The sequence below is a fragment of the Carassius gibelio genome, chromosome A25, assembly GCF_023724105.1.
Source record: "Carassius gibelio isolate Cgi1373 ecotype wild population from Czech Republic chromosome A25, carGib1.2-hapl.c, whole genome shotgun sequence".
Classification (NCBI taxonomy): domain Eukaryota; kingdom Metazoa; phylum Chordata; class Actinopteri; order Cypriniformes; family Cyprinidae; genus Carassius; species Carassius gibelio.
The window spans coordinates 13371242-13639245 of NC_068395.1; the positions used below are offsets into that span (position 1 = coordinate 13371242).

Genomic DNA, 268004 nt, shown 5'->3' on the forward strand with positions numbered 1-268004 from the left:
AAAAAAAATCCAATAATAACAATAAATAAATAAATAGAAAGAAAGAAAAATAAAATAAATATGTCTTCTCAGAGTGTTTAAATGATAAAGTTTAGACTAAATAAATAAATAGATCGATAAATAAATAAACAAATAATAGATAAACTAAACACTAAACACCTGAAACGGCCTGATTTTGACCTGGTAGATGAATAAATGGGGAACAAATCCTTTCGATGTACTGTACAACACCTTAGCAATGTCATAGCAACAGCATAGTGAAAACCCACTCTCACCACACATTGTGGCAATGCCACTGACACTTTCTACAGAAATAGTCAAACTGTAGTTTTTACACAAGAGACTGTGGATGCCTCATTCGTATGTTATGCTCAATCACGGGGCAGGCCACACGTTGAGTTGCTGGAGTCACACACCTTGATCCACACACAGTATTTGTAGGTGCAAGAGTATTTAGTGTAAGTTCTAGACTAACACACTGGCCTGTTCCCTTTCAACAGCTTCACAATGTGTCTCTTTCTGTGCTGGGCGGAGGAGTGCGACTGAAAAAAGCCTGTGACAGTCAACTACAACTCCTACTAGTTCATTGTCATCATTATTGAACAACAAGTCATTTATTGTATTTGGAATTAAATTAGGGTGAGTTAATACAGACAACATTTAATTTGGGTGTGAAATATATTTTTGATTAAGTAAAGTTTGATATAAAATATGAGTAGGCATATAGAAATCCGTCTCTTCATCGCTAAGCCCATCACCTCAGCAGAGCCTGAATGCATTATGATCCATGAGTGTCATAACTCACAGCAGGATTGGACTGATTGATGTATGACCATCGCCAATGGGACATCAGGACTTGCTTTCTTACACTGCCACCTAGAGGACAATCACCATGTGACCGATCGTAGAAATAATCTAGACATTATGTATGAATTTTGGGGGTTTTTTCACATAAAGATGACGTTTGTTGGGGCTCGAACAAGCCTGTGGTAACTGCTTTAAAAACGTAATCTTACTATTTTTTTAAAAATATTATTCATTTGGCAGAAACTTTTATCAAAAGTGACTTGGAGAAGAGTTTAGAGTTTAATATTGTGCATGTGTGTGTGTGTGTGTATGCGAATATATAACACAAAGGCATTATTACAGTGAAATGTAAAAAAAAAAAGAAAAAAAAAAAATTCTATTCTATGCATCTATAATGTTCCATTTAAATGTAGGATACAATGATGTTAAATATTAAATTTGACAATTACAACTGTTTTAAAATGCATTTATGCTTCATTCAGCCAGAAGAGTTATTCTGATCTGGTCCACTAAAGTTTTGTGCGTCCGTGTGTTTTGATGGTGTGTTGATGAGATAGTATTACAGGCTGTAATCCCTCTCTGTAAGCCTTTGGGTCAGTGAAGGGCCTCGAACCCCCCGAGAGCACCACACTGCCAACAGCTGAACCAGCAGGGGCCAACCTGACTGCTTCTCCTGAAATGAGCACTTCACACACACACACACACACACACACACACACACACAAGAATATACCAGCCCTAACCTCAGAACCCATATGAGCACACACACACATGATCCTGTGAATGTGTGTGGTCTTAGGTCTAATGTTTTGTCATGGTAATAAATAATGATAATTACAAAGAAACAGGGATGTAGAACACACACAGGCTAATATATTGTGAATTACAATACAAAATCATACTGTGTGATTACAAACACTACTGGTAGGAGTTGATAGGAACTGTAAGCAGTAGCTGTCCTGTTTTGTCTACCCATAATGTTTATGCCCAGTGTTGAAATTCTCAAAACGTTAAATTGTTGGTCAACCTCCACCTCATCTAGTCATTTGATTGACATGATTCAGGACTCGACCTATGACCGGCGATGATACTCCAGCATCCGCTCACACAGCTGACTGACAGACCGACGACGACACACACCCGGAAAACACCCGCCATTCGGTCAGCATGGAGCGGAAAGTGGCGAGGGAATTTCGGCATAAGGTGGGCTTTGAAACGGCTACTGTCTGATTAAAAATATGCGAGGATTGTTTAGTTATCATTATTAGTTATTATCGGTCTAAAGTTCGTTTCCTCTCGCTGCTCAGGAATGGCGAAGGAGCACGTTTCTTCATTTTTACGCTATTAAATATTACTTAAAAAAAAGTCAAATTGATATTCGCCCAGGTTTCGACACGAAAGGTACTTCTGTGTCCACAGAAACCGTCGTCATTTGATCGGTTAACTTTGTTTTGCACTGAAAAGGTGACCACGCATAGCATCATTTGTCTGTTTTAGACGTTTTTATCATTAGAGTTAACATGTTACTAGTACAGTTTAATGTTTTCGACGTAATGACATAGGCTATTATTGCTTTGCTTAAGTCAAAGGTTCACATAAAGGCGAAATTTACCGTTAGTAATGTAGGCTATGTGTGACGTCACATAATGCACGCGTTCTGATTGGCTGAGGAGGTGACAGGTGTACTATGTGTGCTGGAAATAGTTGTACAACAGGTGTTAATTACTTTTTATCTCATAATTTATCTGTAATTGCATGTTTGAGTATTATAATTATTATTATTATTTATTTACACTTTATTATTTAATTCTGATTCCTATTTATATGCTCATTCTTATTTTAAGACAGCAGGTGACCCCTGTGTGTAATTGTAGAATTGTACCATCTGTTGTGTGGTGCATGGAGGTGTAGCACAATGGACAGTTTTTTTCACAGCATTAGCTGAAGTGGCAGAGGTGTGTGACCAGGCGTTTATTGTTCATCCAGTCTTATAGCCTGTAGATGGTGGTGGGAAAACTGTGCCACACTACATATTAGAAAGCTTGCATTTAATTTTGGTGTCTCTGTGACATGAAATGTATTGTGCTGTTGACCTTTCTTTTCATTTGTCTCTTTCAAATCACTTTGCATAAACTTAACAATAAATGAAGCTGATTTTAATTATAGAGATCTGCTTTCATGTTTATGTCCCCTTAAATAGCCTTTTAGTGCACAATGGTGTTGATATGGAACTATTTGGATATGCTTTTTATTTCGACACAATGTTCATATAGTTTACAGACTTATTAATATGAATATTTCATATTTTTTTATATAATTGAAATATTCAGGCAATAGGTAATTATTTTTAACACAGAATTAAAATAAAACATTAAAGTTTTTTATTTGCATTTACATTTGACTTCTTATGTAATTATTATTTTTTTAAATAAAACCTCTTTGAATAATTAAATGTTGTTCTGTTATTTAATTGTAAAATATATCGATCCAACCACTTTCCAATCATCTTTCTTTCTTTCTTTCTTTCTTTCTTAATGCCCATTTTATTTGTGTTTGTTTTTTTAAACCATTTTATTTGTTTGTTCTGTTCATCCATTCGTTTTGTTTGTTTATTCAGTCCATTTAATTAATTAATTAGTTTGTCTGTTTTCAAACCATTTTGTTTGTTTGTTTGTTTTGTTTTTCCTTTTGTTTATGTTTTTTCATTCAGTCCATTACATTTATCTATTTATTTGTTTGTTTAAGTGTTTGTCCAGACCTTTTATTTTTTTTTTGTTTGTTTGTTTTATCGGTTCATTTGTTTGTTTGTTCATTCAGTCCATTCAGTTTGTTTGTCCAGACATTTATTGGATTGTTTTGTCCCTTTGTTCGTTCATTCATTGTATTTATTTATTTTTTTATTAAGAAGTCTGGCTATTCTGTCGAGCCTGTTAACCTCACATCACATTAGCTTCACTAGCAATATTTTGATAATCATGCACAACACTCTAATGTAAGATGACACTGCTAGATTGATAAATGTCTTAATATGAGCTCAGGTACAGTAACGGGTTCAGTGGAGCAGATCTGAACTAATGATACTCACAATACAGGAAAAGATCCACCTGACCCATTCAGCTAAAAACAATAGCAGACCAAGCCAATCTGAGAGACGCTTGACTTCCAGACACACAATTGTTCCTCCACCTCCTTTCTCTGCCCTCCTCACTCTCCACCTTCTCCTGACCTTCTGTCGTAGTCTCTCGCTCAGTGAGAGAGAGAGAGAGATGTGTTACATTATTGACTGGCCAAAACGCTTCCTCAAAACATTTCTACAGCAGATTAGCCACCACCAGGTAAAAGATGGGCAAATGATTGCTTCTCTGATGATCAGTGATGATCTGACCAGAGGTTTGTGTGTTTGTGCTGTGCAGGTGGAGCTGCTAGTTGATAATGAAGCAGAGAAGGACTATCTCTATGATGTTCTCCGCATGTACCACCAGTAAGTACACTCTAAAATATTTAATAATAATAATAATAATAATAATAATAACATTAGAAAACACAGTCACAGTTTTTTTACATGTGGCCTGACGTTGGTGTTGATTTGGAGCAATTTGAATATGCTTGTTTTTGTTTTTGTTTCACAATATTCACATAGTTTACTGACATATTCATTTATAATTATTAATATTAATGTAATAGGTCTTTATTATTAATAAAACTTTATATCGAAATTAATTTTTTTTTTTTATTAAATCATTATTATTATTGGTTTGCTTTTATTCAAAATATATAATATAATAAGAAACACAATAATAATAATTATTGTTGTTTTTAATAAAATATACACTATAATATAATTATTATTGTTATTGTTAATAATGATAATATTAATTATTATTATTATATTGTATATGTTGAATAATAATAATAATAATAATAATAATAATAATAATAATAATGTTGTTTTAAACTGCATATGCCCAATTTGCAATTTGTATAACTTTTAGTCAGATTTAGGGTTAGCAGTTTGAAAAAACTACTTAGCAACCAACAGAACAACCTAACAACCAGATAATGTAAAGAGAGAATATAAAAATCTAGTTGTTTTAAGCTGCCAGATATGACGTACTTCATTATAGTGAATATTTTCAGATGTGATAAGAATATAATGGAATACAAATATCTCCGCAGCAGTAGTACGCAGTGGAACGTTTCAGAGGCTGATGATAAATAATGTAATTGTCCATCAGTAGTTGTTTTAATCTGCTGGTCAAAAGTCAACTGCATGGCACATTCAGAAGAAGAAAAGTATTCAGTGTGTTTATCTGAGTGTAAGAGTAGGAAATGCATTCGCTCAGCTCTTTATTGGTGATCTTGTGTGTAAATCAACACGTCTTTGCTCCGCTGGACTGGAATGAGAGGCTTAATCCAACGGAAAAGTCACTTGGAGCAGATCATTTCCACTGTCCTCCCTTCATTCAAGGGCAGCCATTCTCTCGTGTCCCTTTGTCTCTGATATACGAGTCAGGAGTGAAATATCAATGATTCATAGAGCAGCTGCCTCCAAATTCATAAGCTGACTTTATGTGGGTATGAAGTGTCATTTTCCACAACAAATCAAATAATTATTATAATCACAAAATAACAGCAAATAATTTCATATAGGCTAGAAATGACCATATATATATATATATATATATATATATATATATATATATATATATATATATATATTGATATATATATATTGATATTTTATATATGTATATTACATCTTTGAATTGACAAATTTGGAAGGATATAATATCAGGGTTTTTTTTTTCAATTAAAATAAAATTTCCAACAATCTATGAATTTTTATAAAAAGGAAAAGCCTTATTTTTCTTGAAGCATGTAAAATCTTTGAAAATAATAGTACTAATAATAACTTTCGGCTATAAATATCAGCCAAAAAGACAAATTTTGTAATACCATAGAATACTGTGAAAACACTCTATTTTCAAAGATTTTTAATATTTTTGATTTATATCATGATGTATTAACTTTCATGATACAGTAATGCGAATGTGGCTGTATTTTGCATTACACTATTGAGAACCAGTGGTAAAATGTTCAAAAATCTCAAACTATAAAATGTTTGATGCATTTTTATAACATGTAAAATAATTGCATTTTCATTTACTTATTTTTAATCTAAGAAACCTGTCTGGTAACAGTCATTGTTTTCGCACTTCTCTTAATGGTGCAGAATTTAGACACTTCACCATTAAACCTAACCTTATTCTAAGAAAAAACGCCTTATGCATTATGCCCATGACCCTTCATTTAACAGAAAATATTAAATAATGATTTATAAGCAGAGATTTTGTGTGCAGACAGTATGTTGAATCAGTTCCACAAACCGTTTGTTCTGTTCTAATATAGCCCTCCTGTTTGCATGTGCTCAATCAGGTCCTGTTTTAATCACTCTGCTCTACTCTTTATAGATCCATGGATATTCCCGTCCTGGTTGGCGACCTGAAGCTGGTGATAAATGATCCTAAACGGCTTCCACTGTTTGATTCCATCAGACCTCTGATTCCTCTGAAGCACCAGGTGCAGTACGACCAGCTCACGCCCAAGAGATCCAGGTGAGAGAGGACACCAGACTTGGCAAAGAAAGAGAGAAGAGCTTTATTCAACCGTGTCTGATTCGCAGCGCTAATAGGGCCACAGTGAACTGGATTCTGTTGGTGGAACATAATACATAAAAAAAATATGTGCAATAGATATGTTAAATGTGTTCAGCTGATTGCAGACGCCACTATTTTGTCCTCTCTTGGTATGAGCAGGAAGTTGAAGGAAGTCCGTCTGGACCGCACACATCCTGAGGGTCTGGGTTTGAGTGTTCGAGGTGGGCTGGAGTTCGGCTGTGGCCTCTTCATATCACAGATAGTCAAAGATGGACAGGCAGGAAACGTCGGCCTGCAGGTGAGAAAATCAAGAAAAGGTTGTTATAACGCATTGCTTTCACCACTTCAGGAAATAACGCCCGGTGTTGCAGATTCTGGGTCACGTTTGTGTGTACCTAAAGCACACACTCTCTTGCCTTATATTAAATACAGTATCTGACAAACAGAAAGTGTTCCACGTTCAAATAGAGATGAGCATTTACAGCGCATCTTCTCTCCACTAGGTGACGCAACACACCTTCTTAAATTCTTCACGTTCTCCGATCCTCTTCTGTTTGTCCTGCAGATAAAGTCAAAGGATTCAAATGCAGCACTTGTGTTTCTAGTGCAAACTCTAACCGAAACTTTGAACTATGAATATATTCTGGTATCAATCAATCACCTTTATTTACATAGTGCTTTAAACAAAATACATTGCATCAAAGCTACTGAACAACATTCATTTGGAAAACAGTGTCTCAATAATGCAAAATGATAGTTAAAGGCAGTTCATCATTGAATTCAGTTATGTCATCTCTGTTCAGTTGAAATAGTGTCTGTTTTTATTTGCAATCAAGTCAATGATATCGCTGGTATCATGGTATCATTTTTGTTGCACATTATATCTAACATATTTTATGTGAATGAGGTTCGCTGTGTTTGCTTCAGGTTGGCGATGAGATTGTGCGCATTAATGGCTACTCCATCTCCTCCTGTATTCACGAGGAGGTCATCAGCCTCATCAAGACCAAGAAGACGGTGTCTCTGAAAGTCCGCCGTAAGGTTTTCGAGGTTTATATTGCAATCTGCAGAGCCGACTTTGTTAATTAGAGCCAATATTAATCACCTCTTGTTCCACTGGGGTTAATTCATTGATTTAGCTCTCAGTTGCAGTGATTTAATCACAGTTGGAAACCATGCCGTTAGCTAAATATCTTACTTATTCATTAATTATTGATGTTTTTGTTTGTTTTGTTTTCGTCGTGACACTCTCTTGACAGATGTGGGAATGATTCCTCTCAAGAGGTAATTTGGTGTTAACAGTCACTTGAATGACACGTAAATTCTCTGATATGTGGAATAACTTGTATTAATGTTCCCTTGTTTATTTATTTCCATAATGATAATACTAAATTATGCATTTGTCATAACTAGCTCCTCTGAAGAGCCTCTGAAGTGGCAGTTTGTGGATCAGTTTGTTTCTGAATCTGGGGTAAGTGTTGTCTTCTGGCATCATCCTGTTTTAAACCACTTAAACTTAGCCTTATTTTTTATCGTTACGTCTCAGGAGAGGAAGACTAGTGTGGCTGGTCTGACTTCGATTGGAGGAAAAGAAATCAAGGAAAAGAAGGTTTTCCTTAGTTTGGTGGGCACCAAAGGCATGGGAATCAGGTCAACGAGAGATTTGACTACTATACACACTACAGCACACTGATGAGCCTCATTGAAAATGATGAATAAAACCCTATATATATTGAGATTATGCCCACATATATAACAAAAAAAGTACACTGCATAATAAAATATGTTTGTATTTGTACTTAAATGCTGCTGTGTTCGTTTGCCGCCTTCACCAAGCGAAACCTACTTTTCTACATTTAATCCCATGACAAACAAAGATTTCCTCTTGACTGTCCATGATAGCATATCGAGTGGACCAACACAGAAACCGGGGATCTATGTGAGCAATGTGAAGTCGGGTTCAGTCTCATCTGAAGTGGGATTACAGGTCATTTATTTAAACTGCGTTAATAGACCATTATTGCTTGATTTTAGCGTAGCACAAACTCATATGTGTGTGTGTTTGTGTGACTTGTAGGTTGGCGACCAGATTGTGGAGGTCAATGGGGTGGATTTCACCAACCTGAGTCATCAAGAAGTGAGCAGGATCTTGCTGAAACAATTATTTAAGAAGCTCTCTGTATACCGTAGTTTTTGGACTATAAGTCGCACCTGTCGCATCAGTCCAAAAATACGTCATGACGAGGAAAAAAAAACATATATAAGTCGCACTGGACTATAAGTCGCATTTATTTAGAGAACCAAGAACCAAGAGAAAACATTACCGTCTCCAGCCACGAGAGGGCGCTCTGTGTCTACAGTGTAGACTACAGGAGCACTGAGCAGCATAGAGCGCCCTCTCGCGGCTGGAGACGGTAATGTTTTCTCTTGGTTCATGTCTCTCGGTTCATGTCAAATTAATTTTGATAAACAAGTCGCACCTGACTATAAGTCGCAGGACCAGCCAAACTATGAAAAAAAGCGCGACATATAGTCCGGAAAATACGGTAGTTAAACTGGTAACTGTGTCGGCTGACATTTGTGTTTTCAGGCAGTGCGAGTGTTAAAGAGCAGCAGGAGTCTAACCATCACTGTCCTCACTGGAGCTGTAAGTTCACTGAGAGCCCACTAATGCATCCCAAAGTACCGTATCGTACCGTATCGCTTGTCTTTAACTCATACTTTTGCACTTTAGAGATGGTAATTATGTTTTATAACATACGCTCAATCTATATATATATATGGTGAATCTATATATATAAAGGGTGTATTTGTGTGTATTTATCTGTTTTAGGGTAGTGAGCTGTTTATGACGGATGAGGAACGGCTGGCGGATGAAGCACGACATGAGCTCGATAGACAAGAGCTAATGCATCAGAAGAGAATGGCATTAGAGACCAACAAAATCGTCAAAGAACAGCAGGAAAAAGAGCGGCAGTCAGTGAAAAAACTGAACAGTACACAAAATAAGCCCTATTCAGACTGCTCTCTTCAGAGAATGGTTCTTCCAAGTTAAAACATAACTTTGTGATAAAATTGTACATATATAAGCCTAATTAAATGCCAAATAGACAGATTCTAGCAGTGTAAGTGTCAAAAAGCTACATTATCATATACAACAATCATGTTGGACAATAGACATAACGATGCACAAAAACATCAAACACAAGACAAAAGAAACATGTTAGTGATACAGCAAAAGTCTTAACTAAAAGCAGTCAAACCCTACTTTGCAATACATTGATGCATGTTTTCTTGAATTGTACACATTTGACACATTTGAGTCTTTGCTTCTTCATGATTAGTAAATTGAAGATGCATAACTGCTGGTGAAAAGGTGTCAAATAATTAAAATTCCTGAATGAAATCTAAAAAGGTGTACATTTTGATGTTTCATATGTGCAATATTTTGCAGGAGGAAGATGGAGATATCGCAGAAGACTGCAGATGAAGAGGAACGTCATCGCAAAGAGATGGAGAGGTAACAATTGTCATGTTGCTAAGCAAAAAACATCTTCAAAGTAAATAGACCTCAGAAGGCAGACTAGAGCAAATTGATGTTGATGAAAGTAATGCTGTGATGAATGGAAGTTCAGATTGTTCTAAATGTACCATACTGTAGGTCACTTCTAGTCTTCACAGCCCATATTTTGGTCCAGTGGAAATTTTTTATTTTGTTTTATATTAATAATGACATTGATGGGGACAACTTCATGACATTTGAGTTGACTGTGTTGATGATCATTTGAATAAGTGCTTTACAAGGCTAAAAGAAGTCAACAATAATGACGAATTTAAGAATTTAAGCACTAGAGAAACAATAAAAGTAAGATAAAAATAAATAAAATCCTAAAGAATATAATAGAAAAGTGAATAGAGTAGAAAAGCTAGTTACAAAATAAATGAATGCCAATATGAGTCAAGGGATATTGAAAGCCATGAAAAAAACAAAAGTACATTATACATTTTATATATAAATATATATATATATATATGTGTGTGCTATGTGTAAGACAGGATTATTTTCCCTCAACATTAAAAAAGGCATTATTTTCCACAGACTGTACATGATTGTTGCTCCTCTATGGCCCGCCTTTCTGAAAAGTGTCGATTTTTACAAAGCTCATAGATCGTTCTGAAAAGCGAGGTGTGCTCTCATTGGCCAGCTATCCAAAGCGTTGTGATTGGCTGAATACCTCAAGCGTGTTACTGAATGTTACACACCTTACCATGCTGTCGTGCCCGTTGCTACGAGAAAAAAACATTAAAACGCACAATAAACGAGGCATTTGTTGCATCCAGTGGGGACATAATTACAGATTATAATGACTTATAATGTCTTTTTATGCATTGCATTGCATCGTTCTGTGTTAAGCATAAAACCATGTTTGCATTTGTGATCAGAGAAACGACAAACAACAAGCTCTACTCTACTCTGCTCAAAACTCGCGTTTGAATCATCAGTGGCAAATCCTTTACATAAGTAAACGTACCTACAGACTGTGTGTCAGAAAAGCCGGCATTGTAGTATACTCTTCCAGGATCCGTAAACAGTCCTCTGTGAAATGCGCTGCACACATCCATATATTTGGTTTGAACTGTTCTGTAACAGTGCTGTAAATACAACTTAACCACTGATTTCTAGTTGTGTCCTTTTTTGGAAGACCAGAGAAAGTAGTTTCGCTTTTGCAACAAAACACACAGCGTCTTCACAACATGTCAGTCGCAGCAACAATAAAGTTATGCCTTCCTTTTTTTGCTTTGACATTTGGCGAGTGTTATTAAAATCTTCCCACACAGTGATGTAGACATGTGGGGGCGTGTTTAAACAAGGCTTTTTAGGAGGTCATGGATGAGTCTTAACTTTTATAAAAAATATCTCTTTGGTTTGAGATTTCTGTCTTTGCAACTTTAGGGATCGTAAATATTTATATACAGATTTTTAAATAAATATTCAGATTCACTTCTATATATTAAGAATTAAATCTGTATATTCTGATTTACCTTTATATATTATGATTTAGAAATATGTATTTATATATATCAATTTACATTGATATATTCATTATATATAACTACCTCCTGTTTGTACTTCAACATATAAAATAAATATATATAGGCTTGTCAGGATATATGTTCATTTAATGTATGTGTCGTGTGTCTCAGAATTGAAGCCTCGGAAAGGAAACACCACAAAGACTGGGAAGAAGATTGGGGTTCCAAAGAAAGATCCAAATCCCCTTCCCCCTCCTCGCCTCCCTCACCCCCACCACCTGCACGTAATGCACCTTCACCTAAACCCAAAACCTCCAGTAAGTTGACAATACCAACAAAACCTTTCCAGTACATAAACTTTTAATGCCCTCTGTAGAACTGCACTATTCTCTAAAGATCAAGCAACTATTTTTACCCTATTTGTACCCATAAAACATGTTGCATTGATGTTACTCCTTTCTCCTTTGCATGAGCAGATGTGCATTTATGTTGGGAGTGCATGATCTCTTTGTGTGATCTTTGTGTTTTTATCTATCTATTGCCTTTTTGTTGTGCTGTGTCTATCAATTCCTGGTTCCATCAGCTGGTGAGTCCTATGAAGAAGAGATCAGAGAAGTAAGTGAAGAATATTTACAGACAAAACATTCTCTTTGACAAACTTTTTCTGTCTTTTTTTGAGACACTTCAACTGCATGTACACATCTTTTGTTTGGTTGGATCTTTTGGTAGCTTTTAGATGGATGAACCTGCAGAATAAAGTTTTTGGATGGGACTTAATATATCATTCTTGCTTTGTCTTAGCTTTCGGTTGGTTCTACCGTTACGAAGGAAAGTTGCCTACACTCAAAAAGGTACATTGTATGCTATAAGTATGTTGTGCTGGTTTGGTGTGCTATAACTGTGGTATATGTTGTTCATCTTGAATATATTCCTGAAGTTATTATGATTTGCATGATAGTTGGGTTGACCTTGGTGAAAAGTCCACCTGGTGTTCTAACATCACTTTGGGTATTTAGAAAGGAAAAGAGACCAAAAAGAAGAAGAAGATGTCAAAGACTGACACTCTCCCAGCTGAGAAAAAGAACAAGAAAGAGATGGAGTTTGAGCTGAAACTTGCTAAGGAGAAGGAAGAGATACATGAGCGCGAGAAACAGATGAAAATCAGCAGACTTCTGCAAGAGGTAACAAGACTTCTTCCAGTCAGGTTACAGTTGGGTTTTCTGTCTTCGATTGTACTCCTTGTTTAATTGTGTGTAATTGATTTACTCTCCTAGACACTTGACATGTATTGGTCAAATATACCCATGAGAACAGTTGTACCCTTTCCAATGCAAATTCAACAAGTTCTTATTCGTATATAAAAGTTTTACTTATTCCACTAGGTGTCAGAAACTGAAAGAGAAGATCTGGAAGAGTCAGAGAAGGTGCAGCACTGGGTGGAGAGGCTCTGTCAAACCAGACTAGAGCAAATCTCCTCCGTCGAAAATGATTCTCCAGAGGTAAAATCCAATGAAGTATCCTAATGTGTGTTGGTCTCCTAGTCCATAGTTTGTTAATTCAGAGTTCTAAGTATTCAAAATGTACCTCCAGATGTCTCCAACTCGTTCTCCATTGTCAACTGGTCCCCCCAAACGGAGGTTCCCTGGAGGCTTGACATTGGCCACTACTGATCTTGATGACATCAACTTAGATGACGTGGACCAGAGTCTAAGGCAGCCTTTGAAAAGACTAGCCCCGACTCCACCTACATCCAGTCAAGCTCCCCCTCCCTTACCACTCCCTCCACCCTCACCCCGACTTTACCACACATCCAACCATCACCCTCCATCTCCAAGAATGCAGCACCCAATGCAACCCAGTCCTAGACCAGCCCCTCAACACCAACCTTCTCCACTAGCAAGAAGGGTACCCCCTTCCTCAATAGGTCGTAGCTGGCAACCCCCTGCTGGCCCACTATTCTCCTCCAGGGGTCTGTCCTCATCTCAGCCACCTCCCCCGCCAGTACCTCCTCCCCCTCCACCACCACCGCCTCCTCCACCACCACCTCCTCCACCCCTGCATATGGAGGACAAGTACCATGTGAGGTCGTCCAACTATCCCCGTTCCCCAAGCTTATCCGAACAGGGAAGCAGGTTTGGGGAAAGTGGTTACCGACAGAGAGGGGGCTTCCACTCGACCATTCCCAGTCATCTCTCACGCCCACCCAGCCCGAAGGCTGACCACAACTTGATGGTTAGCATAGTTAATACATTTGGGAGTGTAAAAGTTGATTATGTTTGTCGTATAGTGGAGGAAATATTTAGGGACATTATTTGTCCCTATATAGCCCCTTTCACACTGCCATTCCGGCAAATACAGGGGTAAAGTGTTCCTGTAATTGCTCCCTGGTCGCTAGATTTGGCACTTTCACACTGCCAGTGATGACCCGGTATATGTGCGTGCTTTCACACACAACCCTTGAAGATCCCGTAACGACACGTGACATCAGCGCGTGACGTGTAATGTACGAGTCGACAAAGCTTGGCACGTTATACTTTAACTGAAGCAAGCAAACGATCTCTGAGTCAGCGCGGAAAGTGAGGAACTAACTGATCTCTGCTTCATTACAGTTTGCACATATGTTTTCGTCGCGAATGTTGATCTTCCTTCAAAACAGCCGGTAAAAAAGTCGCGCGATAACGCGCGTCATCACTTCGATACCGAATTAGATCTGGCTTTTGTTCACACAGCGCTCGTTCCGGATCGATTACCGCAATGTTACTATGTCCCCGACCCGGGTTCGATTCGGTAATCAATTCCGGGACGTGGTTGCTTTCACACAGAAGGCGACCAGGCAATGTTACGGGAATATTGCGGGTCCGACGTGCAGTGTGAAAGGGGCTTATATAATTCAATCCAATTGAAAAAAACTAAAATTATTTTTTTATCATGTTCTTATATTGTAAATACAAGCATGCATTCCTTGAGTGTGGGGTTTTGCAGATGAGATTAACCCTTATACTTTTTTTTTTTTTTTCAATATATTTGTCAGGAAGCAGATCATTCTATTTGTGAGATAAGCATGATGTCATTCGGTTTGACAATCTTGAAGTGCTTGTAGTTCCTATCATTGTTAGACTGTTGAAAAGTTTATCCTTGTAGCCCAGGGAATGAGTAGTGTTGTTTTCGGCAGCCTGTTTAAATTTGAGTTTTAGTCCAGTCTTTGTGTGAAGCTGTCATTTTAGTTTTTATTAGTTTTAGACATTCATACTCTTTTTAGTCTAATCAAGTTTCAGTCAACTAAAAGGCTGAGCATTTTAGTCTTATTTTAGTGAGAATTATCCATGACTATTTTCGTCTAGTTCTAGTCAATGAAAACTGATGACATTTAGTCTGGTTTTGGTAAATGAAAATTGTATTTTAATGTCTTTTTAGTAACCCAGTCAATATAGTATAAGTACAAGTAGTATAGATGAAACCCATTTCAAACAAGGTTATCTTATTATATTATTGTTACCTTATATTCTCAAGAGCACATCCTTTCCAGACATGGAAGATGCTCTGATTTGAATTTACAACATTTATTTTACCAACCAAACATGTTAGAAGTAAACACATCAGTCCATTTCCAAAATAATAATAATAACTAGTGGTGGGCATAGATAATTTTTTTTAATCTAGATTAATCTGGCTCTTTGAATTCTGCCAAAGGCATTCAGAGTATGTGTGCTAACCAAATGAAATAATGACTAAAAGTAAGTCTTTTAGAACGGGTTTCTCAAGCCAGGTGGGGCATTTCCTGTTTCCAAAATGCATCACAAAGTGCTTGAGAAAGCTGTAAACTAATTCCACATTGCACAAGGTGCAAACAACCTTACGCCTGTTTCACACATACTCTGTCTGCAGTGCGTATGCGTTTCATATTTTTTTACGCACCCATGTTAACAGATTTCAGTGTTCACGCGGTTGCGGTTCGTCAGTGCGTTCCAGGAGCGGTGCGTCTGCAGCAGTGCAGCGATCATTTATGTACCGAGTAGCAGACTGCAAATGTGTCCTGGGTGAAAGCACAATGAGTATGAGTCCGTACTGCTTCAGCACCACATACGTAATGCACACGGATTGCATACGCACTGCAGACAGAGTATGTGTGAAACAAGTGTGCGTCTTGTCTAGGTTTCCACTGGGAAGCTTCTTAAAAAAAAACTAATTCCCTTAAGCAAACTCCGCGGCTTCAGCTGCATCCATGTTAGCACGTCACGTTTGATGTGGTCATTTCACAGTAGGCATACACACAGGTTCGAAGACTCGTTCTCGCCCCCTACAGTGCAATTTGTTTAGGCATACATCCGCGCTAAAATATCAAGGTGAAATTCATCATAGCTCGCCTTGTATAGACACAGCTCTCAACCCAACAATTGACCCAATTGAGAATAGATTAACGTCAATATTTTTTTTATCACCCATTAAGAGTCTCCCGTTAACGCAGCATGTTAACGCCGATAACGGCCCACCACTAATAATAACGCAACTAAAAGAGACAAAATTACGTTATAACATTGTTTCGTCTCATTTTGATCAATGAAAATTAAGAGACATTTTAGCGTAGTTTTTATTTTGTAAACCACATTTAGTCTTGTTTTTATTCGTCAACAATATTGCATTATACATTTAATTATAGTCATCATCACATGACTAGCATTTACATTACGTTTCGTTCGTTTTCTTTACGTGATAAAGGTTTGTTGATGATGATATTTAATCATAATTTAATTAACGAAAACACTAGTGACGAGAAACACATCACATGCTAGCAGGACATCCACTTTTAATAATCCACTGGTGAGTCCTCAGTTTATAAAAGATACATGCTTCTCTGGGTCTTCCACTCCATTTTAGCACAAATCAGACTTGCCACACTTGTGTAGCATATGTAATGTTAACTTAATGCAAACTGGCTTCTCCATGCCTATATCAGAAGATTACTCTGAAAACCCACAGGAAGTGCATTTTCTAAATGGATATAGTTGGCAGAAATCTTATACACTTTCAACAATAATAAAATAAAAAAGGGTACCAAACTGTCACTGGGGCAGTAGCATTTAATAAGGTACTAATATACCATTTAGGGGTAAATAAGGAACACTAATGTTTTTACCTGTTGTCCAAGATATAAGGGGGCAATTTTTCTGTTTTATAGATATGTGTACCTCCTTTATCCATGGATCTATTTGAGAAGTAATGAAATTTAAAAAGCCATTTCACAAAAAGTCATCATTGCTAGAAAGGCAGTGACTGCCACTTGATGAACATAAAAGCTGCAATGCAATATTTGTGCTATATGAAAGGTTACTAAAGTCTTTTGTGCTGTGTGGTTTAGATTGCGTAACTCCTGAAGGTGTATCATTCCCTGACCTTAAGTTTATGTCTCTTACTTCTAACCACTACATAGCAAATGGCCCCCAGCCCTCCAAACCAGCGGAGACAGATCAACCCTGTCATGTCCAAACCTGTCATGCTACCGAGTCAGACCTCACATAGACCCACACTTCACTCTGAGACCATGGTAAGATGGCATTTATGTGTGTGTATACGTGCGATGATTAGTAATGTATAAGCTACTGGATCTTATGACTTTGAGTCATTGGTTTAATTGTTGTGCTAATAGCTGTCTGACACACTCATTATAATAAGCTTTTCAAACTCAAGGAGGACCAAATAGATGCTGTTGTTACTGATTGCACTGATTAAAAAGGCGGAAAGAGGAGGACAGAATGGGAGAGAGGTGAAAAGAGAGATGATTTTTCCATCTGCATACACAATGAGACTTTTAGCTTTAAAATGACTCTGACTGATCAGCCTTACAGACGTAGACCTGCTCTCCTCTTCACCCTCCAGACATTCAGTCCTGCTCCATCAGATCACAAAGGAAGCTAATCGCTCTGCCCTGTCCTTGTGCCTACTTAATTCAATGAATGGGTGCTTGCCAATTCTGTGGTTGTTTTTAGAAGGGTAACAAGAAGGGCAAGAAAGGACCTCACAATCTTTAAGCAGTTAGACAAGCAGTCAATGTATTTGTACAGCTCACAGATACCTGAATTCATAGATAATAGTTAATAGACCCATTTGCCATGCTGAGACAAACCTTATATGGCATGTAATCAGATGGTGCAAGCATTTAATGTGTGTGTTTTTGAGCCATAATTGTGTGTTTTTTAGCCCCCAGAGATGCTCAAACGGATGGTCACGTACAACACGTCCTTTAAATCCAGCAAGAAACAAGTAACTGTCATCATTACTTTGTGTTAAACCCCTCCTCTCTCTCAACACTCTGTTCCTTGAGTGAAATCTCAGCTGTCTGAGTGTATACATCTGCATGTGAAGTGTCTACTACATTTCTAACAACATTTCCTTGGAGGATACTGGTAAAATGTATCCTTGAGGTTATTTAAAACCAGTTGCTTTTCGATTTAGTTCACTTGCATTGCATCATTTGTTGATGCTTTGGGGAAACATCATTTCTCTAAAATAATTAAGCCAGTTCAATGAATCTATGCATCTGCATGTACAAATGGCTTTTTTTCAGCCCTCCAAAACAGGTGAAGCATTCATCATGTAAGGGCTGCCCTTGACTAAGGATTTTTTCTGAATGACTAATAGACACTAATAGAAACACAGAGAGATCCAAATGCAGGTGTGAGATTTTATTAAAGGGTAATCCAAACGGGTAAACAGTCCAGGCAGGGTCAAAACCAGAATATCCAAACAACATAAACAAGACACGAACACAAGGCAAGAACTGACGGACATGAATTAACATTCAACAAGGACTCCGTAACACAGACTCAGACAGACCGGGTATAAATACACAGAAGGATAATGAGGGAACAGGAGACAGGTGGGGAACAATCAATTACTCAAACAAGGAGGAAGGTGACCAAATAAGGGAACAGGAAGTGATAAGGTGACAGACACTGTGGGAAAGGAGGACACCTAGTGGAAACCCAGGGAACACAACCCAGACACTGTGACAAGACATTTATTTAAAGCGATTAGTCGACAAGTCGTGATTTGTATTAATAAACCAAATAATTTATAATATTGAGCCTTTAATTGCCTATAGGCTATCAGCACTCAAGCACACACATAAAACTTGCCACAGAGCACTACAAAAGTAATGATTATGAATGCGTCAGGAAAAACAGACTGCCTTAACATCATACTAATTCATTGATTAACCAGTTTTTTCTGTTTTCGACTGCAGTGATGAAGTCGACGACACTGACTCATCATCTCTGTGGACGTACACGTTTCATACGGATTACATAATCTGAAAATATGTGTTTGCCATTTGAATTGGCTCATTTAAAAGTAGATTTCGCTCTTTATAGATATATTTTTCATGTCTGTGAGGCAGGTGCAGATATGTCTTTGCACCCCTCTGAGGTCTATACAGCATGACTTTGACCTTGTCAGTCTAAAACCTGACTTTTCGAGCATCTAATTCTCATTTTCAAGCAATCCTGCCCAAGTATAGGCTCTTGGCAGTTTATCCAAGATGTCTCCTTTAATCTGCCTTTATAGCTTGGTGCTATTGGATTGCTTTCCCCAAAATATCAGCAACTGCTGCAATGCAAGTAAACCGTATTGAAAAGTCAGTAGTGTAGAATTTCTGATCTAATGTAAATGTAATTTATGTGTTTTTATTTATTACATTTATGTTATAAATGTATCTTTAAATACTCAAGGACCTCAGATGTATGATTGCAAGATTGTGCTTATTTCGTGTTAAAACATGAACTGGTCTCATAGTGTGGATTAACTCAAATATATCTCAACGCAGATTCCCTTGCAATCATACATCTTGTTAACTATAAAGGCAGCCTTTGAGTGGATCCCATATGCGCTGCACAAATGGGAGACTCAAACTGAAGGTTATATAATAGTAGAGTGCATATACACCAAATGGCATCTCAGTGTGCATTCTCACTTTTTATGTAGGGGAGCATGACCAGAAGTCGGTGCTTTTCCAGTTTGTAGGTTCTGAAACCTTGATTGATTTTTTGTCTTGATGGAAAGTGGTTTTGATGGAAAGTGGTTTTGAGTGTGTTGTGGATGGCAAATAGCCTTTACATTGTACATAAACACCAGTGCTGATCCAGAACAAACCGGAAAGCTACCAAAGGATCCAACAAAGCAAACACAGTACTGTAGTAAATAATGCAATGTGTTGTACTTGTTCTTATATTATCTTATATTTGTTTTCTGTTTATTGACATATTATATGGTTTAATTTTATATTTAAAATGAAAGTTGGTCAAATCTGACCTGGTTGTTTAATAACTACTTCAGAATAAAACAATAAGCGAGGTAGAGTTCATTTGGATTTTCTTGGAAATCAATGAGCACTAGTTTGTTTCTGCTTAAACAGAAACCTCAGAGTCCTCAGATTGCCATTTCAGAGTTTTCCAGACTGTTTGCAGATGGAGTCCACTCCATTGTCTATTTTTCTTATGTGTTTTACAGGGATTTCAGAAATATGTGGATGATTTTGATCCATATTCCATGGTACTGTAACCATTTACATTTATTCTCTGTACCAGTTGCATTATATATATATATATATATATATATATATATATATATATACAGTATTGTTCAAAATAATAGCAGTACAATGTGACTAACCAGAATAATCAAGGTTTTTCGTATATTTTTTTATTGCTACGTGGCAAACAAGTTACCAGTAGGTTCAGTAGATTCTCAGAAAACAAATGAGACCCAGCATTCATGATATGCACGCTCTTAAGGCTGTGCAATTGGGCAATTAGTTGAATTAGTTGAAAGGGGTGTGTTCAAAAAAATAGCAGTGTGGCATTCAATCACTGAGGTCATCAATTTTGTGAAGAAACAGGTGTGAATCAGGTGGCCCCTATTTAAGGATGAAGCCAACACTTGTTGAACATGCATTTGAAAGCTGAGGAAAATGGGTCGTTCAAGACATTGTTCAGAAGAACAGCGTACTTTGATTAAAAAGTTGATTAGAGAGGGGAAAACCTATAAAGAGGTGCAAAAAATGATAGGCTGTTCAGCTAAAATGATCTCCAATGCCTTAAAATGGAGAGCAAAACCAGAGAGACGTGGAAGAAAACGGAAGACAACCATCAAAATGGATAGAAGAATAACCAGAATGGCAAAGGCTCAGCCAATGATCACCTCCAGGATGATCAAAGACAGTCTGGAGTTACCTGTAAGTACTGTGACAGTTAGAAGGCGTCTGTGTGAAGCTGATCTATTTTCAAGAATCCCCCGCAAAGTCCCTCTGTTAAAAAAAAGGCATGTGCAGAAGAGGTTACAATTTGCCAAAGAACACATCAACTGGCCTAAAGAGAAATGGAGGAACATTTTGTGGATTGATGAGAGTAAAATTGTTCTTTTTGGGTCCAAGGGCCACAGGCAGTTTGTGAGACGACCCCCAAACTCTGAATTCAAGCCACAGTACACAGTGAAGACAGTGAAGCATGGAGGTGCAAGCATCATGATATGGGCATGTTTCTCCTACTATGGTGTTGGGCCTATTTATCGCATACCAGGGATCATGGATCAGTTTGCATATGTTAAAATACTTGAAGAGGTCATGTTGCCCTATGCTGAAGAGGACATGCCCTTGAAATGGTTGTTTCAACAAGACAATGACCCAAAACACACTAGTAAACGGGCAAAGTCTTGGTTCCAAACCAACAAAATTAATGTTATGGAGTGGCCAGCCCAATCTCCAGACCTTAATCCAATTGAGAACTTGTGGGGTGATATCAAAAATGCTGTTTCTGAAGCAAAACCAAGAAATGTGAATGAATTGTGGAATGTTGTTAAAGAATCATGGAGTGGAATAACAGCTGAGAGGTGCCACAAGTTGGTTGACTCCATGCCACACAGATGTCAAGCAGTTTTAAAAAACTGTGGTCATACAACTAAATATTAGTTTAGTGATTCACAGGATTGCTAAATCCCAGAAGAAAAAAAAATGTTTGTACAAAATAGTTTTGAGTTTGTACAGTCAAAGGTAGACACTGCTATTTTTTTGAACACACCCCTTTCAACTAATTGCCCAATTGCACAGCCTTAAGAGCGTGCATATCATGAATGCTGGGTCTTGTTTGTTTTCTGACAATCTACTGAACCTACTGGTAACTTGTTTGCCACGTAGCAATAAAAAATATACTAAAAACCTTGATTATTCTGGTTAGTCACATTGTACTGCTATTATTTTGAACAATACTGTATACATATATTCATTTTCATATCCTATGTAGAATATTTTTTTTCAACACATTTGCTCAAACTGTGTGTTTTAACAGTTCACGGCTGAACAAATAGCTGACAGAGATGTGCGCCTTCTGAGAATTAAGAAGGTAATTAAACAGACACGAGCAGCATCTGTCATTGGACAATAAGAATTAGAGATTTATGTTTTTTCTATACACATTCTTTAGGAAGGAATGCTTGATCTGGCCATAGAGGGAGGAATCGATTCCCCTTTGGGAAAGATTGTGGTGTCGTCTATCTATGAGGGAGGTGCGGCAGATAAACATGGTGAGTCATACAAAATAGCGTATCATAGAGTTTTGGGACTTCTTTTGATTTTAAGGTTCTAGCAAACACCCCAAACACCACAGTAGCTGCACATGAAAACTATAAAAAATACTTAGAATCATGCAAAAATCTTGAGCAGCTCTCTGTATTCATTAGTGATTACTGAATATTATTCATTGTGTTAAAATTACTTGTTCAGTTTGTCACTGTTGTTTTTTTGTCCACATAATCTCAGGTGGTATTGTGTCGGGTGATGAGATCATGGCTGTGAATGGAAAGATCCTTACAGATGTGACTTTAAATGAAGGACAAACCTCATTGGCTCAGGCCTGGAACAGTGGAGGGGTATGACCGTCATTACAATAAACAACCTGTATTTTTAAATCAGATGATTTGTCTCAACAGACCTGTGGTGAAGAAAGCCATACAGCTCGTTGGAGCCAGATGGTTTGCATCCTCTGGAGTGAATGGGTGCCGTCAGGAAGAGAGTTCAAACAGCTGATAAAAACATCAAAATAATCCACAAGTAATCCACATCACTCTAGTCTATCAATTAACATCTTATGAAGCAATAATATGTGTTTGTAACAAAAAAAATCCAATATTAAGGCATTTTTTTTATCTTTAAACCATTGCTTCCAACTAAAACACTAGTACTTTATCCATGTGTATGAAAAATTAATCTTGTCTGAATCAGGAGAGAACTATGCACAGGTCAAGCTCAAGTGAAAACTATCCAAAACTGCCTTTGTATTTCTGATCATTTAAAGTTAAAATGCCTTAATTATATATTTTTCTTACGAACAAGCTTTACAAGGCATTAATTGATGGACTGAAGTCGTGTAAATTATTGTGATGTTTGGACTCTCATTCTGACGGCACCCATTGACTGCAGAGGATCCATTGGTGACCAAGTGATGTAATGCTGAATTTCTACAAATCTATTCCCATGAAGAAATAAACTCATCTACATCTTGTATGGCCTTTCAGCAAGCCCACTACTACATAATAAGATTCTTGCTTTCGTCTTCCATATTAAACATATTATTTTAATATTCACATCATGTGTATGTCAATTTCCCTAAACATTTGTAACATAAATAATGTGGCTGTAGTTATGCATTTATTTTCGATATTAGAAAGTTTAAACAGTTTTATGTATTGCATACGAGGAATGAATTTCTGCTATTTGTATTCATATATTTTCTTGTGATGTGAATCACAAGAAAGCACACACGGTCTGCTGCTATAATGATTTCCTCTGCAAGCATCATCAAATATAGATAAGGGCTTAAAACAGAAATAATGCAGGACGTAGCAAGAACATTGTGCTGTTGTGCCTGTCAAATGTAAAAACGTTCATATGCAAGTGGTTGACATTTTTCCATGCATGTGTCCACAGGATTGGATTGACCTGGTCATTGCCGTCTCTCCACCAAAAGAATATGAAGATGAAGTGTACGTATATTTGCATTTCTCTTCATAAAATATGAAATGTGAACACACACAATGGCAGCTCCAGTGTCTTCCAAATTCAGTTTGCTTCAATGATTTATATGGTCTGTTTCCATTATTCCCAATGAAAAAAATCAATCATTAGTGTACCTGGTTCTCAGTGGTTATCTGCTGTTTGTCTTCAGCCCTAACACAGCATCAGTCAGACCCACTGCAAAGAAAAAGGCTTTCCAAGGCAGTGCCCCTGTATACAGACAGGGCTACGTCCTTCAGATGAGGACCCCCCATCCCCCAACCTGATCGCCACTATCCTAGTGGTAAAAGCCCCCCCAAAAAACCCATTCAAACCATTCTGCAGTGTTCATCATGTACATGTGACAATCTCTTTGTCAATCTGGAAACCCACCCAAATGTTCCAATCAGGGATTTCTTGTGCTAATGATTCAATAATGCAATATACAATACTCTTGTTCACAAGATTACGCAGTCGTTCTGATTGATGTTGTTCAAAGGGACTGTTACATGTCATGACTCATTGTTTTTTGCTGCTTTGATCGGTTTTGCTACTGCATGTTTTTAGAAATGTCTATAGCACTACTGTATAGGTACTGCCATTGGTTCCCCAGAACCGAATTTGAAACTCAAACAATTGCAAACGTATTGACGGATGAATACAGATGCTCATGAAAACAATAGTTTTGTTTGAAAGCACATATTGCTTCGCCACCAGTAATGGTGTGGTGGTTGCAGCAAATATATAAAAAATCTGTTCTGTCATTTACTCACTCTCAATGTTGCACCAGACCCAAAAAACGTTAGTTCTTCTTTGAAACACAGATTTAACATCTAAGAGATTTCTGTCCCCACACCGCCAAAACTACATGGCTTCGAAAGTGCATAAGTACATTAAAAGCATTCCATATGAATCAAGCTGTTTAATCTAAGTCTTCTGAAGAGACAGCTCAATTAAAAATGTATTGATGTGTGTTTTAAAAATGAATGGAAGTCTTATTGGTTTGGAATGACATTGGGGTGAGTAAGGGTGACAGAATTTTCTTTTTTTGGGCGAACTATGCTTTCAAGCATTTTTTACATTCTGTGAACCAATGGAGTGAGATCCTTCTGCCACTATTATATAAAGGTTTCATGCATAGCAACCTACTAATATAAGTCTGTTTCCTTACTATGCGTGTAATCTTGTTTTCTTCACCCCTCCTGTAGATGTGTGAAACCAGCCCTCTCTTAAATATCTGTAAGACTAATCTGATTTTTATATTTGTCCCTCTTTTTACAGGACATTCTTTTAAAACCCAACATTGCATCAGTGCAACGGACCACAGGGGGAATCAATAGCCATTCCTTAGTAGTAATTTTAGCAAAAAGCAAAAAACAAATTCTATTTGTGTTGTAAATTAAATGCAGTTATTCACATCATTTAAAAATCGGAAATACATAATACTCTCTTTAGGCTATGTTGTTGTCATTTGCAAAACAATAAACATGCATTAACAAAAAGTGTTTTTGCTTTGTTTTTAAGCCTTCTAATATGGTTTATCAATTGAGTTCTTTATTGCAAGCCATAAAATTAGATATCCTTAGCTGCTCTCCTGATGGACTCATTTTCACTTGCAGTATCTCCAACATCTGTCAAATGATTAGTGGGCACTTAGTAACCGTCTTGTTGGATTGCTATCAGTCAAGGGCAGTAATAAGATGCTTTCAGTTCAGTCTCAACCACTTATTACAAAAATATGCATTCAAGTGCAGGGCCAAACTGAACCAATCTATAGCTTCTTACTTCTGGTCATTCACGCTGACAGCACTGTGTAGTGACAAACAACCTGCACTCATTCATTTTCAGTGAGTGATTTCTGGCAACACAAACACTTGAGATGCTATTTAGCCATGTCCCAATAATCACACAAAACGTGCATTCATGCTATACCATTTGAAGCAGTCCAATCAAGTTTCACTGCTAATCACAGCACTGAGCCTTCATTGCTGAAAGTGTCCAGTGATATTTTACTTGTGATTGATTCTGGTAAAAATACTGTATTGGTGTTACAATCTTACTGCTGCCATTGATACTGTTGATCATAATATTTGGCTTTGTCATTTAGAACATTTGATCGATATCTACGGTTACAAAGTTATGAAAGTCAAATGTTAATGCAAAGGAAGATATTTTCTTTTAAAGAAATTGCTGTTTAATGACTACAAATGACTTTCCTGGGTTTGTGACATCACTAACCCTGATGTTTACATAATTCCTGCCCCTGGAACATGCATATTCCTATAATGATAAGGGGGTGTGATGTTTCCAGTTGACGTACACTAGGCAGTAAGCGAATCACAACACACTGGGCCAGCTAACCAATCTGAACCCAATTGCGTATTTCTGAGGGAGGGACTTCATAGAACCAGGACGTCAACACACGGTTTTGAAAAGAAATGGTGTAGAATAAAGTTACGTTATACTACACCCCATAAACACAATCAAGCCTTCGAAAAAAGCTGATCAACTACCCCTTTAAAGACAGGTCCTTTTCTGCAGTATTACGTTTTTCCTCGTAGTAAGTTTTTCTCATCCTTAGTGCCTATTATCAATGGAGTACCTCTGGGCTCCATTTTGGGCCTGCTACTTTTTAACCTATTATATATATGTTACCACTTGTAAATATTGTTGATGCAGATTGCGATGCCAGTCCCACAGTCTCTTTGTTCTCTTTGACGTTGGAAGCAAACCCTTGTTCTGTAGCAGTCAACTCTCAAACGAGGTCATGAAAGGTCAGCAAGTGGGCCATTCCTTGGTCCTGTAGACTCTGCAGTTATTCTCCACGCATGAAATCAACAGCGATATCATCTACAGCGATATCATTGACTTGATTGCAAATTAAAACAGACACTATTTCAACTGAACAGAGATTACATAACTGAATTCAATGATGAACTGCCTTTAACTATCATTTTGCATTATTGAGACACTGTTTTCCAAATGAATGTTGTTCAGTGCTTTGGTGCAATGTATTTTGTTTAAAGCACTATATAAATAAAGGTGATTGATTGATTGACAATGAAGTTTTAGTTCCACTTCCATTGCCTCCACCCCTGGGACCACCTCTCCTTCCTCTTCAGTGCAACACAGGGCTACTTTATAGTAAAGTGCAGTTATAAGAATTGACAAATCTCGATCTCTCATCATGAATAGCAGCCATAACTGGACTGCTGGTGTCTGCCATTCAGCATGCTGGTATGGGATGAAATAGGTTTAACCACTGATCAGCACCCACCCACCAGGTGGCACTTGGTCCCGGACGAGCCCCCAAGTTGTTACCCGCCTCAAGTCTGGGAAGCCTGAGTGAGGTAAGTTAAATGTACAACACATATACACAATTAAAAAAAGAGATGCTGCAAGACAGGAGTACTGGCTGCAGTCTTAGATTATATTTAATCGATACTCAGTGATTTATCTAATTTCAGTGCATTAGCAACATTAACATTTGTAACTTTTGTAGAACAACCATTACTTGTTTCTTTGTAAAACAACACATTTCAACAAATATTGAAGATTAAGTAATCACAGCAACAATCTGCATTTCAGACTTGCCTGTGACATTAGGCTGCTTCAGGACTGGACACCAGCATGACTGGTGAGGCAGCTGAAAGAAAATAATAGGGAGGAATGGCTGAATCGGTTGGCACATTTTCTTGGGGAGTGTGCTGACTTTGTGAATCGCCCTAGCATCAATCTGGTGGTCTGCCAGGAGCCCCCAGAGCCCATCTGCTTCCCCACCAGTCCTTGGCTGCTGTCCGTCTATGGCAGGGACATCCTCTGCCAGATGGACCATATCAAGGCCAACATCACATCTGTATTTGATACCATCTTAAAGATGGATTCCACTAAACAGGTAATCTGACTCTGTACTAGGCTTATACGTTCTTAAATACTGTCAGATAGACATTGACGTTGACGTCAATAATAACATTCCATCATGAATGCAGCGTTACAGTTGTAAATTCTAGATCAGAAAGATGCTGGCTGTCCATGGTTGGAGTACAGCACACTGGATGACCTCCATTGGCAATGAGTTCGGCCAAACACTGACTAGTGTCCTATCAGTGCACGGGGGGCCTGGAAAGGACAGGATGGTGACTGGTGTCATGGAGCAGTACCACCAGGCAGCCTTTCCAGCTCCAGTGCTGCTGTATATCTGGCACTTCATGAGGAGGCTCGCTGTGAGCTGCACCACTGATGCCCATTCCCTCTACCCCACCTTCATGGGTTGTCTTTCCGCCTGCATCTTTAAGTGGTTATTCAGGGGACTTCAGGCTACTGCGGCATTATTCAGATTTAAAGGCATGTCCTTTTTTATTTGTATACACTGTATTTTTCTTCTTCTTTTAGGAAACTATGCCAATACACAGAATTTCCAACTCTACCTCCTGGAAGGTCTGAAAGGGTGGAATCAGGATCGGGGACTGTGGCAGTAACCAGCAAGCCAGCATCAGTTCTTACCTACGCTGGAGATATGGCCCACTGTGTCAACACCAACAGCCTGAAATTGTTTGGCAGGGCTTTTGTGCCAACCTTCAGGCCACCTGCTGAATACACCCGTATGTTTTACAATTTCCCAAAGCTGAAGTCAGACCATTCTGGTTTTGTTAAAAAAGTTCAAAATATTGTATTGTAAAATAGTATTGTGAATGGCATCACCTCATCACTTTTATTCCCATTACAAATATAACATTTGCGAATATAAAAGTCTGATTAAAGTTTCATCTATGAATGATTAGTAGTTTATGTGTGTACAAAAGGATTTTTTTTTTCATTGTGGAGCTGTTCAGTATAAACTACTTCCTGAGTCAGACTGGAGAGCCTCTGACGGTGGACCCTGACTAAAAAAAAAGAAAGAGGACATGCTGGAGTGTGTGAATGAAGGCGAGGTTCAAGATGAAGGCTTTGGGGAAGACCATAACATTACTGTGTCAAGTCTCTCTGATGACCCAAGCTTCTCTGTCTCCTTCCACTCTGTCTCCTTCTCCCAACTTGCTACCAACCCCTCCCTGCCTGTTTCCTCTACCGTGACGGCTACCGCCTCTGACTCTCAACCTGCCATATTCTCCACCCTGGCTGCCACCTCCATACAGCCTGCTGCCTTCTCCACTCTGGCTGCTGCCTCCTCCATCCAGCCTGCTGGATCCTTCTCCCAGCCTGCCACCTTCTCCACCCTGGCTGCAGCTTCCTCCACCCTGGCTGCTGCATCCTCCATCCAGCCTGCTGCCTTCTCCACCCTGGTTGCAACTTCCTACACCCTGGCTGCTGCCTTCCTCCACCCTGGTTGCCACCTCCTCCATCCATCCAGCCTGCCACCTTCTCCACCCTGGCTGCTGCCTCCTCCATCCAGCCTGCCACCTCCTCCATCAATCCAGCCTGCCACCTCCTCCATCCATCCAGCCTGCCACCTCCTCCATCAATCCAGCCTGCCGCCTTCTCCACCCTGGTTGCAACTTCCTACACCCTGGGTGCTGCCTTCCTCCACCCTGGCTGCTGCCTTCTCCACTCTGGCTGCTGCCTCCTCCATCCATCCAGCCTGCCACCTTCTCCACCCTGGCTGCTGCCTCCTCCATCCAGCCTGCCACCTCCTCCATCAATCCAGCCTGCCACCTTCTCCACCCTGGCTGCTGCCTCCACCATCCAGCCTGCCGTCTTCTCCACCCTGGCAACCACCTCCTCTGCTTTCTCAGTCTTCTCCACCCTGGCTATACCACCTCCTCTGCTTTCTCCGTCTTCTCCACCCTGGCTACCACCTCCTCCACCCTGGCTTCTGCTTCCTCCATCCAGCTTTCCGCCTTCTCCACTCTGACTGTCACCTCCTCCACACTGTTTGCTGTCTCCTCCATCCAGCCTTGCCGGGTCCTGCTCAGGCCTACTACCTTCTCCACACTGGCTGGTACCCAGGACTGAATTAATAGTATTGAAAATAAAAGTTTTGTAATCATTCAATTATTATTTTTCCCTTATTATTATTATTATTATTATTTTGTTTGTTTTTCATTGTTATTGTATAATTCAAGCATAATTTAGAAAATAAATAGATTGAATAGGTTTTTCTATAGTTTTTAGAAAATAGGGGGAGCAGAGTTATACTTTGAAAAACTAAAAGAACAAACATTAATAAATACAAAAAATATCTGGAATCAGAAATGTATCCTTTCGAAACATGTTATGTAAAAAAGCTTTCAAAAATATACAGATTGATTAGTTTTTTACTATAGTTTAAAAAAAATAAAGGGAGCAGAAATATATTTTAAAAAAACTGAAAGTGCATAAACTGTAAATAAAATATCTAGAATCAGTAACATTCATTATTACAACAATAATTTATATTATAATTGTCACATGATAAATAATTTAAGTAGTGTGTAAACGCACAGTAAAATAGAAAAAAAAAAATCTGTGAAGAAGTATTATAAACATACACTTTCAAAAAACTATCGGAGGACAAAGTCTTCAAAGATCCCTTTCTTCTCTTTTCCTTTCCTTTACTCTTTTTTTCTATTTTTCCTCTTTCCATTTCCACTCCTTTCTTCCCCCATCATGACAGACATTTTCCCCAGCCTCTTCAGTTCACACTCCTCAATGGAGTGTTCATCAGCAAAAGTCTCATATTTGAGAGTCATTACACTAACTGATTCTTAAGCTGAATCAGAATTTATTGGATTCGTGTAAGGCAGGTTTGGACATCATTCATATGGACAGGTTCATGTATTGAACCTTTAGAAACAATATAAAGCAGACATTAATTATGATAGGTGTGTGATCCTGGGAATTCATCATGCACAACTGGAGATCTTTCAAGTGGAAGCATCTCACCCTTTTCTATTTTCATGCCCACTTCATGCTAACTTTAGCTGCTTATCAGTCAACCTGACTTGAATGTTCCACTCCTTGTTTCTCAGGTTTGACTTCTCATTGGAGAGACGAGACAACTCACTGGATATAGCCTGGGTTTCGCATCCACAGCTGGGCCAGTTTTGGCATCATGAATGGATTTGATTTAATGGTCCAACAAATGGTATCAGGATAGCCATGATCCACAGACCATTGTTTTTTTTAGAAGACTTTCTGATATGACTCTTCAGCTCATTGTTTTTCTGTGCAATCATTCCTTCAATTTTTCCAATTTCCTGGTTGTTTTTCCACAATTCCTGGTTGAGATCAATCACTGCCTACTCCTCTTTTCTTCTGTTTCAGCCTTTTCATTAATCGCATCACTGGTGCATGAAGCCACATTGTGGTTGTGTTTCTCATATCTGATTATGACAGATTTCAGATTAGTCATCAGCTTAAACATAGCTAATGTTCTTGATAATGCACATGTTCAGATGTTCAGTTTATTATGTTGACATATATCCAGTGGCCATATTTAAAATGTTCCAAAATGGAAAGCCTATAAAATCTTTGATAAAGTGTAAAGTATTAGCAACATCTTGAGACATTTTCCAACATTTTTACCTTTCTACCATCTGTTCCACTTTGTCAGTGTTTTCAGTGATTCATGCTTAATGGCCAAAGTGATTTAATTCTGTTCATCAGCAGCCTTCAGTGCAGAACGTCCCAGGTTATGCTTGTAACCATGGTTCAATGCAGGGAACACGATGCTGCATCCAAAAATGCTATGGGAACACCCCCAGTGTGACCACGCTCTGAATCACATGTGTAATCAGTCCAAAGGAAGTGCGAGACATCACGGGTGGGTGATATCATTGACCAGGAAGCTTAAATGCACATGTGGTGGAGCCGGCATCAGCTTCTAGGAATGAAGCAAGTGCTGTCAGAGATGCAGTGTCTCGTTCCCTTCAGAAAGAGCTCGGAGTGGCTTGCATATCAAAGCCATAAAAACGTAAAAACGCTAGTGGCATGGACCATCCTATAGAGTTGCAGATGCCCTGCATAGACACACCTGCCAGGAAAGTCTTAGAGGCCCCCATACTTCTCGTAGAATGAGCCTTGACTCCCATCACTGTATGAGTAAATCTCATGCGATGTCAAGCCAAAGCTCAGGATTTATGCTTTCACACTACTCTATATGGTCCGATCAACAAGCTGCATGTTGACACTATACAGGCCAAATATACATGTAGGAGCTTCCTGTCAGGGCCGTGAAGAAGGAGAACTCAAATGCAGAGGATACGTGCAACAGTTTATTGGGTACAATAATAAAAAATCCCGAAATAATCCAATGTAAAAAAAAACACTCCAGATTCGTCCGTACAGACACCTGCGGACACAGGCTTTAGAGACCACCTCTGGTGCAATGCCCAACGGGAAGTGGAAACGAGACTGAGGATCTCGGGCAAACGGCCATCCGCAAAAACTCCCCGTCTATGCATCCTGAGCACCGCAGTCAAAAGGTGAGGAAACGGACACACAGCACAAGTAAGCACAATCACAATGACAACACGAAATCTACTGACAACCAGGGACAGACACAGCAGGGAATATAAGGGAGAATGGGAACAGTGAGAGAGAATGGCAGGTGAGGGCAATCAGCTTGTGATCTGCACAGACAGCGCTGATTGCCCAGATCACAAGCTGCAGAAAATGACAGGACACAGACAATCGAGATAAGCCAATGAACCGTGACAGCAGCCCCTCCCCTCCCCCTCAGGGACGCCTCCTGGCGTCCCCGGAGGACTCATCCTGACGCCGATGGAATTGGTCAGTGAAAGCGCGATCCAGAATGTCACGAGCCGGAACAACAGGCTCTCAGGGCAACCCGCGGGCACTGTGACTTTTCGCAGAGCTGAGCGGACTGTGGATTCCACCCCCCAGGTGACCATCGCTACCACCCGATCGGGGGGCAGAATGGTTACCGGAAGGATGGATCTTGGTTCAGCCTCAAAGATTCGCACAAGTGCATCAGGCTTACCATTCTTGGACCCCAGGTGGTAGAAGATGTTAAAATTGAACCGACCGAAGAATAGTGCCCAGTGACCTCCACGCCCTCTAACCAGTGACGCCACTCCTCCAGCGCCAACTTAACAGCCAGTTAACTCTCTATTCCCGATGTTGTAATTCCCTTTCGAGGGGGTTAAACGATGAGAAAAAATGCACAGTGATGTACTCTGTCATCCGAAAGTGACCTGATTTTGTGGCAAAATTGCCCTTGGTCCCAACTATGACGCATCCACCTCCACAACGGACTGAAGAGACGGATCTGGAGTAACAAGAATGTTAGCCGAAACAAAGCAACTCTTTAAATTAGAGAATGCAGCCTGAGCCTGCGGCGACTAATAGAAACTAGGGCTGTCAAAAATTAACGACGTTAATTAGTTGTTTGTCGTTAATTACGTCATTTTTTTTTACGCATTTCACGCATGCGCAGTGTGACAAATTATGCAGGTCAGGAAAGTCTCGTGGATCTCTGAATTCTCAAGATAGTAAAAAACAGCGCCGCGACAAAAACACCGAAGAAGCTTAAAGGAACACTCCACCGTTTTTTGAAATAGGGCTTATTCACATTATTTCCTACATTTAGATAGGTGGGCAAATGCATTCACATAGAGTTGATGTTTTCATGTGTTGCGTGATTCTCTGCGCCGAAGTAGCAGTGCTTCGCCTGTGCTTCCCCATAATATAGTCCCAAGTCAATATCTGCCTAGGAAATCGCCTAGTGTTAATCTGGATCGCTATTTGTACTCGTTGTGAATACGCAGGCCACAAGAAGTAATTAGGTGGGTTTTTTTTATTTTTTTGATCACTTTTACTCAGGCCATGCTAGCTGGCAACAAAGGATTCCATTCATTGTGCTAAGCTAAGCTAACGCCGACCCAGTCAAACTAAAACAATGCATGCACTGACACAAAAATGCATTTGCCCACCTATCTAAATGTAGGAAATAATGTGAATAAGCCCTATTTAAAAAAACAGTGGAGTGTTCCTTTAAGGTTTTACCCCAGTTACTCTCAAATACATTCATGCCAAGCTCGATAAACAGAGAAGACTTTGGTAGTTGATACGCTGGAGCTTCTTCCTGTTATAGCAGTGATCCTCAAATCTGGCTCGCGAGATCCAGTTTCTTGCAGAGTTTAGCTCAGACTCCAATTAAACACACCTGCCTGTGATTTACTAATGATCCTAAAGACACTGATTAGCAAACTCATGCGTGTTTGATTAGGGTTAGAGCTAAACTTCGGAGGAAAGTGGATCTCGCGAGCCAGATTTGAGGATCACTGTGTTATAGCGTCCTGTGTTTCACACTGCGCATGCGCAGAACGCCTACATGCAATGCAGCGAAAATTACAGCTGTTTGGAAAAGCATATGCATTTTTACTTGGTTTTACTGGCACTTGAAGCCTTCAGAACGTGAAAATATCGATCCTAAAGTATTGTGGCAGAGCAAATGAACACTTCCCAAAAACAAGAGTGCCCAGAGTGCTGCTTATGTGATTGTGGCACGTGTTTGTGTTTCTGAGTTCATTCTTTCAAATTTCTCTATGCATAATTTCATAGATATGTGGCTATATTTAACCACTGGTTCACCTAAAACTCTTACACTATCTGTAGTTAAATGGCATGGTTTGATTGATATAGTGCTCAGGTAAATTTGATCTAAGTAAATGTTAAACTTTTGAAATTCAGAAAAAAAGAACCACATGATGAAACAATACATGAAAATTATGTATCTGTGTCCTGTTATTTATCTTTTGGTATGCATTTCAGAAAAAAAAATGGTTAGGATTCAGGTGTAGTTGCAAATAGTGATTAATCATGATTAATCCACTGAAAATTCTGATTAATTTAAAAGCCCTAATAGAAACATCTTCAAGTGGAGGTGAGATCCGTCAGAGGGGAGGCAACCTGGCCAAAATTCTGAATGAACTGCCTGTAAAAATTGGCAAACCCCAGAAATCGATGGACCACTCTACGACTATCTGGGTTGGGCAAATCAGCAACTGCTTTTACCTTGGCAGGATCAATTTGAATTCCTTTGGGTGAAAGAATATATCCCAGGAACGGAACCGGCCGTGCGTGAAACTCGTGCACTTCTCCACCTTGGCAAATACATGATTCTTAAGCAGCCGCTGGAGCACTTGTCTGACATGTTGGACATGGTCGCGCTCGTTCTGGTAGAAGATCAGGATGTCATCAAGATAAACAAATACCAACTGGTCGACCATGTCTCTAAGCACGTCATTGACGAGTGCCTGGAAGACTGCCGGGGAGTTAGAAATATAGTCCAAAATATTTAAAATGCCCCGTGGGGGTGTTAAAGGCGGTCTTCCATTCATCCCCCTCCCTAATCCGAAATAGGTGATAAGCATTGCGAAGGTCCAACTTCGTAAAGATGGTCGCCCCCTGCCAGAGCTTGAAGGCCGATGACATCAACGGCAAAGGATAACGACTCTTGACCATGATGTCATTCAAACCCCGATAATCTATACAGGGACGGAGCAATCCATCCTTCTTCCCCACGAAGAAGAACCCTGCCCCAGCCGGAGAGGATGAGGGCCTGATGATGGCAGCTGCCTGAGAATCATTTATGTACTTCTCCATGGCCTCCCTTGCAGGCCCAGAAAGAGAGTAAAGGTGCCCCCTAGGTGGAGAAGTGCCAGGCAACAGATCAATCACACAGTCGTATGGGTGGTGCGGAGGAAGAGATGAAGCTCGGGACTTACTGAAAACCACTCTCAAGTCATGATAAGCCTCTGGTACATCTGCCAGGCTCACCGGCTCCTCCTGTAACACAGAACAAGACATAACAGGGGAAAACACAGGACCCAAAAATTTAGATAAATTTCCGCCGGGCTCTCCTGATCTGCATGGGCTCCTCCTCAGGCATGACAAGACGCTGAGAAGTTGCGTCACCCGCCTCTCCATCGACCACGCCGGAGAAGTGCTTGTGAGAGGCCACGCCACTCTGATGCCAGGACCGGAGAGCTATCCGGTTGTCCACGCGGATGGTCGAGGTCTACTAAACCATTGAGGCTGGGCGGCAGTTCGAGAATAAATGCGGACATGCATTTTGACTTCAAAGTACACTGGTACGATTCACTCTAAACTATGCAAAAACCTGGTGACGCCTCTGTGCACGTGCAGTCCTCAAATCATGCAACAGCAAAAGAAGAGTTCGATCAATCATAGTGCTAGGTTCTTCCTCCAAATAGCAAGTGGGGACGATTGACAGATGCGTAAAGCCTATCATTAAAAAGAGACTGAAAATCAACACCAATAAAGATTCCCGCTCAATCCCCCTTCCACTCCTGCCGTTTGACTGATGAACAGTAAACTACTGTAATCGTAATAATAATTAGTAATAATTTCTGACTCATGGCTAAAGTTAAGTTTCTCCAGCTCTCCCCAGGTTGGCAAAAGAAGCATCTCAAGATGCATCAGATTGATGCTTTAAAATATGGAATATTTAAATTTTTCTTACAGGGGAGCATGCCCCCGGACACCACTAGAGGGGTAATGTCCTTCTCACCTTTTTAACCCCTGACCCGTTTTCATGCCTGAACATTGCTTACTGAACTGACATGCAATCGACATATGTTCAATGTGTTTGCCATTAAATAGGTATTCTGGAGTTAGCTATATATAGTTTACAACAAAGCGATTTTGCGACAGTATTCAGTTTACCGCTCTAAATATTATTTTCACTAAGCTTATTACACGGATCTGTGGAATACTAGATTCTGATTGGTTAGTCTCTACATTCCTTTATGTTGTGTTCATACAAACGCATTTTGCGACGACTGTTTTGTACACTATAATGGTTTATAAAATGTATAATAAGCGGTGTGACAGTATTGTATCCACTTCATGTCGGGGTCCTGATCACTCTGTCAGGGGTTATTGTGCAATAGCAACTGGACAGATTTACATTACCCCTTACTTAAAGCTGCGGTAGGGAACTTTTGACGCTCTAGCGGTTAATGAACAGAACTGCTTGCGTCTTGCGGAAGAACATCGTAGCCGGAACTACTTCTCTCTGTTTATGTCTATGAAGAATCACAAAGGTACTAGGTTACTCCGCCGCGGTATGCCCGAAGCAATCTAAAATAGTCCGAATATAAACACTTATTATAGGTGCACCCTAGTGATTCAGGACAAGCTAAAAACAGGGTTTGGAAAATGGATTCATGGTGTACTCGCTTATTATATACATTTTTCTACATTTTGAACACAAACAAAGTTATGGACAGCAGCTCTGATTGGTTGATTTCTTACCGGGAGCGATGGAGTTTCTGCAAATGGCAATAGGACCACTGGGAGGAGCCAGGGGAGCTTGATTTTTTTCACAGATTATCTGTCTCATATTCTACTGTCAGGACATAATGACAGGTTTAACAAATATGTAAAAAATAAATATTTACAAAAGTTACCTACTGCAGCTTTAAGGAATTTAATTCTCCTATTAAAACTATTTCTCTTATCCTTGTTCAGCTTGTTTAAAGTCATTACAACTCTATAACATTAAAAGTTGCTGAGCTCCTTATTGAGATTGTAGATAGAGTGACCATAATGCCTTCGGTAAATGCACTTTTGCTCCATAGGAATTGTACACATCATGACTTGTGAGTTGCTGCTGCTTTCACCTGCCCTTTTGCTACTGCATGTTGCTATAAATGTCTGTATGTATTGTGTGTGGAATTATAAAAATATATGGATATTGGTTCTCTAGGAGCAACATTGAATCTGTGAGACAAAAACATTGAAAACGTTTGGACGGGTGTATGAAGATGCTTACGGAAGCAATATTTGTGCGTACATGTTCTTGCACTACCAGTAATGGCCTCCTGGGAGCAGCATTTACATTTAGTCATTTAGTAGACGCTTTTATCCAGTGCAGCAGAGTAGCTAATTGTGCCTTTTAAGCATTTTTTTTTACCATGTCTTTTTGCACATTCTGTGAACCAATGCAGTGACATAATTGTCTTTCATGTTTATTTATAGATTTCATATATTACAACCTGCTAATTTAAGTCTTTGGTGTTAATTTCCTTTCCCTTATTAAATGTGCAATCTCTTTGTCTTCCTCCTTTTTCCATAGAAGAGACATTTCTTAGTAGCAATTGCAGGTTAACTGGTGTGCATCACTTATAAAGCAAATGCAATTATTCAAATGACTATAAATCAAGCATCTGCGATACAAAAACCTGATTTTTTTAGGCCACAATTTTGTTGTTTGCAAAGCAACGCACATGCATTAACAATATGCTGTTTTGCTTTATGTTTGTTTGATTCCTGATATATCCACTGAGCTCTTTGTTTTGAGCCCTAAGGAGGCGGTATGTTGTGCTGTGATGACGATATCCTCTGCCGACGGTCTGATTGGCTAGTTTCCACTGGCAATATCTTCAGCACCTGTCTTGAATTTGTCCCACATATACGCTTAGCGAATGATTAGTGGGTCGTTTTCGTGTAGGAAGGCAGTATTTTAGGTCCTTTTAATCCCAACCTCGACATATGTATTTCAACCAAAGTGATTACGTTTATTGGAAACTGCATTATAATCTCACGCTCTCGGTTTATCATTAAACGCAGTTGGACGCTAAAATGAATTGCGGTCATATCGGTTATGGTATTCTTCTATTGTGTGATTGATTGGCCGTAGTCGCGTTGTCCTGTTGCATCAGTGATTGATCGCTCGCTCATGTCGCGCGCGTGTACGTGACAACTGGATGAACTGGATTCCTTGACCAACTTTCAGATTGATGTTTGGGAATTTGAAACTGTCGGATTCTGTAGCGCCTCTTTTCAGCACCTTGGTTAGCTCCTTTGAGGATAAACTCGGACCCGATGGCAAAAGCACAGAAGTCAGTTATGTTTTATCAGTAACATATTCCCGTGTGTGTTAGGCGCTTATTTTGAACGGCGAGGTCTCTGGACTGGATTGAAAACATTTTATGAAATAACAGTTTTGGGAACAACTGGAATTTCAGGATGATTATCACGCGCTACAGACCGGTATGCTAACTTATTTTTGATTAATAGTAAAGTTGCTTTCATTAGACATTTTTATGAGAGTAGAGTTTTACGTGATAGCCTTCAAAACATGAAGTGATGTATCTATTTCATTCTGTATATTTATGCATTTTTGCTTTTCGACTCTATTTTCAAGTGTGCAAGTGTGAAAATAATATGCACCTTTTCCCCACATATAACACTAGCAGCTACATCAAAAGAAGGGTTGTGACGAGATACGATACAACTCAGCAGCTGCCAGGGAACAGAGCTGCTGCGCATGCGCGGTTGTTGTGGAGCGAATCCTCCGTTTCAATGGGGCGAAGCCAGAAAGATAAAAGAAATCGATGTACTACTGCCAGCTTCTCACAAAAACAATTTATTTTTTGTTGTGCTAGCCTATTGTGTGTGTGTGTGTGTGGGGGGGAGCTCTACAAAAATATTATTATTATTTTATTTTTTTTGCAAATGCACAAGGATGTCTCATCTGTACCAATGTCTGTTAATGTGTTTGGCCTCAATCTTTTATATTCAGGTTACAGTATTATTTAGACTCTATTATTATTATTATTATTATTATTATTATTATTATTATTGTTATTGTTATTATTATAATTATTATAATTATTTTAATTGAATGATGTTTTTAATTGAAAGAATAATTGAATTTAATTGAATTTAATTGAATAATTGTATGCAATTTTTTTATTTATTTATTTATTTCTCTCTCCGTGTATTAACTGTCTTTTTTAATATCTAGTAACATAATGTACATTGTTAAACAGTTAAAGGGAGTATCTCTATAACCTTAATTAATCTTCAATCTAGGTGATTATTAAAGGACACTTGTCAGGAACTACAATACATGTAGAATTCATTACATATTGACTGAAATAATATACCTCTAGGTCCTCTTTTGATTTGACATGCCGTGTAGTGAAGATTAAAGGGTCATGCTACTGATTTAATCATCGAGAAATGCTTTTTGAGGGGAATTGAATTACAGTATGATAAAATGCCAGTGTTGCTCTGCTGCATCTGCTGCTCCTAGAGCATTCAATCTAGTTGCAGATGCTTTTCTTATTCATTCTCTTAATGGACTTTGATGTGTTTTTGTGAGCATGTTTCTTTTGGGAGGCAGGAGAGTGAATTCACACTTAGTCTTTCTGAAATAGCAAATTAATAGCACACCACACCTGTCAGTAGCTTCCTTAACACCTTTAAGTAAAAATGGTTATCAGAGTATTTTTTCAAACTGCACACTTGTGTTGACACAGAAATTCTGACATAGCCTTTTTTAATTAGTCTCCACTTAAAACAGCCCATGTGCGTCTATTGCACTAGTGATGGTTTTGATAGTCTGATCCAGTGTAAATTGAACTCAAAACACAAAAAAATCTGTTCCTGTTTTGTCTTTTTCTTTTCTTTTTTCACGAGTCTGTCTTTAATTTGTTTTGTTTTGATTTGTTCTTTTTTTAAAATTCTTTTGTTTGTTTTCTTTTTTCTTTTCTTTTCATTTGTTTTATATCGTGCAGTGTGAATGAGCAAATACGCGATCTGAGAGATTCAAAATCCTACTGTCTGAAAGTGTTCTGACTGAAAACTACATTGAGGTTGACCGATAGCCAATGAGAGAGCAAGATACAGAGCAGCGGAGAGTTCGGGAGGAGTTATAGACCACAACATCAGCAAGCATGCCATCTTTTCTTTTTCCTGTCTTCGCTGCAAATCAGCGCACAGGAAATTCGTATTGAAAGCGTCTTGTGGGCTACCATTTTTAATAATAATCCCAGTTTCACTAGAGAACTCCAGTCTTGCACACATGATATCGCGTTGTTTTCTTGTCACATCTCGTGTGTGTTTGGTTGTGAAACATAGTTTGCGTGCCAGACAGAGTTGTCTAAAGTAATGCAGCGTGAAACCTTCTGTCGCAGATCCATCGCGCAGTGTGAACCATAGACTGTGTAAAAACATGGTGTGAACACTGCAGCGACTGAAATCTGGCCAAGATAGTCATGCAGTGTGAAAAGAACAGTGACCTGACTACTGTTAAAATCCTGCAGTCTGAACTCGGCTTAACCGGTTTTACTGACCAGATGCGCATTAATCATCGGCCGATATATCATGCACCCCTAGTGTTATGTTTTTTTTTTTTTTCATGTTGGTTTGTTTTTATTTATTGCTGTTTTTGTTTTGTTTTGTTTCATGATTATCAGCATCAGCAGAATAAGTCTAGATCAACTGACAGATAACAGATAATAACATTTATGCTCCAAATTTTTATTCTGAGTAAATATTGTGTTATATGGATCTCATTTATTGTCCATACATTGTGTTATATATTGACACTTTTTCAGCGATGTTTTCTAGAAATCAGCATCAGCCAGTGAGCAACCCATAGTAAACTACTATTTCCGTGTGACCTCGTCACAAAACCTTTCGTCCTTCAGCCTTCTCAAACTGTAAGTTTGCGTTGGCTTCTGAATTTCCTGACAGTCCAACCAGATCAGTCTTTGTTTACTGTGAGTCAGTTTACCGCTCATGATTATGTCTGATGTCTCATGCCAGGCGTGTACCACACCGTGCTGCTTTTTCAATACCCCCCGCAACGCAATTCTCTCCTCTCCTGCTATCCCCCCGCTCCCTCCCTCTTCTCACTCTCTGTCTTCCATCACACTGTCTCTCTCTCCCTCCTTCTCTCTCCCCTCATCAAACTCTCATGCACACACTCCGCCATACAGCTATCCTCCCACAAGGTCAACTCTCAGCATTAAGCTGCGATGGTTTTTAAAAGCATGCCCATGAGCTGTAGCTTTGCCGGTGGAATCCAGAGCAGGCGTCCCCCTGTCGGAACGATGATGTTCGGATGTGCTCATCCCATGCAGAAGCAGATCTGCTATTGTGTTCTACCTGTGCTCCTCTGTGGACAGATTATGCTCTGAGAGGATCTCCGTTAGATTTTTACCCCTTTCTTGTCCTCTGTTTCTTCCTGTTTTGGTCTTTCTTCTGCCGGATCACCTCAGAGACCCGATACCACCATGTCCTTGGCATTCTGTGGCAATGACAACAACTCGGCCGCGTACAACGTGGACGCCGGTGTCCTCAACAACGGCTGCTTCCTGGACGCCCTCACGGTGGTGCCGCACGTGTTCCTGCTCTTCATCACTTTTCCTATCCTCTTCATCGGTGAGTGTCAGAGACAGGTGAGAACTAGTGCACGCTTGTGTCACAATACTAGGTGCTGGAGTAACTGAAGAATCTTTGGCTTTACTGTAGACTGTAAGTTTAAATAAGATATATAGACAGAGGGTGGAAAGACATTGATAGATTAGTTTCGCGTAGCCAGACCTTCAGACTGGAATCCAAGGCAGTTTTCTTTGGCTAAGGCCCGCCCATGAGGCTGTTTGACCGAAATATCAAACAACCAATCACAGTTTGTTTCGTTCATCGTTATGTTCTGAAGCGTGAAAATGTCGCTCTCTGAGATATTTTAAAGATTCTGTGCTGCGAACTTTAAATATTTCACATTCTTTTGAAAATCCAGTGTGGACAGGTTTTCAAATTTACAATGTAAATTTGAACGTCACAAACCAGCAAAAATCGTGCACAAACGAATGACACCTAAAATAGATACAGTGTTTGTTTTAATGGCACAAACGGGCACAAATCGAGCACAAACGTATATTTGTAGCAATAGCCAAAAATAAAACATTATATGAGTATGCTACAAATCATTATGATATTGAGTAAAGATCATGTTCAATTAAGATATTTAGTAAATTTTTCTTCTGTAAAGATATCAAAGCTTATTTTTTTTTATTAGTAATATGCATTGCTAAGAACTTTAAAGGCAATTTTCTCAATATTTAGATTTTTGTGCACCCTCAGATTTCAGGTTTTCAAATAATTGTATCTCGGCCAAATATTGTCCAATCCTAATAAACCATACATCAATAGAAAGCTTATTTATTCAACTTTCAGATGATGTATACATCTCAATTTAGAAAAATTGACACTAAAGACTGGTTTTGTGGTCCAGGGTTACAAATATCTTGACAAAAAATATATCACAGTTTTTACAAAAAAAATATTAAACAATATCCATCTTATTCCCAATTTCCATGTCAAATGGACATTTTATCCATTATATTCCACACAAAAAATGCCTAAATTGGTTTTAATATGCAATGCATGTTGTTTGTTTTGAATTAGTATCCTCATATCCCCAATATCGAGACAGGGGTCCACAGGTCAGAGTAATGGACATGACAAAAGGTGAATGCTGCAACAGAAACTAACCCTAACCCTAACCAATTAGAAAGACATTTATCCACACGCCTACCTTTCATAATGCCCAAATCTCTCGGAACGCCTATTGCTCCAGCCTACAGTTATCACTACTTATATCCATTTTTTTTTTCTTTTTTGGGATATCAAGGTCAAAATGTGTCCCAGGGTTATTGCAACAACCTGTAAAGGACATTGATTTCGAGACACTTTTACCATTGAAACATGTTACTTTTGTCAATACAGTAAGTAATACAACTGAAAGCTCCCGCCAAATGTGTATATGTGATGTTTTTTATTAGGGATAATGATATATGGACAAACTATCTGTTCCTCAATAGTGTACCTCACTTGCTGTCAGAGAGAAATACTGTATGTTGGTGTAAGCTCTGTACTCAATGGTTTTCGATCACTGTCCTGCAGGTTGGGGGAGTCAGAGCTCCAAGGTGCACATCCATCACAGCACTTGGCTGCACTTCCCCGGACACAACCTCCGCTGGATCCTCACCTTCATCCTGCTCTTCATCATCGTCTGTGAAATAGCCGAGGGCATCGTGTCCGACGGGTGAGATTTATGCATCCATTTATCCGTCTGTCATTCTGTCTGTGTGAATCTGTTTGTTCTTATTTGGAACTGGAAATGTCGATCCGTGTCTAATATTGTTTCTCTCTCTTTCTCTTTCTCAGATTTAATCAGTCGGTCCACCTGCACCTGTATATGCCATCATGTTTGGCCTTCATGGCTGCCATCACATCAATCGTCTACTACCACAACATAGAGACCTCCAACTTCCCCAAACTACTCATAAGTGCGTGTCAGCCTTATAGTGTTTTTCGCTTATTAAGGACCGAGTTTTCTGTTATTTGGATGTGCTATGTATATGCAATTCATAATGCAAATCCCTTTTTAAAGAGCGATGGAAAGCAGCATCACCTGTAATAGGACAATTCCAGAAATTTTAATAATAGGTTTGCCTCGTGAAAGAATAATTGAATTGCTCCAGCTACATTCACACAGATCCCGTATTTCTAAAAAAACGATTGTATCGCAGTGCTACAGATTTTAATGTCCCTTAATGGTGCAGTGCTATTTTCCAACTATAGTCTCGTTTCCAGAATAAAATTGTTTGTTGCACTGAATTAAAATCATCTGAACATTGTCTAGACTAGAGATTGAAGTCGCTTGTCGTCCTGTAATCGCATTCCTCGGCTGCAATATTTTTCGAGGACGGCAGGCTTTTTTGAAAGATACTCTAACCATATTTCTCTTCGGCCATTTCAAAGGTTCACCTTCTGTGCACAACCAGCAGAGACTGATGCCTTCAGTTCGAGTGTGTGGAGAGGATGTGGTGTTATATATCATTGTGTTTATGTTTCTTTCACAGCTTTGCTCATTTACTGGGTTCTGGCATTTGTCTCTAAAACAATCAAGTTTGTCAAGTACACGGAGCACGGCATCGGGCTGAGACAGCTGCGCTTCGGGATCACAGGCTTACTGACGCTGCTGTACGGTCTGCTGTTGGCCGTGGAGATCAATGTCATCCTGACGAGGGTAAATGATCGTGTGTCTGGGATTTGTATTCCTGACCACTGGTTTCTCCATTTTGACTTCTCTTATTCTTTGACCTCTGGCTGTAATATTATTGCTACAGTATATACTGCCGTCTCAGATTATACAAAAGTCTGATCACGTTTGCTGACAGACTGAAGGGAATTCAGGTTTTATCTGTCGGGAATACAGAGTATTGTCTCTCCCTCTTCGTTCCAAACTTTTTTCCCTCTGTGAAACAAAAATAGGAGATATTTAGTAGAGTGTCCTAGCTGCTCTTTTCCATGCAATGTAGGCAAATGTATGCGGTTAAAAAAATATGTATATATTTTCAGTTTTCAGTATAGTATCAATAATAATAATAATATAATGTTATTAATAATATAGAAAAATTATTGTAATGTTAATATTTTCAAGTAGTGCATTTTGCTTTGAAACATTGTTCATTTGCAATATTCTGTAACTAATTTGATATGAAGCAACCTATTTTCTTTCTTTTTTTTGAATAATTATTGAGTGCCTGAAGTCATTAAGTTCCACAATCCAGAAATAGTTTGCAAATGGCATTTTTTTTCTCAATCATCAATCTTTTTCACATTGTGAAATTTATATGAGGAAAATAACTGTTTTTAAATTCTGTTCTTCAAAGATGAAATCGGAAACCTTGCGTTTTCTTTCATGTACAATTGGAAGAATTTTGACAGTGTTTTCTCTGCGGTTTTCTTCTCTTTTTCTTTTTTCTGCAGCGATATATGTGTTTTGCAAACCCCACTGAAGTGAAGCCCCCAGAGGATTTACAGGACCTGGGGGTTCGATTCCTGCAGCCCTTTGTGAACCTGCTGTCTAAAAGCACATACTGGTGGATGAACACCTTCATCACCGCAGCACACAGACGCCCCATCGATCTGAAGGTCATTGGCAAGCTCCCAATCGCTATGAGAGCTCTAACTAACTACCTGAAGCTCCGCGAGGCCTTCGAAGCCCAGAAGGTATGTTTTCCCAATCCGTCATATTTGTTACGTTTTTTTTAATTTATTCAATTTTACCTTTACTAATACTATATTTAGGCAAATTCCCTTATTCTCTCTCTCTCTGAATGCTAGGATGTGACGCCAAACAATGAGTAAAAGAAAACTTTGAAGCCTAAATTCAGACAGCAGAAGTAAAAAGCTAAATGCAGACTATAACCAAACTTTGAGTTGGAGTGGTTTGCGAAAGCGGCATTATAAACACAGCGATATAGTGAGAGTTCATGACATGCGACGCGAGTGCAGTGTGACATCGGTTACGTCTTGTGTGATGAAAAATGCTGCATATGATTAGTTCCATCCTCTAGTGCAATAGTTCATGATTTGCACAACATCCAGATCTATTCTGGTGTGCAGTGCCCATTTTTTACCATCTAATCAATTCCTAAATGATAAAAATAAATCCCTGCCATAGATTTGGTCTTCACTTAATGTCAGAAATGCACTAATGTAGGGGTAAAACAGGTTCAAGAAATGGATTCGCCTTGGCTGTAAGGAAATATCACACCCAGATAACAGGGAACATTCTCAGGACGTTCAGGCAACGTTCTCTCAGAGTGATCAACAAACATTTGTTCAGATTTATCTGGTCTTTAATGTTCTTAAAACAATAGCAAAAACAAACCATGTTGTTTATACATTGTTCATGTAATGTTTATTTTATTATTTTTAAATGTTTATTTGGACTTTTGTTAAACATTTTAGAATGTTACGACTTGTTTAAAGAACTGGACGCTTTGAACTTTCAGGGGACATAAAATACATTAATTAAATTACACTTAATGGGAATGTTAGTAAAAACATTTTAAGTACATATTTTTGTTAGCTGGGCATGGAGTAATTAAACACAAAGATATCAACACAAAATAGTTCATTTATCGTTTTAAAATACGTTATAATTCAAAATACATCTTAACTGTAATTTGCATTATGGGCTTATTTTCAGGTCACAATAACCTTAACTTTATATCTACAGTTTTTGGTTTAGAAAAACGACTGGGGCAGAGTTAAAGAGATTCAGAGATTTGTGTTTAATTACATTTCAGATAAAAATGCATTGCTGACAATTCCCAGATACAGCAAAAAGCTGTTTGAAATGGACAGAGCAATCCATAACAGTACTGTAATTATGCATGTACGCTGCCGTTGAATACATATTAGCATAAGAAAATGCAAGGAGGAAATATTTTCTCCTAATTTCTCAGTATGTCAACAAAAACTGATTTTTTTTAATCCAAATAGAAATGTTTGTTTGTTTGAATTATTTCTAAGTCATTGATCTTCATAATCATAAGACCAAAAATGTGCCATTTGTATCACTAATCAGCTGTTTAGTAAAGAAAAGGCGATTCCTTACAAGCTCACCCTTTAGTCAAGTCATTCCTCCTTTGTAGTACGCGACTAATGCTTTCAAAACAAATCTGGTTATATTCATATCTGCTGTTACTATATTCAGAGGCCTCAAGACACTCAGCTGCAGGGGCCCAAGTGGATCTGGACGGCCCTGCGACAGGCCTTTGGAAGACCTCTGTTTCTCAGCATCACCTACCGTTTCATGGCAGACCTGCTTGGCTTCGCCGGGCCGCTCTGCATCTCAGGCATCGTGCACCATCTCAGTAAAGAGAACCACACCATTCAGCCTCCAGTAAGAACATTTCTGTCTTCTGCACCCGTCTGAGCCACATGTACAACAGCCCAGAATGAGGCCAGAGTGCTGGTTGGTCCAAAAGTAAAAGACTGAGACTGAAATGCAATTCTTGTGTTGTGGTCAGGAATGAGCACTTGTGTTCTCTTAGGTACTGTGAAGGTAAAATTAGAAACCGGTGGCCATGGCTGTGTCTTTTCATGTAACATTTTCATCTTGGGTTACAAAGCGGTCTGTCGTCACGCTGCTGTCATCAATTATTAAAATGTTTAACAGCATACTGTCTGACTCTCGGATGTCGGATGGTGGCCTGTTTGGATGTTTTTGTATGATGTAATTCACTTCACTACACGGAGTTAGTGATGGCACAACTCTGATATAAGATAAAAAAAAAAAAATCTACATAGCAATAAATGGTTGTATTCATTTATGTAGGCTTTGCTCTAGAAGGGAAGTTATCCCATGTTTTTATGTTATATAGATAAAAATATGTGTACAGTTTTATGCAATTTATTAAATAATATAACACTTATTTTGGTAACATTTATTTAAACTATTTATTTATTTATTTATTTATGTTTGTTTTTTGAGAAAAAAAATATTTATTTATTTATTTTTAGAGGGGCATCAGCTGTAGACCTTGCTCTAGGGGAAAGTTATCTGATGTTTATTATTAATTCATAACTTTTTTTAAATATATATACAGTTTTATACAATTTGTTAGTTGGATTTATTTCATTTTATTATAAAATAAATAAATACAACTAATGTTGTTGTAATAATAGCATATATATATATATATATATATATATATATATATATATATATATATATATATATATATATACACACACACACACACACACACACACATTTTCTTTCTTGCTTTACAAAAAATAAATATTTATTTATTTATTTATTTTTGAGAGGGGCATCAGCTGTAAACCTTGCTCTAGAAGGGAAAGTAATCCCATATTTTTATGTTATTAATTTATAATTAGTATAAATGTGATGATATGTGAATAAATATGATTTATTTTGCTAGCATTTATTTGTTTGTTTGTTTTTATTTTTGAGAGGGCCATCAGCTGTAGCTCTTGCTCTAGGGGGAAGTTAGCCCATGATTTTTTGTTAATTATAATTAATTAGTGCTATTAATGTATAATTAATTATAAATAATGTGTACAGTTTTACTCAATTTATTAAATATTGTTTATTTTTGTAACAGTATTTATTTAATATTCATTCATTTATTTTAACTGTAGTGCATAGTATTTTCTCTTTAAAAACATAAATGGGTAGATAATGATCGGCAGAAAGTGTGACTTGATTGGACGAACCAAATTCATCCATATAAGAAGATGATTTCTAAAACATTGAATAATATTTTAAATAAACTTTTGAGGGGACACACATCTGCTTGAAGCAACAACCAAAAGTCATAATTCATTTTCTAATAGAGAAAGCATGCTGTGATGTGGTGTGACCCCGCGAGATTTATATTTCAGAAAATGTATTCACTTGCCAAAGGCAAACATAAACTTGAAGAGTTTGTTATAGCTTCATTTTGCGCCTTTATACAGTAGAGATGAATTTTCCTTTATTTAAGAATAAGATGAAAATGCAGCGAGGAGACTTACTGTTCTGTCAGAGGTGGATCTTTTTCTTTGGTTTAATTGATTCATTTGTTGCTGCTTCACTAATCTTTAACTACATGATATAACTGTATAATATAGCTGTGCTTCCTCTTTAGAGGAACATTGCCGATTGGTGACAGGATAGAGCCGTAGTAAGGAAAGATGAGCTTTATAGAGGACAGTCATGGCTAATGCTAAATGGTTTGGTGTGTTTCAGGTGAAGCATCTTGGAATCTACTTCATCTCCTCCCAGGAGTTTCTCGCTAATGCTTACGTCCTCGCCGTGCTGCTGTTCTTCGTTCTGCTCCTCCAGAGGACTTTCCTCCAGGCCTCCTACTACGTTGCCATCGAGACTGGAATCAACCTGAGAGGAGCCATTCAGGTCAGCGCTGTGGAGGCGTCAATGACTGCCCAACGTCTGATTGCCAAAGTCCCTTCAAATAATATGATATATTCGGTTTCACTTCCAGACAAAGATCTTCAATAAAATAATGCGTCTCTGCACCTCCAACATGTCCATGGGGGGAATGACAGCGGGCCAGATCTGCAACCTCGTGGCTATAGACACCAACCAGCTGATGTGGTTCTTCTTCCTGTGTCCCAACCTGTTCGCAATGCCAGTCCAGGTAATGCCTTTCCTTTCTCCATTCAGTTGACCATGTGTTTCAAACGCATTGCAATATTTGCCTCAGAGAAGCAGTTTTTAAATAGATATTCCCTCACATGGGTTCTCATCTGGGATGTTATCTGTACTTGACCCACATAGGAAGAGATGTTGCTTTCAAGTCCGACATGTCCAGTGCCAGCAAGAGTCAAAGTAATGAATTAAGAGCTGATCTTAACTTGACTATTTTAGAGATTTGGATTTCTGCTTTCCTTAATCTAAGATGCTGTATAGTCAGTGTCTTTAATTTATTTCTATCACAGATTCTACAGATCCCAGAATTTGCACTGGCAATCCAGTTACATCCCAACACTGTAGCCAAATTGGTTAATGTATATAATGTAGTCTATATTACAGGCCACATTAGATTACATATATTATATATATACACACACTTTAGGTTGTTTTGTTTGTTTTGCTTTGCTTTCGGTTTATTTTATTCTGCTTTGTTTTGTTTGCTTTTTGTTTTGTTTAATTTTTGTTTTACTTTTTGTTTTGTTTTTATTGCTTTGTTGTCTTTTGTTTTGCTTTGTTTTTGCATTTCTTTTCATGTTTTGTCTTGTGTTGTCTCATTTCCCTTTTTTTTTTTTTTTTTTTTTTTTGCTTTACTTTGTGTTGTTTTAAAGGGTTAGTTCACCCCAAAAGGAAAATGCTGTGATTAATTACTCACCCTCATGTCGTTCAAAACCTGTAAGACCTTCGTTCATCTTTGGAACACAGTTTAAGATATTTTTGGTTAAACCGGAGCGATATCTGACATCATGCATCGAGAAAAACGCAACTGAACTGTTGCCAGGTCCAGAAACGTAGTAAATCCATTATTTAACGGTCCATATGACATCAGGGACTCAACTTCAGTTTTGCAATGCTACAAGAATCCTTTTTTTTTCCGCAAAGAAAACAAAAATAACTTGGGAGAGAAGAGTGGTCGAGTAAATTGTGTTAAGTCTTCCACCATTTTAGAGAGTATTACAATGCATACGCACGCTTTCCCCCCGAGCGTAAAAAACACTTATTCAAAGATTACGTTCATGCACGCGCTATCTTTGCTCAAAAAAACAAAAGTATTCTCGTAGCATCGGAAAACTAAAGTTGAGTCACTGATGTCACATGGACAGTTTTAACGATGTATTTACTACGTTTCTGGTCCTGGGAACATTTCAGTTGAGTTGCTGTCTATGCAGGGTCAGATATCTCTCCGATTTAATCAAAAATATATTAATTTGTAATCTGAAGATGAATGAAGGTCTTACAGGTTTGGAGCAACACGAGGCCGAGTAATGAATGACAGCATTTTCATTTTGGGGTGTTTTCCTCTTTTATTATTTTTTTATTTGTTTTGCTTCGCCTTTTGTGTTTTGTCTTGATTTTGTCTTCTTTGCTTCATATCATTTGCTTTTCTTTATTTTATAATGGCCTTGTCATTTATCCGTTTAAATTTATATTAGGGCTGTCAGTATATAAAATGTTTTAGTGTGATTTAATCTTGTAATTTATCCTTAGAAAAACAGTTGAGTTCTGAAGAAGAAAATGAAAAAAAAAGAAAATTATAAAAATAAATAAGCCTTTTGTGTTATATCGGGTTTGAAATGTGTGTAGATCTGTAATGAGTCCACAGAGGGAGAGCATAGAGAGAACCCAAATGCAGTTTATTTGCAAGTGATTTAAACATCCAAACATAATCCTAACAAGAAACGAAGACTTGACTAGACTTGACTTGACATGAAAAGACTTGACTTGACAAGAACAGGCTAGACAGCAGGTTACAACATTAATACACAACAGGAAACAAGGCAATGACATGGATACTTACAGCGAACAGAGAAGATCACGTGACATGAACAAACCAATGAGCAAGCAGAACTGATAATCACATGACAAGACAATAAACCAATCAGAACATGACGCAATGAACGAGAGGAACCAATAGCATGAAGACAAGGAGGCAGGGGAAGCATGACACAAACAGCATCAAACAAAAACAGAATAAAAAGACATGAAAACATGAACATGACAAAACCCAAAACATGAAACAAAAGCCACATTACAGACGACACTCATTACTAACATTTAGTAAATGTATTCAATAATTTTCTAAACCCAAACTTTATCTTTATTCAAATTAACAGGGAATGCAAATGTGTCGATAGATATCAATTGCAGGAATGCATGCTATCAAATATCAATGCAAATTATGCAATAATAATTAAAAAAGGACTTCCCCAACACTTTGGATTACTGGATGTAATCTTACATGTGCAAAATAAATTACTCAACCCACTGACTCTTACCTTTGAAAGGCATGAGATGATTTTGCTACAGTAAACGGATCTTGAGCAGAACAAAACAAAATGTAGGAAAGTTTCAAAGCCACTCCGTATTGTTCACACTCCTGCTATTGAACGTGTTTCTCCTGAGGTTAGACAATGTGAAATGTCAGATACCTCCGCAAGATCTATTTTTAGTCTGTGTATAACAGACTATATTTTTGTCCTTGTAAGCCTCGTCTGATGCTAAATAGTGTCACTTGAAGAAATGTGTTTCTTTGTCAGTGGGGCTCTTGAATGATGAGGACATTAGTGTTCTCGTTTAAATAAAAACTGCATTCATTAATGGCAGGGTGAGGAATTCAACAAGCCCAATAATTAAGCAATTAAATTACTCTTGAAATAATGAGAGTCCTAGAGCACTTTTGTTGTGAAACAGATTGCATCTGCATATATACATGCACATTTGATTCTCACAAACAGGAAGTCAGACTAGGAAGTTGAAGTCCCTGTGCGTTCGGTGTGGAACGTACTTCGCTCTCGGGGTTACTCACGGCTGCCTTTGTGCAAAACTTGATTAGTTCCCTAGGGCTCCTTCTTTATTTGCAGTGAACAACATATTCACTCACTGCATATTGAATAATAAATCACATGCTACATTATAAATTCTTCATTATAATACTACCTTATAACACTATTGTCAAATATTCATATTCATGCATTTTGTTAATTTTCATGTCACTTTAACTAAACATTTACAGAATGACAATATATGATAATATAAAGTTTTAACTATTCATTATAATATTAATGTATTATATAAATATTTTTATATAATATATATGTATTTATTTTACTATATTTAAAAATATTTAATTATTGTTATTTGTCCTTTTATTATTATTTATATAGTTTTTAGTAGCTGCTTTTTATTCATAATTTAATTAAAAAAATGAATTCAATAATATTAATTAATTAAATGTTTAACTGAACAATTGAACTGGTAATGGTGTCTTGCTGTCTGTTGTCATCCTTGCATTGTTTTCCAAAAAACTGTGCACACTTAGGGATATGGTCTGGAGGAACTTAGGCTTCCTTTGTTTTGGTATTTTTTCTGTCAGTGTTTTGTAAGTCAGGCCAAACTCGTGAACCAAATCAGTGATGTTTTTTTATCTTTCCCTCTCATTTCTCAGGAGCTCTTCATTCAGCTCAGGCTGGTTATTCATTTTTTCTCGCCTTCTTTTTTGATACTCCCTATTCCTTCTCTTGCGTTCCTCCACTGATAGCTTCTCCCTAGCCATTCTAGCCCGAAATGCACACCATTATGTGGTCAGTATACCTTTCTGATGGATAAGCATACGCTTCAAATTATGGGTAATCATAAGCAACACCTTATTAAATATCAAGTACTCAAGAGGCTATGAAAATGAGATTCAATTCAAAACATGAAGCTATATGGCAATTGGTTGAAATTGAACACATAAAACAGAGAAACGGTCATTTGAAATGTTTGGTAAGTGATATAATTGAAGTAAACTACACTAAAATGAGGAATAATGCACATAATGGCATTTGTCAACACTGTCTTGGAAAAAGTCAACACCGTCTGATGTCAACACCATCAGGATTTTTTTCTGACGGAGTTGACAAAATACCATGTTTCCTCTCATAACACATGTGCTTCTCACAAGAGCCATCTTGTTTTTTATTCGGTTATTGTTACCTTTATACTTTAAGTATTTATAACCGAAAATATCATACAAAACTTACATTACATTGTTTATGGTGTTGACACACTAGTATAAAATTAAAAGAATATTAAAAACTTACCAGAGATATAGTGGTATAATGGCATTTGAAAGAACAAGGTGATAACGGGGACCTCAGAGTTTTGGCTGCCCTCAATAATTCCTGATTTTTTTTTTATAAAAAGAAAAAAGGTCTGACGGTGTTGACAAAAACCCAGGACACACGTTAAATCATCTTAAAACTACGTTTTTCAGTTGTAACTTTTGAAGCTCATTAATTGATTACTGAACTACTTACACATATTAAATATAACATTTAATTTAAAATTACTTTGGTAACACTTTAGAATAAGGTTCCATTAGTTAATGTTAGTTAACTACTTTCGTTAACATGAACTAAGCAAGAACAATCCTTCTACAGCATTTATAAGTCTTAGTTCAATTTCAACATTTACTAATGCATTATTTAAATCAAAAGTTGTGCTTGTTAACATTAGTTAATGCACTGTGAATTACCATGAACTAACAATGAATAACTTTATTTTCATTAACTAACATTAACGAAGATGAATAAATACAGTAATAAATGTATTATTCATTGTTTGTTCATGTTAATTAATACATTAACTAACATTAACTAATGAAACCTTATTCTAAAGTGTTACCATTACTTTTAATTGTTTTAAGCTATTGTAATGTAATGACACCTTCCTGGACAAGGATTTGAACAGACACTGTAAAAATTAAAAACATTTATAAAATGACATGAAATAATATTTAGTTGTGCTAAGTATATTTAAGTATTAATTATATAAGTATTTTTTTTTTACCCATGATATATAGATATATTACAGTTAAACACACACACATTATATATATATATATATATATATATATATATATATATATATATATATATATATATATATATATATATATATATATATATGTATATGTATATGTATATATATATACAATGTGTGTGTAACTCTCCAAATTTGCATATTAGCAGTATTTAATATTACAATTTTAATCATTTAATAATTGCTATCTTTTTTTTTTACAATAAATTTTAGATAAACTAAATCTGCATATTATTTTGTTTTGTCCTTTTGTAGAACTGTCATGATATTTAGTTTTTTGTGAGGGAAGAAATGGGCTTTAGTGCTTTTGTGCAATGCAATGCAAAAACATACAGCTTCTTTTACATTTTATGAAGGGATATCATCGTATTTGGGGATCCTTTGCATCCAATAGTATGAAAATCATGCCCTAAGCTTCCCTAATCATAAAAATATCAGGCAGTTTGCCATACACTTTCTTTTTGTATCACTTACTGCGACAAAAGTGCTACTGATTGTGAAAGGATATCATTTCCTCTTGGTTTCAGATCATAGTGGGGGTCATCCTCCTTTACTACCTCCTGGGAATAAGTGCCTTGATAGGGGCCACGGTCATCACCCTCCTGGCTCCGGTGCAGTACTTTGTGGCGACCAAGTTATCAGATGCACAGAAAAGCACACTGGTGAGCTCCTTTACTGCGCTTGATGTCTTAACCTGCAGTCAAGTGACTGTGCAAATACAGCTTCTGTTCAAATACAGATGACATTTGTGCAGGAAAGCCAGAGCAGTCCAAGTGATCAACCTGTCAAATATTGAGCTCGGATGAAACCCGGGAGATTTTTTGCATCGTTACTAATGTAGCACTTATGTTTTGACACTCAGGAATATTCCAGCGAGCGGCTGAAGAAGACCAATGAACTGCTGCGGGGTATCAAACTCTTGAAGCTGTACGCCTGGGAGCACATCTTCTGCTCGAGCGTGGAGGAGACCCGGGGGAAAGAGCTCACCAGTCTGCAGACCTTTGCCCTTTACACCTCCATATCCAGTAAGACTCGGCTTTCACTGCTACCTCACATGATAATAAGACAGACGAAGAGCAACCATGCATGTTAGGCTAGTGTTAGAGATGTCATGTAGGGTTAGGTGAGATTATATTACTGTATTAGTGTTTAAGCACAAATAACACTCCTTTTTCAGTAAATATTGGTTAAAACTGTGTGCAATTGTATCAACAGCAATTTTGGCAAGAATATGAAATGCAAATCTCCCAGCTGGCCAAATTCACACAGTATTATGAGTTATCACTGCCAAAAGGCATCACTGCAAACAGTGTTGGAGCAAATGTAGCCATTTTATTTGAGATAATTACCATGTTTAGTGTAAAAATGAGACCTCAGAAATAACAATTAAAATTAATGTTTAATAGTTTTCATTAACAAATAATAAAATGCTAATTATAAACAAAAATGTAAAGAAAATTTAACAAAATATAGAAAAATTCTGCAGATATAAAAGGGTGTGTGAATGCATGCATATATATAAATTGCTAACACACACACACACATATATCATTTTAAGAATTATAAACATTAAATCATTTTTCACATTTAGGAAAATAGAAAACACATCATTATAAACTGATTGTTGTTTTTATTTGAAAAGATGGAAATGCTTCAAGGCTGAGCCAGGCTCAATTATTAATTTTTTTTTTCTTTTCATCAAAACATCTAATAATTGTTTTTAAAGAATGCAAAATATTTCAATAAATAGAGGTAAGAAATACAGCCTTTAACAAACATCCAAAGCGCTCTGATTTAAGTCAAGGTTACACCACAAAGGCCTTGTTAGGAATATTGGAGAAGGACTGTGTTGCTCAGCAGGAGACTGTTCTGCATGCAGCGCTGCAAAGAGACTTCAGGTTCATGTACAATTCAGTCTGAATCACTGCTTTCTGAGGATCAATGAAATTGGATTTTTTTTAAAAATGGGTAAAAAACCTGTCAGAAAGCAAAATCAGTTTGAGCAGGAAGTCCCATCAATGTGATTAAACTGTAGACCGAAGCAGTGTGTATTACTGCGATAGCACAAATGAAATTGAGGTTTAATGGTGTTTCATCAGTCCTTCCAGCACTTCCAGCTCACAGCAGAGCAATGCAGCGTGTCAGCAGGTACGATTGCATCTCAGCTCTTCTCTGTGCACCGCTCAGTGTCGTTTGGTTTGGAGGCAATGGCAAACATTGTTCAGCAGCAAATCTGCTCCGAAACAAGAGATGGTGGTTAGTTACTACATTTTCTGGTTAAATGTCAGGTACGCTTCACTCAGTATAGAAGAAAAATCCCATTTGTTTTCTTAGAAATATCAATTTTCAACAAGTCCTTTGAAACTTTTTAAAGCAGAAACACAATGAGCTTCCAAGGTTATTAAGAGGCAGCAGTGACCACCTGCTTCTTGATCTATTGCGCAAAAACTCTATTATTATTATTTTCATTGTTGAAGTAATGGTCATAACAATCAACAATATTACATTTATTCATTTACCTGACGCTTATATCCAAAGCAACTTACAATTGCTATATATATGTCAGAGGTCGCACGACTCTGGAGCAACTAGGGGTTAAGTGCCTTGCTCAGGGACACATTGGTGTTTCACAGTGGATTCGAACCTGGGTCTTTCACACCAAAGGCATGTGTCTTATCCACTGTGCCAACACCACCCCACAATATACAAATATGACCCAATATGCTAAGGAAATAAATTCAAAAGTGCTTCAGGAAAATATTTTTTTTCACTGTACAAAAAAAGGCATCTCAGGCCTATAATCTAGGGGACAAAATAAATACACGAACACTCCCCTCAATGTGAACACTATTTCTCTTGCAGACATTGCATATGATTTTATTTTTATCAACACTTGCATCAGGCCGTTTTTTATAAGTAAATGTTCCAATCAATGACCAATGCAACGCATAAAAAAAAAAAAAATCTATTATTGTAGGCAGCGCTGAATCAAAAAAAAGGCTGGTGCAGGAATGCGTTTGCCTGTCAGCGTGCATTATCGTTGTGAAATACCTCTGAGATTTGTAGTTATCAGTTTTAAAGGATTGTTGGGCCTTTAGCTGGTCCACAGGGTACTAATTAAAATCTGAACAGACATTCATCAGTCAATTCTCATTTACCCCCATTTAATGGACTGTGAAGGTGTAAATATGTGAGATTGATAGTGAGAAACAGCCAGATCCATTCCTCAGTGTAATGAAAGGATTTAGCTTCCATTAGCAATTATTTATCAACAATTACTTAGCAGTCAGCAGCTTTTCAAATGTGAGTTTTGAGCAGTGTTGAGTAATGTTTTATAGTGTTTGTCATTTCTCTGATCACAAATGTAGACATGGTTTTATGTTCACGCAGCGCCATACATAATGCGTAAAATGACAATATAAGTCATTATAATCTGTAATTATGTCACCACTGGATGCTACAAATGACTTGTTGGTTTTATTGGTTTTGTCTTGTAGAGCTGGGACACATGGCATCACGGTATTTTCAGGGTCAGAACATTTCTATCACATGCTTGAGGTATTCAGCCAATCACAACGCACTGGATGGCTGGCCAATCAGAGCACACCTTGCTTTTTTAGAATGATGAGCTTTGTAAAAATCAACATGTTTCAGAAGGCGGGGCATTGAGGAGAAACAATAATGTACAGTGTGTGGAAAATGTGTTTTTTAAAACTTAAACCGCAGAAACACATTTCATTAGAACAAATACACAAAATAATGTTATATTTAGAAATGTCTTAAATGTTACATGAATGCACTTTTATTTGTTCTGCAATATATTTTGTATTTGCTACAAATAAATCCATTTTATCATTAAAAGTTATGTTTTATTTAGTTTATTTTTCTTTATATACTTATATAATTTATTTATGCTTATTTTTATTTACTTAGTTGATTAATTTTGTGCATTGATGTACTCTTCAATGTACTTATTTTTATTTACTCTTTTAAATGTAAATTGCATTTAATTATTCATTTAACAATCATCTTGCCAGTTTATGTTTCTTCATTTTTCTTTTATTTATTTAAAGAGATAATTTACTAAAATACAATTTGTGACAAGGTGGAAATGAACATCATGTTTTCCATATTATGTACATGGTGATTGCTCCTCTATGCCCCGCCTTTCTGAAACGCGTAGATTTTTAGCTCATTGGTCTAAAAAGCAAGGTATATGCTGATTGGCCAGCTATCCAGTGTGATTGGCCGAATACCTCAAGCATGTGACAGAAATGTTACACCATCCACCAAACTGTGATGCTGTCTCCCGGAGCAATGAGACAAAACCAATAAAACCCATTACAAACAAGCTTTTGTTGCATCTAGTTGGGACATATTTACTGATTATAATGACTTATACTGTCTTTTTACGCGTTGTGTGCATATCATGCAGTATAAACATAAAATCATGTCTGCATTTGTGATCGGAGAAACAACAAACACTACAAGACACTACTCTACACTGCTCAAAACTCACGTTTCAACCATCAGTGACAAATTCTTTAAATAAATAAAAAATTACTTACAGTCTGTGAGTCAAAAGTGCCAGACTGTCCTTGCAAAGTCGGAACTGCCCAACTTTATAGAAACAGCCTTTAAGCACGGACCCATTGTAGGCAACTCTGCAGGTTCAGGAAACAGGCCTCCATAAAATGCGTCACACAGCATCGCAGGCTCGCGAATCAGCTCTATGCATGACGAAGCGAATATCATCCTCTTTTGGAAGGCCAAACAAAGTAGTCTCACTTTCACAATGAAACCGCATCTCCATAACATGGCGGCAGAGGCAACAGCGAGAATAAAAGTTATGCCTTCTTTCTTTGCGTGAACATTTGGGTGGTGTAATGCAAATCTTCCCACATCATGACATGGATATGTGGGGGCGTGTTTAAATGAGCCGTTTTAAGGGGGTGTGGATGAGCCTTAACTTTGATAAAGAATATCTCTTTGGATTTGAAACTTTAGTCTTTGCAACTTTCCAGATCTTCTTCATGCACCAAAGGCTTTTAGCACTCCAAAGTAAAAGGACAATTTTTAATTGCATCACTGTATATACTTTTTTTTTTTTTTTTTTTAGATAAATTGTTTTGATTGGTATTATTTTTTGTCTTCACAGTATTTATGAACACTGCTATTCCCATCGCAGCGGTACTCGTTGTAAGTATAAAGCCTTCAGTCTGATATCTGTTCGTTATCGAAGCTATCAAATGCATAGTAGCAGACGATCAGCTTACATGTGTTTGTTTCAGACGTTCGTGGCTCATGTTCATCTGTCGGACGATGCAGATCTGTCCCCCGCGGTGGCCTTCGCCTCCCTCTCGCTCTTCCACATCCTGGTCACTCCTCTCTTCCTGCTCTCCAGTGTCGTCCGCTCCACCGTCAAAGCCCTGGTCAGGTCGGTTACAAACCACTCAAACAGAATACCATGCATTCAGTCAAATAATATTAAGAATGAAACGCAAGTAAAACTAAAAGCTGCACACTGTTTTTAGTTTGACATTTGCTGTAATAATCTAATTTATTTTATTTTATTTTTTTTAATTGAACGTTTATGTTTACTTGTTTATGCTTTGCATTGCTTTTTTCTTCTGCTGCACCAATTACATAGTTCAATTTACAGCTTCATTGTGTTGTGCGATAGCAGTCGATCTGCAAATGATGGTTATTTACAACCAAAAATGCGGGTTCCGGATAAATAGGTTTTAATTAACCACCCAGGGATATAAATAATCAGCCCTGTGTGTTTCTCATGTCAGTGTGTGATAAATCACGTCAGATCAGCCGTGTGCTTCTTCACTTCTCATCGCTGATAGACTCTCCCGTGAAGAAAGAAATGTGTGTCTGCCTCGGGTTCAGTCTCATCAAGCCAGCCATGTGGAACACATTTAGAGAGCGCAGGCTGTATTTCTAGTGTACGAGCAGGTCGTAGATCAGTGCTGCCTGGAAAACACACCACATCTGCCACCGCTCTCAATATATGTCATGAAGGGAATTGACTGGCCGCTAGTGATCAACATTTTTTCCTGATAGCACCAGCTGTTTTCAGTGGCTTTACAACAGCATCAATTTTCAATAATACACTGTAGACTAGAGAATGAAATGCATCTGTCTCACGTCTCTAAGTCTTGTTTCTCTCTGGATTTATTTCCTGCATGTTGGGCTGTGGTAGTATTTCAGACTGGAATTGAATGGTGAGCAATAGACAGTGCAGATGATTTCCTTGTTTCAGTCAGTAAAGCTATACTCGCATGATACCACATCTAAGTGTGTGATACTATCAGTTACATTTGAGTACTATTTTTGTTTTCTAGGAAGGATATCAGAATGTAACAAAACTATATTTGAGCAAATAATTGTCATGTAAGTAGTGAATTCAGTTGTAATGGTTAAACATGACATGACATACTGTGTTGTTTTCTTCTGGCCAGTGTTCAGAAGCTCAGCGAGTTTTTCTCCTGTGATGAGATTGGAGGTGAACAGGAGCCCAGAGCGACTGTCATACCCAATTCAACCAATCACAAGTATCAAGCCCTGGTAAGTCAAATCAGTTTACCATAAACACTTATTCACATCAAGAATCAAGAAGAAGAAGAAAAAACTGATGAAATGTAAAACCATGAGCCCAAAAGTTTGTGAAAAAAAAATATATATATAGTTTTTTTTTTCTCTACTGAATTAATGAAAATAATGTGTTTATTCAGTTAAAAAATGGAAATGCAACCTTTTTAAAATCTTGATGTGTATAATAAATAGATAAATTAGGTAGATTATGTTATAAATAATTAATTGGAAAACGAATAATTTTGAATAAATTCAGTAAATCCATAAATTAAGAAGTTACCTTGATGTGAATAAATACATTTAAAACAAACAAACAATAAAAAAAACAAGTACATAGTTTAAATAAATTATAACTAAATGCTTTAATTATAAATATATTTTTATTGATTCAATAAATACATCAATTTCAATGCACAATGTCTGAAATGTAATTTGTAATGTGAATAATACAAATAATGAAATAATAAAAATAATATATTTATTATTAGTAATAATTAAATAATTCATTTATTAAATAACTACATCGTTTAATTAATCAAAACGTGACCCTTTATGTGAAATTTGTTTCATTCTTGATGTGAATGAATTAATGCATTATTAAAGTAAATAAAAAATAAATAAAAAATTACATATCTGAAAGTAGATTAATTCTTCTAAAGTAATAAGATTGTCTCTCTTTTTTTGGCATGTTATGTTCTGACCTCTGGTCCAAAATTTGTTTGTTTATCTGTTCACGAGGAAAAAGTAAAAAAATAAAAAGCTGCGGATACATTTACATTTGTATGAATAGGCCCACAGAAATGAATTATATTGATCTAAATTCAAATTTTTGTTTTTGATATGAATGGGCCTCAAAGCTTATGCTCCCAGCAGCCGTAGTAATCTCCATGTTGTGTTATGAATGATGAAAAAGACTGTGACTGTGACTATGCATTATTTATGTTCATAATATCACAATACTGGTCGGCACTGTTAAAGAGGCTGTTTTTCTCACCTCTGATAAAGCCTCTGAAGGTGGTGAACCGTAAGCGGCCCGTCAGAGAGGACTGGAACAGTTTCGCCCTTCAGAGCGAGCAGGAGGACGAGCCGCTGGCGGTGGAGGATGAAGATATCTGCATCAAGGTGAGACTAATGCAGGATATTTCTGTACTCGGGCAGTAAACCGGAAACTGAGCTGAGTGAAGAACCCATTGGGGAAAAAGAGTAACCATCAGCCTCCCTTATGTCCATTGCAGATCACAAATGGATATTTCAGCTGGACTGATGGAACCCCAACGCTGTCCAGTGTGAATATTAAGATTCCTTTTGGTAAGTCCTGTCAAAAATACATCTACCGATACTGCCGTTGGCTGGTGGAATTCCCTGAACACATCTTTACTTATGTAAAACATTTAGTTTACCCATAAATGGAAAATCTCATGTCGTTCCAAACCCATATGAGTTCCTCTTTAACGTGGAACACAATTGGAGATGTTTTGAAGAATGTGCAGGCTGCTCTTTTCCATATAATTAAAAACATTGATGTTAGTATCATAATAGTAGCCCATATGACTTGTGCGATATATTCCAAAGCCAAATAATCATATTGCCTATGGAAAAGATTTAAATTGAAATCGTTATTTGATGAAAAACACAGAATTTTTAATATGGGTGAACTTTTATTTGAACATACCATTGTCTTTCGTTGCTCATTTATCTTGATTCCTGATTGATTCTCTGCAGGTCAGTTGACTATGATAGTGGGCCAGGTGGGTTGTGGGAAATCATCTCTGTTGTTGGCGGCACTGGGAGAGATGCAGAAGATCTCCGGCGCTGTTATATGGAACAGGTGAGAATGCAGATTTTTTTTTAGATCGTAATGAAACATTGTTTTCTCGATCGGCTGATGGTGTTGGAGACTAAAGGCCCGTTCACACCAAAGATGGTATCTATAAGTGGAAATGATGATAATAATCGGTCTAATTCTGTTAGAGTGTAGTGTAGTAAGAGTAGTGAAGTCCACACCATAACAGTAACGACATGAGGAACAATATTGTTGGAATCACTTTTAGAATGATTATTTTGTTCCCAGGTGATGAACATTAAAAGCATTGACAGCCAATCAGAATCCACTTGACTTCAAAGAGCTCAAGCATTTAAAGCGGCGGACGACAAAACAGTGTCTGCTTATAATAAACTGAACATTACCCTGATAGCACGTGTACATGCAAGACGTATTTTAAGAGTGTTTGCTCATCCGCAATACATCTATAGGACGTTTCCTATCAGATGTCAAGCAGGCGTTTATAAGATGTCTTTAAGATGATTATGATTTATAATGTGTGTAAAACTGACATCTTAAAGACATCTATCAGATGTTTGTACACAACGGATGCTTTCCAGATGAGGAGATCTTTAACAGACATCTTGCAGACGTTCGGGTGCTATCTGGGTGTCGTCCTTCGGTGTGGATGCTGATATAGTTATCGTCATCATTATTCTTATCATTCTAAGTGTGAATAAGCCTTGATAATTATAAGCCTTTTTTCTCGCAATTCTCTTTTTCTAGATTATAAGCTTCAACTCAGTGGAAAAAATACAGATAATTTTCTTATAATTGTGAGTTTTATATCTCGCAGTTCTGACTTAAATTGCATTTGCGTGTTACAAACAACTGTGAACAAAAAGTCTGAATTGAAAGATGTAAACAGAAAACAATTCTGTCTTTTTTCTCAGAATTGCAAGTATGTATCTTACTATTCTGACTTTTTTTCCCTCCAAATTATAAGCTTAAATCTCACAATCTTGCCTTTCTTTCTATAAACTCGCATAAACTTTTTTTTTTTTTTCGAATTGTGTGATATGAGAACTCACATTTCCTAAAAATAGTAAAGAATTGAAAAAATAAAAAAATAAAAAAAATTGTCACAAATATCTTGTTGCATTTTGAATTCAATAACTGAAATGGGCTTTCATACACAACAGCCACGTTCCCATTTTTCTGTGGAATTATTTTTTGCATGTTTCAACAATCTTGTTTTCATTTAACTTTAACTGTAAACACAATGCCGACACTTTAAAAATAAGTAATTTTGAAACAATTTTTGTTAAGAAAAAGGGCTTAAATGCAAATAAATGTCATGTTGCGTGATTTTATAAGGATGAAAGGTTGAAATTTGCTGTTAATTGCAAAGCTCCCATCGATGGTAGAAGTGGTCATCCTAATTTCATATTCAGGCCTGGTTGAAGTGATTAGTGTGTTGATAGGATTGATTCCCAGTTATCCCATGAGAGCTCTCTGAATAAAAGCGCTGTGTGCCGAGAAGATATTGTAATGAGTAATGCCTTTTATCACGCGCTTTGAATCGCTTTAATGATGTTGTGGGTGTTTAAATTGATAATTCTCAGAGTCACTATTGTATAAAGAAAAATGTTTTTAAGGGTCAGTTAAGTAAGGCTGTTTTGTGAGCTTATATAACACTATTATGCTTAGTCTCTAAAGTTGCTTATCATGTTACCAGCTTTAATGTTATAAAGAAAATCTGAAGTAATGTGGTTGTTCAGTTCCAGGCTTGTGAAAACAGCAGGACCCTGAAAAGAAGTAATTGAACTGCCACTGGTATTGATTCCCAATTTTGTGAGCCATCGGCAGACCCACAGACAATCCACATTGACTTTGGGGAGGAAAAACAGCACAATTTCATCACAAGGAACCAAATTTATTTATCAGTGTTCAATGTAATACGAAAAAAACCTTTTCAGAGCTCAAAACTCACTCACCAGGCCAGAAAAAGAGCATTTACTGGAAATAAACTGCAAAAAGCTGAATTCATTCAAACATTTAGACTATCTTCTATCTTCTTTAAACTGAAGTTAACAAGTATCACTTTTATTTTTATTTATTTTATTAATTTAGATACAATAAACATGAAACATGCACTGCACATAGGGATTAATGCAGGTACTAATTTGCATCTCATGTCCCTAGAAAGTCTTAAAAAATAAAATAAAAATCCTAACATGTATAAATAACCAAAATAATATATTCGTATAAAAACCTTACCCTTTACAAACAGAATACAAAATAAACACATGCACCAAGTTTAATAGTTTTACTTTATTTTTTTTCTTACACAAAAACATCAATTCATAACAGAAGACTTTATTAACCATTAATAAAGCTGTTTTAAAAACCGTATTTTTATATTTAACTCTAGTTTATCAGTATGTTTGACAGTATATTTTTTCGTTTATCAGTGATTCCACAGACTCTCTTGCGCGCACCTGTGCAGTTTTAAACACAGAATAGTTATGCTATGACAAAAACAAAGAGTCTCTCTCTTGCTCCACCCATGCACGATAATATCGTGTATCGTCGATCTCACGGGCCGACGATATGACGATTTGAAAAAGCGCAAATATCGTGTAGATATGATTGTATTCATCTAAAAGAAGAAAGTAAAGTACAACTAGGTTAATTTAAATTTTTTGGGAGAACTGTCTCAAGTTTATACAAATGCATCTGTCACATGACATCAAACATTATTGCAACTGGCCAATCACACACAAGCTGTACATTTCACCCATGTGATCCCGGTGAAATAATCTCAGATCACTTCAAACAAGGTCTTAATTCAAAAAGAAAAGGGCCATAATGTGTCAGTGCATCCTATAATGGTTTAAATGTCAGTAGATCAAGGGTAACAGGGCCATTTCAGGAACACGGTTGCCTGTGTTGTTGTGCACTAGAAACCTTTCCCTCACTCCCTACACGTCACACTCCTAACCTTCAGAGGTCAAACAGAGGCTGTGATGTTCCCGTCCACCATCATTTCAAGTCCTCTTCACAAATTAGTCACCTGTTCATCAGTTAATGCTGTCATGCAGGCTATTAGTGAGTACAATGTTGATTTGGGGCTTGTGTTTTGATGTTCGCACATGCTTTTAAAAGACACGTCCAGGGTCAAGCACAATACAGAAGGGCGTTTGTTCAAATGCCAGTCCCTCCTGGCAACAACCAACCAAATGAGCCCAAATCAATGGGGGCTACTTACGATAACAGTGGGATTAGACTGACAATGCGGATCCACTTAAAGTGCTTTACATTTAAATATAAAGGAGATGTTCATATCTGTAAGATAGAGGCATGGTTTGGAAGCAGTCAGTGAAATGAAAAGGTTACCCATTTGAGCTGTCTGAATTGAATTACCCTCTCAGACCTGAGACCAATCCTCTTTAAATTAGTTAAACCTGAATAATGATGCATCTGGCTTAATGGCACAGACATTTGAAAGTAACTCTAGTGGCCTTTGAGTACTGAAGTTTGTTACTACAACCACAAATGTGCTGACTAAGCACCACCTTATGTGTTTTCCTACATGCATAAAGTGTCTGAACCCAAAGAACACCTACTGCAGATCGTGAATTATTTAAGCACTTGTTCTCTCTCCATTCAGTGTATGAGAACCATCTCCAGTATTCAAATAACTTGCACACTATTTGTGCAAAGTATTGTTAGCTACGCCTAAAAATAGACTACAAAGTCTTACAGCACAAAATATCTCCTTGAGCAGTTGTGTAGTTTTCATGAAGGCTAAATGTGGGTCTCGAAGAGAAAATGTTTATACTACCAGTACCAAAATTTACGGGGTAATTGGGGGTTGACTAATTAGAAAGGAAATGGTTTTTATGTGTGTATGTTCATGTTGGATACAACGTTTCTGGCTGATGATCAGAGAGCATCAAGAAAACCTCTCTTTTATCTGAATCATTTATCAGAGAAATGCACACATGAATGGCTCTGACGGCTTCTGATCTCAACATGTCATGTCCAAAACATTTTAAATAAGATATCTGCAGTAAGTAATAGATAAGCTAAATAGTCTTTGATCTCTGACAGTTGTTGCTTGTAAACAGTTAACATTTCTGTTTATGTTTTTGCATGATATTTTTTTATTTAAAGGGATCACACACAGTTTACTTAACGGATAATAATGTTTTGTAAATAACAGCCAACATACATGCATTCAGGATTTTCTGTAATAAGCTTGTTTTTAAAAACGAGGTGGCAAGAGTATCAACATTTCTTTTCTCAGTCAATTATCAGACAATTGTTTATCTACACAGATAAAAGACTTTAACGACTTCAAATGTCAGTACCCTTTAATGTCCTAAACACATATATACAATACAACATAGTGAAGTTTGCTGTCACTATTTTAGAAGCAGTAAATAAATAAGTTGTAAATATAGAAAAAAAAAATGTTTGTTGTTTTTGATGTCGTTTTCTGTAAACATTTACCGCTACCACAACCTTTGCTCCAAATCTTACTTTGCAGCATCACAGATGTTAGGTTTTAAGCAGTTCTTGGTAATATTAAAATATAATTTAATAATGTAATAATTATTAAGAGCATAATTGAAACAGTATTTAATATATTGGGTTATATTATTATATGTTTAATAATTAATCTGATATTTAAATAAATATATATATAACATACATTTCACTATATTAAAATGCAAGTATATTAAATATAATCACATATTTTTCATAAATAAAATAATTCAAGACTTCATAATTTTCTGTATCATTAACGTTTTTACAATAATTATATCACCAGTATTTTATAAATGATTTGTCTTTGAGTTTTATTTGTCTTATTGGGGGTTAAACCATGGCATATTGTTAAGCTTAGCACCTCTCTGCCATGTCATGGTTTTAATAATGTCAGTCATTTTATAATGGCACATGGTGGATAATTACATCTCAGTATGGTATTCAAAAATCACCTTCCTGGAAATGCATGCGTCATCTGCTTTCTACGGTTGTCCCTCATGTGGATTGACAGTGCATTCCCATTAAAACAAACACTAAGAAGAGATAATGAAGGTGAAAATGGCCAACGTGGAAAATGGTTAAGACTATGCATGATGCAGTGAGACTTAACATCTCCAAAACAGCCTGTCTTAGATTGACATGTGGCTTAATTATAAAGCCATCATTGAAAGGCATTATTAAGAAATGCATCTTCTGGCTTTATATGTGCCTCAGTATTTTCTGGTTCTTTTTCCAGGTTTGAAAGGACAGAGTATAAGATCTACGAGTGCAGCTAATGCCTCCAGCCAGCAGAAAATATCTTATTTATATTCCCGTTCACTTTTCAACTACAGTTTTGTTTTGTTTAGCCTCAGAGCTAATTTCATCTCTACAGATTTACTTTGTGCACCATTGTATCTTGCCTTTCTGAATCTTTGCGATATTACAGCACCACGCTCATCCTTGACCAGAATCTCTTGGAAATTAAGCACAATAAATTAAGTGTATGTATTACTGATTTTAGCTCTGATTTATGCTTATTTGTTTATTCTCAGCACATTTGATCAGAATCTATGTACGTAAATATATTTAGGTTAATTCCTCCACCTTGTTGAGTTATTAATTTTCTGTGTATTATTTTGCAGACTGCCCACTCTGGATGCAGAAGGAAATGAAAGGTTGGTTCTTTTTGTCTTACAAAGCTGCAAAACACAGACATTAACATTTGGCACGTCCTGCAGAGCGTCTGTTAATTTATTGTGTACTCGCTGAGCGTGTGTGGACGTGTCTTGTCATGCTGTGCAGCGCTGATGCTTTGCTGTTTGTCAGAATTAATCCCCCAGCTTTGTTCTTCTGGGCTCTGTACTTTCTCTCAGCTGCGTTATGAGGCCTTTATAATTACAACAACACCATACAAATTAATTTTACCATTCACGTTAAACTTTTTTAATATATCAACCATCTATGATCCCTCTTTTTGGCCAAAATCTTAAGCAGCATTTCATGTATTCTTCAGTATTGAGTTTTTTTTTTGTTTTTATTACGTTTGAAATATGGATATTTTTATAACAAAAAAAACATGGATTCATTACAGAGGGCCTTTATTCACCCCCGGAGCCATGTGAGGCACATTTTATTATGGATGTGTGCGCTTTATTAGACGACTTGTGGACTGTTCAACATAGAGCTTGGAATAGCCAGGACAATTTTTTATATAACTCCGACTGGATTTGTCTGAAAGAAGAAAGTCATATAGACCTACTGTAGAATAACTCGAGGGTGAGTAAAACACAGTCTAATTTTCTTTTTTTGGGTGAATTAACCCTTTAAGCCCCTAAAGGAACATGATGATGGGGGTTATGAGCAAACACAATGTTTCTCTGTGAAACAGTATTTTTAGAAGATCATGCTTACCTGCAATAATTAAATATGATAAATAACACGAATATGCTTTATGTATTTAATGCTATTTTATTAACCAATGTCTTTAATGCTGACCTTCGATGTTCGAAGTCAAACGAATTACTTCCCATAGTAACTAAGTTACACAGTTACTTTTTTAAGGAGTAACGCAATATTGTAATGCATTACTTTTAAAAGCAACTTTCCCTGGGCATATCACGCTTACTTTATCTCAGATTGTTGAAAATAAATAAATGCTACATCCTGCAATGCCTAATCTTGGGGAAATTATGGCTAGTCATGATGCTTGCATGGGTTTTGAGACAATTGTTATCTTGGCCACTTTATTATATTGCAGGAAATGATGGGGGGGGGGGCATACTGGGAAATGACACCAGCCGGATTTGTGTCGCTTTGTATGTACATAAAACGTTAGCATTTACACTAGCCGCTAAGCCATGGCTCCAGCAGAGACAGCTACAATTTTAAAGGCTTTCTTATCTGCTCTAATGGGTGGACTCATTTGGTTTGTCTGATACATGAACTCTGTAGGGAACAGCTCAAGTATTGGCTCTTTGGAGGACTATTAAAAAGCGTTTTACAATCAAGTCAACAGTCGGTGGGGGTGCTAATCTGCACTAGCGTTCCCTCCTCGGTCATCAATAAAACAGCCCGCGCTGTCACAGTGTTTGAGTGTGTTCAGGTGTCTGTCCATTCTTAGCACTTGAGCTGGAATGGCAGCCAAGAATAGACGTCTTTTATTACTGTTGGCTGCAATCACTATGTCATACGTTACAAAGCCAAGTTGTGCTATTACAGGACAAGAGATATTTCAAAAAGACTGTTATTTCATTCTAAAAGCTATTCGGATACTTAAAAAAAATGCTGCTGGTTTAAAAAAAAATGTTTTATCTCATTACTGTACCATCCTTTATATGTGACCAATCACATTTAAAGGAAGGGTACTGTACTAAAGACATTACACTTTTCCAATAAACAATTCCAAATTACAATTTTTCCAATAAAGCCCAACAAGCAATAACAATCCATTCTTCTCACAGCAGAAATAGAAAATGGTTATGTTTGGAATGGAATAGTAGCAGGATGCATACTGAATACTGTGCAGTATACAATATATCTTTACGGTTTAAAACTGTAAGCATTGTGCAATAGGAAGCATTCTAGCTTCTAGTTCCTAGCTAGCATGTGATTAGCCTTCATGATTGAAATGTGGTTGAATTCTGTTGTTGTTTCAATGCTGAAAAAAAGTTAACAAAATACATATAAATCAGAATTGAAATTATAAGTCATAAAATGTTTTTCAAATGTAATATCATGTCACTCAAAGAAACTTAATTGACGTTGATTCCAATTAAAAAATGTTGAAACAATATTTAATGCTAAATGGTTCATGAAATTGATTCACCTGTGAGTAAATGTTGAAATGTAAAAATAATGTTGAAATGAGCTTTACTGCTAAATAACTGTTGAAAGATCAATTAAATATCTATAAATCAAATGACATTTTTACAAAATGTTGTAAAAAACGTTGAAACTGTTGCCATATCAGCATAAATTTGATGTGAATAAAAATCAACATTGATTGAACCTTGTTGCAATATTGACATTCATTTTATAAAAAAAAAAAAAAAACTGTGATTGAAACTCGATTTATGACACTGATTCATTTGTGAATAATCATCAAAAAATGAAGAAAAAAATACTTATAAAGGAAATTTTTAACAAGACAATATAAAAGTGACAAATGATATCAGTGTTAAAAATTCAATGGTGATTCATGATGTTGATTCATCCGTGAATACACGCTGAAATAACGCATATTTTAGAACTAAATATGTACTTACGTTTTGTGTAAACACTTAAAGCCCCGTTCACACCAAGAACGATAACTATAAAGAGAACGATATTAGCATCCACAGCAGTGAACGATATCGTCTGTTTATTCTGAGCGCACGTGCGTCTGCCGCTTTAAATCTTTGAGCTCGTTATAGCAGGATGGATTCTGATTGGATGTCAATGTTTGTATCGTTCATTAGCTGGAAAAAAAAAATAGTTCTGAAAATGATTCCAACGATATCGTTTCTCTGTGCCTATATTGTTATAGTTTGGACTGTGCTATTCTTTAATGTTGAGAATGATTTTTAGAACTATATCTTTATCTTTATAGTTATCGTGCTTGGTGTGAATGGACCTTAACTCTGGTAATCCCAATCAGATGAAGAAAGAAAAATATAGTTGGTCTTGGTTTATTTGACACACTTGAAAAAGAAGGTCGAGCACATTGCATTGTGGGATACAGGATTGCATAGCAGTGTATTCTGTAATACACTGCAAAGTTTTTGTTCACATACAGTGCAAAGCATGTGAACTACAGAAATATTATTCTAGCATGCTATTCCAATCATGTTTTCAGATATAATTATTCAACTCTCCCATAGTTTAAATCAGTACTCTAAAACCTGATCTTATCCTGGCTTGTACATGTTATCAAGGACAGCATGCCAATATGTGTCCAAATGCTCAATAGAAAAATCCATTAAGGCTCTTGCTTACTGTCCTCATCCCTAAAGCTTCAGTGGTTCAGCTACACTGCATTGCGATTCAGCCATACATGATTACGCTGCACTTCTCAGGCCTCCTATTACATGTCATCAGCAGCAGAGCTTCAGGTTTAATGCGCTGAGAGAAATGTACTGCAGAGGTCATGCTTGTGTGTGCACATGTCTTTTAATGAGGCTTTAGGCGAGTCTTTTAAAGTGATATTTATGTATTTGTGCCGTCAGCCCCACAGACGCAGCTGCAGACAGAGATATCAGGTGTGTATCACTCACCCACACACACACACACGCGCCGCACTAAACCTGATTCACTAGTTCAAATAGAGCTGTTTTTTAAAGCAGTTTCTTAATACTAATCAGAAAGGTTCATTCTTACCATAAGACACTGATACTGTCTGACATCAGATACACTTTGTTAGAGCACACAGTAAACGTTAAAGAAACCGTACACTAAAAATGATTCTGTCATTCATGTCACCCGCATTCATGTCTTTCCAAAGCTGTATGGTTTTGAAACCTATATATGTAATTATATGTTTATAATGCTATAATATTATATAAATAATACTGAAATAACACAAATAATCACCACAACAGTTCATAGTGACCACATCTGATTCTATAAGGGGAAAAAATACTTAAGTCACATAAAAGTGATGACTCGTGCATATATTTAAGCTTTCTGCTAGAAAGATATTATTTACTTAGATGTACTTAAAATGTTATTTAGTAAAAATATCTTCCTCTCCGTTGTTACTCTCAAATTAAATGGTGCAGGTTGGATTTAACTTGAAATCTCAAGATCACGAGTTTATAGACAACAACATTCAGGTTCAGAACGACATAAGCGTAAGCAAATGGTGACATAATTATACTTTTTTGTGTACTATTCCTGTAAATAATAATTTTCAGTGTAGGTCAGATAAAAAAAAAAGCTTGAACAAGCCTTTCTTTTATATTTAAGAGCAACATTGGTGTTGTGAAGGAGGTCACTGATGTTATGGCAACCCCTCTGACAGGAAAAGAGGTGCTGTGGCATACGCTTCCCAGAAGCCCTGGCTGCTAAACACCACTGTAGCGGAGAACATCACTTTTGAGATGCCCTTAATAAAGCAAAGGTAACTGACCTTCATTTACTTTCTGTAGATATGTGTATCATTGATTGCTCACTCCATGGATTGGTTGCCCACGCATTTATATTACAATAAATAAATAAATGATCAAATAAAACTTCACCAAATGGCATCTAGGCCCACGTTTGTGTCTAATGGGGCTTCTGTACACATTAACCTGTGTCTAGCACCCAGTTGCCCTAGTGATGTACAAAAGATAAGTATTTACACTTCTTTTTGTGTCCATTTGTCAATACTAAAGTGTCCTCTATCCCCATCAGACATTCAGTCATTATGGCCCCTTTAAATTTCAGTGACAGTCATTAGACAGATGTGGCCATCAGTAAGTGTCTCTCTGCGAGTCGCCGCTTCTCATGATCTCTGTTTTACAAAAAAAAAAAAAAAAAAAAAATAATAATAATAATCATTTGAAAAGGATGCTATTTATTTGCTTAGAGCCGCTTATAATGTCATTGGTTCATGGGATTGTAGTTCTTTCCCTCATTAAAGCTGTGATGTAGACAGTCTTGTAGTTTTGTATTTCCGTCTGATTTTCAAATATTTTTTGCTTCAAATCAAATTTTGTAATGTTATGATTCGCCTCATAGCTGCTTAGCTTGGCAAAAAAAAAAAAAAAAAAAAAATTCTTCTTCTTTTAATGTGAGAAATGAATGGGAAAAAAAATACTTCCAGAACCAATGCTGCTGAAAAGGGAGGCGGGGTCTAATGCACTCTATTGGGTAGATCCACCCACAAATAAATCGTATTGGTCAGTGGTACCATTTAATAGTGCTGTATGTTAAACATCACAACGGCTCTGATTGGCTGTGATTGTGTCGACTATATTTTCACTTTATTGTTGGCTTACACCTTTCTTAAAACTCTGATATTGTAAACAAATGATATAAGTTGAATTTGGTTAAGAAATTTAAATTTTTAGACTCTGGCCTCTTTCTCCAATTGGCTAACTTTCAGTGGCTTTGTGAATGCTCTGCTTCATGTTCAGCAGTGGCAGCTCTGAAGGGTTCATTGGATTCCCATTTTCCACAAATTTATATGATTCTTTAATAAAAAGAATTAAAGAGTCTTAATAAAAAGTCTGTAACATAGTTTGGTTAAAATTACTCAATGGTAGTGTAAAACAACACCCTTTTTACCCTGTAAAGAAAAAAAAGAGCTCTTTTCAGAGCAAGCTGTTTCGTAGCATTTTCCTTTAAATGTTAATGAGCTCTGCTGACCCCTCCCCTCTCTTACAGCTGCTTTCTGAGAGACTGTTTACTTAAGCCACATTCATTGTGAAACCTGCTAATTAGAACATTATTAGGAAAGGCAATTTGCAGATAAAAAAACCTTACACTCACTTTTGGACGTGTAACTGTATTTATGTTGTTTCTACATTAATTTGAAAATAGAATGTGAACTTATCACAGTATAAAAGTAAGTTGAAAAACTTTAATGATAGGTGGGATACAATTTTTTTGGGGAAAAAATTATTTTATTTAATCGTTTGGTAGCACATCAATATTTCAAAAAGTAATAAAGCTAGATTGCCACATAGTGTAAGTGTCTAGCAAGCTGTGCTTCAGTCTCATATCTTTTGTTGTCCAGGTACAGAGCGGTAATTGAAGCATGTTCTCTTCAGCCGGACATTGACATCCTGCCCCAGGGGGACCAGACTGAGATCGGAGAGCGGGTCAGTGTGCCGCCCATGTGACTTTTGTGACGCATTTCATTACCAGCCATCTGGATTGGCTTTAGTACTGCAAATGATAGAGATTCAGTTATGAATTTCACTGATAAACATACACATTTCCTCATATTTTAGTATCCATGCAGCCGTTAACAGGGAATGGTTACTTTTGTTTACTCTCATTTATGCAGGTTTTTAGTTCAGGTCTCATTTAAGGCAGCCTGATGTCATAAATGGCTCTCAGGTTGTTTTTCCACCTCATTTAAAGAGTTTCAGCCTAGTCAACATTATCAATCCACATGCCATATGTTACCCTAACAACTTCTACCCCATGCCTCCTTCCTGATGAGGTATTTTCTCAATACAGCCCTGCTAGTAACTTTCCTTTTCCTATTCTTTGCTCTTTGCAGGGCATTATTCTTTCTGGAGGCCAGAGGCAGCGAATCGGTGTCGCTCGAGCTCTTTATCAAACCACCAGTGTGGTGTTCCTGGTAGGTCACGATTCAGCTATACACACAAATCAGTGAAGTCAGACTTCAGTTTATTTATTTATTTCTCTTATCGTAGGATGATCCGTTCTCAGCGCTGGACATTCACCTGAGTGATCACCTGATGCAGGAGGGCATTCTTAAACTGTTGAGGGAGGAGAAGAGGACAGTGGTGCTCGTGACGCACAAACTGCAGTATCTCCCACATGCAGATTGGGTACTTCATATGCAAATACACTTAAAGTTCTCCCCTATGGAAAGTCATTAAACCAGTTTTGATTAGTAGATCTGGTTTAAAACTGCTCTTAGGCAGAACAGCAAAGGAATTATTGAATAGCTGAGCTCTGAGATGTAGTAGCCTAATTTAAAAGTCAGATCTCACAAAGGCTGAGCTATACTCATGAATTATTCACCTTCATTCATCACCTGTCATCTACCCATAGAACCTATAGAAATCATTTCTGAGGAGCCCTTACAAATGATTTGTGTAGAAAATTATTTTATTTATAGCCCAATACAAGACTGTTGCAAAGGATGAATTCATTTTGTTTCTGTCACGTTTTCACCTGCACAATTCCTTATAAATCACATTGTGGAAAATAGACAATCTGGTCTACAGAGAAAAATCTAATTAAATCCCCATTTGGCCACTGTTTGCAATGAGAGAAATCAACCTGCAGACCAGACCAAAGCCATTCAATCTGAATAAGGCAACTGCTGGTTTAGAATCAGCAAATCATTCTCTTCTTCTACCTAACCTGATTTTGTCTCTCAGGAAACACTTATCACTGCATCAAACACCTATATTTACTTTGTGCTCACCAACATGCCAAAAGATTGTGGCTGTCGTGTAAATATTCTGGGATATTCCTTTAAGATCACAATGTGATAATTAAGCTTATGTAAACATCTGAAAACATCTTTATATTGTACTCAGTAAATCTGAGTTTATATGGTTACTGGAAAAGAAGACATGTTTATTGTGGATATGTTTATTTCCTAGATATAGTTTCGCTGCAGCAATTTCTTTAGTTAATTAAAAAATAAATATGCATAGTTGCAAATGCGTTGACCCTACATATATAACAAGAGAAAGCATTTTCATGAAACTCATGAATCATATTACAAAGATCTGTTGTTATTAGAAATACATAAAGCCCCAGTCTCTCACACACTGGCTCTGGCTGATGAATTGCCTTGTTAAAGTAGTCCTCCTTCTGGCACTTTATAAATCACCAGTGGTCAGAAAATAGATTTTTTTTTAACTCTCAGTCATTTAGACAGCTGCTTTAAGCTGACAGATAGAAAGTAACAGACTTGCTGTTAAATATTGGCTTTACTTCTCATGGGGCATTAAGAATGTCCACCTTCTTTGATGTGGCAAATAAAGTAATCATTTAAATGTTTTTTTTTTTTTCATTTGTAGATCATTGCAATGAGGGATGGCAGCATACAGACAGAAGGGACATTAAAAGACATCCAAAATTCTCAGCCTGAGTTGTTCGAGCAGTGGAAGACTCTGATGCACAGACAAGACAAAGAATTTGAGAAGGTAGTCCACACAAAATTAATGAGATACTAGAGGAAGTAATTTATGGGGCAAGTTCAGTTGTTTTGCTTTGCAATGCCAAATACTCACTTGACCTTTTTGTTGACATTTGTTTTCATTGTTTGAGAGATTGGAAAACTAATCTCTATGTTTATGCTGAGAAAAAAAAAAGCTTGGCAATCAAGAAGACAGGACAAAGAGGATACACTGGGAAAAGAAAGCATTTAAAATGGGACTTTAAATAATCAAAACAGTGACTGTAATAAACTCAAATCTCCAAACAAATCTCTAATATGCCATCTAGTGGATAAAACCACTACCAATCAGGTCGCTGAACTGTATTTTTGTGTTCAAAAATATATTTAAGCAACAGGACTTTGAATAGCACTGAAGTACCTCAAGGAACTGTGTTGGGGCCCTTTCTGTTCATCTTCTGCATTACAAAACTACCTGCAGATGTTCTCAGGTGACCTCTTCATTTTAGACTCTGATTTTACAACATGTGCAGGAGAATGTAAGGATGTTCCTGCAGAACATGTCATCTCAAGTCACAATTATTTAGTGTACCTTTTCAGGAACCCAAATACTCATGGAAATAACTGGAAACTAATAAAATAATGAATTTAATCATATAAAGAAAGTGACATTTGCTTTATGATGCTTACCTAGTCAAATAAGCTAATCAGAATATCCTGTTGTTCATTATTTTGTGTTCCAGGAGACAGTAGATGAGAATATGACAGTTCTGGAAAGAAAAAATTTGAGGCGAGCTATGTACTCTAGAGAGGCTTTGAAGACTGAGGAGGAAGAAGAAGGTAAGAGTAAATAAACATGCAGCAAAACACTAATACAAGTGTTTTTGCAGAGTTTGTATTGCATGCTCATTTGATTATCATAACCAATTTTTCCTACAAGCTCCCTGCAACTAAATAACAATAGGTTGTTGCATCATTAACTATGCAAGCCCCTGGTAGGCATCCTTAAAAACCTCATTAAAGACCTGGGCGACAAGACAGTAGTACAACTTCTTGTTCCTTTTTGCAGTTTTTTCCAGATTGCAGCATTTAAAAAAGCCAATTATCTTATTGCTACACCCTCTGCAAGTCCTGATGCCAAGATGTTTGGATGCCCACCCTCACCACCTGTCAGGAAGTTCAGATTGCACTGACAGATGGCTTGGGTCTCTGCAGTTGGTGGAAAGCCTAGACTGAGCATTGTAATGAATCTGTAATTAAGAAATACGATCCTTCCGAGTGGAACAGGTCAACATACTGGCATCATCCAGAGGTCTCTGCCTGCAACAAGCAAATTGCAATCGGTGTAGAGCAGAGATAGCCAACCCTGCTTCTGGAGGGCTACCTCTCTGCAGACTCCAGTTACAGCCCTGCTCCAACACACCTGTCTGTAATCTTTCAGTAAAACTGAACACCTTAATTAGCTGGTTTAGGTATTTTTGATTAAGGATGAAGCTAAACTATTTAAAATGGTTGGCTAGCCCGGTATAGAGAATAGAACCATAGTCGTTTAAGCTTTATAGTTGTATGGTAACCAGACACTCTTGCTCTTGCTGCTTTCTTGATGTTCACCTTCCCAAAGCAGGGGTCTCCAATTATAACCCTGGAGGGAAACTGTCCTGCAGAGTTTAGCACACATAAACAATCAAGTTTCTGCTAGAAACGTTCAGCCAGGCGTGCTTAAGCAGGTTGGAACTAAACCTCGCAGGGCACTGGAACTTGTAGGAAACCCAGAAACAAAGACAAGGAGACTCCTGGTTTATCTTTAGCAGGAATTCTTTTTTTTTTTTTTACATTTTTTACAATGTTCTCTGTGGCACTGCAGACACAAGTCTAAGGCAGGAATACATTCTTTTCATAGGCATTCAGCGCACAGTCCTTAAAAGGTGTTGACATTACACAAGCCTCAGAAGAGACCACTTAACCAACCCAGACAGCAACATAGTGTTGGCCCAGATCCGGCCCACATCTGGCCCGCATGAAATCCATGTGGGCCAGATGTGGGCCAGACCTGGGCTGAAACTGCTTGCTGTCTGGGAAAACATCTAAAGACAATATAGGATATCACCCCCCTCTGTGTGCTCCAGCAAATCTAATCCCTAAAAGTAACAGTACCCCAAATAGATTAAGCAATACCTAGGCAAAAAAACTAGAGCCATGTAGATTTTCACACATTTTCACACTATGCAGCAGAAGTTGGCTCCAACTCTAATCAAACACACTTGAACCAGCTAAACAAGGTCTTCGTTATCACTAGACGCTTGCAGGGAGGTGCAGTGGAGTTAAACTCTTTAGGAAAGTGGCCCTCGGGGAGCAGGATTGGAACCCCTGCTGTGAAGCATTAGTCTACCACCACTAGATTCAGTGCATCGAAGAGATACTGTTTTCATAGGATAGAGGGAAATAATGATTCATAGTAATTGAGTATTCTCTAGATCAGTGGTTCTTAGGTACGTACCATTGCTCTGCTCATTTTGTATGCACCTCTTATCTCTTCAGACGATTGTTCTATTTGACTGTAAGTGTCCTGCGCAATGGACATTACAGAATATTCCTTCATGATTCCAGTTCAAAGGGAGTGTATATATATGTCAGTGTGTGAGACATGAATTTAAATTGTATTTCTTTACAGTTATTTTATGTTTCATCTGTGTGTGATGACACTGTAGGGCAGCTGTCCTGTAGCCTGGTTATGAAGAAGATTGTCTCTCAGCAGTGGGGTCAATACCAGCTAAGATTTTGGAAGCCTTAGTGATCTGAAACAAAGAAGGCAACAGCCAGAAGGTGCACAGTAATGTGCTCATGCTTATAATGGGGAGGAAGGGACGCAAACCGTTGAGCATACTTACCAAGCAGTGGTGCCACGTATACATATGTCCCGAGTCTAATAGGAGAGTGGTAGTGATTGGAGCGTTTTGACAGCTGACCGCATCAGCTGTTTACAGCCTTGCCTCCGTGGCCTGACTGGACTAACGCTGCACTCGATTAGAGTGGTACATGAGGAAAGGAATCGAGAACCACTGCTCTAGATGGCAGATTTAGCCTGAGAGCCAGAGCCAAATTTCAGTATCCTCCAGTAGTGAATCTATATTGTAAGGTTGGCCTTCTTACTGCAGTCACTTGCAAAACAATAAACTCCATGCTTTGCTTGAAAAAGTGAACAGAAACTCTTCCAGAAGTGTCACCTCACACATTGTGTTCTCTGATAAATCACCATTTTACTATCCTTTGGATAAAGCCAAGGGTTCAGGGTTTGGTTGGTTAGATTTAACTTCCAGTGAGAGTAGCAGATAGTTCTCTCCAGGTGTCATTTCGATTTCTTTTTCTTCTCTTCGCTAAACATTGTTGGTTAAGTGGTTTAACCATAATGCGTTTGGCATGTTTATTCCCTTCATGATGGCTAATGTGCTGTGCTAGTAAATGCTCTTTTACCAGCCTAAACTTAATGTATACACACTATGTTTACACACTACATTAATGCAATATGTTGTTTGCTTTCTATATCTCTCTCCTATTTGCCATCCACCACCATCAGCATGATGCTGCTTTTTAAATTTGGAGCAACAAGTGGAGAGTGCTCTCTACAGTTCAAGTCTGCATTTGTTCAAAAGATCTGGGTCTGTCTGTACATCTGTCTGTCTGGGACAAGACAAGGTGTCACATTTTTTGTATGTTACACAATTCAATATCTATCTGTCGATCTATGTGTCTGTTTTCCTTTCATATATATAGAACAGTTTGTGGAGAGTGATGAAGAAGATAACCTATCTCGGGTGATGAGGCACAGAGCCACCATCCCATGGAGATCCTGCGGGACATACCTGAGCTCAGCTGGCATCCTCCTGCTTTTCTTACTCCTGCTGTCCCAGCTCCTCAAACACTCCCTTTTGGTAGCCATCGACTACTGGCTTGCTTACTGGACGTCTAAAGTCATCACAGCCAAAATCGATGCAGCCGCACATAACTGCTCCCTAGCGCAGGTAAAGATAGATGGTGATGTGAACTCAATGTTTACACTTCCTGAAGAATGCTGTATGCTTGCGTAAGTGTTCTGGGTGGTTAATAGGTGTCTGTATGATGTTCTGGTCAAATTTGTCCAAAAGTGAATGTCGGACACTTGTCTTGAAAAGATTGCCCCCTTGAACGATTAAGGCACTGGGTGTAAAAGATTAACATAATTCATGGTTTGCATATGCTGAAGTGGCACAGTTCCTCAACCTTGGACAACTTAGATGGATGATTTCACTGGCTGCTTATGTTGATTATTAAAATTCTCCATGATAAATATACCAGATTTGTAATGTCATACAGGTGTTTTTTTATGTATATGAGGCACATAAATGCTGAGGATAGAACAAAGGTAAAAACAAGAGAGAAGGTGTTAAGAGCCAGAAACAGACTTCTCACTTTATTAATAGACCACTCCTATCACTGAGGAAGAGCATGTTGTAGTGGGTTTAGCCTGGACCTAGCATGTGCTATTATAGCTCAGATAACACAGTAAGGTTAGACTCCAGTTGTTCAGGGTTAGAGGCGAGGACGTTTATCTAATATATCTCAGCTTGATTCAGTCTGATTGTTTAATTTGTGCATAGAAGAAGCCAGTGGTCCTCCAGATCTGGCCCAGCACAAGCGTTTTGCTTAAATATCCTCACCATCCCATGGGATTCTTGGCACACAGCTGTTCTGTGCGATAAGCGAAAAATCTATTTTTTCCACTTCAAATGGTCCACTTGAGCAGAAACAGTACAGGACATCGTATCGGCCTATTTTTATTATTATGTTTTTTTTGTATTCTCACAAACTGGTCATTCTGATCAATACTTAATTCTCCATCACTGCCTAGGAAATTGCTCAGAGCATTTTAAACAGCCACACAGAATGCGAAGTATACTTAACCCAATGTCGATTTTCCACTAATTATAGCTGCATCTCAATAAATTAGAATGTCATTAAAAAGTTCATTTATTTCAGTAAAATAGCTGAAATTGTGAAACTCGTATAATAAATAAATTAAATGCACACAGACTTAAGTAGATTAAGTCTTAGGTTATTTTAATTGTAATGATTTTAGCTCACATTTAACAAAAACCCACCAATTCACAATCTCTACAAATTAGAATATAGTGACATGCTAACCAACTCAAAACACCTGCAAAGGTTTCCTGAGCCTTCAAAGTGGTCTCTCAGTTTGGTTCAATGACACCCTTCACAAGGAGGGTAAGTCACAAACATTGATTGCCAAAGAAGCTGGCTGTTCACAGAGTGCTGTATGCAAGTATGTTTAAAGAAAGTTGAGTAGAAGGAAAACCTTTGGAAGAAAAAGATGTACAACTGAGATAACCACAGCCTTATGAGGATTTTCAAGCAAAATCAATTCAAGAATTTGAGTGAACTTCCCAAGGAATGGACTGAGGCTGGTGTCAAGGCATACAGACGTGTCAAGTAATTTGGCTACAGTTGTTGTTTTCCTATTGTTAAGCCACTCCTGAGCCACCGACAACGTCCGAGGTGTCCTACCTGGGCTAAGGAGAAGAATAACTGGACTGTTACTGTTAAAGTCCTATTTTCAGATGAGAGCAAGTTTTGTATTTCATTTGGAAACCAAGGTCCTAGAGTCTGGAGGAAGGGTGGAGAAGCTCAGAGCCCAAGTTGCTTGAAGTCCAGTCTTAAGTTTCGACAGTCTGTGATGATTTGGGGAGCAATGTTATCCAGTGGTGTTGGTCCATTGTGTTTTTTGAAAACCAAAGTCACTGCACCCATTTACCAAGAAATTTTTGAGCACTTCATGCTTCCTTCTGCTGACCAGCTTTTAAAAGATGCTGATTTCATTTTTGAGCAGGATTTGGCACCTGCCCATACTGCCAAAAGCACCAAAAGTTGGTTAAATGACCATGGTGTTTGGTGTGCTTGACTGGCCAGCAAACTCAACAGTCCTGAACCCCATAGAGAATCTATGGGATATTGTCAAGAGGAAAATGAAAAACAAGAGACCAAAAAATGCAGATAAGCTGAAGGCCACTGTCAAAGAAACCTTGTCTTCCAGACCACCTCACCAGTGCCACAAACTGACCACCTCCATGCCACGCCAGATTGAGGCAGTAATTAAAGCAGAAGGAGCCCCTACCAATTAATGAGTACATGTACAGTGAATTAAAATACTTTCGAGAAGGCCAACAATTCACTATTGTTTTCATTTAATTTTTTTACTGGTTTTAATTCTAATTTGTTGAGATTGTGAATTGTTAGGTTTTTGTTAAATGTGAGCCAAAATCATCACAGTTAAAAGAACCAAAGACTTAAACTACTTCAGTCTGTGTGCATTTAATTTATTTAATACACATGTTTCACAATTTGAGTTGAATTACTGAAATACATTAATTTTTCCACAACATTCTAATTTGAGATGCACCTGTAGTTCTTATGTTTTTAAGTTAATCCTCATTATTGATGTTTTCTGCTGGAGTTCTGCAGTAATTAACAGCCTTTTAGTCATCTTGATTGTGGATTGATTCTCTTTCAGTTTGTTATTTCTTAATCGTGTATGATTAACATTTGGAGGGTTGCAGTACATCAGTCAGAAAGTCCTCAGTCTTAATGTCTAATTTAAATGATTTGCCTATTAGCAGTGTTATGGATTTTTGCAGCTTGTCCGATAAATGCTTTTAAGGTCTATGCACTTCAGGACAATAACAACTATCAATGTAAAGTGTTAATAATTATTCTAATTCTGTGAGAATTGGGAAGTCAACAACACAACTATAATGATAACAACACAGAGAAACTATTTTGTTGGAATCACTTTCAGAAGATTTTTTTTTTTTTTTTTAGCTGAAGGGCGATAAAAAACATTAACAGCCATTCAGAATCCACCCAACAATGGCCGTGTACACACTGCAGCAAAATTTGGTTGTCAGGTCAGATTTTAAAGGAGCAGTTCACTCTATAATTAAAATTTTATGACAATTTACTCACCCCCATTTCAACCAAGGTGTGTATTCATGTCTTTCTTCAGTCAAAAAAAAAAAAACTTTCTGAGAAAAACATTCATACATGTAATATATTTATGTGTTGCTACAAGTAAATTGTAATCATTTTAGTTAGGTTTTATGAACTTTATGTTCATAGTAAATTTAACCTAATAAAATGTGAATAAACATTTGAATTCAGTCCTGGCTATAACCTCAGAAAATAAATCTAAATGTATATACTCTAAGCAGTACAGTAAATCACTTTACATAAACAGACTTTCTCAATAACAATTACAAATTCAACTGAAGAAGAAAAAGATGGGAAAACAGATTAAAGACAATAACATTTATTCAATGTCAACTAGTGTCTCTTGTGCCTACAAAAGATACACAATAGGATGCATGGGGTCCAATCCCACAAAGAGCCTCTGATATATATCATAAATATACATCAGTTTTGAGGGATACTTGAGGTTGTGGGCATAGGCAAGTCCAAACAGGAGGCAGCATGCTTTCTACAGGTTTGGCACACCGGGCTGTCCTTCTACTGTATGATAATCCCAATCGCGTTTGGCTGATGGCACGTGTATATTTTCAGTGGGGAACTGCCAAGCTCAGCGTGCACCTCTCTTTCATCATGACTCTATTGGGGAGATAAAAAAGAATCAAGAGTTTGGTCAGACAAACAGGTAATGATATGAATATAGCAGACTGGTAGAAGACAGATAAGACACAAAGTCAAAATTGTACTTTTTAGTTGCTTAAGGTGATGGATACTAGACGGATACTTTGACTAGAGCATGTGACCAGAGTGAAGTCTACCATGACAATGTCATAGAGTGTGGGTACTATACTATTATGATCTACTGTAGCATGAGTGTTGTCTTTTCTGGTTCAAAGGATACATTACAATAAAACAATGCAATTTTCCTTGCCTATACCTTATTGGACATCACATTACTGTTTTAAATATCTTTCAAGAGCAAAGTAATTACCCCATATATTCACAATAGTAATACATACAGACAGAAATTAGACAAGTAGCTTTTAAGCCCAATACATTCATGGTGGACACTGATGGGGTCTTTTTTTCTCTCCCCCATGTACTCAATCAGGCATCTCAGTACTACTACTTCTCTCCTTTTCACCACATAGGCAGACGGATCCTGTCAACAAGTAAAATCTGATCAAAATTCACTGCCTGATGACAGTACAAAAATCAGAGATCCTCTGTATTTCAACCATTCAATTGCTGTAAAAGGTTCTACTATACATACACCACTACCACTGTACTGTACAAGATCTCACACTATCACCAGCATCTCACAAAATTAAGTAGGCTGTATATATCAATATGAATCAAGCTTCTATTAGTGCAGTAGTAGAAGGAGGCAGAAAGGTGATCATATCTGTCTTCTATTGGTGGTTGGTACATAAAAACTACTTCAGAAATGTAATTGTATGGAGCCAACAGTATTGTTTGCAATTTTACCTATGTTTTACTTACCTGGGAATAATTTCAGCTGTAATTGTATCTATTCTGACGTTTTTCTTACCTGTATCTGAAGTTTGAAGACCCCAGGTAACAAAAAACTCTTGGTTACCTAAAGACCAGAAAAAATATGCATGTTAGAATAAGTTTAAAAACCAGTGGTAAGTGTAAAATATTTAAGTAATAGGTGTTATTAAAATGAAAAAAAAAAAAAAAGATTGTGTATAAGTGCTGTACTTATGCCTCTATGTGTTTTAAGGCTACTTTAATTGGAATTCATTTTGACCAATAATATAACTTAATAATCTAATCGTTTGTTAGCCTTAACTTAAACTAGCGTCGCCAGTTACTAATGATAATGTGTGCTGTCTAGAACTTTTACTTTACCGTTGTATGTCAAATATTATTTTCTGTTAACTGTCACCCGGCCCCTCGGTGGGACACCTGTTTAGTAATGTTTTCAGTCGTGAATGATAGGTTTGGATCATGTACTTTCAAGTCTATGTTCAAAAATGTGAATGGCAGTTAACAGGTTAAGTTAACGCTAACTAACGATTAAAAGTGATATTTACTGGAAAAAAATAAAGCCAAAAAAGTAGTCTTAAAACATAATAGGCATGACTGAAGCACTTACTTAATTTCATATTACAACACAGTCTCAACTGCTGTTGTCTGCTGCTGATCGTTGCCTACAAGACTTCACTGCTTAGCACTGTGCAGCCAACTTACCTTGCCATGCATGCAGGATAGCTAGCTATACAGTACAATTTGCAAACCTTACCTCAGCTCTCTAGTTGAGTAAAAGATTTCGCGTGACATTACATCACCAGTAAATCGGCTAATATTGCTCAACTTATGCCGCCTTCACAGTGGCAGTTGAAATCCGCTCCGTAATTCGCAATACTCCCCCAGTGGACCTTGTTCTACACCGCTGAAAAGCTTCGGAAGCGAGTAGAACAAAAACGGTGGAGAGATTAGAACGATTGATATCGTCTGTATCTGAATGTGCATGTCAGGTCAGCTAAATGTGATATAGTGGTATATAGGGCTGCAACAACCCTGCACTCAACGAGAGAGACCGAGTGAGTCCGAGAGCAGGGGGCACAATATTTAATTATTCATTTTAATTGTATAAACTGCCCTTATAATGTTAGAAAATCATGAAAAAAAAAAATGACATGACAACTTATCGTTATAAAATCATTATTTATTTTATTAAAAGTTATACATTCAGGTTTGTTTATCAGTACCATAGCAATGGCAACTTCCGCTGGAATTGTCAGATAGGAACCGTCCTAGCCTTTCGCAAGAGTTCAATGTTTTGAACGCATCTGGATGACCAACGGACCCGATTTTTTTCGCACCACATTCGTTCGGACCTGGTTCATGTTAGCCATTCGCATGTGGTCTGCGAATCTCCATAGGAAATGAATGACTTCCGGTCGTTTCGTAGCCGTATCGGAGCTGATTCAGCTGCCAGTGTGAAGGCGACGTTACCGTGTTAATCATTCCTTGAAATCTAGATCCGCTGCAGCGTGCAAACAGTTGAAGTGCCGAGAAAGCATCTGCCTGGGAAAGTCCCCGCCAGTGAAAAAGGGATAAATCCAACTTAATTTTTATGTGTTTTTTATTTCAAATATTTAAGTTTGATGAACACAATGCCACATCGACAGCTGCTCAAATAAATTGTGTATGTCAACTCACTTTTATAACATTTCTTGTATACAACAAACTCATACAAAAAGCTACCCAAATAAATTGCAATTGTTTTATTTAAAATATATTGTTATATAAAAAGTGATATATTTTAAGTTAAGAGGAAGTATATTTATACTTTTTAGTATAAAACAAATAAAATAAACTAGATTACAACTATTTAAAATATATAAAACCTTCTTTGTGGGTGTAGCACTTTTTACAGTGACATTACATTACAGGGACCAATGGGTTGAAGGTCCAAATTGCAGTTTCAATGCTGCTTCAAAGGGTTCTACATAATCCCAACTAAGGAATAAGGGTCTTATCTAGCGAAACGATGTGTCATTTTCTTAAATGTATATACTTTTTGACCACAAATGTTCTTCTTATAGTCCAAATAACAAGCCCAAAGACACTCAATAAGCATTACTTATAATAAGTGGACATGGCAACCCTTCAAGATAGCACTTTACAAAGTACAGTAGCCCTCCAAACATAAATGAAACAAGACGGCTCTGTTGAGCTTGAGTTAAAATCACCGAACATAACGAGTCTTTGGTCGCTTTAATATTACTTTGTTTAAAAATCCCAAAAGCGTGAGACACCAGACCTTTGCTATGGTTATCATGGTGCCATATGTTCTAGACACAGATGAAACAAAAATGTAGGGGATTCACTCCTGTATTTAAACTTGGTTTTCATTATTGAAACTTTGTGACCTTTAAAGAGTTCAAGCATTTAAAGTGACTGCAGTGCACGCTTATGATACACAGAATATTACTGTCCATCCGTGTGGGTGCAAGTATTGTTATCTTTACCTTTGTAGTTTTTGTTCTTGCAGCACTGCAAAACTAATATTGGTAAATAAAGGCTTAAAATATGCAGCTTTTGGACAATGCAAAGTATAACCATGACAAAACATGTTAGCTTGAGTTTAGTTTGATAAAATCACTCAACCACTTAGGCCGGTGACACAGAAGCGTGAAGCGTGGTGGCTGCTTCGCATTTTCTGTGTCTTTACACACCAGAAGCATGTATAAATTACATTTATATCTGAATTTATGCCAACCTATAGACTTTCAAATATCAAAATGTCATGAATTAATATGTATTTGTGTACAAAATGACATATTTTGCCTTGAAACGCGCGCGTCGCATGAAAAATAGGCGTCGGTTCTATTTCTAGCATGCACGCATTTTCCTTGAGACGCACGTCTCACGCAGGCAGTCTGCATGCTCTAACCTGTTAACGTGGGAGCCGAATTAAAAACAGACACGCAGCTTGCACCACGCATCCAGTGTGTCGCCGGCCTTACATGTGCACAGACATATATCCTGCCTTCTACTCATGTGGATACCAAGTGAGTTGATGTCTTTTTTTTATGCTCACCATTGTTCTCCTCACAGGATGTTGGCTTCAGTCACTCATCATACCTGCTGGTGTTCAGTCTGCTGTGCTGTCTGGGTATTGTACTCTGTCTGGCCACATCAGTGGCCGTTGAGTGGACGGGCCTTCGGGTGGCCAAAAATCTGCACCACAATCTGCTCAATAATATTATCCTTGCCCCAATGAGGTACATCTAAACCTTCATATTCACAAAGTGTTAATGTGAATTGTTATAGTACATTGTGTGTGATTTGTCATGACTGAGTCAAGATGTATGTGAGTATGTATTAGATGAGAGAACATGAGGTGGGTGGCCATGAGCATAGGGTTGAGAGAGTTTATGTGTGTCTTGTTTTATTGCTCTTTGCCTTTGTACCCTCTCTATGGCTCATTTAGCAAAGCAAAAAAGCGTTTGGGGGATTTAGTAACTTAGTAACACTCTAAGTGCTCATGGGAGGACATCTGGACAGTCAGGGTGATATGCTAATCTGTGTTTTTATTATATTATTGGTTTACCTGCATGCTCTGTGTGGTTCAGTTGATCAATGAGGTTTGGAGGTCCCTGCTTTAGGTTATAGTTCAGCCCAATTTTTTTGCACATTTTTATTTTAAAATTGTGCATTTTTTCAATGGAATGCCAAATGAGATATTTATCAGAATGTCATAGCTGCTCTTTTACAAGCAACGAAAGTGGATGAGGACTAAAATCCAATAGTAATACAATTTCACATGTACTGTTGTACTCTTGAAAGCATGAACAATGACTTCAAAATTTAGCTCAATGGTATTGGAATATAGTCCAAGAGTCATGAAATACTGTTGGTATTTGACAAACACTGGTCACCCCCTCCAGTTTTTTTGTATGAAAAAAAGTGTCCTATAACCAAAAGAAAAAAAAATCTAATTGTTCCCTCCTCCTTTCTAGGCTCTTTGAAACGACTCCTTTAGCAAGCATATTAAACCGTTTCTCTTCTGATACCAATACAATAGATCAGGTATGACGTTATAATACCAAAATCTAATGATGCTTCTGTGTGAGGCAGTATTTTTCATTGGTTGACTATTAGAACAGCATTTAGCGATAGCTTTTATATAACTGCATATGAATATTTGTGTTGCAGCACATTCCTGCCACTCTGGAGTGTTTGAGTCGCTCCACGCTGTTGTGTGTGTCAGCTCTGGGTGTGATCTCATACGTCACGCCGGTTTTCCTCATCGTACTTGTACCACTGGCCATCACCTGCTACTTCATCCAGAAATACTTCAGAGTCGCATCAAAGTAAACCGTCAGATTCATTTATCAGACGATTAACAGTTCTCCATTGTGGTTACAATGCTTTTTCCACATTTGTTTTGCTTGATTTTGATTTAATATTTACTTATCCTGGAATGATATTTTACATCTCAAAATACTGGTGAAAATAATGTATTCATTGGTAATTTGATGCAGTTTAATCTTGATAATTCTAACAAAATTTATAATTCAATCATACATTTTTAATACTTTAAGAGGCATTTCATCCAAAAATGAAATTTTTTCATCATTTACTCATCCTCATGCCACCCCTACTGTATGTGACTTTCTTTCTTCATATGAATATAAATGAAGAATTTTTTTTTAATAATTCATCTGAAATAGTCCATATGATGCAATGGGCGCCCAAAAGTTAACGCTCAAAAAAGCACATACAACCATCATGACGGTAACTCATATGGCCGTAGTGGATGAACCAATGTCTTCTGAAGAAAACCAACAGGTGTGAATAAGAAAAATATCATAACTGTCATACATGCATTCAAAAAAGTTGCATTGAGTTGCAAGTTGTGTTGTAAAGTTTGCACGAAAAGTAGCGGTCCACAAATGCATGTATAACAATTGGATGGAAAGGCAATGGTTAATAGTTAAAAAACAAAAACAAAACTATAAACAATTACTTTCACCCAACAGCTATACGTTTATGCTTGACATAAACATTAGCATGTTGTGAATTATGAAGTAAGCATGTTGTAAGGTGTGATGTAAAGTTGTTGAGCTAATGCGAAGCACAACTGAAGCTCTCAAACTTGACATTAACGTAAGTGCATTGTATAAAGCATTTTTATGAATCTCTCCAGAATAGTGGTGTGGAAGCATAGAGAAACGTCACTTCTTGCGCAAACTTTACAATTCAAGAGAACGTCAAGTTTACATTTGATGTAAATGCAAGCATGTTGTTAAGTGTAAAACTCATGCGAGAATATGGAAGTACAGTGGAAAACGCCACAAAAGCTTGACATGGTCTAGAATGATTTATAGTTTAAAAAGTTTTGTAAGTGTTTACACTTGGTCAATGCATTGTAAAGTATGATGTAAGCATGTGCTGAAGTATGGATAAAGCTTTTTGTAAAGCTCACATTGGAAATTATGTGGAAGCATCATTTCTTCTCGAGCGAGCTTCAATGCAACAACTTCTCAAGCGTGAACTTGACCCTCTCTTGAACGCACATTAGCAGCAAGCCATGCTTTATAGTCAAGTTTACTTTGTTTCATCCACTGGGGTTGCATGGATTACTACCATGATGGTTGTATGTACTTGTATGGACTCACAGAGATGGGTTATGTTTCTATAAACCTTCATCCATGTCTGAAGAGAGAACGTCATATACATCGGGGCGCCAAGCGGGTGAGTAAATGAAAATTGTCATATTTGGGTGAACTATCATTTAAGCAGAGACTGTTTAGTTGAACTGAGCTGCATGTGCATTTTCAGAGATCTCCAGCAGCTGGAAGACAGCACACAGCTTCCTCTTCTCTCACACTTCTCTGAGACCGTAGAGGGGCTCACAACCATCAGAGCGTTCAGGTGCGCAGAACGATACTGGTCTGGAGACCGTGTTAGTCTTCTTCAGTCACTGTTAAATGCTTTCCATATAAACACATTCTTCTGGTACTTTCCTTTCTTAGGTATGAGCCTAGATTCAGACAGAGACTTCTAGAGTTCACAGATGCCAATAACATGGCCTCTCTCTTCCTCACAGCGGCCAATCGCTGGCTGGAGGTTCGAATGGTGTGTTTAAAAGTCACAGAAATCATTGTGTTGTTACGGTTTAATCCAGTTTCCATGTGGTCGTCGTTTGATTAAATGCTACCTAAAATAGGCTCAGAAGTAACTGTGGTTGTGTTGTATCACCTGCAGGAGTACATTGGGGCTTGTATTGTCCTGATAGCAGCTGTGGCGTCCATCACAAACTCTCTGCACAATCATCTGTCCACAGGGCTGGTGGGGCTGGGACTCACGTATGCCCTCATGGTAAGAACACACATACATATACTTTCCACATGTTGATAATCAGCAATGTTGGATAACTTCTGTAAATGATATCTCTCAGGTGTCCAACTATCTGAACTGGATGGTGCGTAATCTGGCAGACATGGAGGTGCAGCTGGGAGCCGTGAAGAAAATAAAAGCCCTGCTGAGGACGGTACCTGAAAACTACGAGGGTCTGTTGTGTGAGTATCGAGACACACTGGATATATGAGCCACGTTTACTGACTACAGCTGCTTCGTCCTTCACTTCGAGTCTCGTTTTCACTGCACTCAGCATCTGTCTCCTTCATTTCCTGTTTTCTCAGTTTCTGTCAGTCTCTGCGTAACGTAGGCCTCGAATCTCTTTGGTTCAATGTTTCTCTTTCAGCGGCGTCTCAGGTTCCTGAGGGATGGCCTCAGCAGGGTAAGATTCAGATCCAGAATCTGAGCGTGAGGTACGACAGCTCCCTGAAGGCGGTCCTCAAACACGTCAATGCAGACATCAGCCCAGGACAGAAGGTATGCGATGGAAGTCAAAAACACTTTTTTTGATAAATTTCACTGCTTTTCTGGTGCCATTATTTATAACATTACAATATTTTAAAACATAAAATGTTTAAATATACACATGAGCCATATCACTCAAGTATGAGAGCAATACCGGCTCTATCGGGAAAATCACCGACTCTGATATAGAGCTGGTATCACTCTCCTTCTATTATATTGCATTTATACAACAACAGTAAATATATAAGAAATACAACAACGGAGTGTCTTTAAAAACCCTTTTGTGTGGAACTACTTCCTTCCACCATAGATTAAAATCTCAGTTTGACAAATTAACAGTTTAGCTCAAGCCTTTTTTATTAATCCAAAAATGTCACTTTAGAACTAGTAACGAAGGAAAATTGAGAGGAAAACTGCATTTAAATCTTATTGTATTACTTAATTAAAAGCAATTACTGTATGTAGAGTATTGCAAAAGAGATGAACAGAGAGTGTGATTACCTGCATCCGATACAGCATTCATTCTTCAGCTCAATCTCATATTCACAATAAAACATGAGTTTGAATGTCCGCTGAGGAAAGCAATAACTTTGTCCTACTCTCCTTTCATCTGTTAAGGGTGTTTTCTGATGTTACATAAAATATAATGTGATAAGATTTTGCCATCAGCGGAAACTATTTGCTCTGGAACAAATAATAGAGTAATGAGACAATTATCTTTATTAACAAACCGTACATTTGAAGTCTTTGGGCCTCCGCCATGACACTCGCTGTGAGAAACACTGGAAGCAGAGTGATACAAATGGTGAAAGGGTGTTCCTATAGCGATACCAGGAAAATATCTCAAGATTCTCAACCAATCAGATTTGAGAACCAGAACGAAATGTTGTATATATATTTTAAATATTTACAAATAAATCTAGATAATAAATTAACTATTTAAATTATAAATATAAAAAAAACTGAAACAATTTATATAAATTATTTTTTAAATTAATATTAATTTAAGATATACTCCATTTTAAAATATTTGTTTTAAACATTAATGGTTAAAGGTTGACCAAAAAAAAAAAAAAAATCCTATGTTGTTTTGATCTGTTATAGGTTGGAATCTGTGGTAGAACAGGAAGTGGCAAGTCGTCTTTCTCATTAGCTTTTTTCCGGATGGTGGACACATTTGAAGGTGACTAATTTTTATAGTTGAAGCTAATGTAATGTAAATGACAAAATATGTATAGTATATGGCATGGACCTTAAGTCTGTATGATTTAACAGGGCGTATAATCATCGATGACATCGATATAGCAAAGCTGCCCCTTCAGACGCTGAGGTCGCGCTTCTCTATTATTCTGCAAGATCCCTTCTTATTCAGCGGAACCATCCGGTGCGTCTCATGAAACCGAATACTGCATGAGTCAAAGATATTGACACAATATCTTAAAAAATTCATTCATTTACATTTAAAATTTAAAAATTTAAAAAATTTAAAATAAAAAAAAATAATGCATTTAGTAGACGCTTTTATCCAAAGCGACTTACAGTGCATTCAGGCTATCAATTTGTACCTATCATGTGTTCCCAGGGAATTGAACCCCCAAACTTGCGCTTGATAGCACAATGCTCTACCAATTGAGCTACAGGAACACTAGAACATAATACGTTTGAATTTGATACATGAGATATGATTTCACAAAGACCTATGTACATTATGAGTGCAAAACAGACATGCATAAATAAGCATTGACATATTATTTATCATTGCCATTTTCTTAATATATGTACCATAGCAGCAGCAGAGTGAAGTCACTTTTGTTCTGTTTAAGTATTTTTTAAAAGCCTCACAAATCACACATCAGTGTGGGACTGAAGAACTGAAGGATTTCTAGGGCAAGCTGAATTTATAATGAAGTTTTACAATACCTCATCTTCTTCTGTTCAGTTTTAATCTAGATCCAGAGATGAAGGCTACAGACTGCATGCTGTGGGAGGCGTTAGAAATCGCACAACTCAAACCAGTAGTTAAAACACTGCCCGGAGGACTAGGTAAGACATAAAACATGCCTGATACTCATAAAAATCCAAGATTAAAGAGATCATACACCCAAAACATGACAATCCGGTCATTACTCAACTTAATGTTAACTACTATTTTTTTTCTGTGGAACATGAAAAATATCCCTTCAATCCATTTAACCCCGTATGCCTGACATACGATATGACAAAAAAATAAATATTGTTCATTTAACTTATAGAAGAACACTTTTTTTTGCATATTATATTTGATAGATCAGGCTTTAATGGCTCATTATATGATTTAATCAGAATATGGAGGGAAAAAAACCCTCAGTTGTATTCAGAGGCCCACACTGAGCAGAAATATGCAATTTGGTGCAGATGCTGATGTTTATATGAACAGAATGTATGATGAAATTCTGACAGCTTGTAAATCAGTTTGATTTCTAAATTATAGCAAACTACTAGTGTTGGGAAGTTCAGATCATTTTACCGACTATAAGTTGCACTTTTTTAAATAGTTTGGCTGGTCCTGCGACTTATTGTCAGGTGCAACTTATTTATCAAAATTAATTTGAAATTAACTAAGAGAAATTAACCAAGAGAAAACATTACCGTCTCCAGCCACGAGAGGGCGCTCTATGCTGCTCAGTGCTCCTGTAGTCTACACTAAGCAGCATAGAGCGCCCTCTCACGACTGGAGACGGTAATGTTTTCTATTGGTTCTTGGTTCTAAATAAATGCGACTTATAGTCCAGTGCGACTTATATATGTTTTTTTCCTCGTCATGACGTATTTTTGGACTGATACGACTTATACTCAGGTGCGACTTATAGTCAGAAAAATACGGTAATTAAAATGTAACGTGTTACTTCCCCAACACATCTAGTACTTACGCTACAAACAATACAAAACTAAAATGTTATAAGATACAGAAAAGATTAATCAATTCTTTACCTGGGTCTTCAGTCTGTGATTAGCTCACCTCATCTCTTGTCTGACAAGTCTTTGGTTTCAACTCATTCCTTAATCACGTGGCAGCCCCACATGCTAAACCAATGCAGTCTGAGCCGGAAAGAGAATTGTTTAGTTCATCATTCAGGTCTGGCGGGTTTTGGATTTGTTCCTTAATCACTTAACATACTCGTACTCTAAAACCAATGCAATCTGAGCCGGAAAGAGTCTTTTGGGTTGTACGTTCTTTTGTCCCGTGACGTGACAGCATTGGCTAGAGTTAGTTTACAACCTTCCTTACAAATGGGTGCATAGTACTTTATTATTATTATTATTTACTATTACAGTTACATGATGCATTTCTGGTTTCAAATTGTTGCTTTTAATTTCTGTCATGATGGTACTTTTCCATAACACTGAATGTGGTAATAAAGAGTTGGTTATGTTTTAAGTTCTGTCCATATGATGGAGAAATCACTTTGATTTGTTTGTTTGTTTGTTTTTTACAGTGGATTCCAATCTTCAAAAATGACCTTGTTGTATGATTTATGTCTTTTGAGTTCACCCTTCAGATTAGACTATAGAACTCTAGTGTTACTTGTTTAGGATTAAAAATTTTATTTGCTTTTTATTTTATTTATGTCCTTTTTGAGCAATCATCTTATAGATATATTAGACCGATATGTCAAGACTCATGAAATGAACTAATCAATTATCTTTCCGGCTCAGACTACATTGACTGACACAGGTGAATTACTCATAGCAGAACAGAACCTATAGAATATTGCGCATGCGCGACTGAACGAATCACCCCTATATATATATATATACACATGGATATTGAGTAATCAAGCAAAAGTGTTTATCTTCAAATATTAATAACAATGTGTTATTCTTATGTTTTACCTGATAAAAATCAGGATTTCACAGCAAAAAGACACATGAATCATAACCTTAAGTTGCATGATTTTACAAAGAAACGATTAGTCTTCTTACTTGATAAAATATAAACAATCAATCAGAAGACAAAAGGTTTTTTTTCTTTAGGTCTTTTTTAGCAAAGGTTTGGTCATGTTGAATTGAGAGAAATTAGGTTAATAGGGTAACCGTGAGCACATCAGATTGACTGTGTGGTCAGCTGAGAATCACATCGAAGCAACTGCACCAACATTTCACTCTGAACCCACAAAAAAACGTTTCGACTGCAAATCAAAAGCACATATATGACTGATGATCTTTCACCTTGCATTTCAGACGCCATAATAACAGAAGGTGGGGAGAACTTCAGCCAGGGGCAGCGTCAACTCTTCTGTCTGGCGCGTGCATTCGTGCGGAAGAGCAGTATTCTGATTATGGACGAGGCCACTGCTTCTATAGACATGGCTACGGTGTGTGTGTGTGTGTGTGTGTGTTTACAAGTACAACAGAGAGTCTGAGCGGTAGAAGAAAAACACCCAGGGGCCAAGACCTACCTCGATTCACTTCACTTGATTTTCAAGCACTCTTCTCCTCTGCCTTCATCTCTTTGAATAAATGAAGCATGGCTCGGTTTAATAGAGACACAGTTTGACTAATTCAACATAAAAGTAAAGCATGTGCGTGAAAAGTGCTGGTGTTTACACACCACCTACAGATTGATAAAGAATTCAATAAAAAAAAATCCCATTCCAGAATGAATGTAAGCCATCATTAAACCACTAATTTAAATGAATACTAAAAAACATTTTACCTTTTCAATTAAAACAGTTAAACTGTAATAATACTACTAATAAAGTTAATAAATACTATTTTGTAAATACATATATTGGAGAAATTAATATTGGTAATATTGGAAATTAATTAATACCGGTTTTAGTTTAGTCCTAAAAAATAAGTTCTAAAAATTATTCTAAAAAAAAAAAAAAAGTTTAAAAAGATTATTTAACAAAAAGTATAGTACATTATAATATATTATAGTACTGTTTTGAAGACGTTAGATAAAAATAACAATGATTATATTAATACTGTTCTTTTTAGTAGATCTGGTTAAAATGAAATTATATGAAGAAAGAAAAAAAAAACAATATAATTTTTTTTATTTATGCATTTATTAAACGCTTTTATCCAAAGCGACTTAAGAGTGCATTCAGGCTAACATTTTTTACCTAACATGTGTTCCCGGGGGAATCGAACCCACAACCTTGTGCTGTTAACGCAATGCTCTACCAGTTGAGCCACAGGAACACTATAATATAATGCTGTTTTCATTAGGTTAAAAAAGTTAATCCTAAAACATTATCAAAAAATGCTTTTTAAGAAATAGGTTATGTTAAAAAGTTTATTATGAACAAATATGATTTAATAATTATATTAATAATGCTCTTTTTAATAGACAAGGTAAAAGGGATATAAATTAATTAAAAGTTTTTATTTATAATTATTAACATTTTAATGCTCTTTTTAGGTTATGCTAAAAACTTTAAACATTATAAAAACGAAATATTAAATAGCGGGTTAATTTAAAAGGTTTGAAAAAATATATATTACATTAATAACTATTTTTTAATAGGTTAGGTTCTAAAGTTTTTAAGTATAAAAAAAATTATTTAATAACACACGTTATGTAAATAATGCTCTTTTTTTATAGGAAAGCATTCTACAAAAAGTTGTGATGACTGCCTTCGCCGACAGAACTGTGGTCACCATCGCTGTAAGTTTCATATTAGGCTGCTTTCTGACTTTAATATTTATAGTCTGGTTATCACTGAAGTCCGATATCATGATGACGATTGAATGCTTTTAATGATCGAGAGGCATTCATCCAGGTCAAACAAGTTCTCAGGCATTTGAACGTATGTGTGTTTCCGCAGCATCGTGTGCACACCATCCTGAATGCAGACCTGGTGATTGTGATGAAGAGGGGAGTCATTCTGGAGTTTGACAAACCAGAGGTTCTCCTCAGTCAAGAGGACAGTGTGTTTGCGTCGTTTGTGCGAGCCGACAAATAAACCAGAGACCATCTACTGAAAGTGCAATTGTTCCATGAAGATTTCATAATTTATTACTGCGATTGTCATCACATTTGTAAATAAAATGTTAATCCTTTATTAATAAAAATATATAAACTATGCTCTTTTGAAATATTTCCCCTTTTATTTTTAATCCTGCTAAATGTGTTATTTTATTATAGTACAGTAAGCTTTAGTGTAATACAGTTGTCTATAGTATAAGATACTTTGTCTCATTTGAATAGGATTCCTAATTTTTGTCAATGCAGAATGAAATGAAGAATATCCAGATTATAGTTTAGTACAGTACTTTAGCATTGTTGCCTATAATTTATTATGCTAATTTGTTAAATATTAAACTAGAAAACTACATTTAAAAAGACAGATTTAAAACAAAACCATTATAATATATAAAACTTTATAATAGATTATATTTAAAATGCTCTAGTCAGAAGTGATATATAAATATATAAAAATTTTACAATAATACTTTTTTTTAAAACATTAGGTTTAAAAACTTGGAAATAAGCAAAAAACATGGAATTATTTTTTATAGGTTAGGTTTAAAAGTTAGAAATTATTTTTACAAGTATAAAAATGCTTTTTTGATAGATTAGGTTAGAAATATCGAAATAAACACACACACACACATATATGTATGTATATATATATATATATATATATATATATATATATGCAAGTACTGTGCAAAAGTCTAGTATTTTCACCAACAAAAATGGTTTTAAATCAGTTATTTTATGTTTTGCTGTAGTGTGTCAGTAGTAAATAGTTTACATTTCCAAACATTATTTTTGCCATTAAATGTAATAATCGAGTGAGATTAGAGTGTGACAGCAGCCAGTGCTCCACACAGATCTGATCTCACCATCATCAGTTTGTCTGGAATAACATGAAGAAACAGAACAAACTGAGACAGACTCAATCCACAAGAACTGTGACAATGTCTCCAAAACCCTCCAAGAAGCATGCAAAGCTACAGTACTGTGCAAAGTTTTAGGACCTTGTGTAAAAATGTTGTAGTATTAAAAAAAAAAAAAGTTCTAGGTGCACCTGCGCATTGTTTTGCAAGTAGGTTTCTTGAAGCACTCGGGAGACATTGTCACAATTCTTCTGGATTGAGTCTGTCTCAGTTTGTTCTGTTTCTTCATGCTATTACAGAGAGACTGATGATGATCAGATCTGTGTGTGGAGCACTAGCTGCTGTCAGACTCCTTGAACAAATATCTCCATTATAATCATATTTTATATATATATATATATATATATTTATTTATTTTTTATACAGTACAGACCAAAAGTTTGGACACACCTTCTCATTCAAAGAGTTTTCTTTATTTCCATGACTATGAAAATTGTAGAGTCACACTGAAGGCATCAAGGGCTATTTGAGCAAGAAGGAGAGTGATGGGGTGCTGCGCCAGATGACCTGGCCTCCACAGTCACCGGACCTGAACCCAATCGAGATGGTTTAGGGGTGAGCTGGACCGCAGACAGAAGGCAAAAGGGCCAACAAGTGCTAAGCATCTCTCAGGGAACTCCTTCAAGACAGTTGGAAGACCATTTCAGGTGACTACCTCTTGAAGCTCATCAAGAGAATGCCAAGAGTGTGCAAAGCAGTAATCAAAGCAAAAGGTGGCTACTTTGAAGAACCTACAATATGACATATTTTCAGTTGTTTCACACTTTTTTGTTATGTATATAATTCCATATATAATTCCACATGTGTTAAAATCATAGTTTTGATGCCTTCAGTGTGAATCTACAATTGTCATGGAAAATTTAAATTGTCCTGTACTGTATATATATACACATACAAATGAAGGAAATAAATATAAATACACATTATATTAACGATGTTCTTTTTTTTAAAGTTTAGGATAAAAAGTATGATATATATATATATATATATATATATATATATATTTTTTTTTTTTTTTTTTTTCTCTGATACTTAAAAAAAAAAGTCTTGATAAAGACATTGATTATAATGATATTTTAGCAGGCCGAGGTCAAAAAAGTTACAATTATTTGTAAAATGTGTTATATCAGTATGCTCTTAAGGTTTTTTTAAGGAAATAATTCTAGAGTATAGTACAGCATTGTGGAGTCAGGGGCGTTGCTATTGCCATGGGGTCCCCTGAAAATCACGTTCCTGGCCATAACCTAACATAGTTTTGTTTCTTTAGAACAGCAGTCCTCACTGTGACCTAAGTATAATGAATATTAGCTCAGTCTAGTGTGCCGTTTCATTCTAGCTGTGCTAAAGTTGGCGTTCAGCACGCATGCCCTGCGCTGAGAGATTCTATTTTGTCCTGCCCAATGTCACATCTGAGGACGTGAGAGAAAATATCCGGTTGCAAATGACAGGCAGCGGCAGCCGGAGCACTAAAAGTGGCATCTTCCCACGGGACCAGTGCACAGCGCCCGAACGGACAACGAGCGCGCAGACTTTGTGCGGAAAAGAAGATGAGCCACGATACACCTTAGTAGCGCAGCCGCGAAATTATAGCATGGGCCAGCTATGTTGTCCAGAAAAGGACTCATTCCCGAGGATTATCTGCTGACTCGCTTGGCTGAGGATGTGTTACAGCCTAAATTCAAGACAAAATCGCGGAAAGCGCGATTCGTCGCCAAGAACGGAACGTGCAACGTCGCGCACACGAACATTCGCGAACAAGGACGGTTTCTCTTGGACGTCTTCACTACTCTAGTGGACCTAAAATGGCTTCACACGCTCCTGATCTTCACCATGTCGTTCCTGTGCAGTTGGCTCTTGTTCGGGATGATCTGGTGGCTCATCGCGTTCGCGCACGGAGATCTGGACCAGAAAGGGGACGACTTTGTGCCGTGCGTAACAGACATCCACTCGTTCTCCTCCGCCTTTCTGTTCTCCATCGAAGTCCAAGTGACCATAGGTTTTGGCGGACGGATGATCACGGAGGAATGCGTGTCGGCCATCGTGATACTGATCATCCAAAACATAGTAGGTCTGGTGATCAATGCCATCATGCTAGGATGCATCTTCATGAAAACAGCGCAAGCGAACCGGCGCGCGGAGACGCTCATCTTCAGCAAGCACGCGGTTATCACCGTCAGAAACAACAAGCTGTGCTTCATGTTTCGCCTCGGGGACTTGAGGAAGAGCATGATCATCAGTGCCACCGTGCACGTGCAGGTGGTGCGCAAGACCGTCACCAATGAAGGCGAGATCGTGCCTTTGGACCAGATAGACATCCAGATGGACAACCCTGTGGGCACCAACAGCATCTTCCTGGTGTCCCCCTTAATCATCAGTCACGTCATTGATAAAAACAGCCCTCTGTATGAGCTGTCGGCGGCGGAACTGCAGCACGAGGACATCGAGGTGATCGTCGTTCTGGAGGGCGTGGTGGAGACCACCGGCATCACCACCCAAGCGCGGACCTCTTACCTGTCCGACGAGATCCTGTGGGGTCACAGGTTTGTGACCACGGTGTCTGAGGAGGATGGGATGTACGCGGTGGACTATTCTAAGTTTGGAAAAACCGTTAAAGTTGCGACGCCGAGCTGCAGCGCGCGCGCGCTGGATGACGCGGGAGGGTTGGAGAGCTTCAAAGTACAGGAGGGCGTCAGCGGCGCGTCAGTGAGGAGGAGAACCAAACATCAAAACACCAAAGAACTGTGAACTCACTCTGTCATTAACCTCCTGAGACCCAACGAAAGGATTTGACATTGTGATTTAATATAACTAAAATATTTTTAAATAGCTCGCTTATTGTATAAATACACACATCCATAATAATTGTAATATTTCATAATAGACCAATTAATATTTAATACTTCAATCCAGTTTTTTTTAATGAATTTAAAATGAGATTTCTGGTTTAAGATTTAATTTATATATATATATATATATATATATATATATATATATATATATATATATAAATCAACTTTAAACATCAAAAATATATATTTTTATTTAATAATTTTTTATGTATCCTATTTTTTTTTTGTATAGTTTGCTCTCAAAATATTATCTTTTTTTATACATTTCATATTTTTTATTGAATTTTTAATCCAAACTTTAATCTGATATAACTTTTAAGAATTTATAATTATTTATCACGACAAAACGGTGTATATATGCCAAATGAATTGGTAAGTCTCGGGAGGTTAATGCTGAAATAACACGTTTGTGTACAGTAAAAGACTAAAGCAGTAGGCCTACTAGCCTATAATAATATTATATATTTTAGTGAGAATATTCAGTTTTAAGAAATACTGATGCACTGTTGGAAATACATGTATTCTTTATATAAAGCTCTTTTATTGAGAGATATGCACGTTTGAATGAAGCTCTCAGGGTGTTGAATATGAGAAAGCGCATGACGTTTCATAAAATCCGTTTTATGCTTGGCTTCTTAAATAAATAAACCAGCCTGTTTATTTGTATTGTGTTCTTGTTTAACACTTTCATAGTACATTTAAAGTTGTTGATTTCAAACGTGGTCGATTCTCCTCCAGTAGGCAGCTAAAGTTTTACCTTCTAAATATTAATTAGGTGACTCAGCTTTGCCAGAATATAATTATTATGACGTTGCTTGGCAACCGCCCTGACCTGCCCAGTGATTTACCATAATCAATATTCATCAGCCTTTTTAAATTCATTAATTCACACCAGTCTTAGCTGAGAAACTCTGACATCTTGTGTATGAATATTAATTATGTTACTCTGATGTACCAGAATATAATTATGCTGATGTTGCTTGGCATGACTTACCATAATCAATATTCATGAGCCTTTTTGAATCCGTAAATCCACACCCGGTTTAACTGAGAAACGCTGTCATCTTGTGGCCACAGAAGGCAGCACTATTGGTTGTGAAGTTGACCCACATATTATTAATGGGACATGCAGTTTAGCTAGCATTAGCATTCTTCCAGTACCAGTAGACGCAGTATGACTTTCTCTGAGTTTAATAAAAATAAAATGACACTCGTGAGTTTTAGAGAGCGTAAACACGAAAAGTAATAATCTTACCTGTCAAACACAGGAAAAAATAAGCAAATTTGTCACAAACATTACTCAGGATTTTTCATCATCCAGACGTTCCTCCATGTCACTGGCACACGTTTATGCTCGTGTCTGTCTTTGTCGATCTTCTGGCTTCAAATCCGCTTTTTCAGATGTACAGATACTGCTTTTTCGCGATATGTTTGATGGTAAAGCAAGATAAGTTTGTTCCTTCGTCTAATTTCATTGCACTGCGCTACAGCGTGAAGCAGCAGCCAATAAGCGAGAGGATTTTGTATGACGTGTTGCGAAATGCGCGCGGTCGCGACTTATGGATGTTTTCGATACCGAAACTTTAGTGTCAATATCATACTTCTAAACTGAACTTTTAAATTATTAAATGTATTAAATTGTTAAATTACTATGAGTAACATTGATAATTACAGACGTAACTTTATGTTTGAAACGAATTTCAACATCCAATACGCTGTTATTGTTCAAATATGTTAGTGGTAACCATGGAAATCTACAAATAATACTATAAGCTCACCTCACTTTAGCAAAACCATGGTTAATTTTCACATGGGACTGCCAGTGAAAGGCTGCATAAAATGCAAAAAAAATAAAATAAATTGACAGCTATAATTTATACTAACAGTATGATCAATATAATCTTTTTACATATAAATTGAATGTAATTCCACAAACTATATAGGCTACCATTTCAATTTTATTGTGAAATAACTCAAACATATGTTGTTGTTTTTCTGTCCTCTGATAATTTTTCTGGGCTGTGTTCCCAAAAAGCTTCAGTTGTTTCTTATGATACTTTTGGGAGATACGGCCGTTTGAATACACGGAGTTCTGTCTTGCGTGTGATCAGATGATCAGGAAAATAGTTCTATCCTACACAATTATTCGTCCAATATATGCATATTATTTTATTTGTTAAATAAACTAAATCACTGTTTTGTTTTTTTTTTTTTAAAAAGAAAGAAAGAAAAAAAAGAAAAAGAGATCGTGTCGATATTTTTTTATTTTTTAGAATCGATACTTTCGATACTCGCATGCTAGTTAAGGATCGATATGCCCATTCCTAGCCGCGATAATTCAACATGGTGAAACAAGACTGTATAAAAGTCTGTTTAAACAGATGAGTTATTAAAAAATCCACACCCCTCACAGTTTTCATGAAGGTCAAAATTAGCTATATAGACCAAAATCATCTTTTGAACCAGGCAGTAAACCTTTCTTTTTTTTCCCTGCTGTAAAGTTATGGGATTGACTCTCTTTTGCAGCCAGCCTCAAGCGGCCAGTCGATGAGTTACAGTTTTAGTCTCTTCCTTGTTGGCTTCATGAGAGAGAGCGGGAGGTTGCTACCTGGATGAAACAATCATAGACAGTAAAAGAAATGGACACAGCGACCCCATTGGAACTCAATTGAGACAAGTGAAGCCCATTTTTAGCGTTTTTTTAGCACTTCCGTTTCTGACGCGCAGACTCAAACGAAGCTTGCCGACGTCAGCAACCTGTCTGACAGATGTAAATCTTCTAGTAGCTGTGCGTGCAAACTGCCATCGTTAATGTTGCAGAGACGGCGAGCTTGAGCGGGGAGTTCTTTGGCGTGAGTGAGCAGGTGTAAGTATTCTGATTAATTATTTTGTATAGTATTTTAAAATGTAACGCCAGTACGCCATATTAAATTAATTGCCTGCGAGCTTCTCCTCCTGTCTGTATGGTAATGCGACAGCGAGATGAGTGGTAATCGTTAGCCTATTTTTTACAAAAACTGTTTCTATGGGGCCATAATATATAATATAAAGGAGCCCTTTATACATTGTCGTATATCTTTAGAAATAATTAATGGACAAACGGAGTCTTTAAATGCCTCAGATGTAAAGTTATTCGCTGTCAAAGTGACGCCAAAATGAATGGGAGTCAATGGGATGCTAACGCAAGTGAAGTTCTGCTAAAAGATGGCAGCCCCCACCCGACTTCAACTTCCGGTCGAGTTCCTTGCCCCCTGGAAACAAGACTGTATAAAGACAGGGTGAAACACACTAAGGGGTGACCCGGCCGCACCATACATAATTCAAAACGTTATATAAAACTATTATAAGTATAGTCTTCATCTCATGTGCGTGTATAGGCTACACCATTCTACAGTAGCCGTTTCCGCCACGGAATAAAAATGAAGCTAATTGCACATATTCTCTCCCTCTCTTTTATTCCACGACTGAAACAGGCTTCCATTATATTAAGGTGATGCTGCACAAAAACACAGCATATTTATTCATGTGTAAAACATTTAAAATGACTACAAACGACTACTAGCTTATGTTACCTTTAAATTTGTAAGTCTGAACTAAGTTTCTAATGATGTCAAAACATAGAGGGCCTTGGTTGCATCCAAATCGTATACTCTCATGATTAGGTACTTATTCTGAATTTGTAATTACTCCGTGAATGAAAGGAGTATGTTCTGCATCGTATAAATGCGTGTAGTGTGAACGTATTGTCACGTGACCTACCAGCGCCAGTTGCGTCACAACATTGCCATTCATAAATCCTCTTCTGTGTCCACCGCATGCACACTTCAGAATTATGCCAGAGGTACGTCATCCGGGTACTTTGAGCCTCCGCTTTTATAATAACTGTGAATCCGAACACATTTCTTTTTCTTCATGTTCACACTTTTTTTTTTTTTTTTGCTTTCATTTCCTTTAAATTATTTCATAACATTTCCGGTCTCAGTAATAAAGTAAACACAACACACCGAGGTAACGTGGCATTTCTTGTTTTAATCTGATTATATTTTGCAGAGCTTAAAATATCAAGTGGCTTTTAACTTAGATAATTAAAATACATAAAAAGAAAGCAAGAACTGAGGAACTCTGCAAATAGATTAAAAAAGAAAAAATAAATAAAACGAGGAGGAGAGATGCTCTCTCGCTAAAGGCAATTATTGTGATTTCTTATACAGGTACAATCTGTTTCTAGGGAAAATTAATGTGCATCTTATACACACATGGGCTGCCACAATATTCATGACCTCTGATAACTTAAGAATAAAAACGTGAAATAAAAAATAAAGGTTGCGACTTGCGACGCTGGAGGATGTGCTCATCAATGCAACACAGCAAGTCATCTGCCATGCAACAGTGCAGCTTCTCTCGGAGCGAGCAGACATCCAGATCTCACTAACATCCTTGTCGGAAACCTACAAAGCACCATTCAAACCAGCAAACCCTTTATACATCATCTTAAAAAGCTAATAAGTACATACAGAACCATTGTAAATGATTTAAAGAACATAAAGCAATGAGTAATGATGGCTAGAATACGAAAAGGAGAGATTTTGCACTAGTTCGGTACAGTTTGATGTGAAATAAGGCTGCAGCGATCATAAACAGTGGTCGGTGGGTGACGTCACTCCCTCCACAAGGGGGAGCCAGAGGTCAAAGATAACTTTCTAAACATTGTTGCATATAAACAGATAATACCTTAGCTATAAATCTAAGGCACTGATGAGAGCCGAGCTGAAACACCATTCCCTAAAAGACGACGAAAACCTCAGAGCGCATGCGCAAAAACGCTAATAAAAATGCTAATTAAAATCTAAATTGTTCCTGTATCAATGAGAATGCAGACAGATTGTTTCGTCCTGTAGGAAACATTCACACCAATCTGTGCTGCTGGTAGGAGAATTGCAGACCACCGGCCCTCACCGTCATCTTTTGATCAGTTCTCATGAAGACGGTGAGAAACGGTGATAGAAGGGCCCTTCCAAGGAGGCCTTGCACGTTTTGTGGTCTTCCTGGAGTTGGAGGCTCATCTCTCGGTCACGTGGTTGTGTGAATGGGGCGGCAGGGGGGCGCACAGCACCTCCGACAGGTCGTCCATGATGCAGGTCTCCTTGGGCTCCACCAAGTTGAACTCTCTGACGAAGACGATGAAATGTGCGTAAAGTGTGTTCAAGTGTCCCTGCAGCTCCAGAGCCACGGTCTCTTTAAAGTGAGCCCAGTAGATGTGAGCCAAGACGTGAAACAGATACCGGCAGACCTTCTTCACCAGAGACTCGAACGAGTTGGGGAAGTCTTTGCCTGGAAGGAAAGAGAGATTTAGCATTCAGCATTCATCACTGACTGTTATTTAAAATAAAAAATAAAAGTAAATAAAAATGATGAATTAGTAAAATCACTTTAATGAAATGAACATTATAACAACATGCTAGGATTACCCCCTAAAATCTTAATAAAAGGTATTTATAATATTTTGCAGGCCTTTTCAAACGCTGCAAACAAATGTGGAAAAGTAAAATTACAATAAATTAAAAAATCAAGTTGTTCATTATTTGTCATTCATTGCATTTATTGAATTAAGTAAATCAAAAATTAAATTAAATAAAAAAATCAGGTTTAAATAGGAGATTTATTGCTTGTAATTAAATCGATTGTTAACTGATTTTCTTTTTTAATCATCAAATATCTTGGATTACAAATTATATATATATAAAATTATTAATGATTTTTAGTTTTATTAATATAATATTAAAGTTTCATTAATATTTTGAATTACATTAAATGTTTATATTTTCAGTTTTCAATTTAATATGAAAGTTTTAGTCATTTTGTTAAGTGTTTGTTTTTAAGATTTTTATTCTGTAGTTTTTATTAAGGTTTAATTTATTTAGATTGAGTTATTTTAGTAATAAAATATTTTATTTTGGTAAAGGAAAACATTTTTTGTGGTTTTAGTCTTTTGAATACATAACACCTATAATTGTGTTTATATTTGTTGTTCGGGTAATCCGATACCGATACCAGTGAATGTTTTTCAATGTTTTTTTATTATTATTTAAATAAATGTAGTATTTATCTCTCTCGTGTGTTGAACTGATAATCATTCTTTCATAATCTACTGAATACAGACTACTTCATTATAAAGAAAAATAAACAAATATAAAAAAAATATATGTAATATTCATAATCTGATAAAAATATATAAAACTAGGTTAGTGGATAATTCGACAGCAAAAGTTATAAAAAAAATAAAAAAAATAAAACAATTAGAAATCCAGACATTTAGTGAAAAAACTATATTTTGTGGGCAACAGATAAAAGTGTTGCACTAAATATGGTAAAATGTTTCACATTGCTATTTGTATTTTAAAATCCATTAATGAAAATCATTCATGAATGCATTTATATATAAGTATATACTATAAAATGAAAATACATGTCTTTAAAATGTATAGCATATTTTTAATAAAGTAACCACATAAGATAGATTCAATAGTGACAAACAAATACAGTGCAGCACGAAGCACAAAGGGAAGAGAAATTGATGTGTGGTGTATTATATCTGTGCAACAGTTATTGAAACCAGAAGAATTTCTATTCCCAAAACCCATTTTCCTCTAAAACCACTAGAGGGCGACACTAATCTAAGGAGTTAACTTCACACTTCTCTTGACTCCTTGAATGTAAACTCTTGTTCTTTATTATGACTGCTAGACACCAGTGATTATACACACCGTATTTTGTGGGGAAGATATCTTCGTCCGTCACTAATTTCTGCACGAAAGTCATAACAAGGTCGACATACTGAGGTGCGGTGCACTTCGTCTTCTTCCCCCTCTCGTCGTACCAGTAGTATATCCTGTAAAAGTCAAAGACAGTCAAAATTAACTTATTCACATTTCAGAACAAAGTGTACAATTTACTGTTAAAACGTGTACAGCTCCTATCAGCATTTTAAGGAGGACTGGCCATCGTGACATTGAGTTTGGGAGGGGAGCGTGGGTTCGAGGGGCTGTAGACATTACAAATCTCTAGGAATGCAAACTGAACGCATAACTGAACATAACTGACCAACGCTGATCATTCAACAGAAGAGCAGGCCACACATGAAACCAAACGGGAGGAATTAAAGATCGCATGAACTGAAATAACCCTCACGGTAAACTAAAGCACTATTAGTAGTTAAACACAGATGCTACAGACGAATAATATCGGACAACCTTAAAACATCTTCAAACTACACAGAGTTACAGATCTGAGGGAATTCTTCGGATGAAGTCCAACCGGCGGCAGTTTATTTCAAAAACACTTGAATCTACCGCATAAAACTCTTCAACAAAACGTGAACTATTCAGATTAGACGGCCTACTAATCTAAAACATGGTTATGCATATTTATGAGTGAGTGTTTTACTCCAATATGTACAATAGAAACAAGTGGGTTTGTTGTTGTCGTAACATTGATTTTCTGAACTTTTTTTTCATACTTTCAAGTTTTCAAACATTTCTACATTTTTATTAATTGTTTGTTTCGTTCACTCTTTTAACAAGAATCTGGTTTAAAAGACTGAAAATTCAAACAATGAAACATTTTGGGAATAAAATGCGAAAATCTTTTTGTTTTCAAAAGGTTACAATTCTCCCAACACAAAATATGATGTGATGTTTACCTTGATTCTTTTCCCCCTCGTCACAAATCAAAAGTCTCATAATAAGCTTTTAAAATGGTTTTCTTACTAGTTAAAATGTACACATTCATATTTCGGTCCTGGCGTAAATGACGACATGATGAGGTCATAATTTGTCGAAAAAGCGATATAAATATTTACTAAATAAGTACTGAATATTTAACTTTTACTTCAAATTACAATAGTTTTATTCATTTATTTTTTTACGTTTTCATAGTTTAATATAGAAAATCTATAAGGCTAAGATGATAACATTTTGATAGTTTGGAAAAGACGTAAATCAAACGTAAATTCAATGAACGTCAACCCGTAGGAAACGGACGTGTGTGTATTTCAAGAAACACCATCATACTACGCACAGGCATAATATCTCAAGATATGACCCATCACAGAACATCAGGTCTATGTGTGCGTCGCTGTCCCTCCCTTTAGGTGTTTTCATCAGAAATGGTTTCTCAATGGACCGAGCGCACCCATCCTCGTCCTGCGTGTTATTGTTAGTGTTGTGTGTTGGTAATTCACGTCCTTGAACGTTTGTCATGTTTCTGGTTCTACAGGGTCAGTCTGTAGAGATTCACGCCCAGGCTTCACTCCGGCCAAACAGGGCGGACGAGTCGAGCAACATGAACAGATGGAGGCACGTATTTCTGTTGGACTTGTAGAAGGGTGATTTCTACAATAACGGGCATTTTTCAAATGTTTGAAATCTGAAAATGAAACTTCAAACTGTTTCATGTTAACTTTTATGATCAGCCTTCGAGTGCGTTTTGGTATCAGGGTGGATTATTAATTTTGTGTGCGATGATAATTAAATTGTTCACTTATTTGGAGAAAATGTTTAACAAGACAAGACACACTTTGTGAATATTTACTCAAATACTGAGTGTTTAACCAAAATTACAGTACTTATGTTGTAATCAATTACATCACAATTGAGATGAAACTGTTTTATAGAAATTCAGTTCTCTAATGCTTAGTATGGTGCGAACAAATTTGTTATAAAAGAAAAATTATTATAAAATAATTATAGTAAAATGTAATAAATACATAAATGTACATAGATTTTTTTATTTATTAGATATATTCATATATATATTTTTAATAACAATATATTATGTTTTTGTTTTACATTTAAATCATTAAAAACTTATTTCTAACAACACAACAACAGTTTATTATATATGCATATTATACATTTAAATAATTTTTATAACAATAATTATTATGAATTATACATTTATATTATTATTATTACTATTATTGTTTTTTAAGATATTAGGCAAAAATACAACATTTTCTGGATACTTTTCTGGTTTCAGTAGGGGAATGTGCACAATTGACATTCTGTGAAATTGAAATGTCACAATACTCTTAAAAATGAGTTTTTTAAGATATTAGGCAAAAATACAACATTTTCTGGATACTTTTCTGGTTTCAGTAGGGGAATGTGCACAATTGACATTCTGTGAAATTGAAATGTCACAACACTCTTAAAAATGAGTAAAAATAATGAGTGCTGGTCAAGGGACTAAAGCTGTAATGTAAATGTTGTGATAAGTAACTTTAGAACTGATCTCTTTCGTCTCAAGTTCGGGCCTCAGCTCTGATCTTCCCAAACAGCTTGAGAGAAGATTCAACTCTAGGCCTTTAAGGTCATTTAACTGGATCCACCACAAACAAACTGATTCTGAGAATAGTTCAAAACAACATCTGAAAGCCAAACAAGCACTGGTTTCTGTAAGATGTGTGTCAGCTTTTATTCCAGTCATGCATTAACCCAATCAGACCCACAAACCCAGATTCATACAGAGCAACTGTGCTGATCAGGGATCTGACCTTAAAATGGAAAAACATTGTGAATAATGAGAAATATTTGATCTAGAAGCAGTTCTCTTGAAAAGAGGGGTTGTGGTTCTCACCCCAGGACATGTCTAGAGCAAGAAAGACAGACAAGGGAAACTTACGTGTTGCAGGCCGTCATGGCTTGACATGTGTCCCCTGTGCAAAACTCAGAGATTGTGCTATACTGCAGATTTATGAGATTGAAGAAGGTTGTTGCTGTAAGGGACAAAAAATAAATCAAATTAAATTTTAAAAAGGTGACATTCAAAAAGTACTAAAAATCTTTAACTGATATTTCCGAAGACCTAAAGCTTTACAATGGCTCTGTTCCAAAACCAAATAAGCTCCCTATGAAGGCAGCGTTTTAAGACATCACAGTCACGTTTATGGCGTGAAGTTTAAAACCAGCTAAAAACAGTCTATGCTGCTTAGGTCTTAGCTGGTTTAAGCTGGTCCAATCAACCACCTTAAGCTAGTTTTAATGTTGGTGTGTTATTAAACGCTATGTTTTCGTAATTGAAAATCACAATATGCACTGTGACAAGCTAGATGAAAGAAATCCACGTTGTTGATTATACACTTTGTTAAATGTCGATTCTGAACATATTTCATTCAATACCACAATTGACCGATAAATAACAGTTGACCATATACAAAAAATAGTTCACACAACATTTCTGTACACCATGTTTTTTTTTATTTAATTTAACTATGCTAAGATTAGCAACATGCTAACATTAAATGTGAAAAGCTTTATTGTTTCATTAGGTGAAATTCGTCAGGGGTTAGTCTAAATCATTAACCCTAAGGATTAGCATTAGTTAGCCATTTCAAAGCTGGATTTGACACGGTTATTTGGCTCACAGGGAAATTTGTGTCCTGTTTTATTTTAATTGACGTTCATGTTGTTAGCTTAGCAATTAGCTGATATCAAACTTGAAAGTTTTTTTGTTTGCCAGGTGAAATCGTAAGAGTTTGACCAAATCACTAACTACAAGGATGAGCACTAGTAACAGGACAAATATTATAAATATTTTGTTACCTATCTTGTCAGTAGCTTAGCAACATGCTAACATCAGAATTAACAGTTTTATTGTTCACCTTAAGAAAATCATCGAATCATCAAAGTCCAGTCACTTAGAAGTATATAATTGTGTATAGGGGTCTGTTCAAATCACTAACCCTAAAGATGAGCGCTAGATAACTAGCAGCACTAAGTAACTACTTATTTCTTTTGGACATTTCTTTTTAAACAGAAAATAACCTTTGTTTACGATAAAATTGTTAGCATTTTTTGCAGCATTTACTATTTGGGAATGTCATACTCCGCAAACAGGTTGCGACCGATTTCCAAACTCATGACTAACAGAAGGTTATTTTTGAAGACGGACAAAGTCTCTAAGCCTCAAAACACAAGGCAAACACTCAAAACGGCTGTAATGTTTGCTTGGGAACTCACTGTTGCTGGCGAGCCATTCGTTGAGGTCGATCTCTTTGGTGGGTAGCGCCACCAAATCTTTCAGGTCAAAGTCCATGACCCGCACTTTTGTGTACTCTGGGTCCATGTAGTGCTTCTTTTCTTCAGCAGGAGCTTTCTTTCCATTAGGCTTCGTTTTGGATTTCCTGCAAGGAGCGGAGAAGAGGAATTAAATAAGACGAGACACACAGAGTGAAGTGTTTGCCATTAGTGACTTTAAATGTACAAGTGGTTTTCAAACATGTTTCCCAAACGGTGTTTAAATGCCAAGACTAAAGATGTCATGTGGTGTAACTACCAAGTAAAATACAATATATGTTTCTGAAAACTTGTAACATGTAGGCTACAGATCTTCATTATTTAAAAGTAAAAAAAAAAAAAAAAATTGTGTTTTTTTTATTTTTATAATTCAAATCATATTTGGGGGAGTTGCACCACGTGACATTTTTGACAGAACTGACCTTGCCTCAAAATAAATAAAAATTATAATAATGATAATTTATTCTAATTATGAGTCATGAGGTTCTGCAGGGGTGCACCCTATGATGTAATTTCCTGTTTTATGCAAGTTGGCGGCACCGCATGACTTGTTTTGGTGGACAACTTTTTCAAATGATCATTGAAGCAGTTTGTAATATTTACAATAATAATAAAATATTCGTTATAATAGCTTTTCTGTTCACAAATTCAAATCTTTTAATGATTTCTTTTTCTTCTTTTTTTCATATAAAAACAGTTGTACCGCTTAGACATTTATTTTCCTTTAGGGCCCCTAAACAGACTTGTACTTCCAGTGCTAGTTTTAACATAAATGCCAGAATGGCATTGCTGTGGCAGATCCAGATTACAGTGGCATTAAACATCTAATACATCCTTTCCTTGCCCCTCATTTCAACTCATCTTGGGTTTATTATTATGTTTATGTGAACAAATAAGGCACTTGTATGAAGAATTTCTCTTTACTGCTCATTCATTTTAACTCTTTTCTTCCCTTAAGCCTTAAAACAGGGCTGTTTGGCATGATCACACAATGAAACTCCCTGAATTTATTGCTCATCCACCAACATGATTTCCTGTTAAAGCCTCTCTGCACTGTAAACGCCTCATTCCCAACCTCAGGTTTCTGACCACCTTCACCAGTTCCTCTTTTCACACACAACGGACCATCGCTATCTCAGAGACCAAAGTCCATATACATTGTTTTTCAATTGAAGCCAAGACAAAGGAGCGGTTTGTGGGATTGTCGGGATTCTGGATTGCTTCCGAGCGGGAAAGATCTTATCATCCATATCGAGGTCTTATCTGACTCGTGTCAAAGGTCTAAAAGGGTTAATTATGGAGAACGGTCTGATCAAACATCATTGGAGTGTGGGAAGTCTGGTAAACTTCACATTTATTTGGATCTCATTCCATTTAACTACTCAGGATTAGTGTTCCCTGTAAAACAGGAAAGAGATGGAGATAAATCACAGCAATTACTTCTTGGGTAATGTGGTCAAAGATACAAAAAAAAAAAAAGAATAATAATATGAAAAGGAAATAAAGACAAAGAACCAAATAAAAAAAAGAGGATTATTGGTCCTCTCTCAACAATAACAAACCTTCGCTGAACAATGAACCACCTCATTATTAAAATGGGAACAAAAGGAGGTTATAAACATTGCAGAACCAGTTCTGCACCAGTGCTTTTGAAATGAATGACACCTACAATTATTATTTTTATTGTATTTTATTTTTTTGGATCTGTCCCAATAAGCAAGCAACCAAAACCATTTCACCATTTTATGTTTTAGGAAACTGGTGGTAATACGTACGAATTCGTACAATCTCATTTATATGTTTTTGTACAATCTGCTTATGTTTTCATTCAAAACAAACAAACATTTTTCAAAAATTTGGGGGTGGTTTTGCCTTTATCATGATAGGACAGTATGCTGACAGGAAGTGAAGTGGGAGAAAGCTCCACGAGCCAGGATTCGTAATGCAACAGTGCAATATAACATTTTCTCTAAACCTAAGTTCTGTCATTTGTCGTTTGAACTCAATCTGATATGATGACATCATTATTCACATGGTGCAGCTGACTGGTTTCTTTTCACATCAGCATCCACTGAGCTTGCTGCTCAACATTCAGATACTTGACTAGTGCTTGCTGTAGTGGTATATTACCATGCTAAACAGAATTGTATTAACAAAGAACTTGCATAACTGATCTTAGATCAGTATAAAGGATCTAGACTGAAGGATCAACCATCCTTATCAAGTGAAAGTGATGCCAGCAAGCAAGCGGGCAGCTGTCAGGTCCAGCTGGTAGGAATTTGAACTGGAGGCTTGAGCCAGCTGGAAGATCCAAACATCTGCCATATCCTTTGATGGATCCGTGCAGCTGAGCTCAAACACTGCTTCCCGCAAAACCCATCCCTCCGCTGACTAATAAAAGACTTATTTTGATGTCCAAAATTCAAAGATGATTTGTATTCTTAAAAGGTTACATACACTCTACAAAGTTTTGGGAGTGACATCTAAACATAAATGTAGGAGTGACTTCCCTAAATTCCATTCTTCAAAATAAAAGGAGTTGCTTCTGAACACACAATGTTGACACAATCAACATTACAGAAACATTTCACTGCTTTAAGCTTTTTTTGTTGTTGTATATTACTTTATTTGCGAATAAATCAAATCACACACCTCAAAAGTGGTGTGACACCGGATTAAACGCAAGTGTGAACCCTACCAAAGTAAAGCCATGAATGGCAATCTATAAATCTATGTTGAGAGAAGTGATTTTACTGTTTGATACACAAACACAGATGGGTGGATGATACAGGTCTTCGGTCAAAACATTGGCTTGGTTTGAGAGTCTAGAAACTACAATGCCTTTTATGGCAAGGATTTCTACAGGAAACTGTTATGAGTGGGCATGATATGTGTGTGTGTGTGTGTGTGTGTGTGTGTGTGTGTAACAGGAGGTACGCTGGCAGCTAGAAAGTTTTTCTTCCTCTTAAAATAAACTAGCTAATGGCTTGAGAATTTGCCCTCCGCCACATAATTCACAAAAACGGTGCTTCCTGGAAAATTACGAAATCCCATGAAGGCTAAAATAAAACAATGTGTGTTCAGATTTTTGGACGTACAAATTGTTTCTTGATGTAAAAACCAACTATACTGGGGTACTGACATAACATGCTGTTCTGGATCCTCAAACGCATTTCCATGCTTTGCTTTCCATTGTTTTTTTGGTTTTATTAGAATCAATCAGGAGAATCTATGACTTTCATCTTGTGAATACATTTAAAACATGAATTAATATAATGTGTGTTTATCTTAAAGCATGCGAAACGTTCACTGGTTTTCTTCAAAGGTTTGATGTGGATGAAGATCTTAGGGAACTTAATTAAACAGTTTACTTCACTGCCAGGTAAACATCTTGTCAAAAGTAATTATTAAACGCAGCATGCTGTTCAGAATCTCAAAGATGATATATTCATGAGGCCTGACATTCTGCAACACACTGTGCACATTGTCATCCAGCATCTGCAAGCAACTAAATCATATAAACATCCCTAAATCACTCTGACTCAGAACAGGCCTGGAAACTTCAAAGATGCCATATGGATACCAAAACTACAATCTGGGAATTAGTAAACAGCAGTGAAACAATCCAGCACCTATACCTGAATGGGCTCTTTTGCTGTAGGAAAACATTCCATTATTCTGAAAAATATTGGAAAAGCACCAAAACACTGCCAGTGCAAGTTTCTCCCAAAGCTGCCATTGAGTTCATTCTCATAAAACAAGGACAAGTGTTGAAACCCATAAATAGTGATGATTGAAAGTCACATGACATGACAATAAAAATGGGGGGGGGGATGAAAAGGAGGTTTCCATTGGTTAAAATTTGGCGCAAAAAGCACCATGAATAAAGTTGGTTTACAGGTAGTAATGGACTGACATAGCAGCCGGCTGCATGATTAACTGGCCAATATTTTTTACATTTTGAGATGATCAACAATGGTTGTTAACTACTAATTAATAAGTGAATCAAAACAAATGTTCATTACATTTCAGAAATTCTGCGTACATCACATATTTAAAAATTGCTATGATATTGGCCATCAATCATCCTGCTCTCTAGATATTAATATTAGTGCCAGAATTTATTTACTGTATAGTCAGGATAACTGTTAAAAAGGATTATTATTTTTTTTATGAGCATTTATACTGGTTTCATTTATACTGGTTACAGGGTGACCTTCAGCATTGATGCTAAAGTACTTGCTGGCCTTTGGCAGAGTGTGTCTAGCCAAGTTTGGGCTTTCTAGTTCTCATGGGCATCAGGAGTGTGTGAAGAGCCATTGAGATGACAGTATTGTGTTAAACACAGCAACAGCGCGATGGGGATGGTACAGCGAGAGGTCATCAGATCACTACAGAGAGGTGGCTGAAGAGAGAGGTCTTTGAAACCATCCCCCACAAACACAACATTTCCAAATGAGTTTCAGTTTTACCCCTTCCACACTGATACATTAATGCAGTTATATGCCAAAAATATCAAGTGTCATGTTATTATTTATTTTTTGACAATCTAAAGAGGTAAAAAAAAAAAGATTGCATTAATTTGACTATTTTTTCTATGCACTTGTCTCTATTGTATTCCAAAGAAAGTCACTGTAACAATCATTTTAGACATGCATTTTTATTTTATTTTTGTCAGAGGTTGCATATCTATTTATCATAAGGCAATTTTTTTCCCACTAAGCACTAATCATCTAAATTTCCCGAGTGTAATAACCGGTGCAAGTGCACGAAAAAAAATCAATTTTTCAAACAATTAAATTAAGCAGTGTATCGTTAAAAACTTTTCATGTTTGCTCATGAATATGCATGAAACACGTACTTTCTTTCAGCCAGTCGTATATCTACGATTGGAATATTATTATTATCGCTTCATGAACATTGTTCTAATTCTGCATAGGTCAAAATGTCTTTTATTTCTGCTTTTTATTAAATAATAATAATAATAATAATTCAATCAAACAATTTGGCTACATGTACTTGTTACTTCCAAGTAAAGTCTTGATAGAGGACCCGGCTTCTGATAGCCTACAATATACTATTAATATTTATATATATTTATATATATATATATATATATATATATATATATATATATATATATATGCTACTAATCTTAATGTAATAAGTTAATCATATGAGATCCGTGAAACTGCGTTAAAAATTATATTCTCCTGGATGCACTGCAGTGCTCTTAAAATGTTTAAATTATGCATACACATATATATTTATTAACTAAATATTGTTACTTTGTGTATTATAGCTCCTATGATACATGCAAATCTACTGGATTTATAAAAACAGCAAATCTACGTTACCTTAAAACTTTACCAACAGCCTGAAGAACCATCTTGCAACTTAATCCGCTTCTGGGAGTTTTCTGGGAGTGCATATCCGTAGTGCTATAAAGACAAAAAATGGACTGAGTGTCCAAGGTGTTTGAACCGACCGGTCTTTACCCTTCCCTTCCGCAGATCTTTTCAAAGACTAGGTAGAAAGAGGATATAAAGTTCTTGCTCCAAAGTTATCTTTCTACTGCAGGCCAGCCAATCAGAACAGTTAATGGGCGGGGCATGTACCTTAAGGCCAGAAGACAGCCAATCATACGCACGCGTGGGCGGGGCTTGTTGTGGGTGACATGCAGTATGCTCTCGGTCAGACAGTGTGTTTTATATTCCGGTCAATGTGGTGTGACCGGCTTCCGAATGAAGTTACTTCTTTACAGTTACGTTTAAGAGGAAACATTTACCATAATTACAAGACATTCTGAGGTAAAGTGACAATGCACTGTTTTTTTTTTTTTTTTTTTTTTCAGATGAAACCTTGATAAATGCAACATCTTACTACCACCTAAACTCGACATAAATCAGACTATTATATTTTAAGAGCTACAAGTCTTATTGAAGACAAAAAAATAAAGACGAACTCACATTATCCACAGAAATCTTTATTTAATATTTAGGACATTTATAAATTCAAAGCCAAACACGACTGCCTCTGAATAAAGAAAAGTCAGAAAGATACAGCAACATCTAGGTGATTATGAAGTGAAATAAGTCTTTATTTTTACATCAATAAACAGATATTTGTATAACATAGCTGTTGCAGAAGCTTTTTCATAACTGGTATTTGGTTCGTCTTCCCATGAAGGCCAAAAGGAAAATGTTTGATCCAGAAGCCAGTGAATCATAAAACCACAAGTTCCTGAAAAATGTACTCTGACGACAGACGATTAATAAAACTACCACATTTATAAAAGTTCCTCAAGGTAAAAAAATAGCATATTATCTCATCAATCTTCACATTACGCAAGTTACTTTTTTTTTTTTTTTGGAAAAATAAATGTGGGGCTGGACTTGTGCAATGAAACGGTATTTGTCAGCTAAGGCCCAAACAAAACCTCGTCTGATCCCACACACTTCATGAGATGTTTACTCACCACCTGATTCACGACAACTGAAACATACCAGCCGCATCTGCCGTGTCTGATAACACAATTAAGTCACTGATTTACAGGACGTGCTTCCTGTTCAGACTTTACTTTCAGTCTAAAGCATTAAGTCATCTTCTCATGTGTCCAACTACCAATTATAGTCCAAAAACACATACTAGAAGACCAGACATCATGATGAGGTGGTGACATCAGGCCAGTGTGAGTAATACTAGTGAGATGGGATCTGGCACAACTTTCCCACTTCACAAGGTGCATGGAAACAAACTGTGCACAAGAATATGAAAAAAAAAAAAAAAAAAAAAAAAATCACCATTTTTTTACGGTCACTTTTGTTACCGGTTGGATTAAACAGGTTATCGCATTTACTTACAGGTGTAAAAAAAAAAAAAAAAAAAAAAATTAGTAGTTTCATCTGAAGATTTGGTTTTGGTGTTTTAAAACATTAGCGTTTATGGTGTTTTAAAACGTTAGTGTGCATCCTTTGTTTACAGAGAAAGAATGTCCGGGAAAAGTCTGTAGATGGAAAAGTCTCCACACAAGTTCTACGATCTAAATATTCCCAAAAATGTCCGTTGTCATTTGGAAGTGTGTAGGCCTTCTTGCATTTTATGCCGTTACATTATGATGTTATATTCGGTGGCATAAAATGGTCTTTAAAATGAAATATCGCAATTATTTATGGGGCAATAAATCGTACAACAAAAAGTTGTTATTGTGACAGGCCTAGCTGTGCACTTAGCTCCCAAGGAAATTCCAGTTTTACATAATGACTCATCCCGGTTCATCGTCGCCTATCAATTACGTAATATTCACACTATCAGTTTACACTTGTAGAAACTATGGCAAGACACATGGACAAAAATCCTGCTGTAGTTAAACTAAATCCATTACAGCAGTTGCGAATAAAATGAAAATAAAAAAGGTGTTGACTGCAGCATTAAATTTAGATCTGCTCAATGTTGCACCAAGAATCCTTTTCCACGTTTTTAGTGTTGCATGTTATCACCAGAGTCTGTTGAGTTTATGAACGCAGCGGCCAATCAGAGGCATTTAGAAGAGTTTTGTTCATTGCGCGTGTGTATACTCATCATAAACAAAGTGCAGATGGAGTGCGTATGATTTAAGCATCATTTTTTAAAAGTGCTTAAACTCGCGCTAGACTCAAGTCAGGCATACTGTTCTTTGACAATTTAACGTTAAATGTTCTTCGCTCGCTTGGTTTAAGTTATTCGCTGCTTGGAAGGTACAGGTAATAAATAAAAAATGTGTATTTTTGTGCCATATTGTGCCTTTAAATGTAATTGTAGACAAAAGAAAAGTACAAATATTTTTTTGCTGAATTTACAACCAGCTTCCAAAACAATTATTGTTTTTCTCAAACTCGATCATATGATTGGTCACATGGCTCGCTCGACTCGTTTGGTAAGAAAGTCAACGAACATTCCTCTTAGACAAAGCAAAAAGGAAAAAAAAAATCCTCTCCAACACAGCACATTAGGCCCGGAGCTAAAGCATCCAGATGAGTAATCCAGCCCTGCTCAAATGCAGAGAGCAACATGAGATGAACAAAACTGATAAAAACCTACCCACAATCCTGTCGCAGTGGGAGAAAAGACATTAAACTCTGCCAGAACCTTCCATTCTGATTACTAATATCATTTAAACTTGAGTGTAGAGAAGTTCATCCTTCATTAATCAGTGTTGATGATCGGGAGCATTTAAAATAATCGTTTTAAGCATTGTAAGAATCATGAGATAGCTACACCTTCATGAAATCAGTCCCACAAGCAATACTTTCCAAACATGATCTATTTTTGTTCTGGTCAGCAGAGCCACAAAAATCTAAATCTTAAACTAATTTAAAAGAGTTTACAGCCTTTTATTTTTCTGGTATGAACTGACTATTTTTCACTAGCAAAAGGCATTAAATATTTTTTTCAACATTCTGAGTCGTATATCAGCTCATATCCTCTGCTTTCCTGAAGAGATTTTGGAAGATGGCCATTTTTAGCATGGTCCTGCATCCTATCACACATTCCTGCCGCGGAGCTACTGCATGCACCAACACGCTCTGTCCTCGGCTAAGAAACACGCGGACGGAGCAGTGAAAGCAAGAGATAGATGGATGGATGGATGGATGAGGAAAAGAAAACTTTCAGGAAACATATCAGATCTGTTTTTTGTTTTTTTTTATGGCAATCATGTTACAAATCTTGCTTGAGAGATTCGGTTTTGTTTTTGGCTGAAATACACAAATTCCGGGAATTTGTAAAATCTGATTTTAAAACCGTTCAAGTTTAAGTTCATTATATAATTTTTGGTTGTAAATGGTAATATAACAATAAAACCGAAAATGGCCCAGCAAATGTTAAGTAAAAAGGCCAGAGGGGCAGAAAAAGAAAGAGCAAACGAGTTAATGAAGGAAAAAGTGCCACAAAGAGAAGTTGGAAGCGTGTTGTAGCATGTTCAGAAGGCTTCACCACACACGCAGCATTCCAGCGGTTGGAGGTTCAGGTTCAGTTTGGTAATCTTGATACAGGGCAAACAAATCTACAAACATACCCTGAAGTCTCGGCAGATTAATCAAAATCTCAAAATAGCTGGTAGTTGCAGTTCTAACTTGCTTCAAAAGCAACTATGCAGCAATTGTCCAATAAAACTCCCTGAATCAATACACAGTGCGAAGCCGGTTTCGCCAGTCAATAAAAACAACTTTATCTCACAATGCTGTTTTTTCACAAATTGTGTTTACATCTCATAAAATATTTTTAAGTAAACTCGCAATTTCAAGTAAAAAAAAAAAAAAAAAAACTGATAATATCAAAAAGTTAAAATGACTTGCAATAAACTCGCAATTGTGTGTTATAAAGTCAGAAATGCAAGATATAAACATGCAATTCTGAGAAATAAATTCAGAATTACAGATATGAACTCGCAATTTTAAGAAAATGGTGTCTTTTAGGACTCTTTTTGAGCTGGACTTTGTAACTCACAATTGCGAGTTTACATTTTATAATTCTGTGAAAAGAAGTCAGAAACACTATATCTCGCAACTCTGAGGGGAAAAAAATAACTGCAAGATGTAAACTATCCATTGCGGGGGAACAAAAAGAAGTCAGAATTGTGAGATAAATAGTCGCAATTACCTTTTTTATTTTTTATACAATGGTTGAAACAGGCTTCCATAAAGTAGCAATACGATGTCAATGATAACTTGACAACCAATAAACCAATGAACAAAAGAAACCATCTTATTAGTGTCCATTAGGAAATCTACCAAATGTTGTCTATATACATATTCTGTTTTAGTTAATTTGTTGTTTAATTACTGTGCAAGGTAATTTAAATGTATCAATGTTTGTTTATTAGCACCAAATCAGCCTTTGGTTAATATGCTATTGCTCACTAGATGATGGCAGATGCTGCTGGTCCTAGATAACATGATCAGTTACATCATCTAATGTTAACTTAATCTATTATTTAGTTATTTAATATCACTGTTAAAGTTTTAGCAAATATCAAACTTTGTATCCATTTTTTATATTGCGCATTTTTATGTTCTGATGCCAAAAATTCTCTTCAGCATCTAGCATTTAAAACAACTGGTTTTAGTTTTAAGGTTTTATTTTTAGAGTATTTATTTAGACAACATAATACAGATTTCTAATGCTAGCCATTTATCTGTTATATAAAACAATTATCTAATATCAGCAAGAATTTTAGTTCCTGTGCATCCCTAGCAATATTGCTCATTAAAAACGGGTTTAATCATGCTGCTTTGTCACCTTCAGTTACAGCAATTTAAATAAACAGTCATTATGATTTCAAGTGGATTAGGATTATAGACGTAAAGATGGGACACAGATGTTAATCCAAAGCAACATCGATTGAGAGACAACGAGATAAAGCATTGGAAAGGACCGGCTTCATTCAGCTTGTGAAAGAGCCACTGAATGCTGGTAATTATGGAGGCAGAGCCTTTGATCTCCAGATTAGGAGCTAGGAAAAGCTAATCAAGGTCTTTGTTTGAAGGACAAAAAGATGAAAGATGGTGAGACAAGCTTCATCAGTGTAGACATCCATTATGTAAAGTAATGAGGTACATATGAATAGTCACAAACGTGCACAGGCACACACTAATTCATCTGAAATGGATGGCAAGAGTTACAGTAAAGATGTAAGAAGATCAAGAGCAAAAATAGCTGTGGGCTAAAAAACAAAAACAGTTATAAAAAGAAAAAAAAAAGACCATGTGATCCACAAAACCACAAGCTCCATCTGAAGGCAGAGATACAAACAGTGGATGACTCTTGTTTTTACAGTATAAAGTGCCTCCTACTGGAGAAATACAGAAGTACATCAACCAAAGTTGCTGGTTAGCATGTTCAATTTAGCCCCTGCTGATAAATACTGTAACTAAACCATTTGACTGCCAAAAGCATTTTCTCCATTGACTGCCATTTCTTACAGCATTTTGCCCACATGCATCAAACAAGCCTCTTTGTAAACGGTCCAAACTGGCCATTCTTGTATCACTCTTGCTTGATTTGTCAATATATTCATTTCAGTCTAATAAAAAGACCTCTGTACAAGAGAGGAAATAAGCTGAGGGATGCCATGTTTCATGCTTAAGAAAAGGAGCCAAACATTTGTGCTGCACAACAAAAGACCTTCGGGGTGGTGAGTGGTGCAAGAGAAGGAAACCCTCTCTTATAGACAGCGCGTGTAATGCATATTGACTTTGAGGTGTCAAATGCCAAACAGTAAGGATTTTCTGACAACAGCAGTGCTCAAGCGACCGGACCACAGATCTGCGAGACGAACATCAGAACATGTGCTACAGCTGAATCACTCGGTGGTTAGTTTCTGTCCCAATTCCTTTTTTGGTAAAACTGTAATTTAGCCCGTAAGTGCTCTCAGACGCTCATTTCCTGATTCTGCCCTAGCAGGACTTCCACTATCATAGACATTTCTGTTCAGTGTTTACACAAACATCTCCACCCATCCCCACAGAGACAAACTGGAAACCAAAGATTCATTCAGAACTTTCCAGTTTGTAGACAAACCATTTATACTCTTCATTTTTAATCATAACTTTAATAACAGGTCCCTCATTGCTGTGGTACATGCTCAGCTAACAGACTCAATGAAGACACCTCAGAACAACTGAGACTGAGAGCCTACTAGAAAATACAAAACACGTATAGTCATGTGAAGAGCTAAGCCTCGTGTTTTATTGGATGTAGAAATGTAAACAGCAGCCCAGCTCAGGTGTGAGGCTCATGGAAACTGTTATCCTGTAAGCAGCTTAGATTCCTCTGGGATAGAAACCCATCCAACCAAACCTCAGGAGAGCCCCTTGGTATCATCCCTGAGGAGGTTGAATCCACAACAACTCAATGTTGTGGTTTGGAGCTTCACGTAGCTTTCCTGAACCTGATGCTGGTCTGGCCAAACATTTTCAAGCAGCAGTTCTTGAGACTTAGGCTCTTTGCATGCTTTCCAGCAGAAGTATGGATGACACAACTACATGTTTTGGAAGGAAAATTGGTGAGATAAACAGCTGAAATTAATATGCCATAGAAACAGCTACTGCTGACTTTTGATCAACTTAAAGGGTTGGTTCACCCAAAAAAAAAAAAAAAAATTATGTAATTAATAACTCACCCTCATGTCGTTCCAAACATGTAAGACCTCCTTTTATCTTCGGAACTCAGTTTAAGATATTTTAGATTTAGTACGAGAGCTCTCAGTCCCTCCATTGAAGCTGTGTGTACGGTCTACTGTCCATGTCCAGAAAGGTAAGAAAAACATCAAAGTAGTCCATGTGACATCCGAAAGTCAGTTAGAATTTAATAGCAAATAGCAAAAACTATGACTTTATTCAGCATTGTCTTCTCTTCCGGGTCTCTTGTGAGAGAGAGTTCAAAACACAACAGTTCAGTGATATCCGGTTTGCGAACGAATCATTCGATGTAATCATTCGATAGTTCTTTTTGAACCAGTTTACCAAATCAAATTGTTTTAAACAGTTTGCGTCTCCAATATGCATTAATCCACAAATGACTTAAGCTGTTAACTTTTTTTAATGTGGCTGACACTCCCTCTGAGTTCAACCAAGCCAATATCCCAGAGTAATTAATTTACTCAACCAGTACACTGACTGAACTGAAAAAAAGTCGTAGTTTTTGCTATTTTTGGACCAAAATGTATTTTCGATGCTTCAAAATATTCTAACTGACTCTCTGATGTCACATGGACTACTTTGATGATGTTTTTCTTACCTTTCTGGACATGGACAGTAGACCGTACACACAGCTTCAATGGAGGGACTGAGAGCTTTCAGACTAAATCTAAAATATCTTAAACTGTGTTCCAAAGATAAATGGAGGACTTACGGGTTTGGAACGACATGAGGGTGAGTTAATTATGACATAATTTAGTTTTTTGGGTGAACTATCCCTTTAAGGCTGGAACACACTACACTACTTTTGCCCTGATTTTCCCTCGATTTAGAATTTGAATAAGTTAATGCTAGCTGCCGAAAGTCAGAGTCAGTCTGCAGATTTGAGTAGACAGATTTCATAGAAAACCACGCAGTGTATGATAGTCACAGACTCAGATTTTTTTAGCTTCAGACTGTGATCCATCAAGCCAGAGGATATCAAATAGGTTTTATATTTTGAGCCGATTTTTGATACAAATTTGTCACACATCTCCAAGCAAAAAGGCGTATATTTCTGTGTGAGTTTGCAGTGATCTCAAGGACTTTAAAGTCTGGTAGTGTATGATCCTCAGTCATTTAGTGTATGATGCCCAGTTTTTCCTTTGTGACTGTTTACAAAGTCAGTAAGTGTATGATGTCTAGCATTTTAAAGTCTGTTCAAATTTTACAATTTGTGTATTCCAGCTTTTACTAGTGCCTCCCTTTCTCAGAGCAAACAACACAAATTGGCCAACCCTGAATGAAGGGACCACCAATCTCTTTAGTGTTAACTTCTGTTCAATGAGTTTTACTCCTCCAGTGTACATCCCCCCCCCCTTGATTTCAAGATCTGAAAATGGGGTTAAATGTCGAGAACTAACCTTTAAGACGTATGCATGCTGTGACCTTGATGTGCAAATGGAACTGAATGTGTCTGTCAGAATGCAAGTGTTCCTGAATGAGCGGGGCCCAAGCCATTTCCAAGCGGATGGCGTCACAGCTGCGACCTCTGGACGTTACCTAACAAGAACCTGCAGTGATGAGCAATACTGTGTTCCTCCTTTTCCTCCAGCAAGAAGCTCTTGTCTGCTAAATATAGAAAGGCTTAGCACTGCAAAAAAAAAAAAACTTTCCCATTATGAGATGTGTGAACATTATCAAGCTAAGGGAGTGATGACGAGTTCTGTGGTGATGGTCTTGTGGTAACCTCCCTCCATTTCAACATAATTTATCACAGATAATTACAAAAGAAATTAAAGGGGCACATCTGTCAAGAATGAACAACATCTCTAGGGTAATTAAACGAGTACTGGGAGGGGTGGACATGTGGTTTGCAGAGTACCGCCAAAACAGATTATGCCCTACACAGCTTAAGCAATCATTTATCCTTTGCTGATGTGATTAAGTGTTGAAACGGGTGGATGTGTGCGGAGTCTCCAGCTGAGGTAGGAATGAATGAAGTGACCTTCGGCTATGATGCTGAGCAAGCATTATCAGGTGCTCAGGATGCTGAGGCAGTGTGAGAGAGGCGTCACTGCAAGCCGATATCGCAGTGGGAGGAGGCATTTACGTAATATTCACACGAGAGACTGAAGGGGGAAAGACAGAGGGGAACTGCAGGTCTGGAGGGGCTACAGATAATATGACAACATTATCCAACCATGACAACAAACTATGGAATAGGTAACTGATGGATGTGCAAATGTACTGCCTATTTATAAAAAGAAAAAACCTTAATGCAATTAAAAGGTAAGACATACAGTAATGTTCAAGTGCAATCTAGTACATCCTACCTCCACGTCTTTAGTTTTTATGTTTTTGTGGCTGATATGAATGATGAAAGTACAAATCATTTTAATCGCATTAAGACTAAGAATAAAATGGGTTTAGTGCACGTTTTCTAGAAACTTAGTATAAGAACTTGGTGCAAAACTTATAACAAATAAGCTTATCAGCATCCAAAAATTAAACCTACTAAAAAAAAAAAAAAAAAAAAAAAAAAAACCCTCATTAAACTACTACTAGACAACAGCAATATGGTTAACAATACATTATTTAGTTTGAACACAATGCTAATTTTATTCAAAAAGGAAACCTCAAAGATGAAGCCTTTTTTGATCGTCACAGGATATTGGCCCACAGCTAAAGAATGCAGACAGTAAGGAACCGCTGGCCAACACAGACCAATTAAATGACATCAGATTAAATAGACGCCCCAGTCAGATGGCTTCACAGATAACGGCGTACTTGAAAATCATATTAAGATACCTACACTCCCATAACAAATCACTTCCATGCAAAATCATGCGTAACATTTTGGCCACCTTTGAGGAAGCACTAAATGGAAAACTACAGGAACTCAAATCTGTTTACACAATCCCAAACAGGATGCCATTACAGATTTCGGGAGTTGGACTTCACCTAAACAAGATTAACAACACTATATTTGACACGGCATGAATTTTGCAAGGATGCATTTTCCATCCATTCAAGTCATGGCGTGGTCACGTACAACATTTCCATCTACACACAGTCAACTTGTCAGTACAGTTATTCCAACTTAAGCATAGCTTTGGTTATATACACAAGCTGTTATCTAAACATCAGACACTACAGAGGTTACAATATGTTTTGTGGAAAGCAGGTGTGTCCAAAATCAACATCCCTGAGGACACTTACGATTGGCAATGTAAACTTGAAAGACTAAACAACACTACCTGACGACGGCGTTATAAAACCAAACAGTGAGTTTGTATACTGCACTACAAAGACATGAACTCCATCCACAACAGCCAGCCAATAACATCTCAGCCACAGAAGACAAAATACACTGCCAGATCAAGCAGAGTTTGGTTTTCTAGCTTGCCAAATGTAAACAATGACTCTGAATCAACAAGAGTCTAAAAGGAGACAGAAACGGTGGAAAGATGAAGAGGACAGAACAAAGGACCGATAGATCAGCAAAAAACAAACTCAACTTTTTAATCAAATACATCTGGGACAATTTCACATTGGCGAGCAGCCTTAAAAAACCCTGGAACTTTAGCGAAGTTATATATAGCAGCTCCACAGTAAAATAAAACTACAACCATATGTAAACAGAAAAAGGAAAGAGCAACTCTCAAGCAGTCCACATAAAAAAAAAAAATAAAAAAAACACGCACTGGTCTGTTAGCTTTCACTAACTTTTGAAAAGCCCACTTGCTTAACTTTCCAAATCGAGGTAGAGGTCGAAACGAACACTGGAGAGGGCAAAGTCTGCCCTTAGCAATTGGGAAAAAGCAAGCTGGGAACATCGTGTCCCAACCAACATTGGTCTGTAGCCCCAACACTCTACAAAAAGTCATGAGCTGCACAGATATTGAACTTCAGATAATGACTCTTTCTCTTGCCAAAGACTCTAGGCGTCATCTTAGGAAAGATTGCCCAGCATACTTTTAAGCACATCCTCAACTCCAAGGCAGTAGAGGACTTCTGGAGAAAAGAAAAAAACATGCAGAGGAGGAGGATAAAACATCCCCAAACTGCCAGTTTTGGTACCTGTAAAAGAAGCAGTCACAACACACAAGAACCCCCATGCAGCTTGTGAGGTCAGCAATCAGACGGTCCCGTCCTCTGTCGAGCCGGCTTTAAGATGTACTACAGGTAAGTGGCATCCGTTATAGCGTGAACTCTTTGCATTGAATCTTTGCAGATCTGCAGTGGAGCCCCAAACGGTTTCTTCTCACACTTTCTGACCCCCTCTCCTGCTTCCAGTTGTTGGACAGCACACAGTCAGGGCCTTGTTAGGTGGCGATTTCCCTTGGCGCGGTGCAGACAGAACAACAGTTCAGTCAGCAAACAAACAAGCGTCCGCAGCAGGCGAGCACAACGCGTGCAGTCGTTCAGCACTAGTGTCTTCCTCTCTTCTGATACCCTCAGTTTCCCCCTCCCATCTTGTCTCTCTCTCTCTCTCTCATTCTACCGCTGTCTCAGTCTCCCGTTGGCTCTGACTTTGAGGCGGGAGCACTGGATTGTCAAATAGACTTGCTGGAAACCGATGACGGCTCACTGCAGGAATTTTTTGAGCCAGGAAATTTTTAAGGGCCTCAAACAGCTCCTTCAAATGATACCTTTAGTGAAATGTTCTTCCCATGAACGCTTTGTGCTCTTAAGAAAAAAAAAAAAAAAATTTACACACATCATAGGTCAGTACCTAGAGGTAAGCAACCAATGTGAGGGAAAAAAAAAAACACATAACTCTGGAGACAAAGCTATTATATATAAAAAAAATTAAAAAGACAAAAAAAAAAAAAAAAAAAATATATATATATATATATCACTTTTCTGGCACAAGGAGTTACATTGAAAAAAAACCCCGGAAAATTGACAGTCTCTTATTAATATAAAACCAAATAAAATAAAAATTTCTGGTCATTAAGCAAAAAGATTCCCCATCTCTCATTTTTCAGACAAACAATTAGACCAAAACTCGCAGCACTGGTTGAGGTTCACATCCTGATTGGCTAGCATGCATGATCTGGTTTTGTTTTTTTCCATTTAACCTTGACTTGTCACAGATTTTATACCTCCATATTCCAAAATTTGTTATTTTTTCTTCATGCGAAAGAAAAGAAAAAATAATGAAGAATCTTCATGCACTTTTTCCACATGCCAGTTATGGATGGGAACCATGCCTGTCAAGCTCCAAACAGGCCAAACATCACAATTAAAGCACTATTACAGAGGTCCACATGGCTTGTGCACTTTATTCCATGTCAAACAGACCCAAATGTATATAGTTATACATTGACAGCATATTGATATCCTACCCTTCTGTCAATGACCAGTGTGTCAATGTTCCCAAACCAACATTGATGTCATTAAATATGGCCAACGGCAACTTAACTGTATTTGCCTGTAAATCTCATCGGTTCTTGCAAAACTGCAAACAAACCACGTTGTTTCTAATACACCAACCAAGCACATAAGATCTTCTGCCTAGAATATTGACAACACCAATTATTCTTATTATTTAAATCCATCTTTTGTGTTCAATTAAATGTCAGATTTAAACACACACACACACACACATATACATATACATATACACATATATATATCATTTTTGGTGGCAAATATATATCATTACTTCCAAAAATAAATAAGTGTCTACTTTTTTTTTCTATATGCATGTAAATATGCAAAAGGATAATCAATTACCCAACCACAGAAACAGATTACATCACCTATTGTGTCAATTTAAAACCACTGAGAGGAGCTAGACCTCAGACATCAGTTTTAAGTCTGAACCCTCTCTGCATTAACAAAGCAGCAACCACAGTGATCTTCTTCCAGACTCGATGACGTTATCCCTACAGGCACAGACTGATTACGAAGCAGAAGCTCTGGAGACTACAGCGCCGGTGTGATAAGATCCTTCCCTTTGTGATGAGAAAGCTGCAGAGAGGACAAGCGTTTTCCAGGAAGAAGCAACATTTTGTGAGATCACCGGGGGAAAGTTCCATGGAACATTTAGATAGTAGAAATTAATCCTGCATGATCTGTAAGTGCTAAATAAAGCATTCAATTTAAACCCAGAATAAGGTTACACAAGGAAACAACTAGTGTGTGTGTGTGTGTGTGTTTCTTAAACCGTGCAAGAAAACATTGTAATTAACATGAGCAGAGAAAGTGCATGTGTATTGTGTGCTAATGATCTGACAATGACTGGTCACTCAAAAAGCCTAAACGCTGGACTCCAATGAATAACAGTTGCGAGGAGGCTGTAGGAACGGGCGATGCTATGCGTTCGTTTCGGTTCTCTCAATGGAAATGGGAGAAAAGTACCACCCCTCCCTCCTTAAAGCAAGATTTACAGGTTTACTGGTTTATTCCCCGAAATAAAACCCAACACCGCCGGAGTTTCATGGTTTCGTTAAGAGAAAACGTGGATGTTTTAAACCATGTAACAAGTTCGTAAACTACACAAACGCTGCAAAATCAGTGCATGTGGCAGCAAGCGTTCGTTACACATTAAGCCTTACTAAAACACTAGTATTTGTAAGGTCAGAGTCAATTTAAACATTTTTGAAAGGTTCTCGTGCAGTGGAAACGCGGACTATTCAAACGCGAAACACATGTGGCTGTTAGCGGAATGGAACGTAACAATGAAAATCGAACGTGAACGGTCATCATGCGTTTAAAAACAAACAAAACCAGCAAACTCTACGTTTAGCGAAAAAAAAACTGAATATAAGTCATTCGCGTCCATGAACCCACGATTATGCCCGTTTGATCTTAAAATGCTTACCTGTTTAAGGTGTACGAACCGTTCCGTTTGAACCTCATTCTGGTTGATAGAAGTTTGACGATTAAATCCAGAACTGTAAAATATGAGGCTGCTGAAGCAGTATGTTACAGTGAGCTGCTGAAACACAAAGAGAGAGGAGTCCTGAGTACGAGACCGCCTCTAATGTCCGTTTGTCTCGGTAGGACTGGCTTAAAAACAGACATGATGAGAAGGAGATTAACGACAATTCATTGTGTGCCTGTTAACTTATTTAGGACAATAAAATGTTCTGTCTCAGATAAGTTTCTTTTGGAGAAGCCACGGCAGGGCTGCGCATGGAAACTGGCAAACAAAGAACGTTTTATCAAGTGTGTGTTTTAATAAGCCGCGTTTAAATATACTAATGCCTGGATTTATGTGTGTACAGAAGGAGAGAAAGAAAACTGTTGCGGTCATACCACCACCTTCCATTCATTTATCTTCTTCCAAACAGTGAAAGCTCAGAGGATCCGTCTATAAGATAAGTTTTAGCTGTTTCCCAAGACATATCTGGAAGAGCTAAAAATAGCCATAATGATATACTTTAGGTTGGCCTCAACCACGAGACCCCACCCAATACAGCAACACCGACTGGTTCCACTTAACTTAAAGTGCCAGACTAAAAATAGACCCAGCAGTACCTCCCAAAGCAACACAAAGAAAAGAGCACATTTTTCATGTATCAGGAAAAATAGATGGATTAAAAATATAAGTGTATCTAGATAAAATTACTATTAATCTAGAAATTATATTTCTGCCTTTTTGTGTGCAGGTTTAAATATTACTTCAACCAAAAAATGAGATGAAAATGTAATCACCCTCCAAAAATTTGTTTGTTTCTTCATGTAAACAGATTTGGAGTAATTTGGCATTACATCACTTGCTCACCAGTGGATCCTCTGCAGTGAATGGGTGCCGCCACAATGACAGTTGATAAAAACATCTCAATAGTCCACATGACTCCAGTCCATCAGTTAATGTTTTGTGAGGCAAACAGCTAAGCAATGACTTCAGTAATGCATTTTAACTTTAAACTGTTGCTTCTGAACAAAATATGAGTCTATAATCTATAAATATGCTTCCCCCAGTGGAAAAGTCCAGCCCCTGTTGTCCTCTCACATAAAAATTACTGGAGGATTTTACAGATACTGATAACTAGGTTGGACCACACTGGCCGATACCAATTAATGAAACGATAGATTCTAAAATGCATCATGGAACATTGATAGCAGAAGCAACTGTAACAATTTGTATTAGTTGATGTTGAAATTAATGCACACTAACAAGGAACATTACTTAAACAGATTTTATTAATTAAATGAATATTACAATGTTCTCAACAGTCATGCTTATAGATGGCTGTTTTTCAATGCCTTCTCCAAGGCCATTGTAGGTAGGCCATCACACACGGTGGATATGTTGCGTTCAGTTCAAGCAGCGGTGTAAAATGGTTTATTTAAATCACCAAAATTTCAGTTCAAGAATGACCATAAAATTGACATAGGTTAATTTTAATTTTGGCATAGTTTGGAGCCACAGAAAGACAAATGTTTCGCTGAAGAGATGCACAATACACAATCCTCCAGCCCAGGGTGAATGCACATTAAAAACGTCTTGGGAATAATATAGCCAAATGTAATTCAATGGAAAACATTGCATTGCCAGCACTTAAACTGTCAGTAATCAAAAAAAGTCCATGGGCAGGTTATTGCTGACAAGATACAACATTCGATAAGGAAAAAGAAATAAATAAAAAGAAGAAAAAAGAAAAAGAAAAATCATGATATCATCTGTCAAAACTATCTATCCGAATCAGGAAACTAATCAGACTTATAAACACTTTTAGTGAGCATGTGGGGAATAGTAATAAAAATATAAACATTTAAATAATCTTTTATCTCACAACTCTCGTAATTACGGCTTTTGGCAAGTAATTTTCACGTGTAAATGGTGCTTGATCCGTGCGTATCTCTCACCTGACTCAGACGAGACACTTTTTCACTCAAAAAGCAATGTTATGAATAGAGGTCTCATATTCTGCCTTTAAGCAATTGATTTGTTCCTTACAAACAAGGAAACTGGACTCTCATTCTGACAGCACCCATTCACTGCAGAGGATCCACTGGGGAGCAAATGATGTATTCTCTGGATGTTTTACTTTTTATGTCTTGTTTCACAAATAAACATGAATTCGAACTGAAATGACATGGAAATTATTTCTGAGAAATAAGAATCCATCGATATATATTATTGTTATAATAATTTTAATAATATTAATAGTAATTGTTATAATATTATATAGATCAGTGAATACATTTCATCTTTCAGTGTGATGTAACCACAAACATTCCCGAATGTGTTGGACTCATGAAACTCCTCACATGTGGCTGTGTTTCATTTCCGTGAGATGCCATTTAATGAAATCCTCTTCCTGACCTTCCGGTTCAAATTCCCATTCAACATCCCATAGGGTGCGGCGAATTCAAAAACACACTCATAACTTGAAAGGGAGCCCGTTCTTACAATTGTAATCTTATAGACCCTGCAGTGTGTGTCTTGCGGCGATCACACACAATATGATGAATGCATTTCTGTCTTTGTAGTGGAGTCTCTTGGGGAGAGCTTATAATTCAACAGGCTGGCAGGACCATCATTATAATAACAGCTAACTGGCAGTGTCCTGAGTAATCAATTCCTGCGGCTGCAGTCTGCAAAGAGTTATGCAATCCTCAGCGAGAAGCATAAGTGCACCGGGACAAACCAGCCATACAATCCTGGGACAGACTGATATTTACAACGCAACAAGGACACACATATACCGGTTTCATAAGAGCAGTACATTTGTTTGTGGCTAATCCCAGTGCTTGATGGCAATATGACGAATTTTGAAGCTGAAAAGCTAGTTAATATTATCATATTTCAAATTATTTTGAAATACAAGGCTGCTTACTCTGTATCTGGGGCAAGAGCCCACTGCTTTCAGCAGAGCTAATGCTCAATATTATTTCAGAGACATGTAGTTTTGGGAAATTTTGCCTGCCAAACGGTTACAAAACTCATAGGGCAAGTCTCCCGCATACACCATCCATCACTAGGGTATGAGGTAAATGTCATGTCCGAGAGCAAGATGGAAGACCAAGAAAACTGCTCAGAGGAGAATAAAGTCAAATATTCCCTTAATTTAAAACAGCATGCAAAAGTACGTTTGTTCACAAACACAAAAAAAGAAATCTGAGGTCCGGGTTGCCAGGTCTGCAAAACAAAATCAGCCCAAATGCTCTCTTTCTCTCTCTTTTTTTTTTTACACGGATTCCTCCGTGATGGATCCCAGGGGTCCACTCCATCAAAATAGCAGATGGCTTTATATCTATGCTTTATATTGATTTAATTTGTAATACTTATAATTTATATATAACTTATAATAATTGTATTTATTTTATATATACACACACACGTTTGATTTTTATGTAATGTAATTTCATATTTATTAAATATTTATTATAAATATTTTAAGATTGATCTAGAGAACCCAGTGTGACAAATGAGACAAAAATATATACTTTGTCATTTATTTATTGAGAAAAATGATCTAGTGTTACAAATCTGTCAGTGGCAAAAGTATGTGAACCTTTGCTTTTAGTATCTGGTATGACTCCCTTTTGCAGCAATTACTGCAGCTAAACGTTTCTTGTAACTGCTGATCAGTCCTTCACAATGACAGAACCCCTTCAACTCTGTGATGTTGGTAGGTTTCCTCCTACGAACTGCTTGCTTCGGGTCCTTCCAAAACATTTCACTTAAGGTCCAGACTTTGGCTCAGCCTTTCCAAACCATCAACTTTGTTCTTCTTTTGTTCTTGTGTGCTTGTGGTCGTTGTCTTGCTACATGACCCACTTTCTCTTAAAACTGAGTTCTTGGTCAGATGTCCAGAAATTTGCCTTTAGAATTTGCTGGCGTAATTTGGAATTAATTGTTCTCTTAATGATGGCAAGCTGCCCTGACCAGACCCAAACCATGATACCATCACCATCAATGATTCACAGATGGGATAAGTTGGATGGAATACAGTGTGGTCTTGTCTTCCAAAAATATCGCTAGGTCTAGGTCTCATCTGTCCACAATACATTTCTCCAGTAGCCATCCAGCTTGTCCACGTGGTCTTTAGCAAACTGTAGATAAGCAGCAATGCTCTTTTTAAAGAGCAGTGGCTTTATCCTTGCAACTCTCGGTCATCGGATGCTAAATGCACTTTTGCAAGTTGTTTGAACTGAAATGTGTCTTGGGAGTGTGTGTAAACAACCACCCTCTAATGATAAAAAAAAATAAAAATAATAATCTTTATCCCTTTCTCAAATCAAGCCGATCTCAGATGCCTGTCTTTGTGATGTCACACAGACAGGCCCCTCCCACAAAAGTTTGATTGACAGTAGGGTTTCAGCACAGAGTGGACTGGTGTCTTACCATACGCCTGTTCCACACATACTCCGTCTGCAGTGTGTATGCAGTCCATGTGTGTTTCGTATGTGGTGCAGAAGCAGCACAGTTTGCAGTCCGCTACTTATCCCGCGGCTGTTTAGTCCACAAATACAACATTTGTTCATTATTTTGATTTCAAACCATGTAAAAAAAAAAAAAAAAAAGCAGATGTAGACAAGAATGTCTCCTAAGCGATTGAGCTGTTTTGTTGTTGGATGTAATAATGAACATAGCAGTCGTCATTTACTTCCGACATCTGAGCTGCTGAAAACTCAGTGGATTACATTTGTTTCTGAAGGGAATATGCCCCAACATTTAAAGGAAAATGCTACAAAACGACTTGCTCTGAAAAGAGCTGTTTTTGACAGGGTAAAAAAAGTGTTTTTTTGTACACTACCTTCGAGGAATTGCAGTATAACCAAACTATGTCACAGACTTTTCATTAAGACCCTAAACAATCATATCAACTTGTAGAAAATGGCCATTCGATGACCACTTTTACATTGTGAGAAAGGCTTTTAGTTGCTTAGAAGTTACCCTTGGTTTCTTTGCAACCCTGCAGGGTAACAGTGGTCTTGAATCTCCTCCATTTGTACACAATCTGTCTGACTGTGGATTTGTGGAGTCCAAAATCTTTAGAAAGGGTTTTGTAATCTGTTCTAGCCTGATGAGGTACCGAGAAACTGTATTTTATTGGACTGGTACGTAATTGGGCCTGATAAGTACCGATGATGGTACGTGAAGCTCTTAAAGGGACAGTACTAAACATACTGCAGCTTGTCATTAAAGGGATAGTTCACACAGTCATGTATTAATTTGTATTTATTCTTGTGCTGAACACAAAATTATACAGTTTGAAGATTGTGGGTAAGCAAACAGTTTCTGGTCCCCACTGACTTTGATAGTAGTGAAAAAAAAAAAAAAAAAAAATTCACTGGGGACCAGCAACTGTTTGCTTACCCACATTCTTCAAAATAACTTATGTTCAACAGAAGAAGAAACTCATTCAACTTGAGAGTGAGCAAATGATGACACAATTTTAATTTTGGGGTAAACGATTTGTTTAATGTGAATAAAATAAAACACAAAGAGAAAAGTAATTCTTTGCTCTTGACTGAAGAACATTAATACAGTTGCTAAAGTTCAGAAGTAATAAAATAACTTGAAATTTTCTACAACTTTATAGCATTTTGCAACAAATAGTATTGATAACAGTATCGGTATCGGTAAGCAGTATCGGTATCGATAAAATGTAAACAATACCCGGAGATCACCTTTGTTCTTGCCATGATTCACTTCTACAAACACGATCAGACTTTGACAGATCCCTGTTCTTTAAAGGAAAATTTTCCATATTTCCATATCATGTTCTTCCCTCAACTCAGACGACTTGATATGTACCTGTATAGTGGAAAATGGAAAAACGGTGGCATTTTTCTTGAAATACAACAGGGCAGGGAAAGACACCTGTTTGATTGAATGTGATTAAAACATCTCTGAAAAGATGGACTCTAATTTCACCTTCAAATTATCTAATCCTAGAGATTCACATAATTTTGCCACTCACAGATATGTAATATTGGATAATTTTTCTGAATATTATCATAAAAATATATATACAAATATTTAAATCTCATTTGTTTGATTGGGTTCTCTTTGTCTGCTTTCAGCACTTGTAAAAATCTGATTATGTTTTGAGTCATATTCATGAAGAAATACTGAAATACTATATATATATATATATATACCCGTATGAAGCTCAGAACCTCTGCTGTTGCGCAGTACTGCGTCTCATAATCATAACAGGCCTAATCACAGCAGGAAAGATCAAGAATAATACATCAAATATTATTTATATTTGTTGTCTCGCTAACCTAATTAACATAACAAGATTTCGGCGGCAGAGTCAACACTATGATGAAGCGAAAGACGATTCCCAACCCTGATTATACCAGCAGAGTCAATGAAATCTCAGACGCCATGAACTATTTGGCGCCAGGAAAAAGTATGAACTTATGTAACTCAATTTATGTTTGGATAAACAGCTGAATAATGTGATATTAGTTTTCACAGACGTTTAATATGATAACATCAGTGGGAGGCTGAGTAGAGACTATAACAGCCGCAGTGTACCTCTCACTCCTCTAGAACATTCCACTCATGACTTCCCATCATGCTCCAACAACACTTTTAAACTATGGAAGCATATTGGTAGCAATATTCAATTTGGAATGTAATATGCAAAACGGCAATGCATTTCTGTATTTACATTTACATTTTCTAATACATTTGTGCAACATTTGGTGCAAAATGAAAATGAAAATTAAATGACATAGTTACACAAATCGTAATCGTAAAAATGTCAAAAGAAATTTATGTAATTTAAATATTTTAATTTTGCACCAAACCTTCCACAAATGTATTGGAAAATGTAAATACAGAAATGCATTGCCATTTTACATATTGCATTGTCCTTTTGCATATTACATTCCAAATTGAATATTGCTACCCATATGCTTCCATATTAAACAAAAAAGAGCCGTTTCATCTTTCATTTTGCTTTGAAAGAGCCTGGTAAACTGTGAAAATGAACCATCAAACTTAAGAAATAGGTGGTATAAATGTATAAATATGCCAAAAAATAGGCAAGAAGTGTATAAAACTTATTTGACAGCAGTAGCATAAAAACATACTTTTAGAAAGAGAAAGCAGTTATAATTGGAGGTTATGAAGTGCTTCCATCTAGTGTATAAATGAGGACATAACATACTTTTGGGGGGTACAGGAGACTTGGGAAATATAACAGATCAAATGAAGTACTTATTTTGTGTGTTTTATGTCTATTTTTCTCCTTCAATGTATGGAAAAGAGCAGCCCACACATTCTGCTAAATGATTCCTTTTGTGTTTTTAGCAAGAAAGCAAGTCCGATGGGTGCACTCACACGAGGATGAGTGAATGATGACAGGATGTTTTTCTTAATTTGGTGAACTATCCCTATAATAGCCCTACCACCATCCGCATGATTGATTATGAAACTCCTCATCAGGTGGTTTTCTTCATGTTTCTGGTTTGAGACTGAACTATGTGGTTTTTGCCGGTAGATTCAGTGTAACTGTTTTGTCTTTTTGCAAATATCCTGTAATCTAGAGCATAACACTTGAAGTCATTTTACGGTGTATGGTTTCATTTCTGTTTCATGCGCTGAATACCTGACACAAGGAGTTTCACATAGTTCTCCCAACACATTTCAGGCATGAGAAAAAAAAAAGAGAAAGAAGAAACTGAGGAAACCCCCATTTGCTCGGCCGACTATTAAATAAATAAACACTAATCATTGAAAATACAACTTAAATCACAAGTTACACCAAAACTGTGTGAGTTTAATAGAGAACAGGAACCTCAAGGTTCAAAAACAAGACAAGCAGTTGTTGTTGCTGTCTGTCTGGGGTCATTTTGGGGCGTTCTTCAGCTGTCAAGCTTTTACTTGCTAAAGACCACTAAGACAACTGTTCTGTGCTGCAGTCAAGGCCAAACACACTGCATCACACTTTGCACAATGCTTCCCTTTGAAAAACAAGCTTCTTATACAGAGTATCAAGTAAGAACGACACTGACGTACTGTAGATATATGCAATATATGGACGTCTGTTCTGTGTAACAGCCACAGCATTGTTACATTTCACATCAGCATGCGAGTAATTCAGGATCCATATTGTGAATCTCTTATGGATTATTTCCTGTCTGAAAAGAACAAGATCGGTTCTCAATAGTGACAGTTTAGAGACCACATCCACACAGCACCTCTTCAGCGTTTTCTATCGCTCTTTTGAGTCTGTAGTTCCTTTCAGATGTTTAGCAATGAATACTTTTGCTTTTGGAATGAGCGGGAACGGATATGAAAGGAGAATCAAGACAACTCCCTCAACATTTGTATTCACACTCACTACTTTCTCTTTAATTACGATAATAGTAATAGCTAGGGATGCACGATAATATCGGCACAATATCGGTATCGGCCGATATGAATATTTCTGCCGATGAGCCAAACCGATATTCTCCAAGTGAAATAATTGACCTGTTTTTCAGATGTGAATGTCTGTCTACATTTGTAAAATAATAAATTTATGGTAGAATCAGTACAGAAGAGATACATGGATTTCTCTTCAGTAAAATTAAAGTTTAAATATATCAGTATATATTTGTATATATATCGGTATCGGCATCGGCCAAAATTATTTTGAAAATATCGGCATATCGAATATCGGCCAAAATCCAATATCGTGCATCCCTAGTAATAGCATCTGAGGCAAGGGGCAGTTTATGAATAAAAACATTTTTTAAATAAATTATAAAAATAAATTAAACAAAAACACAATAATCATAATAATAAATAAAGTTTAAAATAAAGAAATTAAAATTATCGTTTGGTTGAATGTAAAAATAAATTAAAATAAATTATTTAATAATTAATTCATCCATATATAACTTCTTATATTATGATAAACCAAGTCCAGATATGCCTCTACCATGCATCTGACATCTTTATAGCCTCATTTTTGTTGAAATGGTTTATTTCTACTGGTCAGAGACTTTGTACGTGGCTCCTTCTTTTGCTGATTGGCGTGATGTAACGGGTAGACCAGTAATATCAGGACCTATGACTGCAGCTGTACGAACGAGCTTTGGGTTTGACTCAATGCCAATGGCACAGGAATGTGAACTTATCTGACCTTGTCTTGCTGTCCAGTGGCTGGATGTATTGCAATCCTCCCTTTAATAATTACCCAGCACACAAGTCAAAGAAGTTAAAGGTGATATTGGTTAATAAGCGAACGGTTTTTGTCCTGAAATGAATGAATGTTACATTTATTTTTAAATAATTTATTTTGAAACTGATTGCTGAATAAATATGCAATGATAAATATGTAAATAAATAAATAATCATAATTAGTAATTATAATAGTGTTTTCTAATAAAGAAAACAAAATTAAATAATTTTACATTTCAAACTGCATGATTGTACAATATGTGTGTGTGTGTGTGTGTGTGTGTGTGTGTGTGTGTGTGTGTGTGTATATATATATATATATATATATATATATATATATATATATATATATATATATATATATATATATAACCTTTAAATATGACAAATGGCATTTGGTAAGGTGGTATATTGAAATCCCTTTTGTTCATGGATGATCTTTCTTTTGAGTTAAATGAAGGTAAAACTTGAAAACGGCATTTATCTGCTGTTGCATTTTGTATGCAACTTTTAAAAGTCATATTAATTGAGAGATTACATGAAGAAGAATCAATTCTAAAACATTCAAGTATAAACAGACTTTAAAAAAATGGTGAATATCTTAATATTGATTAAAAAAGGTCCATGAACACATGATAGCCTACATCAAGACTCGTTATGCAAGACGTCCAGTATGCATAAAATATGTTTACAGACATTAGACATGCACCACAGACCCTGAATGAGGATGAAATAACAGCAAAAACAGTAAATGAGAAAACCAGTAGAAACTTCCAAACACACTTATTTACTTTTGTACAGTACGAGTTCACTGAACTGTCAAATTCCTTTGAAAATATTAAGCCGTTGTCAGTGGCAAATCTTCGCTTGTGATTACATTAGAAAGGCCTTTAAATAGCTGTTTATGCTTTATGTGTATATTAAGAAACTTTGACAGCAAAGGTTAATTATTTTAAAGCTGCCGAATGAAATGTCTCAGGTTACACATGTAACCACGATTCCCAAATAAAGGGAACAGGACGCTGCGTCCCCTAGAGGGCACTATGGGAAAATGCTCTGCAGAGTGGAGAAATACAAAACCTCTTAATTAAAGGTGGCCTAGCAACACTTCATTCTATCTAGCCAAACTCTAGGAGTGGAGGCTAAAACGAGAGAATATGCCTATCTCTGGTGAGCAGAGGCCTCAAAGAAAGAACTCTCTGTAGCGTGAGGATGTTTGAGGACGCTCACGGTAGAGGGCCGAGCTCTAGGAGCAGAGGCCTCAGCAAAATGAGATGAAGGCCAAACTATGCCACATACTCAGGACATCCCATAAAGAGCCTCACAGAGAGCCTACAGCTCACAGATAGTATCCTAGCGGAGCTCTGGTGAGAGGACTCCTCAATGAAGATAACTCTCTATTGCGGAAATAGGATTGAGGACGCTCTCAGTAGATGGTCGAGCTTACAGCAAGCCTACAACTTACAGATGCCTCTTTAGACGCACTGAAACAGACAAGAAGAGGATGACGTACTTTACAGGTGCCCTTTTATAGTTTTGGCTGCACCAGTTGTGACATCATAGGCTCCCGCCCACCAATGTCAAGTTCATTGTCATGTTTAGACTTATGCTTCAGACATCAGTCATGCCAGAGGCATTCGCAAAAATGCCAATAGATTTCCTATTCGAAAGGGAACCGATATCAAAGTGTTAGTTCACTTGAGAATGAAAATGTGTCTATCTTCTACTCACCCTCGAAGCATCCTAGGTGTGTGGGACTTTCTTCTTTCAGAATAATCCAATCTGAGTTATATTAAAAAATTGTGCTTGCTCTTCCAAGCCTTCAACGGGGGTAAGCGGGTGTTTGTTGTCAACAGTTCAGAAGACGTGAAATGCATCTGTAATAAAGTGTCCCATTGGGGGGGTGAATAAAGGCCACCAGTAGCGAATCCATGCTTTATTGTAAGATAAATATCCAGATTTCAAACGTAATAAACACTTTTTTTCTCACTTGGGCTGCCTGTTGGGATCTGAAAGATGTGCAGGTGGATGTAAAAAAAATACCGCTGGTCAAGAATTAGAAGCACAAAACGGGTTTTGAAATAAGCCAAGAGGAGGTGTGCATGTGATGCATACATCTTTCATCTTCCGCCTGCATGTCTTCCACGTCCCACAGTCAGCAGATGTGAGGAAAAAAAGTGTTTATTACGTTTGATATCTGAATATTTATCTTACAAAAACAAATGAATTCTGTAGAGGGGGCCTTTACTCACCCCCCCCCCCCCCCCCCCCCCCCCCGGAGCCATGTGAGGGACGTTTCATTACAGATGCACACACTTTATTTCACATCTTCTGAACTGTTGACAACAAACACCCACTTACGACCACTGAAAGGCTTGGAAGAGCAAGTAAAATTTTTATATAACTTCGAATGGATTATTCTGAAAGCAGAAAGTCACATACACCTAGGATGCTTCGGGGGTGAGTAGAACATGGACAAATTAAAGAAGTTCAAAATAACCTGACATGACATGGAAGCCAAAAGACATGATGATGTTTTAATAATGACAGCAGAATAAATATACGCCCATATGCAGTTAAAATTAGTGAAAGGACAAGACATACTGTACCTTTGGACCAATAAAAAATAAAGAAAAAAAAGCCAGCATCACACGATCTTCTGTTTAATCAGAGCTCATTGGCTGACAAAAGGCATTGCTCTACGACAGCCAATCACAAAGACTCTGACAAAAGGTCAGGGCATAAGGGTTTGTTTTTGGTTTTAATAGACTGATTGTGGCTGTCAAGAGTCTGTTTGAGCCAACACTTCATAAGCTACCTCAAGACTTTTTTAGAAAGTTCATTTGTTGACTTTTTGTGTGCTGATGTTTGCTTAACAGTTCTAATGACTATGTGAACCCTATGAGCTAATTGTTAGCAGTTCACTTAAAATAAAACAGGTTAACCCAGTCACAAAAGTTTATCTGTAATCACAAGTCAGTCAGTGCACTACACCTATATGAATCCTATTTGAAACAATAAAAGAAAACAAAAACTCTGTCTAGTTTAAGTTAAAGGAACTATTGACTCTTATGTAGTTACATCATGTACTAAGACCGACGGAAAATAAAAAGTTGTGATTTTCTAGCTAGGAAATATACTCTCATTTCGCCGTAATAATCAAGGAACTTTGCTGCAGAACCATGGGTGCAGCAGGCGCAATGATATTACGCAGCACCTGAAAATAGTCCCCAGCAACCCTGCTATTGCGGCAACTACACAAACTAGCTGGGGATTGCGGTTCTTTCAGTTGGTTGTGCATCTTTTTGTTCCACACTTTTTAATTCCAGTCAACTTTCAGTTAACATGCTTGGATACAGCACTCTGTGAACAGCTAGCTTCTTTGGCAATAGCTGCGTTTCCACTGTCGGGCTAAAAGTGGGCGTGCTAGTGCGTGCCAGGGCCAGCCGCGTTTCCACTGTCACTTCAAGGGCTTGATCGTGCCTCGTCAGGGTTTCCTCTGGGTCAACGGCCAGTGTTTTTTGACCTGATTAAAAGCGGGCCAGCGGGGGCTAGAGGAGGGGCTATGAACAAAGGCGGAGTTTCTTTGCATGTGGAGAGCTATAACACCAGCATTAAAAACTTTTTAAAAATAAGTTGAGCTCAAAACTTACTTTCAGTCAGCAGCGAGTGTTTGAAATAACTTGATCTGATGTGGATTATAATCACCATACAAGGTAGAAATATTTATAAGCGATGCAAAAGACTATGCATGCTAGGTTTTAACATTACCATAGTAAACACTGTAAATGTGACCGTTTGAAGAAATCAGATGTCAGCTTCTTATTCTCTCTCACAATCGTGTATTTATTTATTAACATTATATCTGTCATAAGTCTCATCTCGTTTAGTTTTTGTTCTGGAGCTTTTATAAAAATATAGAAATTATTCTTTCAAACAATCTTTCTAAATGTGACATACATGGGCTACTGTGACTTCAAATAAACAGAAACCGACTCGACAGAATAGTAGACTATGTTCATAACGCTTTATTTCTGTGCGACTAATTTTCAATCCGGATAAATTAATTCTTTATGATGCATCACCGTATTATAGTAAAACATTGATGCTTTTAGATTTAAATATTTATCAAAGCATGCAAACAAACGGCCGCTTTTATCATGTGCATTTTGTGATCGCACTAGTTCCAGTGACTTATTTCTTAGTTTTCCGATAACTTCTCTTTGTTTGTGAAATGATGGGGTTGCATGACGTTGTTCCAGAAAGGCGCTTTAGTGAATCGCATTGGAGCTTCAGGCTCGACAGTGGAAACACAGCGATATTTTGGCCTCGTAGCTACTGGCCCGAGGCTATTAGCCCCATCCGGCCCTTTTTAAGCCCTGTGGAATTGTGGGAATGCGGCTAGTGAATGTTTGTGGCTTACCCTCCTTGTGAAGGGTGTCAATGATTGTCTTTTGGACAACTGTCAGATCAGCAGTCTTCCCCCTGATTGTGTAGCCTAGTGAACCAAACTGAGAGACCATTTTGAAGGCTCAGGAAACCTTTGCAGGTGTTTTGAGCAGATTTGTTGATTGGCATGTCACCATATTCTAATATGTTGAGTGAATTGATGTGGGTTTTTGTTACATGTGAGCCAAAATCATACTTAAACTACTTCAGTCTGTGCGCATTGAATTTATTAAATACACAAGTTTCACAATTTGAGTTGAATTACTGAAATAAATGAACTTTTCCATGACATTCTGATTTATTGAGAAGCGGCTGTAGAAACTCTTTAGTCATTTTTGAGCGAGATGCTAACGGTCTAATCAGATTCAGAGTGGTGTGTTTCTTTAACTTGTCTAGTTTAGAAATAATAGTTTGTCAAGTTTAAAATTTTACTTAATGTATTTCTAATGATTTTATCAGCCTATTTCTATGTTTTTAATATTTTAATATAAAAAGTATATTATTTAATGAATATATTGACATATTAATTAATAAAAAAAATAAAAATCAGTTGTGCCAAATGACATTTTACACCCTGTACTTGCCTTGCCTTGTCAGAGAATTGTAAAATTATAGAAATGTATTGATCTTGACAGTCATTGGGGTTTGCCATGGGTTTTCACTATTATTATTAAAAAAAAGTTTTGTTTTATTTGCACATTGGTTGCACCATGTGACTTTGGTGAACAACAGTTTTTGAAATGTTATAAACCAGAGAGGTTTTGTGATTTTTTTTCTTTAAGAATTAATGATAAAAGATTGCCAAGATACTAATTTCTTTCATGATTTTTTTTTAATTACGATACAGACATTTTTTTTTCTTTATGTACAATATGAATTAATTCATAAATTAAAAGCATGCACATCTTAGAAGAGGTACTCAAGACACTGTATTTCTGAATTAGATTTTTTTTTATGTAGTTTTGAATAAATTAAGAGTTTACAAAAATGAGTGTCACTGAACCATAAACAAGCATAAGGTGCAATAAAACATATTTATTGAAATAATGCATCATGATCTATGGGAGTGAATACAATAGAGAGCTTAATATTACTTAACATTTGGCTTGTTTTGAAATGTACTGGCACTTTCAGTTCTGCACTAAGTATAGAATTTGCAAGCAAGCAAGCAGCAATGCCAAGTAAAAAAAACACAAACACCACTCACTAATCACAGTTTACTTCCTTTTTATTCCATGTTCAACACTTACTGTACATTTGTAGAATCACTGTCTACAACAGTCTACAGGAAACAAATACATTTGAAAAATATTATCTACAAATGTTTACACAATATAGCAAACTATATAACTAATAACTAATAATTAATCAACACACTGGTGGTGGATGAGGAGATACCCCCTGACAATGTAAAGCACTTTGAGTGCTTAGAAAAGTGCTATATAAATGTAAGGAATTATTAATTATTATTAATAACTGAAATTAATAACCAGTCATAAAATCTTGACCTGGAATAATAAATATCACGGCTATTGCAAAATCTGACACAGTTCCAATAAAGCACTGCTCTGAAAACAATGGCTCCCTCCACCCGGTGGACAGCACTTCCTTCCCTCCGGCCTTTCTGTTATCGCTATTTTTTCTACATAATGGAAATCTCCACTCCAATTAAAGTTCTGTGCTCCATTCTATGTTTGTCAAGTGCCCTCCTTGACACCAATAGCTTATAAAGTCTGTAAAACTATTGCTAGCATTCAAGCAGGGATATAAACCTGTTCCCTGACAGAACCTGACAGTTTCTTTACAGAACTTTTTCCAAGCAAATTAAAGACAACATAAAATCTGAAAAAAAATTCTGGCTGATACCAATAAGCTGCTTTCACTGACATGTTATTTCCAATAACCAATAAAATGTAATTATTGAAATGTGATTGCGATTACCGATAAGGTGATAATTACTGACATGTTACGGTCAATAACCAATAAGCTGAAAATTAATTATATGTTATTGCAGATATTGGATAAGGTGGTACTATAATTACTGACAAGTTATTACCAATAATCAATAAGCTGAAAATTACTGAAATGTGATTGTGACAGCTGATAAACTGCTAATTACTGACACGTTACTGTCGATAACCGATAAGCTGAAAATTACAAACATTTATTGCCGATAACAGATAAGGGGATAATTACTGACATTATTGGCAATAACCAATAAGCTGAAAATTACTTATATGTAATTGCTAATAACAGATAAAGTGATAATTATTGACATATTATTGCAGATATTGGATAAGGTGGTACTGTAATTACTGACAAGTTATTACCGATAATCAATAAGCTGAAAATTACTGAAATGTGATTGTGACAGCTGATAAACTGCTAATTACTGACATGTTATTGTCGGTAACCGATAAGCTGAAAATCACATACATTTATTGCCGATAACAGATAAGGGGATAATTACTGACATTATTGCCAATAACCAATAAGCTGAAAATTACTTGTATGTAATTGCTGATAACAGATAAAGAGATAATTATTGACATATTATTGCAGATATTGGATAAGGTGGTACTGTAATTACTGACAAGTTATTACCGATAATCAATAAGCTGAATATTACTGAAATGTTATTGTGACAGCCGATAAACTGCTTAATACTGACATGTTATTGTCGATAACCGATAAGCTGAAAATTACATACATTTATTGCCGATAACAGATAAGGGGATAATTACTGACATAATTGCCAATAACCAATAAGCTGAAAATTACTTGTATGTCATTGCTGATAACAGATAAAGTGATAATTATTGACATATTATTGCAGATATTGGATAAGGTGCTACTTTAATTACTGACAAGTTATTACCGATAATCAATAAGCTAAAAATTACTGAAATGTGATTGTGACAGCCGATAAACTGCAAATTACTGACATGTTATTGTCCATAACCGATAAGCTGAAAATTACATACATTTTATTACTGATAACAGATAAGGGGATAATTACTGACATTATTGCCAATAACCAATAAGCTGAAAATTACTTATATGTAATTGCAGATAACTGATAAGTTGATAATTACTGACAAGTTATTAATGATAACCGATAGGCTGAAATTATTGACATGCTATTGCCAATAATATCATCCAGTCCTGATATATTAAAAATTATGTAATATCAATCAATACCAATAAATGTAACTAACCAAATGATAAATAAATAAATAAAAATATAATATCGACCGACTGTAAAACAATATTGACAAAAGAAATCTAATTGGCCAATAACCAAGTTGGTACAGCAACTTAAAATAAATAAATAAATAATAATAATAAGAAGAAGAATAAAAACCTGACTGTTTTATTCTCCAAACTTTAAGAAAGTTTGTTCGTTTTTGTACAATTTACTTACATCACCTACATTCCATTTTTCGAAACCATATTTTACAAAGTGGCGATTCCTTATTAAGATTGGTTTGTAAAAATAAAAAATAAAATAAAAATAAAGTAAAAACAAGTCCTGACCTTAAATTATTTATTGCATAATATTCAGTGACTTCCATGTTGCCTTTGCTGATAAATTTGCTTGTAAGTTTGAATAAACACAGTTCAACCCATCCTGGATGAATCACAGGGCAGAAGCCAAAATGGCACTCATACAAGACATCAAAACAGGAAAGGATTTGGCCTACCAGCCTGCAACAGCCAGCATGATGCTTTATGTGGTCAAAACAGACAAAAACAGAAGCAGCATTTCAACAGAGGATGCTTATGTAATTAGATAGGAATGTGAATGTATAGTCACTGTCTTTGGACCTGTTAAACCAGCTGTATGATGGCAATAAACCCATAGGAATGCCTGACGATGCCTGACCTTCTGTCTATAACCAGAGGCTGAAGCCACTTGTGATCTAACTGTCAGACAGCAGAGAAACACCCTCAAAATGATGCTCTGTTGCATGTCACTTCTTGCATGTGCTTATTCTTATAGCTTTTACTTCTACATATGTGGCAACTGCTAGTCAACACCCTGAAGGCATTGATGGGCGACATCTCTTTGAAGTGACAGTGACCTCAAGTTATTTTCAGCGTTGCTGATTTGACCCAACATGAGCAACAGATAGTTCGACTTTATGCAAATGAGCAGTGGCATAATGGGAGTGCTGGTGGGAGCTCTTTGAAATCAACTTTGCTCAGAAGACAACAATTAAGATGATTAAAATCTATGGAAAATCATATTTCCACCAAGGGAAAAAAAAAAACGGTAATTGCGCCTATTTACCTTACAATTGTGACTTTTTCTTGCAAATGTGAGATATAAACTCAGAATTGTGCAATATAAATTTAGAATTAAACTTGTAGACCTGCATGAAGGGAAATATGTCAGCTGAACTAAAACATGTTAGATGTACAAAACAACCCTGATACACCATCAGTACAGAATCATGAAGATACATCACACACAAAATTAATATAATTTTTGCTTTTGTCCATACAATGAAAGTCAATGTGGTCCAATGTTGTTTTGGACCCCATTCACTTTCACTATATGGCCATTTTTTTTTCTCCAAATATCTTCTTTTGTGTTCCACAGAAGAATGAAATACAAGTTTGAAACCTCATGATGCATTTTATTTTTTGGTGAACTACCCTTTTAAGATAAACCAGCCATTCATACAGTACTTCAGATGCTCAAACTGCATGCTAACATGTAACTCAAAGTGAAGTTTAGATGGAGAAAAACTAGAGCTCTTGCAGTCAAGTTAATGTAAAACTAACCTCCTGATAAAGACACCTGTGAGAAAATCTCAAATCCAAAAACAACAACAACAACAAAAACTTCCAATCAAAAAGGAAAGGTCTTAATGGATCTGTAATACATCAGTGACAAATATATAAGCCGTCTGATCACTTCTTGACCTAAAATAACCTGACAGGTCAGGTGTTGTTCCTCATGTGGCAGGATGTCCTGAAGAAAACCACACAAGTAGTACAAAGTTCCATGTTCTATTTAAAGTTATGGACAATTTTAATGTCAGACAATATGCTACAGAATGACTGAACCACTTTCTGTTTAATTCAATACAGTCTATAAACTGAGTTTATATTCCACTAAATTTTAAAGCTCATTCACTTTTAAGAAAAACTCATTTAATTTGGGCTTAAATGTGATGTGGCTTAAAACTCCACAAACTCAAACGTGATAATTTATAAGTGCCCACAATATTTCATATTGCACTCACCCCATCAACCAGTCCATGCTGCTGGCAGCTGATCCACGACAGCTCTGCTTCGACTTTAACCGGCTGCCTCAAATTACATCCAGGGCTGGATTTGGTCTTTATGGAGCGGTGCCTAAATGTATAACAGTTCTGGCCACGGAGCTGCTCCTGATTGATATGAATGCTTTCTATTCTAGGGCTCAGCTGTCAGTGCTGTGCTGGTCGTGCTGTGGGATGCCGCCGGTGCCCCGGTGCTCCGCTGCTCGTGTCTCGATGTCTGTAAGGCATGAGTGTCTATGCTCGGGTCCCGCTGCCGCTTGATTTCGGGAATCCGGAAGTGAACACAAGTCTCTCAAATCGCAAAGCTACTTTCTGCACTGAAAGACGGAACGAGCCAAAAAAATAAATAATTAAATAATAATAATAATTATATATATATATATATATATATATATATATATATATATATATATATATATATATATATATATATATATATATATTCCTGTCTAGTTAGGCAGCGTACTAGTTTTGAGACACAACCACTGAGTAGTAGTATTATTCAATAGTTACGAAGAGTGCTGTTTTTTTTTTTCTTACACTCTTTAAAGTTTATATATATATATATATATATATATATATATATATATATATATATATATATATATATATATATATATATATATATATAATTTCTAGCATATTTCAGAATTCATTCACGCTTTTCAGGTCTGTTCAGTTAATATTTAACTGATACATATTCTAGAAATATGCTATGTGTTTCTTTATTTATAATTTCATAAACTTCACTGTCCAGGTGCCGACGTTCCAGTCAGGGAATAAATAACAATCTCTCATTTCACCAACAGATGGCGCTGTAGACATGATTAAGTCATTGCGAACGCGACTGGCAGCACATCTCCATGGCAGATTTTCACACATTAATGCGGTATTCCAACCCTCCCCGAAAGGTTGATGTTCAGCCTTATATATATCATTAATATATATCATTACATTTCATCAGTCATTTTTTATAGATGTCATGTGTCATGTTTTAGTAATGTGTTATTTCCTTTTTTCTTTTTTAATTTTACACATTTAAAATACATAAGTTTGCACTTATTAATTAATTATCAAGGCAAAATTAATTCACTAATAGTGGCGATAATCTCACGAATATGTGCAATTCTATCATGAACCGCTAGGGGCTCGCGAACACCTGCATGCGGAACAATAAGTCTTGTGTAATTGGTCATTTGTTGCGACATTTTCACTCTAGAAGATGTAACTATACAACATTGAGCCGTTTATTTTAAAGAAAAGACTGTAAAAATCCAAGAAGATTCAGCTAGAATCGAGGAAAAAACTAATTCTGACTGAGGTTGTCAGAAGATCCTTCTTTTCAGAGTGTGTTTATGTGGGGTCGAACAGCTGAAGACTAAAAGGAGAGCAACTTGAAGTGAACATTTCAAAATGTACTTTATACTCCACTTTTGTGCATTTTAAAAGAATAATTCCAGCTAAAAATGAAAATGTGACTATCATTTAGGCTAAGTGGGCCACATAATAAGGTTAGCAGAAGCAGAATGACATGCCACTATTTTAAGGGCTAATAGCACCACCAGTCAAGTAGTTAATAGGGTTTATTGCTTTATATTGTTCATGAAGTCCTTTTACAACTTTGTGTGAAACAAAGAGCGAATATAGGCTATAGCAAACATATATTCAAGCATGCCATCTCAAGATGTGTCAAGCCGGTTTCAATGACTTAGCTCGCATGTCTCCTGAAATAGTTACTTAAATCCCTGCTGAAAAAAAACAGCATATGCTGGTTAGGTATATGTTTTGATGCTGGTTTATGCTGGTCCTTTGCTGGTTTAAGATGGTCCTTTGCTGGTTTAAGTTGGTCGTTTGCTGGGTTAAGATGGTCCTTTGCTAGTTTAAGATGGTCCTTTGCTGATTTAAGTTATAATAATAATAATAATAATAATAGTTGATCGTTTGCTGGGTTAAGATGGTCCTTTGCTGGTTTAAGCTGGTCCTTTACTGGTTTAAGACGGTCATTTGCTGGTTTAAGATGGTCCTTTGTTTGTTAAAGCTGGTCCTTTGCTGATCTAAACTTGTCATTTGCTGGTTTAAGATGGTCATTTTCTGGTTTTAGCTGGTCCTTTGCTGGTTTAAGATGGTCATTTGCTGGTTTTAGCTGGTCCTTTGCTGGTTTAAGATGGTCATTTGCTGGTTTTAGCTGGTCCTTTCCTGGATTAAGATGGTCATTTGCTGGTTTAAGATGGTCATTTGCTGGTTTTAGCTGGTCCTTTGCTGGTTTTAGCTGGTCCTTTGCTGGTTTAAGCTTGTCATTTGCTGGTTTTAGCTGGTCCTTTGCTGGTTTAAGATGGTCATTTGCTGGTTTAAGCTTGTCATTTGCTGGTTTTAGCTGGTCCTTTGCTGGTTTTAGCTGGTTCTTTGCTGGTTTAAGATGGTAATTTGCTGGTTTAAGATGGTCTTTTTTCTGGTTTATGTTGGTCCTTTGCTGGTTTGAGCTTGTCCTTTGCTGGTTTATGCTGGTCATATGGTGGCAAAGGACCAGCTTAAATCAGCAAAGAACCATCTCCACCCAGCATCAATACCTAACCAGCATATACAGTTTTTAATCAGGAAATACATTCTGTTCCTCACACAAAGACTTAAAATAGAGTTGACAAGTCTTTATAATGCTTATTTTTGGAGTCATTTTCATTGTATGGAAAAGGACAGCCTGGACATACTGTTAAACTTCTCTTTTTTGAAAGCCATGTGGGTTTGAGATGACACGCAGGTGAGTAAAATATGACAGAACTATTTCTTTTAAGGTTATGACCAGGTCTTACATGAAATCTTAGCACACAAGGTTGATTCCCTTTAGACATTTACCTTCTGCGAATACTGTACAAATCAATACACATCTCTCTGATTCCAGACACGCCGTCTCCTGTCTTTCCCTGAGCGATGTGCTCGGCGCCTGAGGACTCAGACCTACCTGTGATTCAAGAGCACATCTGGCCCAACTGACAATTATAAATGGTGTCTCCTTTCATTGGCATCACTGAAATCACAGGAGAGTAGACGTGATGAATGTGGAAGGAGAAAGAGGTGCTCTGAATAATACATGACTGCTATTTCTCCTTGATGAGAAATTAACAAGGAACAACAATGTCCCCAACATCCAAAAGATGGCAGTACTATACAAAGGCCGACAAAACTGTGGTGAAAAGTTAAGTACACAACTTGAATGACACATCATATATATATATATATTCTGTGTATCCTCTAGAAAATTAGATTAGGTCAAACAAAATTACCCCCCCCCCCCTGTTAATTTTCTTTGGGGGGTTTATTGCTTGGAATCCTATGACCATCATTTGGAAGATATTAATGCATTTTTAGAAATAAAAATAGTAAATTGAGTGAAAATAAGACAACACTTAATAGGAGGCATTGAACTTGTGGCAAAATGTTGGTTTTTATTTGTTGAAAGAATTATATTTACCATAAATGAAATGAAAACATTTGTATAATCATTCTTTCTTTCAATATCTTGGGTAAAAGAGTTAAATAGTTGAGCTTGACAAATGTGTAACAATTGAGAAAATGTAATGAAACAATTTGCTCGTCTTCCGTATACAAAGGTTAAATGTAAAAATGTCTTAATTTTAATGACGTATTAATGAATTATAACTATAATAATTAATATGAATTAAATAAATAATTAAGGGGAAACTATGTTCAATTAAAAATTACATTTAAAGAAATGTACCTACAATTATTATTGTCAAAATAGTTACAATTTACAATTACATACAGTCAAGGAGGGCCAAGACCTCCATTTTCAGGAGGAATATATATTTGTTATAAAGTTTTTGATTATTATTATTTTTTAAAGACATTTTTAAAGTAATGGTGCATTACCCCATAAAAAGTAACTACTTTTAACTTACTCGTTGTGAAAATTAATGCATTACATTACTTGTGTTACTTGTAAAAGTAACTCAGATATTTAAACAATTTTAAAGAAATGCAGAACTTTACTAGTTAGGTCACTTGAAACACGTAATCTGATTACTTGTAATGTGTAATCTGTTACTTGTAATGTATTACTCCAACACTGAACACATCTCATTGACCTCAGAGCAAAACATTCTTAAAAAAATGCACCAAGTATTCAGTATTTTTACAATGTGCAAAAAATATTAATTCCAATTCAAACCTATTAGCAGTTTTCGAAGCTTTATACAGAATCAAGAAGGTCTCTGAATGCATCGACATCGACTGCCGGTCAGACAGCCATTCAAATAATTACACTGCAGGTTTGTAATGAGGTCTAGAAGTTGGTGGTCGATTTTAAGTTATGGGAAATGAATATTATGGCAAAACTCTTTTAGTCTGACTCTACATTGGAAGGCAGCCACACTAACATAACATAAAAAATGCCATAAAGTGCATGAGTACATCATTTTTGTGGCACCAAAAGTTCATAAAATGTGTTATGGTAAAGTCCCTGTGGTATTTCTTTTATAGTGAAGAAACATTTTCACATGCTTTTGATTTACGGTCATTCGAGGACACAGGCAATGAGGCGAGAAATCCCACGGAAAGTTACCTAACGACTCCAGAAAACGCAATTGAAGAGAATTGTTGCTATGATGTAACAGTTTTTTAAGACACCATATATAAACTCTGGGACGGAGAGCGCTCTGCATCTGGGAACAGTCTGCTTCAGCGGAGCCTGTCGCTCTCATATCCACTCGCTCACACTTACACAAAAACCTCAACAGTGCTAATTAGGCAGAATTAGATATGGCTTATTAAATCATAAATTATTCTTTTTCTTCTGAAAATAACAAACTAATAACTTTTAAACCAGGTTTTGAAGAGCCTTTTAAAATCCGCTCATGATCCCATTTATTACTAATCATCTTGTTGCACGTTCAGTAAAACAAACCAAAAGAATGAAAAACAAAAAAAGTTATTTTTAATAATATTTCTGGAGAGACTTAAATATCAAATATAATTTATAATATTGTATAAATACTATGTCTAAGAACATTAGAAATGTAGAAAATGATTGCGTTATAGAAGAATATATTTTCAAGAGCACAAAATTAAATTAGCACATAATTTAGTACAATATTTACGAAAAATATTTGAAGAAATAAAGATGTTGGCAGATTTTGGAACTAGAGCTGAATGACTGTTTCAGCGTCCAAATATCAAATTAATAATAGTTAATGTCAGGGTTCATATATTTTAATTTATGTAACCAAAAAAACTATAACTAATAAGAAACACAATTATAAAAAATTATTCAACACAATCAACGGTCACAGAGAATTCTGGGAATGAGATGTGCAAATGATAAGATTTAAGATTTTCCCCTCTGTACCGTTAACCAATTAATAGGTTTTAGTCTAGCATTCATCATTTGCATGTAGAATCATCATTTATAATCTTTTGAACATACACATATTTTATAATAGAACAGTAGTTCATATATATGTACTATTGTTCTGTTATAAAATGTTTGTTTGCGATTAAAATTTAGTGGGAGCAAGTGTCCAAAGTGTTTCTATATTTCTATTTGAGCCCATTTAGCCACGAGGATGAACTCTGGTAGCCTCAGTATTCCTGTTAAAGTGGATGTTTTAAGCTTTGATGGTGACGTGAGGGAGGTAGACAGGAGAGTGGTTTGTGTCGGGTGAATGTCATCATGCGGTCACCGTCAGCTGGGATTCTGTAATCATTATCTCTGCAGAACAACACACTGCTTCAGTCGACTTACTCAACAAATATCTGATTACGTCACACGGGTTCATGTGTGAATCACCCACACCTCGTATCATATGCCTTCATTTGTTTATACAAAGTCAGATATAGTCTATTAACATATTACACAGACCAGTTTCATATTCAAAAACAAGAAGAGGAATGAAAGAACATTCCCCAAACCGAGTGAGAACAGAATGGTATTCCCAAGTGGGAAGCGGGGAATGTTTGAGTGTTCCTGGTCATACGGAGGCCTTTCTTACCGCTGGGTTTCACCTTTACCCCGCAGCGTTGTGTGTGTTGTAAGTGGGCTGCTGCTTGGACTCAGGACTGTTAGAGTGTTGTGTTCACTCAGGTTTTTATACCACCTTCTCTTTCGCAGGGGGCAGACAATAAAGACGGGTGTTTATTGAGGAGAACAATGGTGAGGAGTTACAGCAGAAGAGACCTCCAAAGCATGTGGAGTACAGAACTGCAACAGAGGTTAGGTATCCAATCTCACTAAGTACACACTACACTGTTATGTCAGACCTCAGTGTTTCTCATCTCCAAATCTGCCAAAATCATACAAAAGTAAAAAAAAAAAAAAAAAAAAAAAAAAAAAATCACCAAAAATGATATCACCTAAAAATGATTTTTTTTCTCACCCTCAGGCCATCCGAGATGTAGATGAGTTATTATTTTTTTTCCATCAGATTTGGCAACATTTAGCATTATATCACTTGCTCACCAATGGATACTTTGCACTGAATGGGTGCCGTCAGAAGGGCAATCCACATCCGGTATGACCTGAGGGTGAGTACATTTTCAGCAAATCTAGCAAGTTTTTCCCTGCATCCCCAACTTTATTAGAACATATTTGTAACCCATTTTTGGGTAACATATTGGAAACCGCTTTTTGATTTGATTTGATTTATTTTTGGCGCTTTTTACGATGCAAATCATTGCAAAGCAACTTTACAGAAAATTACGTTTCTACAATATTTAGTAAGGTGACTAAATATTTAGGTGACTGTCAGTTTATGTGCATATGACAGAAATGTACGGAAAAACCAATTAAAGACAAAGTCAAACAGACGAACACTATTAACAACAATTATTATATGATGTAATCACACTTGTAGCAAAGTTCTGTATGTTGTAGAAAATTTTAACTAGTGCATTTGTCAAATTTTGTTAAGAAAAGATCAATTATGGTTAAATTCTTGTAAATTCCTGGCTGTAGCTATAAATATTTTTCTTCGAATCAAAAGCACACACATCACTGGAAAATCACACAGACTGGGTGCTGGACAAAAATCATGGTTGATGAAAAACTGACTTATTTTTATTTTAATTTTTTTTTGCATCTTGCGATTTTGTTTGTTTGTTTCCATCATAGAATAAAAAATAAAAAAGTTTCAGAATTAAGACTTTGATGATTGATCCATGGGAACGGAGCGAGGCTGGTGGAGTAAAAGCTAATGCGCGACACCTGTGCCAATCATCGGCCTCGAGTCCCACGGAGGATCTCCGGAAAGATAAAAGGAGGAGTAACCACAGTAGGACGAGAGAGGACCAGGCCTGGATTTTTTATTGTTGTTTTATTATGTTTTATACATTATACGCTTTTACTTTAATTTTTCTGTTCGTTACTTAAAATTGTGTCTAAATGTTCGCCCATTTCCACCTCCTTCTTCCCGATCTACGAACGTTGCTACAATCTCCTTTTCTCACAACTGCTAGTTTTATATCGCACAATTCTGACTTTTTTCTTAAAATCGCAAACTGAGAGATATAAACTCAGAATCCAGAAATGCAAAAATCCAATTTGCAAATACATTTTACATTTTTATCCCATTGCAGAAATGGTCTTCCATAACATTCAGATCAACTCAAGCTTTTCATAATTTTATGCTCAAATTCTAGAAATCTTTACCATTTAAAAACTTTAATGAAACATAATCAGAAGAGTTTAGAGGTGCCTACATTTTTAAGCCACCGAATAAAAAAACTAATTATGACTTTATCTAATTTTTTCCCCTTACATTTTATATTGCATTTACAACATTCTCAGAATTTAGAGAAAAAATACGATAAAATGTTTCATCCTGTGGAACAAACAATCCTCCAAACTAAACTGTACACAATTCTTTAACCTTAACATTAACGGAATACTAAAGAATTATTTACAGTTTGCAAAGATAAATGATAATGTTGATCATTCACAAAAACTGTTGGCAATCTCTCATCTTTTTTCCTACAAAAAGGAAAATAAATAACGAAACATTTTCATATTTTGTAATGTTTGTATTTTGTTTCATCGTCACAAAATGGGTACATGGGGAGGAACAAGCCTTTCAAAAGAACCTGAGGTATTTTGCTTCAAGCAGCCTAAGGTATCAAGATTTTCTCTTTAAAAAAATCCTTATATCAATTAGTTTTGTTGATACGATGCTATTCACACAACATATAATAATAATAATAATAACAATAAAAATAATAATGATAATTAGTTGCCAACTATTTAACAATTTCAGCAAAAAATGACAGCCTGCATCTTTTTATTACATTTTTTAAATAATGATAACAAGGTCTTTAAAAATGTATAGTACAGGGAAGGTAAAGGAAATATAGGTAATGTCTTACACAAGGAAATTACAGCAGCACAAATACAAGATTTGCCATACAGAAAAGCTAAAAAAAAAAAAGAAAAAGAATACATAAATAAATTGCTAAACTATCTCCCATGGAGAGGGCAATCCCATTCAAATTTGCACAAACACACACACACACACACACACACACACACACACACACACACACACACACACACACACACTTTCTGTGTTATATTTAACCTTTGGAGCTTTCTAGAGATTCTGATAGAAACAGAGAAGATGAAGGGAAAAGGTGAGTGAAGGAGAGAAAGTGTAAAAGAGAAATTGGTGCTAAAAAGAGATGAAAAAAAGGGCTAAATGGAGAAAGCTCAGACATGTAACTGACTCATTAAAAGCTCCCCTGAGAAGAAAGCAAGCAGTTACTGGTCGTTCACATAACGTTAATGAAATAGACACTTGCTGATCAGCAAACTTAACTCTATCAGACCTTAAGCCAGGTTTAAATGCATCTTGTTGTGTTTTGCCGATGAAAAGGTTAGGTATTTATCTCTTCTCCAAGATGCCAGCCTATAAGAGCATCTGCAAAGGGTCCATCTGTCAGTCATTCACAACATCCTTCTGCAATCAGACCCAAACAAACAATAAATAATTTCATAAATATGCAGAACAAACGGGGGACACAGACAAACCCCTTTAGAGTCCCTGTTCCTTTTCCCCCTTCATTTTGTCTTGTGTGCTTGTTAATACAAAAATCAAATTCTTGAAAATGCTGGGGTATCATACATATTGTTCTAGATTATTCATGCTGGATCAAAGTCTTTAATAATTCAAGCCAGCAGGCTGACGAGACAAACGAAAGCCATAACAAACGCTTTAGTTGTAAAGCATTGTGGTACCCTTAAAGCAACAGAAAGTGCATTAAAACATCAGATAATTCTTGGTAATAACCGCACTCCCTTATAAAGAAAAAAAAAGAGAAAGAAGTAAAAACACATATTGCTTGTAGTTGTGTATTGGTTCTGTGAGTGTATTTTTGTAAATCACTGAAAAGGAGAGAGCAACACTGAAAAAGAGGAAAAATTTAAACTCCACAATCTTTATATTATTTCTCATTACCAGAATGAACCAGTAGAATAAATTAAAACCGTAACTAAGAAAATGACAAAAAAGAAAAGAGATTAAACGTCCGTTGAAATCACTATGTATAGTTCATATACTATTTGTTTGTAAAACAGCAGCCTTGATGCATGCTTAGTGAGAGGGAACGTGGGTTGCACAACAGTTCGAGCATCGCCACTGTACAGGAGGGGAAGGACAAGACCCTGAAATCTGGGTAACAAAAGAGTGACAGAGGACATTACAGGAAAGTGTCCACAATGCGTTTCCTTCATGACATGCCTGGTTCCTCCTCCAGGATTCCACGAATGCTGGGATACAGGAGCAGGGTGGACATGAGCACTGCACAAAGAGGCCTTCATTCAGCCAGTAAAAGCATGTACCACCGAGGCTTAGTCTGTGCTGACTCCTTGTGCTGTGGCGGTTTAACTTCACTGAGTCCAGGACAGCATTATAAAAGACACAAGGGTGAGAATAACAGCCATGCTTGATTCTCACTACACCAAAGTGTGGGGTGGGGTGGGGGTCTGTTTCTAGAGCTAGGAAACGAGGAATTCTGCAACTGCAGTCTCAGCTCATTGTCATCTGGGGATGGCTATGGCTTAAAAACAGTAGAAAGACAAATCAAAGTCAGTTCCACTGGCTTAAAAAGTCCAAAAAACAAAAAAAAGAAAGTCCCATTTCTGGGAACAGCTCATTATCGACAATCCTATGAACTAATGTGAATGTTCCACAGCCTTGCCGGGCCCACTCTTAGTCATCCTTTACTCATAAGTGGCGCCTGTCCGTCTGTATGGAAAAGTCCCTAGGGTGCCGTGCAGGTGATGTCAGGATACTTCGATGATTTCCATGCTTCCAGAGAAGCTGGACTGTTTGCTGATCTTTCCCAGTTCCTCTCTTGAACGTGTCTCTGATATCCCCTCTTCAAACTCCATCTGACAGCTGCGCCGCTTGAACTGCATATCGGCAGCAGTGGAAGTGAGAGCATCCTCGTGCCAGCTGCCCCTCGAGTCCCGTGGCTCCCCCACCTTGTCCCGCCGACGCACAGCCTCGCATGGGCCGGGAAGGCTGCTGCATCCCAGTACAGGAAAGTGTACCGCCCCTCCGCCACCTCCGTTACTGTTCATTGACTCCGAGCTGTAGAACCAAGGGGCTTCGCCTGTTGGCGTGACAGGGGTTGTGGCCTGAACGGTGTCTCTATGCTTGGTCCACATGGGCCCGGTACCCACAGTGGGAAGGCTGAGCAGCAGGGAGGGCTTCAGATTGTCATCACTGGGACTTTTGTGTGCAGGGAGCGAGTGTCCATAGTTTAGGCTGTGCGAATGCACGGGAGAACTTCCAGCACTGCTACCATTGTGCTTGCTTTTCCTCCGTGAACGAGGTCGGGAGCTGCTCTCAGGAAAGAGGCCTGGGGATTCAGCTAAAGCAGGGCTGACGGAAACAGGTGAGTACTGGCAGACACCAATGGCTTCTCCGGCCTCCGGGCTATCCAGCTTGCAGAGTTTGGGAACATCCTCGTTATGCGCAGGCGTGAGACGAGGACAGTAGTTGGGCTCGTAGACCGATTTGATGTCAAGTGAGAAAGAGCGTTTGAGCCGGTTGGTGTCTAGGATACGCTCTGCCGACAGATTCAAGCCATTAAAGCCCTGCTGGAGGGAGGTTGGAGAGGGTAGCTTGGTGTCCAAATCTCTGCTGTCCTTCTCGGCCCCCAGATGAGCCTTTTCAGGATCACTTGAAGATTCTCCTCTAGGTTGTGTCAGTTCCTTCAACTGCTCCAACTTCTCTTGCTCCGAGGACAGAGCCTTAAGCAACCTCAGACCTTTCTCGAACTCCAGCAGCTGCCCCAGGAAGTTGAAGTTGGGTGATATCGAAGGTCTGCGGTCCTTCACAAACCTGGAAACACAAGAAGAGTAAGAATGATTACCCTAAGGACAAATTCAGATATATGGAAAGGAAGACATCTTCAACACAAAGACGCATCATGCAAGCTTGTAAAGGCTTTGAACAAAAATACGTGTTAAGGAAGGCCAAGACAGGTATTGTTTACAAGTTCCTACATGATCCATTTTACATGTTGGAGGAAATGGATCTAAAATTACAGCTAGCAGAAAACATCTTTCTGAGACTGTGCAATTCAAGCTGCAGGGTGTCTGAGTGAGTTTACCTGTACGCGTCATCTGATGACAAGCCCATTGTCTTCATGATATAAGCGATGGCGATGGTAGCGGACCTGGAGATGCCAGCTAAACAATGGACAATGACTCGACAGTTGGAAACCTTGGCTTTGTCTGAAAGGGAGAAGGGAAATTGTGAGCAAACACAAAACATGCAAGACAGGGGATGCTACTCACTTTTCATGCTAACGTTTTAAGCTCACTTAAAGAAAATCTATCAAAGGGAAGGGAAGGGAAACTAAAATCACTTCTCCTATTGTCACAAGCTGGTTCTTACCAATAAACTCGTTGGTTTTGTCTAGCCATGGCAGGAGTTTTTCACAGTAGTTGTCATTGACGGGAATGCGCATGAAATGGCTTTCGGAGATGAACTCTGGCTTTGGGCAGGTGTTGCTCGCATTTAACACATATGTGATGCCATTTTGAGCCATCAGATCCTGACAGTGCAAAAGAGCCAAGGCATGAATTATGCAATGTGATTACTCCTTTTTTGGAAGTTTCTAACATTCCGAGACCTTTGTTACAGTCAGTTGTACCTTGTTGAGCACGTCTTTTTGAGAGCCCAGGTAGAGATGGGGCAGGATTCGTGTGGGACCAACGTTTGCCACAGGCAGACATGGCTGAGACAAGCTCATAGGCAGAGTGGCCACTGGCTTGCCTTCACACAGGCCCGGAAAACAGGATGAGAATGCTGCAAAACCACCTAAATAAACAGAGAGAAAAAGAGAGAAGCTGTTAGGAACAAAATGAACCTCTACCTATGTTATAGAAGAAGGACAAGACCAGTGTTGGGAGTAACAGCTTTTAAGTATAACGGCATTACTAACGGAGTTTAATTTTCAGTAACGAAGTAATCTAATTAATTACTTTTCCCATCGTTGCAACGCCGTTATCTTTACTGAGAATGTAAAGTGTCGCGTTACTACAGTTTGGTTGAATAAAGCGCGAGGTGTCATGCTTTGGCTAGTGGATACACATCAGCTGCCTGACACCGTTGCAAATCCGATGATGATTGGCTGGGTGGGTGGTGCCCTGCTCACGCTGTCTCACTGCATGCTCTGAATACCACTAAACAGCGATAATGCCATTCTCGGACTGGAAGTACCGGAAATTAAAGTCGAGAATGTTTCTGTAACATGCACGGTATGCCCAGGAAAAAAGACTTTATCCACGTCTGCCTCAAGCAACTCAAATCTTATGAACCACCTCACATCAACACATGCTAACATGTTACTTTACCTAATATTTAATGCTGTGTTCAAACCAGACGCGACTTGTGCGAATGACTCGCGCTATTCGCACGTAGTTGGACGCTTGAACATTTTGAGGTTATACGCTTCATTCATGCGTGAAATTAACTTCACAACAGACGCAAATTCATGTCATGGGGGGGGCTTCTGCCAGCTGAGTTCACGCAGCATTTTCAACCACCATTTTTATTCAGATCATTTTCTAAATATTACTGTTATCGTGTCATGAAGTGTATCTTTTAAAGTATTTCATGCGAGAATATAGTTGTTTTAAACTCAAATATGCAGTTTATTTAAAAATGTGTTTCGCTGATTTTCGGAGGTTGTCTATTCGCGTCTTTGCATTGACTTTGCTCTATTTGCGTCTGTTGTGAACGCACCATAAGAGTTGGATAGTGTTCTGTTTATTGTGCAGTAACTTTAGTACCTAATATACATTTACAGAGATTTGCACTAATGGCCAAGTTTCAGTTGGTTCCTTTTTACCCAAGATTTAATTTGTTTGTCTTAATTTTGTACTTGAATTTTATTTTCAATATTTATTTTGTATATGTTTTTATTTCTATGCATATCATATTGCAGGCTGCAATCTATTGAGTTCAAATAAATACAACATTTTCTAAAATACTTGTAGTGTTTTTATTCTTCAGTCCGTTTAATATAAACATCTTATATATTAAAGACGTTATAGGACGTAATAGCGTTATAGAACATAAAAAATAACGTCACAGTTACTTTACTGAGTAACTAATTACTTTTACAATGTGGTAACTGAGTTACTAACTCAATTACATTTTGGGAGTAGTAATTTGTAACTGTAACAAATTACTTTTTTCAAGTAAGATGACCAACACTGGACAAGACCAACAAGAGTGCCAGATTTGGTGACTGTTAACATCATTGTTGTAACATAAGTCATTATGTAAAGGATGCAACTCAAAATCTCTCAAGCAGGACAAAGAGTTAACAACGAGGCACCAAGCTATAATAATAAGAGGCATATTTCAAGTCAAACCTTTCATACTAACAAAGGATATGCTGTTGTCACACATCATTTGTCAAACTCATGCAAGAGAGGATTCAGATGTTCTGAACAAGATTATGCCAATCTAGGTCAGTGCATGTACAAACACAACAGTCAAGCAAAGGCCAGTTGGCCTACAGAAGGATTCTTTCTGTTTAAGAGGCGGTGGCTCCAGTTTTGGCATTCGTCTGCTGGAGCTCCTTTTCCTGAATGAGCTAATATCCTCAACTGATCAATTGCGTCAGGCTTAGAGAATGAGGGTGGTCACAGGTGCAGACCAAGCCCTTGATTCATAGCTCTAGGGAGTTGGGTGTCTTGAAAGCAACGTGCATACAAATGCAAGGTAAAAAAAAACTTCAAATGCATTCACATGTGCATCTATAGGCAGCTGAACTAGAATTCATTAGTGGAACAAGGAAAGATGGAAAAGTGGAATGGAATTGCAGAGGAAGAAAGTCAAGTCTTCACCGAGCGGTGCAATGCTGCCAGAAAGCGTGAGCCCCGGCAGATGCGTTTAGACCTTAATCATAGATGAGCTCCATGAGAATCTGGGACAAGGTAACCCTGGGAGCATGCACATACAGCAGTCAACCAGGGAGCCATGAAATAATTTCATCCCAGCCAAGAAACAGTGCAATAGTACGAACCAAAGTGACTGTGTTAAGCAGATCTGGGTGGGAGGAGTTGAAACAAACAAGTCATGGCAAATAAAGAGTGAGGTGATAAGAAGGTTTACAACAAAGACAACCATAAGCCACGTTCAACGTTATTGCATGACATCATCCAGAGTCTATATAAAGGGTGTCAAATCATACATCAATTAACCGTGAACTTTAAAAGCCACCTGCCTTGCCCTAACTGACAACGAGGAACACCTGTCCCTCTCATCCATGTGCAAATCACCATCTAAACAAGTCTTTTTTGTTTGTTTGGGGGTGCCTGGTCCTGTTTCCTGCTATTAATGGCAATGGCCTGTACAATGACATCATCTCTCAGCACAGAAGACTGTGAGGTGATTTGCATGTCACTCAAGCAGAACCGACGGGCCCCTGGTGCCCCCTCCATCCGCTCTCGAAACCAGCAGTAGATGAATAACTGCCGACCAAATGTTTCTACAACCCCCATACTGGTTCAAATACACCCTTCCCCCCAAACCACACACACACACACACACACACAAATACATTCAAACACATTGATACAACCATTAGATCCTGGATGTCTGTTCCCCCATCCCCCAGCTATAACTCCCTTCACCGGCCTAGTGACATAACTGCCTGAAAAGGGTTAGTCATTATGTCAACACTGTCAGCAATGCTCAAGTAAGACTTCACATTTTGCCTGGTTAAAGCTTGTTAAAACAGACTTCCTTTCGCACATTTGTCAAATGCATTACTTTTGCCAAAACAGGGAAGCAAGGCTGACCTCCCATCCCTCTTCCTTCAACTCAAAGGTCAAGGATTTCAGAGGGCGTTTGGGATCTGTGAAAGCAAGACTACAGCTTAAAAGGCAAGTGGACAAGGTCTCCTTTGGAAGTGATCTTTCATCTCCTCAAGGATCTGGAATATTGTCCTGCTTCGAAGATCTACAGGGGTGCTTTCTACAGCTTCTCTGAAAAAAAAAAAAATGTGTCATTGGACCACAGCAACACAAACAGGAACAAGTACAGCACCACATTGTTGAAAAGCCAAGAGAGGAAATACTTGAGTGAGGTCATCGGCTATCATTTCTAACTGGGCGGTGGTGGTGACAGTTAGGATTACAAGGAAACCTTAAGCTTCCGTATCTCTCTTAACATCTTGCTAATGTTGAATCAAAGAACGCCTACTTTGACTTCTGCCGCAAAAATATGCACAATTATTTGCACCGTAATCAGTCAAGTTAAAAGGTGTTTCAAATACACATTTAAAAGAAATTCATATTCTCACTAGATGTGAGCATTTAGGACTAAATAGAATAAACATGCACAGACGCACACTAACAACTACAATCACGTCTGACTTAGGTAACATTTGTCACTTTTAAAGACTCCAGTTACGTAAGACGGCAGTGGTGACGTTGCTCAAAACCACAAGGCATATGAGTGCATGTGTTTTCAGAAAGAGAAGTGTGCCAGGGTCAATCTCACGCTGGACGAAAAGGCAATGTGCCATTCGCACACTTCCTCTATGTTTTTTCTTTCTCTCTCTCTCTCTCTCCCGAAAGCTTACATAACCTCCATTCACCATCCAACTTCTCTGACGTGCCTCAGACCTCAGTTCCTCAGAAAAGTGCAATAACCTTTCTCGTACAGAGGAACCGTAGCATCATGGAAGAATTTATGTGGAATTGCAGGGTGGATAGCTCGAGCAGAGCCTACACGCCACAGACTTGTGCGATACTTACCTAAATTTTACCGCAGCCCCTATCGTGCAACAAAGCAGACGAGGTAACAAGGTTACATTTTTCAGATATGGCCATGAACTATCAAGCTGCATTTGTGTTTAATAACACGGAGTGCACAGTTCATTAACTCCAGCCTTTGATATCAGTTCATTTTCCTGTGGCACCTGACCTCCATCTTTAGTAGCCCCTCAGTTTTTCATCTTTTCAGCTGAGCTCTATAGCCACTCTCACACAGGCTTCCATTCAAGGCTCTATATCCAGCAGCATTGATGGGCCACTGAATGAAACTAATGCACATCAACATGCACACACACACACACACACACACAAGTCTCCAGATGCAGAAGAGATGACGCCATTGAGGAGCAGCCCCCATCTGTCCCCATCTCTGCGCGCACTCGCACACACACACACACACACATTAGCATCTCAATAAAGGCCCAATGACATCATTGCACACATGCATGCTGCACAATGAGGAACACAAAAAACAGCAGGGGGTTGGTGGCTACCTCATCACTCCCGGCGCTTTGTTGTCATGCTTGACAGATTAGAAGTGTTAAACCCCAGGACCCTGTATCATCAAATCATTAACTGTTACCATTATTGCACTTCTGCCCTAAAGCCATTACGAAAATATAGACGTCACTGGAATATAAAAGTCAATTGCTTGGCAAAGTCCAACTGTTTAACTTGTACTTGGTGACATCAGTAGAATGCATGTGCAACTCTAACATACACTTGCATGTGTGCGTAACGTTATGAACCATGAACACACACAAAGAAAGTGCATCAATAAATATACTCAAACCAAATCTTAATATGCACATCCATTTCATTTTCTACTATTATAGGAGATAATCACAGAAGCTCTATAGCAATGATAGGTCAATGCTTGAGTCATAAATATAAATTAATGGTTAAAAAAATACTAATATAAGCCAGTTGGGACAAAAGTAAAGACAGAGCAAGAGGATGAAACATATCGCATAACTTCAAACCAACACGTGTTTGACAGGTACAGATGGGAAAGCACCATCGGCCCAGGTGACAACAGATGCTACACACCTCTTAGTTTGCGTTCTTTTCTCATCTTGCGGACTCTGATTTTGAGCCTCATGTCTGTTTGCTGGATCCCCGACCAGAAGCAGTTCTCTGGAGGGGATATGACCAAGTCTAGGGGCATCCGCACCAACCGGTCCGAACCGCAGTCCAAGAACTAAATGTCCGAAAGTTGCTGGGTACCAGAAAACACAAATAAATTAATATCCTAAAAAACACTGAGCGGGGAAACTCCACAGGAAAGCAACAACTGCATCCTCCTCACAGAAACGAGGGCAGAAGAATTGCGTGGTCTTTCCTCAGGAGCGCCACGGATCCTTCCTCGATCTCATTCTGTGTGGCAACAACTGAAAGTAGAGCTCGCTGTTGTAAAGCCTCCGTTCAAGTCTTTCCCCGCCTTCTCTCTCTCTCTCTCTCTCTCTGAGTGACCTAAGAGTGAATGAGCTCATTTGCCGTGAGCATAGTCTGCCCTGTCTCTCTCCTCTCTTGCTTACTTTCACTCTGTCTCCCCCCATCTCTCTCTCTCTCTCGCTTGCTCTTACTGTGTGCGAGCTGAATCTGGCTTGTGAGTAAGGCATGCAACCACATTCCTTACTCACCGAGCAAATATGCAGCCACCTTAGAGGCCCACTTAATGTTTTTCTGAAAATGAAAAAATATAAGCCTCTCAACTGTTTCAGACAAGAAACGAACTGCAAGTAGACATTTTATATGCGAACACAGAGACACATTCGATCTTCTCGCTTCCTGAATGCGTGCGTTTTACACTAACATAAAATGCATTACATTTTTGCAAATATTCAGATGTTGTATAAATCAATAAATTGGAAACTTAAATTCTGAGTCTATTATATTCATTTCTATTGTGAATGAACTTTGCATTATCAACCGCTTTCCTGATTTCTTTGAGGGGAAGGTCTATGGGTGGGTGGGTGTACGGGCCATTTTGACCTAATATTGCAAAAAAAGCTTGCACATTTTACTTATGAATGTGAAAGGAGACAATGGAAAATGATATAGAGAGTAGAAGCTTTGCTTTGTGTTTCTGCTCTGATAGCCACAAAACTATGGCGAACACTGTGTGTTTGTGAATGGCAAGAGAACATAGTGCTTTAATTATTTTTTTTTTCGTTTCAGGCAGCAAAGTTCAAATCCTTTCTGGCTTGTGTGCTTCAAAAGCACGTCCCGTGATGTTTAAGAATTAGGTCAGTAGGCAGAGGGTAGGTGCTCTCTTGTGGCTGTTTAAATGCACTCGACCACATGAACATTTACACTATGAAAGCAATGCAGTCGAATGTGATTTGAACAACCTCTGAAAGGGGTCGAAAGTGGACAAGTTCAAAATGTTTCAGACCCCCTTTAACATCCATGTTTGGCGTCATCCATTTGTGATCGGATCGATAAAAATGCATCTTAATAGCAGGTGTAAATGGCCTAAAATGCCCCTGTAGTACAAATCATATTGCATCACACCTGCAAAACTAAAGTCATGGGTTCAATTCCCGATAAATGCATAAGTATATACAGTGTATCTGCAGGATTTTCAAGATCAACTTTAAACAATTCAATCATTATATTAAGTTAATAACAAATACATTTAACTGTTTTAATTGTTTGTTTAGATTATTAGATTGTTTAGTTATATTGCATTATCTCCTTGTCGGATATATATAACTGCACAATATATTGAATCTATTTATACATCATTTTTAAGATCTAATAGAGGATGGTGCATGCGTGCAAGATAAATATTTGTGTAAATGCCAACGCTACCTCACTCGTACGATTTTATATGACCCAAGTGACGGTTATGATTAGGGGCGGGGTTAGGTGTAGGTCATTCGTACAAATTCATACGAATTGTGCAAAACGAGTGTGGTCGTACAAATTCGTACGAATAAGCCACCTTGTGAAAAATGTACGAATTGCCGTGAGATCGGGTTGGTAAATGTGTACGTGGAGTAGGATGGGGTTAGCGTTGATAGCGCTTGTTGTCAGAGCACCAGTGACATGCGATACGCGCATTCATCAGTCCATGATGTAATGCTTACGGGGCCCCAGCTGTCATGCCTGAGGTGTGAGGTAGCCTCCAGTCGAGCACAACGCCAGCTCAATTCACTCAACACTCCATGTGTGCATCAGCCTAAGTAAGTTCAGACCCCCTGTCTGTGATACAACAGTGTGAAATTTCGCTGGAGTTTGACATACATATAATATAAACGAATCCCAATAGGGCATCTCTCATTTACACTCACTATATGGGGCGAAGGAGCGAGAACTTCACTGCATGATTAAGCTTTTAGATGTCTTATGTATACAAGCCATAAGTGAAGTCATGATGAAGTCATGGAAAGTAAGAAACACGACACGTGCGCATAAACATTACATGCTATTCATGCGCTTTTATATCGTTTTACCACCAACAAAACAGCAGATACATGCCGTACTGCTATAAATGTGTCGTTAATGCTGGACTGAATGATTAATCATAATAAAATAGAAATTGTGATATGGCTTAGTGTGATTATTGAATCGAAAAGGTTGCAATTTTATTAAATAAATATATGCACTGCACATTTCAGAGTGAAGCACCATCTCTGCATCTGCTCTGAGTTTGGGAACGTAACATGAACCAACCATCTTCCCCAAACTTGTAATGAGAAACGCTTGTGTCTTCATAATTTGAAATAGTGGTTTCTTGCTTGATTTTGTTTTTTATACGTACGCTTTTTTATGTTTGTAACTTTGTTTGAATGTCTGTTCTTTATGTACTTTTGGATTTTACCATCAATATACCAGGGACTGCAGATGAAAATTTGCCTGAATGGCTAAATCTCGCACAATTTCCCCATGTTAATTATTGTGCACTGTCCCTTTAAAAATAAATAAATAAATAAATAAATAAATAAAGAGAAGCTTTAAGGGCTGCCTGCAGTTTTGCAATAAAATAAAAGTCGATTTAACATTTGTTTAAAATTTAAATATTAAGTAAATATTTTAAATATTAGTATTGCAATTTTACAGTAAAAACGATGAACTTATACACTTAATTGTTTTTACAGTGAAATATTATAATATTTTGTTTTAACTTTATTATTAAGTATATTTTTATTTACTACTACTACTACTTTATTATTATTATTATTATTATTAATAAGCCATATACATTTTAGTGCGTTCATTTAATTAGTTATGGAAAAATATCTATATATTATACTAATATTTTATAAACAATAAAGGCACTTGGCCCACCCCAGACCTGTACATAATCTTACATTTCATACAGTTGACAGCTCACAAACGTGATGTAGGCAACAAATCACTGTGTGATATAGTCTATAAATTGCAACAACAGTTCAGTAAATATGAAGTTAATATTATGATATTATTAGGGCCGGGACTCGATTAAAAAAATTAATCTAATTAATTAGAGGCTTTGTAATTAATTAATCGAAATTAATCGCATTTTAATCGCATATAAATATTTGACCTGAGAACAGTGAGAAGTAATTTTTTTTCACATGGATTTATAGTATACCATTGAATAATGACTGAATACATAAGCTTAAGCAACAAAATATGTTTATTTTTGTTCAACCAAGTCTAGCAGACCAGTGCAATTTTTGCCATGAAGTGTAGCAATAGCATATTTAGAAACAATTTAGAAATAGTAAATTTCAGAAATTCAGGAAGCGTATAGGTGCTGGAACCTTCTGTAAAGAGTTTTTTAAGTAAAACACAATACTGTCAATTACATTCAGAACATTGGAAACACTGACTATTAGAAAACATCTCTCTGTTGCTTCCGAGGCCATAACATACTAAGTCCAACTCTCAATAACCTTGGCCAAAACAATAAAGAGTTCAACATAAACTGTTGCATCAACAAAATAATACATAGTTCAACATAAAGTGTAAAGTCCACGCAAGCTGCTATATGTTTTGCGTTGAGGTGATACTTGAAGCTCGATGTGCTGCTGCGGTGATGTGCGAACGCTAGTTGGTGCTGCAGTATAATCGGTCCGCCGAAACTCATCCAGTGAGAAACGTTCCGCGGTGCAAAAATAAGTTATAAAAAATGCGGGAATTTTTTTTTCTGTAATTAATTAATCTTAGTTAACGCGTTATTTTTTCTGTAATTAATTAATCTCAATTAACGCGTTAAAGTCCCGGCCCTAGATATTATATTATTTATCATATTAGATATATTTAGGCTATGATATTGTCTGTTTTTGAACAATTTTGCCAAGAAAATATTAAAACCACAGCAGAACAAGTAGTGCATCTCTGACCAAATAAGCCAAAACAAACATGTATCACTTACTTTCTTTTAAATTAAATTAAAATTACATTTAGGCATTTAGCAGACGCTTTTATCCAAAGCGACTTACAGTGCATTCAGGCTATCAATTTTTACCTATCATGTGTTCCCAGGGAATCAAACCCCCAACCTTGCTCTACCAATTGAGCTAAACGAACATTTTATTGGAACATAAAAGAAAATAATGAAGTATGTTAGTTACTAGAAGAAAAAAAGTTACTAGAAGACTTGTTGGTAACCAAGCTGATTTGGTTAAGACTTCCATTGTATGAACAAAATATACTGAGATATTTCTCAAACTTTCTTCGTTTGTGTTTCAAAGTTTGTGTTAGGCAATTGTAGCCTAAACATTTATGTGTAATAAATGTTATGCTGAATCAATTAAATATTTCTAGAGCTAATCTTTATAATGTGTACTTGATATTTTATCATTTAACACCATACTGACTGATCTTTTGGGGGTATTCTCACAGTAATCACCACACTGTGTAATCAATTAGATTAAAAACATTCTAATTAAGTCATAATTGATATAAAATCCAAATATGTTGGACAAATTGTGCAGTCATACAAACAAGCACAGCAAACCTGGATGTTTTTTTTGTTTTTGCATCTTAAATCACAATTTTTCGTTAGAAAAATTGCAACTCAAGTTTTTTTTTCCCCCACAAATCATTCAGCCCCAGATGTGCTGCTCTAATTTTAATATCATTAAATTGCATTCCTTTGTTCCAGCCACCTGTTGACATGCTTTAATCAGACACACATGGCCACAGCATACTTGCTATTTTAATTTTAAGTGTCAACTCCGACATATCCCAGCTGTTAGACAGCAGCCCACACTGCTTCTACATGTAGGAGTTTCCACACATGTGATGGTGATTGGTGACACACTTAAGCCCCTTTCACACTGCGATTCCGGCAAATACACAGGTAAAGTGTTCCGGCAATTGTTCGCTAGATTTTGCACTTTCATACTGCCAGTGATTACCCCGGATATGTGCGTGCTTTCACACATAACCCGTAAAGATCCTGTAATGACACGTGACATCAGAGAGTGGACGTGTAATGTACGAGTCGAAAACGTTAGGCACGTTAACTTTCAGTTAAGCTGATGAATGATCTCAGCGTCAGCGCGGAAAGTGAGGAACTAACTGATCTCTGCTTCATTACAGTTTGCATATATTTTTTTGTCGCGAACGTTGATCTTCCTTCAAAACAGCTGGTTAAAGAGTCACGCGATAACGTGCATCATCACTACGACAGGGCATTGGTTCTGGCTTTTGTTCACACAGCACTCGTCCCAGGATTGAACCTGGCAATGTTACTAGGTCCCTGACCCGGGTTCAATGCCGGAATCAATCCTGGGACGTGTGTGATTTTAAACAGAAAGCGACCTGGCAATGTTCCGGCAATTTGCAGAGGCCGACATGCAGTCTGAAAGGGGCTTTAAATGCCACAAATCTGGTGAATTTACACTCTTAAGAATGACGTTTCCAAAAGTTTTTTTTTCTTGAACTGATTAAATAGAAGAACTATTTTTTTGTTCCCAAAAGAAAGTTTCAGTAAACCGTTCTTAAAAGAACCATTTTTTACATGGATTTTACATGGAACCATAGATGCATTTAGGAAATGGTATAATTAAGTGATCAAATCAGTAGCAAATTCGAACCCTATAAAAAAAAGGGTGATCCATGAACTATTGTGTTCCTGAGAAACACAATTCTCAGATTGCTTGAGGGGAAACGTTCCTGTATTAAATGTGCTCTAAAACACTTTTTCCTCTTCAAACTTCTTCTTAACAATAGTTTTATTGTAAAGCTACATATCCTCTTACAAGAGGCTTTTGGTTTGTGATATTGCTTTGACTCAATGTGTGTATCAATATCTCCAAATCTCCTAAAACAAGCCGAGCTATGAGGTGATCAAACAGCGCTGCTTGCCTCTTAACGAGTTTTCATGTAGTTCCAACCCTGTTAAGCTCTTTTAATGCTGAAGAGACTATGAACTAGATCTCCCTGTCACAGTGTCTGGGTTGTTGTTCCCCGGGGTTCCACTAGATGTCCTCCTTCTCACGGTGCCTGTCCCAGATCACTTCCTGTTCCCTTATATGGTCACCTTCCTCCTTGTTACCTGATTGATTGTTCACCCCACCTGTCTCCTGTTTCCCAATTATCCTTCTGTGTTTAAATACCCAGTCTGTCTTAGTCTATGTCACGGAGTCCTTGTCTGATGTCATTGTGTTTCAGGTCCATCAGTCTTGCTTTGTCTTACCCTATGTGTCTCATTCTCTCGTTCCACCAGACTTCCTCTACCTTTCCGTTCTTCCGAGTTCCCCGTTTCATCCGGTTCCCTTTTTGTTTGATTTGTCTCTCATGACTGTTTATTTTGTATTTACCCCTCTGTTTAAATAAAACCCTTACCTGCATTTGGATCTACCCTCTCCTTGTGTTTTTCCCCAATACCTATCGTGACAGAAGGACTCCGTCATGCCTAGATCCAGCGGTGTGGGATTTCGAATCGGTTCCCCAGCCACCATGGAGGAACGGAGGGGGAGATACCAGAACTTAATCACCCTTCATCAAGAGGGAAGTGAGGTGGGTGGCCTGGCGCAATTGTTTTGGACTATGGCAGTCGGGCTAGGTTACAATGATGCAGCACTAAAGGATTTATTTAATAATTGCCTGGATGATCCTTTACCTTCATGGGAGATGAAGGGGTTAGAGATACTGGACTTTTGGGGGTTTACCAATTACCTGCACCATCGTGCCCAGTGGAATGCAACAACCACACCAGAGTGTCCAGACAAGGCTGCCAGCTCAGCCCCACAGCACAAGATGGGCGCCAGCCCAACCCCACAGCACAGGATGGCCGCCAACCCAGCCCCACAACCCAAGATGGCCACCAGCCCAGCCCCACAGCCCAAGATGGCCGCCAACCTAGCGTCACAGCCCAAGATGGCCGCCAGCCCAGCACCACAGCACAAGATGGCCGACTCAACGCCACCGACTCCCCATCGTAGAGGGCGGAGGAGGAGAAAGGCAGCTGCTATTCCCGAGGCGGAGCCCGAGGCAGTTCCCGAGGCGGAGCCCGATGCAGTTCCCGAGGCGGTGCCCGATGCTGTTTCCGAGGCGGTGCCCTATGCAGTTCCCGAGGCGGAGCCCGATGCAGTTCCCGAGGCGGTGCTCGATGCAGTTGCCGAGGCGGTGCTCGATGCAGTTTCCGAGGCGGTGCCCGATGCAGTTTCCGAGGCGGTGCTCGATGCAGTTCCCGAGGCGGTGCCCGATGCAGTTCCCGAGGCGGTGCCCGATGCAGTTCCCGAGGCGGTGCCCGATGCAGTTCCCGAGGCGGAGCCCGATGCTGTTCCCGAGGCGGAGCCCGATGCAGTTCCCGAGGCGGTGCCCGATGCTGTTCCCGAGGCCGAGGTCGTTCCCGAGGTGGTGCCCAATGCTGTTCCCGAGGCGAAGCCCGATGCAGTTCCCGAGGCGGTGCCCGATGCTGTTCCCGAGGCGGTGCCCGATGCTGTTTCCGAGGCGGTGCCCGATGCAGTTCCCGAGGCGGAGCCCGATGCAGTTCCCGAGGCGGAGCCCGATGCAGTTCCCGAGGCGGTGCCCGATGCTGTTTCCGAGGCGGTGCCCGATGCAGTTCCCGAGGCGGAGCCCGATGCAGTTCCCGAGGCGGTGCCCGATGCAGTTCCCGAGGCGAAGCCCGATGCAGTTCCCGATGCAGTTCCCGAGGCGGTGCCCGATGCTGTTTCCGAGGCGGTGCCCTATGCAGTTCCCGAGGCGGAGCCCGATGCAGTTCCCGAGGCGGTGCTCGATGCAGTTCCCGAGGCGGTGCTCGATGCAGTTCCCGAGGCGGTGCCCGATGCAGTTCCCGAGGCGGAGCCCGATGCAGTTCCCGAGGCGGTGCTCGATGCAGTTCCCGAGGCGGTGCTCGATGCAGTTCCCGAGGCGGTGCCCGATGCAGTTTCCGAGGCGGTGCTCGATGCAGTTCCCGAGGCGGTGCCCGATGCAGTTTCCGAGGCGGTGCCCGATGCAGTTCCCGAGGCGGTGCCCGATGCTGTTCCCGAGGCGAAGCCTGATGCAGTTCCCGATGCAGTTCCCGAGGCGGTGCTCGATGCAGTTCCCGAGGCGGTGCTCGATGCAGTTCCCGAGGCGGTGCCCGATGCAGTTCCCGAGGCGGTGCCCGATGCAGTTCCCGAGGCGGTGCCCGAGGCGGAGCCCGATGCTGTTCCCGAGGCGGAGCCCGATGCTGTTCCCGAGGCGGAGCCCGATGCAGTTCCCGAGGCGGTGCCCGATGCTGTTCCCGAGGCGGTGCCCGATGCTGTTCCCGAGGCGGTGCCCGATGCAGTTCCCGAGGCGGAGCCCGATGCAGTTCCCGAGGCGGAGCCCGATGCAGTTCCCGAGGCGGTGCCCGATGCTGTTTCCGAGGCGGTGCCCGATGCAGTTCCCGAGGCGGAGCCCGATGCTGTTTCCGAGGCGGAGCCCGATGCAGTTCCCGAGGCGGAGCCCGATGCAGTTCCCGAGGCGGTGCCCGATGCAGTTCCCGAGGCGGTGCCCGATGCTGTTTCCGAGGCGGTGCCCGATGCAGTTCCCGAGGCGGTGCCCGATGCAGTTCCCGAGGCGAAGCCCGATGCAGTTCCCGATGCAGTTCCCGAGGCGGTGCCCGATGCTGCTTCCGAGGCGGAGCCCGATGCAGTTCCCGAGGCGGTGCTCGATGCAGTTCCCGAGGCGGTGCTCGATGCAGTTCCCGAGGCGGTGCCCGATGCAGTTCCCGAGGCGGAGCCCGATGCTGTTCCCGAGGCGGAGCCCGATGCTGTTCCCGAGGCGGAGCCCGATGCAGTTCCCGAGGCGGTGCCCGATGCTGTTCCCGAGGCCGAGGTCGTTCCCGAGGCGGTGCCCGATGCAGTTCCCGAGGCGGAGCCCGATGCAGTTCCCGAGGCGGAGCCCGATGCTGTTCCCGAGGCGGTGCCCGATGCTGTTCCCGAGGCGGTGCCCGAGGTTGTTCCCGAGGCGGTGCCCGATGTTGTTCCCGAGGCGGTGTCCGTTACAGTTCCCGAGGCGGTGACCACAAGGCCGTGGTGGTCTTCGGCTCCGCCCTGGGAGACTCTGGCGGTGACCACGAGGACGTGGTGGTCATCCGCTCCGCCCTGGGGGACTCTGGCGGTGACCACGAGGACGTGGTGGTCGTCCGCTCCACCCTGGGGGACTCTGGTGATGACCATGAGGACGTGGTGGTCTTCTGCTCCGACCTACTGGACTCCGGCCTCGACCACAGAGACGTGGTGGTCTTCCGCTCCGCCCTGGAGGGCTCTGGCCTTGACCACACGGCTGTGGTGGTCATCTGCTCCGTCCTAGTGGACGCCTCAACATGTCCTTCATGGACTTATGTTTTGTGTTTTTTGAGTTCTGTTTCTGTCTGTTCTCTTTAGTTTAGTCTGGCCCTCCGTCCCTCCCCCTGTACCTCCTCCGGTCCTCCTCCCTCCTGATCTCCCGGTTTTATGTATCATTTCTGGTGTTTGTCCCCCATGTGTTCCTTTTCTGGCCCTCCGTCCCTCCCCCTGAGCCTCCACCTGTCCGCCTCCCTCCTGGTCTCTGTGTCATGTTTTGTCTTTAAGCGTCTGGTAGCCGCTCCGTAGAGGGGGGGTACTGTCACAGTGTCTGGGTTGTTGTTCCCCGGGGTTCCACTAGATGTCCTCCTTCTCACGGTGCCTGTCCCAGATCACTTCCTGTTCCCTTATATGGTCACCTTCCTCCTTGTTACCTGATTGATTGTTCACCCCACCTGTCTCCTGTTTCCCAATTATCCTTCTGTGTTTAAATACCCAGTCTGTCTTAGTCTATGTCACGGAGTCCTTGTCTGATGTCATTGTGTTTCAGGTCCATCAGTCTTGCTTTGTCTTACCCTATGTGTCTCATTCTCTCGTTCCACCAGACTTCCTCTACCTTTCCGTTCTTCCGAGTTCCCCGTTTCATCCGGTTCCCTTTTTGTTTGATTTGTCTCTCATGACTGTTTATTTTGTATTTACCCCTCTGTTTAAATAAAACCCTTACCTGCATTTGGATCTACCCTCTCCTTGTGTTTTTCCCCAATACCTATCGTGACACTCCCTCAGTTCTGAAGAGATTCAAGGCTTCCAAGTGTAAGGGCTCAACAGGACGCCGTCACTCAGTACTAGGCTGAAAACCAGTGTGCATGTCAAAGGTCAAGTTCATTAATCAAGGTCTGCCATGTTTCAGCTGTGTTACCGACAGCCCAAGGAGGACCCGGTTTAAACTGGTTTTGACACTCTTTTGGAGGGCAGTTGCATTCGATTTGAATTTTCAGATGTTTAGCAAGGATGTGTTTACAGCCAAAAGTTAAAAATAATCTTATGTTATTCATAAGTGGATGATGATGGGATTAAGCAAGACATTTGTTCTTCTTAAGTCACTCTGACTTCTGGAAAAGACAAGGCGTCCCGAGAAGATTACTGACCAACTGCTGCACTCCTTCCTTTTCCTATGCTTAACATTAATGCTGTAATGGCAGAAGTTCAAATATGGAAAGAAAAACAAATAGAGAATTCAATGGAGAACCTTGCAATAAAACAGCATTTGGAGTCAGTTATGAAATATTAAATAAATATTAGTACTATTGCTGCAAATTTCATTTAGAGCAGCAATTAAAGGCTTTTAAGCCACGTTTTTCTTCTATCGCATTGTGCGGTTGAGGTTTTGAACATATGCTTTGTTGAATTTGATCAAGACCTGCAAAATGATTTTAATTTCCACCGACGGTTCTGGTATGGCGAAAATGCATCAATCCACACCTCTGTATTATATTTAGATTTTACCACGTTTCATGCATTAACTATTCCCATGTTATCAATTCTTTCCTTACTCAAGAAGAAGGGGTGATTGAGAAATTAGGCTTGATCTATTAATATGGACAAATGTCTCTGTTCCCCTACCCTTCCCCCTTAAAAGACAGCAAAAGAAAGCAATCTTAACCCCCTATGGAGAACTATGATGTCATCTGGCCACATGTAAACCAGGATGGAGGTCTCCAGAGAGGGTTACACAACTGGGAGGATGGGCTTCATGTGGGAAGGAAAGGGGGAGATGGAAAGAGAAACAGAGCCTTAGAGAGAGAGAGAGAGAGAGAGATAAAAGCAAGGTAGTATTAATGCTTGTAATTATGACAAAGCCCACAATCTTTACACAGGGGCTTCAAGCTCTGCTGAAATCCAAATTTAGCCAAGGATGGAATGGAAGGATTTTGGGCCTCCATCAGGAAATGAGTGCCGGGTTGCGTCACTTGTTTGTGTATGTGTATGTCCTGTGTTCTGCAAACTTTTCCTGGAATTCATTGCATTTTTGAAGAGCCACCAAAACCTTTAGAACTTTTGGAAGAGATTAGAACCAGGACTGTCTATTTAAAATGTTAATTTAGTACTAGAACATTACCTGAAAGAAATCACCATATGTAATCATGCTCCCTGACCAGCATATTAATTCTATAACAAGGAATTTTTCCTACCACTGGATTGACAATTCAACACCCAGCATATTTTCTTTAATGTGACAGTTTGCATCAATCTTATAATGACATTATGTTAAACCAACAAACCAAAGTTGTAGGACAAAAACAAGATCCAACTAATTCAGCTGTGACTCTGGAACCAGCTAATCAGAAATCTATTTCAGTTTAAAAAAATCAAAAGCAGGAAAATGTAATGAATAAAAAGCATAGTACTTGCCACCTGCATTCACACAGTCATTGCCCATATGGTTTATGTACGTAGTGCATACATTCACACAGCCATAACATAACCACAAGACCTAAACTTCAGCACATTAGCAACCACACAATACACAAAATATTCCAACATTTATTATCCAGTCATATGCAAAACATGCTAGGAATCAGAAATCCACTGCCCGATTTTCAAAATTGTCAAGATTAATTTAATTAACTTAATACAACATAAAAAAGAAAAAATAATAAATAAAGCAGACATTTCAAACTGCACAATATTAAGTTGGTGTAATGAATAATATATGTATATATAAATATAAAATAATGTTTGAAACTTAAAAAGTTGTAATTATATTAATACATAAAAAAAGTTAAAACTTGTAACCATTCTTTTAAGTTAAGATAAAAGGCTCCCTTAATTTATTTTTAGAGTGTAGAAACCACATAATAATGGTCTAAAATGACTCTGAACACCTTAGCAACTTCATAGCAACATTCTGTGAACATCCACAAAACCCTAACATTGTGTAAGAGTTTTTTTTATAACAAACAACACATTTACTTATTGATAAATATTCATGTATTTACAAAGTGATATATATTGTGCCCTACAGTTCTACTCAACCTGCTTTGAGCGGGATTCGCCTCTGTATCAGCTGCTAGTGTCCCTAGCTGGCCTCTGTTACACTCACCCTCCTAAACCTCACTCCTATCCGGGTCACGGCACCAATGTACTCTACTTGGTTCTCCGGTTCTCAGTCACTAGCAAGAGTGGTTTGTCTGTCAACAAGTTTACAAGTGTTACAGGCTAATTAGTAACGTACAGTGTTTTTATTAAATTCATAATAAATATAAAAGTCATTCGTATTAAAATATTTTATGGTACAGCACCCATATCTGGTACTCAAGTAAAAAGACGGATTTTTATGCAAAGTTAATAGATTACACTATTAGGCTACTTTGCCCATCACCCATTATAGATCAACCAACATAATCTATACAGGTGCAAAATGCATTTACTATTTGAGAATCAAGATAGTTCATGATATATTTGGGGAATATTTCGATTTTTTTTTTATTTTTTATAAAACAGTGCTCTACTGTTTGAGCTACAAGAATTCCATAAATCATAAACTTGGCCGGCCCTGAACAAAATATTCTGCCGCTTGGAGGTTAACCAATCATACCAAGTCATTACCATAGAAGTCTTTAAGGTACAGTAGCAAAATCCACAGCCCTTTGTGGGTGGAAAAATTAAATTATGACTATAAATAAGGCTATTTTTTGGTCCCCTTTGATTCTGTATGCTAGAGTGGAAAAGTATTCCTCAATTTAATTAAGTGCACTGAACGTTTTTTTTTTAAGGGAAATTTGGATGGTAGGTAGATCCAAGGAAAGAAAAGTGGGTGTGGGTAAACCAAGCAAGAAAGGGATGAAAAAAGAGGGAGACAGTAGCTGAGAGAAGAGGAGAAGTAGTTCTTGTCATGCTGAAAGTATTTGGCACTGGTTGGCCCGCTGACATTTCTTCATTTCTTCAGCTTGTTTCTCAGAATTGACATAACACATATAATTTGAGGTCTATGAGAACACACAGGAACTGTAGCCAAGTTTACAGCGGGCCATATGTAGGACAAATGCTACTCATTTCTTCATACCACAAAGTGGTGTATGTGTATGTCGAGGTTACAGGGTGGAGACTGAAAGGTCATCTTTTTGACCCTTGTGAATCTGTGGCGTATATATGTGTGCTGTTCAAGTAGGCGACTGGCGCCAGATGTGATGACCACAGGAGCCTAAACTAAAAATAGAGCCATGCTCTAATCAGAAAGACATACGGCTAGAGAAAGAGTTGAGTGTGTGTGTGTTTGTTCAAAATAACAGAGCACCAAGAACGTCCCTCGAGAGCTTACCTCATCCTTATGGCAACACTGGCTCTTTTTCAGTAGAAACATTGATTCCTGTGCTGATCTGGTACGATAATGGAAACGAGTTACATAGATACACGAAGTCAAGAATGATGAAGTTTTAGATGTTAACCATCTAAAGAGATCTGAGATCTTTTTGTACATGGTGTATCTTTTTATGACTAGGAATAAAACGAAAGTTCACCCAAAAATTTTAACTCTGTCATTGTTTACTCACCCTCAAGATGATCCAAACCTGTATGAGTTTCTATCTGTTGTTGAAGATGTTTTGAAGAATGTTGGTACAGTTGACTGTTAAAACTTCCACAGATTGGAAAAAAATACTACGGAAGTCATTGGGTACCAAAAACTCTTTGGCTACCAACATTTTTCAAAATATTTTCTTTTGTGCTCAACAGAAGAAAGAAACTCGTACAGGTTGGAAAGGAATTTTATTGTTCACATCATGCGGTCTCCTAAATAAACTTCCAAAGTAAATGTGGTGCTTGTCCGTGCAAATATCACCACCACAATGTAAGGGTGTTTTGGGTGGTTTCAAGGGTAGTGCTTTGCGGTTGCTAGGGTGTACAGTACTTGATGGCAGCTAGGTGTTTTTCTATTGGCCAAAATCAAAAACAGTCCACATTCAAGTGTATAATATCTTGGCTCGGATTCATGAAACATTCTTAAGAATTAAACTCTTCTTAAAAGTACAATTTGTAAGATATTTGCAGTAAAATATCCAAAAACCACTAGGCTAGTGTTATATATTTTGGCAGCTGATTACTAACAATATCTCTAATGTTTTCAACTACTTGTAAATCATGAGAAAATTCCCATTCTAAACAGTGACACGGGGCAGTGCAGTCGCCCGTCAATGACGTTAGTTACCCTTTGTTACCGCCTTTACTGACGTAGAAACCACATAACAACAGTGTCCTGGACAAATGCGGAAGTAGTGTCTAGCGTCCAGCAAACCACTAGCTTGCTTCAAGCAGTTCTTATTTACTTCTTCTTACACGTTTTATGGTGGATTGTGTTACTTATTTATTGAACATAATTACAGTTTACCGTCTGCCGATGGTTCTGTCGACAAGGACAGCTCCCGTAAACGTAAGCGTACGGGCCAACCAAACGACCCAAGAAGAGTTCAATTAGAAAGAGATGCTGATCTTGCTTGTGTTTTACTCGACAGGTGAATTGTTTTGATTCGTATCTTAACAAAAAACATATGCTATTATAATGATCAACAAGATTAGTATTTTGGGACATCGCGTCTCTAGACCCGTGCGAGGACGCATCTGATCCATAGTCTGATCGTGTCTTTGCATTGACTCTGTATGTAATCCACTCGTGCAAGTCGTTGAACTCGCTTTAAATCCATGATTTATCTTTCCATCTGATCTGTCAGCGGTTGGGTAGAAGACAACAAATCCCATCATTCCTCGCTCCTTCTTAGCGTCATCAAACCACACGATTGTTATTGTTTTGGTAGTGTGCCCTCTAGTGGCAGGTCCTACAACCTGTACCTGTGTCATTTTCTAAATTAAGAATAAAGTTTTTATTACTATAATTTATTTTTCTCTCTTTTTTTAAAAAAAAAAAAGAGTAAAAAAAAAATTAGGAATTTTAATCTTTTTAAGATTTTTCTTAGATGGAACTTTTGTGAGAGTTATTAAAGTTATCTAAGAACCACCATGCAATCAAATAGAAGTCAAATACAAGTAATTTTTTAGAAAATATTTGAGAAGCTTGTAAGAAATTTTTGAGATTGGAGAAAAGAGTTTGTGAATCTGAACCAGCCCTTCTACAGTATGTGTGATTCGGGTTCTAAAGTAAGTTTATGGGATTTTTATCATGTATATCATCGGAGTCGGATTGATTAAAAAATATTGCACACCTTTCTTAGGCTGCACAATTTCAGGCATCATTCAGATTTCTTGTTTCAACATTTATATGTAATAACAAACATACAAATGTTGAGCTTTGATGCTTATATGGGAAATGAAGGTTTGCATCTGGCTTCCATAGTGCCCAATTCTGTTTGCACTTGCTTTCTCTCCAAATAAATTCCTTAAAAAAGTTTTTAACATCAACACTTCATGAACAACTGCTCAACTAATACTGCATATTTAGTTTCAGCAAAAATCATTTAAAGATTAGATCTGCAGAAAATAAAGTACTCACCCTCAGGACATCCGATATGTAGATGAGTTTGTTCCTTCATTGGAACAGAACAGGATAAACATGCATTTTGACTCTCATTTTGACGGCACCCATTCGCTGCAGAGGATCCACTGGTGATCAAGTGATAAAAAGCTAAAATTTTTCTAAATCTGTTCAAATAAAGGAACAAACTCATCTACACTGATCCAGACTAACTATTAAAAAGCAGGATCTCATGTTCTGTCATTATTTGTTAGTGATTTCACTGACACAACTGACATCATAGTTGGACCATTGACTGTATATTTATGTTTAAAAAAAAAAGCATTTAGAATTTTTGCTGAATGTTCAGGCTAAAAATTATTAGCTTTTCTGTTATAATCAGGGTTTACAATAGTTAAATTCAAGGAAATATAATAGGAAACATTTTTCCACAAATGTTTGTCTGACTTTTTGCTTTGCTGAATTAAATCATGAATGCCCTCCTGTCCTGTGCCTCAACTGGGCGAGGAAACGGTGATAAAATTGGAGCTTTGGCTGACCGAGGTGAGTCTGGAGTGTGAAAGAGAATGTAATGTTGAGGGCAGGCTTAAGGTGAAAGGATATATTGATATTGTTTTAGAGCAAATGCGTCACCACCTGTACATTACCTCAGTTTGGCGAACACACACAAACATTTCAGCAAGAAACGCCCAGTTGCATAATAAGCGAGACAAAGCTGAATTCAGCTCCAAAAGTAGCAAAATACAAAGGGGGTAGCAACAGCCGAGCTCTGGTCCTTGCCAAGCTCCAACTTTCATCTTCTAATTGAGCATAATTTGCTACTTTCTGGCGAATTCCTCCCACTTTTGCCGAGTTAACTATTGATGGTACATTTTATTCTTCCTTTTTGAGTGGAATACGACCAATTTTAGAGCATCTGGAAGTTCGAAAATGACATTTCTGTTGATTTTCCATATGGCTTTGAAAAAGTTGTACACTATTTAAAACATAATTATATTCCCATTATATATATATATATATATATATATATATATATATATATATATATATTTATATATATATATATAGTATATATATATATATATATATATATATATATATATATATATATATATATATATATATATAAAGTAATTAATTAATTAATACTTTTTTTTAATGAAAATAAAAAAGTCATGTAGTGTAACCAAGTTTTTTTTAAACCTTGAATACATCTGAGTGCACACATCTTACTCATTATTTTCCAAAAAGTTTTTAAAGATATTTTTCAATGTTAAAAGTTTTAATATGGAGATCATTAATTGTTCATCCATAAATATCATCAAGTTTTGGGGAGTTGCACCACATGATATTTTGCAATATGAACTATCATTGACGACATGAAAAGTTTAAATGATCTTATATTTAAAGGCTTACTGACCTTGACAGACGTACTAAATATTTTTCATTTTGTGAACAGAAGTTTTATTAAAATACCACTTTTGACATTCTAATTAATGATTATATTAACTAAGGTTATCTTTTCAAGAAGTTAATTCTTCCAGTGAGGATTTTTCATCATTATGATATCAGGACAGTTTTATCACCCTTAAATTCACATGTACTAATATAGGTGACCCAGTGGACTTGATGTCCTACCATGCACAGAAAAACAAAGGCAGATGGTGAGAGGCTAGAGAGATGAGTGATTGCACATCTGCAGGACACACACATTCGTTCTGCAGCAAATCCCAGTGGGTGAGGTGTGAAAGCTTGAAGTGGTGTGTGTAAATGTGTGCGCGCCATTCCAATAAGAAACACAGCGTGAGCAAGATGCCTGTGGAGCGAGATGGAAGATCATATTCAACAACAGCTCGCATAGCATTTCAGATACTGTGATCGCCAGACATTAACAGGAAACAGCATGTCAGCTCAACAGGAAACAAAGACGAACTTGATGACAGTCGACGGGGCGAACCCAAAGAGTTGGTTCAGGTGTGTCAGTCTGAGCTAAACCCTGCAGGAACTGAAGCAGATGAAAAAGTAGACAAAATAAATACACTTGCAATTTGCGCCGCCACGTTATCCTCCATTTACATCACTACATAAACATGGTCAAGTATGCTGGCTAACTGATACATTTGCACACTAAACATATTTTAATGTTTAATACTGCTAAATTTTACTGAAAATGTATGAAATTATGGTAATGCACCAAATTAGATTAATGGTATCGTGATACCACCTTTTTTACCATCCAAGTCTAAGGTCTCCTGACCAAGATTTCACAACAGTTGCTAAAATGGAAAAGGTTCTAAACCAATTCGATTCTCCCGGATTTGAATTTGGGAGAAATTCGTGACGTCACAATTTCCCTGCACCTTCAAAAACTTTGCACAGCCGTCCTAAAGATCGGAGCAGTAGAAATGCATGGCTAAATTTTGTTTTTAAATGATGTGCCTGAGCGAATGAATGATAAAGTTTACATTTATTCTACACCATTCACAACAGATGTTTTGTGAATTGTTCTAAACAAGTTGCTGTTTTTAGACACTATCCTTTTATTGAATGATGCAGCAATGCCAAGCACTTTATCCTCAGTCAACACAGCTAAGTGCATTCATTTTTAATCTTACAGTGTGTAATAAACATCAAACCAGTATTTAACACTATTGTTAAGACACAAAATGTATCATTGTTTGAGTACAGCTAATCAAATCTGTATATACCCATATCAGAAATATTTGCTTGAGTTTAATAATTGGATTATGTTAGTTGAATATAGTTAGTTACCGCTGCCATTATTAAACCTTCACACAATATGTAGTTTGTGTTTCTACTGTTGTCATCTCGACAGTACCCTGTATGTAGATATATACTAATTAATATTATAATTTAAACATCCATGGAACCGTTCGAATGCACAAAAGTTTCTTTAAAGTGGTAAAGGTTCTTTAGGTTTTTCACGTTCTTCACATTAAGAAATTGTTTTTCTTATATATCTTAAATGGCTCAAAAATGCAATTTTTTGTGTCATCACTGAGAAAAAAACGAAACTATTTTATGTGAGTGTAAACAAACTTCTTTGAGAACCACTTATAAATCAAAAAGTGGCTCTTTAAACAAAGTGTTGACATTTCATGAAATTGTCCTCAAATATAATGAAACTAAAGACACACTGAAAATATCACTTGCTTTCTGTTACATCACAAATTTATGGATTTTCAACGTTGGTTTGTGCATAAACAGCACTATTTTATCCAGATAGCATTTATACAAAAGGAAACAGTGGCTGTTTAAGACAGGAAGTGGTCATAAACTTCCTGTTCTTTTCATCACTTACAATCATCACTATTCCGATCATAACAGATATCTAATCTGATATCTAAACTTCTGCTCTCTTCATTACTGGTCACTATCTTGTTCAACATAATGCTCCACACTTTCTTAAAAGATACTTTTTTATGCATACACCAAAGTTTGTGTACATTGTGTGCGATCAGCATAGTATGCACATACTGTATGTAATTTTTTTGTGCAATGTATTTATTGGCGACACTTGCTCCTCCATTTGTTCAAAAAAGAAGCATAAAAGGAAAGAGAAATAGCACAAAGACTGGGCAAGGATGAAACTTTCTAGGGCATGTGTCGATCGCCTGTGTTTGCGCACAATATCAAATGGAGGATAATTTGAAAAACTGTGCATTTGGTTGAACACATCCACTAAGGTTACAGTCATGCTGCAAGAACATTTGGCTTAAATCATTTTTCTTTTACTTATATGCAACTTGTAATTCTCATGTTTACTACCAACTTATGATGAATCGTTTGTTGTTTTCCTCAACCCTAAGACGCTTCAGTAATTCTCCGCTAACTGGATTCACTCCAAATATTTTTTTTAAAGCTCACAAGAAACTTGTCTTATGCTTACAGTTGATTCCAGCAGGATTTGACATTATCATGTTGCTAACCTAATAGCACAAAATGGTCACACTAATATGGTGAAAATGTAAAATGTATTTTAAAGGAGCACCTTTCCTCAACAGCGTTTTTTTTTTTTTTTTTTAACCTGCCATCCACCACCAGAATATTCGATCAAAAAAGCTACATTTTGGACAAAAAGCTGAGACTTTTTATTTATTTATTTATTTTTTGGTCAAAGAATACGTCTGGATTGGATTCAGATCAATGACTAAAACACAGATGCAGTAGATCACTTCCATCAACACCCCACAGCTTGCACAGTCCTAATCTACTTCTTGAGTCATCATTTCATTCTATAACATTATGCAGTTTTGATTTATATGCCGTTTATGTTTGATGATTGCGTTATTTTACATTTGTGGATGTACACGTTCACGTTTCTGATTCTTTTACATCTTAAAAATATATCTAATGTGTTCATGACCTCAAGGTTAGATTATTGTAATGCTTTATTGGGTGGTTGTTCTGCACATTTAGTAAACAAACTACACCTAGTCCAAAATGCAGCAGCAAGAGTTCTTACTAGAACCAGGAAGTATGACCATATTAGCCCAGTGCTGTCAACACTGCACTGGCGACCCTATTGAACAACCAATACATTTTTAAAATCTTGCTAATTACTTATAAAGCCCTCAGTACTTGAGCAAGCTCATATCGCATTATAGTTCTTCAGTTATGCTGCATTCTCAAAACTCTGGCCAAATGATAATATCTAGGATATCAAAATCAACTGCGGGCGGCAGATCCTTTTCCTATTTGGCGCCTAAACTCTGGAACAACCTACCTAGTGTTGGTCAGGAGGCAGACACACTCTTGCAATTTAAATCTAGATTAAAAACCCATCTCTTTAACCTGGCATACATTTAACACACAATTGCTTTTCTATAATACACATCTGTTAAAGGATTGTTAGGTTGCATTAAAGGTCAACCGGAACCAGGAACACTTCCCATAAACCCCATGTACTTGTAACATCATAAGAAAATTGGTATCTAGGCTAACATTAGTCTCAATTCTTATTCTTATAAGTTTCATTCTTATTCTGAGCAGGGTTGGGTCCAGTTCACATTTGAACCTGTACTGTAGTGGTATCGGTACCTAAATTTCGGTGCTGGTACCTAACAATACCTTTTTTTTCAGTAATTTACTCTCTGTGTAATTATAAAAACATTTATTTAAATAATAAAAAAAAGTCTCAACAGGGCCCTACAAAATGTTACTTATTATGTAAATTCACTCGCGTGTCAATATCCACGCAAAACAAAATTTATATAATATATATGTAATTATATAATAATTTGTTCGCTGATTTGATTCATCTAAATTCTGGCCAAGATTTAGTAATAGGCCTATCGTGCACACAATTTAGTAAAACGAGAAAACAAATTTGTGCTCACTATTTGTTTATTTTTCCCTGCATGTGCGGGGCTCTGTATGCTTAAAGCGGGGCTTGAAAATGAGAGATCGGTTCACTCCGAGCAGAATCTGTATTTTTACCGGTTTCTGTTCATGCGTTTCTCTGTATTATTACCCTTCTAAAACCGGTTTGCGTCGAAAAAAAGTTTAGCGTCATAGCGTCAAAAAAGTAAAAAGAGTATTAGCCTAAATTGTGCTTAGTCATAGCCAGCATCATCTTTTTTTTAGATATTGGCCAGTTGTTTTAAACAAAACAAAAAAAAAGGTCAAAGATTTAAAGACATTAAAGCATTTTTTCAAGATATTTAAAATATTTGCTGCATGGATAAAAAAACGTTATTTGTATAAAATTGTGTTTTGAGAGGAAAAACTTTCAGAAATAATTTAGGCTAAAATAACGAAAAAAAATCAAAATGTTTACAAACATTATAAACACAGGATATTTGATTACCTCCGCAACATGTATTTAACAGTATTTAGGCTATATAAACGTCAAGCTGGTCAAGCTAAACGCAAAGACGGTTTCAATTGAACATCGCAACTTTTATATGTTTCCTTCTATGTGTTCTGTTTTGATAATAAACAGACTGCGATGTCAAAGGAGCAAAAATGTAGTGTGCGCGCATGAGTTGCCAGTGCGATCACTGCATTGTTTTCCCAACTGGTAATTTAGTCAGATACCAACACTGGTTGATCATACAAGCAAGACATCATTCATCACTGTAAAGCCTTGGCAAAATAATAATAATGATAATAATAATAAAGAATGAAAAGAATGTCACAAGTAATAATCAATGATACTGTAAATCAGTTATGTAAATGAGAGAAGGACTCCGTAGTATGCTTGCAGCAGGTGCACATTAACTTTTCGAACATGACATCACTGCTGGTGGGAGGGGCCCCATCTCGTTCTTTGTGGGGGTCTTTAAGATGTGCAGTATGCCAATGGTCCCAACAGCGGTATCCAATCAATATTTGCAGTTGTTGAGCAATAGTAAAGCTTGTCTTAACAAACACCACTAATAATTTAATTCCACAATTCATAAAGTGTCTTACATTGATATTCAGTAGTCTATTTTTAGATGAGAAATGGGTCTATTTTAAATCAAAGGTGCTGTCTCAGCTTCAGTGATGGCCGTGTAAACTTTCCATGTCACGTGTGACACATTTCTAATTTAAGCTTCCCAAAAATCTCTAAATGTGATTCAAAGAGGCCTTTAAAAGCTTTAAAAGTGACAGAGGCTTCAGCACAAGCAGCCACATAATCAAAGATCAGAAGAACCTGGTGAAATTTCCCCCGAATCCTGACTGAAAGAAATTGGAGCTTCTTTTTACTGCTGACATATTTGGATCAAGTAGCTTAGTAAGAAGTGAAAGGGGGAAAAAAGATAAGCTTTACTTAGAAAATGGCCTACTGTGAGGATTTCTACAGAACTTCGCTCAGACGTACGCTATTAACCAAAAGTAATTATCATAGGGAGTGACAAAGAAGTTGGTATTTTTGGGATTCAAAAAATGTCTTTCTTAGGGTTTTATCTCCAGATGCACATGCCTTTGGCAACCAGCAGCTTCTTAGCGCATCATGACATCATTTGATTGACAGCAGGAGATTCCTGTTGTACCTGTGCATAGCAGCTGCACAAACGGTTAGCATTACATCATTAATGTTTTTCTCAGAAGTCGTGCAGATAAGGATGGGCATTTTGACTATCTAGAATGTTTATTTATATTTATAATATTTACTATATTTAAAGTATCTATGGCTCATGGATTTTGAAAGTATTGTAATATATTCATTCTATGTAAATCATATATGAATTTGTTTATGTATTAAATATAGACAATATATTCATATATATTACTACAATATATAATATCATTTTATATTATTACAGTTTAACATTACTTAATGTCTGTGCTAAATAGACAATAGTTTTAAAAGTACATTGTTATGAATTATTTATAAAATATTTTCAATAATTACCGCGGTATCCAAGTATTTTGACTAAATATAATATAACATAATATATATTTATATATAGTTCTCAAACACAATATACATACACACACATATATATATATATATATATATATATATAACTATTAAGACATTTTAAAGGACATTCTTCTATTTATTATTATTATTATTAATGTTACATCAAATGGTTTAAAAAACAAAACATTAAAACACTTTTTTAATAACATTCATTCATTATGCATTAATAAAAGCATTAAAAAAGGACAAAAAGTCACATTTAAAAAAGTTACTGAAAATATTTACAAAATATATATTAAAAATAATTAAAACGTACATACAGTTTTGCTTTATATTATTATTATTATTTAATGTTACATCACAAATAATGGTTTCAAAGAAGCTAGCTTTATTAACCTCATAAAAAAACGTATTCTTTATTAATATTATGAGTGATAATTACTACTAATTGAGCGATCGATATTAATAATACATAAAATGTAATAAAGCATGAAATAAAGGCAAACGTAAGTTGCATTAAAAAACGTTATAGCCTTTCATAACAGTGGAAATGGAGAGATTCAAGTGAGCTTCGTTGTATTTCGTCCGTGTCTACGGCAAGGAACAATGCAAAGGAAAATCAGTTTGCAAGTACAAAGTACACATGGTACAAAACAAGTAGAGGAGCAGTTGACTGTGTGCATTCCTCAAATGTCTGTCAGTGAACAACATAAATCATCAAGGCCTCTGATTCGTTTACACGGAAAAGAAAGCAGCCAGACAAGCCAGAGCCATGAGGGAAATTAAAGAGACAGACGGAAGGAACCATGTCAAGTAAATGTGAGGGAATGACAGCAGAAAACAGACTCTGTGACGTAAGAATCGCCCTCTGCTGGTGTAAACCAGGACCGACACGCTCCCGTCTCTCTCCAGCAGATCAGAGCTCATGTTTTCTAGTGTAAGTGTGGCAGTACCTGTCAGCAGAGACACCCTGTGGAAGCTGCCCTCCAGCTTGCTCAGGAGGATGTGGACGAAGCCGTCTTTAGAAAGCTGACCGGCGTCCTTCGTGCTCTGATCGTACACCACCACCTCCTGCCTGCGGCCCAGCTCCACCTTCAGAGCACAAACACACAGGGACACATCAGTCAGATGTCACAGACACACGGCAGTGCAAACAGACTTCTGACCAGCCTCACAATATAGCAAAGCTGCTATCGTGACATATACTGTAGCAAACATATCGTACCGAAAATAAAATTTAGAAATAAATCTATCCATCCATTCATCTATCTATCTATCTATCTATCTATCTATCTATCTATCTATCTATCTATCTATCTATCTATCTATCTATCTATCTATCTATCTATCTATCTATCTATCTATAGCAGAAGAACACGTCTCTTGCACATAAAGTGGAGAATTTAGCATGTGCACCAGTGCAAGAGACCTGAATCTGAGTGTGTGTGTGTGTGTGTGTTTGCATTGCATGAAGCTCTGTCTGTGATATATTTGTGTGTGTGTGTGTGTTGCACGCGAGCCCCACTGTCTCAATGTTGTCAGGCAGTTTTTGATCACATGACCGTCAGCCAGAGCCGCTGCAGAATGACTCACTACAATACTGGAGCACTACTGGAGAAAACAGACGGAGAGGAGAGAAGGGGAGGAGGAAGTGACAGAGGATGAGGATGAGGAAAGATGGAGGGGGGGAAGAGGGATGAAAAGAAGACGAAAACACACAATATTGGAGATATACACAACTATTTGAAAATCTGAAATCTGAAGGTGCAAAAAAAAAAATTATATTGAGAAAATCGCCTTTGAAGTTGTCCAAATGAAATCCTTAGCAATGCATATTACTAATGATAATATATATATTTGATATATTTACGATAGGAAATTTACAAAACATATTCATGGAATATGATCTTTAATTAATATCCTAATGATTTTTGAAAATGAAACAAAAACCGATCATTTTTGACCCACATATTGTTGGCTGTTTCTACAAATATACCCATGCGACTTATTACTGGTTTTGTGGTCCAGGGTCACACACACACACACAAACACACACACACACACATAATTTGTTTTTGTGAAAAGTGGGTTCATCCCATAGGTGTAATGGTTTTTATACTGTACAAACTGTATATTCTATGTCCCTACACCAACCCTACACCTAACCCTAACCCTCACAGGAAACTTTGTGCATTTTTTCTTTCTCAAAAAAAAAACTAATTCTGTATGATTTATAAGCGTTTTGAAAAATGGGAACATGGGTTACGTGCATTGTCACTAATAACAATGTTTGATTTGTGAATGAATCATTCTTTTGGGCCAGATTTTGATAAATTTTAATCAATTTGAATTATTATGACTATTTATTTAAAAAAATAAAAAACTGAATGATTCAGTTGATTCAGAGTAAAAAAAAACATGGGTGAACATGATGACATCAAACAATTTCTGACGAGCTGCTACTTTAAATGTTTGACCTCTTTAAACTCAGCTGGATTCTGATTGGCTCTCAATGGTTTTATCATTCATCAGCTGAAAAAAAAAAAACATCATTCTGAAAGACATTCCAATGACATCGTTCCTCTGTGATGTTATCAGTGTTGTTGTGGTGTCGACTTCACCATTCTCACAAAATTCCAATGATTCCTAACACTTTATGGTCAAAGTTATCCTAGTTATCATCTTTGGTGTGATAAGACCTTTAGCCATTAAAAAACACCAGCTGACCATTACATAGTAAGAAAACACCACCTTTAAATAAAAGGTCAAATCTGACTTAACCTGGCCTTTATTCTAGACAGCACTGACCTGATTTCAACTCCACATCAAAGGACTTCAGTCAGTTCTATCTACAGTATGATGATGTCATATTCCCTTTCAAGTAAAGCCGGGCTTTGGACTTCCCAACACATTAGATTGATCATTTCATTTAGAAACAGCACTGCACAGCCCTTGCAAACACAGGGTGTATCTAAACGCAAGTGAGAAAGTGAGAAGGTGTACGTGTGAGAAACCAAAGGTCTGTGTGTGTTACGGTCACCTGCCAAAGGTCAGCCGTGGTGGAAGATTACCATGTTTCCCTGCCAGCCCAGCTCCACTGACTGCAAAAGTTAAATAATAGCACCTCAGTCCTGGTTTTAAGGCGCCTGGAGAACGTTTAAAACCAATCGCGCTACGTTTACCTTGAGCGATTATGCAAGTGAAGCGTAGCTGTTAGATCAAGTATTAAACTGAAGCTATTGATTGACAGAGGATCGTGAGAAACTAGGCCTCCCTCCTCATCGCCTTTGTCGTCTCCAGCAGGCTCCGCCCCTTCTGTACAAGGTTTTCCGCCTTAATTGGATGGAAGGCTAAATCTAGACGGTGACATCATCACCTGAGGATTATGGGCTCTCGTCAAGGCCTGCTGAAGCCACATTCACACCCACGATCGCGTAGTCAACCGGTTTTTACTAATAAGGCCCGACATCAATACATTTATAATGTATTCAATATTTTTTACTTTTCTGCACAAAATTGCAAAAGTGGAACTATAATAAATACAGCTGCATTAAAATACAACTGTAATACTGTTGTTGTTTTCATTCAGGTATTCAATGAGTACAGAAACGTACACTATGTGAATAGCATACAGTACATATGGCACATTCAAGAAATATTAAAAATAGTATGGTAATATGCTATTCTGAACATAGCCAGAGACACTGTCAGCAAATGCTATGGGGTTGTAATTAGGTACCCACTTAATACTAAACCAAGCCATGGAGAGGATCCGTAATAGTTGGGTGTCACCCACAAAAACGAGCGTGCCAAATAGCAACATTTTCCAAGAGCCACAGGATGGTCCCAAGGTCACTGCAGAGATCTGGAACACATCCAGATCCGTTTACATGCTGTAACTCCAGGATTAAAAAATGGCACGTTTGATTTCTATTTGTGTCACCTGTCGGGGCCTGTGTGGACACATGTATCCTGAGACCGTCTGACCAGTGCCATTCACTTTTCGTGTGCCTCATTTGTTAGAATTTAACTTGTTGACAAGTATGTCCTCTGTCCCATTACACATTCAGTAGGCACATCAGGACACAGTCAACACGTAGGAGTCATTTTTCACATCAAAATGTGTAGAAAGCTGAAGGACAGGAAGCTACTTACAGCTTTTTAGAACACTTTTTTTTAGTTATTTTTTGTAATTTTTTACAATAGTGCTGTCATTATTATAACGTTAACCCAAAACGTTAGCAACTAATGTTCTGCATTTCTGTTTTGAGCTGCGCGCGCTAAAGATTACCAATAGAGTGACGCATTTGATAGCAAGTTTTTAATCAATGGGATTCAACTCATAATTTCGTACAGAATACGCTTCGCTATTTACACAATATGACGTTAATATTAAGACTTTAGCTTTAAGCTATTTACAAAAAGGACCTGAATGCACATGAACCTATCTGCGGGGCTCTGAATGCAAACTCCTTTTGTCGACGCGTTCGTCATGAAACGATGTGCAAAAACACTCCAGCTAAACTCATAGCAAATTCATAGCATTTTAGTATAATAGTCTTCTCATTATAATAGTATGTATATAACAGTCCCAGTCATAGTCATTAATATTCTGCATTGTAGTTTGACCTGCTCGCGCTGTGCGCTGGAGAGATATCACCATAGTACTTCAATACAGCTTGACTCAAAACCAAACGCATCTTATATCAGGTAAATAATATATTCACGATATATATACACCAGATGAAATATTTTGAAATCACTTGTACTCTACCGGTTCGAAAAAATCCAGTCTCTTCCTGTGTCAGTTTGAGTCTTCGTAAAGTTTTAAATCCCTGCCGCTAAGATGCTCCTCAGTCGGTCACGGATTATGGAAAGTGAAACATAAATCTATAGGGGTAGTTGGATTTATTCACGCATTTTAAAATTTCCATTTGAATGAATATATCTTTCTTTTCAGATTCTTACAGATTTATCATAATAGCTGTATATTGAAGGGGGGCGGGGGGGGGGGGGGTGAAATGCTATTTCATGCATACTGAGTTTTTTTTTACACTGTTAAAGAGTTGGATTCCCATGCTAAACATGGACAAAAGTTTCAAAAACTAAGTTGTACGTTTGAAGGAGTATTTTTGTTCCAAAAATTCTCCTTCCGGTCTGTCACAAGTTTCGGAAAGTTTTTTTCGAGTATGGGTCTGTGTGACGTTAAATGGAGCGGAATTTCCTTATATGGGTCCTAAGGCACTTCTGCCGGAAGAGCGCGCTCCGTATAGCAGAGCACAGACATTCACTGATCAGAGCGAAAGCGAAATGTCACAAAAGAAGTGCGTTTTTGGTTGCCAGGGCAAGACAACCCTGCACAGATTACCCCCCCCCCCCCCCCCAAAAAAAAACAGCATTAAGGGACCAGTGGATGGAGTTTATTTTTACAGAGCATCAACGGAGTTGTGCAAGTGTTTTTGTTTGTTCCCTGCATTTCGAAGATGCTTGTTTTACAAACAAGGCCCAGTTTGATGCCGCATTTGCACATCGTTTATTTCTTAAGGATAATGCAGTCCCAACGAAAAAGGGTCACGATCGTGTGTTGGAACCGCAGGCGGTGAGTAAAACTGCTTCAAATATCTCTGTGTTGTTAACTTAACTATCGGCGCGTAAGCACATCAAGTAAACAACATGCGATGTTGGCATCAAACTGCACTTTCCACATGTACACCTTAAAAAAAAAAAAAAAAAAAAGACGACATAAAGTGGAACTTAGTCATTTTCCAAAACCGCTAAGCAAATATATAGTTTCAATATATACCACATAATGTATAATATTTACTATTATTAATATCCATGTCGCAAAATTTGTGTCATTATCTAGCCCAATTTAATTCAAATTGTGTTTTAATTCTATAATGTCAGCGCAATTTTATGAATGATGATACTGAAAATTATTTTTCTTTAAACCATTTTAATTACCATTTTAACCATTTTAATTTTGCTTCCTTTTTTCCAATTGAGCAATTTGTAAATAAACCGGAAAGAGTTTGATTATAAATAAAGTATGCAGTACAGTAGTGGTGCACAGACATGTTAGAAAAAACATCAAAACAAAAAACGTAGTCTAACTTTCAGTTTCTGAATAGCATACTGATTTAAATTACTTAATTACCCAAATGTAACTACCAAAACAATGCAACACTAATTTGCTCATTCTTAAGGTTTGGGATCTGAAGAAACCTCTAGATTTTAGGGGACAACAGTCGAAAAATATCCCAAAGACTTATACTGAAAAAGGAACCCATATCAAAAATGGCATCAAAATATCAGATACAGAGTAGGCTCATTTGATTTAGTCACCATCCACATTAGCTAGCAACTACCACAGACAACACTAGAAACCACATAGCAATGCCTTGCATCATCCTATTATCAAGCCAACGAGTTTTGCACGGACAAGCACCAATGACATTTTCTTTGGATAGCATATAACCTATTCATTTCTATGTGTTAAACTTGAAAAAAGCGATGTTCTACAAAGAGTACAAGATAAAGGCCTGGAGAATAAGCTTCCTGTCTTTGTGCAATCCGTACATCCTTAAGATCTGCCTATTCGGCTGTCTTTGCTCTAGGCGACCGCATAGCCATCTGTCATTACTAGCTCAATGGAACATTCAACAGCACAGATTACCATAAGCCAAGACTGCTCGTGGCTGCAAAGGAAGTCCTGCTCCTGTACCATTGCACTCTATCTACAGCACTTAACACTGACCCATTTACAATGCAGGCCAGGCAGCCGGTGCATATGGTGCCTTCCGCTGATGTAATCTGAAATGGGCCGAACACAGAGCCATGGGGGACCTCTGCATCATCTCAGTGTGGATGTGTGCTGCTCATCCATTAATACCCTCTTTCACATCCTTTCTTTATTCTCACTCACAATGGACCACACTGGTGGCCATTGGTTGCGGTGATGTCGTTACTTTCAGCTCACACATTGATGCCACAACTTCTAGCAATGGCAGCTGTCCAAAGCAGTGGGGGGGTGAAGGGGGTAGGGTTTTGTCTGGATCCTGCGCTAGTCATGTAGACGAATTGCACGTGCTCAGCAAGCGCTCTGCCAGTGGCCACACTAAAGATTATGATGTCATGCTCATCCAATAACAAAGAGTTTCCAGAATTCGCCCCATCCCACCTTCCCCCACTTACACCCAGATATCTCCAGCTTTATCCAGGACTTGCATTAATCACGAGCGTTATCCTCTTTAGTGAGGGATGTAATAAATGCCACACAGGCTCTAGACTCGGCAATGGAAAGAAATGGGGAATGTAGAGAAAGAATGTAGTGACCCAAGAAAACAGTGGCACTCTGTTAAGTTCAGATGGAACTGCTTTTGGCCAGCAGATCTGGATCAAAGTGCCCATTTTTTGGAAACAAATAGGACACAAAGGCCCAGAACTGACAAGCACCATGTAACTTTTTATAACACACACACACACACACACACACACACACACACACACACACACACACACACACACACACACACACACACATATATATATATATATATAAATAAAGAAATAAAGAAATAAATTAAGAAAAAATTTAAACACTGTATTAAAAGAGGTACTCGGAATATCAAGAGGTGCAGAGAATGTTTGTATGTGAGAATCATGTAAATTAATAGATAGATCTAATAAACAAAGTTTGAAATGGGTTCAGAAGTAATTTTTTGTCAACCCAACAACAGTTTACATCTTAAAAATTGCAAGCCAATATATTTAATTTTTTTATTATATTAATCAATATGAGGAACCAACAAAATTGTTCATGAGCCAAGAATTACAAAGCCATTCCCTCAAAAACAGAGCGTTGTGTCTGAGACCGTGTATTTGCGGTTGTAGGCTTTCAGATTTCATTAGTGGTGTGACTGAAAATCGCACTGCATTCCCCATGTGGCATGATTTTATGGAAAGCGAGGTGCTCAATAAAAGTTGATCAGTTTTTGACATTGACCCCATCAGCTGTGGGGTTCAGTTTTACATGACACCTGTCAGTGGTTGGATTTCCCCCTAAGAGTTCTGTCAGTTTCACAGAGTGCCTATAAATATGAAGACCTGGCATGCCAGTCTGGTGGGGAAAATGATGTCATATTCGATGTAGAAGTCATGGAAAACTAAAGTCTCCAATTTCGGAACCTCTGATAACTAATAAACCTATAATGGTCCTCCAAATTTAGAAAGGCTAGCTGCTAGCCAGATACCCTTGATAGAGTCCAACCTTCTCAAACATTTTCTTCGACTTCAAACTGACTGCTACACCTAATTACAAACTGATTTTACATGAGGCAGTGTCAAATACTAAACGTGCATATGAATTTGACTGCAGATGTTGCACGTTGGTGCCAAAACTGGGACTCTTTAATTGGTGTTCACAAGCAAACATTAGTTCATTACAATATTGTGTAGCGACAAGGTTGTGAAGTGCACACAAAACTTGCGGCATTGTAAGTTGAACCCTTCGAAGGCTCGCAGCTGTCCGCATACAGACATCAACCTCCTTTTTGATGCCACCAATAGTTCAACAATTTCTCAATTACATAAACTAGCCAGACGCTCACTCAAACACACACTTGATACCTTGACCTTTCCGTTGGGTTGCAGGAGCTCGGTAACTGAAACCTTGTCCTGCTGAAGCCTCCTCTTGACCAGTTTGGAGCAGCAGACGTTGACGGCGTTGTGCACATGTGAGGCGTTGTATTCCGAGAAAGTCCGGCTGTCGATGACCAGCAATCGCCCAGCTCCACGCTGCAGAAGGCCCGCCAGCCGCTTGATATCCATGGCACTGCGACGGCACTTCTCCCCTGCCATGGAGGTGTCCAGATCTCCTCTCTGGATGAGGGTTGCGCACAACGACAACCAATGCAGAGACAGTGGATCAGTGATAAAATCACTGACGCGGGTCACAAAGAGACATCAAGGTGCACATGGTGTCTGGGGGAAAACAAAGGCAACAGATTTTTATTGTTTTATTTTAGACAGCACTTCGTCAACAATCATAAACGTTGATTCATCTCATTTAGGCTTTTCATCACGTAGTTCCTTATTCGTTTTTTCTTGTAAGGAAAAACTATGCGGGACAAAAACAAGTTTGTTCCTTCTTGTTGTTTGTTCAACATACGTACAAACATTCCCTGTCAGAAAAGTGTATGTTAAAAATATAATGAATGAAAATAATAATAATAAAGTGTTGGTTCTAGCTACAAAACCTCAATATCGTTCATTGTTGGGTAAATGACTATTTTGACTATGCAACTATATTTAATGAAATTCATTCACTAATTCATATTTGAAAATCTTTAGTTCGCCCAAAGTCATGTGGTACAACTGAAAAAAACAACAACACCATAAAATAGGAAATTATAACCACAGAGTCAAAGCCAAGAAGTCTCTTAAAATAACTTTTTATGATGAATCAAGGTTAGTTGGTTATAAAATGTCATGTGGAGCGACTCCTAAAAATACTTAATTAACAATATATTTACAATATTTATTAATTAATGATGCATGATGTGTGATTTGTTAATAATTTTTATCTTTATCTTTTTATCTTAAATTTTTTTTAATGGCCTAGTTAAAATGTGTTGTTGCAATTTACTTAACGGTTACACCACCTGACATTTTACAGCCATTAAATTGAAACTTTTCTTGCAAACGGTATAAAGTTTTGGTAACGGTTTACAATAACGTTCCATTAGTTAACATTTGTTAATGCGCTAACTAACTAACTCGCTATTTGTTACAGTGTTTATTGAGCTTTCTTCACATTAGGCTAAGCAATAAAAATACATTGCTAGTTCATTTTACCTCGGATCCATTAAATAATATGAACAAATACACATTTAGATTTTTAATTATGTTAACTAAGATTAATAAATGCATAAGAAGTATTTTCTATTCTTAGCTCATATTAATGTAAACAAATGGATCCGTGTATTGTAACCTACCAAAGTTTTTTCTGAACGATATAAAAACAAACGTGAAAAGAAACTTGGCTACATTTCTTTAAAATTGCTCTTTTGAACAATTTTTCCTTGCCTTTATCGTGGACACTGCATTTGTCACTGACCGGGTGATTCTGTTATATATGAAATCTGTCAGACCTACAACTCTTAACAAAGTATGAGCTGCGTTCTCAGCATTGATAACATGTATTATTGTAAACCAATGTAAACATCTTCTGTAGTCGTTTTTTCTTTCAGACCAACTACTGTCATTGCTGAGCAATGCCTGCTTAATTAAATGACCTGTTTTTAGCTAGCAGTCTGAATAATAACATGTAGATTAATGGCACAAACATTTAAAGCTAACCTTATAGTTTCCTTGAGTATTGAGGTTTGTTATGGCCACAGTAATTCAAAAACACTGTATGTAGCGCACTTGCAATTCACTGGCCATGCATTCACGTCTGCATTTGCATATGTTTCTCGCCTTAAAGCCACCTGCGTCAGGGAGCATGAAAGCCAGCTGCAGCCCGAGCGGCATCTGCTGTCACACCAAAATCTTCAATAAATTCATCAAGTGCCTCCTCTCATATATCGCCAGTGACCATGACAGCCATTCTTTCCTGTCCAAAAACAAAATACACGGACCAATGGAAAAAAAATAAACCTCAAATGCTAGCTTAAAATGTACTGTAAACACATCTGCTATGCTAATTAATAGCAAATAATTTTTTTTCATGAATAACAATGTGAAATACTATAAAAGAGCAATATAAAAACCTATATAAGTGTTTTTTTTTTCCGTGCTTTAGTAAAAAATTGTACATTTGATTCAGGGTTGATTTGTTCAAAATTGTTTTCGGAGTAATATTATTTTTCGAAGTAAACTAAAATCCAGCACAATATGGCACAACTGCTGTTTATTTACTCTTTTAAATGGCATTATTAGCATCAGAGTCTATATTCAAGGCAAAAATAAACAACAAAAAAACTAATTAATATTATATAAAAATAATATTATATAGTTAAATAAATAAGAAAATAAAATGACAACTAGCCTATATAAAATCCTTCTGTTTAATATAAGAGAGAAAGCAGTCACTATTGTAAAATTATAATATATTAAAATGAAAGTACTGTTTTAAAAATATATTGTAGATACATTTACATATCATTTATTTGCAATGAATGATCTTATGTTATAGTTAGTGACAGTTCTCAATTATATATATATATATATATATATATATATATATATATATATATTCTTTATAAATAAAGTTATAAATAAAGATTATTGGACTACACTTTAGAACAATATACTATTTCAGTTTTAGTTTTATTAACAAATTTTTTAATTTTTTAATTAAATTAACTAGCAATTTCTGAGTGAAAATCATTTCCGCACTGACATATTTCAGGCTCATATTTATTTAATGGTTATGTGTTTTATGAATGGCAATACTGATTCTACCTCAGCAAATCTTGATCGGAAATATGCGAGCCATTTCATACTGACCCAGTTTACATTTCAGCCAGAGAGGATGTGACGTTAGGAAACTGAACCAATACAGATTATGTAACAAGTCTGGAAAAAAAAGTGCCATTTATAGCCTCGGCTGCAAGACTCATATATATAGTCTTTTCAATAATCTAGTTACTGCAGAAGCACATTTAGCCTAAATATTCCACTTGGCAGACTGAACACAGTTTTATATATTGAGTGCACGTGCGTCTGTGTTGGAGGAAGGCATGTGTGAAGGAGGGCGAGCGATTGTTTATGGCTGGATGAGTGGGGCGATGTTTTGATCAGGCCTGAAAGAGCAGGAACTGCTCGAGTATGCAGTGACCTTCCCAATGCTTCGATCTCCAAACATTACATTATGCAGAGCAAAAGACTAAACCAAGAGCCAATCGAGGATGAGGGAAATACTGCATATATGCAGAGGGTTCAAATATCCATGAAATCTGAAGAGAAAGCCTTTCTTGCAGAAAAACATAAAACACCGGTAAAAAGAATGCTTTAACGTAGTTACTATAACAAAATGGTTTCATTCCAAAAATTCAAATTCTGTAATTAATTCGCCCTCAGAATGACTTTCTTCTGTGGAACACAAAAGAAGATATTTTGAAGAATGTTGCAGCTGTTCAATAAAAGTCAATGGGGTCCTAAATCTCCTTTTGTGTTCCACAGACAAACAGATTTGGCATTATGATTTTATTCAGACAGAGCTTTGGTTGTCAGTGTAAAAAAGTGAAAACGCATACAAATATCATAGTAGATCACCAATGTGCAAATTGCTCATGCGAGTCATACTCTGCGCTCCGTCACACTAGTCATAAATAAACCACGGCGTTGGCTGGCTCCCTCCTCCTCTGTCTTACTAATGGAAGGGTAACCGCAGCAAAAGTGAAAGTGGAAAGAGGTAACCTTTCTCCTCCAACCGGACAAACGTGTCACTCTATGACAAAGTCTCTCAGTTTAGAGTTGATGCCTTTGCTAGAAGGCTTTCATGTATTGAGATTCCTCACTTCAACAGAGCGTGTCAGTGAATGAAGACAACCAAGACTGTGGTTAAGGTTTAGCAGATGATCAAGATAAGCTCTTCTCTAACACTACCAGTAAACAAAGATTTGGAAATTTAAAGGTACAATTTGTAAGGTGTTTGCAGTAAAATATCCAAAAACCACTAGGCTAGTGTTATATATTTTGTCCAGCTGATTACTAACAATATCTCTAATGTTTTTTTAACTACTTGTAAATCATGAGAAAATTCCCATCCTAAACAGTGACACGGGGCAGTGCAGTCCCCTGTCAATGACGCTAGTTACCCTTTGTTACCGCCTTTACTGACGTAGAAACCACATGACAACAGTGTCCTGGACAAATGTGTAAGTAGCTTCGCGACAAACTCCAACTAGAAAGAGATGCTGATCTCGCTTGTGTTTTACTCGACAGGTGAGTTGTTTTGATTCGTATCTTTACAGAAAACGTATGCTATTATAACGATCAACAAGATTAGTATTATGGGGCATGCACGCCAAACGCAGGGCATCGCGTCTCTAGACCCGCGCGAGGACGGGTCTGATCCATAGTCTGATCACGTCTTTGCATTGACTTTGTATGTAATCTACTAGCGCAAATCCTTGAATCCATGTTAAATCCATGATTTATCTTTCCGTCTGAGTGATGGCTGTCAGTGGTTGGGTAGGAGACAACAAATCCCATCATTCCACGCTCCTTCTTAGCATTCCATGCGATTGTTATTGTTTCGATAGTGCGCCCTCTAGTGGCAGGTCCTACAACCTGAACCTTTAACTAGCTTTAATTTTATTTAGCTTGTATTTTAATTTTAAATTATTGTTGACTTTTAAGTAGGGCTGCACGATATTGGGAAAAAATGACATTGTGATATTTTATTTTTCTACAATACATTGCGATATTTTTTCTTACAAACAAAAATGGGGTGAGCACACTTACATTCTCATTTTAAATGATTTAAACATCAACACCATCGTGTCAATTGATTAATATGCGCGAGGGAGAGAGAGCAAGACAGCGTTCGTGTTGTTTGAAGATGGCTCGCTCTCTCTCTGTCTCTCTCTCGCGCGTGCACGCTCTCTCTCTCCATCTCTCTCAGCGCACGCTCTCTCTCCGTCTCTCTCGCGCTCCCTCTCTCTCTGCCCTGTTAAACTTGCATGTGGTTTTCAGTCCTGTCAATGATAAACTTTCACTCTTTGATGGTTAAGCTGTGCAATTAATCCGCAAATCACATTCGTCAAGGGCCAGGGACAGTTAATGAATAACGGATCAACTACGACAGTCTACATCGCACATCCTGTGATGTGACTATCGTGGATACGTACATCGCGATATCGATACTTAAACGACACATCGTACAGCCCTACTTTTAAGTAGTTTTAATGGTTCAAAAGTATTTTTTATTACATCTGTATCTTCTTTAAATAATTTGTATTTGTTTCATTTATTATTTTTTTGTTCAGTATTAATATTAGGCTTTATTTCTTGTAACTCAACACCACCAATTGTTCCTTTTACCTCAAACAACACTTAATGGGAGAGTTCACCCAAAAATTAAAGTTCTGTCAACATTTACTCTGCCTCGTGACTTCCTTTTTTCTGTGAAACACAAAAGAAGATATTTTGAAGAATATTTTGAACCAAACCGGAACCGATTATTCAGATTAGCATACTATATGTTCCACAGAAGAAAGTAGGTTTGAAATGACATCAGGGTGAGTGAATTATATAATATCAATAATGAAATGTGCACCGTGGCTGTTGTTTTACATGATCATGAGACAGTCGCTTATTTTCTAAATGGCTGGTTCTTTTTGACAGAATGCACAATTCAATAGAATTAAACAGTCAGTGGCTGGGGAGATTAGCCTGAATCAGTCCATCCAATATTGACAAAAAAAAAAAAAAAAAGATAATTTGTATCATATTTTTCTTTGAGTTTGGATCAATTCGGTAAAAAAATTATAATATAGTGAACATTTACTTTTTATTTGTTTGTTGTTTTTGTTTTATTTAACAACAATAAAATGTAAAAAAAAAAAAAAACTATGAAGAAAAAATAAATAAAAACTTTAAAATTTTAATTTGTTTAATTTTCATTCATTTAAAATGTTTTTGTTTTTATTTTAAAAACTGTTGTTTTGGTTTTGTTTTAATCAATAAAAATAAAAAAAGGAAAAAAAAAATGACATTTTTAGCCTGACTTTTTAGTTTTTTCTTTTTACTCAAAAACATATTGTGTGTTGGGTTTTTCTTTTACTCAATAAAAATGAAAAACATTTTAATTTATTTTAAAAAACATTTATAGTTTTAGTTCTTGCTTCTATTTTGCTTAACAACAACAACAACAAAAAAAATTGCTTGCTTGCAAACAGGTTTGTTTTTATTTGACTTAATAAAAATATTTGCTTTACTGCTCATTTTCATCTTTGTAATAGTTTTCTTGACAATAATAACGTTGACTGTTCGCTGCTTCAAACTTTCACACTATATCTTTGCATCTATCTCTCGTTCTCACTGCTGCTGCATTGAGGGAGGGTGATGCTGCGACGCTGAGATATCTGCAGCGCCATGCCGAAATCACAAGAGAGAGACTGAGACACACTCACTCAAACACACATCTACACATACATAAATAACCCCACATTCTACATAAAGCACTTTTGCTCTATAGAACATAAAAAAACAAGCATCCCAGCAGCATGTTTGAGAACATAAACAAACAAGCACATTTCACTTCCAGTGTTTCTCTCCAAACAACTGCAAGTCAAATAATCATCCATCAGTTTCATAACGAAACAGCTCGTCTTCCCATCACGTTCACATAAACAAACCCAGCGCAGTTCGAGCGACGGTGCCAGAGGACCAGCCTCACGCGACCAGCAGCATCCCAACATGGACGCCTTTGTTTTGATCACATTCCCAGTCACCATAAGAAACCATAGCCCACGTCTCACCAGAACACAAGCACACGCAGACCCCGACCTCCCCACAATCCTTGACTCTCTTTCTGATCGCTCCACAGGAAGGATGTTCAGCCACACCTTGGAGAACAGAATCCCCTATGTAACCTCTCCTGCAATCGGCCGATCGATAACACGACAACAGCCTCCCTGTGGACCACAGTATGAGATGGAGAAGTCGGCGGTGAAGTGGAGACACGTCAGAGCATAACAAGGCTGACGCTGCATGTGTCTAATGGCGTTCCTTCTGCTTGACAACTCCAGTAGCAGGGGTTTGGTGGTGGTGGGGGGGGGTATTGTGCACTGCAGCTTGACATCAAGAGAAGGTGTGTGTTCTCTCGAGAACAGGATTATTATGCACTATTATTTAGTATTCACACCTGCCGTGCATTTTCTGAGATGACGAGGTGTGACAGATCTTATTTCAGTTGCAGTGAAGTTGCATTCATGCATCTATGTAGATACTGTAGTTCCTCGAAAACACCGGCATAAACAGAGGTGCAAGTGCTGCTGAGGAGACGGAGCAAGATTATGCTGTCGCCATGGAAACTGAATCTAAAAACGGAAAAGGAGAAAAAAGTTACCGGGCGAGAGGAGAGGATGCAGAGGCTGTCGTCTCACGTCCCAAAGGAAGAAACACTCCAAACATCTGTTCTATTGATTTCCTAGGATTTGATACTACTTCCGAGATGCACGTTGGGAAATTCAACCAAACAAATCTAGTAGAAATAGTTTTTTGTTTAGTTTTTTCACTGAAAAAAAAAGAAAAGATTTTTCGAAGTTATAAAGAGGGATATTATATAGAACCCATTTTCATTACTTGAAATAAATAAACATTAATCGAAATATAATAAAAAATAGATATATTTCAGTTAGCTGCCAAAGCAACATTTCTAATAATAATAATAATAAAACTACATTTAAAACGGAAATTAAACTAATAAGAACTATAAATATACTACTAAAAAAAACCATCAAATTAACTAATACTGAAATTAAAACAAAATGCAAAAATAAAAACTAATAGTATCTGATGCAAAGATTTTCGCAAGAACACACTATTTCAGTTTTTCTCCATGAAAACTATTACTTTGAAATTTATTAGCAATTTTTGAGTAAAAACTGTTTCAAAGTAAAGGCACGTTCACACCAGGGACGATAACGTTAAAATGTTTAAAGGGTACACTTACACAACACAACTGTAATTAAAATGGAAATGTTTTTCCTTTGCGTTTTTGAACAGTTTTACGAACAGATCGCATCTAATCAGTAAAGCCGGTTCCCTGATTAGTGCTAAATCGCCATCACCTGCTTTCAAATGGAGCGGCATTTAATAGACAGAGCCGTAGATCACTGACAAGCTACGCAATATCGCGTTCATTATCAAAGGCGATTCATATGGGATAATGAACGCGATTTTGCGTAGCTTGTCAGTGATCTATGGCTCTGTCTATTAAATGCTGCTCCATTTAAAAGCAGGTGATGGCAATTTATCGGTAATCAGGGAACCGGCTTTACTGATTAGATGCGCATGATCATATCGTTAGATATATCGCCCAGCCCTATATACCGACAATGTTTTTCACCGGATCTGCGAAAACAACAACAAAAAAACCTGTTGTATTATTCATGCCAGTAGTTGGCGACGTCACTTTGTAAAGAAACACTACGTGCCTGCACACATAAGCATTCCTATGGACTGAACACGTAACACACACATGCATGATGTCCTTGTTTTCAAAAATACATGTTTTTGTAGTTTACACGGAGGTGATAATGGTATCATTTTCAAAAATTTGCACATCCGTTTTCAAAAGTTTGCGCTTTCAGGCCCCTAAAACGCTGTTGTCGTGTATATAGACGCCCAAATCAATTACAATAAAGAGATTCTCACCATAACTATAACGTGTATGACACAGAGGAACCATATCGTTAGAATCACTTTCCGAACAATTAGTTTTTCCAGATAAACGATAAAAACAGTGTCAGCCAATCAGAATCCAACGGAATTCAAAGAGTTCGAACATTTAAAGCAGCAGACGACAAAACTGCTTAAAATAAACAAAACATTACCGCCCATTGGCATGGACGCTGAAATAGATATAGTTATAGCTATCGTTCCTGTTGTATATGGGCCTTAAATCTTAAAGCAATGTTTTACAGGGCATGAAAGCCAAACAAAGAGAAGCACGTCTCTATTTAAAGTGACAGCGTTTGCTTTTTAATGACAGACTGCACCTGAACAGCTGCCGAACAAACATCACTGAATGGAGGAAAAAGGAAAGCAAAATATCTTAATCCAGGTTATCCATTAACTGTATGGATGACATCACTTATTTGGACTCTGTGCCATACGAACGCTGATGCAGAGCATTGTTCTGTCTGAGCCTGCGTGCATTTGTTAATCATTGTTGCAGTGATATCATCTGTTGTGATGAACAGGATTTGTTAAACATGGGCCGATCTGTCCTTTTCATTATGACACAAGAAGGTTTATTTCAATTAATGCATCAGTATATAGTACTATTTTCAAAGTTTTCCATCTCCCTATGCGCTCACTTAAATCATAACCATTGTAAGAAAACGCTCAAGATCTCAGTAAGATCAGGCAAGCCCCCTGGTTCTCTATCCGCTGTAACTCTCATCAGGGGCTCGGCTCTGCAGGGGTCTGAACGCTGACAGCCGGAGATTAACTCTCGGGACAGGGTCAGAGTAACACACACTATTACCCTGAACCGTCACATCCATCTCCACACCTGTCTTAGGATTCATGCTGCAATATGCCACTGAAGAGACTGATTCTGCGTTTAATAAATAGCTATATTTTCCCCTAATTATTTGTTTTAAAAATCGATCTACCTATCTATGCATTATGATACTCTTTATGAAATAATAACGATTATTTATATACTAGAGAATGTATACATTGAAATGCATTATATATTGTATATCATGTTAATATCTGATAATAATAATTAGAACCTACTTATTATTTTGTAAAAAGAAAAAAAAGCCAAAAAATAAATAGTTGTTATTTTATTATTGTTTCTTGCTAATAGAAATTAATGAACGATAAACAATATATCACGCACATTAAAATATAATGTTAATATCTATCAATAATGAATAATAATGTTTATTGTTACTTATAAATACATATTAAAAGGGTTGTTGCTATTGGTGTTATTAATGCTTCGTGTAAATAAATAAATAAATAATCATATGAACAGGAAATCCTTCATGTAAATCAAATGTACTAATAACAAAGCTCCCAGACTCCGTGTACATCATGCTGCAGTATAACCCTGTAATTATTATGCATGAGCACAAATAAATGCAGACCGACTGATAATCCATTCGTCAGTGAGGCACACGGCTGCCCTCATCCAGACCAGACACTGGTGCTAGACTCGCGCCAGTCCGTCCATCCCAAAACAACTCTCATCAAATAACGCTCTCAAGTATCCGCTCCGTCCGCCTCTTCCACAGCGCGCGCTCACCTCCGGTCTGCTCCCGTCTGTCTCAGCTGCTCTCCATGGCAGACGTCACTAGTGTACACTATAGTGTATACTAGTCATGAGTCCGGACTGCTGTCACCATCAGAACCTCCTCACTCCTCCGTGTTGCCTCTGGCAGATATTAGCCAGCCGGGAAAACAGAAGGTGCACTTAGGCACTATAATGAACTGAGGATGAGGTCATGGTTCAGGCGGAAAAAAACGCCGCTGACGTCAACGCCAGCCAATGGGAGCGCGTGGCCCAGGGGGTCCGCTGACGTCAGCGCGCTGATCCGCAGATTAAAGGGACACTGAGCTTTTAAAGCGAGCTGCGCGTTAAGGTTAGTGCGCATTTGTAGGTCATTCGCTGGATGCGCCTTAAACCCATTGTTAAACCTCATACTGAGTAACTTTTTTTTTTTTTTTTTTTTTAGTTTAGCTTAATATTGCTCAGATTCGATAGGCAAATCTGCATACATTTTATAGAAATGTTTGTCGTGTAGTTCAAATTTTATTCTATATAAACGTCTCTAAACGAGCGCCCTCTACTGGAGGAAGGAGACAGTGGACTTTTTTTTTTTGCTAAAGGGAAGGTCTGTCATCTAGCGGTCAAACCTTGAATTAGACTCTTGAGTCTGCAATATACTCTGCAGCTTTGTTCAGAATATTTACAATGACACTTTTAGTTACAGATAACATGCACAACAGACAGGTTTTTTTGATGGCTGGACCCCTCATATATATATATATATATATATATATATATATATATATATATATATATATATATATTTATATATATATTACCTGGTGAACATTCAGTTTCTATTACTGACTCTGTATAGGTTTTCTACCCACCATTAAAGTAGCCTAATGATGTATAAACCTAAAGGGAAATATAAAATGTTAAATTCCATAATAAAATGATTCTATTGATTTCTCATTAGTCTTTATTATTAAAAATAATTGATTTATTTTTATCTATTTGCACAATTTTTCTCTGAACTTTCATGCAGACTCGCTATAAATATTAAACAATGGTATCCTAAACAATGATAAATATGAGCAACGGCAGATGTGAAAATAAATATGCAGTGTTCTTTTTGATCTTTCATTAAAACAAAACACATTATGAGATAAATATTTTCCCCCAAAGCATGTTGGTCACTATTTTCCTCTGACCTAAACCCTATAGAGCATGAGTGTAGTGAACTGAAGAGGAGAAGCACCCCTAGAAATTCATATGAGTAAATATAGTAAAGTATATTCCCATTCATATTCACATTTTCTTTTAGCACACCAGGGTGACTAGGAGCCTTAAATTGTCCAGCCATGATTTCCTGTTCCACTGGATTATAAATATGAGGAACACAAAGGCCAAATCCCTTTAATCATTGATCATAAGGAGTAAAACCAAAAAATACAGTTATAATGTGCAGAACAAGATTGTGGAGCTTCACAGAATAGAAAGTGGCTGTATTAATAGAGCTAAAGCATTGAAAATCCCAATTTCCACCATCAGGGCAATAATTAAGAAGTTCTAATCAACTAAAGACGTTACAAATCTGCCTGGAAGAGGACGTGTGTCTATATTAGGTATACTGTACACCTATATGAAAAAGTTTCTGATACCGATAACCAATAATTGTTTTTTATCTTAATTTTTTGAAAGCCTATAACTGATATTTTGGTTGATTAATCTATATCCACATTTTTTGCCTGATTATAAAAAAAGGGTCTCATCATTAAAAGCCACATCACAAACACTTCAAATTGCATCATAAAAAGTCTTAAACATAAATAAATAATGCATAAATAATTCAAGCTAGTCATCTCAAGTCAAGTGTTTCTGAAGGAAATAATGCATGGTTTATCACCTTTAAGATATCGAACACATTTTCTTATCAGGCCAATGCCGATAACCGAAAAATGTAGCATTTATCAGGCCTATACCGATATGGTGGCTGATATATCATGCATCCCTAGTCTATATCATCCTAATGCACAGTGATGAGGAGAGTTTGGGTGGCTAAAGAATCTCCAAGGATCACAGCTGGAGAATTGCAGATATTAGTTGAGTCTTGGGGTCAGAAAGCCTAAAAAAAAAAAAAAACAGCCCCTACATCACCACATGTTGTTCAGGTGGGTTTCAAGAAAAATCCTCCTCACAAACTATTCAGTTGTCAGATATTCAGAACTGCATATTCAGTTGTCAGACACGACTGGAATTTCAAATAACACTGGCTTTCTTTGGTCAGATGAAACTAAAAAATAGCTTTTTGGCAGCAAACCCAGCAGATGGGTTAAGTACAAAAAGGGATAAAAAGTATCCCATGTCCAGGGTTAAATATACTGCTGAATATTTAATGTTGTGGGCCTGTTTATCTGCCGAAGGTCCTGGACATCTTGTTCAGAGACATGGTATAATGGATTCTATCAAATACCAACAGATAAAGATTTGAAACATAACTGACTCGGCTAGAAATCTTATAATGGGCTGTGGTTGGATCTTTAATCAGGAAAATAATCCAAAACAAACATCAAAATCAACACAAAAATGGGCTACGGCCGTCCCAGTGCTCTGAACTGAACCTTATAGAACATGAGTGAGGTGAACTCAAGAGGAGAACACCTTCTGGATGAAGGAACGGTCTCTGATCTCTTGTCAGGTGTTCTCCAAACTCTTCAGGCATTTTAGAACAAAAATCAGCTGTTATCTTGGGAAAAGTATGTTGCAATAATTGGGTGCCAATAATTGTGGCAAACGTGAACTAGAGAAAACATTTATTTCACAGTGAGATTTTCTCCCCTCTTTCATTTTTTTTACTTCAATAATAGGTTAAGAATTTAGTTAATTTTTTGAATGAAAGATCAAAAGAATAAACAATGCAGATCTATTTTCACAGCCACCTTTGCTCATATTTACCAAGAGTGCCAATATAAGTGGATGGCACGGTGTATAAATTTTACTGTTCTTTTGTTTTCTTCTGTCTGTGGAATATATATTTAAATCTTTTAATCTTTAATCGTTTCATTTTCTAATTTAAATATTTGTTAAAGTTTAAACTACATAGTTATTCATAGTTTTTATTATCTTTAACTTTAATTAATATAATAATTAATATTAATATTCATATTTTGTTACTGGGTTTTAGTTTAAGATGGGTCTGGAACAAAAGTAAAAACAATAAAATCTTAAAGGCACCTGAAAAAAAAGAAAAAGAAATACACTATCGTTAAAATGTTTTAGATTGGTATGTATTTACTTTATCAAAAATACAGCAAATTAACAGTAATATTGTGAAATATTTGTACAGTTTTATTGTAAATTGTAATTTATTGCTGTGAATTTTCAGCATCATTACTCCAGTGTCTTCATAGGGCTCACAAAATCACTAGCCGGACGTCACAGGGCTAGGCTATATCGTGTTTTCCAGTTGGGCTACCAAATGTATCACTGCCCTGCCTGCCTGACAGGCTATGACAAGCCCCAAGTATACTTTGTTTTTGTACGTATATGCTAGTGTACAGTCAAACACACAGCCTTTCTCCATTTGATCTTGTGGTAGTCGAAACATGCGCTCTTGAAAGCTTCACCCATGCTGCCGTCAGTGCTGCTGTCTGTTGTTGTTGAGGTCTCTGCTATTTTGTTGTTGTTGTTCCTTCTCTTTAGTTTAGTTTTATACTGTGAAACAATGGCCTGGGACAGTTTTGCCACCTTGTGGAAAGTCTGATTACTGCAGAAATAACTCAATGCGCATGTGCGACCAGCGCGGACAAAGTATTCCTTTGCTTGAATGGACACATGCACACAAATTCTCAAAATAACTATCTCAGCACGTTTTTAGCATTGGTTATGTCTTACATGATTGAAAAGTGGGGAAAGAAATCGCACGTGCATCATCATTATATTGGATCCATGCATTCGGTCTTAAAAGGCCAGAAGCCTATAAATACCTGCTGTTCCTTGAGTGCCCCCTGCTGTCAGAAAGTGTCATTTGCATCTCATTTTGCCCATCTGATGTTTTTGTTGATTTTTTTATGTAGTATAGTTTCACAAACCTAAAATCAGACTGTTCATTTTGTTTTTGCTTCAAATTTTGTAATTACACAATCTAAATAATATGTATTTTAGCATCTTTTGTTTGGATTGTGATGGTTGCCTCTAAAGCCGTGTTCACAACACAGGATTGAAAGACTAGCTGAATCTTTTTCTCATCTGTCGTCGTCTTATAGCTGTGCATAACTACACAACACAACACTAACAAGGTGCACACACTACAAAATATTCAGTGATGAGGCATTCCCGACTATCAGCGAAAATACTTTTTCTCACATACAGGTGCACCTCAATACATTAGAATGTCATGGAAAGGTTTATTTCAGTAATTCAACCCAAATTGTGAAACTTGTGTATTAAATAAATTAAATGCACACAGACTGAAGTAGTTTAAGTCTTTGGTTCTTTTAATTGTGATGATTTTCTCTCACATTAAATATAAACCCACCAATTCACTAATCTTAAAGGGGGGGTGAAATGCTCGTTTTCACTCAATATCCTGTTAATCTTGAGTACCTATAGAGTAGTACTGCATCCTTCGTAACTCCAAAAAGTCTTTATTTTTATTATATTTATAACAGAAAGATAGTCTGTACCGATTTTTCCCGGAAAAACACGAGCGCCTAGAGGCGTGACGTGTGGGCGGAGCTAAAGAATCACGAGCGCCAGTAGGCTTTTGCGTTGAGAGCATGTGGAAGCTGTGACACAGATCCAGAGGCTGAAATTTAACAAGAGCAGCATCAGCAAAGGCGGTATGCTATGTGGTATGTACTGAAACTGTATATATTTGCTTAGCGGTTTTGGAAAATGACTAAGTTCCACTTTATGTTGTCTTTTTTTTTTTTTTTTTTTTTTTTTTAAGCTGTACATGTGGAAAGTGCAGTTTGATGACAACATCGCATGTTGTTTACTTGATGTGCTTACGCGCCGATAGTTAAGTTAACAACACAGAGATATTTGAAGCAGTTTTACTCACCACCTGCGGTTCCAACACACGATCGTGACCCTTTTCCGTTGGGACTGCATTATCCTTAAGAAATAAGCCATACTCGAAAAAAACTTTCCGAAACTTGTGACAAACCGGAAGAGGTTTTTTTGGAACAAAAATACTCCTTCAAACTTAATTTTTGAAACTTTGTCCATGTTTAGCATGGGAATCCAACTCTTTAACAGTATAAAAAACTCAGCATGCATGAAATAGCATTTCACCCCCCCTTTAACAGATTAGGATACTTCATTTAACCAATAAATAAAATTTTTTTTTAGTAAATTGTTGGCCGTACAGTATTTTTATTTACTGTACATGTACTCAATACTTGGTAGGGGCTCCATTTGCTTTAATTTTTGTTGCAAAAAAACAAACAAAAAAAAAGCATTGCAATGTTATGTATTTCTTCTACCATTTCTTGAGTCCTGCATGCATTTTATTAAAGAGTTAGAGTCCGAGAATCACAAACTGCCTCACTGGTTAAAAAACCCACATTAATATGAAATAAAATAAATTACATTTAAATTTAAAGTAATCGCTTTGGTATTCTAAAATGCTTCTCGGTTGTAACTGTAATTTGATTACCATCCATTTAAAATATAACTATTATGAAAGACAGTAACTCATATTTTGTATTTTAAATACGTAAGGCCGTTACATGTATTTCCTTACTCTTCAACCCTGGAAGTCCACTGAAACAACATTCTTCAAAATATCTTCTTTTGTGATCAACAGAAGAAATAATTTCAAACTGATTTTGAACACTTGAGGGTGAGTAAATGATAACAGAATTTTTGGGTAAACAATCCCTTGAAATGACACAGGCAGCAGAAGATTTATTAGGTTGCTGTCACTTTAAGACAGAATACACCGTACTCCAATGTGCTGATGAGCATTTGATTACTTTTCATGTTTACTGATTACTGTTTCCTGTTTACTGATTACTGTTTCCTGTTTACTGATTACTGTTATGTTCACTTATGACATAACTGAAAACTCATTGAGACTGACATTTTGAAATATATTTGGTGTGTATTTTTCCGTTATAAGCATTTAAAGGGATAGTTCACCCCAAAATCAAAATGATGTCATTAATAACTCACCCTCATGTCGTTCCAAACCAGTAAGACCTGTTCATCTTCAGAACACAGTTTAAGATATTTTAGATTTAGTCTGAGAGCTCTCAGTCCCTCCATTGAAGCTGTGTGTACGGTATACTGTCCATGTCCAGAAATGAAACTGTTTCTGTCAGACGCGTCCGATTCGTGAACCGAGGAGCTGATGATGTGTGATTCAGCGTGAAGCAGACCGACACACAGAGCGTCTGAACTGAACTGATTCTTTTGATGATTGATTCTGAACTGATTCTGTGCTAATGTTTTGTATCAAAGGCAATCATCGCCAATGAAGCCGTTACGTTGAGCGCAAAAGAACCGGCGAACCGTTTTCTTCAACTGGTTTATTGAATCGAACTGTCCAAGAGAACTACTGGTGATCCGAACACTGATGCAACCGGTTCTTCACTCGTGAACGAGTCATTATCTGGCTTGACTCGGTGTTCATGTTCAGTTCTCTCTTCACAGCAGTTCAGTCAGTTTACTGTTTGAGTACATTAATTACTCCGGGATATTGGTTTGTTTGAACTCAGAGGGAGTGTCAGACACAATAAAAAGTTAACAGCTTAAGTCATTCCATCTTTGGAGACGCGAACCGTTTAAAACAATTCAGTTCGATTTGGTGAACTGGTTCAAAAAGATCCGGTTACATCGAATGATTCGTTAGCGAACCGGATATGACAAACTGCTTTGTTTTGAACTCTCTCACAACAGCGTTTAAGCTGATAATGACCTTCTTAAGAAGAGCCACCCAGACCCAGGAGACACAGGACAGTGAGAGGGCCAGGCATCTCTCAATGGCTCTTTACAGATGACTCAGTCATCATAGTAAACACTGAATCTCCAAGAAAAGCTTCAGAACTGCTAAATTTTTGTGTGCAATCATGGTTATTCCTCTAGTATAATTAGTACTATTAAAGTCCAGAACTTAAGTAAACATTTTCAGAATGGTGCTTTGGGAATCTACAGGAAGCAATTGTAGGATTTATTCATGCTTTTTCATTCCAGGTTGGAGTTATACACTGATTTTCTATCATGGTCTATTTAGCCTTTGAATTAGCCTTGGCCACCCCATGTTTAAAACTCTAGCTCCACCACTGATCCTGAAGGGTATTGTAGAATCCTCTTTTTAAGACTTGAGAATAAGGGTAAGTATGTGATGGGTATACATGGACACCTTGATGAGCTGGTTAATTGTGAACAGGTGTATGCAATTAAAAGTCCAGGGTAAGTGAGCGGAGAGGGGATGCTTTGGTTGACCATGTCTCCAAGGAACTGGATGGTTGGGATGATCATAGTGGAACACAGTGAGTAGGGGTGGTCCAGAATGTCACCTCGAGTGGCCTACAGCTTTGGAAATCTGCACGATGGGCCATTTACTTTCTGCATGGAAGACAGAGACAGAGGGCATGGGTAGATAACCACACTTTCTGTCCGGGCTGTTAGGAAGAGGCGTCTGATCGCTGGGAATCAGAATGACCTTTCTAAAGCCAGACAGCACACTGCTGTCTTAAGATTAATGAAAGCTTCCAGACTTGATATATGAATTGTGGACTTCCAGGAGGCTGTTAATCCAAAAGGCGTAATGAAGCAATATTTATGCAGTCTCAAAAGCTACATCAAAGGATTAAGCCGTCAAAAACCATAATCGTAATCATGGACGGGACGCAGAGGGCTGCAGTGGAGTTCGGAGGAAGTAGAAAGTAGAGATAATGAATGAGGCTATTTTAAGACATTGAGGGCGTGTCCAGTCTGGATAACCTCATTTAGGAAAGTCACTAGTTTAAACATCCGTGAAGACAACAGTGACATCAGATGCTGTTTCGGGACCACCTGAAGAGCTTCTCCGGCACCAGAACCATCACCGATATTGCCTCAAGCAAATAACTTTTTGATATTACACTTTATTTAATACTTGTATACAGTAGTTTTAGAATATCTATACTGCCAGAGATACTAATTGTCATAAATAAATTGACTTTCACTTCTCATGGCCTTGATTTATAGCTAAGCCAGAACTGACCACCAAGAAGTCTTCAGTTCGAATTTGTAAGCATTTTAAAGTGGTTATAATTTAGATATGTTTTGACTTACCTTAACTGAGAATAATACAAATAACGTAAAGGTGTTTGGATTTATTATTTATGGTACAGTTTTACTTCTGATGTAAGTAACTCTAATGTATTGAAGTAACTCTACATCAATGTCCTATTTACTGCACATTTAGTTTAAATCAATCACACCCGCAACTGAGCTGTTCTTATATTTAGCACAGCTGCAATCATCTGCACTCTTACTTGTGTGATATTGCTCAAATGTATTTTATACAGCACTGTTTAAGCTATTTTAACTGTATACCTTTCTATCATCAATATTTGGAATATTTTTATTTAGCAATTGATAAGTATTTGAAAAATAGAGTACTTGTATCACTTACATTATACACTGGTGACTTCAGGAAAATCATTTTCACTTGTGTCTTGCTTCTGTAGCTTTTGTGAACTTAGTTGTATGTACGGATGGTTCGTGTGTATAGGAAGTGTCTTTACTAAACCTCTTTTTGGCTTTATCAAATGATGATCCATTTTTTGGGGATGTTTCTGACACATGCTGCAAACAATGAACAAAAAATGTATAACTAACAGATGAATTTTAAAACTATATTGTAAAACTATACTGTATTGGGTATCCAATACTGCTCCTGGAGAACCATTGTCCTGCAGATTTTTAGCTCCAATCTGCTTCAACACACTTGTCTGGAAGTTTATATTGAGTCTGAAGACTGAAGACTTAGCCTTAGATTAAGGTTAAAGGTGGACAGTGCTAGATGCTCCTCCAGGAACAGGATTGGACACGAACTATAATGGGTGCATCGGAAAGCCAAGCCAGCTGACTTGCTTTCTCACTGCCTTATGAGGCAAAGACTTTGCATGCAGCATTTTTGCACAAAGGCACCTCATGAAAGTGATTTCGGACAGGCTTCTGAGGCAGTGTAATGGTTTAATGTTCTACAACAAAATAGAATGAGTTTTGGTGAACTAAATGAGTATTTAATTACTATTATAATGATTTCTCGCTGGAAGTAACATAAAAAAAGCAAAAAGTAAGTCAGAAATATACACTTACACACAAACTGACCACAAAATGTTACTTTTTTTAGCTCAGCTGTTATGGAATGGAACGCGGAGTTGTGGGATATCAAAGGAAGTGAAAGATATAGACCGTCTACGTCACTGTGACGTCACCGCTCTAGCTGGAGGCAAAACATAAGGCAGAACTCATTGCAGGTGCGCTAAAAGTTTGAGGTTTTGACTTTAAAATGTCTTCTTTTTGGATTTTTGGCTGCTAGAATAGAAGGAACAGCCCTTTTGTTTCAAAACTCAAGTTTTACCGGATCACGGTAGACATAAAAAAAAAACAACAACAAAAAAAAAAAAAATTTACAACAGAAAAAAAAACAAGTCAACAGGGGTAATACAGAAAAAAAAGAAAAAAAAACTACATACATCCTTAACATGTCAGCCATTTTTACATTTACACTGAAAATTAACTCTATGACAGCCAGAAAAAAAAAAAAAAAAATTGAAAAACATAAAAAATAGGTCTTTATTGTTCTTTATCCCATTTTTTTGTTAATGCTAATTTTTGCCAACTATCTGATTGTGGCCTGCTTTTATCTTTTATCACATTCTTAGTCAATAAATAATAATGTTTTAGGAACACACCAAATAATTATATTTTAATATGTTTTCTCTTTTAAAAATAAAATATTTACCAAGAAGCACAATGGTATTTAACAACATTTTCTTCTTCAAGCACACCCCAAATTATATATTTTGGTGACATAAGTAAGATAATTCCTTGTTCATATAACCAAGCTGCCACCTTGTGCCAAAAACGAGCTACATCTGGACGATACCAGAACAAATGTAAAATGTCTTCCTCTTTTTCTCCACAATATCTGCAATTTTTTTTCCTCAGTTATTCTCCAGATTTTTTACATTTTCTTTGTTGATAAAATCTTGTATACAATTTTAACTGGAAGGCCCATAAATATGTTGAACAAGATGATTTGTACAAATTCTTAAAAATATTTAACCGAGGAAGCGGAGTATCAAAAATACTCTTCCAATAATCATGAATATAATATGGAGAAATTTCTGTATTTTTAAATGATACTAAGAAAGTGTACATATCAAGATTAACTTTTCTATGTCCCAACCATTTATAGTTTTTTTTATTGCCGGACGGCAAACGCCTAGATGTGTATTTGAGTCAATTAATATTGTTTTCCAAGCTGGAGAAATTGCTGATATCAACTGCAGATACAGTCATTTTGATTGAAGTAAAGGATTCATAGCTAAGAAAATCTCCTTTATCATTCAGGAAGTCATTTACAAAAAGTACATTATTATCTAAAAAAGACTGCCAGTATACAGGTTTTTTTTTTTAATCTATGCAAATATTTGAGTTTAGCCACAATATCTGCTGTTTAATCTCTAATATATTATCTGGCGTAGAAAACTGAAAGCAAAACCACATAGACAAACAATTAAAAAAAAAAAAAAAAGGGAGAGATCAGGGAAAAAAATATTCAAAGTTACTCTTGATTCTTGATCTAGTTGAAAAAAAGGATAAAGTTTGGCTATTGATGATGCACCACGTTGCACTATGAATAATTTAGATGAAAACCAGTGTTGGTTATTATATAATCGTTGGATCCAAGCACCATTTAAAGCCATATCAAGTGTTGCAAGACTCTTCAATCCTAAACCTCCATTTTCACGTTTTATTTTGTCAGTTTTACCATTCCAAATAAAATTAAAAATAACCTTTTCATATGTTTTCATGAACAGTGCATCAGGTGAAGGTAAGGCTTGCAGTAAGTATGTAAATTGTGAAAGTATCAATGAGTTAATTACAGTTACATTTCCAAATATAGAAAGATATTTGCCCCTCCGAGCCTCAAGAATTGTATTCATTTTTTGGAGTTTCATCTCGAAATTAATCTTTACAATGAGCTCTTTTTCTACTGGTATATGTCAACCAGTTCTCATCAGTCTGCGTATAAATAACACGACTTTACACTTTCTATTTGCGTGTAATGCATACGCCAAATGCCATTTTTGCGTGCATATGATACGCCAATCCTTCCCATTAATTTCGGTGGAGAGCAGATGCGTCCAAATAACACGCATCATCTTCAGCGGCAGTGACGTCACCAGCGAGGCTCGTTCAGTTCACCTGATGCGCGTACACCTTCAAACAGGTAAGCAAGGGTAAATATATTTTTTTCTTCTTCTTTTTGTAATGATATCACGTGGTTAAGCGTATTGTTTTAATTATTTCAGTATTTCTGCATCACGTTAGACAGGGCCGTGTTTTTAAAGGGCAGTTTATGCTCAAATTATGGGTCAGTGGGCTGCTCAGCTAGCCTACCATTGTCATTAGCCTAAGCTAACCTGTACTGTTTATAGACCTGTTGCAGTTTTAAATAAATTTATGATGGGTCTTCAGCTTTTAGACATGACTAATACAAGCACAACAAAGCACCCAACCCAATATCGCGTGATAATCGTGATCGTGTAAAAAGTCCACACATTTAGCATATTTTTACAATACTAGCCTAACTTTTGCTTGACCACGTCATGTGTAGCCAATACACACACAGTAACTACAGCATATTTACCATGCTTCTCCTACTGTAACCATAGTTTTACTCTGGTATTTGTAGTTACTAACACACAATAACCACGACATTTACTATGGGTTTACCATAGTAACCATAGTTTTACTCTGGTATTTGTAGTTACTAACACACAATAACCACGACATTTACTATGGGTTTACCATAGTAACCATAGTTTTACTCTGGTATTTGTAGTTACTAACACACAATAACCACGACATTTACTATGGGTTTACCATAGTAACCATAGTTTTACTCTGGTATTTGTAGTTACTAACACACAATAACCACGGCATTTACTATGGGTTTACCATAGTAACCATAGTTTTACTCTGGTATTTGTAGTTACTAACACACAATAACCACAACACTTACCAGGATTTTACCACAGTAACTGTGTTTTTACTCTACACTATTTGTAAAGCACAGTAACCACTAAGTTTGCCATGCCTTTAATATCTTTTTGTGATGTAATTGTAATTCAGTGTTTTTTCTGTCTTGCAGTTACGTCGGATTACATACTCCACAACAACCTGTAATCCAGCAGATCTTTAAAGAAGCCATCTCTTGTAAAATCTCTCTCTCTCTCTCTCTCTCTCTCTCTCTCTCTCGCTCTGCTAGAATTAACAGGGAACTTCAACTCCACGCTCCCAATGCTGATATTGAAGAAGCTGTCAAGGGGGCTGAACAAGTCCTTCAAGGGATCAACCCTTCACAGGTAATGTTGAAGACTCTTAGTTATAACTGATTTGCTTTAATGAACGCATCCTTATATTATGTGTTAATCAAATATTTTGGTCACAGATCATTTTAACACACTGTCTCAACATGTTTATATTTCAGGAAGGCCTGTCATGAGATTTGAATTTGACCATCTTGTGCATTTATGAAGAAGACCAAAAGCTGCAAAGGCAAACACTTCCAATGGTACGTCAGATACATTTTTCTCAGCATTTGATGTTTCTTAAATTTTGGTTCACTTAGCCCATCAGGAAGAACACTCAACAAAGAGCATGTTGTAGTAGTAATAATTCATCCAATAATCATATTATATTGCACAAGCGTACTTGTACAAAATTCTACAACTTTTACTCCTACTGCTGTTATTGGCCATTACCACAGCTCCCATCAGATTGTGCCCATTGTAAGAGTGTTTATATCATGAAGTTTAAATGAAGTCCATTGTATTCTTTATTAATCTTTACAAATTGGTGCCGCCTCTTCCTGTTTCAACAGTACATGATATCTGTCCACACCTCATAGTCTGCCTTTCTTTCTATGGTGATGTTACTGAACACATCTGTCTTAGAAGCAAGAGAATGGAAATCCTAGTTTAACTTTTCAAGTGCTACAAATCAGATCTTCAATGAATTTGGGCAATCAGATCACTTAAAGTTGTTCACACAAAGACCAATAACTATAATGAGAAGTATTTTAGCATCCACACCAACAGACAGTACTGTACAATTACTGCTATGCACACTGCAGTTACAGTATGTTGTATTCTGCCATTTGTTGTTGTCTGTGTTTTTGTTGTTCATAATGTGATAAATTATCTTTGTTTCTTCTTGCAGGATTTCTCACAGATTACTTAATCATTCTTCATCAGCTCTTCACAATATCAGCCCATTCAAAAGCTTCCAGATCTTCCTCTCTTGTGTGACACATCTGCTCTCAGTCCTTTACTGCCAACCTCTACATTCATCACTCCAATCTCTACTATAAGCACTCCTGTATATATATATATATATATATACACATAATAATAATTATTATTATTAACCATTTATTTGTTTTGCATTTATTCACAATAGAAGCAAACAATGATTACAGGATATATGTTTTTAAAGGTGATAATTGTAAAATATTGGAGCATTGTTCTTAATCATTTTTGCCTATTTGGTTGATAAAGGGAAGAAAACAATATATTTTCAACTGTAACCTTGATTATTCTTTGGCATCTTTTGTCAGGATTTCTGTAAACAAATTCCCTTTTTATTTTTGAATATTAAACTTATGTTTTTTGAAGGGAGTTTCTGTTGCAATTGTGTTTGTTTGTTTTCACTTAGTTACCTCTATGCATTTTTTTTTATCAACTTTTCTTTTTTTTCATAGTGGAATAAACTGGAGAGAGACTGTTCTGGGCACTATGTTTATCTGCGAAAAGTTTGACATATCAATAAACACTGTAAAATGACTAGACAATGAGTGATTGATGTCATGATGTTTGTTTGTTTGTTTTCTATTCCTATAGTTCAACTGGTGGATCTAAGAATGGCAAGTTTTTAGGGTCCATTTCCATGAAACGTAGATGTGATAAATTGTTTACCTTTAATACACTATAAATACATTGTAAATATTACAGAAGGAAAATTGAGTAGTAGAAAAATATTGTGTTTAAATAATCTTCAGAGGTGTTTTTTTTTTTTTGAGCAAATGAAACATTTTGACATTTATTTTTCACACAGTATATGCAAACTTTTGAGTTTAAGTACTGTACACTAATATTAGTGTAAACAATGTAGCCTATTCAATACAATGGGAATCATTATACCTTCGTTAAAACACAAAACAAAAAAAAACACCTTTAATCAACGTATGTCTTGCTGCATCAGGGTAACTGCAGCTTCTGTCCATTCACTACAGGAACCCGGAAGCTCCCGGCATAAATGACCATATATGTACAAGTTAGTGTGACGCCTCTGCTCAACTGGGTTGCCATTGGCTTTGACGTTCCCTTGGCTCTCGCAGAACTCGCTGTGATTGGACTATCTTTTAACCCAAATTATAAACCGCTTAATGTTGCAAAGTCCGTTTGACTGTAATTATTACGTCAGTAACACCTTCAGTTAACAATGCAGTGTTGCTATGTCGTGAGAAATTACCTCTTTACCGAAATCGTAACCCTAACCCTAAGCACAAGTCCAATAAACTCCAAATACCAGCGCTAATATTACTCGCGTTCAAACGATAGAATGGCAGAGGCTTATGGGTAATGTAGTTTAAAATGTTTAATAATTAAAAAAATGGGAAAATGCAATCTTTTTTAACAAAGGGTCATCTAAACATGTTCATTGTGTAAACATTAATGACATATTTAAGAGGCAGGCTGAAATTCGATATTTTACTAAGTGCACTTTTTTAAACACCTTTATACCACCTTTCCATATATGTTTGAAAACTCTGTCCAACATTATTTAATTAGCATAGCATACGTAGTTGTCCTGCCAATTTTTTCTTTGACACTATAATCAGACTTTGATTTACAGCCATTTGAAATTTACATTTTTTTGCTCTTCTAAGGGACTCTACTGGGCCCTTGAAGATGGAAGGGCAGTAAAACATACACATACCTTTTCTCATCATGGACAACAGACTGTGCCGAGTCATAATATTTAAGTTTTTCTTTTCAACAAATTGCCAATATGTAAGTTGTAAGTCATGTTTATCTTAGAATAAGAATAGAACCATAAAAATATACATCAGTGCCTATTTGGAATAGGCTCCAAATATTGAATTATATCAGGTGCAAGGATACAGTATTGAAAGTAAACAAAGACACCAATTTAAACAACCAATACATACTGTGACACTTCATTGTACTTTCACAGTGTCAATGTGTCATTCAGTAAGACAAGGTACAGAGAGTGTGTAGTTTATAGTGCAAAGCCATACAATTCATGCAATGCAAAGAATCATAATATTAAGAGCTAATTTGTGTCTCTGTGTAAAATACTCCTCATATTTGTCCTCCTCGGGTACTAAACATCAGTAATGTGCATGCTCATCTTGCTTATTATACAGTACTGGATTCATGTTGATCTTTCCCTTGTCCATCACCTTCAGTTGTGCATGAAATTCCTGCAGCATTATAGTCCATGCAGTATCTTCTAATGCAGCTTTCAGCCTGCCCTTCATCTAACTGAATGTCATTAATGTAACCAAATGTTCATTTCTTAATTAAAACACATTTATCTATTGTTTACAAAATTAAATGGTGTATTTACCAAACACCATTCTTAATATAGAATATTCACCCTACTTTATTATCCAACACCATGTGCAGTACTTTACTGGAGGATACAACATAAAGACAACTAAAGTAGTGTATTAAGACAAATGATATACAATTTTTAACAATATTAAAAATGGGTTATGTTTAAACCATGTTTTTCTAATCAGATGAAGCCATGCAAATGCATGCATGGTGAAATGTCTTGAGCCCCAAAGAATCACATCAAGTTTTTAGAGCTCTCCTGCTTTTCTTCCTCTTCTTGCTTGTCCATGTCCTGGACATATCATAATCTTCCACGTCATACATTTTTTTTGCAGTTGTTATGCAGCACCCTACAGCACAACTGATGAACAAAAGACATGTAACTAATTTAAATCAAATATCTTTATTGTCACAATACAATGAACACAAGTATACAGGTGATGAAAGTCTTGGGTGCAGACTGCAGCGTGACAGTATGGATGACAAATGAATTAATTCATGAATATATATGAAATACAAATTCTGAATATATATATATATGCAACACACATATATAAGGGACTCAATTCAGGTAGAGAACAATATATGTTAAAAATTATGCTATACAAAGAGCATGAATTGAAAACAATAATAATCACAGTACACATACATCTCTGCAGTAAAGCACGGTATGAATTAGTGCAAACAGAATGTCAGGGTGCATAATAATATTGAGTCCAGTCAGCATAACTGATAAGAGTGCAGGGCATATGAGGTTGGTGGGGTGTGTATGGTTTTACTGGTATGAGTTCAGTTCAGTCTGATTGCCTGTGAAAGGAACTTGTCTCACTGTCTGCTGGTGTAGGTTCTGTGATAACGTCTGCCTGATGGTAACAGTGAGAGCAATCCATGGCTCGGCTGGCTGGAGTCTCTGACGGTCCTCCTCACACTCCACCTGGTCTAGATGTCCTGGAGGGCCAAAACATGTATTTAGGTTATGGTAAATCAATAAACAATATATAGTATTTTTATTTATAATTGTTGCACTGGACTTAACATTGATTCTTGTTGGGGATATTGGCCAAAAGAATCCCACCACAACTAGCTCTCGTTGTTTAGCTGTGATGTTTACTTTTACAGGCCGTAACATCTGAGCTGTCGCAGTAGAGCGGTTTGTGAATGCAGTCTTCACAGCAGATAACTGATGGGTTCAGGTAGCAGTGATGCACTCGGTGGCCATTCAATTGATATCTTCATCAACTGGCTTCATCTTAATTCAAACAAACAGACAAAACAATAAGTCAGCAATAACAGCAATAACCATTCTAGAGTAATAGTGTTGGTGAATACAGTTGCAGGTGTCAGTACTCACCATATTCAGTCCTTTCCTTCCCAAATCACAGAGATGATGCACAGCTTATTTGCTCATTTTAGGAGCTATAAAAAAGATGTATATGTGAAAAACTATAACTGCGGACTTGAAAAGTCTTTTGAGAGATCAACATCAATGTTGTACCACACATAACTGCATTGAATTCAGACATACAAATTGAAATGTGAAACTTTTCACCTTTCTGTCTTTTCTTTTGGGGCACAAGAAGTCCATGTTCATTCCTCATTTCTTTAGGACTGGTTTGAATGATTTTCTTTGCGTTTCTGGTCTTCAGCTGTAAAACAAGAAAATATTTACTGACCCCATGTTTAATCATTATTGTTGTTTAAAAATATAAATAAGGCAGATATAATTATATACTTCAAGCACAAGTTCCTTGGCAACTCTAGTAGGCTCCTGAGTTCATCTGTTCACATCAGATTCAGCGTCTGAGAAAATACCATCATGCAAACTCTCAGTTTCTGCCTTACAACAGAGCATAAAAGAATGTGTGAGTGAGGGAGTACAGCATGAAGATGAAGTGAAAAAGGCAGAGAAAGGCAGAATTTTGTGTATAAATTTAACAGAATGAGGGGAACATTTAAGAGATTTAAGAGAACAGTATTGTCTGTTGGTGTGGATGCTAAAATACTTCTCATTATAGTTATTGGTCTTTGTGTGAACAACTTTAAGTGATCTGATTGCCCAAATTCATTGAAGATCTGATTTGTAGCACTTGAAAAGTTAAACTAGGATTTCCATTCTCTTGCTTCTAAGACAGATGTGTTCAGTAACATCACCATAGAAAGAAAGGCAGACTATGAGGTGTGGACAGATATCATGTACTGTTGAAACAGGAAGAGGCGGCACCAATTTGTAAAGATTAATAAAGAATACAATGGACTTCATTTAAACTTCATGATATAAACACTCTTACAATGGGCACAATCTGATGGGAGCTGTGGTAATGGCCAATAACAGCAGTAGGAGTAAAAGTTGTAGAATTTTGTACAAGTACGCTTGTGCAATATAATATGATTATTGGATGAATTATTACTACTACAACATGCTCTTTGTTGAGTGTTCTTCCTGATGGGCTAAGTGAACCAAAATTTAAGAAACATCAAATGCTGAGAAAAATGTATCTGACGTACCATTGGAAGTGTTTGCCTTTGCAGCTTTTGGTCTTCTTCATAAATGCACAAGATGGTCAAATTCAAATCTCATGACAGGCCTTCCTGAAATATAAACATGTTGAGACAGTGTGTTAAAATGATCTGTGACCAAAATATTTGATTAACACGTAATATAAGGATGCGTTCATTAAAGCAAATCAGTTATAACTAAGAGTCTTCAACATTACCTGTGAAGGGTTGATCCCTTGAAGGACTTGTTCAGCCCCCTTGACAGCTTCTTCAATATCAGCATTGGGAGCGTGGAGTTGAAGTTCCCTGTTAATTCTAGCAGAGCGAGAGAGAGAGAGAGAGAGAGAGATTTTACAAGAGATGGCTTCTTTAAAGATCTGCTGGATTACAGGTTGTTGTGGAGTATGTAATCCGACGTAACTGCAAGACAGAAAAAACACTGAATTACAATTACATCACAAAAAGATATTAAAGGCATGGCAAACTTAGTGGTTACTGTGCTTTACAAATAGTGTAGAGTAAAAACACAGTTACTGTGGTAAAATCCTGGTAAGTGTTGTGGTTATTGTGTGTTAGTAACTACAAATACCAGAGTAAAACTATGGTTACTATGGTAAACCCATAGTAAATGTCGTGGTTATTGTGTGTTAGTAACTACAAATACCAGAGTAAAACTATGGTTACTATGGTAAACCCATAGTAAATGTCGTGGTTATTGTGTGTTAGTAAATACAAATACCAGAGTAAAACTACGGTTACAGTAGGAGAAGCATGGTAAATATGCTGTAGTTACTGTGTGTGTATTGGCTACACATGACGTGGTCAAGCAAAAGTTAGGCTAGTATTGTAAAAATATGCTAAATGTGTGGACTTTTTACACGATCACGATTATCACGCGATATTGGGTTGGGTGCTTTGTTGTGCTTGTATTAGTCATGTCTAAACGCTGAAGACCCATCATAAATTTATTTAAAACTGCAACAGGTCTATAAACAGTACAGGTTAGCTTAGGCTAATGACAATGGTAGGCTAGCTGAGCAGCCCACTGACCCATAATTTGAGCATAAACTGCCCTTTAAAAACACGGCCCTGTCTAACGTGATGCAGAAATACTGAAATAATTAAAACAATACGCTTAACCACGTGATATCATTACAAAAAGAAGAAGAAAAAAATATATTTACCCTTGCTTACCTGTTTGAAGGTGTACGCGCATCAGGTGAACTGAACGAGCCTCTCTGGTGACGTCACTGCCGCTGAAGATGATGCGTGTTATTTGGACGCATCTGCTCTCCACCGAAATTAATGGGAAGGATTGGCGTATCATACGCACGCAAAAATGGCATTTGGCGTATGCATTACACGCAAATAGAAAGTGTAAAGTCGTGTTATTTATACGCAGACTGATGAGAACGGGTTGCATATGTATACCTAGAAGATTAACAGGGCCTTCTGAACATTGAATAGGTACAATAAAGGAAAATTTATTTGATCTTTTTAGAGATCCAATTCTAAGAATAGAGCATTTATCGTAATTTGGTTTTAATCCAGAAAGTAAAGCAAAAGGAATCCAATTCTGTAACAAGTGAATCTAATGACAAAACATCTGGATTTATGTAAAATGAGGCATCATCTGCATAAAAATAAGACTTTGATTCTAACCCATTCACTTCCAATCCCTTAATATTTGCATTATTCCTTATTATGGGGCGGCAGTGGCTCAGTGGTTCATGTAGGTTGTCTACAAACCGGAAGGTTGGTGGTTCGATCCCCGGCTCCACCTGACCAAGTGTCGAGGTGTCCTTGAGCAAGACACCTAACCCCAGCTGCTCCCGATGAGCTGGATGGCGCCTTGTATGGCAGACACCACCGTCGGTGTGTGAATGTGTGTGTGAATGTGTGTGTGAATGGGTGAATGTGAGGCAAATTGTAAAGCACTTTGGATGGCCATGTGGTCTGTTGAAAGCACTATATAAATGCAGTCCATTTACCATTTACCATTCTAATGGCCAACATTTCAATTGAAAGAATGAATAAATAAGATGAAAGGGGGCAGCCTTGTCTCACTCCAATTTTATCAGAAATATGTCCATTATTAATTATTTTACTGCATGGGTTTTGATATAGTACTACATGAATCCATTTAATAAAACTCTCACCAAAGTTGTAAATGTTTAGACATTGATATATAAAATTCCAATTTATCATATCAAAAGCCTTCTCAAAATCAGCTATAAATATCAATCCAGGCAAAATGTTCTTTATCATAATAAGCCATTATTTCAAGCAGGCGTCTAATGTTATCGCCTACTGTATTTAAAAAAAAAACCTGTTTGATCAGGGAGAATTAAGTCCTGAATAACTTTTTTTTAAACTCAGTGCTAAGCATTTGGCAAAAATACGTGTATCACAACATAAAAGTGTAAGGGGTCTCCAATTTTTTTAATTTCACAATTTCCTTGTCCTGACCCTCTACATCATGTTTCAAAAGTAATGAAATTAAACCTTCTTTCTGAGAATTTGATTGACAACCAATCTCAAAAGAGTAATTGTAGCATGCCAGTAAAGAATCTTTAATCTCTGTAAAGAATGTTTTGTATACCTCCACTGGTATTCCATCTAAACCTGCTGTTTTTCCATTTTGAAAGGAACAAATTGCATCATATAATTCCTTCTTAGTAACAAGACCTTCACATAATTTTTGTTGAACATTGGTAAGTTCTGGGTGGGGATACATTTCCATATGTTCAGACAAAGGAAGATGAGATAAATGAGGTGCCTCTTCATTAAATATCCCATTATAATACTCCATCAATGTTTTTTCAAAATGCCATTTGTTGAAATCATATTTGTTCTGTCATCTTTCAAAATTTTTGATATATTCTTTCTGGGATAATTTCTATTTTGGAGTTGCAAAAAATACTTATAACATTTTTCACCTTGTTCCATCCAATTAGCTTTAGTTCTATATATATAATTCCTTTGATTTTATTCTGATAGAACCTCTCTAATTCTTTTTCTTTGTCATCTAATTTTTGTAAATCTTGCTCGATGCAATCAGATCTGTTTGTATCCAAGCGATTTTTTATGTTGTGCACCTCATTTAATAAAATTCTTTCTCTATTACAAGTTTGTTTATATTTCCATGAAGAGAATTTTATAGCATGGCCTCGAAAAGCACATTTAGACGCATCCCAAACAATAAGTGGATTTGCTGAGTCAGTGTTAAAAAGAAAAAAAATCTGAAATTAATTGTCTTGTTTTAATAATGAAATTACTATCTTCTAACAATGATTGATTACATTTCCAATATCCTTTACCTAGGGCTGGGACAACGGGTCGAGGTCATCGATGACGTCGACGCAAAAATAAAATAAAAACGTTGACGCAAAATATGCGCATCGATTCGTCAACCTGTTTTTATCTATCTAAAAATCGTTTGCAAAACGTTTACCTTATGTGCGCTGAATATACCCGATGGTCGGATCAACATTCTGTCCAACGTTATATAACCAATCCAGGGATTTTTCTGCATTGATCTTTTTTTTGGCGGCTGTCAAAGCCTTATTTGATCGGTGAGTGATGTAGAATAGAATGACTGCTGCGCCTGACAGGGCGCGTACGAGAGAGATTACTGCTTGCCTTGTAGTACATTAAATAATAACTATATATCGAATTTGGTCTTTTAATTGAAATTAATGTATCCTTATACATTATGCCATATTAAGTGTTAGTTTTTTCTACAGGAGGAAAATGCTTAACGAAAGACTTTGTGTGTAGTAGTAGGCCTACTAATTTAGTTTTAATCGTTTATTCACCACCACAGCGTCTTGTCTCCATTGGCAACATGCATGATTTGTGTCGATTGCAAGTGACGTCACAGGTAGCAGAGAGTGCAAGTAGCGTGTAACGATATTGAAACTCCATATACATCGGGAAGAAGGAGGCGGGAACCGGCGCACAATCAAAACATAATTTTAATATTCAAAATAAATACAAAACAGCGCACCAGCCCCTCGCGGACGACTGGTGCGCGCAAATAAAAAGCAAACATAAAATAATGTCCCAGGCCTGTTCCTCTCTCGTCCTTCACGGTCATCGCTCCAGTTTTATATCCTTCCATCTCCTACGTGGGACTCGATACTGGCGGTGGGGCGCAGGTGCAGCTCATCTCCAATCACTACACCTGGCCTCCCTCCTTGTTCCCACGTCTCTCGGCCCCGCCCCACTCGCCACATAGCGATTGCAAGTGACATTGTAATTTAGTTTCTTTTTTCTTGTCTTCACCACCTGGCTACTGTTGTAAAATGTTGAGAGATTCAAACAAAAAGTTCGAACAATCTTACAAAATAAACAAAAAATAAAATAAAAACTGCAAGTGACGTCGCTAACAGAAGCACAAGTGTCAGAGAGTGCAAGTCTGAGAATGCAAGTAGCGATTGCAAGTGACATTGTAATTTAGTTTATTTTTTCTTGTCTTCACCACCTGGCTACTGTTGTAAAATGTTTGAAAGATTCAAACAAAAAGTTATCAATAAATAGAAAAAAAAAAGAGCGCGCTGTCATCTCCAGCATTTTTTCCTTCAGCTTGAGGTTTTCCCTGGAAACATCTTTCACAGACTGCTGCACGTTCTTCACCATTTTTTCCACAGACTCAAGATCCTTGCGTGTCTGCTCCAGTGATATCCCATTTGCGATCAAAGTCTCTTTTAGATCTTTGGTATCATCCGACATTGTGTCCAGCTTGTCAAGCTTCTATAATTTCTCATTTATTTTGGTCAGTATTCCCTTCATATCCAGTGTAAAAGAAAAATAATTATCCGGACTGCTTTCTAGGTCCGTGTTTAGTCGCTTGTTTGGTGGCTCAACTCTTTTTTTATTTGAAGCTCCGGGCGTCTTTGTTGTATCAGACGCCATCAAACAAAAAGTGGGAATCAATCGAATCAAAAAGTATGCCACTGGAGCGTAACGCCAACTTAATTTTGGCCCATTCAAAAATAAAAAATGATTCTTAATTGAATTCTACCATTTTTTCACTAATAATACTTAAAATTCTCCCATAAATTAATAAATTTTGCCACGCGACATCACCTGCTGCTCACTCACTCACGCATGCGCATACCAAAAAAAAAACAAAACAAAAAAAACGCCAGACATTCATTCACAGAAATCAAGAAGACAATTGTGGTTGTATGCAATACGGTGTACAAACTGGACGGAGATGATCATAAATAATGCTCGTGTTTGCAGTGCACACTTCATATCAGGTAAAATAATATATGCATATGAACTGGTGTGTTGGTTTTATCTAGTAAATCAGCAAGTTTCTGTTTTATAGGTGAAAAGTTGCCAACCTTCAGCGCACTACCTAGTTTAAATGTTAAACAAACATACAGAGATAGATGTGTGTGCCATCCTTTGAATGGTCTCTTAAAATAATACACATTGCTAATCATAGTTAGCCCAGCGAAAGGTAACACTAGAAAATAAGCCTTGACAAAATTCCCCATACCACCCAAAAGTAATTCATATGGCCGTATGGCATACGGGTCAGGTAGCCTGCTTCCATCCGCGACAGTTAATAATAATAAAAAAAAAGCTGTCATGGTCCCGCAGAGTCAGGGACTGTACATATTCGGACAGTTCCGAACCTTCTTCTGCATCCATGTTTAATAAATCCTTCTTAAAACATGCTAGCTTACGCTTGTCAACATTGTGTCCTTGCCTCTTTTTACCTCCAGCAAAGCACTGCTTACCCAGAGACGTTGCAATGTTTACAAACTTTTAAGGGGTCTATAGCTATGCTGTCTTCAAAATTAGATTAAAAGAAGGTACTTCCAGAGAGAGGAAGTTAAGTAGAATTTGGATTCGGGCATGCCTTGATGCCTTTCTGCCTTGGAATACTGCCTCCGAAGGCACCATTTTAGGGCTTTCGGATGAAGCAAATGACAAATGTTTTGGAACAGGCTTCTGAATTATTTCAGGTGTTTCAATCAGACCTGTTGCCACAGGTGTAAAAATTCAAGCATGTAGACCATACATTTTGCATTTACAAACATAAGCTCTGTGATTTCAAGCATGGTTCTTTGATAGGATGCCACCTTTGCAGTCTGTTTGTGAAATTTCAAACTTGCTAGACATTCCAAGGTCAACTGTAAATGGTTTTACTGAAAAGTAGAAACGTTTAGAAAAAGCAGTAACTCAGTCATGAAGCAGAAGAACATGTAAAGTTAAGAGCGGGCCGTTGTGTGCTGAGGCGCATGGTGCGCATAAGTCACCAACAATGCAGATTCCACAGCTGAAGAGTTACAAACTTCCACTGACATTAAAAGGATGGTTCGCCCAAAAATGGAAATAACCTCATGATTTACTCACCCTCAAGCCATCCTGTTGTATATGACTTTCTTCTTTCAGAAAGGACCAAGCACAGTACCAAACCTCAAATGGAGTAGTTTAAAGCACATCACCACTGGTCTCTGGAGCAGTGGAAACCTGTTCTTTGGAGTGATGAATCTTACTTCTCTGTTTGACAGTCTGATGGGTGAATCTGGGTCTGGTGAATGCCAGCTGAACATTACCTGCTGGACTGCTGTAGTTTGGTGTAGAAGGGATAATAGCGTGGTACTGTTTAATGGGAGTTGTTGTTTGGGCCCCTTACTTCCAGTGAAAGGAAAACTTAAAGCTACATTATACCAAGATAATTTAGACGATGCTATGCTTCCAGCTTCGTGGGAACCAGAGCTTGACTGTGACCCACTGCATGAAGCAATGTCCATAAGGTCATGGTTGGATGAGTCTGGTGTGGAAAGAATTTGACTGGCTTACACAGAGCCCTGACCTCAACCCCAAGGAACTGAGAGAGTGGGGACTGTCAGCCAATCCATCTCGTCCAGCATTAGTGTCTGACCTCACAAATCTGGGTGAAAATATGACTTCAAAATTCTCAATGAATGGACAACAAATCCCACAGAAACGCTCCAAAATCTTGTGGAAACTTTCTCAGAACTGTAGAATTTGTTATAGCCGCATAGCTTAATAACAATAGCTTTAATGCATTTAGTATTTTATTTCAATTAATGAATAAAAATCTATTGAAACATGACATTTAAAACACTGATTCTGTTGCGTCCTTTATGTGGGAGTTATACAAATCTTCATATAGTTCTCACTGACCAGTGTTTGTAAGTTTTCAGTGTTAACTAGAATATGGAAAAATTCAAAGGAAGCTTTATTTTCAGCTTTCAGTTTTGTAATGCTTGTTCTGTTCAGCAGAGTGGAAAAGACATGGAACATTATTCAAATTAACAGTAATATTTAACTCTAGTGACAGCTTGAGCAAGAGCTGACACCTCTCACATCAGTGCTCAGTTTGGTTCGAGAAGGACAAGTCAATTTAATGAGGTTGTAGAGTAGTTCATTGTTGAGAAAAGTTGCAGAAAACTCTTCAGAATCCATTAAATAACATGGCACGTCTTTCTTTCAAAACTGTATGTAAAGGCACAGCGCTTTTGTTCTTTGTCATTCATCTGGTAAGATGCCTTCATTATTTTGCATATTTTACATTTATTTTTATTATGACTGATTTACAAACAGGTCACGCTTAAAACCACTTGTTGATGTGATCTGAACTGACGGTGTTACTCTTGTGTTTTTCAAGACTTGCTAAAAGGTTATATTTAGTCAGTTAATAGATGTTCAATTAAATATGTAGAAATTCTATATTTTGATTTATTTTATTAAACAAGGTGGTATTTGTTTTAAAGAAAGGAAGACAAAGAAAAAATTGAAAATTGTATAATGCAATGATGTTCATACGCATGTTCAGGCCAACAGAGGTACAAAGCAGAAATCAAAGACAGTTTACATGCTTATATTTACATGAATTCAGTGGTTTTCTAAACAGATAAATCCATTATTGGACGACTGTATTAGCTATTCTAATCAGTTCTTTATCATGTAAACTCAAATTAGTTAATTATGTTTAGATTTTAATTTACTAAATTGTTAAATTAGTTATCCATGTGTGTTATGTCATCCAAAACCGTGTTAACAATCAGGAGAGTGTGCACATTAACTTTATCAATAACTCCATAATAAAGAAAAGGTGGTAACCTGCGGCATGACTTCATATAGTAAAATAAGTCTGAAGTTCACTGTAAATACTACTAAATTGCTAATAGTTGAACATTGTACCATAGCTGCTTGATGAGCGAAAGTCCGGGGTTTCTTTTTCTCTGCGCCAATCCTACTTTCAGAAGAGTGCATATACTGCTATAACCAGGCTTGTGTAGTGTAAATGCTATGTTTTTTAATGGATCAGTTGATTAATGACAAAAACAAGTAACACATTACTTTTAAACAAGACATTTCTATTTAAGAAAGACTGAAATTGTATTTTCTTATATATATTTCTTATACAGTACAGACCAAAAGTTTGGACACACCTTCTCATTCAAAGAGTTTTCTTTATTTTCATGACTATTGAAATTGTAGAGTCACACTGAAGGCATCAAAACTATGAATTAACACACGTGGAATTATATATGGAATTATATACATAACAAAAAAGAGTGAAACAACTGAAAATATGTCATATTGTAGGTTCTTCAAAGTAGCCACCTTTTGCTTTGATTACTGCTTTGCACACTCTTGGCATTCTCTTGATGAGCTTCAAGAGGTAGTCACCTGAAATGGTCTTCCAACAGTCTTGAAGGAGTTCCCCGAGAGATGCTTAGCACTTGTTGTTCCTTTTGCCTTCTGTCTGTGGTCCAGCTCACCCCTAAACCATCTCGATTGGGTTCAGGTCCGGTGACTGTGGAGGCCAGGTCATCTGGCGCAGCACCCCATCACTCTCCTTCTTGATCAAATAGCCCTTGATGCCTTCAGTGTGACTCTACAATTTTCATAGTCATGAAAATAAAGAAAACTCTTTGAATGAGAAGCTGTGTCCAAACTTTTGGTCTGTACTATATATATATTAAATATACTCAAAAAACAGAAAGAGAACATGTTTGATGTTACTAGATTATGATGGTTTTACATAAACAGGTAAATATTTAATTTGATACTAGGAAGAGTGTTTTAGAGGTTTTTTCCCTCTTTGAGTTTTTCTCAGTAGTTTAACAGGCTCTTTGTTTGTGACAAGGAAATTGCTTTGGTGATGTCATTACTCATATCAACATCAGTTTCTTAGTTGAAACGCACCTTTGAAAAAGTGCAACTGTTACTTAATTTATCAATTAATAAGACTAAGTTTGTTACATGCACGTCTTGTCTGTCTGAAAGAAAGTCCTGAAGCAGTCTGGAGGCTCAGGTTGATTGATGAAAAAGAACAAGTTTGAGTGAAAAGACTAGACCAAAGCCTGGCACAAGCTTAGGTTGGGTTCTAGAGGAATAGTTCTGAATGAATGAATTAATGAGGAAGCCATTTCATATAGCATTATGTGTCTGTTTTTAGAGATAATTGAGTAGGGAGGAAGATTCTCTCTACATACTTTTAGGTCAAATCTGAGGTTTGCTAGTCAGTGTCTTAAGGATCATTAGAAAATCACAGGCAGGTGTGTTTAATTGGAGTCTGAGCTAAACTCTGCAGGAAAGTGGATCTTGCGAGCCAGATTTGAGGATCACTGTTTTAGGTTATAAAATGTATCTGATCTGGCTGAGGTGTCCTGGTTGTCATGATAACCAGGGGCCTGGGGTCATCCTGTTAATTTTAATTGGGTGAGAGGTCTGTGAATATATATTTTTTTTTTATATAATGAATAATTGATTTGTTAGAGCTAATGAACAATTGTGTGTCAAGCATAGAATGAACAGGTTAGAAGTGAATGGTCGGCCACCAGTTCAGAGTAGTGAATGGTAGACTGGACGCCGGAGTACTGGCGTGATGATGGCTTTATCCTGGTTAGTGATTGCTTGTTGCAGGTGATCAGTACTCAGCAATTGGGATCGGCCTGATTAGGATCAGGTGCAGGTGATGATTAGAGTGGCTGTAACTGTGCGTTCCTGACAAATGGCACACGTAAATTCACGGAAGATATATGAGGTAAATGTTGATTTTTGTGCGTGGATCGACTCTGACTTGTTTGTTTTAGCAACTACTGTACCGTGGGTGCAACTGTCATGGGTGAAAGTACGGACGGAAACAGCGAGGGTAGGATGTGTCAAGGAAAAGGAAAAATAGGAGTAATAGCTCTGGAAGTTCAAGTTTAGGGTGTGAGTGACGTGAGCAAAAAAAGAAAAAGGCTGCAAAGTCAAGCGTGAGGAGGGAGGATGAAGAAACGGAATGGAAAGTAATGGTAACATTTAAAAGAGAAGGGGTTTATTTTCATCCATTAAAGTTGACAAAAGCTATTGAAATAGAAATGGGAAAAATTAAGTTTGCCCAATACTTCAGTAACAGGAGGTTACTGATTTTTGCTAAAGATAAGCCACAAAGAGAGAATCAGTGTTCTTATACCAGGAAATACAGCTAAGCTTAAAGGCGTTATTTATGCATGAATTTTTGCATGAATACAGTAAATGTTTTCCCGTTAAAAAGGTTAAGGAAACCAAACTAGCTAGATCTAAAGATACTTGTGTAGCAAGTAACACAAACCTGTCTGTGGGAAGATGGTCAGTTGAGATCCCATCTCATACAGAAAATCAAAAGAAAACCGATATAATCACGTTGCAAAATTATTAACGATGTTACACAAGTTATGGATAAATCAACTTTATGACTTTCATCTGTAAGATTGTGAATGTGGTAATGCAGCAACAAAGAAAAAGTGACAGAATTAAGACAATAGTACAGGCAGGATTTGGTTGGAATATTAATACAGTAATGAAAGAATATGATTTAAAGAGATTTGAGTATGGCCCAAATATGGTACGGCGTAATGTTCCTCCATGGATATTTCCTGTTCCCAATGTAGACTTTAAAATTTTATAGCTAAAGAAAGACTAGACTGAAAGGTATGCTGATAATATTGGATATTTGGTTCAAGAATATGATAAGCAGAACTACTATCAGTATATACCAATATTCACAGATGGATCTAATGATTCAAGGAATGATCATGTACAGTAGGAGTGTACATACGAGAGTTTGGTGTAACAATATGCAAAAGAATTAATGACAATTTATCCGTATTTACAGCTGAAGTAGTACCCATAATTTTAGGATTGCAATGGGTAGAAGTAAGACCTCAAAGAGTTATTATCTGTTCAGACTCTGTTGCTGCACTTAATAGTTTGAATTCAACTGAAACGAAAAGAGAGGATTTAGATAAAGAGATATCCACGATAATGGTAAAGGAACACTCCGACTTTTTGGGACTTTAGCTTATTCACAGTATCCCCCAGAGTTAGATAAGTCCATACATAACTTTTTCATTTCTGTGCGTTCCGTAAGTGTTATTCGACGCACCCACCACTAGCCTAGCTTAGCATAAAAACTGGATGTAAATGGATAATGGTAGCATAGTAATCCCAACAAGTGCAAAATAATGCAAACATTTTCCTATTTACATGTTGTGATCTGTATAGTCACAGCGTGTACAATTAACAAGGCTATATGAGACAGAGCCCATTTTTAATCGTATAAATCATGGGAACTATATTCTCACTAGGCGTAGGAGCACAGCTAACATTACTTGGGCGGAGTGATTAGCGCAGCACCCGAGACGCGGTGTTGATGGTTCCATAAACAAAACAATTGACTAGCTAGACGTGACTCGAGATCATGGCTGACTTTGAGGAATTGTCAGACTCAGAGGAATTTTACCGTGTATCAAACCAAGATCCAGAACCATATAGTTTTGAGCCAGAATGCACAGACGAGGAGTACAAACTTTGGAAGCTGTAAGACAAGATGTCGAAGGGAGAATCAGAACGAACACAGACTGGTGCTGTAAATGTGGAACATGCCAACCAATGCCGGCAGAACCGAGTGCCTTTGTTGTAATGAATGGGACCGGGTATTGCCATCAATGTCAAGGCTTGATGACAATCAAAATATTTGCGTCACTGCCACGGAAGATTTCTCTGCCCTAATACACCCGGCAGTTGTCGCTTTTTTTCCCATTGTGACAAGATCAACTGGATTCACGTAATAGTGTCACTACTAAGGTTATATTACATTAGCATGGCACTGTTACAGTATGGCTAATGTTCAGAGATGTATAGTAACGAAGTAGAACTACTTCACTACTGTTTAATACTTTAAAAAAGTTTAATACTTTTACTCCAATATTTTTTTTATGTGCTGCATCGTTACTCGTTACAATTATAATAATGTTACGAATCATTCCATTACAAACCACTGCCAGAACTGTAGATGGCAGGTTTGATGAAGCTGGCACATCATTGAGCGAAACAAGCGATTAAGAAGACTGCGTGTGCTGACTGAACTGCTGTGAAGAGAGAAATGAACACCGAGCCGAGCCAGATAATGACTCGTTCACGAGTCAAGAACCGGTTGCATCGGTTTTCGGATGACCAGTAACGTTAGTTCTTTCTGACAGTTCGATTCAATAAACCAGTTGAAGAAAACAGTTCACCGATTCTTTTGCGCTCGATGCAATGGCGTCATTGGCGTTGACTGCACATGGGCTCATAACATTAGAATCAGTTCAGAATCAATCACCAAAAGAATCAGTTCGGTTCCAGACGCTCTGTGTGTCGGTTTGCTTCACGCTAAATCACACATGCGCAGTATCATCAGCTCCTCGGTTCACGAATCGGACGCGTCTGACAGAAACGGTTCTTGACTCGTGAACGAGTCATTATCTGGCTCGGCTCGGTGTTCATCTTCAGTTCTCTCTTCACATCAGTTCAGTGTACTGTTTGAGTCAATGAATTACTCCGGGGTATTGGTTTGTTTTAACTCAGAGGGAGTGTCAGACATTTTAAACAAGTTAACAGCTTAATTCATCTGTGGATTAATGCGTATTGGAGACACGAACTGTTTAAAATGATTCAGTTCGATTTGGTGGACTGTTTTCAAAAAGATCCGGTTAAATCGAATGATTCGTTTGCGAACCAGATATCACAAACTGCTTTGTTTTGAACTGTCTTACAACAGACACTGAAGAGAAGACAATGCTGAATAAAGTCGTAGTTTTTGCTATTTTTGGACCAAAATGTATTTTCCATGCTTCAAAAAATTCTAAATGACCCTCTGATGTCTTACGGGTTTGAAATAACATGAGGGTGAGTTATTAATGACATCATTTTGCAAATTGGGCTAACTAACCCTAGTAACCGTTTTTTTGTTTAAAAGAAGTTACAGTCAAAGGAATTGTGATTGTCCTTTAGGTTAATCATTTGAAATAGTAAAAACAATATGTTCAAACTTTTGACTACTTTCTTTAATAGCTACATAACACAATACTTCTACTTTTACTTTCAGTACTTGAGTAGTAAATTTTAAAATAGACTACTTGCAATACTTAAGTACAAAAAATGTTGAATACTTTAGTACTTCTACTTAAGTGTGGTGCTTAAAGAGCACTTCTACTTCTACTCAAGTCACTTTTTTGATAGAGCACTTGTACTTTAACTCCAGTATGGTTCTCTAGTACTTTATACATCTCTGCTAATGTTAGTCATCTCAAAACATAACGGAACACTTAGCGCAGCAACAGGTGATCCAATTTGTCCTGTCTTTATTATCGATGGGATGGCTGTATCCTTTAGCACGCGTTTCATGGTCCGTGTGGCAACTTGCATTTTTTCAAAATAGTCGTCTACAGTAAAACGAAATACTTCGTGATGGTGTTTACAGGTGTGTTTGGAACTATACCCAGAACCTTTAAATATAGAGATAATTGGAATTAATCTTCAGTTTTGTTGGGTTCCAGCTCATACTGGTGTGGAGGGCAATGAGATTGCAGATTTGACTGCAAATAATGCACTGAAACTAAAGGACGGGGAAATAATGAAAGTCCCATTTGGTAAAGGTGAGGCTAAATCGTTAATTAAAACAAAAATGAGAGAATCATGGCAGAAAAAGTCGGACATACAGGTCAGCTGGTCATATAATTAGAATATCATCAAAAAGTTGATTTCACTAACTCCATTCAAAAAGTGAGACTTGTATATTATAGTCATTCATTACACACAGACTGATATATATGAAATGTTTATTTCTTTTATTTTTTATGTTTATAACTGACAACTAAGGAAAATACCAAATTCAGTATCTCAAAAAATTTAAATATTGTAAAGGTTCAATATTGAAGACACCTGGTGCCACACTCTAATCAGCTGTAAGGGAAACAGGTCAATTTAGCTCAAAGGCAATCATTTAAGATTTTAAATGGAATTTGAACAGAATCACTGTTTCACGGCTGATCACTGAGACGCCCTGAAATTCACTGAACGAACCGTTTAACATAAAATCTGCACTGGATGTTAATATCCAAAGTATAGTGAAAACACTCAATTAGCACAGTAACAAGATCGTCAGTGTAAGACATTAACTTGAAAGCACAAAACACAAGATACTTCTCTTTTCAATATGAATAAGGCTTTATTAAATAAATTTAAGACATATAAACTAATCTAACACACAAACGCACACATTCACACAAGTTGCAGGAAGATCGAAAGTTAGGGAAAGATGAGTTTAAGAGAATGGAAATGTGGAATCCCAAATTTACAGCAATACGTTAAATTGCATAGACATGAACAACCATCAATCACGTAATTAGCCCTTGCATTGAGTTCCTCAATGAGGTTAAAATTATATTCGATACACCAGTAAAGGTCACAGTCTGGAGGTAAAGTTACTTGCATCTCCTGTGAAAAGGGAGTCCTCTTTGTTGTCATTGAAAGGGGTATCCCGATGTTGCTGATTGGCTGGAAGTTCAGTAGTTGCTGAAGTGACGTCTTGGGAAGCCCGTGGTTGGGCGTTGGCTGAAACGCGGAGTTGTGAGGCTGGTTGAAAATGAACAGGCAGTCGAGGTCAGACGTCGGAGACCGGTGTTACAAAACTTAACTCGGAACACAAAACTCTCAAACGGAAAAAAAAAGAATTAAAGTTTGACTAGACTAGGTGGTGTTTCTTCTCATCGTGGCTAAGTAGCAACAGGCAAGCCGAAGCACGCTGGAACCACACTCAAAGAACAGTGATGACTAACAGCATGGCTAAAAGCTAAGAAGCAAAGCTACAAGCTAAAAGCGTACTAAAAGCAGGCATGACTAATAGCAGAAGCATAGCTAAAGACTAAAAGCAAGATTTTATGGTGTCCTAAGTATTTAAGCTGGCCTTTTGGCCACACCTCAAATGTTGTCTTGACCAATCAGATATTGTCTTGGCTCGGGGATATCATACATCATATGTTATCTTACCAAGCATGTGGTCCGAATTTTCCTGCTCTTGTAGGGTCTAATTTTGGACATGATTCCTATAACAAGAATATGATACATTTGACAAATAACTGATGGTCAGGACTATTTCAAGCAAGCGGATTCGATTACATAGATACTAGACATGAATATGCATCCTTAAGCTATCCCATAGCTTTTAAAAGACATACACAATAAGTGATTATAACATGATAGTCAAATGTGTGGGTTACATATAAATGAATATGGAGTGAAGCGATGGACTGATATTCATTTATAAGTCTTTTTGAGTTCATTTTGGTCCATATATATGTAGAAAAGACAGTTTCTTTGCCATTCTCTTGACAAAGATTTATGTGGAGCCCAGGGGTTCAAAGTCCCCCCTCCCCCCTAGGAATTTCAGTCTGGTTCTGCTAAGTGTAGGAAGTATTTAAGGGTCTTGTGTAGTACTCCCATGGGTTTACATTTGATGTCCAGCATTGCATTTTAATTATGAACAACAAATTTGACAATCTCTTCTCCGAATTGAAATTGTCAATAATTGTTCTAGTGGTGTTAATGTTGAAAGTGTTGGTTGGTTGGTTATCTTGCTTGGGACTTGTGGCACTAGAACTGATTTATGACTTCCTGTTGCCTTACTGAGGAATTTGGCTCATGTTTCAACCACAGTCCTGATCGACTCTTTAATTTGTCTGATTTGGGTCACATCGGCTACACAGCTAATTAACTCAAAACACATGCAAAGCCTTTAAATGGTCTCTTAGTCTATTTCTGTAGACTATACAATCATGGGGAAGACTGCTGACTTGACAGTTGTCCAAAAGACGACCATTGACACCTTGCATAAGGAGGGCAAGCCACATAGATTATTGCAATAGAGGCTGGCTGTTCATAGTGTTCTGTGTCCAAGCACATTAATAGAGAGGTGAAGGGAAGGAAAACATGTAGTAGAAAAAAAAAAAGTGTACAAGCAATAAAGATAACCACACCTTGGAGAGGATTGTGAAACAAAACCCATTCAAAAATGTGGGGGAGATTCACAAAGAGTGGACTGCAGCTTGAGTCAGTGCTTCAAGAACCACTACGCACAGACATATGCAAGACATGGGTTCCAGCTGTCGCATTCCTTGCAACAGCTTGTCAAATTCACTATTGAACAACAGACAGCGTCAGAAGCGTCTCTCTTCAAAAAGGACTGGACTGCTGCTAAGTGGTCCAAAATTATGTTCTCTAATGAAAGTAAATTTTGCACTTCCTTCTAATGGTCTAATGTAAAGTTTCCACAGTCAGTGATGGTTTGCGGTGCCATGTCATCTGCTGGTGTTGGTCCACTGTGTTTTCTGAGGTCCAACGCAGCCGTATACCAGGAAGCTTTAGAGCACTTCATGCTTCCTGCTACTGACAAACTTTATGGAGATGTAGATTTAATTTTCCAACAGGGCTTGGAACCTGCACATAGTGCCAAATCTACCAGTACCTGGTTTAAGGACCATGGTATCCCTGTTCTTAATTGGACAGCCAACTCGCCTGGCCTTAACCCCATAGAAAATCTATTGGGTATTGTGAAGAGGAAGATGTGATATGTCAGACCCAACAATGCAGAAGAGCTGAAGGCCACTATCAGAGCAACCTGGGCTCTCATAACACCTGAGCAGTGCCACAGACTGATCGATTCCATGCCATGCCGCATTACTGCAGTAATTCAGGCAAAAGGAGCCCCAACTAAGTATTGAGTGCTGTACATGCTCATACTTTTCATGTTCATACTTTTTAGTTGGCCAAAATTTCTAAACCCTTTCTTTGTATTGGTCTTAAGTTATATTAAAATTTATATATTAAAATTTGGGATTTTCCTTAGCTGTCAGTTATAATCATAAAAATTAAAGTGATAAACATTTGAAATCTATCAGTCTGTGTGTAATGAATGAATATAATATACAAGTTTCACTTTTTGAATGGAATTAGTGAAATTAACTTTTTATGATATTCTAATTATGTGACCAGCACCTGTAGATAGCAAAGGGCAATATTATTATAATATACATAAATCGATTAATGTCAAGGTTTTTAAAGGGAAATGCAGAAGAGAAGAAGTGATTTTATCAAGATTAAGACTTGGACATACTGGTTTAAATCAACCCTGTATTTAATGGGAAAATGCTTATCAGATAATTGTGATGTCTGTAGTGTTCGCATTACAAGTGAGCTGTTTTGCTGAGTTTCACGATTGCAAATACAGTGCCCTCCATAAGTATTGTAACAGTAAAGACAAAATTACTTTCTCTGCTGTGGAGTCAAGACATTTGCAAATATGATTAAAAGATGAATATGTGACAAAACTACAGAATGTCACATTTTATTATTCGGTCTTTCAACACATACATGTTTTACTGAATAGACATTGTCTCAGAAAAATGGTTGCAGGAAACTTATTTTTCATGATGTCTTTTTCAGATTTGAAACTCACAAGACTGTGAATTTCAACACTTGACTTTTCTGGATTGCTCCAGGACTGATTTTATGTGTTTTTATATGAAATTTAAAACTAAAAAAAGGAAAAAAAATGTGGTATAATTTTTTTCAAGGCAATTCAGTGTTTATAACTTTTTATCTTTACGAGCATTATCAACTCTGGATAATGGACAGCAAGGCCCAAATTGTGAAGCACACTGAAGTCAGGAATTCTTGCAATTTTAAGTAGGTCATTTTCAGCTGTGAGTGTCAAAATGGGGGGTGCAGGTTAACAGGTTAAAGGATTTATTTGAGAGGTAAGACTTGAACATCTGAGATGCCCTTTGCCATGGGTTGACAGGACAGATCCAGCAAGATAATTATTGAAGATTTGGAAGCTGCTCTTGACATCCTAATTTAAATTTAAATTTTAGTTGTATAGCACATTTACAACAGCCTCCTGGCTGACCAAAGTGCTTTACATAAGAGCAAGAATATTACACATACATAAAAAATAGACCAGACGAAAATTTAAAACCACCCATTTCAAAATTTAGCATAACACAGTAGTCAGTACACTAAGGAAAATAAAAAAGTTTTTAGCAAGGACTTAAAAATAGACAAGTAAGGGGCCAGTTTGATCTCTAAAGGCAGGGTATTCCAGAGTCGTGGCCCAGCCACCGCAAATGCACGCTCCCCTCTACGCTTTAGTCTAACGCGAGGGACCACCAACAGGGCCTGGTCACAGGAACGTAGGTTCCTTGATGGAGTATAAGGTTGAAGAAGTTCAGATAAATAGACAGGAGCTTTAAAGTCTATTCTCTGAGAAATTGGCAACCAGTGAAGGGATCTAAGAATTGGAGTTATGTGTTCATGTTTACGACAGTTTAAAATAAGTCTGGCTGCAGCATTTTGGACAAGCTGAAGTTGTGCAATTTGAGATTTAGATATACCGCAATATAAAGAATTGCAGTAATCTAGACGCGATTTCTACAGTTTTTGAAGTGAGAAAGTTTTTAATTTTAGACAGTAAACGAAGCTGATCCAATAACAGAAGAGATATGTCTATCAAATTTTAAGTGTTGGTCAATAGTAATACCTAGGTTCTTCACCCGTGAGGATCTAAAAACGGATAAACTATCAAGCTCAGGGCTTATACACTGAGAGTTGTCATTAGGACCGAAAACAATTACCTCGGTCTTGTCCTCGTTTAAGAAGAGGAAATTTTGGGCTAGCCATAATTTAACCTCCTCTAAACATTGGAGGAGAGAAGTGATCGCAGTGGAGTTGTTTTTCTTAACTGGAAATAGATTTGAGTGTCATCTGCGTAGAAATGAAAAGCATGTTTTCTTAGAATAGAACCCAGAGGTAGCATGTACAGAGAGAATAGAGAGGGAGCTAAAATAGAGCCTTGTGGAAGGCCACAGGTCAGAGGAGCAGGGGAAGAGAAAAAATTTCCCAGTTTCACTAAAAACCTTCTGTCAGATAGGTATGACTGAAACCATTTCAGAGCGTTTGCTTTTAGACCTACCCAAGACTCTAATCTAGATAATAGTAAGGGGTGGTCTATGGTATCAAAAGCAGCTGATAAATCTAAAAGAATAAAAACCACAGAGTCCCGGAATCAGTGGAGAGGTAAATATCATTTAACATTTTCAAAAGGCCGGACTCAGTGCTTTGAGCAGACTTAAAACCAGATTGAAAAGCCTCATAAATAGAATTACTAGTCAAAAAGTGTTGAAGTTGATTCAGCACAATTTTCTCTAAAACTTTTGAAATAAAAGGCAAAACAGAAATTTGACGAATTTTTTTTAGAACATTGTGGTCCAGTGAAGGCTTCTTGAGAAGAGGAGTGACTGTAGCAACTTTAAAGTCGGCAGGAACGGAGCCAGTTTGGAGACACTTATTAATAAGAGACAGCAGACCTGGCCCAATCCAATCAATAATTAATTAAAAAAAATTTGGGGTGAATGATATCGCTAAAACAGAATGAGGGCTTATGATTGACAATCACCTCTTTCAATTCCTGGAGACTGATGGGTTTAAAAGCATCCAAAAATGCAGATGAAGATGACATGATAGGAGAGATGGTTAAAGTAAAAGTGGGGCAGACACCAAGTCTTAAGTTAGTAGTTTTGTCACTAAAATATCTCAACAAGCTTTCACAGAGAGCATCATAGGCAACAGGCAAGGTGTTAACAGAAGGATTGGTAACAGATTGAATAATTGAAAACAAAACCTTAGGTTTAGAGTGATTAGTTTCAATTAAGTTAGAAAAGTATGCAGCTTTTGCAGACTTAAACACTATTCGGACGGGACTAGTTTTCTAAACTACGTTTGAGTTTCGATTCTTGCCACCTGACGTCTGTGATTTTCATGTACCAATTCGGACGGGACTAGTATCTCCGTGTTTATTACAGAGGTGGGAGGGTCTGATTTGTGCATCTGGGCGTCACAGAGATCACGCGCTCTGAATGCGTGCATTTAATTCATTCAGAATGATTGCCTTAGTATTATTACACAATAAATACTACATGGCTAGTATAGCAAAACCATGTTAATGTGTGGTTCCTTTAGTTTAACTTGTTTTTCTTTTCTTTTCTTTTGTTTTTATGTAATTAAAACATTATGTAACTGAGTACATAAATGAACCTGAGTAATCTTACCTGATGCTGATATTACAATAGCCGGTATTAACAGTTTACGCGATCTTGCTCTTGATTTTATTATTTGTATTTTTTATTATTATTATTATTTATTTGCCGCTAAGCAAATATATCAAACATCTGCGTGGTAAGAGCATCTACGGTAATTCACGTTGGCCAAAACACACATGGAAACGCGTTGTGAAATAAAATATCACCGGCAATCACAGACATTCGCATTCGGACGGGATTAGTTTTCTCAGAGGATCACTGAGTTTGCTGAAAAATGGTAGGTAATTTGCTCTGGAATTATCACAGAGGTTGTGTGAGAAAAACACAGATGTGGCAGATTCGGACGGGATTAAAATCACCAAGTACGTCTGTGAAACGCAGATTTCTCTAACGACCCCCTGTAAAACTAGTCCCGTCCGAATAGGGCTTTAGCTGCAGACTGGTAAGAAGTAAGAGAGTCTCTGAACATTTGAAGAGCGAAATGCAGCCTGTCTTTTTTCCATGCACGTTCTGCCTTTCTACAGTTTTGTTTTAGGAGACGGGTATCAGAGTTTTGCCACAGTATAGATTTTGTTTTTTGCTTGTGAGGCTTAAGGGGGGCAGTTGCATTTGCAGCCTTAATACAGGCAGAGTTCAAGAGGCTAAGAAGTTGATCTTAGCGCTTCAGCAACAGAGAACAGGACAGTCTCAGTTGAATGTTCACTTCTGAAGCCAGACTTGCTGTCCAGGAGATAGTTTTTTGTGAGAAAGGCTTGATTGAACACAAGAAGTGATACCGGTCTGTAGTTTTATAAAAGTGCACTATTAAGAGTGTGGGGTTTTTAAGTAGTAGGGTTATGCTACTGTGAAGAGATGTGTTAATGATGTGAAGGATAAATGACTTTAAGGACTTTAAGGAAATAATTACAAATTACTCAAATGACTCATTGTTTGTCACTGTCTGCCATTTAATATTTCTATCAGAAAACAGCCATTGAATATATAATGTTTAATTGTAGCCACATATAAACTCTTTTACCATTGGAACAGATGCTGATGAATGTGGTCCAGTCCTAATTAATTAGGTCTCATTTTAGACAAACAATCAAGTCAGATCCAAGTGTAATCTGAATTTAATTGTTAATAAGGCTAAGGAAAGTTTTTTTTTTTTTTTTTTTTTTTTTTTTTTTTAAAAATCTATTAATTATGCACTTTATTTCTCTCCTCAGGGGTTGAATGCAGAAACTACTATAGGTCAGTACTAACATTTATAATCAAATCCTGAATATCAATCATTAAAATGATAATGTCCTGTAATATGTTATACTTTTAATAATTTATTGTAATACAAAACGTACTCCGTTACGAACGTAACCTCGGTTCCCTGAAATATGAAATGAGTACTGCGTTTGGGTAAAGCTCCTTTTTTCCTCGATACAGAAGCCTTGTTTTCAATAACACAGTGCAACTGCATTGTCATTGGTTTAATCTGTTAAACTTTTTTAAACCAATGACAGCGCTGCGTAGTTGAGCGAGCCTGTGGTGATGCAGCGCGCCAAAGCCCACCAAAATGGGTGGGGTGAATGGCTATATAAGCAGGCAAATCGCCAGAGGAAATCCGGTCATACAACTGAAGCGACGACTCTGAAGCTGCAGCCTCGTGGCATGGCATATAACGCAGTACTCATTCCGTATCTCAGGGAACCGAGGTTACGTTCGTAACTCTAAGTGGCTCAGGAGCACAGATCTGTGATGGTCTAGCTTGGTTCGCGACAGGGCTAGAATGAGTCTGTCTCATAGGGGAAAGCGCCTGGTTCATGCACTTCGTAAAAGTGTGGGGAGCTAGAGACAGCCTGGAGGGAAGGACAGTATATTGGTAAGCCACGCCCTCGAACTTCCGTCTCATGAGGGAGAGGTTCAGGAGCATGAGGTTTAAGATGGGGCTGATCCGCCAAATCCGTGGTGCTGTGGAGGTTGCGAAAGGCAGTGCATCAGAGCTAGACTGATCCAAGGAACAGAGAATATTTGCTTGGAACACTTAAAGAATGGCCATTGTGTGCAACGCTGAAGCAGCTTGGTCCACAGAAGTATAGTCTTTGCCAGCCATGGCGAAGGTAGTCCTGCAGGGCTTAGAGGGAAGGGCTCTCTTGATTTTCCACCCCACAGCTGCGGGGTGGGGGTTGGGGGGGAGGGCAGAGGTGAGCAGCCACAGCCTCATCCAGGGGCGGCATTTGCTCATAGCCCTTCTCCTGAAAGCCAACTGCAGTGAGAACTGCAGAGGAGGTAGTGCGTAAACGGGCAGAGAAGGGCCCTGCCACGACTTAGTCAGCTCGTCGTGAACTTCAGGGAAGAACAGGGCAAAGCACTGGCGGGGAGCTTGGCGGCATCCTGGCAGGTACCACTCGTCCAGTCTGCTGCACGTTGGCTCTTCAGAGGGAGTCCACTCTAAATCAAGTTCTTTGACAGCTTTGGAGAGGATACGTAAAAGCTTGGCATCCATCCCAGCTCTGGTGTCCACAATCTCAAGTGACGACATGTGGGTGTGGTCAGAATCGCTGGCCCAATCCTCAGTTTCAGAAGCTGTGAGTGACATTGATCTGGCAAGACAATGCTCTGGGCTTGAGAAGAGGATGGGGGACGGCTCTCGCATCGGAGAGCATGCGGGTGCTGGGCCGGCTTGAACCCACCCAAATCCAGGTGCTGAACCCCTCTACCCCGCTGTCTTTTCCTGGCAGGCTTTCGGGAAGAAGAAGGGGGGGGGGGGGGGGGGGCGTGAGGAGCAGGACCGCTTTCATTAAAGAAAGCGATCCCCGAGTGCAGAGAGGCGAGACTCATGCTTTCACAACAGCAGCATGAAGTCTCAGTAAGTGCTGCCTCAGCGTGGGGTTTTCCAGGCAAAAGATGCACTCACCGTGGCTGTCATCTTCATGCAGAGGGGCTCTGCATGTGCCACAGCTGTGGCGCGGCATTTGCTCAGATGACGCCGCCATGAAAACAGCATTAGAAATGCTATTTTAGAGCGGTGAAAATTGCTCTTTTAGAACAGCCAGATGGCGGCAGGAAATCCGCTGAAAAGCGGTCGGAAGCGGGAAGTGGGAAGCAGGATGGCTCTGGAACGGTGCTAGAGAGCAGCTGTCCATAACTGCGCCACGCTGCAGGCGATCGGCGATATCAGCTGGTCCTCTGCAGTGCCTCTTTGATGGCGAGAAATTGTTCCATGCAAAGGCAAACCCGGGGGGATCCAGTGAAGTGAAGTCATCGCTGAAGGAGACACTATTTACACTAGACTGACCAGAGATGACATCACTGAATTCAATGATGAACTGCGTTTAACTGTCATTTTGCATTATTGACACACTGTTTTCCTAATGAATGTTGCTCAGTTGCTTTGACGGAATGTATTTTGTTTAAAGTGCTATATAAATAAAGGTCACTTGACTTGATTTCCTCTGGCGATTGGCCTGCTTATATAGCCATTTGCCCCACCCATTTTGGTGGGCTTTGGCACGCTGCATTGCCACAGGCTCGCGCAGCTACGCAGCACTGTCATTGGTTTAAAAAAAGTTTAACAGATTAAACCAATGGCAGTAGAGTTGCACTGCATTATTGAAAAAAGGCTTCAGTATCAAGGAAAAAAGGAGCTTTTCCCCATACGCCGTATGAGTGAAGTATCGAAAGGGAACTTTATTGTATGAACAGATGCCCTTGTGTTGTGTGCTTGTCAACAAAGATTTAGTAAATTATTTTAATTCTTCATATGTCCAGATATCACACCACTCCCCGTCACTTCAAAAATTTCTCCAACTAAGTTTGAAACATCTCCTCCGACACCTTCTTGTGAGTTATATTGATATCACAACTGTGTAAACACTTAAGGCTGTATTTTATTAATGTCATTGCTAATGTGGTAATATAATAATAGTGTCAAACTTCAGCACCTACCAGTTAGGATTAATATAAACTGACAATTATGAAATTTTAATTGGGAGAATTTAATTTATAATTTGTAATCCAGATTTTTTTTGCATGCAAAAATCAAAGCAGCCCAGCAGCTCTTTGTGGCGGCCTCCAAAGCACATAGTGAATCTGTTGTTTGAAAAGACCAGAGTGCTCACTGTACATTCTAAGAGCCCTAACCCTGCACATCTCTTGCAGTAAGGAGTGCTAGAAGGGTAATCACCTGAGCTCTAAACAGTTTTGAAATCAACTTCGGTACATAGACCGACGCTAGTGTGGTGCATGAGAGAACACACAGGGACAAAGATGATAACAACATGCAGTCTTTAATACACAGAGGGGTAATCCACAGAGAGAAAGTAGAGCCACATATACATAATAGACATAAAACTGGACGAAGACTAGAACTAAGGAGTGAGATTAAACAGGCAGACACACAGGTGATGGGAATTTAATAATGAGTGCTAATGAATCATTGAACTAAACTAGAGCACAGAAAGACTAAACAGACCATATGATGACACCGAGTGAAAAAAAAAAGCTCAGATCTGTTACAGTTCACACCCTCCGGTAAGGAGTGACTACATGCCATAGAAGCACCAACAGTGGAGAGCTGGTGGGGGTTTTGGAGGGGGACAAGGAGCAGGAGAAGGGCTGGCAGAAGGCTGTTTCAGAGGTGACTGGATGAGGACAAATGACAGAGTCCAAGTGGTGAGGGAGGAGCCACGGAGGAGATATGAGGATCCATGGTTCAACAGATGCAGGGAGAAGCCACAGAGAGGACAAGAGGATCCATGGAGGAAAAGACAGAGAGAGGAGCCAGGGTGATGATGAAAAGGGACTGGAGCAGGAGGAGGACCCAGGTGGGACCCAGGCCACAGCCATGATGGTGGCCCACGGTGGAGCCGATAGAGGGAGGCGCCATGGTGGAGAAGGGGATGACAACTCCAGGGGCTGACCGGCGGAGGCAGAGCAGGTGGAGGAGGAGCCTGAGGTAGAAACGGAGAGCCGACATCACGTTCCAAGCAGACAGATAGTTCAGGGCTGACAGAGAGTTAATTTGAAGACTAGAAAATAGGGAACATGTCTGCATTACGATCCATAGTCTACACATTATATATAGAGTGCTACTCACCCTCAGCCAGGGTGTAATGGGCGGAGCTTCCCTCTGTGCTCTCACTGTTCATGGTGCTCTCCACCGTGCAAGCTCTGTTGCCGGCTCTCGCACCTCGTCTGACATTGTGTCCTCTGGCTCCGTTGCGATCCTCAGCTCTGTCGCAGTCCATGACAATGGCTCATTGGTCGTGGTGAGTTCTGGCTCTCCATCAGTGCTGGGCTCAGGCTTCACTCAGTGGGGAGATCGTGGGCTAGGTGCTGGGTCTGGAGTGGTACTAGTGAGATGCTTATACTTGACACAGGTTCTTCTATTAAGAATACTTCGGAATTTCATTGCATGCAGAATTTTTTGTATTTCAACAAAATTTCACTTACAGTAATTTTTTTTCATAAATCAATATGTCCCAGCAGCTCCTGCCACTACAAGCTCTCCTCCAACTAAGCTTCAAACATCAGCTTCTCAAAGTGAGTATTTTTAATTTTTTAACTATTGTATGATAAAAATAGAAGGAAATAATGAGTCAGTTTAATATTAATGTGATATGTTGTACTGATTTAATGTGTATTTAGTTTTAAAATCCCCAGTGTTAATTTAACACTCTGAGTGTGGACACATATAAACACTGAAGCAGTGTTAAAAGTAACACTGAAGCAGAGTTGAAGTTCATGAAATAATTAAGAAGTTAATTAAGTTATGATTGACCATTATTGAAGACACCTGATGTTAACAAGCAGAATCACCAACCGCGAAAATCACAATTTGTGTGTCACCATTATAGCGGTCAGTGTTTGCTTTAGTTGGGATCTTGACCCTTCAGTTATTAACTTTAGATTTTGTGTGGCTGTGGTAATTGAGTTATAACATACAGACAGACCAGAGCCAAGGCAATCTTATGGATTTGATTGTGGTTTGGACTAATTGTCATGGAGTGACCTGAATGCCATCAAAAAGCATGTTGTAGCCAACAAATCTCGTCCATGGCTCCCATCATGTATTGCAGCATGAATAAATTATGAGCTGAACTTTTTTACTTTTTATTCTAAATATTTTTTTTATTTTGCTGTTTTTAAGTGAATTTTTTTTTGTATCTAGTTTTGTGATGTTCAGAGTAGATTGGTTTATCTGAATATGCTGTTTGTTACCATTGTTGAGATTCATACGCTGATTCTTGTTATCTGTGTGTGCCTAAAAATTTTAACTCATCAAAAAAAAAAAAAAAAATATATATATATATATATATATATATATATATATATATATACATATATCAGAATCATTTGCAAAGAGACGAATACAAAATGGATAAAACAGTACAAACTCTTTCATTGTGGAAGCAAAGCTGTTACAATAAATAATGATCGATAATCTTAGATAAGTGACTTTAAATGAGTTCAGTGATTAAGGTCAAGCAATAAACACATTAAAACATAATTATCAACAACCGATGATTATTGCTCTTGGCTTGACACACACATTTGAAAATTAAAGAGTCACAAGCCAAGATCCCAACTAAAGCAAACACTGACCACTATAATGGTGATACACAAATTGTGATTTTCTCGGTTGGTGATTCTGCTTGTTAACATCAGGTGTCTTCAATAATGGTAAATCATAACTCAATTTACTTCTTAATTATCTCATTAATTTCAACTCTGCTTCAGTGTTACTTTTAACACTGCTTCAGTGTTTATATGTGTCCACACTCAGAGTCTTAAATTAACACTGGAGATTTTGCTGTGTGTGTGCTTCTGAAATGGGATGAACCGCTTAAAATGGCATTGTCATTTAACCCCTTACTTGTCACCCCCCCATTTTCAGCATGGAGACACAAATGACACCCAAAATTAAAAGGTTGCTGCTTATGAATCTTTTTTTACTAGATACCAGAGGTGTCAAGTAATGGAGTAAAAATACTTCGTTACCTTACTTGTGTAGAAATTTTGGGTACATATGCTTTACTGGAGTAATTCTTTTTCAGCCGACTTTTTACTTCTAATCCTTACATTTTCACACAATTATCTGAACTTTATACTGCTTACATTTTACAAATAGGTTCGTTATTGCTTCATTTCGGCTTGTTTTCATTCCGGCTTGTCATCATTCCAAAAAAAAAAAAAAACGTTATTATTTCTCAACTACTGGCTCATTTATCAAATGGGTGCTTTCTCTTCTTCCTCCGCAAATTAAGCTACTGTAGGTAGTGAGACGTTTGAATAAATTAGCGTTTGAGTTTGACATTGTTGTGATAAATAGGCTCCACCAACTTTGTAACTCGTTACCCCCCCCCCCCCCCAACACTGGACATAGCAGACGTTATGTAACATATACTAGAAGGTATCAATCAAAAAGGTATCTGTTACAAACACGCCAGGTTCCACCTCCACACAATCACAGCGCACACCCTCACCTGAGTATTAGATCACCTCCACCTGTTCCTCATCACCCACTCATCAGCGCTACACCATAAAAGCCAAACACACGCACTCAGTCTTTGTCCGGTCACGTTCGCGACAAGATCATTCCTGTATGCTTACTATAAGGACTGACTAAGGACTAACTAACTCACCATTCCCTCCAAGAAGTCACAACCTTACCTGCACGGATCCAAGTCTCCCATTCACTCCTCACTACCTGCTCCTCTGCTTGTGTCTTTGTTAAATAAACATCTTCATCTGTTACTCCTCAGCTTTCCAACAGGCACAAGCATGAGCCTCACGGACCCCTTTCAAAACCTGGCTGATGCACTCCGTCGAACACTCATGGCAGCCCCAGCATCTCCACCACCAGCGAGCACTTCCGCCGACCCTGTCATCACTTCTTCACCTGGCGTGCACGCCAGTCCCATGGCCAGGCCGGCGCCCTACTCTGGCTCGGCGGAGTAATGCAGCGGATTCGTTCTTCAGTGTACACTGGTCCTGGAGATGCAGCCACACTTGTATCCAACGGACCGCTCTAAGGTAGCCTTTATCATTTCCCCATTGCAAGGCAAAGCACTACTGTGGGCGGATTCACTCTGGACTCAAAATAACCCAGTTATCCAGTCTTATTCCAGCTTCATTGACCATTTCCGTGAAGTTTTCGGCAAACCAGCCTGGGATTCTTCTATTGGTGAGAAGCTGTACAATTTAAAAAAAGGGAAAATGTCTGTCAATGAATATGCCTTGCAGTTCAGGACTCTGGCGGCCTCCAGTGGATGGAACGAACAGGCTTTGCTAACGACCTACCGTCAAGGACTGGATCCCCGAGTGCAGTTGCATCACGCTGCATAAGAGGATACCATCGGCCTCGAGCGATTCATCCAGCTGTCCATCCGCTTCGCCACTCGTATGCAGTCGTGCTTAGAAGAGCACCAGGGCCAGGCGCATTCCTCCATTCCACTGTGCCGACCAGAGAACGTCAGCTCTCCAGAACCATCCAGTGAACCTATGATGGTTGACTCCTACCGCCTCACAATGGCGGAGCGTCAAAGATGGCTGACCCAGAATCTGTGCCTTTACTGTGCCATACCTGTCAAGTTTTGGATTTGAAAATAAGGGAAATTTTCCGGGGCCCACCGCGATTAGTCCCACCACCCCAACAAAGCTCCAGTATCCCTTACATTTTAAGACAGGTGTTATAGCCCAAATGAAAACACAAAAGGGTATATATGAAGAGCATTTATTTAAAGGCTTATTTGCATATTTTCTGTTAATTTAACATTGTTTGTCTTTACATTTACATTTTATTTTCATTCCACACATTCTTTTCATTTCATATAGCTTTTCTTTGACAGTTTTTCTTTTCATTTCACATAACTTTTCTTTTACTCTTTTAGTGAGTTGTTTTACAAATTTGTTGCAGACTTGCATTCTTTAAAAAAGTAAATTCGCTGTCCCATTTATCACGGTATTAACACATGGGTTTTGGTTTTTTGGCAGGTGTGCCTTCACTCTCTATCGTAGCATCCATCATCCGTCTCTGTTTTTTCTTTTGTTGTTGTTGTTGTTTTTCCCGCGTTATAACTCATGTCATCTGACCTCACACACCCCTTGCTTTATCACGAGACTAGTGACAGAGCTCAGATTGCGAATGTTTTTTTGTAATTATTATTTTATTAATAACACAGGTTAAAATTTAAAGCATTAAAAATATGGGAGATTTACGGGAAAATACTAATACCGGAGGACGGCTGGAAAGAAGGGTAAAATACATGACTTTCCTGGCCAAAACGGGATACTTGACAGGTATGTACTGTGCAGCTCCGTGGCATACCATAGCTGTGTGCCCCGTCCATCCTCCTCGTCCCATGGTGAGTGCCATTCTCCCTTTAAGATACCAAATGAAACCACTCACCACTGTTGTGACACTTACTGCCGCTGATGTATCTCTTCCAATTTCCGCCCTCCTCGATTCTCCGGCACCCTCTGCCGTCAGCTCAAGCTCCCTACTATGGCCACGCAGTCCGCTTACCAGGTCCACACAATCACCGGCAGGCCGTTGAGCAATAAATACATACGTCATTGTGTGGGTCCCATCTCCCTCCAAACTGGACTTCTGCAACATGAGGAAATCCATCTGCTGGTTCTGGAGGAATCCACCGCTGATGTCATCCTAGGGCGCCCATGGTTGGAGCAGCACAACCCCATTATCTCCTGGAAGAAGGGAGAGATCCTGAAGTGGGGCGAAGCCTGTTTTAAATCATGCATCTCCGGATATCCTATTCCAGTTGAACATCCCCCTGAACCACTACCAGTCTACTCCACCTCTATCGAGAGCCCTGTCAAGAACCAATCCATCACCATTCCTCAGTTCTACACCCCCTTCAGCGACGTCTTCTGCCCTAAGCGGGCCTCCAAGCTGCCTCCACACCGGCTGTGGGACTGTGCTATCTATTATCTATTAAACTTGACCTGGAGGAATGGAGACATTGGCTAGAGGGAGCCAAACACCCATTTCAAGTTCTCACTGACCACAAGAACCTGGAATACCTTAGAGCAGCCAAGAGACTCAACCCCAGACAGGCCCGCTGGGCGTTATTCTTCACCTGCTTCCAGTTTACCATCTCTTACCACCCAGGGGTAAAAGGACGTGAAGGCCGATGCTCTGTCCAGATGTTACGCTCCCGAGGAAAGATCGGAAAATCCAGAACCAATCATCCAGGACGATATCATAGTCGCTCATATCACCTGGTCAGATGAGACTCTTCCTCCTGCCGAACCTCCTAATGACAGCCCGCCGGGTTGCCAACCAGGACACCTGTACATCCCCAGGACACGGCGCACTCCCCTCATCCACTCCACACATACATCACTTGGCACTGGTCACCCGGGGGTCAATGAAACCCTCCCGTTGCTACGGGAATGCTTCTGGTGGCCCAACATGGCCGCGGATGTCCATGGCAATGGCTCATTGGTCGTGATGAGCTCTGGCTCTCCATCAGTGCTGTGCTCAGGCTTTGGCTTCACTCAGTGGGGAGATTGTGGGCTAGGTGCTGGGTCTGGGGTGGTACTAGTGAGATGCTTACTTGACAAAGGTTCTTCTATTAAGAATACTTGGGAATTTCATTGAATGCTGAATTTTTTTAAGTATTTCAACAAAATTTCACTTACAGTACTTTTTTTATTCATAAATCAATATGTCCCAGCAGCTCCTGCCACTACAAGCTCTCCTTCAACTGAGCTTCAAACATCAGCTTCTCAAAGTGAGTATTTTTAATTTTTAAACTATTGTATGATAAAAATAGAAGGAAATAATGACTCAGTTTAATATTAATGTGATATGTTGTACTGATTTAATGTGTATTTAGTTTTGATGCCATCTCAGGTTTACTTAGAGCAAAAAACAGCACAGCTGCATCCAGAACTCTGGAATATTTGCCAGCATTATATGGAAACTGTATGATTCCAATAGCTATTTATGATGCAAGAATCACTTGCAATTGTCATATCTTATTCTATTAATAAATATTGTAATCCAGATTTTTTTTGCATGCAAAAATCAAAGCAGCCCAGCAGCTCTTTGTGGCAGCCTCCGAAGCATACGCATAGCGAATCTGTTGTTTGAAAAGACCAGAGTGCTCAATGTACATTCTAAGAGCCCTAACCCTGCTCATCGTGTGCAGTAAGGAGTGCTAGAAGGGTAATCACCTGAGCTCTAAACAGTGTTGAAAGCAACTTCGGTACATTAACCCATGCTAGTGTGGTGCATGAGAGAACACACAGGGACAAAGATAACAATATGCAGTTTTTAATACACAGAGGGGTAATCCACAGAGAGAAAGGAGAGCCACATATACATAATAGACATAAAACTGGATGAAGACTAGAACTAAGGAGTGAGATTAAACAGGCAGACAGACACACACAGGTGATGGGAATTTAATAATGAGTGCTAATGAATCATTGAACTAAACTAGGGCACAGAAAGACTAAACAGACCATATGATGACACTGAGTGAAAAAAAAAGCTCAGATCTGTTACAGTTCACACCCTCCGGTAAGGAGCGACTACATGCCATAGAAGCACCAACAGTGGAGAGCTGGTGGGGATTTTGGAGGGGGACAAGGAGCAGGAGAAGGACTGGCAGAAGGCTGTTTCAGAGGTGACCGGATGAGGACAAATGACAGAGTCCAAGTGGTGATGAAGTAGGGAGGAGCCACGGAAGAGATATGAGGATCCATGGATCAACAGATGCAGAGAGAAGCCACAGAGAAGACAAGAGGATCCATGGAACAGACGGAGAGAGGAGCCAGGGTGATGACGGAAGGGGACTGGAGCAGGAGGAGGACCCAGGTGGGACCCAGGCCACAGCCATGATGGTGGCCCATGGTGGAGCCGATAGAGGGAGGAGCCATGGTGGAGAAGGGGCTGACAACCCCAGGGGCTGACCGGCGGAGGCAGAGCAGGTGGAGGAGGAGCCTGAGGTAGAGACGGAGAGCCGACATCACGTTCCAAGCAAACAGATAGTTCAGGGCTGACAGCGAGTTAATTTGAAGACTAGAAAAGAGGGAACATGTCTGCATTACGTTCCATAGTCTCCACATTATATATAGAGTGCTGCTCACCCTCAGCCAGGGTGTAATGGGCGGAGCTTACCTCTGTGCTCTCACTGTTCATGGTGCTCTCCACCGTGCAAGCTCTGTTGTTGGCTCTCGCACCTCGTCTGACATTGCGTCCTCTGGCTCCGTTGCGATCCTCAGCTCTGTCGCAGTCCATGGAAAGGGCTCATTGGTCGTGGTGAGCTCTGGCTCTCCATCAGTGCTGGGCTCAGGCTTTGGCTTCACTCAGTGGGGAGATCGTGGGCTAGGTGCTGGGTCTGGAGTGGTACTAGTGAGATGCTTACTTGACACAGGTTCTTCTATTAAGAATACTTGGGAATTTCATTGCATGCAGAATTTTAAGTATTTCAACAAAATTTCACTTACAGTACTTTTTTTTCATAAATCAATATGTCCCAGCAGCTCCTGCCACTACAAGCTCTCCTTCAACTGAGCTTCAAACATCAGCTTCTCAAAGTGAGTATTTTTAATTTTTTAACTATTGTATGATAAAAATAGAAGGAAATAATGACTCAGTTTAATATTAATGTGATATGTTGTACTGATTTAATGTGTATTTAGTTTTGATGCCATCTCAGGTTTACTTAGAGCAAAACACAGCACAGCTGCATCCAGAACTCTAGAATATTTGCCAGCATTATATGGAAACTGTATGATTACAATGGCTATTTATGGTGCAAGAATCACTTATCCCTTGCTTCTCTGTTGTAAGCAGAACTAAATGTAATTTAGAATATCACAGTAACTGAGATCTCCACATCATGTGTGCTTCTGAAATGGGATGAACCACTTAAAATCGCATTAACATTTAACCCCTTACTTGTCACCCCCCATTTTCAGCATGGAGACACAAATGACACCCAAAATTAAAAGGTTGCTGCATATTCATCTTTTTTACACTAGATACCAGAGGTGTCAAGTAACGAAGTAAAAATACTTACTTGTGTAAAAATTTTGGGTATATATTCTTTACTGGAGTAATTTTTCAGCTGACTTTTTACTTCTAATCCTTACATTTTCACACAATTATCTGAACTTTCTACTGCTTACATTTTAAAAATAGGTTATAAAAAACGTTATTATTTCTCAACTACTGGCTCATTTATCAAATGGGTGATTTCTTCCTCCGCAAATTAAGCTACTGTAGGTAGTTCGGTAGTGAGACGTTTGAATAAGTTAACGTTTGAGATTGACATTGTTGTGATAAGTAGGCTACACCAACTTTGTAACTCGTTACCCCCCCCCTCCCCCCAACACTGGACACATCAGAGGTAATGTAACATATACAGGAAGGTATCAATCAAAAAGGTATCTGTTACAAACACGCCAGGTTCCACCTCCACACAATCACAATGCAGCCTCACCTGAGAATTAGATCACCTCCAACTGTTCATCACCCAATCATCAGCGCTACACCATAAAAGCCACACACACGCACTCAGTCTTTGTCCAGTCACGTTCGCGACAAGATCATTCCTGTATGCTTACTATAAGGACTAACTAAGGACTAACTAACTCACCGTTGCCTCCAAGAAGTCACAGCCTTACCTGCACGGATCCAAGACTCCCATTCACTCCTCACTTCCTGCTCCTCTACTTGTGTCTTTGTTAAATAAACATCTTCATCTGTTACTCCTCAGCTTCCCGAGTGATCCGTAACAGATGACTGGACCAGCACCAACCGGCACAAGCATGAGCCTCACGGACCCCTTTCAAGACCTGGTTGATGCACTCCGTCGAACACTCATGGCAGCCCCAGCAGCAGGGGAATCCCAGCCGCCTCCATCCATGTGCCTTCTTCAGGAAACTCAACCCGGTGGAGGTAAACTATGACATCGGGAATCGGGAACTGCTAGCCATTAAACTTGCCCTGGAGGAATGGAGACATTGGCTAGAGGGAGCCAAACACCCATTTCAAGTTCTCACTGACCACAAGAACCTGGAATACCTTATTTCTAGCCAAGAGACTCAACCCCAGACAGGCCTGCTGGGCGTTATTCTTCACCCGCTTCCAGTTTACCATCTCTTACCGCCCAGGGGTAATGGACGTGTAGGTCAACGCTCTGTCCAGATGTTACACTCCCGAGGAAAGATCGGAAAATCCAGAACCCATCATCCAGGAAGATATCATAGTCGCTCCTATCACCTGGTAAGATGAGACTCTTCCTCCTGCCGAACCTCCTAATGAGACCCCGCCGGGTTGCCCACCAGGACACCTGTACATCACCAGGACACGGCGCACTCCACTCATCCACTCCACACATACATCACTTGGCATTGGTCACCGGGGGTCAATGAAACCCTCTCGTTGCTACAGGAACGCTTCTGGTGGACCAACATGGCCTCGGATGTCAGAAGGTACGTGAGTGAATGTACCAGCTGCGCCATATCCAAGAGTCCTCGCCACCTACCATCTGGCAAACTCCTTTCTCTGCCCATTCCAAATCGCCAGTGGTCACACCTAGGGGTGGATTTCATAACGGACCTTCCACCCTCTGACAATAACACATGCATATTGGTAATAGTGGATAGATTTTCTAAAGCCTGTTGTCTTCTTCCTCTAAAGGGCCTACCTACTGCCATGGAAATGGCAGAATTGATGTTCAACCATGTCTTCAGGTACTTCGGCATCCCAGAAGATATCCCCCACAACCTCTGTTCCCCTGGTCAGGAGAGCCTTCAGATGTCCCCGCCGTCGACTACTGGTTCCGGGAGAGCGAGAGGGTCTGGGACGCGGCTCATCACCAGCTACAGAGGGCAATCCGCAGACGCATGACGCTAGCCGACCTTCGCCAGTCCGAGGCTCCACACTACCAACCCGGTCAGAAGGTCTGGCTGTCCACACGGAACATCCGCCTGCGTCTACCCTGCCGCAAGCTCAGTCCCAGATTCGTTTGCCCGTTCACCATCACCCAGCAGATAAATCCGGTCACTTATAAACTCCAGCTCCCTCCTGAGTACTGGATTCTCCCCACATTCCATGTGTCACTCCGTAAACCTCACCATCCTTCTGTTTCTCCCTCCACAGAACCTGGCGAAACGGAAGCCCCCCCTCCTCATCTCCTAGATGACGGCGCAGCCTATATAGTCAAGGACATCCTGGACTCCCGGCGGCATGGTGGGCAGCTGGAATATCTCGTGGACTGGGAGGGATACGGTCAAGAGGAATGTTCCTGGGTCCCACGCAACGACATCTTGGATCCCACTTTATTGGATACCTCCCATTCCATTCACCCACTCACCAGCTCCCAGGGGAAGAGGACGCCCACCACATCGTCGGACGGGCCTTGGGGAGGGGGGTACTGTTACAAACACGCCAGGTTCCACCTCCACACAATCACAGTGCACACCCTCACCTCAGTATTAAATCACCTCCACCTGTTCCTCATCACCCACTCATCAGCGCTGCACCATAAAAGCCACACACACGCACTCAGTCTTTGTCCGGTCACGTTCGCCACAAGATCATTCCTGTATGCTTACTATAAGGACTAACTCCTCTTCTACTCTATCCAGAGATTCTCTCCGAAGGACCCAGTTTCCCCGAAGTGCGTGTGTGTGGTTCACTGTTCCCTCCAAGAAGTCACAGCCTTACCTGCACGGATCCAAGACTCCCACTGGCTCCTCACTACCTGCTCCTCTGCTTGTGTCTTTGTTAAATAAACCTCTTCATCTGTAACTCCTCAGCTTCCCGAGTGATCCGTAACAGTATCAGGATTAGAAGTTATTTTTAATTTTCATTTTTTGATTAATAACTTGGATTAATCATTCATTTTGACAGCACAAATGTTTATTGTAAATAGACAACCATACAAGGGTAATTGTTACTAAGCCTGCCCTGGGTACACCAATTTTCTTGTCCATTGACATCGCAGATTCCTGCAGCTAAGCTTGGATGTACAGTTACATTCCATTAAAGGTTATTGATAACATGCCTCTGAAGTTTGACTTTTTGCACCATAACAATACGTATAGGCAACTAGTCATCATATCACTAGTCCTTTAATGCATTGTACTAAAATGCGTTCATTTTCAATGGGCATATATATGAGGCTGAAACAGCTTTTTTTCTTTATATTACTTTTACTTTTATACTTTAAGTAATTTTGAAACCAATACTTTTACTTGAGTAAAAAGCTTGAGTTGATACTTCAGCTTCTACAAAAGTCTTTCTAAACCCTAGTATCCATACTTCTACGTAAGTAATGAATGTGAATACTTTTGACAACAGTGCTAGATACATAATCAACATATGTTCACAAAGCTGACACATCAAAGTTTACTGTTCAGGAATCAGAATTACTCAAACGGTTATGATAATATATATATATACAAGCTCAAACACAAAAATATTAAAAACATTTGTTATAAATGTATAAAAAATGTTGATGTAGGATATGATTTTAGAAACATAATGAAGCTAAAGCCAAAAGTCTACTTATTCTTCATTTTGATATTACAGAACATAATCTCACAAACTGTGAATTTTATGAAACATTTTCTAAGACCATGTCATGTGTGTTTTTAGAGAAGGCTCATAAAAGACTAATACAATTTATTTATGACCCTTGTAAGCTTTGTGCTATTATCTCATGTTTTGACCAGCAAACTGCCCCATTCATGATTCTATTGTTCTTACGAAACGAGCCTTTCACACATCAGCCAGGTATGACACAAAATCCTCATTATTCTTTTATCAATATTCTTTTGTTTTATTCCGCCATTATTAGCCTTTTTTCTGGTATTTCAAGGTTTACCAAGCCACATTGCTTCAATCTCAGCATACATTTATCCCACTATCAAAAGTCTTAAACCTTATTCGGATGGGACTAGTTTTACAGGGGGTTGTTAGAGAAATCTGTGTTTCACAGATGTACTTGGTGATTTTAATCCCGTCGAATCTCCCGCGTCTGTGTTTTTCTCACACAACCTCTGTGATAATTCCAGAGGAAATTACCTACTCTTTTTCAGCAAACTCAGTGATCCTCTGAGAAAACTAATGCCGTCCGAATTTGAATGTCTGTGTTTGCCGGTGATATTTTATTTCCCAACGCGTTTCCTCGTGTATTTTGGCCAATGTGAATTACCATAGATGCTCTTACCGTGCGCATGTTTGATATATTTGCTTTCCGGCAAAGAAATAATAATATGAAAAAAAAAAAAAAAAAATCAAGAGCCAGATCACATAAACTGTTAATACTAGCTAATATCAGCATCAGGTAAGATTACTCACGTTCATTTATGCATTTAGTTACATAATGTTTTAATTACAGATGTACCTTTATGAAAATTAAACTACTACTACAAAAAAAAAGAGAGAACAAGTTAAATTAAAGAAACATAAAGAAACTATACTAGCCATTTAGTATTTAGTATTTATTGTGTAATAATACCAACGGTAATCAATAGCGGCAAAATCTGTGACTAAAACTGTAATTCATCGACTGGCCGTTTGAGGCTGGCTGCAAAAGGGAGTCAACTTTACAGCAGGAAAAAACATGTTTACAACCTGATTCAAAAATTATTTTGGTCTATACAGCTAATTTAACCCTTCATAACAACTGTGAGGGGAGTTATTATTTTTTTTATAACTCACCCGTTTAAATTATATTAAGCCTTAAAGTTCTTCATAATTAAGGGAGTGGCCACTTGAGTGACAGGTGGATTGCCGCTGCTGTCACCACCGTTGCGGTAAGTGGGCATGGTTTCAGCAAAGAGCGGCCCGCTCCGCACACTTTTGGTTTCAAAAATTCTCTTCAGAAACCATCTTGTAGCAGAACTTCACTTGCGTTAGCATCCCATTGACCTCCTATAATTTTGCCGTCACTTTGACAGCGAATAACTTTACATCTGATGCGTTTAAAGACTCCATTTGTCCATTATTTATTTCTAAAGATACACGACAATGTATAAAGGGCTACATTACCTTTAATGTTAAATTATGGCCCTGTAGAAACAGTTTTTGTAAAAATAGGATACTGATTGCATCATTACCACTGGACTCTGTCGCACAGTAGAGAAATTACCATACAGACAGAAGGAAAAGCTCGCAGGCAATTAACTTAATATGGCATACTGGCATTACATTTTAAAATACTATACAAAACAATTAATCAGAATACTTACTCCTGCTCACTCACGCCAAAGAACTCCCCGCTATGGAGCCAAAAGAGTCTCAATAAAGATAAATGCACACACTTCATTCACATATGCACACACAGGATACACAAATGCGCACAAAATTTACAAATGCACACACAAAATTTAAAAAGCACAGAAGATTCACAAATGCATACAAAATTCAGAAATGCACACAAAATTCAGATATACACACACAATTCAGAAATGCAAACAACATTTACAAATGCACTCAAGATTCACAAATGCACAGGACAAGATTCAGAAATGTATTTCTGATGCACACACACATATATCTTGATTTACAAACTGCTTGCGGTCTGTGAACTTCACTGCATTTGTGTGTGAATTTTGAGACTCCCCTGACTTGACTCGACACACAAATGCCTTTTTTTTTAAACAGGGAATTGTCAGCAACCAATCAGATATCTCCCTTCTTTTAGCCAATCACAAGAACGCACTCCACGTGGGGGATTGTTTACTTATAAGCCAATCACATGAACGCTTTCACACAGCGTGATATGCCTGTGGCGCTGCATATTAAAGCCTACATGAAATTGTA

At 37.8% G+C, this 268004-nt stretch overlaps 6 protein-coding genes and 2 long non-coding RNA genes across 24 annotated transcripts; 5 read left to right on the forward strand and 3 right to left on the reverse strand.

Moving 5' to 3' along the window:
- Nucleotides 1-1816: 1816 nt before the first annotated feature.
- Nucleotides 1817-24985, forward strand: LOC127946758 (harmonin-like). Its single transcript, XM_052543505.1, has 27 exons — nt 1817-2010; nt 4221-4288; nt 6279-6422; nt 6624-6762; nt 7392-7500; nt 7724-7748; nt 7878-7935; nt 8011-8114; nt 8367-8451; nt 8542-8601; nt 9055-9111; nt 9298-9440; nt 9919-9984; nt 11670-11815; nt 12300-12349; nt 12515-12679; nt 12881-12997; nt 13089-13730; nt 16927-17040; nt 17694-17756; nt 20001-20042; nt 21833-21886; nt 21968-22067; nt 22303-22412; nt 23470-23525; nt 23708-23839; nt 24817-24985. Exons 1-26 carry the CDS (start codon nt 1975-1977, stop codon nt 23820-23822), a joined length of 2868 nt encoding a protein of 955 aa, XP_052399465.1. The 5' UTR covers nt 1817-1974; the 3' UTR covers nt 23823-23839; nt 24817-24985.
- Nucleotides 24986-37909: 12924 nt separating this feature from the next.
- On the forward strand, nt 37910-97830 carry LOC127947493 (ATP-binding cassette sub-family C member 8-like). The gene is made up of 40 exons (XM_052544654.1): nt 37910-38496; nt 41517-41679; nt 43204-43345; nt 43468-43589; nt 44166-44332; nt 45076-45318; nt 46814-47002; nt 48857-49021; nt 49110-49265; nt 54709-54843; nt 55044-55206; nt 59340-59380; nt 59473-59618; nt 60652-60757; nt 61790-61906; nt 62020-62092; nt 62507-62612; nt 68228-68260; nt 71789-71821; nt 72583-72681; nt 74284-74368; nt 74776-74856; nt 74933-75070; nt 76280-76405; nt 77121-77217; nt 80149-80396; nt 87985-88151; nt 88890-88959; nt 89086-89243; nt 90715-90807; nt 90909-91011; nt 91141-91254; nt 91334-91454; nt 91640-91770; nt 92863-92941; nt 93034-93142; nt 93698-93801; nt 95980-96113; nt 97352-97414; nt 97575-97830. The coding sequence occupies exons 1-40, from the start codon at nt 38473-38475 to the stop codon at nt 97710-97712; spliced, it is 4782 nt and encodes a 1593-aa protein (XP_052400614.1). The 5' UTR covers nt 37910-38472; the 3' UTR covers nt 97713-97830.
- Nucleotides 83727-85849, reverse strand: LOC127947495 (uncharacterized). Its single transcript, XR_008151299.1, has 3 exons — nt 84944-85849; nt 84411-84553; nt 83727-84030 (listed from the first exon to the last, which is right to left on the reverse strand). It is a non-coding gene; the product is annotated as an uncharacterized LOC127947495 (long non-coding RNA).
- A 2258-nt stretch (nt 97831-100088) lies between the features above and the next one.
- On the forward strand, nt 100089-101615 carry LOC127947494 (ATP-sensitive inward rectifier potassium channel 11-like). Its single transcript, XM_052544655.1, has one exon. The coding sequence runs from the start codon at nt 100255-100257 to the stop codon at nt 101395-101397; it is 1143 nt and encodes a 380-aa protein (XP_052400615.1). The 5' UTR covers nt 100089-100254; the 3' UTR covers nt 101398-101615.
- Nucleotides 101616-105510: 3895 nt separating this feature from the next.
- Nucleotides 105511-150813, reverse strand: LOC127947066 (MOB kinase activator 2). Of its 12 annotated transcripts, none has more exons than XM_052543984.1 (7): nt 132004-132163; nt 131567-131680; nt 117934-118017; nt 112520-112683; nt 111183-111276; nt 108266-108390; nt 105511-106832 (listed from the first exon to the last, which is right to left on the reverse strand). In XM_052543984.1, the coding sequence occupies exons 2-7, from the start codon at nt 131602-131604 to the stop codon at nt 106561-106563; spliced, it is 777 nt and encodes a 258-aa protein (XP_052399944.1). In that variant the 5' UTR covers nt 131605-131680; nt 132004-132163; the 3' UTR covers nt 105511-106560. The 12 variants fall into 12 exon arrangements, with proteins under 12 accessions (XP_052399944.1, XP_052399945.1, XP_052399948.1 ...); XM_052543985.1 differs by having other exon boundaries at nt 131567-131683; nt 132004-132158; XM_052543988.1 differs by having other exon boundaries at nt 131567-131683; nt 132010-132137.
- Nucleotides 150814-158838: 8025 nt separating this feature from the next.
- LOC127946972 (dual specificity protein phosphatase 8) lies at nt 158839-210615 on the reverse strand. Of its 4 annotated transcripts, none has more exons than XM_052543832.1 (7): nt 210433-210615; nt 200070-200417; nt 192389-192527; nt 162739-162905; nt 162480-162639; nt 162193-162316; nt 158839-161921 (listed from the first exon to the last, which is right to left on the reverse strand). In XM_052543832.1, the coding sequence occupies exons 2-7, from the start codon at nt 200292-200294 to the stop codon at nt 160856-160858; spliced, it is 1881 nt and encodes a 626-aa protein (XP_052399792.1). In that variant the 5' UTR covers nt 200295-200417; nt 210433-210615; the 3' UTR covers nt 158839-160855. The 4 variants fall into 4 exon arrangements, with proteins under 4 accessions (XP_052399792.1, XP_052399790.1, XP_052399791.1 ...); XM_052543830.1 differs by having other exon boundaries at nt 200064-200417; nt 210433-210614; XM_052543831.1 differs by lacking the exon at nt 210433-210615 and adding an exon at nt 201795-202073 and having other exon boundaries at nt 200064-200417.
- On the forward strand, nt 174269-178305 carry LOC127946971 (titin-like). The gene is made up of 2 exons (XM_052543829.1): nt 174269-175681; nt 175778-178305. The coding sequence occupies exons 1-2, from the start codon at nt 174734-174736 to the stop codon at nt 177602-177604; spliced, it is 2775 nt and encodes a 924-aa protein (XP_052399789.1). The 5' UTR covers nt 174269-174733; the 3' UTR covers nt 177605-178305.
- Nucleotides 210616-221634: 11019 nt separating the features above from the next.
- On the forward strand, nt 221635-224615 carry LOC127946788 (uncharacterized). 3 transcript variants are annotated; one of them, XR_008151170.1, is made up of 4 exons: nt 221635-221870; nt 222785-222998; nt 223124-223207; nt 223855-224615. It is a non-coding gene; the product is annotated as an uncharacterized LOC127946788 (long non-coding RNA). The 3 variants fall into 3 exon arrangements; XR_008151168.1 differs by having other exon boundaries at nt 221635-221860; nt 223855-224613; XR_008151167.1 differs by having other exon boundaries at nt 221635-222998; nt 223855-224601.
- The last annotated feature ends 43389 nt before the right edge of the window (nt 224616-268004 follow it).

Bases quoted from the DNA above. Each gene is read 5' to 3' on its own strand.
- LOC127946758 (XM_052543505.1), top strand. From the start codon at position 1,975: ATGGAGCGGAAAGTGGCGAGGGAATTTCGGCATAAG. The intron at 7,501-7,723 runs GTAAGGTTTTCG...CTCTCTTGACAG, and splicing joins GGTGTCTCTGAAAGTCCGCC to ATGTGGGAATGATTCCTCTC. The intron at 17,041-17,693 runs GTAAGATGGCAT...TGTGTTTTTTAG, and splicing joins CACTTCACTCTGAGACCATG to CCCCCAGAGATGCTCAAACG.
- LOC127947493 (XM_052544654.1), top strand. From the start codon at position 38,473: ATGATTATCACGCGCTACAGACCG. The intron at 76,406-77,120 runs GTAGTCCACACA...TTTGTGTTCCAG, and splicing joins AAGACAAAGAATTTGAGAAG to GAGACAGTAGATGAGAATAT. The intron at 93,802-95,979 runs GTAAGACATAAA...CTTGCATTTCAG, and splicing joins AACACTGCCCGGAGGACTAG to ACGCCATAATAACAGAAGGT.
- LOC127947494 (XM_052544655.1), top strand. From the start codon at position 100,255: ATGTTGTCCAGAAAAGGACTCATTCCCGAGGATTATCTGCTGACTCGC.
- LOC127947066 (XM_052543984.1), bottom strand. From the start codon at position 131,604: ATGAGGTTCAAACGGAACGGTTCGTACACCTTAAACAG. The intron at 112,684-117,933 runs GTAACGTAGATT...CGCTCCTTGCAG, and splicing joins GCTGTTGGTAAAGTTTTAAG to GAAATCCAAAACGAAGCCTA. The intron at 106,833-108,265 runs GTGTGTATAATC...CTTTCCTTCCAG, and splicing joins TATCTTCCCCACAAAATACG to GCAAAGACTTCCCCAACTCG.
- LOC127946971 (XM_052543829.1), top strand. From the start codon at position 174,734: ATGCCTAGATCCAGCGGTGTGGGATTTCGAATCGGTTCCCCAGCCACC. The intron at 175,682-175,777 runs GTGGTGCCCAAT...GCTGTTTCCGAG, and splicing joins AGGCCGAGGTCGTTCCCGAG to GCGGTGCCCGATGCAGTTCC.
- LOC127946972 (XM_052543830.1), bottom strand. From the start codon at position 200,294: ATGGCAGGGGAGAAGTGCCGTCGCAGTGCCATGGATATCAAGCGGCTG. The intron at 192,528-200,063 runs GTATCAAGTGTG...TGTGCTCTGAAG, and splicing joins AACCCAACGGAAAGGTCAAG to GTGGAGCTGGGCCGCAGGCA. The intron at 161,922-162,192 runs GTAAACTCACTC...TTGTGTTTCCAG, and splicing joins TCATCAGATGACGCGTACAG to GTTTGTGAAGGACCGCAGAC.